Genomic DNA, 288,358 nt, shown 5'->3' on the forward strand with positions numbered 1-288,358 from the left:
AGCATAAGTGAACAAGATGAAAGTCTTGCTCTGTGCCTAGTTAAGGTTGGAGAACAGTCTCAATCATTTCATAATCTGACTGAAAATATTGGCAATGACCAGTTAGTCTAAATGTTTTCCTCTTTAGAAAGTGTATTTTTCTGGAAGTATGTAAATAATTTCCTCTTATTGCCTGGCCGGCGTGGCTCAGTGGTTGAATGTTGACCTTTGAACCAGGAGATTCCTGGTCAGGGTACATGCCCAGGCTGTGGGTTTGATCCCCAGTGTGGGGTGTGCAGGAGGCAGCGATCAAAGATTCTCTCTCATCATTGATGTTTCTCCTTCTCCCTTCCTCTCTGAAATCAATAAAAATATATATTTTGTAAAAAATAATTTCCTCTAGCCCTAACCGGTTTGGCTCAGTGGATAGAGCATTGGCCTGCGGACTGAGGGGTCCCAGGTTCGATTCCGGTCAAGGGCATGTACCTTGGTTGCGGGCACATCCCCAGTGGGGAGTGTGCAGGAGGCAGCTGATCGATGTTTCTCTCTCATTGATGTTTCTAGCTCTCTATCCCTCTCCCTTCCTCTCTGTAAAAAATCAATAAAGTATATATTTTTTTAAAAATAATTTCCTCTTATTTATAGAGCAGGCATGCCAAAATCATCATAGTTTTATTTATTTTGACATTAAACTTCCATTAAAATTATGCAATTTAATGGGCAGGTCTGAAAAAAACAAATGTTTTGCAGATTAGCAACGATATATATGGTTTTCATTAACTAGCCTGTTGACTGCATCCTAAATCCAGAGTTGTACAATGGCTGTTTGATGTACCTTTAGGCAGATTTATTTTTGTAGCACTTGGAAGTGTAAAAAGAAAAGAAAAGAAAGAAAAAAGACAAAGGCAGTGGTTTCCTCTTCACTGAAAATAAAAGCAACATTTATTTTAAGAATAGTATTCAGTATATTTTACATTAGTCCATTTAAATGGCAAGCTGTTATTAACAGGAAGCAAAAGCTATTTGAAACACATGCAACAGGGTCATCATTAACTGTGCAACCTTTCAGACATACACTCCAATTTGGCTTCATTACTCCTGCTATTTTCTAAGCTCATTGATATATTTTAGGATGTAGATCCCAAACAGGGAAACCAAAAAGATGTTCCTTGTTTGGAATTGCCAATGTTAAAACAATAGTTTATTGGGAAATCCATTTAAGTAGTAAACCTTAATGTTTGAAAATTTATAATAATGATGGTAAAGCCTATAAATGAAATTATTTTACAAATTACTCATTTTCTATGTAAACTCAAGCATTTGAAGACACTGTTGAATTATATGCATTCCTTTGTTCTATATCCCAAAAGATTCAGTTTCTTAGCAAGTAGGTAGGGATAAAAATTTATAAACTTAGAACATCACAAAAGAAAATAAAAAATTTTGCCGAAACCGGTTTGGCTCAGTAGATAGAGTGTCGGCCTGTGGACTGAAGGGTCCCAGGTTCGATTCCGGTCAAGGGCACGTGCCTTGGTTGCGGGCACATCCCCGGTGGGAGGTGTGCAGGAGGCAGTTGATCGATGTTTCTCTCTCATCGATGTTTCTGGCTCTCTATCCCTCTCCCTTCCTCTCTGTAAAACATCAATAAAATACATTTAAAAAAACAAACAAAAAAAAGAAAATAAAAAATTTCTAACTATCCCTCTTCTATTCAACTTTACTGGCAGTCTAAACCAGTGCAATGAGGCCAAAAAAGGAAAAGAAGGGACAAAACTGCTATTGTTTGCTGACAATATACCTCTTTAGCTTTAAAGGCCAAAAGATTTAACTAAGTTATTAGAACAAGAAAGAGAGTTTAGTAAGGAAATTGAATAGAAGTTCAACATACAAAACCCAATGCTCTTTCTGTAGGTCAGTTATAACCAATTGAGAAAGGTGATGGAGATTTCATTCACAGTAACAAAACAAAACAAAACAAAAAAAAACCTTATAAAATATCTAGGAAATATCTCAACAAAAGAACCCATGCAAGGTATATAATGAAATAAACATAAAAGTATTAAAGTACTAAATAAAACCCAAGTGGTGACATATACCGTTTTTAAGGATAAGTAGCTTAAATATTACATAGGCTTCTATTATGCAGAAATAATGAAATCTCAATTAAAATCCCAAAGGATTTTCATAGAACTTGTCAAGCTGCTTCTAAAATTTATTTAACAAAAATTCAATCTATTTTTTCTTAAAGTGAAGGAATATTAAATTCCTTTGCAAAGAAATCACCTACTCAATACTCATAGATATATCAGATGCACTGATAAAAAATAAAATATAGCACATTAATCTATGTTTCAGTGAACCAAGACTGTCAGGGAGATTTAATAAATATGCCCATTGTGTATAGTCACTAACATAACCTAAGAGAATTATAAGATTGTACTTAGTTAAATTACTAAGCCTACAAGAGGTTTTCAAAATGAAGAAAATTTTTGAATAAAAGGGTATCTCCACCCAACTTTATACATTTGTAGTTTTGCCTTATCCCAATTAAATTTTTAACACATTCTCTCTTTTTTGGAACTTCTAAAATAATTTGGGATTGTTAGCATTGGAGTCTACAGGAAGATTTTGCCTAGTTCCCATTTATTGAGTTCTGATTATATGCCAAGTTCTGTGGTAAGAGCTTTTAATTTATTATTCATTTATTCTTCACAAAAACCAGATGAAGTTAAAAGTTCATGATAGTTAATAGTTTATTCAAGTATTGAAACTAAGGTCTCTCTGTCTTCAAGACACCAGAATTCTCAAACAACCTATGCTCCCTTTGATCTATGTAGATTGCATATATATAATTATTTCCTCAAAGCTGTAATAGTTTGTAAAACACATTATCAACTTAACAATTTTTTTGTATGGTGGGTTCAATTCCTGGTCAGGGCATGTGTGGGAGGCAACCAATAGAAGTTTCTCTCTCATATCGATGATCAATGTTTCTCTTTCTCCCCCACCCTTTCTCCCTTTAAAAAAAAAATCAATAAAATTAAAAATACCCTCCTATCTAATAAAGAAGGAATATGCAAATTGACCGACATGCTGTCACAAAGATGGTGGCACCCATAGCCACAAGATGGTGGTGCCCAGTCCCCTCAGCCCTGCTGGAGTCCCCCAGTCCTTTCAGCCCAGCCGGTGGGGCAGCAGGCGCACGGTGCAGCTGGACCCGTCCTTAGCCCCCCAGCCACCCAGGGCCGGCCTGAGGCGCAGGCAAACCTCGGATGGTGGCTGCACAGCTGACGCCCGAGGCACAGGCAAGCCTCAGATGGCAGCTGCCCAGCTGCCAGGGCCTCCCAAGGCTCAGGTAACCAGGGCCAGCCGAGGCTTGCGCTGCTGGCAGGGCAGCAGCAGAGGTGTGATGGGGGCGTCGCCTTCCCCTGATCGCCAGGTCACCTCCTGCCCCTAAGGGCTCCCGGACTGTGAGAGGGGGCAGGCTGGGCTGAGGGACCCCCCCTCCAGTGCATGAATTTTCATGCACTGGGACTCTAGTATATAATAAAAGCCTAATATGCTAGATGTCCGGTCATCTGGTCATCTGTTCAACCAATCAAAATGTAATATGCTAATGATATGCTAAGGCTGCTCAACCACTTGCTATAATGTGCACTGACCACCAGGGGGCAGACAGTTGACCGGTCGATCAGTCGTTATGACATGCACTGACCACCAGGGGGCAGACGCTCCGACCAGTAGGTTAGCTTGCTTCTGGGGTCTGGCCAATCGGGACTGAGCGAGACAGGCCAGACATGCCCTGGAGCCCTCCCATGGTCCCTACCTACCAGGGGGCAGATGCAGAGAGCCAAGTGGTAAGGAGCACTAAGCAGGTGGATGGTAAGGAGTGAGGGATCCCGGACTGCGAGAGGGATGTCCAACTGCCGGCTTAGGCCCGATCCCTGGGAGGTGGACATCCCCTGAGGGGTCCCAGACTGCAAGGGGGCACAGGCTGGGCTGAGGGAACCCCTCCAGTGCACGAATTTTGTGCACTGGGCCTCTAGTATATATATATATATATATATATATATATATATATATATATATATATATATATTAGAATGATGAACTTCTGATAGAAAACTTATAAGGCCTGTTAAGAAGCATATGACTAAAGAAGAAATACATAGCCAACAATGAATAAAAATGTATCTACCTTACCAATAATTTAAAAAATGCAAATTATAAGTCTATTTTCAGCCATTACATTGGCAAAGACAATAACTAGTGTTGGCCAAAGTGCAGAAAAATGAGCACTTTCCACACTGTGGTTGGAGTATATTGATACAACAGTTCTGGAAGACATACTATATTAATAGCCTTTCCATTTTAAATACACTTGGACTCATAAATCTTAATTCTATTTATTCATCCTGAGGAGATATAAAGGGCTGTGGGAAAGGATATATGTATAAGACATTCACTACATTTTTGTTTATATTAACAGAAAGATTGAAAACAGTGTAAGGGTATATTAATAAAAGTTCATTGATTAAATTATGGTATAATTTCTACAACTAAAATTCCTTCAGGCATTAAAAATTATGTAGGAATAGAATGTGTAATGATTGTACTATTTATAATGCTCATGACATATTAGATAAAAGAAACATTATAAAGCAACATACCAGTTGAGTTCTTCCCAGCCACATCTTAAAAGCAAATCTGGCCAGTTAACAATAGAGGGAGAATCTGCCTGAACTGACCAAAAGTGTCCATATTTCATGTCAGTGAGAATTTCACCTCCATCATGTTGAAATTTTAGAATAAATTTGTGTTTTCTGAAGTTGTGTACAATCCTTACCAGAAAATAATGTACATAATTTTTTAAACAGACATTGCTTTTGTAGTTTTTATTTTTATTTATTTAAAAAAATATATTTTTATTGATTTCAGAGAGAAAGGGAGAGAGATTGAAACATCAATGATGAGAAAGAACCATTGGTCGCCTACCTCCTGCACAGCCTCTGTGTGGAAGCTTGGGGTCAAGCCAGCAACCCGGGCATGTGCCCTTGACTGGAATTGAACCTAGGACCCTTCATTGCACAGGCTGACACTCTATCCACTGAGCCAAACCAGTTAGGGCTGCTTTTGTAGTTTTTAAAACAACTTTTAAGCTATAATTTACATTCAATATTATTTTGTATTAGCTTCAGATGTACAGCATGGTGAATATACAATTATATACTTTACTAAGTGTTCCTCCTGATATTTCCAGTACCCATGTGCCACTATACATAGTTATTACAATATTATTGACTGCATTCCTTATGCTGCAGTTGTAAATAATTTTTAAAACCACTTCCTTAACAGTTCAAGAAAGTCATTATTCAAACTTGGATGGTAAAATATGAGACAAAAGATCTTGAAAATAATTTCAGAGGAGCTCATTTTGACAGAAATAAATTATAAGAAAAAACATCAACTAAGTTAAGCCTCAGGCACTGTTTTGTGACTTTAAGTAAGATTGAGGTCTGAATTATATTATGAGGTTCCTTGGGAGACAGAATAGAAACCCTGATAGCTACAGAAAAGAAAAAGAAAAAGAATGCAGAAGAGAATGAAATCAGTGACAGCTGCTCAATACTTTTGTGGAACTCACAGGACATGTAACATTAAAGTTTATTGAACCATAGGAGTCCAACAGGATTAGCATCTTATTAATCAAAGGAGGTTAGGATTTGGGCAGCATGGAAAAAATTGGACAACTAATGCAAATTGAAAGAGCCTTTTAAACCAAAATACTTGTTTGGTCTTATAAATACCCCCAATTCCTTAATTCTTCCATTTGTACTACATTAGAGGATCTTCATATGTTAGACATTTTAAATCAACCATTCGTAAAGTATTTTCCATGGGATTTTAAAATTACATATTGTTAGTATCTTTTATTATTATAGGTATCCTTGAACTCATTCAGTTTATATAATCAAACCTAGTTAGGCATTCACATGATATAAGAGATATTATAGGTACCTCTATAAAAGCCATCATATTCTATATTCTTACATTGATGAACTGCTCTTTGGATAACTTAAAATAAGCCAATATTGTTTGCAGTAATATTAAGCATGCAGGTTATTATTTAAGGATATCAAGTACAAAAATCTCTCCCATAATCAGTGCAGACCCTGTCAAAACATCAAATTAGTTAGGTTATTCCTTTCTGATAATCTTTGGGAAATAGCCAAGGAGACTAAACATCTCTTACAGAGCCCTTTTCAGTTGTCTAAAATAAATCTATCTCTTAATCTGAAGGAAAAGGCAAGTTTGAAAATCTGATATCTTTATAATTTTTCATGTAGTTAAATGTTTCCACTTAGTAACTTTGGTATCCCATAATCCTTGGAATTTTTTACCACTCATCTACAAAATTTGAGTTTAGAAGTATCTAATCCAATGTTAGCCTGTATCTTTGGATTATAAATAGATCTATTTGCTTCTTTATTGAGAATACTAGAGGCCCGGTGCATGAAATTCATGCATGGGGGGGGGGGGTCCCCCTCAGCCCAGCCTGCACCCTCTTCAATGCAGAACCCCTCAGGGCATGTCCAACTGCTGGTTGAGGCCCGATCCCAGGGATTGGGCCTAAACTGGCAGTCAGACATCCTTCTAACAATCCAGGACCGCTGGCTCCTAACTGCTCACATGCCTGCCTGCCTGATCACCCCTAACTGCCCCCTGCTGGCCTGGTCGCCCCCAAGTGCCCCACCGCTGGCCTGGTTTCCCCCAACTGCCCCCCCCCCCACCAGTCTGCAGTCTGGTCCCCCCAACTGCCCTCTCCTGCTGGCCTGCTCACCCCCAACTGCCTCCCCCCCCGCCAGCCTGATCACCTCCAACTGCCCCCCTGCCAGCCTACACACTCCCAACTGCTCCCCCTGCCGGCCTGCTCGCCCCCAACTGCCCCCCTGCCAGCCTGATCACCTCCAACTGCCCCCCTGCCAGCCTACAAACCCCCAACTGCTCCTCCTGCCAGTCTGCTCGCCCCCAACTGCCCCCCCCGCCAGCCCGCTCACCCCCAACTGCCCCCCCTGCCAGCCTGATCACCTCCAACTGCCCCCCCTGCCAGCCTACAAACCCCCAACTGCTCCTCCTGCCAGTCTGCTCGCCCCCAACTGCCCCCCCGCCAGCCCGCTCGCCCCCAACTGCCCCCCCTGCCAGCCTGATCACCTCCAACTGCCCCCCCCTGCCAGCCTACTCACCCCCAACTGCTCCCCCTGCCGGCCTGCTCGACCCCAACTGCCCTCCTGCCAGCTTGCTTGCCCCCAACTGACCCCCACTGACGGCCTGCTTGCTCCCAGATGGCCCCCCTGCCAGCCTGCTCACCCCCAACTTCCCCCCCCCCCCCCGCTGAACTGATCACCCCCAACAGCCCCCTCCACCAGCCTGATCACCCAAAACTAACGTCCCTTTTTGGCCCCTAACCACCTCTACCTTGGCCCCGCCACCATGGCTTTGTACAGAAGATCATCCGGAAGGTCTCCTGGAAGGTCTCCCAGTCTAATTAGCATATTACCCTTTTATTAGTATAGATAGAGGCCTGGTGCATGGGTGGGGGCCAGCTGGTTTGCCCTGAAGGGTGTCATGGATCAGGGTGGGGATTCCCTTAGGGGGTGGGGAGGCCTGGGTGAGGGGCCTGTGGTGGTTTGCAGGTCAGCCATGCCCCCATTGGGGTGGGGGTCCCCACTGGGGATGGTACCAGCCTGGGCGAGGGGCTGGGACAGTTTGTAGGCCAGCGACACCCCCATGGGGTGAGGGTCCCCGCTGGGGGGGCGTGGCCTGCCTGGGTGAGGGCTGTTTTCAGGCTGGCCACACCCCCTTCAGGGTTGGGGGTCCCTGCTGGGGTGCCTGGCCAGCCTGGGTGAGGGGCTGATGGCTGTTTGCAGGCTGGCCATACCCCCCAGTGGGAACCCTCACCCCAATGGTGGCGTGGCCAGCCTAAGTGAGGGGCTGAGGGCCATTTGCAGGCCCCTCCCTCGGCAGCAGGCCTGGGCGATCCAAGCCTCCTGTGCACTCAGGCCAGCTCCGTGGCCACCGCCCATAGGCCCCTCCTTCAACAGCCGGCCCAGGCTGGCAGGAAGCTTGGCTTCCTCTATTGCTGGGGGCAACCCAAACCTCCTGCCCGCTCTGGCTTGTTCCGTGGCTGCCATCATCTTTGTCCTGCTAATTTGCATATTCCCTCCTGATTGGCTGTGGGCATTGCAGAGTGATGGTCAATTACCATATTTCTCTCTTATTAGTATAGATCAGGGGTGGGCAAACTTTTTGACTCGAGGGCCACAATGGGTTCTTAAACTGGACCGGAGGGCCGGAACAAAAGCATGGATGGAGTGTTTGTGTGAACTAATATAAATTCAAAGTAAAGGAGCAGAGGGGAGAGCAAGAGAACCCTCCGCTCTTTCGGCTCCACGGGCCGGATAGAACAGCCAAACGGGCCGGATCCGGCCCGCGAGCTGTAGTTTGCCCACGGCTGGTATAGATAATAATACTCATACAACAGAATGCAATCCCTGAAAACTATTCCTATATGTGGATTAAGCCTTTTGTTGGAGAGATAATTTAGTAGACTAGGTAGACTAAAAGCAGCAGAATGTCAGTATCTTAATAAATCATGGCTTTAGAGAGAGATAAAGCAACTTGATAATCTGCTATTAAAAATTCACATTGAGGGAAAATGCAAGTGAGCTCCAGGGCTCACTGACGGTAAGGGAGCTGAGAGGCTGTTTGCAGAGTGAGCTGAAGACAAATATCAAAGGATCTCAGCTACAGGACAGTGTTGCAGTTACTGAATTTTCAACAAATGGACCTTTTGAAAGTCATAATCTTCTTCGAAAGGTTTTCCTTGTGTGAAAAATGAACTTTTGCCCAGTCAGCCTCTTGAATTATCAGAAAAAAATTTCCAGTTCGACCAAGATAAAATGATTTTTTCCACACTGAAAAGCATCTAGGTTCTGTTTACTCCACTAAAATTACAAATGGAATTTAAGGCAATGCAACAGGTTCAGAGTATTCCATTTCTTCCAAGTTCAACCTTTTTCTGGGTATTTTGAGGGGTAATGATGAGAATATTAGATTTGAAGGAATTCACAAAGTGAACTAATGGGAGAACCACACTTGATGGTGGAATATAAACTTGGTTACTGCAACACAGTATGCTGATAATGGAAATGGAGACGCTACATCTGCTTATAGTCATTTTTTTTTTACTACAATTTTATGTATGACACATGAAAAAAATAAAAATTCACATTGAGGAAATACTTATAATAAACATCTTATTTTAGCCCTGCAGTTTTTGTTTCAAATGTTGTCATTTGATTTTGAAGAGTGTTAGTTTATCTCTTTCTTTAAATTGATTTAATAAAGTTTTATTTTTCAAAATGTGCAGCTGGTAGGACCTGTTGTTCATGCATCTTCACCAGCAGCTGGGGCATCCCCACCTTTGGTGTTTCTGGTGTAAATTGCTTGAACTCTGTGCTTTAAAACTAGTTTTAAAAGTCCTTAACTAAGGAGCTCATGAAGGGTTGGCCTGGCCAAGGAACCTTGAATCTTTAGTTTCTCAGAGACAATAGCTGGGGTTATAAGCTTATAGCTGGGATCTTCCCTAGAGAGTTTGTCATATGTTGCTTTGTCAAACAAAACTAGATTATTGAGCTTGTCCTGAGCTTTGACTTTGGACCATGTCTTCTTTTTGGCTTTGTCCCCAGATTTGTTCACTGGGTCTTTATCTTTCTTGGCTGACTGTCCAGCATTTTTCTTCTTCTTCTTTTTAAAAATCTTTATTATTGAAAGTATTACATAAGCTCTCTTTTTCCCCCATTAACCTCTGCATTTTTCTTCTTTTTGTCATCCTTGGGTGGCATAGTGAAACTGGAAGAGCAGCCTTAATATGATGTCCAGTTGACCTCTTCTTATTTGCCAGACAATCCTCAATGATATTAGAGATTTAAAAAAAAAAAAAAAAAAAGATGTGTTCACAGTCCCTGACCTCAAGGAACTGATCATCTAGCCAGTGGGACAGATATTTTTAATATTACTTTTCTTTTTATTCAGAAAACAGACCAGACTGAAAAGATACATTTTATTTTTTAATATTTTTTTTATTGATTTCAGAGAGGAAAGGAGAGGGAGAGAGGGATAGAAACATCAATGATGAGAGGGAATCATTGATTGGTTGCGTCTTGCACGCCCCCTATTGGGGATTGAGCCCGCAACCTGGGCATGTACCCTGACCTGGAATTGAATTGCAACCTTCTGGTTCATAGGTCGACACTCAACCACTGAGCCATGCCGGCTGGGCTGAAAAGATGCATTTTGAATGTAAACAGTGACTATCTCTGAGTAGTAGGACTGCATTTGACTTTTTCTTTTGTGTGTTTGTGTGTATGTGTCTGATTCATATTTTTTAAATGTTCTATTACAACATAATGTTGTTAATTATTTTATGGCTCATCTAGATCCTCTGCTTCAGAGCCTCTCATGTGGCTGCAATGGCAGGGCTACACTCATCTTGAGGTTCCACTAGGGATGATCTATTTCCAAATTCACTCTGTGGTGGTTGGCAGGATTCAGTTCCTTGTGGACTGTTGACTGGAAGCCTCCCTCAGTCCCTTGTTTTATGTGGACCTCTTCATAGGGCAGCTCCCAACCTGGTAGCTGGCCTCCATCAGAGTGAGCAAGTGAGAGATCAAGAGAGAAACCCATCTTTTACAATCTAACATCAGAAGTAACATCCCATCACATCTGCTGCATTCTACTCATTAAAAACTAACCGGTTTGGCTCAGTGGATAGAGCGTCGGCCTGCGGACTGAAGGGTCCCAGGTTCGATTCCGGTCCAGGGCATGTACCTTGGGTGCGGGCACATCCCCAGTGGGGGGTGTGCAGGAGGCAGCTGATCGATGTTTTTCTCTCATCGATGTTTCTAACTCTCTATCCCTCTCCCTTCCTCTCTGTGAAAAATCAATAAAATATATTTTAAAAAAAACCAAAAAACTAGTCCCTCCCACACCCAAAGGATGGACTACCAGATGAGATCATTGGCAGCTATCTTATAGACAACATGCAAAATACATTCACATCCTCACAGATTTCCAAAAGTCTCACTGCATTGCAATACCAGCTGGAAGTTTAAAATCTCATCACTGAAATCAGATCAGGGTGAAGCTCCTCAGTGTAATTCCAAGTATAGCTCCTGGAGCACAGTTCCTCTCCATCCGAAGACCCATGACGGTAATGAGACAAGTAAGCTGTCTAACACTCCTAATAAATAATGATGGTCAGGCATCAATAACCACAATAACATTCCTGTTTACAAAGGGGGAATGGAGAGTCCAAGGAGTCACTACATCCAGCCCATACCCAAGGGTAGGGATTATGCCAGGACTCAAAAACCAGGAGGTGGGATCACTGGCGGCCACTTAGAGGCTGCCTACCACACTGCCCTTCTATTTGACTCTAATAATAAAAGAAGTAAAATTTTAGATAAATATTTTATAAAGCTTGAGGTATAGCTGATTTTTTAATATATACTACATTGCTGTGAGTTTGTACTGCAATTTTTTCTTTGGCTCAGAGTAAAAATTCTTTTGGATTGCAAGATTATTGGAGGAAATTGCTTAAAAATTATATCTTCCTTTGTCATGACTATAGACCTGATCATTAATTCTCAGGTTGTTCAATTTTCCAAAAATTTTCTAAATGTTTTCCTAAAGGTTAATTAGCATCTCTTTCAGCTCCACACTTATTCCTCTAGTTGGATTCTGTATTTCTTCTTCAATTTATCAATACACCTTGCATTTGCATAAAAATCAAATTATATTCCTTGGTGAAACATCAGTTGAAACATAAATTGAGTACAAAAGCTGTTCTAGTTTCGTTTTTGCATTACTGACTGAACTAGAGAAATAACTTTTCCACTATGCTGCTTAGTTACTATATAAATCTATTTTTTCCTAATCACACATTTTCTCAAAATAACAAAAACGAAGAAGTGTGATAAAAATGAGCAGTTGCTGGTAGATCAGGTTCTACATCAATTACCTAAACACTGAATAAATATAGTCTCAGATAAAGAACACTGAAATTTTGCTAAATGTACAATTTGAGTACTTTTTCTGATTGAGCAATATGTACTGGATGCTTTGTGATATTTTGAAATCTAATTTTAATAACTGAAAATATCTATAATAAGTATATACAAACTAAGACATAGATTAGGATTAGGAATTTTTATTTCTGTATATTCTTAGAATTATGTCAAAATAACAACAGCAAAAATTTAGAGCAACATACAGTGGCATCTGTGGAATACTTAAGATAACTGCAATATCTTTAATAATGCTTCACATTTTTATTATTCTATGGTATTTCTATTCAAGAATCATACCTTTTTTCCTTATATAAATAAATCTATAATTTGTGAATCATCTATCCAAAAATGCAGAGAGAACAAATACAATCAGTATTTCTTAATTAACAACTGACTAGTGTTTTTTTTTGTAATATAAACATGCTATTCCCTTATATCAGTTTTTATCTTCAATGACATATGAAAGATCCAAAATCAAATTGGCTGTCTCCACAGCCACTTGTAGGCCACTGAGCTTAGCAGTGAAACAATCCAAGGTCAGGTTGTTGGCTGAGCCCACAGCTTCATGGGGAAAGCACGGTAGTGGTGCAAAAGGATGCCGAGCAGTCCTTAAGAAAGACCAGCTGAGTTCTTCCCGGCTATTGTGTAATCCGCAGCCACATCTTGTAAGCAATTCTGGCCAGTTAACAACAGAGGGAGAATCTGCCTGAACTGACCAAAAGTGTCCATACTTCATGTCAGTGAGAATTTCACCTCCATCATGTTCTAAAGAGCCAGTGAGAGATTCTAGCGCACTGCAAAATGCTTCAGTAATTAGTTGAAGTTCTGTTGGAGTACATCCACCATCTTTGAGAATGCTTTCTGGGTCATTAAAAGTCTAAAGAGTAATTAAACAATTAAAAACACATACAGAGCAATTAGTGCTATAAAAATGTTTCTGAAAAACAGAATGCTTGCTTAAACCCTTATTCATAAAGTTACTACTTACTTTCAATTTACTTAGGGGTTTGGCACAATGCTAATGGGCATATATGAGTCTGCTGGCCAGGCAATAATGCCTTCACCTGATTGTTTATAATAAAAATGTATGCTACCAGTCATGTTATCAGAATGAATGAATCAAAATAAACCCCATAATCAATGTATTCTGAATGGCTGCCCAGTAATGCCTACTTAATATATGAAAAACAAGGCATAATGCTTGTATTATAGGTCTTTATACACAGGAAGAAGTTGCTGAAGACTATGTCTAAATAAAGTACTTATTTATATTTGGCAAAAAAATTGAAATTTATTTAAAATGAGAATACACAGCCCTAGCTGGTTTGGCTCAGTGGATAAGAGCGTCGGCCTGTGGACTGAAGGGTCCCAGGTTCGATTCTGGCCAAGGGCACATGCCTGGGTTGCAGGCTCGATCCCCAGTAGGGGGCATGCAGGAGGCGGCCGATCAATGATTCTCTCTCCTCATTGATGTTTCTGTCTCTCTATTCCTCTCTCTTCCTCTCTAAAATCAATAAAAATATATTAAAAAAATAAAAAAATTAAATGAGAACACATATATTACTAAGACAAAGATCACTTAGGAATGTATGCAATTTTTACATCAATGTTTTAAAAATATTCTTTCTCTTTAAATTAATGAAAATTAATATGACTTTAAATTGTTTTTTGATTCCACCACCCTAAATAGTTTATCCTAGAAATTCCACGATAGAACAAAAAGTAATAACTAGCAAACTAATAAATGAATGATTAGTAAAAATTTATATCCTAACTACTTAAAATCAGAGACTACATATTTTTTTTTTTTAATCCAGGAGGTTTGAACCAGATGAGATCATCTCTAAGAATATTATATTCCCATATTTTCTTTTTTCAAAACCTTAAAAAATATGTTCTTTATTGATTTTAGAGAGGGACTAAGGGAGAGGGGAAGAGAGAGAGAGAGAGAGAGAGAGAGAGAGAGAGAGAAATATCGATGTGAGAGAAAGAAATATCGATGTGAGAAACATGCATCAGTTGCCTCCCGGAGCAGCCACCACCAGTGATTGAACCCACAACCTAAGTATGCACCCTGACCAGAAATTGAACCTACGACCCTTCAGTGCTTGGGATGATGCGCCAACCAGCTGAGTGAACCACACCAGCAATGGCGCCTATATTTTCAATGCTGTATTGTTTCTTCAAAATCCTATTTAAGATACCTTTTTTCTCCAAAAAACTTTTTCTAGTTTACTCAGTCCCATTTGCAGACTATATTATTATCCATTCAGCATTTACAGATGGGAACTGATTTTGTTTTTCATAATAGATATTCTGATAACTTTTCATGAATGGGCTTTATCATCACATAGATTTTAAATTATGTAAGGAAGCAGGGTGAGGCATGTCTATAAAAAACATTTATACTCTCTCCAGCCCCAGTCATCCACTAGAAGCTCTGCAGCCTCTTGATAACACTCCTGACCAAACAAAGAATCAGCTGCAAATAACTAAAAAACACATATCTGTTTGTATCCACTTTCAAATAAAGGTCAGTATTTATGAAATAATTAGAACTATTATACACTAAATTTATCTGTTGTTAGGAAATGGTTTCCTAGATTAATAAAAAAATTCTTGATAGAAGTAATCCTATATAATAAAAGCCTAATATGCTAAGTGTCTGACCAATGGTTCGACCATTCAACCAGTTGCTATGACACGCACTGACCACCAGGAGGGCAAATGCTCCGACTGGTAGGTTAGCTTGCTTCTGGGATCCAGCTGATCAGGACTGGGAGAGACAGGCCGGACATGCCCTGGATGAATCTGTGCACCGGGCCTCTAGTACATATCATAAATGGATACCAATTTTAAAAATATAATAGAATTTAATATTTGGAATGCTTTAAAAAATAAAATTAATTAAGTCTTTTCTTGATGATCCAGAAAGTATTGAAGTATTTTGTAGAATCTTAACACTTTCCTTGTGAATATCAATTACTATTGTACCACAGCAGCTGAGATCCCTGATATGACAACTCCCATTAATAGAATGCTTATTTCAACATGCAATATTTAGACAATACTCAAAGAATGTGATCATTTGGTAATGAGTTATATTAATAATAATCATTGTGATAAAGATATTATCTTATATTTGCAAGTGCTATTTTCCTCAAGTGTTTTCCAATACAATATCTGATTTGGACTGTAGAGAAATTAAGCAGTAAAGGCTCCAGGGTATTCTGATTTGGCTTATCATCTCATAAAATGAATACTGCTGAAAACAGATAATCTGAGAAGGACTATCGAACTTACCTTGTGTCTGATATAGGCTGCCAAGTGAGTTTCAGTACAGCCACCTCCCAACAAGACACACGGTTCCTTAATTGTTAACTGCAAAACATGCAGGGCTGTTTGACATGTGAGCTACACGACAAAAAAATAACCAGAATCAGACAGTGACACCAGATACACAAAGAAATATAGCCATGTTCTCAAGGCAACTTAAATAGTAAATTCAAAGAGCCTGATTTTAATTGCAAAAGAATAAAATCTGTGCTTCCAAGGTTTTAATGTGATGAATACTTTTTAGGTTTAACAAAGATTAGAGATTAAAAAATAGCCAAATGTTTGGTTTCACGGCCAGATTAATATCTTTCATATATACTTAGCTCTGCAAATTGAGATTCACAAATGAATGGCCTCAAAGTAACTGGGTCAGCAAGGTTTGTTAGTACTTTTACTAAAAAATTATTTTAGTCTAAATAAATAGCTGATATACTAGTAAAACTTATTTCAAGTTGCTATGGAAATGATAATATAGCTGCAACCCAGCAGTAATAAAAAGAAAAACAAAGAAACCTTTAATATTTATCAAGGGTATAACCTTGAGCATACATGAATCTTTAAGCTTGTGACCAATACCATAGGTTATCACTTTCCTTATATAAAAGTTGCATGTGGCCCTAGCTGATTTGGCTCAGTGGATAGAGTGTTGGACTGTGGACTGAATTCCGGTCAGGGACACATGCCTGGGTTGTGGGCTCAATCCCCAGTGTGGGGCGTGCAGGAGGCAGCCAATCAATAACTCTCTCTCATCATTGATGTTTCTCTCTCTCCTTTTCTCTTCCTCTCTAAAATCAATAAAAATGTAGTTTTAAAAAAAGTTGCATGTGTTATTGCTGCTAGAGAACAAACTCTATTAAGAGGTGGATGATGGGTATTACTGGAGAACTCAGTATCTAAGTGAATTATTCATACACATTTAGCATTAAAGAGTATATAATTCAAGTTAATTTCTTATGAAAAGTTCCTATGTTAAGGACCTTTAGATTTGAAAATACTAGAAATAATAAATGCTAACATATGCCAGGTTGACTGTAGTGTCTACTTGTGACTTTAATTCTCTTTTTTTTTTTTGTTTTTGCTTTCTATACCACCTAGGGAAGTTATGGGGGCGGGAGAAACCTTGCTCACCAATGTGACGTTATACCTTTCTGAAAAACTATTTAATTCCTGCCTCAGCCCCTAGATATGGAAGTCAAAGTTCATTACCTACCTTCAACTCATCCCAGGCAGTGCCATTTCTGTTGCAGAGAAGCAAGCTGCAGACAGTCGCTTCATTAGGAATAAGATGAAAAAACCATTTGAAGCCAAATTTTTCAGTGCACAGATCTTTCACACTTCCATAACTACTAGGAGAGATTGAGCTGAGGGAACCAATAGGCTGTGTTCCTATTGAAAACACAAAATATATGAGTGAAAATGGAGTATACTAGTACAATCATTTAAAATTATAACATTTTTTTCCTAGCCAATGTAAGCCCCATAAGCATGTCATTTAAATCATGACATAAAGAAAGAACAAGATGTATCTTCTTAAACTCATGAAATAAGCAATTTTCTGCTATTAAAATGATATACAAATGTAGTAAAGCAGAGGTTCTTTAAGTTCACTGACTTCTTTGAACATATTTTAGAAGCTTTGTTGTACTCTCTAGAAAAAGGGACACAAAATGTTGCATATATTTTCTGGGAATCCAGAAACTCTGGAGGTCCATTCACAGATTAGAGATCCAAAATTAAGAACCCCACTACTTTGGAATAGGGTGAAGCGAATGCCTAGGCTATTATTTTTAAAAGACATATTTTCACCTTAAATCACATAAATTAACCCATCCAAATAGCTGTTTGGGGCACTATTTAGTGAACATACAGGATTTTTTTTTTTCAACTCTTTATATGTAAACTAGAGGCCCTATGCACGAAAATTTGTGCAAGAGTAGGCCTTCCTTCCTCCAGCTGCTGGCACTGGCTTCCCTCCGGCACCCAGGACCCAGGCTGGCTTCTCTCCAGCCCCAACTTCATGAGGAAGGACATCAGGAATGACGTATGGAAGATGTCCAGTCTAATTAGCATATTACCCTTTTATTATTATAGCTACCTAAATTATGCCAAAATAAAATATGTAACAAACTAATTTCACTTTGTTATTCTTGGATATATTATTTTGCCTGCCCTCCTGCACAAGTAAAATTTTACAAAACAAAAATTAATAAAAATAGAATGAGAAGTTAAGATGACTGGAAGTTTTCCAAAATCTCAAAAATGTAGTGGAAGTTATGTAAGAAAAGAAATGACATCAAACTTCTATAAGAAATAACAATTCAAGTTTAAAATCTTAACATTACTAAAATTGAGCAAGGTACTCTTTTGGGTCAGTTTCCTCTTTCAAACCAACAGGGTTAAAACAATAGTGTCTATAACACTTCCACTTCAAAAAAATTTGTAAGAACCCAGAAAATAATCACTGAGTAATTTAACTTCTTGAATATCCTTTCTTCATCACTTCTGAAGCCTCAAAGAATAAGGGATATTTGAATTATATAAAAAAAACTTATGGGAAAAATAAAAAACCTTCATCTTGTGTAATTTCTCACAGTGGACACAACAGAGAATCTATAGTGAAAGGATTTGGCTTTATTGCTTACTCCACTGGAGGTGGAGTAAGTCACTTGTGCCACTTTTCAGGGTGGGCTTGACCATATAAGTAAAAATGGGAATAATATCTACTTCACAAATAAACTCAATGTTAAAAACGCTCTGTAAGCCATTAACAAGCTTCACACACATCACCCATGCACAATAACTCCACTATCTGCTCATGCATAATATCTCCACTATTTAACCCAGATCATCAATAAAGAGGGATTTTATGTAAATAGCTACACAGGGGGACAAAGGAGGTAATGTTAACCTAGATATATCCTGGAAGATGAATTAGGCCCAAAATATATTTCACCTTTCTGTCTCAAAAGGTCTCTTATCCCAAGATCTAACACTAAAGCTCTGGCTATAAATATTATGTTCTAATTGCATATGGAATAAATAACAATTGTGGGCTGATGTGGAAACTCATTGCCTACTTATGATATTGTTTTTGTGGGAAAATGCTTCATACTGACTAAATAATCTGTAATACCTAATATTCATAACTGGAAATTACCCATTCATGAAAATCCAGCAAATATTTAAGTATATGAGTTTGACTCATATCAACAATGAGTTCCAGAGAACTATTTCCATTATTTAAAAATTTCCTCTTTGACAATCATTTGACAGTCTTACAAAGGTAGGGTAGTAACCTAGAGATGTTATGTATTCAATACTTGACATACATAGTTCTCGACGACTTTAAGAGAAAAACCAGTGAACTTTAACAATGGTTTATCTAATGACTTAAAAAATGCAATCAGAATAAAATGACCATCTTTCTGACAGATTGCTAATGCAGTTGAATATTAAAAAGTGGCTCAAATCAGGAACTTTCAGTTTGTCATTTTTCTTTGGCTCTAGTAAGTAAATGTCAACCTTCCATCTACTTTGAATTTACTGAGTTTGTGAAATACAGTGAATTTTTCCATTATAATTCTGCAAGTTACTATATTATAGTCAATTCAACAAACATTTTAGAACACCTACTGTGTACCAGACTTGCTGTAAACTCTAAAAGTAAATGATGATCCTGGCTTTCAAGGAGCTCAGCTGGAAATATTTAAAGCTAGAACACACACACTCATACACACTTAATTAGGAACCACTATTTAGGCAGTACAGTTGTTTGCTGGAGTTACATAAGAGTGAAGAAAAAGGAATACTTTAGCTGCAAAATTACCTTCTGAATTATAACGTGACTTAAGGACTTTGTAAAACTCAAACAGAAGAATTTTGTGTAAACTGTGAGAGACCTTATGATTGAGGATGTTAGTCTTCCCAATAATCTGTACAATATTTGACAGTGAAGTTTTAGACTATAACAGACTCTGCAGTACATTTTAGAGCTGGGCAATACATAGAAAATAACCATAATCACTCAATCTTTAGTAAGTGAACAATATAGGATTTTTTTCAGAAATGTTTGCTGCCAGAAATGATACTAATATATGCTGTGAGGTTGGCAGCTTCTACAGTTTTTCAAGATATTAACAGTGACACACATCAGAAATATCTTTGCCCCCCAAAAATGTGATTTATTTACTATCAGGGACAAAAGCTGAGTGTTTTTACCTGTCACTTTACTCAGGGGTTCCATCAGAGCTGCTCCAACTCTGTCTATGGCAAGAACATGATGCACACCGAGAAACTGTTTCAGAGATGGGTGTATAACTTTTTGGCACAAGACAAGATCTACGTGATCACTAACTAGCTGCCTTCCTAGATTAAGTAACTGGTCCAGAACTGCATTTTCAAGAGAAACCCCATAATTGACCACCACACTTCCTTCTCCAGTATTGGCAAGGTCTCCAGATAAAGACACACGAAAGAGTGCCACCTTGAGCGAATCTGACTTTTTGATAGGCAGTATCTTCATCAATCGAACTTCTGACACTTCAATAAGTATTCCAGGTAACACAGTAGAGTCTACAACTCTTTGACTTTTTAAAGGTACAATTATACTATTTCCTAAAATGATGTGGTCTCCGGCGTTTTCTGGAATTGTAAGCAAAAAGGCTCTCAGAATCAGAGTACTGATGTGGTCTACTTCCTTTCTGGTGAGCATACAGGCAGGTTTACTTGTTAATACACTGCGTACCAAACAGAGAAGGATCTGAGTACTACTGAAGTCGACTGGGATTCGACAACCACAGACCTCCGACTTGAGGTAACTGGTGCAGAGGCTCAAAAGATGCTTATTTAATTTAATGACAGTGGTGAGTGTCAAGCCTAGTCTCTGAACATTTTCAATCAGGTTGCAGCAAAGAATGGCTGTGAATAGGCCACAGTCACTGAAGCATGACACATGGTTCTGCACGGAAGTTGTCAGGATCTTTAAAATGGGGTGAGTGACGGAAAGGTTAGCGAGCAGGGCTGACGACTGTGAGGTGGTGCACACAGAGCCTCCAAGGCCGTTGTGCAGCTGCTTCAGCCTACCTGAAGGGCCATAGCATGAGGCTATGATTCCTTTCAAGGCAGAAAGTGTGGCCCTGACTCTCTCACTTGTCAGTGGTTCACTTTTACACAGTGATGGCTTTTTAGCTTCTAAACGAGACATCTCACTTTAGGCGGTAAATCGTGAAGACAGCTTTTATTTTGTTAACCATAGCTTTCTATTTATTTTAACATTTTAGAAAAGTACTCTTCAAGAATGCTATGCATTGTAGTCACAGGATTAAATAGCTTCATGTTTATGAAGCTAATCAGCATGAAATGATTTAATGACATAATAATTTCAAATTTTATTTTACTTCATTCTTAGATACTCTTTTGTTTGTTTCCGGACTGAGATTTTACAGAATGTTTTGCAGCCCACTGTATAACGTATGTCCCAAGATGGACACCTATGAAAGAAACGCCAGCAACAAGAAGCCAGTTCTTCCTAATCCAACTGGTAGTTTTCATTTCTTCTTTCAATATCAAGCTCAGATTCAAAGCTTCTTTCTATAGGAAATAAAAGTAAAGCATTTTAAAGAAATGATTCCAAAACACTTTATAGACTATAGTTTAATCATTTATTTTAAACTCTGTTCCTTCTTTAGAGAAAGAAATTACCAACTGGCACAAGCCTCTAGAACAGTGATTCTCAACCTTTCAAATGCCACGACCCTTTAATACAGTTCCTCATGTTGTGGTGACCCCCAACCATAAAATTATTTTCGTTGCTACTTCATAACTGTAATTTTGCTACTGTTATGAATCGTAATGTAAATATCTGTGTTTTCTGATGGTCTTAGGCGACCCTGCTAGCGGTTCTCACGACCCACTGGTTGAGAACCGCTGTTGTAGAGCCTAAGACCATCGGAAAACACAGATATTTACATTACGATTCATTAACAGTAGCAAAATTACAGTTATGAAGTAGCAACGAAAATAATTTTATGGTTGGGGGTCACCACAACATGAGGAACTGTATTAAAGGGTCGTGGCATTAGAAAGGTTGAGAACCACTGCTCTAGAACATGAGAGATGTAAATCAACTTAGACTAAACATCCACTCCTTTATTCTTCAATGAAACCCTCTGAGAAAAAACAGTGCTGACATTTCAATGATTTTGGAAGGCACAACAACACACCTAGAAAGGTTACAGTAATTTGAATATAATGTGCTTCTAAAAGAGAAAAGCTACATTATAAAACTCATAGAACTTGATCTCTGAATCTTAAAAAAGCCCCAAATGTACTTATTCTGTTATATCAAGATCTTATGTGGTGTGTTTTTTTCTGTAACTTTGGTTTGCTTGCAAACCTTAGGTCTCAATAGAAGTACACTTATTTATATCAAATCTTGCTTGTATATAATTATGAAGACAAGGTAACTATTAGTATTCCTACTGCAGAGACTCCAAAGTATAGTCTATGTTTAGCTGTATAAGTCTGCACAACATATTGAATCAAAGAACAAACCATGTTTTAAATATCTGACTATAGTCAGAGCTAATTTTCTGTAGTTTTACCCTATCAATCAGTGATTTTCAGTTTTAATGTCCTAAAACTAATCCTTCTCAAAACTTTAGTTAATTACAATAAGCACAAAAACTGGAAAATGTGCTAGATCACAGAGAAAAATAGGCTCTGCTTTGCAATTCAATCTCAAAGATTCTAAATGCCGTAAAATGTTTTTATATTCCAAGTGTACCAGTTTCCTTAACAAGGCAATAAGTAGTGTGCTGTGAGGCATAAAATCTGGACACTTTAAATAAAAATCTCAGGCCCTGGGACCTTATCTGTTGAGGTTTGGTGCTTTGAAGGAAGGTTCAGCCAATTATTAGTTATTTTCAGGAATATGCTAACTATGCTAACCACTTGGACAGTATTTAGCATAAATAAAACTCATCGAAGTTCTGAGCACAGACCAAAAAAGTTAATGTGAAGATGTGCAAAGAAGAGGTGAAGAGAATGAAAGAATATTAATGTGGTGTGTTAATTTGTTTACCACACCTCCCAATTTAGTTAAAGGCTGTAACCATGGTAACTAGGCCCAAATAAAGTAAAGACAATGATGGCCAGCTTTCTCCCTGTGATAAAGTTACAGTCATCTTTTTTTATTACTGCATAAGGAGAGGAAAAAATATCTATGTTCATCTTATGCCAGGAACAGCTAAGGTACTTAAATATTTCAATGGTTAGTTTAGAGTCTGCAATATCTGTGAAATAAATTTAAAAGAAACCTTAGTGAAATGACTTCCATACATTAATTTGCATGTTACCACACACACACACACACACACACACACACACACACCACAACAGAAATTCTGATCAATAAAATGATTTCTCCAGTAAAAATATTTTCAGTACATAATGGTGATATGTACTATAGAATTTCAGTGGAATGAAGTAAGCATCAACAGTCTTTTGGTAGTGAGACCAGTAACCACATCTTTTGGCTGTTAATATCTTTATAAAATGGAAAGAAATCATTGAAAGTGTTGTTGACTCTCAAAAGAACAACTTATTTTGAAGCAAAAACATTAGATAATAAGGAATGAATACAATTAGTTTTGTCTTGGGAAAAAAACAAAATAAAAATAATAAAGAAAAGAACCTTTTACAAATCATAGATTTGTATGTTCTGGGATGGATTTATGGCAAGAAGACAACTGCTCTTTCATGATCCTGGTGACACTGCTAGGGAAAAGGTCAGGACAAGTAATGGACTGACTGCCCTTTCTCTTTTCATCTAAATGAATTGCCAGGTAAGTGTCAAAAGTCTCTGGGAGAAACTTTTCTAGAAGCAACTATAGAATAATATTTTGCCGGTGGATAATAAAATCAACAGGTAACTTACCAACTTAGGCTCTTTTTGACAGAACTCTATACTTTTTAAAAGATAATGTTGCCCATTGTTGGAACACACCATTGGTTGGAACATACTATTTGGTTACAGATTAAATCGACTTACCTGAAGAATGCAACCCTGTTATTTCTTTTGGACGTGGTCCTTCGGAGGGCTTGCAAGTGCCAGACTATCTGGCACAGGAATGTTGTCCTTGTTAGGTACCTGGAATATAGGGCTGCTTTTGATTTTGTGCCACCCCAAGTGTATGAGCCCAATTAAAGGTACCATAACAATCAGAACTTTGTAGTCTCTCCAGAAGCTCTGAACGCTCATAGTACTTCAGCATCAGTGAACCTACGGGAAGGTTAAGAGTTAAAAGCGAACAAACAAAAACATTCCTTCAAATTACATCTATAAACCACCACAAGCAGAATATTGCACTCTAATAAAAGCTGACTACTAAACGTTTTTAGTTACAATATACTGCAATGTTAATTAACTTTTGAGATATGTTATAGACCTAAAAAGATAGCAGAAAATTAGATTTGGGAAGCCTACAAAGCGTTACTAAACTTTTAGTCAACAATTGTAAAGGAGCATCATTACCTGTTGGAAAAGCTATATGAATCTTTTGAGTCATTCATGCATGGATATAATTTTCTTTATATAATTTCCTTACATATGCAATAAAAGTTTAGATTCTGCATTCTGACAGGATGTAAGTGATGGTGTTTCAACAGAGAGTGGGATAGTCATTCGTGGATTCCAACTGTAGCGAAAAAATTATGGCTTGCACTCTATGAATTAGGGTAAATTAATACCATTTCCACATTTACATGCAGAACCACTGCATTTTAGATGGTTTACCTTTATTACTAGTAACTCTACCCTACATGGGTTACTGTTAACTCAAGTTTACAGGAAGAAACTGGGGTTAGTAAATTGCTTGTAGTTACAAAGCTTGTTAGTATTTAAAACAGAATTTTTCCTGCTTGCCTTTGATTTGGAGTGTGGCGTGAGGCCAGTAGTCTGTTTCTGATAATCTGTTGGGTTTGGGAACTTGAGTCTAGACAACTTCGAAAGACCACTCTGTTTCAGAGACACTCATTAGGCTTTTAGTGATTAGCTTAGAAACTTGGGATGATGAGAAGGGACCCACTTTCCAAGTTCTTTTCTGAGCACAGAACAATAAGGACTGCTTGGTCTTCTATGGGATATATCAAGAATTAGGTTCAATTGCATGTATATAAATTTCAGTGTCATGAAATCTCTTATAGTAATTTTGTTTGAATGCCATTAGAAAAATGTCTGAACACAATTTTTACTTATTCCCTTTAGTCCAGGTTATAAAATATAACACCAATGAGCTAAATATCTGATCTTTGTGTTCTGTGCACATATATTAAAAATAAACAGAAAACTTAGGAGTTAATGTCTAGGTACATATATCATTTCCACCATTAGAAACCATTTCTCCCCAAGGTCCAAATTCACATTTTATAAGAACTTTGTTGCTAAACTTAAACTACTTAAACTATTAGATGGAGAAAACATGGCCTACTTTGTAACTGAAAGTATTTTATGGCCTTTTCCTTTTCTTTCTTTTTAAATATATTTTTATTTATTTCAGAGAGGGAGAGATAGAAACATCAATGATGAGAATTATTGATCAGCGGCCTCCTTCATGCTCCACACTGAGGATCATGCCCACAACCCGGGCATGTGCCCTGACCAAAAATTGAACTGTTATCTCCAGGTTCATAGGTTGACACTCAACCACTGAACCACGCTGGCTGGGCTGGCCTTTCCTTTTCTAAAGTACTTTGGTATCCTTCACACTTTGTGCCACATTTAGAGACCATACCTTTTATTAACATGCTTATGTCCTATTTTGGAGAAAGTCAATCACAAATAACTGTTTCATAATTACATTTCATTGAAGCCCACTATGTAAAAGCCTTTGGAGCACTTGATGTTTGAGGATAAATAATACAATTGGGGAGGCACTGGGTGATTTGAAATAATGAGAGGAGAAGTATTCTAAGGGTTACTTCTAGAGGAAAGGAAGGACAGACAGGTGCTGCACCAAAGTCAACTGGCTTGTGTAGAATGACATGTGGCATTTTTGTCCACAAAATACCTTGAATTAAAGATTTAAAAGAAATTGTCATTCATATCTAGTCTCCTCAATACCTAAGGTGACTTTAACATGTCACTCTCCACATGAGGCTATTGAGTCACAGTACTTATAATAGATAGCACTTCTGCTATTCACCATTTACTTCTCCATGATCACTAACATGCTATTAGTCAGCTTTATCCGGAATTATAAACTTTCAGGAAATAGCTTATAGAAAAGATTGAGTTGGTTAAAAGGCTATAATAATAAAGTTGGGATAACTCAATAACTAAAATCCAGAACAAATTAAACAGCAATGTCTGGGAAAGTGGTACTATTCTCTCCATGTAAATCCCAGTAATGTGATGTACTCTGAACCTTCCCAGAGAATTCTGAGTCTCAAATTATTTTCCTGTGCTCAATGAATCTTTGGGTCATCCATGGGTTAAGGACAAAGGAGGCATTCCATTTTATTTATATTGTGTTTAAGAGTTTATTCTTATTCATTAGAATAACTTAATCTAAACCTCTTTTTCAGAATTTAGGTTTAGGAAAGCCTGGGAATCAGTATCTATTTTGGTTGAAAACACATTATTTGCCAAATATCACTAAGGCCCAGTAATAGCACTTTCTGGTTAATAAATGATGGACTGATTTAATGATTAATTACTTAAATGCATACTCAACACCTATATGCCACTATTTCCTCAAATTCTCTGTATCTCACATATTGATTTGGCAAATGGGGGTGAGAGAGCTGGTAATTATTTTCTGACAAGTATTCTGTTGTCCTTTGAGAGTATTGGAAAATGATTAGGATCAGGATGATAAGGTTTACTTTACAAAGTACTTTTAGGGTCTTCACACCATAACAGCCCATCTCCACCAAGCAAGATGGAACTAGCACTCTTAAAATAAGACAGTAGCCTTAATTTATTTTGTTTTCTTCACTTAATAGCTTTCCAGTACATTACATGTATTCTATTGCTTAAATAACCAACTTCCCAGGGCTAGACACAATAGACTTGACTAAATAAGGCACTGTTAGTTTTAAGAAAAAGACAGTAAAAGGTTTGAAATCTAACATTTAATGTAGTCAGTGAGATAATATGTTCCTTGTTTTAGTCATATCCTCTTTGGAGCTTTTAAGTACATATTGGGGATACAATTTTGATTTAACTCCTTTTTACTTTCCAATTCTTCTGTGAGGTTTTTCAAAATGAACATTAGCATCACTGCCCTTTTCTAATAAATATAATACAGACTTACTTTTTAAAGTTAGAAAATATAGGAATAGGAAAAGAAAGCTAAACACATCTATAATTTTTTTGGTTTTAACAAAAATATGATCATATTATATACGCTGTTTTGTAATCTTTTCTACCACCAAGAACATAAATCTTCATTCTGATTTTTAACAGCTATAAGCTTTTGATTGTATGGAGATATCCTAATTTGACAGGTCACTGATTGATAGACATTTGAGATTTTTTTTTCAATGTTTTATTGCTAAATATGTTATGGCAGTAATTATTCTTGTAAACACTCCAGAGCCCAGGCTCACAGACTCTATAGTTGCTTCTCAGGATAATATAAGAACCAACCAAATTTTTTAACAACTAATTTTTCAAATAAACTTATAATTTATTTTTAAAATTCTGACTTTTGCAAAGTTTCATGGTGCAGAGCATCAAAGAAACTGCAAAATCCAATGTGGGAATAGAAAATTAAGCTAGAGTGTCCCCCCCAAAATGTATACACACTTTAGTAGCTGGTAGCTTACTTTTGAAAATAAAATGTATTTTAATAAACACTGCCTTAATAATTATTCAAAGTGTGTGTATACATTTTTGGGGGATACCCTATAAAATTTATCTTGAGATGATCTTTCCCTCAAAACACTTAGCAAGTCATTCCAAGTGATATGGAAATATTTTATGGGCAAAAGAGATTCCTGAGTCTGAAACAAACATTTCTCAAGAAATGTGCTCAATATGATTAGGTTTGATGAGCAATGACAGGTTGGTCCCTAATGTTAAGTTAGTGCTTGTTGTTAATTCATTGAGCTTTTCTTGGAGTAAAGCAGCAACAGAATTGGCAGCAGGAAGATAATTTTTCCTTCTTACCCTCCTGTAGTGTATCTGCTACTCCCCTTTCCTTATCTTTCCTGAATCTTCTTTCAACACACTCCTAAACAAACAAATAAAAACAGAAGGTATGGGACTCTTTAAGGAAGATGGAGAGCACCAAAACAAATGAAATTAGGGAATTTTAGATTAGTAAAATAGAAAAATATTTATGGTTTTATACATTGAAATGTCCTTTGTTTAGAAAATATTAGAGGCAATCCTAACACACATTATGCTTATACTCTTCTTTAAAAAAATATACCTTGCATTATTCAAAAGTTTTCAATATTTTTCATTTTGTTTTCCTAGCAATTATATGAGACTACTTTAGAAATGAAGAAATACTAAATGATTGATTGCAAGATTAATGTCAGTTAATTGTGGCACTTGACTTATATTTCAGAGTCCTAAAGGTTTTAGCTGATATTCTTTTTTTTTTTTTTTAATATATTTTATTGATTTTTTACAGAGAGGAAGGAAGAGGGATAGAGAGTTAGAAACATCGATGAGAGAGAAACATCGATCAGCTGCCTCCTGCACACCTCCCACTGGGGATGTGCCCACAACCAAGTTACGTGCCCTTGACCGGAATCGAACCTGGGACCTTTCAGTCCGCAGGCTGACGCTCTATCCACTGAGCCAAACCGGTTTTGGCAGCTGATATTCTATTAGGCAACTTTCAAAAGTTAAGAATCAGTGTCTCAGCTTTGGCAATAAGAGTCAACTAGAATTTCCAGTGCCTGATGATGGACAAGAAGAAAATTCTAAGTGCATGGTGCATACTTGTGAGTGTCACGGAGGTCAGTTCTCCAGTGCATTAAGCCTGGCTTGTTCTTCTGATTCTTATGTCCAGTATATAAGAGATTAACTGCAATCACGTGCCACTTTGTCCAAAATGAGAGGGCAAAAGAGTCTATTATCCTCCAAACATACACCTGGGACTTACTAATAGTTGCGATTAGCTGGACTAATTTCAGTTCAGTTTTCTTTAGCTTAATTCTTAGTTCAGAATAGCACCAGATTAATGAACAGAATGGGGAGAAGCTTGTTATACCCCCTCATCAAAATACTGTGATCTTTTTGAGTACATATAAAGGCCAAGAAAGGAAAACACTGAGACATATGCTTCTGACCATGAATACTCTCTAAAGTTAAGGCATTACAGTGTCTACAATGGCAACTTTCCCTCCACCTAATTTGTACTACAGAGATTATTGTCTTCTCAATTTCTACCACTCAGGCCTCTGACAGGCTTTCTCCAACTTGTTACATTCCAAGCTAAATGAAGGGTTTTTTTGTTATTTTTTTTGGTGATAGCATTGCATAGTAAGGTGAAAGGCAAAAAGGCAATTAAGCTTTCTAGAAAATCCTGAACAGCCTGACCTTAACTATCAGATTACTCTTTCTATGTAGCATTATGTCAAGTAAAACCACCACGTGTTGCTATTAGCATTACTAAATTATGTTTACACCCTGGATGCAGGAAATACTCTGTAAAAGGGTCTGTTTGCCTACTGGGTTTGCAGGGCGCCATCTGCTGGTCTTTTGGACACATTGTCAGATTCTTTTTTTAATGTCTTCATTGCTGCTCTGCTTCAAGTATTTGAAAAAATAATTATTTTTAAAAACTTCCACCCAATGTACTTTAATTATGAAGAAGACATCAGACAGACTGTTAAACAATTAATTAACCCAGTTTCTGTGATTGTGATATCTGATGAGGTTTATTGAAATTGTATGCCTTTCTTTTACAACAACAATGTTTACTTTAGGTATTTGTGAATTCTTCATTCCTGAATTTCAACCGATAATACTAAAAATAGTTCTTTTAATCCTCAATTTTGTGTGTGTGTGTGTGTGTATACACATTAGAAAGGACTGCATATTGTCTCATGTCTATTCAACTGACATGTTAGAAAACAAGTTTCCTTCCTCCCCTAACTACATCACCAAAAATACAGTTTTGCTGAACTTTTCTGGTCTTCTACAAACACATACACCAAAAACATTACTGTCAACTCCTGATTAACTGAATGGATCATACCTGAATTCTAAAATTTACATTCAGTAAAATCCAACCACCTTCCCTACCCCACCATTCATGGTCAGGTTGACTCAGAAGCTGGGCTGTTGACAGCACAGCCTAGTCAGAAGTAGGTCAGGAGTAGTCACAGAGTACATTATAGGATAGGTCAAAACAGCTATGCATAAGTATTTTATGGTCTCTGCTATCCCCCTCCTCCATTACTGTGTAATCAATGTATTTAAAACAATATACTGGTAGCATCATGAATTTTATATGGGAGCTTTACTAATAGTTGGCAATCCAAAATGTGAAGAAGAGCAAATGATTAGCAACTAAGGAGGAAGAGAAAATCAGTTTACTGGCAGCCTGTGACTATTCAAAAAGGTTGAAGTGTTCTTTATAAAGTTTTTAGAGTTTATAAAGTTGCATGAGAATCTTTCTATCCCTTCACTGTTTTTTTACCTAGCTGCTATTGGATACTGGGGGTGGTGGGGCAAAGGAGATTGGGTATCATGCAGATATCCAGACTGTTCCAGATTAAATGTGCAGTTAACTGGGCCCATTAATGCTACAGCAGGGACTTTATGTACCCCTGGTCAGCTCTGACTCTCTAAAGGGCTGATTTCTATATTCGTCATTTTTGAGATTTCTATTGTACTCTCCACCTTTGTTTATGCAGATAACCAACCTATATGCCGCCAGAGGAAATTGTGGCTACTAGGTATTAGCACCCTCAACTTCCTGTCCCCACAGGTAAAAACCAATCCATCTCAGCTTTCATCTTAACTTCCTTCCTCGCTGTGTCAGAGGAAGAACCTGTTATTCTACCTGTGCTCCAGGCACTGCCACTTTCTACTCTGTCTACAGATTTTAACTCCTCCATCCTCTCTTGTTGCCCTCACCTCCCACTGGTAATGGGTCTTCCTCCTCTGCAAAACCTGACCATTTTTTTCCACTGAAAAGAACCAAGCACAAACTCCCTAAAGCAGCTGCCTTTTATCAGTCTCCGTTCCAGCTATTACAGATTCTGATTCCTTTCAAATAATGCATTTTTTTCCAGAGTCACTTCCTACTTCTATCTTCAAACCCAAGTAATCTGCTTTCATTTTATTCTCCATGGAAATTACTGACTGTAAAGATCACCAATCTCTCCCCTTATTTGATCTAAGCATTTTGATGTGTTCTCAAAACCCTTTAAGTACTTGAGATTCTAGTCTATTCTGTTTCAGTCTCCTTTAATGGCCCCTTGGTTTCCATTTACCTATTCACCCTTATTAAAGATCCGTCCTTGGTAGTCTTGTCCCTGTGTTCTGGTTTCCTGGGTAGTCCCAAAGCTTCTATCACACATCCACTAATGACTCCTGCATCTTCAGCTCCAGCTTATAGATTCTCATCTCCAACTGCTACTGTTCACATTTACCTAACTGTGCCAACAGTCTAAATTCATCTTATGTAAAAATGAATCTCTTTCTTTCCAAACTGCTATTTAATCTGCATTTCCTGTTTTGTTTTTTTAAAAAAGGCATTACCTACCAGGCCATTCAATTCAGAAATCTGGATAAAGTGAACTCTACCTTTTTCCTTATACTGCTCATCCAGTCAGTCACACAGTCCTGTCACTTGACATGACATTTCTTTTATGTAACTTCTCCTCACAGCCACAGTCCTCATTACCTCACATGACCTCCTGGCTAATTCTAGTCCAGTTGTCCTCAAAATGTGGTCCCCTCACCAGTAGCAGTAGTATCAGCCGGGAACTTAATTAGAAATACAAATTCTTGGGCTGCCCCTGACCTGCTCAATCACAAGGTGGGGTCCAGTAATCTGTGTTTTAACCAATTCTCTAGGTAATTCTGAAGCTGAAGTTTGAGAACCATTGCTTTAATCTACTCCGCACTAATCCACTCTCCACACTATTAACACGGCTATCTTGCAAAAAACCCCCCAAACAAATGTGATTGTGTTTCTGCTTTGCTTAAAGGCCTTCAGTGACATTTCTGACTAGAAAGTGTACTCTAAATTTCTTAGTACAGCATGAAACGCCCATCAGGATCTAGTTCCTGCATACCAGCGTCAGAAGGTATGGCACAACCAAACATTTTAGTAAGAATGCATTGTCCTGCAGTGGTTAAAGTGAGTTGTGGAATCCTGCCGCCTGGGCTTTCAACCTCTACTTTACCACTCTACAACTGGCTGTGTGACCTTGGATGAGTCCACTTAACCTCACTATGCCTCAGTCCCATCATCTGTAAAATGAGAATAATGATTTCCTAATCATGAGGTTGTGCAGTTAGCACAATATGTCGCAATTAGTCTGAACTCACTGAATGTTATCTATTATTATTATTAAAAAATATTACTGGGGTTAACCAGGAGTGTAGCAAGAACAGGAGAGGACTGAAATGGCTAAGGGAAGTCATCCCCATGAAGAAGGCCCACTTATCTGCACAGTTTCACTTAGTCTAGATGTCAATAAAAATACCCAGATTCTCAAGAGAGAGGTTCTGAGGTCTTTGAGGCTCTTTTGATTAGCGTGAGGTGGATCTATAATCAGATTCCACAATGTTATAGGAAAGATAAGACACAAGCTTCTAAAGTGAGAGCTAGGAAAGCTAATTGTGAAGGAAACAGGAAAACTCAAGGGCACAGCAAAGATGGTGAATAATTTCATATTTGTTTCTCTGATAAACCTTGATAAAGTTAAAGCTGCCTACTGATTAAATATGAGAGTCCTAGTGTAATGAAGCTTTGAGTAATGAAGGGAATCAGGTTCTAATCTCCATCACAAATTAGTTATGATCTTGGGCAAATTACTTCTTTGCTGCCACAATTTTATAATCTGTAATATAGGGCTACATAATGAATACTACATATATACTTGTGTATTTATTAGAACTGTGTCTATTATGTCAGAAGTATTAAATACATGGCAGCTATTATTATTGGAAGTATATTACCTTCAATACAAATCATATATAAAAATAGGTACCTCTGGAGATTCCTGTTTGACTAAAGCTACTGTATCTTTTAATATTTCAATTAATATTTAGTTATAACTTACAAAACTGGGGAATACTGTAAAGACAGACCCAAGTAGTCATATTTACAGTGTTTGTATCATTTAGGGACTATTGATTTTCACTTCAAATATGCATGAGATTAATTTTATTCAAATGTTTACTTAGTGTCTATTAGGTGTTAGCAAGACATTAGACTGGGGGGAGGGAGAAAGAGACTACCAAGTTGAGTAAGGCATGGTTCCCATCCTCAGAGAATACAGGTTTGAGAAAAGAAAGGCACAATCCTAATAAGACACAATTAAGTGCTGTACAGAAGAAGAAAAATACTATGTAGATTAAAAGTCTTTACCAAATTGACTAACTTTTGAAAACTCTACTTCTCATCTTCTCTATCTTCCTCTGAATTAGTCCCAATCTGTCTTTACTTACTCCATCTTTACAGCAGGGAGTCATTATCTATAAAAAGTGGTAACTGCCACCCACTATAACAGAAGGCAGCAGTCATTTGTTTTGTTTCTCTGCTACATTCTCAGTGCATAGTGGGAAGTAGAGTCTTGTTCCTTTTGTTCTACACAAGGTGGCTCATTCTGGTACTTCAGCTGTTAGTTCAGATGTTACCTACTTAGCCCTGGATAGTTTGGTTCAGTAGTTAGAACATTGGCCCACAGAACAAAGAGTCACAGGTTCAGTTCCTGGTCAAGGGCATGTACTTAGGATGCAAGTTCCCCAACCCCAGTAGGGACATGTGTGGGATGCAATCAATCCATGTTTCTCCCTCCCCTTGCCCCTCCTTCCTCCCTTCCACTCTCTCTAAAAATCAATGAAAAAAATATCCTTGGGAGAGGATTGAAAAAAAAAGAGAGATCCCAGATGTTACCTACTCAGAGAACCTTTCTCTGAGCCCCACTCTAAAGCTTTTCCCTCCCCACCCCCATTACTCTCTAGCACATTTCACTATTACCTTCAAAGCCTGACCTCTGTGGTGAATGCTGTGATGTGCCCCCCTGATCCCCTTAGGAAACTGACACGTCCCTGGCTCCTTGGAGTGCTGAAGTAGCCCTCGGTGGTCAGTCCTCCTCCATGATAGACTAGGCTAGAGACCTGAAGGTATGCCCCCTTTCCAGGGCAATGGCTGTCCCATCAATGCAGGGGTAGAAAGCCTTAGCCCTTCCCTCCAACTTGGGACAACTTTGAAGGGCCAACCCAGCACCAGTGTTCCTGTGAGACAGGCCTTCCTAGGGACTGCACTGCGGCTCACCTTTTCCAATCCACCCCATCCTGCTTGCTTTCTTCCTAATGATCCAGAAGCCCTTCCTAATAAACATCCTGCCCTCAAGTCTCTGGAGAGCCTGCTTCCTAGGTAACCCAACCTAGAACCTGGAACTATCTCATTCACTTATCAATGGGCTTGTTTATTGTTTCTTTTCCCATCACTAGAATATAAGCTCCACGTGGTCAGGGACCATGCCTGTCTTGGTCACTGCTAACTCAGCATTTTATATATATAGTAAGTATATGTAAATTATACTATAGTGTGTGTATATGTGTGTGTATGTGTATGTGTGTGTGTGTGTGTGTGTGTGTGTGTGTGTGTATATATATATATAACCTATATATACAGGGTATCCCCCCAAAATGTATACACACTTTAACAGTGATAGTTCAACTTTGAAAATGAAATGCATTTTAATAAACACTGCCTTTATCATTATTCAAAGTGTGTGTATACATTTTGGGGGGCACCCTATATTACAGATAAACTGGCAATGTTAATGAATGAATGGAACTGCCAGTATTAAGAGCCTATGAAAAACAGAAACAGGATTTGGGGCATGGTCCCCTTTGAGGGAAAGAAGAACCCGACCTCAGGCGGTCTCCACCTCCAAAAGATTTCCATCCCTGTAACCTCAAAGCGCTGTGAGTCCTGCTTCTGCTTTCACACGGTTAGCACCACCACGCTCGCTGTACAACAGTTTTGACGTCCACTTCTACCTCCCAGATAGACAGAGGCTTACAGTGCCTCCCAGCGAAAGAGGAGGGACCGCCGGGTCCCAGGGTCCAGCTAGAAGGTGGCAGCGCAGGTGCAATGGGTGCTTCCACTGGAACGCCTTCTCCATCTAGTTCACGGCGCGGCCATGCAGATGGGAGGCTGAGGAGGCTTTCTCTACACCGGGAACTCTCCCAGGACACTGGAACACGCCTCCCATCCACATTCCTGCCACCGACGAGTATTTACTGCCTCTAGCTTTTTTAAAGGTAGGTCTTGAGCTTTCTGAAGAGCCAGCTCCCTCCTTATCCCCGCCCCCAAATATCCTTCCGGGAGGTCACCGGTGACCTTTCGGAGAGCGGGGAGGAGGCACCTATCAGCCACCCGCCCCTCTCTTCCGCCGGGTAGAAAGCTGGCTTTTCCACCTAAGATTCCAGCGCTGCTCTCACCTGCCCACCAGCCGCCGCGCCTCGCTAGGCCGCCGCCACCAGCAGGCCCCAGAGGCCGAGCCTCACACGGAAGCAGCCACGGTCCTGGCAACCCGCGCCCGGCGCCGGGAGATGGAGCATGCGCAGCTCTGCGATTACCCCGGAACCCCCAGGTGTTCCTCTCTCCGGGTTTTAGTGAAGTTCTCAGCCAAGAAAGCCGAGGCCTTGGCCGGAAAGAATGGGGGGCGGGTTTATTAGCGGCACTCTCAAGGGGCGTGGCTTATTCAGCATCAATCTCAGCAAATTGTTGAAATTGAAAAATTTAAATATCGTATCAAATTGGCACAGCACCTTCTTTATGGCGTGTGGTTAAGAGGCACTTACTGAATGAACAAAAAAAGTAGTAAACGATTCTCAGTGGCCCCCAGGCCTCCCTGATTTGACCAATCACGAAGCTCCCGATCTGTGGTTCAGAGCCAATTGCCCGCCTTCTTGTTCGGCTGCCTTGAAAACCAGGAGAAAAGGACTTAATCACCATTTCTGTGGATTGGGTTGAAAAGCGGGCATGCGCAGTGCAGCCGCTTCTACCCTCATCCCTTCCTATGGGGGGCTTTAGAGAAGTTGCGAGAGTTGCTTTTCAGTTTACCAAGACTTTTACCCCTCTACCATTCTAAGGAAATTATGTTTATGGTTATTTTAAAGTGTATCCCGCATTGTAAAAGCCATCTTTGCTTTCAAACCTGTCTTCTCTATAATCTTCCCCAATCGAAGATTCCGAAACCTGTCTTCTCTATAATCTTCCCCAATCGAAGATTCTGAAGAATCTTTCCATCCTTGAGCGTCCAGTGCCAGAAACACTACCATAGAAATGTCCCCCCCCCTTTTTTTTTTTCCAATCACTTCCGCTATCAAGCGGTGTAGGTAACCGTGATTCATCACCTGCCAATCATTCACAGCAGTCACTGGCTCTAAAGAGCCAGCCTTTGCCGCCGTTTTTGTTTTGGTCTGTTCCTGAAAGCCGGAGGCCATGTTTCTTTTGGGCAGATTCCTTGCGATACCCAGGCTCATCAACCAGTGTTTCGCCGCCATCTTAAGTCCTGGCTGTGGCTTCAAGCCCACAGCGCGGCTGCTCAGACCGTGTTTGGGCGGCGGCAGCGTTCCCTATCGCGTGGGGAGACCCTGGGTAGAGAAAGTTACCCGCAGCATGAGTCTCCAGAGCTTGTGAAGGTTGATTTCAGAGCCTGCTGCCTCTTTAGTCTGAGTTCCCCAAACCAGATCCTACTTCACGAGTGACCCTGGACAGTAACAAAACCAATAAAAGCCCGAACCCAAACCCTGCCACTATCATAGGTAAGAACCTGGAACTCCTTCCTGACAACCTAAGATGTTACGTCACTTGAACTGAACTGTTTGTCCCTTTCTTCCCTTTTTTTTTTTTTGAATCCTTCTCCCTGTGCTTCCACCTCTCTTTATTGTGTTCAAAGAGCTAAAAAGATGTGAAACATAAGGGTGCGGGAAGCTTGGGCTTTAAAATTGTAAGTATTAGTCTGGAAAATTACTTTTTTGGACAAAATGGACTATAATAAGTGGGTCAGTTTATTGGGCCAAATATCTATATGTACAAATATAGTCCCCTTCCCAAACGTTTTTGGGTTGTGACATAAATACACGTTGTACATACTCATTCATTCATTTATTTAATACATTTATTGAGTACCATAAGAATGCTGTAGTAAGTTAAAATAACATTTCTTTAATGGAATTTACATTGTGTCAACCTTGACAGCTACTGCGTTGGGGCAAGTAATACTACAGATTTACCTAGGACCGTGGTCGGCAAACTGCGGCTCGCGAGCCACATGCGGCTCTCTGGTCCCTTGAGTGTGGCTCTTCCACAAAATACTACGGCCTGGGCAAGTCTATTTTGAAGAAGTGGCGTTAGAAGAAGTTTAAGTTTAAAAAATTTGGCTCTCAGAAGAAATTTCAATCGTCGTACTGTTGATATTTGGCTCTGTTGACTAATGAGTTTGCCCACCACTGGTGAGGGATATTGTGGGTTTGATTCCAGACCACCGTAATAAAGCAAGCCGTAATCATTTTGCAGGTGGAAGGTCTTGCCTTCCACTTGTAAAACACGCAACACCTGTGAAGTGCAGTGAACTGAGGTGTGCCTGTATGCTGCCCTTCTTAACACTGCTAGACCAGACAAGTATTTAAGTATTCACTTGCTCCTTCTATCCAACCCCCTCGCCACTCCCCTCCCACCTTTTTCTAGGAATAAATTGTATTGACACTTATTTCCTGGAACCTAGGCATAACCATATTGTAGACCAATTGGTTAATTTTACAACCAGTAATCAACTTGCTGCTCAGATGTGGTCTACTTATCAGCAGCATCACCGTCACTTGTTAGAAATGTAGTCTTAGACCTCATCCTAAGACCCTCTGAGTCAGAATCTTCCCTAAAAAGTGCATCCTAAAGATCAGGGAGCACTCATTCAGGACGGGGACTAAAGACAAAGATAGTCTCTTTTCAACCTGTGCTGCTTAAACAGTTCACAATATATTGTCAGTTTATTACATGTTTTAAATGCATTAGATATATGGCACATTTTTTCAGTGCTTGTAGCTCATCAACTTGATGTCAAGATACCAATTTAGCCCGACGGGCATGGCTCAGTAGCTGAGCGGCTCAGAAGTTGAGTGTGGACCTATGAGCCAGGAGGTCTCGGTTAGATTCCCAGTCAGGGTATATACCTGGGTTGCAGGTTCAGTCCTCAGTAGGGGGCTTGCAGGAGGGAGCCAGTCAATGATTCTCTCTCATCATTGATGTTTCTGTCTCTCTCTTCCTCTCTGAAATCAATTTAAAATAGGTATATTTCAAATATATACCAATTTAGCATTCTAAAAAGTTGAAGAGAATTTGTCAGTCTGGTATGTTGTTATATAAATTCTGTTCTGACAAAACCTATGTGCATATTTTTACTTTTAATTTATTAAATGTTGGCCTGCATGTATTCAACCGTTCAATATTGATTTGAAAAACTTTGGGCCATGGTTTATCAAATTTTTTTTGTGGTTCCTTGCTTTTTTCTGCCTTGCTTTAATGAGAAGTCTAAATCTGATTTGTCTCAGGAGTTTTAGTGTTGCTACTCATGAAAATCACCTGGGGAGGTTTGTAGGTTTTTTTTTAAAGATTCCAGCCCATTGTCAGCAGAGGTTGAGACCTGTGGATGGAATTAAGGAACCAGTAAGGTATTAGAGAAACTGCAAATGACTTTTACATTTTCCATGTTGTTGTATGTTAGATTTTTATCTCCCTTACATGATTTTACTTTAATTAGGAATTTGAAGGTAATTAAGATAATTGGACTGGGAATGTGGTGAATCACTTTCTCAGCAATCAGTCAACTTGCATTTATTTTTCTATGTCCTAAGCAAGTTGTCCAGCCTTTCTGTCTCTTCTTCCTCCATCTATTCATTGGGAAAAGAAGAATGAAGACCCTGGTTTTTTTTTTTATTTAGACACATGTGAGTGTTGCAAAATGTACTAAATACTTATATGCTGTGAATATAGGGAAGAACAATATTTCATAAGTGCAATGTTCATTGCTTCTGATTTTCACATAAAAGCATACCTGGTTTTATTGAAGTTCACTTTATTGCATTTCACAGATCTTGGGTTTTTTACAAATGGAAGACAATACCCTTCATCAGTAAAAAGATTACAACTTGCTTTATTGTAATTCATGCTTTCTTACGGTGGTCTGGAACTTAACACGTGTTATCTCCTAGGTATACTTGTACCTGGCCAGGAAGATGTATTTTTTTTAATGGTTTTCTTTTTAAACAACTTTATTGAGCTTCTAGTAGCCCTGCACACGAATCTGTGCACCAGTAGCTCGCCGCCGCTCCAGTAGCTCTCTGCCCGCTGCCCTGCCCTCCTGTAGCTCCCTCCACCCGCCCCCCCCCCACCACCCCCCTATAGCTTGCTGCCCTGCCCCCTCTTGTAGCTCTCTGCCCCACCCTCCTGCTGATCGGTGATCTGGTCGTTACTTGGTTGGTCGTTAACGCTTCACGTAAAAGGTAACAACCATTTGCATATTACATCTTTATTATATAGGATAATTGTCATACAGTAAACTACACATATTTGAATTATACAATTTCATGTGTTTTACATGTATACACCAGTGAAACCATCAGTACAATCAAAGTAATATATCTGTCACCCACAAAAGTTTCCTCTTGCCCATTGTAATCCCTTAGGCCCCTATCATTCATTTATTCATTCATTTGTTTATTCATTTATTTATTTATCTGGCTGCTGTCTTTTAGGCAACCACTAATCTGCTTTCTGTCACTAGATAAGTTTGCATTTCCTAGCATTTTATCTAAATGGAACCTTACTGTAGGAGCTGTTTTTTGGGGTGGTTGGATGTTGGAGGAGCTTCTCTCACTCATCATAATTGAGAGCCATCTTTGTTTTTGTAAGTATCAATAGTTTGTTCCTTTTTAATTGCTGAGCAGTATTTCATTGCCTGGGTATACAGTAATTTGTTTATACCTTCACCAGTTAAGGGGCACTTGGGTTGTTTTTACTTTCATAGTGTTAATTTCACATTGCCTTGTTCTTCTCCAGTTTATTTGAATTGGGAAAAAAAAGTAATTATTTGGTGGCCAAATCTTCTACCTACAATGTAACCAGAAGATGATAGGGATAAAATGTGTTTGTATGGGGACTTTTCCTTTGGGCAATATATGAATTGTTTTCTGAGTGAAAAACGTTATGGCCTTTTTGAAAATGTGAAATGTATGCATTGACTTTTTAGTGGGTTGTCTCTCTTGATGTGTACATTTCTAATCATTTTAAGGTTTATTAAATCTTTAAAGTTTACTATTTTTATATTACTATTTAGGGATTGATAATAATAACCCATGTACCTTAAGTAACCTACTCATTAAGCAGCAAAATAGAGATCTATGAAGTTAAGCCTAATGTTATAAAACTCCCTTTTGTCAGTAAACGGAGAGTACCACTTATATCTAACTAGTGGCCCGGTGCACGAAATTCGTGCACATTAAAAGGGGATTAATTAGAGGAAATAATTTAATATTGCTATTTGCCCTTTCTCTATAATAGAAATGTCAGAGATGAAAGAAAATTAGTAAAATGTATATGAAAACCGTCCTCCTGTCAGAGTCTGGGGTGCACCACAAGACCCAGAGTCAAGTCCCCGCCCACCCACATGCGCCTCAAAATCGCCTGAGACCCAGACCTGGCTGGCCCCCACCCCCATTGTGCTAGATCCAGACCTGGCCAGTCCCACCCTTGTCAAGCCCCGCCGGGCAGGGGATGTAGCCTCAGGTCCCCTGGCCCGGCGCCAGGATGAGGGGCATGGCCTGAGGTCCCCCAGTTCAGACTGGGGTTGCGGGGCATGCCTTGAGGGCCCCCGTCAAGCCCCACCAGGTGGGGGACATGGCCTGAGATCCCCTGTCAAGCCCCGCTGGGTGGGGGGCATGGCCTGAGGTCCCCCGTCAAGCCCCTCTGGGCGGGGGTCGCGGCCTGAGTTCCCCCAACCCAGCACTGGGAGTGCACCTTGAGGTCCCCTGCCAAGCCCCGCTGGGTGGGGAGCACGGCCTGAGTTCCCTGAAAAGCCCAGACAGGCAGGGGGTGCAGCCTCAGGTCCCCTGGCCCGGTGCTGGGTGGGGGGTGCAGTCTAAGGTCCCCCGGCCTGGTGCCAGGGTAGGGGGCATGGCCTGATGTCCCCTGTCAAGCCCCACCTGGTGGGTGGCGCGGCCTGAGGTCCCCCAGCCTGGCGCTGGGAGGAGGGGAGCAGCCTGAGGTCCCCTAGCCCAGTACCAGGACTCGAAGCGCACCTTGAGGTCACCCGTCAAGCCCCTCCGGCGGGGGTCATGGCCTCAGGTCCCGTGGCCTGGCGCCCAGACGGGGTGTGTGGCCTAAGGTCCCCCAGCCTGAGGTCCCCTGTCAAGCCCTGCCGGGTGGGGGATGTGGCCTGAGGTCCCATCAAGCCCTACAGGGGCAGGGGAGGGCGTAGCCTCAGGTCCCTGCTGATTGCTTGTTAAGGCTCCTTATGGGAACTTGTCTTCAGCTGTGGGTGCGGCCATCTTTGTGATGGAGTGATGGTCAATTAGCATATTCCCTCTTTATTAGATAGGATGTTGATTGATGTAGGTACATTTCCAAAGTCTTTTTGCTTCTATTGTAGCAAAGCAATGCCTTGTGTTTATTATGGTATTGACATTTTGTGCTTGAATAAATCACAGCTGGTAACTAAAATTGGCTAGGCCTTATGTTAGTTACAGGATAATATATAGAATATTGCAGTTACAGTATCTTGGGTACTTAAAAGTTCAATTGTGTTATTATTTTGGTTTAGTATATAGTTAGAAAAGATTGGGATTTTTTGTTTTGCAGTTTAAAAAATATTCTTAATTTACATGTGATAGAATTTACTCCTTTAGGTATAAATTTCATGAGTTTTGACCAATGCATTGTTTGTATAAACACCATTTCAATCAGGATGCAGAACAGTTCCATCAATCTGCCCCCCACCCCCCACTTTGTAGTGACCCTCCACCACTCCACCCACAGTAATCAATGATCTGTTCTCCATCTCTAGAGTTTTTGCATTGAAAGTATTAGATTTTAAGACCCTTGCATTACTGATTATCAGAAGCTTTTTCCTGTGGTGAAGTGACTGGAAAACAGTAGTTATCAGAGTGGGGCTTGGATTGATTATGTGCTGTCTTCTTGTGCTCTCAGTGTTTATAATGAGTACTAGAGGCCCGGTACATGAAATTAGTACATGGGTAGAGTCCCTAGGCCTAGCCAGTGATTAGGGCCAATCGGGGCCTTCCTTCCCCCGGCTGCTGCTACTGGCCAGGGCTTTCCTTTGTTCCGTGCCGCCCCCTGGTGGTCAGTGCACATCATAGCGAGCGGTTAAACTCCCAGTCGGTCAAACTACCGAGGGGATAGTTTGCATATTAGCCTTTTATTATATAAGATGGTTAACAGAGACTGAGCACTACTGTGCCCAGGCACTGGGCCAGATATTAATATCTGATCTCACATAATCCTCACAGGACCCTTGAGATTAAAAACTCCACAGAGACTTAGAGGAGTTGAATAGCCTTTCAGAGGTCACCTGAAGGGGCAGAATTTGAACACATGTCTATTTTACTAGAATCTGAGGACTTTATTGCCCCATGTGGTGGTTCCTGTGTCTGTTTCTGACCAATATTAAAAAGTAGACATTGTCTATTATGAAGCATCATCCTATACAGTTCTGGGTGGTGATTTTCTGTGGGTACATCAGGAAGAGGAAGCCCAGATCATGGGTCAATTGACTGGGTTAAGGGTATAGAGTGACTAAAAGAACTTTTCTGTGGAATTAATCATGATAGAGGATTTCAATATTTGACCAACATTTAAAGACAAAAGAAAAAAAGACCTAATTTTTTATTTTTTGCCATTTTGCATTATCCTGCTTCATTGTTGGAGCTTCTCAGTTTTTTGTTTCTATTTTGTTTTCCTTTTTTTTATAAGCTGGCTTTGGCTTTCAAAATTGCCATGTGAATAATAGGAAAAGGTGGTTCTTTTTTAACTGAAGTTGCCTTTTCAAACTTTATCTAGGCTGTCACCAGCAAGATCTTTGCTCATTTGTCATTTTTCCTTGATATTTTGTTAAAGTTTATAATTCCTTCCTTGATACTTTTTTTTTTTTTTTTTTTTGGTGATAAAATTGGATGGGGAAAAGGGAATGAAATGATTTCTCATTCTTGAGTTATAGTTGCTTCTTCAGAAGTTCTAGGCCTTTTTTGTTTTCAGTTTCTGCTCCCATAGCCAATGAAAGTATTTTTAAAGATGATTGGAGGAAATATAATAATTTTCTTGATAAAATTTAAAATCCAGAGATTAGAAATCTGAAGTTATTTTCTGGATTTCTTAATCTGGAGTGGTTGCTTTGGCTTTCGTTACACAGGCCAGCAATGCTAAGAGGAAGACAAATGTGAATTTCAGAGTGCATTGGATTTTCCCACCAAATAATCTAGAAGGTCATTGACTTTCTTTATTAAAATTTATCTTTGCTTTGTATTTAAATGACAGGACAATCATGTGATGTTATTTAATCTACTTCCATTCCCTCCCCAAATTAATTTTCTTAAGGATCTTAGGATCTTTCCCTTTCTACTAAAGACACGCATGCACACATATTTTTGGTGGGGTCATACGCTATCAAAGTCTCCTCTTTGTGAAAGAATGCCTGTTTTCAGGCCAGAGAAAGTGGGCTCAGGAATGATGAAATAGAGAATGAGACCAGTATTTTGTGAGATTTATAATATACTTTAACTTGTCAGCATGCTTATGCAACTTATATGCTTTTAGATATTTGGAAAATTGACCTTTTTGGAGATTGTCTTGATCTTCTGAAAAACATGCAATAAAATAAAAATTTCCCTGAATTTAGACTTGAACTGGCAGCTCTGATAGCAAGGCTTTTTAACCCCAGGCACTGAGCATGCTGCTCCCTCCTGAAAGCAACTTTAAGGGCCTAGCAAAGTAACTTTTTAAGATACATACTTGCTTGTTGTGTGTGTGCACATTTACTTTCTAGTGATCAGTAAAACAAGTCTAGAAAAATCTCAAGATGTTCCCAGGTTTAAAACCTAATACAGAAGCTAATAACTTTTTTCATTAAAATGAATGTTAGAATATCAGTAGTTTAAAGAGAAAAGAAATTATGTACTGAAGAACTCACATTTATGGCCCAAACTTAAACCACACATGTGATCTGTTCCCTATTATTTTCAATACAAAGCACTTTCATCTTCCGTTTGCATCTTTATATGTCTCTCTACTTTGGCTTCATGATACATATAGCTTAAGTGTTATTTATGTGTAGAAATAGGTTCAGTGCTTTGACTTCCTTTTAAGAAGTCCTAATGTGAGATTTGGGGACAGTAAAAGATGCATTAGATAGATAGGTATATATCTAAAAAGAGAATAACACAGTCTGTAGCTGTTATTCAGTAGCCACAACAGACTCAAATCAGCAAACTTTTGACGCATGCCTGTGCCATGCACCAGCTATCAAAGAGGACAAGAATGGACCTCAGGAAGCTTATAGTCAGATAGGGGAGAGAGAATGAGGACCTGAGTCATGTGTAACTTGGTGAGCTAAGTGTGAAAGTAGAGGTAGTGGAAGGTGCAGGTGTGGCCTGGAAAAGGAAGCCGTTCACTCTGGACATTCTTGGATAGCTCCAAGGAAAGGTGGCATCTGAGGATAACTTGCCTTAGGAGAGAAGACATCCTGTAGTGCAGCATGCCTGGGAGAAGGTGGGTGAGCCAGAGCAGCATATTCAAGGACACATGTCAGAATTTGGCGATGTGGAAGCATTGAGACAGTGAAAGTGCCTGAGTCGTGAGATGGAAGTGTCGGCAGGTGCTGACTGAGGGCCTGTGATGCTGGGGGAGACCCCAATGCGGAGTTTTGAGTAGGGGACTCCTGCTTAGGTACCTCTAGTGATGGATTTTGGGATGGAGAAGTGCAGGAATGGAGAGAGGAGATACGTGAAGAGGATATGGTTGTGGAGGAACCTTTATGATAACCAGGTCTGGGACCTCCTAGCGAGTAATGATTTTGCCTTCCTGTGGGACAGTCTTTGGCTGTCATCTCTTGTGTCCCAGATGACAGTGTGTGCATGCAGTAAGAGAAGAGAGTGGAGTGTGTGCTGTTCCTAGGTTCCCTGGTAAATGGTCTTTATGTATTTAGACTTCATGCTTTTCAGCTTTTATAAAAGGACTAGAGGCTCGGTGCACAAATTCGTGCATGGATAGGGTCCCTTGGCCTGGCTGGCAATTGGGCTGATCAGGGCCGGCTGGGAGGAGGGACTGTGGGAGGTTGGCCGGTCGAGGGGAAGGACTGCGGGAGGTTGGCCGGTTGGGGGGAGGGACTGCGGGAGGTTGGCCGGCCATGGGAGGTTGGCTGTGGGAGTGCACTGACTACCAGGGGTCAGCTCCTGTGTTGAGCGTCTGCCCCCTGGTGGTCAGTGCGCATCATAGCTACCAGCTAGTCATCCAGTCATAACAGTTGCTTAGGCTTTTATATATATATATATAGACTACGGGCCCATTGCACGAATTCATGCACCTTGAAAGGAACTGTGGGCCGCCAGGCTGCAGTAGGCACAGGGGCAAGTCTCGGCACATCCTCCAAGCCACCGCCCGGCCCCTCCCGCCACGGCCCCTGGTTCCCTGCCTGCACCCGCTGAAGGTGCAGAGAAATTGGGGCTGGTGCCAGCAGCAGGTGTGAGCATCGGCTGCTGCCCTAATTTCCCCTCAGGAGCATGGGGAGGTGGAGAAGCCCTGAGGGGTGATTGGGGCCTGCAGCTGCCTCTCGCACCCACTGATGGCGCTGTGCAATTGGGACTGGTGCTGGGTGCCGGCAGTGGGTGCGAGCGGCAGCTCCGGCACCGGCAGCAGGTGTGAGCGGGGCCAGCGCCAGCAGCAGGTGTGAGCACTGGGCGGGACTGCGGTGCGTGGGAGGAAAGAATTTTTAGTAACCACCAGAGGCTCACCCCAATGACAGCGTCCGGTGCCCTGCCTTGGTCTGGTGCCCCAGCTCACCTGCTCCACCATCCCACCATGGCTGATGCCTGCCATGTTTCGTGCATGCCCCCTGGTGGTCAGCGCATGTCATAGCAACCGGTTGTTCGGTTGTTCCGGTTGTTCTGCTGTTTGGTCTATTTGCATATTAGCCTTTTATTATATAGGATTGCATTGTAATAGTTTTTCTGTGTCTGGTAAGACAAACCCCCTCCTTTGTTTTTCTTTTTGCAAGTCTTTTTTTTTTTTTGCTTGTCCTTAGATTCCTCATTCAAGGTTATGGTTGGAATTACGTTAAGTTTGAAGATCAATTTGAGGGCTTCTTGCACATATCTTACTAAACTTATTTCTAGATATTGTACAGTTGTTTAATGATATCTTAATAAGTCTACATTTTCTACCTATTCCAAGGAAATTGCGTTTAAGATTCACCATTAAGCACATTTGCTACATTTTTGTAAATGCTTTATTCAGATAAGACATTTCTTTTTATTCTTACACTTCTAATGTTTTTTTTTTTAATTTTTATCTGCCTCTATAAAATTAAAATGGTCATGTGCTTTTTTTCTACTTCAATTTTTTTAATGTGGTGCCTAATTGACTTTGGCAGTGCTGCAGGTGACAGGTGGTGCTAGTTTGTCCTCAATGAGTTGACAAGATCTTCTCTCACCCTTGGTCCTCAGATGTGAGACCCTTGCCCCGTTCCCAGGTTTTCAATTGGGGAATAGATGGCATGACTTGGAATAGAAGTAGTTATAAGGCCTCTTTTTGTCCTAAAATTGTGATTTTTTTTGAGGTTCCAGACATTGTAGAAACAAATGAAAAAAATATATACATATTGAGAGGTAGAATGCCACATAATATTTAAAAATGGATTAAAAATATGCAAAGGTATTATATATTTCCTTTTTCTCATGCAGCCTATTTTACATTAGCAGACCATATAATTTTGTATAAAATATATGCTTTAAGTCCTAGCTTCCTACAGATTACAGTTTTAAAAATGGGCTTTGACAATATTTTTTGAAGGATCCCGTTCTTAAAAAGTAAATGCAGCTGCTCTTTACCAATTTAAAAAAAAAGGAGAAAAAAAAGAAGAGTACTTTATTTTTTTTAAAACTTAAACCGGTTTTTTTTTTTTAATATATTTTATTGATTTTTTACAGAGAGGAAGAGAGAGGGATAGAGAGTTAGAAACATCGATGAGAGAGAGACATCGATTAGCTGCCTCCTGCACCCCCCCCACTGGGGATGTGCCCGCAACCCAGGTACATGCCCTTGACCGGAATCGAACCTGGGACCCTTCAGTCCGTAGGCCGACGCTCTATCCACTGAGCCAAACCGGTTAGGGCAGAAGAGTACTTTAAAGAGTCTACTAAAACCTTCTGGTAAGTTGAAAATGTAACCTTCACTGTAATATGGCTCATGATCTATCTAACAGTAGATATGGTCTGAAAGCCTTGCCACAGCCTTGATTGTGGTCAACCTGTCCTTTGGAAGAGGAAGGACATATGGGAAAACTAGTATATAATTTAAAATAATTAGATCATACATGTTTCAGCTTTGGTTGGGTACTTATTGACAAAACTCCTCTTCTCTGTTTTTAGCTGAACCATTTGTGTATCCTCTAAGTGCCCCCAGTAATGAACTCCCTAAATTCTTAGCAGAAATTATTTAAACCCAGTTTAATATATTTAAGGGAATTGATTTTATGTTTACCAGGCTCAAATAATATACTTTCAAGGATCTATCTAAAGTTTTCAGGACAACCTTCATAAATTGTTTTCAAATACATGTTCCACTTTCCAGGAACTTAGTTTTTCCATTGAGTCCTGTGTCTAAATGGACTTGCTAAGTTGAACATAAGTTAAATTTTTTTCTAAATCATATACATTAATTAGAGAATAGAAATGAATAATTAAAATGATTTAGGGCTTAGATAAAAATATTTTTCTCCACTTAAAGAATTAGAATAAAATATTATCAGATTAAAAATAAATCATCATTGACTGGATTCTCAATTCCAAAAATTACAGGCTGTTGTTGTTCCTTGTGATTAAGCCCCTATCCCAGTGGTTGGCAAACTCATTAGTCAACAGAGCCCCAGTTTGCCGACCACTGGACTAGGTAATAGTAATTAACATTTGCCCAGGGCTAGTGTTTATAAATGCTTATGTTGGGGTCTTCATATGTCATTTTATTTAATCCTTTTAATAATTTTGAGTTAAAAATTACTATTCCTGTTCCGTAAGTAAGTAATCTGGGACACAGAAATAAGTGCTTTTCTTAAACCAAATACTCTCAAACATTATGGTAGCACTAACCACAAGTGTCTGTTGAGCACATTGCATGTATCTAGTCCAAATTCAGATATGCTGGAAATATAAAAAGCCCACTTAATTCCAGAGAATGAGCTAAACCACCAAGAATGTAAATATTTTTATATTGATTACATACTAGAATGATGTGTTGAATTTATTGGATTAAATTAAGTATTAATGTAATTTCACCGTTTCTCTTTACCTTTTAATCAAATGCAGATACTAGAAAATTGAAAATTATGTCTCTGGCTTGCATTGTATTTCTCTTGGACAGTGCTGCTTTAAAAGTATCTGCACACAATTTAAACAGGCAGATAGTTCCATGTACAAGGCTTATGAGTTATGGTATTCTTCACACCCCATTCTTTCCTCCATATCAGCTCTCTCCAACTTGTTCTTCAGGTAAGAGGAGAGTTTTGCCTTTAAGAATTGGTTCCATATCGTTAATTCACTTGTTGTATTTCTGCCTTATTAATTCTGTTGTGGTGGTTATTGTTTAGTTTATTTTGTTTTTTGATTGGTTTTAGGCCTTCTGAAACATTCCATTAACATCAAAAGGAGCTTTTGTTCAATTTAACCCCTGTGCCCCATCACATATATACACAAATACACACCATTATTTCCCATCCTCATAATACTGTTTTAAACATAATACTGTTTAGGTCAAAATTTAGTGTTACCATGATTTTAAATGCTGGTTGTAATGTAGCTGTGTATGAAGTACTCTTTACTTTTTAGTTTCTGCATAATTTTTATTTATCCTGGAATCAATAATTGCCCTGTTATTATTCAGTTGCTTTGCTTTCCATGCAGCTGTCCTAATTCAATCTTATAGCCTTTACCAGTTGTTTAAAATGCATCTGTATGCATGCAGATACTTCTGAAGATGCATCTCCCCCCTAGAGCCTTGCAGCCTGCTCTTGCCTACACTGATGGTTCTCTCCTGGTCCAGCCCCACTGTCTCATGCAGTGATCTGCTTCCATGAGATCCTAGGATTTCCTCTGCCTTTTGCCTGTCTCAGTCTTCTTGTTTCCTGTATCTTCCTCTCTTTTTGGTTAATTTCCTCATTTTGGTGAAGCACATCTTTAGTAGCTTTCTAAGAAGGGGCCTGAGTCTTAAATTTTTTAAGACCTTGCATATATAAAAATGTTTCCCCCCCTCATGTTGAAATGCAATCAGAGGTTGGAAACAATTTTCTTCAGAAATTTGAAGGTATTTTCTTCATTGTCTATTCGTTTCCAGGGGTGCTTTGGGAAATTTGGAGCCAGATATTCTCTTGTCACCACCTCTCTCCTTACCCCTCCCCAACACTTTTTAAAGATTCTTTTTGTCACCAATGCCTGAAATTTTACTGTGATATATGCCCCAATATGGATCTGTTTCCATCCTAATTTCCATGTGTTTGTCCTGCTATAACTGGTTCTTTAATTTTTAATTTATTCCCTTATTTTTCATCTTTTTTATTTTTGCTGAAGTCTTTGAATGACTTAACTTGAACTTCCAGCCCTTTTATTAAGTTTTTTAATTTCAGCTATCATAGTTTTAATTTGTTGTTTTTCAAAAGTTCCCTTTTTTAAAGTTATTTATTGCTGTATGGATGCAATGTCTCCTATCTCCCTGATAATGATAGTTTCTTCTAAAAAAATGTTTTATTTAAAAAAAAAATGTCTTCTTTTCCTTGCATAATCTCCATTTCAGCCAAGTACTTTTTTTCTGTTTGTTTTGCTTTCTTTCATGAAAAAGTCTTTCCTTAGATGGCAAGTAATTTCTGGTTGTTTACTTGTGTTTGACAGTGGACATTAAAAGGATGGACGTTAGTTCTGCACATAAATGTGGAGCTTGTGGATGTAGGCTTCATTTCAGAGCTATCTACTTAGGATGTTTATTTGGGGAACACCTGATGTCAGTACTTTTGCCATTTAAGTTAGTCCAGTTCCCTAAGTGGGAACTTTTCAGCCTCCCATTTGGAGATGCTATGAGGGCAGAATGAAGATGGGTGTCTCAACTCCAAGAGAAAGGTCAACAGTTCACCCTTCTTCTACCTTTTTGTTCTGATGGGCTCTCAATGGATTGTGAATGGTGCTTATTTATGGTACATTGGGGAGGGCCATCTGCTTTAGTTGTTTACCAGTTCAAATGCTAATCTCTCCCCAAAATACCCTCATAGACACACTCAGAAATAATCTTTTACTAGTTATTTGGGCATTCCTTAGCCCAGACAAGTTGACACAAAATCAACCATCACAATGGGCATCTGGGCTAGAGAAGGTATCAGTTTATAAATATTCCTTTAATTTCTCTTTTTTTAGTAGGGTACCCCCAGCTTAAGTTGTGCCTAGTGTTGTTCCAGACCAGAGATCCTCTATCTTACCTTCTCCAGAAAATAATTCTCCAGACTTCTGCAAGGGTGGGAGAGGGCAGTTGCCTGGCTGAGCACAGTAAAGAGGAGTATAAGTCTGTCCGTTCTCCCTCCCTCCCTCCCTTCTCTCTCTCCCTTCCCTCCCTCCCTCTCTCCCTCCCTTCTTTCTATTGACTTTAGAGAGAGAGGAAAGGAGAGGAAGAGAGAAACATCAATGTGAGAGAGAAATATCAATCAGTTGCCTTCCGTGCTTGCTCTGACTGTGGACTGAACCTGCAACCCAGATATGTGCCCTGACCTGGAATTGAATCAGCAACCTTTTGGTGCACAGGATGGCACTCAACCAACTGAGCCACTTCAGCCAGGGGGGAGTATAAGTTCTTGATTCCTTTTTATTGCCAAACTAGAGGCCCGGTGCACAGATTTGTGCACCGGTGGGGTCCCTCGGCCTGGTCTGTGGGGATGGGGCTGAAACCGGCAGTCCGACATCCCCCGAGGGGTCCCAGAGTGTGAGAGGGCACTCTGTAAAGTTGCTGTCACTCGGCAGCTTTGCATTGAGTGTCTGCCCCTTGGTGGTCAGTGCATGTCATAGCTACCAGCCGGTTGGCTGGTTGCTTAGGCTTTTATATATATAGACTAGAGGCCCAGTGCACGAATTCGTGCAGCAGTGGGGTCCCTCACCCAGGCCTGTGGGATCGGGCTGAAACTGGCTCCCTGACTTCCCCCGAGGGGTCCTGGATTGCGAGAGCGTGCAGGTCAGGCTGAGGGACCCCACTGGTGCACAATCAGGGCTGGGGAGGGATGTGGGAGGTTGGTCAGCCAGGGAATGACCATGGGAGGGCCCCAGGGCATGTCCGGCCCGTCTTGCTCAGTCCTGATTGGCCGGACCCCTGCAGCAAGCTAACCTACCGGTCGGAGACTCTGCCCCCTGGTGGTCAGTGCACGCCATAGCGACTGGTTGACCAGTCGACTCTCTGCCCCTTGGTGGTCAGTTCACATCATAGCGAGTGGTTGAGCGGCCTTAGCATATCATTAGTATATTACACTTTGATTGGTTGAATGACCGACCAGACAACCAGACACTTAGCATATTAGGCTTTTATTATATACTAGTGGCCCGGTGCACAAAATTCATGCACATTAAAAGGGAATTAATTAGAGGAAATATTTTAATATTGCTGTTTATCAGGGACACAAGCAGGCAGTGTCACGTCCCTGGCTAGGGACGCAGGCAGGCAGCTTCACCTCAGTGCTGGGTGGGGGGCACACGCAGGCAGCACCATGTCCGAGGTCAGGGACATAGGCAGGCAGTGTTACATCCCTGGCCAGGGACACAGACAGGCAGCTTCACCTCAGCACTGGGCGGGGATGCACGCAGGCAGTGCCATGTAGGCAGGCAGCATGACATCAGCGCTGGGCAGGCCTGCATGTGCCTCCGCTGGTGGCCACTTCTGCCGGTGGCCACTCCACCTCAGCCCAAGGTAGGGACACCGTGGGCCTGCTCGCGACCCCCGGCCGTGTGGCCTTTGGGCTGGGCGGTGCTGCGGGCCTGCGCATGCCCCCGCTGGTGGCCACTTCCACTGGGGGCCGCTCCCGGGCCGTGCCTGACCTGTTGTGACTGTTACGCACCTGACCATTAGTGACTGTTACGGCGTCCAGGCTAATTAGCATATCCCTGTATTATTATATAGGTTGATAATATTTCACTGTGGGTACATATCACAGGTAGTTTATCCATTCATCAGTTGATGGACATTTGGGTTATTTCCATTTTTTGGCTATTTTAAATAATGCTGCTGTGAACATTCCTGTATAAATTTTTGTGTGGGCATATGTTTTTATTTTCTTTTGATGTTGAGCTCTCATCATGTGCTTATTAGCCATTTGTATATCTTCTTTGGAGAAATGTCTTTTCAAATCCTTTCTCCATTTTTAAATTGGTTTATTTTCCTTTTTACTTTTGCGTTGTAAAAGTTCTTTGTATATTCTGGACATGAGTCCCTTAACAGATATATGATTTACAAGATATTTTCTTCCATCCCATGGCTTGTCTTTTCACTTTATTGGAAATACCTTTTGAAGTATAAAAGTTTTAAATTTTGATGAAATGTGACTTACCAGTTTTCCTTTTGTCACTTGTGCCTTTGATATTATGTGTAAGAAACGATTGCCTAATGTAAGGCTACCAAAATGTATACCTGTGTTTTCTTCTAAGAGTTTTATAGTTTAGCCCTACATTTAAGTTTTTCATACATTTTGAGTTAAATTTTGTATGACATGGGGGGTCCAGCTTTATTCTTTTGCATATAGATATCCAGTTGTCCTGGTACTATTTGTTGAAAAGACTATTTCCCCATTAAACTGTCATGGCACATTTGTTAAAAATCTATTGACCATAGCTATAAGGGTCTGTTTCAGGGTTTTCAATTTTATTATATTGATTTATGCGTCGATCTTTATGCTAGTACTACACGTCTTGATTGCTATAGCTTTGAAGTAAGTTTTCAGATAGGAAAGTATGAGTCATCCAACTTTGTTCTCTTTTTCAAGATCATTTTGGCTACTCCAGATTCCTTGCATTTTCATCTGAATTTTAGGGTAAGTTTTCAATTTCTATAAAGAAGTCAGCTGGGATTTTGCTAGAGATAGTGTTGAATCTCTAGTTCTATCTGGGAAATATTGCTATCTTAACAATATTTAGTCTCCAGTCCATGAACCTGGGATATCTATTTTCTTAAGTCTTTAATTTCTTTCAATAATCTATCTATAAAAGCCTAAGCAACCGTTATGACAGGTTGACTGGTTGCTATGATGTGCACTGACCACCAGGGGGCAGACGCTCAATGCAGGAACTGCCCCCTGGTGGTCAGTGCCCTCCCACAGTGGGAGTGCCACTCAGCCAGAAGGCGGGCTCATGGCTGGCGAGCACAGTTGCAGTGGTGGGAGCGGTAGTGGCGGCAGGCGCAGTGGGGCCAGGATGAGCGGCACAGCACTGGGGCCTCGGCTCGGGCTCCTTCCCGGACGCCTGCCGCTTTGCGTACTGCTACATTCCTCGGGGGATGTTGGACTGCCGGTTTAGGCCCAATCGCTGCCGGCCTGGCCTCTAGTATTTTATAGTTTTGGTATACAAATATTGTTCTTGTTTTGTTAAATGTTTTTAGTAAGTATTCTTTTTGATGCTATTATAAATGGAGTTGTTTTCTTAATTTCATTTCAGGATTATTCATCGCTAGTAGATAGAAATAGATCATCATCATATATAATAAAGAGGTAATATGCAAATTGACCATCACTCCAACACACAAGATAGCGCCCCCATGTGGTCAAAGATGGCCGCCACAAGATGGCCGGCAGGGAAGGGCAGTTGTGGGCGATCAGGCCAACAGGGGAGGGCAGTTGGGAAGGACCAGGCCTGCAAGGGAGGGCAGTTAGGGGTGACCAGGCTGGCAGAGGAGGGCAGTTGGGGGCGACCAGGCCTGCAGGGGAGGACAGTTGGGGAGGGACCCAGTCTTCAGGAGAGGGCAGTTGGGGGTAAACAAGCCGGCAGGGGAGGGCAGATGGGGGTGACCAGGCCTGCAGGGGAGGACAGTTGGGGGGGACCCAGGCCTGCAGGGGAGGGCAGTTGGGGGTGACCAGGCCAGCAAGGGAGGTCAGTTAGGGGTGACCAGGCTGGCAGAGGAGGGCAATTGGGGGCAACCAGGCCTGCAGGGGAGGACAGATGGGGGGGACCAGGCCGGCAGGGGACGGCAGTTAGGGGTGATCAGGCCAGCAGGGGAGGGCAGTTAGCGGCAATTGGGCCGGCAAGGGAGGGCAGTTAGGGGTGACCAGGCCTGCAGGGGAGGACAGGGGTGACCAGGCCTGCAGGGGACGACAGTTAGGGGTGACCAGGCCTGCAGGGGAGGGCAGTTGTGGGCAACCAGGCCGGCAGGGGAGGGCAGTTAGGGGCAACCAGGCTGGCAAGGGAGGGCAGTTAGGGGTGACCAGGCCAGCAGGGGAGGGCAGTTTGTGGGGACCAGGCCTTCAGGGGAGGACAGTTAGGGGCACCCAGGCCAGCAGGGGAGGGCAGTTAGGGGTGACCAGGACTGCAGGGGAGGGCAGTTAAGGGCAATCGGGCCAGCAGGGGAGCAGTTAGGCATCGATCAGGCTGGCAGGGGAGTGGTTAGGGGGTGATCAGGCTGGCAGGCAGAAGCGATTAGAGGCAACCAGGCAGGCAGGCAGGCGAGTGGTTGGGAGCCAGCAGTCCTGGATTGTGGGAGGGCAGTTGGACATCCCTCGAAGGGTCCCAGATTGGAGAGGGTGCAGGCTGGGCTGAAGGACACACACCTCCCCGCCGTGCATGAATTTCGTGCACCGGGCCTCTAGTTTTTAATATTAACTTTATATCTTACAGTCTTGCTAAACTTGTTTATGTTAGTAGTTTATTGTTCTTTATTCTTTAGGGTTTCCTACATATAAGAACATGTCATTTGTAATAGATATGGTTTTACCTGTTCTTTCCCATTCTGGATGTCTTTTATTTTTCTTGCCTAATTCCCCTGGCTTGAACCTCTAATACTATAGTGAGTAGAAGTGGCAAGAGCAAACAGCTTTGTCTTTTACTCATCTTAGAAGGGGAAAGTGTTCAGCTTTTCACCATTAAGTGTGATTTAAGCTGTGGGTTTTTTTTATAAGTGCTCTTTATCAGGTTGAGGATGTTTATTCTATTACTAATGAATTGGATTTTTAAAATAAAAAATGGGTATTAATTTTTTTTGAATTTGAGATATGTGTTTTTTTTTTCTTTCAATCAATTAATGTGGGGTGTTATATTGATTAATTTTCAGATGTTAAACAAACCTTATATTCCAGAGGTAAATCCAACTTGGTCGTGATGTTTTTCTACGTTGCTACATTTGGTTCGTAATATTTTGTTGAGGATTTTTTTGTATCTTTATTTATAAGGAATGTTGGTATATAATCTTGTGATGTCTCTATTGGTATTAGTATCAGGAAAAATAGTGGCCGCATAGAATAATTTGAGAAGTTTATCTTTTTTTTTGGAGGAGGGTGTAAAATTGGGTAAAATTTTAAAGTGGAAAACAAATATACAACTTGAAAGAGATTTGAAGCAAATTGTGCCATAAGCAGATTTTCTTTAAGTAGCTAAACAAAGTTTAAAAAGCAAGTAACAATAAAAGAAAATGTTTCTGGTATAGGACCAGCAGTATTAAAAAATAGCATGCAAGTACTTGGATAATACACCTCTTTTGCAATAGTGCAACATTTGAGTACATATTGTTGACCATCCATAGTCCATGCAGAGTTACAACCCTACACTTCAACAACAACATGCTGACAGTTTCTAAAGAAAACGACTTTAGAAAAAGGCATAATCCAGATGTTCCCTCGTTTGACCAACTCCACCTAAGTTTAGGTGTGCAGAAGGACTTAGGTATATCCAGAGTAAGCCACAAGCATCATGTTATTTGATCAATTATTTTATTGTTTATTCATTTTTAGAGACAGAGGGAAGGAGGGAAGAGGGGAGAAGGAGGATGAGAGCGCGTGAGGGAGGGAAATAGGGAGGGAGGAAAGAGGAGAGAAAAAGAGAAAGAGAGAGAGAGAAACATTGATTTGTTGTTCTACTTAACCCATGCATTCATTCATTGGTTGATTCTTGTATGTGCCCTGACCCAGGATTGAAACTGCAACCCTGGCTTGTAGGGACGACACGCTAAACCAAATGAGCTACCTGGCCAGGACTTGATCTATATTTCTAAAATAAGGTTTCAGGACAATGATAGTAAGATAAACTAAGAAAACATGGAGGAATGAAGTTCTAATTACTATACATGCATATTTATTGACAGTAGGGGGAAACCTTTTACAGATAAGTTACAAACAAAGAAAAGGCAAATAAATAATTTTGTGCAATAAATTGAACACATTCTGTACAGATGTTGTCTCTTTGCTGTCATCATTTGTACAACTCTTCATAGTTTACTTGACCATCACCATCAATATCTGCTTCCCTGATCATTTCATCATCCTTTCCATCTGTTAATTTCTCTCCAAGGTGTGTCATCACATGTTGAAGCTCTGCTGCATTAACATAGCCATTGCCATCCTAATCAAACACACAGATAACTTCTTTAATTTTTTTCTTCACTGTCTTTTATTTTTTTTTCGCTATTATTGTCAGAAGTTTCAGGAAGTCAGTTGTACCTTTACCCTCAGCATCTATTTCATTAATCATGTCCTATAACTCTGCCTCTGTGGGATTCTGTCCAAGAGACCTCATTACAGTTCCCAATTCCTTTGTTGTTGTAGTTCCATCACCATCTTTATCAAATAGTGAAAAAGCTCCTTTGAATTCTGCAATCTGCTCTTTAGTCAGTTTGTCAGCCTTGCTGCAAGTGCTGTTGGCCTCCAAGACGTGACCACATAGCCACTCAGCTCACTTGCTCCCCTTGGACTCGAGAAGTTTTTCTTACGCTTCCGTTTTATTAAAGAGTTTGTGAAGGATTGATATTAATTCTTCTTCAAACATTTGGTAGAATATATCTGGGTCTGTGCTTTTCTTTGTGGGCAGTTTTAAAATTACTAATTTAATGTAATATTTTTGTTAAGACTAATTATAAGTGAACATTCATCTTGCAAATACCTATTGATATTTGTCTATTCAGCCAACCTTTCTCCCGTGTAATATTCAAATAGACAGAGATTTTTGATATACTTACTTTTAACTTTCTTTTTTCTTCTGTTAAAGGTCTGTAATTACTTTGGAATCAGTAAGCCATGGCATCAAAGAAATTTGCTATTAAAGTAAGTAGTGCTTAATAGTCTTCTTTAAAATGATTAATCACTTTCTAGTATAACTAAGTTCTGTGTTAATTGGAAGAAGCTCTGAACTTTTCTTCTACTTTTTAAATTTGGTTCTCTACTGAAAACTTTAAATAGGGGATTGAAAATTTTCATGTTTAGAATTAGAAGGGGGGAGAAAATTTGTAGTTTATATGATTATGGGAGTTGCTGGCTTCTGACCAAAAGGCATTACTTGGTCCTTAATTTTAAAAATTATCATTCACATTGTATGTCCATGACATAATTTTTTATTCTGACAAAGCAGATGAAAATGAAAAACTAGGCATCAAATGTTGCACCTGGTGAATGCTAGGGGAGAGTTCTCTTGCCTGGCTGCCCTCTTTTGCTTTCCTCTTACAAGTGTCTCTTCTCTATCCCTTAATGTTTGGGGCTGAGACCTTCTCAGGTGTGGAGGCGTGGGAGGATCATGCATGTGGGAAGGAGGCAGGAAGAACTGATAAATAGTGGGTATAAGGTCTCAGAGATGCTTTCATATATATTGGCTCTTTTTTTAGGGCATTTTTCTGTGCTGTTTTATTTAGTATGAATTCAAAACACTAATAAACAAATTAGTTAACCAGGTCAGATACTATTTAAAATTATAATTGTATCTTTTTAGCACATCAGTGCTTATTTAGATTTGCAACATACTTATAAATTTTATTGCTTATAGTCATTTTTTATAGTCATTTCTTATACCAATTGTTCTGTAGTATTTCTCTCTGTGAGAGATTATTAAGTGGTGAACTTTCACTATTTGTCTAAAAATACCTTTTGATCTTACTCTAGAAAAACATGTAGTTTGTTATAGAATTCTAGGTTGAGCATTATTTTTCCTCAACACTTTAGAGATATTTTTCGATTATCTTCTGGGATCTATTATTGCAACTGAAAAATGTTTTAATTATCAATTTAAAATTTACATTTAGTGTCTTAAAAAATGAGCCATTTTGTTCTTTCTCATGATTCTGTAAGTTGCCTGGTATCAGTGGGGTCGTTTCTCTTTTTGATGTTGCCTGGAGCTACAATTATCGGGGGACTCAATTCAGATAGACCTCCAAAGATGACTACTCACAGTTAATACTTGGCTGTGTGTGGAATCATACTTGGGGCTGTAAATTGTTGCCCTTCTAGTTCTCATTTGGCTACTCTGCATGGGTTGGGCTTCTTCTAACTTGGTGGCTGAGATTTGAAAGATGGTGTCCCACAAGCAAGAGTTGCAAGAAGAAAGAAGTGTAATTTGCCAGTCCTCTTAAGGCAGCCAAAGTCTCAGATCCCATTTCTGCGGCATACTATTGGTCAGCGCATTCTAACCCAGCCCCAGGGAAGTTGCACCTCTTGATATGAGAAGCAGTATGCACTTACAGGGAAGGGGAAGCTTGGCGGGGTAATCTGTGGAGACTAGTTACCACAGAAATCTGCTTTCAGCCTCGTTGTGATTCCTCTCTTGGTTTATCTGTCTTTTCTCTCTGGTTGCTCTTAAGATTTTATTTCTCTTTGTGATGTTCTTCAATTCTACTATTAAATCTCAAGATAAAGACTTGCGTTTATTTATCTGGCTTGGGATGAGATATACCGGTACATCTTCATTTGAAAGATTCAAGTTTTTATTCATTGTGGGAAATCTTGATCATTTTCTCTTTGGGTACTGCTCCTCTTTATTCTCTCCCTGCATAATCTCAGTTTCAGTCAAGTAGAACTTGAAACTCTTATACAGAGTTTGTTGGATAGTCTCATATAATAAACTAGAGGCCCAGTGCACGAAATTTGTGCACGGGTACGGTCCCTGGGCCTGGCTGGCGATCAAAGCACCAGCATCTGGTGTGGAAGGGCAGGTGCCAGCTGACCTCTGGGCCCTGGGCAACACCTGGGCCCCTGGGCCCCCGCGAGCCCCGCTCCACGCGAACCCACGGGGAGTCCGACTGACTCCTGAGGTCCTGGTAGCTGTGGCCCGACTCACCCGGAAGAGGCTGCGCAGGTGCGGGGTGGGCTGCTCGCGGGCATCCAGCACCTGAGCGCAGGGGCTTCCCTGGTGCACGAGCCCTGGCGTCCCAGGGGAGGGTAGCAGGGGGACTGAGAGTGAGCTTGTTGGACACCCCGTATTCTCACTGCACCTCCGTCCCCCCCGCCCCCAGGTAGCCGGTGAGAGGTTGCAGCCCCCCTGTCCAGGTGCCACGGGAGGTTGGTTGCCACCACCCACCACCAGTTCCCCTCACCTGCTCCACCATCCTGCCGCGGTCCCACTCTTGTCGGGTCCATCGGGGCCGGCAGTGCCTCCACTGCTGCCTGCTGCCACTGTCCCCTTGCTGACATGTTCCGCGCTACCCCCTGGTGGTCAGCGCATATCATAGTGAGCGGTTGACTCCCGGTCTCCCAGTCGAACTCCTGATCAAATGACTGCCCAAGGGGACAATTTGCATATTAGGCTTTTATTATATAGGATAGTTTCTTTCTTTTTTAAAAAATATTTTATTGATTTTTTTATAGAGAGGAAGGGAGAGGGATAGAGAGTTAGAAACATCAGTGAGAGAGAAACATTGATCAGCTGCCTCCTGCACACCCCCTACTGGGGATGTGCCTGCAACCAAGGTACATGCCCTTGACCGAAATAGAACCTGGGATCCTTCAGTCCGCAGGCCGATGCTCTATCCACTGAGCCAAACCGATCAGGGCTATATAGGATAGTTTCTTAGGTGTTAGAAGGGTGATATTAACTTGTCCAGGACTGAGCCCCTGGACTGCTCAGTAAAGGACTGGGCCTCTTGCAAAGTTCTGCCCAAACTGGCTATGACCCAGTAGAGCAAACAATCCTGGTCAACCACAAAGCTTGTACCCCCATCCCCTAATTATGCCAGAGATGGGTCTGCTGATTTCCAGGCCATACACACTGATGTGGCAAATCCTGCTACTCTATTTTCCCATCTCACAGTTGCACTATGAAGGCTTAGAACCTAGCTTTTAGATCATGCCAAGCAGGGGGGTTACCTCAACCATGAGTATCAAATTAACTGGTTAGGGATATAAACAGGGTTCTAAAACATTATATGAAAGATTTTACACATCACATTGTGATTGTATTCCTGCCTCTGGTCACACAGGCAAAGGCCAGTGCTTTCCTAATCATGCAGCTTAAAAGCCCTGAGCACTGTGATGCCATTCTGAATATCTGACATCTCACCCTTCCAGATTGCTATGCACTTCCATAGTGTCATGGTTAGTAGGGGACATGCACACTTAATGATGTCATTACCATGTGCCTTCTCTGATGAATGCTGTTCCAGTAATCTTGTATGAGTGCTGCTTGGTCGTTTTCCTTTTCCTGTTTCTCTTCTTTTTCTGCCTCTGTGTTGCATTCAGAGTGCTTTTTATCAGACCTTCTTTCGTTTATTAAAAACTTTTCATCTGTATTTAACCTATTAATCTACTCTTTAACTTGTTTATTTTTAGTGATTGCATTTTTCATTTGAGAATGTGTTTGGTTATTTTTTTAATTCAAAATCTGCTAATTCTTTTTATATACTTGTTCTATTTTTTCAACATGTTTCCATTTCCTCCTTTTAAGTCCTTCATAATTTTAAATTTATTTCATAGTCTGTTTGGGATTGTTCTATTATTCCCACTGTTATTTATAAAGTGTGGAATAAATTGGTCACTGAAATTATTGGATTGTTTATTGTGTAATTTTTAATTGTATACACACACACACGGGTGGAAAGACCTATTGGCCCCACAGAGCAGTTGAGTAGTTTCAAGTTTACTTCTGCTGGAGCCCTTGGTATTTCAATGATTTTGGACTAGGTTTTATATTAATTTCATGTCTTTGGATTCCACCATCTTGTGTGTAGTATAACTTTACAACTCAAAACAGAGTCTGGCACAAGGTTGGTGTTTTAGTAATTTCTGTGTCTTCTCCCTTCCCCTCCCTCCTCCCAAGGCCCTGGATAGATGGCAAGCTTCCATGTTGCTTCCCTTGGTCAGCGAGCAGAGATTTTTTTTTCTTTTATTTTTATTTTTTTTGCATTTCCATGAAGGCTGCAGTTTCTCAAGAGAATGAAGGAAAAAACTCTATTGGATAGTTCCTATTCTAAGAAATTATGGACAAACTTATCCATATGAACCAGAGAGTATAGGAGGATACTTATTAATTGAGTACTTATTTGTGTGTCAGGCATTGTGTGAAGAACTGAAAGTTGAAGTTCTTTACAACTTTGGGCTTAACTAGAATGGTTTCATTCCCAACTCCCTTTTCTCTTCTATCCCTTTGGGGCATTAGTGTACCAGCTCTAAGCTATCTTGGTTCTCAAACATTCTGAAGGCCAGGCTTGAACCTTCCAAAGGAGTGATGATTTCCCCGCCAGCTTTGTTGAGAAGTAATTGTCATATAATATTGTTAAGTTCAAGGTGTACAGTGTGATGATTTGATAAACATATACATGGTTAAGTGTTTACCACAATAAAGCTAACACATCCTTCACCTCACATAATTATCATGTTGTTGCTATGCTGAGAATATTGAAGCTCTACTCTCATAGCAACTTTCAAATATACAGTACAGCATTGTTAACTGTAATCACCATGCGATAGATACATTTAGATCCTTATTCATCTTATAATAGGAAGTTTGTAACCTTTGACCAACATCTCCCCATTTCCCCCACTGCTCAGCCCCTGCCAACTATCTCTCTACTCTGTTTCTATGAGTTCAATGTTATTTATTTTATTTTTTAAATTTTAGTTTTTATTAATGTTGATATTCAATATTATTTTATATTAGTTTCAGGTGTACAGCATAGTGGTTAGAAAATCATCTTATAGCCAAAACTGGTTTGGCTCAGTGGATAGAGCGTCGGCCTGCGGACTGAAAGGTCCCAGGTTCGATTCCGGTCAAGGGCGCATAACTTGGTTGCGGGCACATCCCCAGTAGGAGGTGTGCAGGAGGCAGCTGATCGATGTTTCTCTCTCATCGATGTTTCTAACTCTCTATTCCTCTCCCTTCCTCTCTGTAAAAAATCAATAAAATATATTTAAAAAAAGAAAAAAAGAAAATCATCTTATATAATAAAGAGCTAATATGCTAATTAGACCGAACCGCAGAACAACCGTCCAGACGACCTTCTGCACGACCTTTGGGACTAAGCCAGGGCTGTGAGGGCTGGCTGAGGCAGGCGGGGCTGCAAGGGCTGAGCCCCTTGCATGAATTTCGTGCCTTGGGCCTCTAGTCTATACATATAAAAGCCTAAGCGACTGGTGGACTGGTTAGACTGGTTGCTATGATGTGCACTGACCACCAGGGGGCAGACACTCAATGCAGGAGCTGCCCCCTGGTGGTGAGTGCGCTCCCACAGTGGGAGCACTGCTCAGCTGACCGACGGGCGCCAGACGCAGGGCTCACAGCTGGCCGCCGCAGCCCAGAGACCACAGTGGAGGGGCAGCGAGCCTACTGAGTGGTGGCGGCGGCAGGCACAGCAGGGCCGGGATGAGCAGGAGCGGCAGGCAGGAGTGACAGGCGGCATTGGACTGCCGGTTTTAGCCGATCCCTGCAGGCTACACCTAGGGACCCCACTGGTGCACGAATACGTGCACTGGGCCTCTAGTATACTTTATAAAGTGATTCCCCCGGTATTTTAAGTATGTACCTGGCACTGTACATAGTTATTACAATATTATTGACTATATTCTCTGTGCTGCAGTTTACATCCCTGTGACCATTTTATAACTAACAATTTATACTTCTTAATCCCTTTACCTTTTTCACCCAGCCTCCCAACCCACTTCCCCTCTGGCAACCATTAGTCTGTTCTCTGTGTCTATGAGTCTGCTTCTATTTTGTTCTTTAGATTCCACAAATAAGTGAAATTATATGGTACTAGGGGCTCAGTGCACGAATTCGTGCACCTTGAAAGGAACTGGGCCACGAGCCTGCGGTGGGCACAGGGGCGGGTCTCAGCCCATCCTCCGTGGGGCCAGCGCTCTCAGCAGATACAAGCGGCGGCTGCTGCCCCGATTGCCCCTCAGGAGCAGGGGGAGGTGGAGAAGCCCTGAGGGGCATTTGGGGCTGACAGCTGCTGCTCGTACCCACTGACGGCACTGAGCGATTGAGACCGGTGCCAGGCACCAGCAGTGGGTGCAAGCGGCAGCTCTGGTGCCGTCTGCAGGTACAAGCGGGGTCGGGGCTGGCAGTGAGTGTGAGCAGTGGCATCAGCGCCAGCAACAGGTGTGAGAAGTGGCTGCCAGCCCCGATCACCCCTCAGGAGCAGGGGGAGGTGGAGAAGCCTTGAGGGGCAATCGGGGCCGACAGCTGCCTCTCGCACCTGCTGATGGCACCAAGCAATTGGGGCCAGCGCTGGGCACCAGCAGCGGGTGTGAGTGGTGCTGGCGCCGGCAGCAGGTGTGAGTGCCAGGCGGGACCATGGTGGGAGAGAGCAAGGAATTTTCAGTAACCACCAGAGGCTCGTCCTGATGACAGCAACCAGCATCCTGCTTTGGTCTGGCGCCCCTGCTCACCTGCTCCACCATCTCGCCACAGCTGACACCTGCCACATTCTGTGCTCTGCCACCTGCTGCCAACGCCCGCCATGTTCTGCACGCGCCCCCTGGTGGTCAGCATATGTCATAGCGACCAGTTGTTCAGTTGTTTGGTTGTTCTGCCATTTGGTTTATTTGCATATTAGGGTTTTATATAGAGAGATTTGTCTTTCTCTGACTGGCTTATTTCACTTAGCATAATATCCTCTAGGACAGGGGTGGGCAAACTTTTTGACTCGAGGGCCACAATGGGTTCTTAAACTGGACCGGAGGGCCAGAACAAAAGCATGGATGGAGTGTTTGTGTGAACTAATATAAATTCAAAGTAAAGGAGCGGAGGGGAGAGCAAGAGAACTCTCCGCTCTTTCGGCTCCGCAGGCCGGATAGAACAGCCGAACGGGCCTGAGTTTGCCCACGGCTGTCCTAAGCAAATCCCATGATGATCATCTATCTGTATATCCTGTCTACAAAGCAAGCAGTCTGATTGGAACAGGAGAGTTCCGTGAAAGATGTCTCCAACAAAATATAAAATGAATAAGATACCTAATGTATTTAAATGTATTGAGAGGAGGCTTTGTTTTTGTTTGTTTGTTTGGTTGTTTTTTAATTCTATCAGAGTTTGGGAACAAGTTAGTGATAGTAATATGAGAAACTAAATAAAACAAGAATGATGCAGCTCTTAACTCTAACAAAAGATTGTGTAAGATAGCAAAGTTAGGGTATTATACTGCATGGATCAGCTTTGAACCAAGGATACATTTCATATATTGTTGACTCCAAAATTTGGAAGGCTAGGGAAGGAGACCTGTGTGTGTGTGGTGGTGGTGGTCGGGGGGGCGGAAGGGGAGGCATTGCTGCATTTTCAATAGAAAGTATGTAAAGCTGAAATAAGAAATTATAGTATAAACATAGTATTTAAAAATATGGTGGTCAGTACGAGATCAAATAGCTAAAATTTTCAGTGTGGTTGTACCTGGTCAGTGAGAGTTGCAGTGGGGGTGGTAGCAGGATGGGGCAGAAGAAACCTGGTTTTTCGTTTGTTTCTAAAAATGTTTTTATTGCTATCAGAGAGAGGATGGGAGAGAGAGAGATAGAAACATCAATGATGAGAGAATCATCTGTTGGCTGCCTTGAGCCCACAACTCAGGCATGTGTCCTGACTGGGAATTGAACTGCAACTTCGAGGTTCATAGGTCCATGCTTGACTACTGAGTCATACCGGCCAGGCGAAACCTGTTTTTTTTTGTGTGTGTGTTTTTTTTTTTAAATAAATCTTTATTCAGATTATTACAATTGTTTCTCCTTTTCCCCCCCATAGCTCCCCTCCACCCAGTTCCCACCCCACCTTCTGCCCTTACCTCCCCACCACTGTCCTCATCCATAGGTGTATGATTTTTGTCCAGTCTCTTCATGAACCCTCCATACCCCTTTCCCCCTGAGAATTATCAGTCCACTCCCTTTCTATGCCCCTGATTCTATTATATTCACCAGATTATTCTGTTCCTCAGGTTTTTAATTCACTTGATTTTTTAGGTTCACTTGTTGATAGATATGTATTTGTTGTTCATAATTTTTCTCTTTACTTTTTTCTTCTTCCTCTTCTTTAAGAATACCTTTCAGCATTTCATATAATACTGGTTTGGTGGTGATGAACTCCTTCAGCTTTTTCTTATCTGTGAAGCTCTTTATCTGACCTTCAATTCTGAATGATAGCTTTGCTGGGTAGAGTAATCTTGGTTGTAGGTTCTTGCTATTCATCACATTGAAAATTTCTTGCCACTCCCGTCTGGCCTGCATAGTTTCTGTTGAGAAGTCAGCTGACAGTCGTATGGGTGCTCCCTTGTAGGTAACTAACTGTTTTTCTCTTGCTGCTTTTAATATTCTCTCTTTGTCTTTTGCTCTTGGCATTTTAATTATGATATGTCTTGGTGTGGTCCTCTTTGGATTCCTTTTGTTTGGGGTTCTGTGCGCTTCCTGAACTTGTAAGTCTATTTCTTTCACCAGGTGGGGGAAGTTTTCGGTCATTATTTCTTCAAATAGGTTTTCAGTATCTTGCTCTCTCTCTTCTTCTGGCACCCCCATAATTCTGATGTTGGTACGCTTGAAGTTGTCCCAGAGTCTTCTTACACTATCTTCAACTTTTTGGATTTTTTTTTTTTGCTTTTTGCTTTTTTGGTTGAGTGTTTTTTGCTTCTTTGTATTTCAATTCTTTGACTTGATTTTTGTGTTCCTATAGTCTGTTTTTGGGTCTCTGTATAATATTTTTTATTTCAGTCAGTGTATGTTTAATTTCTAGTTGGTCCTTTTTCATGTCTTCGAGGGTCTCGTTATATTTATCGGCCTTTTCTAGGATATTCTTAAAAAGCCTTATAACCGTGGTTTTGAATTCTATATCCAGTCGTTTGTTTTCCTCCATTTCTTTCGTTTGTGATCTGATTCTTTGACGCCACATTTTCACTGCTTCCCTGAGTTGGTAAGGTAGATTTGTGTGCTAGGTTTCCAATATGGCCCAGTGGGTCTGCCTCCCCAGTTAACCTGAGGTGGACACTCTTGGTGCACCCCTTTGTGGACTGTGTGTACAGCCTTGTTGTAATTAAGTCTTGATTGTTGTTGGTATCACTGGGAAGAATTGACCTTCAGGCCAGTTGGCTGTAAGGATCAGCTGTGTCTATGCTGTGAGAAGTTCGGTGCTGGAGACAGCCTTATAGGATTAGACTTGCCAAATTGCAATAGCCTCTGTGCTAGGCTTGGATGGGGTGGAGTCTCAGTCTTGGCTTCCCGTCAGCCTTGCCCTTGCGCGCACATGCACGCCTTCAGACCTCCGCCTTCCCTGGCTCCTGAGTCTCCGTCCGAGAGTCCAGACTCCCCCAACAAGAGCGTGGGTCCCCAGGGTCTCGCCTGGAACCGGGGTTCAGTGCAGTCAAAACTGGGGCCCAGTGCAGTCAGGAGCCTCCGACTCCCTTCCACTAGGGAAAGCCTGTGGCAACCTCCACAGCCTTCGTGCGCACTGGCACGCGTGCGCTTTCAGTCCTCCGCCTTCCCCAGCTCCCGAGTCTCCGCCCGAGAGTCCAGATTCCCCCCACAAGAGCGTGGGTCCCCAGGGGCTCGCCTGGAACCGGGGTTCAGTGCAGTCAGAACTGGGGCTCAGTGCAGTCAGGAGCCTCTGACTCCCTTCCACTAGGGAAAGCCTGTGGCAACCTCCGCAGCCTTTGTGCGCACTGGCACGCCCGCGCGCCTTCAGACTTCTGCTTTTCCCAGCTCCCGAGTCTCTGCCCGAGAGTCCAGACTCCCCCCACAAGAGCGTGGGTCCCCAGGGGCTCGCCCGGAACTGGGGTTCAGTGCAGTCAGAACTGGGGTTCAGTGCGGTCGGGGACTTCCTTCCCCCTTCCGCCAGAGAAAGTCAGCCAGGCTCTCAGCCGCCCTTCCTCTCTGCGCGCACAAAGACCCTTTGCCATACCTCCAATTCTCTGTGAGCTTTTCTCTTTCCTTCTAGTTGTAGAATTTTCACTCAGCCAGCTTTCCTGTGGTTCTGGATGGTGTCCGTTCTGTCTTTTAGTTGTAGTTTTGAAATTGTTGTGCGAGACAGCAGTTTAGGTGTTTACCTATGCCGCCATCTTGGTTTCTCCAATACCCGAAACCTGTTTTTGATGTCATTTTAATCTTTTATGCATTATTATGATAAAAAAATTAAATGGCTAAATAAAATTTAAATGGAATTAACTTATGCAAATTTTCATATCGTTAGATTCATCTACTTTTGATTATTTGAGTTCAAAACTATTTGGATACAGCATGGCTCCCAAAGTAACAGAAAACTAGGTGAACACCAAATAGTTTGCCACTTGCATCTCAGTTGTTTATTCTCTTTCCCTGGAATGGGATTAATTATCTACCCTTCAAATCCTTCAAATGAAGAAAGGTCTTCTGACCTTGTTGCAAGTAAGAGGGCCCTTTCCCCCTACTCCCCCCCCCCCCCCCGCCCCAACTGCTTTGGCTCTGGCCTTCCACTCTGCTAGGCCAGAATTCCAGGAAATGGCAATAATGAGAGAGTATCCTTAGAACCATAGCTTTCAGGGTCTCTTGACTTCTGAGCCACTGCAGCTGTGACAGGGAGATACATCCTATACATGCTTTAGTGACTCCTTTCTCAGTTGAAAGTAGTGGTGATAGCAGACAAGTCTCCCCAAGGCTCCTTAGTGATCTTAATTCTAGCTCTATACCCACTGCAGTGTTTTAGATTTTCCAAAATGATAAGGGGCCAAGGGTCAGCTGCTTGTTTTGTAAATACAGGTTTATTGGAACATAGCCACTCCCATTTGTTTAGGTATGGTCTCTGGCTGCCTTTATGCTACAATGGCAGTTAAATAGTAGCAACAAAGACCTCATTGTCTTCAAAGTCTGAAATATTTATGTATAAATGCTGATTTCAGTATACAAATATATCTCGTGATGCACATACCTAGTATCAGCTTTATTGGACACAGCTTTATATCACAGGTATGCAAAAATCCTTCTGGATACCTTCCTTCTTGCACCTTGTCAGAGTAAACTTTCAGTGAAGTTACCTTGGGTTAAAGTGGCTGCAAGGGCGGGTAAATTAGTAAGGCCAAGGCAAGGTCATTTCCTTTGCAAGTGGAAGCAAGAAATAGACATGACATATAATAATCTTAATTATGGACTTTTATCCATTAAAACACAAAGCTTTAATGAAAAGAAAATAAACTTCAGTAATAAATTACTGTCAAAAGTGTCAAATTAATATGCATGGTGTCTACCTCTCAAAAGTTTATGGGTCAATTCCCTGCTTTGAAGGTATTTTTAAAAGTATATAATGCTGCCAGGTTTCACTCCTATGATTTTAAGTTTTCAACTTGGGTTCCAGCAAAGCAGTAATATGAAAGGTTCCTACCTCATTTTCTCTCTCTGTAGATCATTTCCTTTGCTTCCTGCATCTGTTTTCTTGGATTAGTTAGGTATTATACCAAAGTCTAAATTTCTTTTGGCTACAAAGCTTGCTCTGCTGCTTCCCTTCCCCCCAATCCACTTTATTGTGGGTGGGAAAATTTTTGTTGAGAGGGCTTGATTAATTAGAAGGGATTCCTGGCGCTCCTAGCTGTGGCAGCCTGGGAAGATTACAGAGCCTGGCTTAGTGACAGGCCAATCTGTATTTAGGAAAAACTCGGACCAGCCAGATTTCCCTGGAATGTGGACTGGCTTTGTCTTCTTCCACAGGGAATGTGTAATGACCCCCTCCTCTTCCTTCCCACCCATTCCAGGAGACTCAAAGCTTTAACTTTTGCTGTTGATAGTTGTCCACTTTTTTATTAGGGGGTGGGAGTTGGGATGGGGTGTGGAGCTGGACTTCTGGGGTAGGAAGGGTGAGTCATTTTCTAAATCTAAAATAACAGGTTTCAGATTTTATTAATGTTAATGAGGAGAGGAGAGACTTTACATTTTAAAATCTCCCTGAATCTTTCCTATTTATGTTTTTCTTTCCACTACTTTGTGGCAATTATAGTTTTATGTTCTGCTCTGAATTTCAGTTAACCTTAGTCTTTGCATTCCTTAGAACAACCACAAAAAGAGAAATATGCACAAGAATTGACAGTGATTTCCCCTTTATAATAAAAGTAAAAGTGAAGAGCAATGCTTTGAACTTCCACGGAAAGAAGGTTGAATAGCAAATGGGCTTTTGTCTTGCTGGTTTGCCTCAATGAATGACTTCAATCCTGTGTCCTAGGTTTTCAGTTACCTAAAGGGGAATGTGGTACTGATTTTGTCATCTGTGTTCATTTGAAAATAGATGCATTGATTTTGTGTATTATTATTGAAAAAAGATTTATGCAAATAGTTTTATATCAGTTGAGTTCTAGGTAATGCCTTTCTACTAAATTTTAAGACAATAAGTCTGACGTGTCCTAACAGAATAAGTCATAAAAGTTTTAAATGGTTACATTTTTTACTAGAAATGAATTTGAGGAGTGTGCAGTCTTTATCCCTAAGACTGTTTTTACAAAGGCACTATTTGTCTTCGTGAAACTTTTCAAAGTGAAAGAAGCACCTCTGTATTTCTTTTCCCAGTAGTTAAACTGTTCATATTCCAGTTCCTTCTTAATTCTGTGTGTTCCTTGGAGAGGTTTGAGTTTTAAAGACATCACGATCAGTAAGAGTTTGCTTAGTGGTTGATGACATGCTCAAAATTAAGTAGGCTGCTATTTTTTCCCCATTTTATGTTACCTGTTCTATGACTTTGAGCAGGCTGGAAACTGTTCAACTAAATGTATGTTGATTACCTGATAGAATTGAAATACAATTCATAATAATTTACCAACAGTTACCCAGTTAATTCTGCCTCAGGCATAAAGCTTTTAGGTACCTTCTCACTCAATAGGGTGTTTGCTCTGAGTTCTGATGACTCTGAAACAAAGTTCTTGTTGAACTTGAAATGAAACTTCCTTTTCCAAGTATTCTCTCTGCCTGTCTGGCCAGACAAGCAATTTTCTGGGTTTTATTTTTTCACTTCTTTCCCATGTGTATAAGCTCATCTATTCTTTTTCTGCATGATTAGCAAGTGTTTAAGTACAGCCCTGGCTTCTCACCCTGTTTATTGCTTCAACTTGCTACCTGCCACCATGAAGTCTCTGCCTAAATTGATCTCTAAAACCTCAAACCAAGAATTCACTTTGGCATAGTTTTCTTCTAAACTGACTTTTGCTTTGAACGTCTTGGTACTATCCTCGCACAGCCTGAGCTTGCCAAATTATGGTGTGTCATTGTTCTGTATTCATAATCGTCTAACTAATGCGCCCACCCTTTGTAGAGTATATTGGACTTGCTGCTTTTCCTTTATTACAAATCCAGCCTTTAGCATACCTCTTGCTTGTATTTCTGCATTAAACTCTATGCCTTTTTTGTCTTGCCATTTTAGTTCATCCAGACAAGTGACAGGATAATGTTTTCTTAACACCATTTTCATCATGTTGCTTTCTTGCTTACATTCTCAGAGTAAATCCTTTTGTTTAATCAAATCTAATCCAGACTCTCCAGCTCAATTTAAAGTACTCTGCAAGCTACCCTCCCCTCTTTAACTTTGACCATGTTTTCAACTTGGAACTTGGGAACATGGCCCACCCATTCCTATGAAACTGGTGCATTTGCTTTTCCTGCAGCATATGGCCTGTGGTTTTCTCTCTTCCTGTTCTCTCGCCTTTTTTTTTTTTCTTAATCTTTGCCCATCAGCTTTGTCCAGGCTTGACCAATGACTCACTTTTCCTTTGACACATGATCCAAACTTTTTCCACATTTATTACCCTCTCACTTTGTTCCTTTACCCATTATGTGCAGCTTATGTTGTCATATTTTAGGTATATTCTCCAGTTTATACACACACATACATAAGCTTTTACAACATACTGTCCCAGCCATATTCCCTGAGAAAAAGGACTTCTTTTGTATCCACACAGGCCTTGTGTAATCTGGAGCATTTTGTGAGGTGTCAGAACCCCCCACTTTCCTTATTACAAAGTTGAGAAGTTTCTTCCTTCATGGTTCATGGAGAACAGGGAAGTCATTCAGGCTTAGAATTATTTTTTACTGGTCTTTTTTCAGTTCCAGACAGAGAATGTTGTAATCTTCAATTTGTGGTATATTTCTTAAATTTTTTTTTCCATCTGAAACTATTTCTCTTTTTAGGAGTCCACAGTTCCACTTCGAAAATATTTTAAGTAATCGTTTTGAAAATAGCTTCTGTTAATAGAAAATGACAATGTGTAGAATTTGTGTCCCTATGTCCTTTAGGAAAGTAAATTATTTCAGTATAATAATGTTAATTATTTGGCATTATTATATTTTATCTTAATTAGCACTTTAGTGTTAGACCTTGATACTTTAATTTTTCCAACATTCATAGAAAGCGTGTACTTTGTATGTTATTTAATTTATTCTAGAGTAAAAAATAATTTTTAGCCGGAAAGTAGACAGGATCTCTCACAGATAAGGGAACTCGGTAAGTTCCTTGCATTCTCTCTGAGGGCTGTAGAGGGTGTCATTGTTCCATGTTTTGCAAAGTAACTGCAGACATTGTGATATCCAAGGAAGCACAACAACGGAAGTGCTTTTTAAATTGCTGGCTCATTCCTAAATTATCCTGATATCCTAAATGCCTGTGTTTGTTTGCCTGGAAGTGGTGTGCATGCTCTCATCCATAGCCTGTTATGCCTGTGAATTTTTAGATTGCTCTGTCTTACAGTTCTTCTCACCAGGAAACAACACCATTAACTGCAGCAGGAGAAAACAGTCACAACAACCTAGACTATCCAAAGTGGCCTCAGAGAAAGCATTCTCAGAGTGACACAGACAGCCTCTGGCATTCTTTCCTTCCAGATTCAGGAATCAGAATTGATGGGCTGAGAGTGAGGATCCCCTTTCTCCTTAGAAAGCTTTGGGACCCCATCCCAGCCCTGGTCTTAGCAGTAAAGGCTGTTGGGGGACTGGGACAAGTTCTTGCTGTCAGTGTTATTACAGTTACTGCTCTTCTTCCTCACCTTTCCTTATTGTTATAATTACTGTTTAGGGGATGTGAGGTTAAGAATCAAGAGGTGGGGTGGGGACTGACAGAGTGCCCTTGCATTGTACAATCCCTGGGAATTCCATGGAAATGACATTCCACTGAAATAGCCTGTGTGTGCAACAATCCATATGTTAGCCAAATAATGTAAAAAGATGCACAGTGTCCACCTACATCCTTCAGATGCTTCTCTGGTAGTAACCTTGGAATATCCATGATTAAGTAATATTGGAATCTAGGCCACTGTGTGTATGTATAAACTACTTTATTGCATGTGACAAATGTGAGTAGCATGTGACAATAAATTCTGATTTAGTAGAAACATCAAGTAATGAGTTCTTTTTAAAAAAAATATTTTTTATTGATTTCATAGAGGAAGGGAGAGGGAGAGAGATTAGAAACATCAATGGTGAGAGAGAATCACTGATTGTCTGGCTTCTGCATGCCCCATACTGGGGATCTGGCCGCAACCCAGGCATGTGCCCTGACCAGGAATCGAACCATGACCTCCTGATTCATAGGTCCACGCTCAACCACTGAACCACACTGGCTGGGCAGGTAATGAGTTCTTAATAGTGATCCTACACATTCACATAGACATGTGTGAGCTAAGAAAGAATGTTATGCTGTTTGGTTCACAAAGGTATAGCATCATATAGGTTCTGGCAAGGCATGTGTCAGGCCTAGCATCACAGTTCTCATTACCAGAAAAATTCACTACATATTTATTGAAAAAAAAAAATCCATGTATAAGTGGACCTGCGAAGTTCAAACCCATGTTGTTCAAGGGCCAACTCTATATTTTATGGATTAATGTTGAGATCGTATGTAGTTCTAAATTTCTGTGATTCTCTATATCTCATTGATGTTGCTCTAGGTTTTTTTTTCTTCTTTTTTTTAATAGTACTTGAAAGTTGGATCATTAGGTTTTTGAGGAAAGAATTCTAGAAGGTGAAGTTAACATCCAACTTTTAATCAGGTTTCCTGAATTCACATTGTGATTTTACTTGTGAAAACTGTATGACTTTGGGTGAATCCTGTTACCTCTCTGTGCATCCATTTCTTCAATAATAGCACCATATGTTTGACAGGGTTTCTTGTGAGCATCAGATTAATAATAAAAGACATACTGCTCTGAAAGTGTTTGGGAAAATAACATTTTATGCATGTTACAGGCCCTCAGTAATTATTTTATGGTGAAATTCTGTATAGTATTAGAGGGACTTGGCCTTAGCATCTTATTTGTTCATGGTCTCATAATTCTTTGGAGCGAAGACTAGTCTAATTCTTTTCATGTGGGAGGTGTCAATTAGCAAATCTTCATTTGTCCCTGGCATGCAAGGCCCTGGGTTAGGCTAGACACAGACAAGGCTGATGAATGCCTGTTCTTACCCTTAGGGGGATTTGCAATGAGAAATTAATGTGTCAAATTTTAAATAGCAGTAGGTTAGTGGAACAGAGGTGCCAGAGTGCCCTGCTTAGCTGAGTCGCAAACAAATGAGTACAGTAATCTTGTTCAGATCTGTTTCCGAATTGAATGTTGTGGCAAAGCCATAGGCATCAATCTGTTGGGTGCCCTATTTGTGTGTCAGTTTTCTCAGTGGGCTACAGTGGCAGGTGGCTGGGGCTAGAAGTCAGGGGCTTATATGTTAGTCCTTGATATTGGTTCCTGACTATGGACAGGTAACTTAACACCTCTTGTTTTAGTGATCTAGAGCTGTGTTACCAGCCTGTTTATAATTTTATGGGTCAGAAGATCCAGCTGGGTAGTTTTTCTGCTTTACTAGTACACGGCATTGCCTGGGGTCACTCGCTGGATGCATTCAAGTCATTACTGGGCTAGAGAGCTCAAGAACATTTCACTCACATGTTCCATTCTTCTCCATGATGCCTTTGTCTCTTCACAGGCTGTCTTGTCATTCAGTAGAAGCTAGCTCGAGCTCCCATATGGCATGGTGTCTGGCTTCCCTAGAAAACATGGCAGTGGAAGCTGTGAGGCTCTGTCTGGAACTGGCAAACTGTTTCTTCTACCATATTCTTTGGTCAATAAGGAGACTTAGGTCTCCAACAAGGTCAGGAGGAAAGGAAATAGATTCCACCTCTTAATGGGAGAAGCCATGTGCATATACCAAGGAGAGGAGGAATTGTTGGTGGCTGTCTTACTATAGTTCTTTTATCTATTAGATAGTTCCTTTATCTATTAAATGAGGTTTTGAATTATGGAGTCTCTTAAGACCTGTCTAGTCCTACATTTCTATAATTCTATGAATTTTTATTTGAAGAATTTTTTTGTATATTAAATAGTAGAAATAATTTGGAGGTAGAAAGGCCTGGGTTTGAATCAGGCCTTAATATTGACATGCACTGTGGGAAGTGATAGTCATTCTGAGCTTTTGTATCTATGTTATATAGGGTTAATTAAATAGTATTAATATAAACTCACTTCTTGGATTATTGTCCATTTTAGAAATGAGTCAACACTCAGAAAGTGTTAACATCCTTCTCCTTTACCTTCCTTGTTACCTGATTTAAGACAACAGTAGTGGAAGACATTAATTGCAGTTCTTTTTATTCATTTTTAATATAAAGGTATTCAGGCAGAGCCATGGCCCCAGAGAGCATCATCCTCATGGCTTCCAGTAGTGTTTCCTGAAAGTGCCTGGTTCCCATGGAGGCCCAAGCCAGATCTCTGTCCCTGAGTGGCTCAGCTACTATCAATTCTTTTCATGTATTGAGATTCTGCATAGAGTTTAAATGGGTTCTAGGAGGAGCATAAAATACATTGAAAAGTGCTGATGTAGTCCAGCTCCTTCATGAATGGATGAAGATTCCTGTGGAGCAGAAGGTAAGACTCTGAAAAGTTGCCCAAGAGAACTTAGTACCTTATGTAGGGACATAAGAACTCTCTTGGGTTGGTACTAGTCAAGGCTCTTTGGAGGAAGAAACAAACCTGTGCAAACTCCCAGAACTAGAACAGGGTACTTTATGATAAGGGAGTGGGAGTATCCCAGAGTACCTTGGCACTGAGCTTTGTGAAGTCCTGGAGGCAGCTTCTGGCTGCTCATGGCAGCTCCACTATGGGCCTCTTTGAGAGCAGGGCCCTGGTCTCTCAGTATTCCTTGTCACTTTTTCTCTGCTGGCTTCTCTCTGTTCCCCTGTGCACATTGTAGATCAGGATCGCTCCTCACCTTTCAATGACATATTTTACAAGACTGCTGTACCTTGCCCCAATAAGCAAACTTCTGGAGGTGACTGCTCCAATGACTATGGCATGGGCAGTGTCCCTTAGTGCACAAATGGCTCTCTGTGCTCATGCCCACTATTGGGCATAGCAGTTGTCAGAAAAAGGAGCATAGGTTACCCCAAAAGTTAATACAGCAGTGTTTTATGGTTTAGACTTTGCTATACAATTTCTCCTTGGCAATCCCATAGACAGGTCTTCTTTCAGAACATAATAATGAGTACTTAAAGTTTGTAGGGAGGCCTCAGGGGCATTCAAGAGGTAGCTGAAATAATCTGACCCTTGAGAAGGTTCTCTCGGTTACTGGGGATTAGGATGCTCATAATTACTGCTTTACTTTACAGTTTGCAACTTGTTTTATTGTTTGTGTGCATGTTGAGGCATTTGTAGGTTGTTCACATTCTTTAGTGTGCATATGTTATGGTAATTAAACCATAATATTGCAATAATCAGGAAAAGTATCAAAGAGCATGTCATTCTACTAGAATCTCTGAATATCTACCCTATAGATTACATTCAGAGTCAGGAGGGGACCCAGTCTTCAGTAGCATGAATCTGACATTGAATCTTAAATTCTAAAGCCCTGAATGCATTCAAGCAAGTCGCTAGTCAGCTATGAGTCTGCATATTTGATTTTGACTCAGCATTCCATTTGTACTTCCTTCAGTGCGTGAAACAACAGAAATTGCATTGTAGCTTTAGTATTTTTGATTGTCACCAAGTGGTTCTGCTAGCCACTGTGCAGTCTTCCAACAGTTGATGAAATGCTTACTTTTTCAAAGATGGCCCAATGGAATCAGATGTCGCTGTATCAGTTCCAATGCTGCTTTAGTCTGTTTCACTTCCCACAATGACTGATTCGCCATCTGCCATGACAGTGCATTCCTGAGCTGCTGCCCCCTCACTTTGTGGTGACTGGAATGTTTATTTTTAGGAAAAGTTAAAATTATCCAGAGAAGGGTGTCTATAAATTTACACGAATCAGCCTCTCTGTGCAGGCGTCATAAGAGAAGTGTGTGTATAGACTTAAAAACTCTTTTATGGAAAAATTAAAAATTATTAAAGGGGAGGAGTATAATGAACATTGATGTACCTACCCATCATCCATCTTCAATTTTGAGGGCAATTTTAAATTAAGTAATTTAAACCAGCTAAAGGCCAATTTGAAAAAAGTGGTTGGTACTATGTGACGTTGACATTCTTTAAGTGAATTTAAGCTTAATTTTCAAAATTTCAACACTGTTAGTAATTCTCCTCCACCAATCCAAAAGAACCTAGCTCTTTTCTTTAGTCTTCAATTTAAGTTCTAAGTAATATTATTAGAAATATCTTATTAGGGCATTAATGTGGATTTTCACATGACAAAGACTAATCAGGAAAACTTGATTTTGGTTACCTAGGTTCTGAAGATACCACCAGTATGCCTTAGATTTCTGATTTTATTTTGCAGGGAATTCTTATTGGGGTTTTACACAGTAGTCAGATGGACCCCACCGCTTTTTCTACCTTTGGGCTCTTGATTTGTTCTCTCCAAGCTGGGGACATAAGTGTCAACCTTTATAATATTGCTACATAAAACGTGTCTAACCCAGTGCCTGATAATTAGTAAACATTTACTAAACTTAACTATCAGTAATCAGATTAAATATACCAATTTTAAGATTATGTAGGCTCCCTCCTATTCTTTTCAGGTATTTCATTTCAGCTACATATGATGTGTTGTGATTTTTTAAAATTACATGCTCTCTTTTAAAAGATCTTGTGACAGCCCAAGAGGGGAACTAACATTTACTGGCTACCTGCTAAGCTTTTCACATATTATCCTATTTAATATATGTTTTTACACATCCTGTTTAATTCTCACAGTACTGTTAACTACACCTTACTGTTGGCGGGTCGTGGATGTGAAGGGCAGTGAAGTTGAGTATTTTGCTCAAGTTGGAGGTAGAAAATGGTAAAGGCAGGTTTCAAGCCTGGGATCTTTTACTGAAAGTTGTATATTTTGATGAAGATTGAAAATGCTAGCTGCAGTCTTATAAAGAGACTGGTTTAGAATTGCCCTTGTCCAGTAATGACTAGTTATTAGTGATTTATAATTTTTAAAGTTTTATTAACTATATAACCATATTAAAACACATTATCTTGGGCCGGAACCGGTTTGGCTCAGTGGATAGAGCGTCGGCCTGCGGACTGAAGGGTCCCGGGTTCGATTCCGGTCAAGGGCATGTACCTTGGTTGCGGGCACATCCCCAGTGGGGGGTGTGCAGGAGGCAGCTGATCGATGTATCTCTCTCATCGATGTTTCTAGCTATCTATCCTCTCCCTTTCCTCTCTGTAAAAAATCAATAAAATATATTAAAAAAAAAAAAAAAAAAAAAAAAAAAAAAAAAAAACATTATCTTGGGAAGTAGGCAGGACAGGTGTATTGATTAAAGAGAAGATCCTGGAACTAATGATTCTTCTTTTATTGCCCTCAAAAAAAGTCTTTTAGGGAAAAAGATGCATTGAAGACTGTTAGTCAAAGGTCATTTCTGGGCCCCATTGTCCTTTGTAGAACCTTAATGATGCATGCTCTTCTGAGGCTGGGTGCCCCCGTCAAGGGAGAGATTCTTGAGCTCCTTTGGCTTACCAACTGAGGTGGGGTGAGAGTGTATGCAAAGAGGAGAAGTGAGAGAAGGAAGAGGGGTCAGTCCTGGAGAAAAAGGCATGTTACCTCCATAATCAGGTAGAAGAAAGAGAAAACCATCCAAGTACTAGAATTAGGAAGATATATACTTTCCCTGACTAAGGCCTCTGCCCAGATCTTGACGTGGTACTTGGGGTTGGAAGTTAGGGAAACCTTAATAACTGGGTAGGACTATGGCTACTTCCCAGGAAAGTTGAAGACAATCTGGGTAGTCAGCTACTGTGGATGCAAAATAAGAATCAATGCCATATAACTTACAGACTCTTTGTAAACTTCTTTATTTACCCCATTTGGGAAATTTAAAAAAAATCTGAAACACATAACAAAACAAAACATTTCCATATTCTCACTCTCAAATTCCATATTCCCATTAATTTTAACATCTTGCAGTATTTGCTCCTACACTCTTATTTTAAAAACATGCAAATAGACATAGGAGTATATATATTCTTTCAAATTAGTGTTTCGGGTTTCTTCGGATAAATTCTCAGAAGTGGAATTGCTGGGTCATAAGGCAGTTCCATTTTCAATTTTTTAAGGTAACTCCATATTGCTTTCCACAGTGGCTACCCTGTACATATTTAAGTCATAACTGAATGAAAAAATAGTAAGATGTATTCCTGTCTTCAAAAAAATATATACTAGTTAGGAGACTAAGCCATGCACATATGAAAAAGATAGCTAGTAACACAGGCCCCATGTAAAATCTCAAGTGTTCACATTGTCCACATAGTGTCTGAGGAGGAAGTGAAGGAGGTGGTGACTAGGACTGCTCAGAAAAGCCTGTGGAGTTATTGGTACCCAAGTGGGTATACTGAATCCGCGACCAATAGCATTATGTACTTGGGAATGCTGCACACATAAGCTCCGAGGATAGAAATGAAGATGGCTTGTATGTGGGACTATGAAGAGAGAGGACTGACTGAAGCTAAGGGAAGAATGGAAATAGAGTTGGATGGAAAGAGTGGCTTCAAATTGCCCATGAGCTCTTAAGCCCAAAAGTCGAGATTGGGCTTCTTTTGTTGGGCATCACGGAATCAGTGGGTTCTTGAATCAAGAAATTATTAGATAAAATTTTGCAAATTCACCGTTAAAGTTATTGATTGACCATGTGAATAATTTGGCTGTTTTTTGCATCTCTTATGTGCAAGAAACATATATATTTAAGAAGGTTTATATATTTGGTTGTTGCTTTTTTTTTTTTGGCACCGTAAGCAACATAATTATCAACTCCACTTTTTATTTTACTAGATAGGGAGTCTAACAGAGTCTTACACATAAGATAGAAATGTTTTATTTGAAATGCTCAGGCAGAAATTCATTGAGGGTGTGTTGTATGTAGGATACCAAGTCCTACGTAGTTCAGAGGCAAAGAAATACCCCTCCTGGGGGTTGGGGTTAGAAGATCACAAAGGCAGCGGTGAGATGCTGCTGGAGTGGAGAGGAAAAGGTTCTGGGAGAGGAACTGAAAGGCAGATGACCTGTGTGCCAAGCACTTTCCATGTGTTTTCTTTGAATCCTTGCAGTTTCCCAGTAAAAATTTTAATCCTTATACACAGAGGAGAAATGAGGCTTGGGGGGCTGATGTGTATGGACATGAGCATCGCAATCAGAGATTTGGATAAATTTGCTGATAGAGGGAATGCTGGTAGGAAAGGTGATCAGGTCTTGTTGCATCTTTCCTGGGATAAATGATCAGGGAGAGGTGTAAATAGTGCCGTTCAATGTTACTGTTTACAAAATGTTAAACTCTGAGATAGTTAATAGTCCTTTAAATGGTGTTTAGCATCAAGCTATTTACACTAAACATTCAAACCTAGTATTTCTCAGAACATTTAAAAATTTGAAAGGATTCTAGTCTGAAAAAAAATTCTCCTATTGAAACCGAGTAATGCCTGAATCTCTATATTTGAACTTACTTTGTTTCTTTTGAATAATCAAATGAAGGGAATAATAAAGTGTTGATTTAGTTCACTTCATCATTGATTTTGAATTCACTTCAGTGTGGGCCTTAGTGTCCTACTTAGCAAAAAGGTTTGGATTAGAGCAGCCCCACGCCTTTCCAGCCGGGACTGAACTCTTTGTCCTGTACTGTAGAAAAATATTTATTCCTTAAGGCAATAGCTCTTTGAGGGTTAAAAACAACAACAGCAAAAACAACATCCAGTCTAATTCTGTCAGCCCTTAATTATTCAAAAAATGTTTGAAACTGTAATAACTTGTTAGATCTTGTGCAGTAAAACGTAATTCCCAGTTTTCCAAGGCCAGCTGTAGATCAGGATCCTTAATGGAAAAGGGCGGGTGTGTGTTTGTTAAGGGGCCACTTAGGGAAATCAGTTCCATGTAATTGTCAGTACAGTTCTTTGGATAGACTTTTTTATGACTCAGTAATACAGATGTCATTAATTTATAATGGAAATTGGTGAGACGGTATGATAATTATCTTCAGACTTAAGAATGCTTAGGCAGCAAGGTGATGATTGAATAGTGAGAAAAGAGCCACTGCAGGATGCCACTACCAGGATGAAGCACTAACGAGAGTGAACCGGGCCTCCTTGCCTCTGACCCTGCTTAGTTAATTAGCCAGCCACTGGCTGTGTAACTTGGGTGGCAGAAAGAAACTGAGGCCTGTTGGGAATCCAAGGCCCTTGAGGTTTCTTCTCACCAAAGGAAATTCTACACACATTTCCTTTTCTGGGCAGGCCAAGATGCATAAAAGGGTTGGGCTTGTACAAAATAGGAGAATAAGTTTAATTTGTTCTTCCTCCAGTCATGTTTCCATATAATCTCCTCCTCTGAACAGTAGACATTTTAGAGGTGAGGGCCAGCCTACTACAGAAATATTTCCAGCATTTTTGTGAGGGAGGAAGGTGAAATACATTGGTGAACATTTAGTGACCAGTGGGATGATGTTTTCCCTTTGCTTACATTTGAAGGTGTCATTGGCTTTTGCAAAATAACAGTTTATTGTGGGTGGGAGAAGTCATATCTGACTTTCTAAGTAGGGCCTGTCATCTGTGGACCCCACAATGTGCAGTATGTGCCAGAAGCAGGGAGAATCTTGTAAATAAGAAAGGCTGCTGGCATGGAGTTGGGGGACCTGGATTCTGTTCAGTTCCTGAACAGAGTTCTCCCATAGCCCTTGCTATGTGGGTTGAATTACTTCCCCCACAAAAAAACATGCCAAAGTTCAAAGTCCCAGTACCTCAGAATGCGATCATTTTTTTGGAAATAGGGTCTCTAAAGAGGTTATTAAGTTCAAATGATGTCATTAGGGTGGCGGTAATCCAATATGACTCGTCACCTTATTTAAAGGGCAAATTTGGGCACAAAAACACACAGAGTGAAGACTATGTGGAGACACTGGGAGAAAGCTGTCTATAAGCCCAGGAATGTGTGTTGCTACCAGAAGCCAGTAGTAAGGCATGAAGCAGATTCTCCCTCATGCCCTCAGAAGGCACCCACCCTGCGACACCTTCTTTTTGGACTTCTAGGCTCAGGAACTGTGAGACTATGCATTTCTGTTGTTTTAAGCCACCCAGTTTTGGTACTTTGCTATGGTAGCCCCAAGAAATGAATATAGTTCTGTCCCCCAAAATGCCACAAAACTTGGAGCTAACCTCTCAATGTTCTAGACTTCTTCCTCATTTTTTTTAAATATATTTTATTGATTTTTTACAGAGAGGAAGGGAGAGGGACAGAGAGTTAGAAACATCGATGAGAGAGAAACATCGATCAGCTGCCTCCTGCACACCCCCCACTGGGGATGTGCCCGCAACCAAGGTACATGCCCTTGACTGGAATCGAACCCGGGACCCTTGAGTCCGCAGGCCGACGCTCTATCCACTGAGCCAAACCGGTTTCGGCCTCATTTGTAAAATAGTCTTAGAGTAGATGATGTCAGGACCTTCCTGCTGTAAATTTGATGATTAATATTTCAAAAAACACTTTCCAGCAAAGTTATTGTTAAATTTCCTAATATAGCTAAAATACACAAAGAATACTTTTTTTTCAGTTCCCAATTTTGCTCTTTTCATTCAGGAGTCATTGGTGATACTTCCTTTAAGTTAAATATTGGGCAAGGCTGTCTTCTTCCAAGTTGACACACTGAACAAATGACAGCATGTCTAGTTCCTGTACAATGTATAACCAAAGTACATTATCACTTAAAAGCACATAGATATGTTCTGGTTGGGGGTTAGCATATTTTGGGTGTAATTTCTTCCTTAAATTTCTAGAATGATTTCTTTTAGACATCTACAAGTTTATTCTAGTTTTCCCAAAGGAACCTGTCACATAGATACAGGCCCCTCAGGTATTTGCTAGATACCTCACTTCAGTAAACAGTAGCACTCCTGTGCACTGTGGAGTGTTCTTCATACCAGACTTTGACCTAAGTCAAGTCAAGGTGTTCATGGAGTTGGTCTTCTTTTTTGACTTGTCAGTAGGTTACAGTTGGGTCCAATGATGCATCAACATTAAGACTGCATTTGGTGTTATCCTAGATTAGTGGTTCTCAACCTTTCTAATGCCGCGACCCTTTAATAGAGTTCCTCATGTTGTGGTGACCCCCAACCATAAAATTATTTTCGTTGCTACTTCATAACTGTAATTTTGTTACTGTTATGAATCGTAATGTAAATATCTGTGTTTTCCGATCTAACCGCTAGCAGGGTTGCCCAAGACCATCGGAAAACACATCGGTTAGAACCGCTAGCAGGGTTGCCCAAGACCATCGGAAAACACATCGGTTAGAACCGCTAGCAGGGTTGCCTAAGACCATTGGAAAACACAGATATTTACATTACGATTCATAACAGTAGCAAAATTATAGTTATGAAGTAGCAACGAAAGTAATTTTATGGTTGGGGGTCACCACAACATGAGGAACTGTATTAAAGGGTCACGGCATTAGAAAGGTTGAGAACCACTGTCCTAGATGAATAGAGTGAGGAAATAGTCACTCACATTTTCATCATTATCTTTCCTTATAAGATACGTTTGAAATAATGCTACCTTTGGACCTTTTCTGTAGATTTTTTTTTCTCTTTCTTTTCCCTTAGTTCCTATATTACTTTGCTTACCTGATCACCCCTAACTGCTGGTCTGCCTATCTGATCACCCCTAACCACTTGCCTGCCTACCTGATCACACCTAACTGCTGGTTTGTGTACCTCAGTGGTTGGCAAACTGTGGCTCGTGAGCCACATGCATCTCGCGAGCTGCGGTTTGCTGCTCTGTTGATTAATGAGTTTGCTGACTACTGCCTTAGGGAAAAACACTTAAAAAACATTTTAATAATGTACTAATGTCTTTAACCTGAAGTCAAAACTTCTGGGTAAGGGTAATGCCTTATGCAGTGGTCAGCAAACTCATTAGTCAACAGAGCGGCAAACCGCGGGAGCCGCAGTTTGCCGACTACTGTGCTAGGACAAAAAGACCAAGGAGTCTGTCAAGTTAGGTCTAAAGAGAGATTTTAAAAACAGAATGGGATTAACCATGGTGGAATGTGGCTCAATGGACCTTAATGGTTCTTTCTATTTTCTTTGTACCCCTTAATGAAAGGGATAGAGAAATGGTTAACTTGAGGACCATATTCAGCCAAAGTAAAGGTAATAATTTTAATCACATGTTTAATGAAGCTTATCTGGTTCTTTGAGAATTACTGTGCTATCTTCTGAAGATGTTTTAACACATGCAGTGCTTTCATGCATGATGTCTCACTCTTGGAAATCCAGTCTAATTTAAATTTTTTTCCTTCTTAATATTACTCCACCCATTTCTCTTTCATAGCTTAGAACTCAGGGAAGGGCCTAAAAATGTCCTTAGCGTTAATATTTATTTTAAAGAGGCTCCAGTGAATCACTTTATGGATCGTAATGAATGGCACATCTTGGAAAAGTATCTCTGTGAGAAGCTGAAAGAAACGGTCTCTATCAAGTGAACCTAAAAACATCTTGTGTTTTGAAAGGAGATATTTTTTACTATTTAAAGTGGTGAAATCTTGCCCTGGCCAATATGGCTCAGTTGATTGAGCATTGTCCTGTTCACTGAAAAGTTGCCAATTCCATTCCTGGTCAGGGTACATGCCCAGGTTGCAGGCTTAATCCCCGATCAGGGTGTGTGTGGGAGGCAGCCAGTCAATGTACCTCTCTCACATCAATGTTTCTCCCTCTCTCTCCCCTTGACTGTCCCCCCTCCCCCCTCCCTCTCAAATCAATATAAACATATTTTTAAAAAGTAGTGAAATCTTATTTAAAGATTAAAACTTTCTTTGTGTAATTATATGCATTCATCGTTTATGACTATAATTTTATTTTGTTCCTGAATAAAGTATAGTAATTAAAATATTCCATGTTTGGTTATATGCCTGGTCTTTCTTTATGCTGGTTCTAGGCCTCTGCACTGGCTTCAGCAGAACAGTGGTGACAAAGAAGATGTTCAGCTAATTTGTCCATGTGGTTTCCTGTAACATTTTCTCCTTATGGTGTCAAACTTAGATTGAAAATAAATAAAACTGTCCCCTTTAGATTAAGATTCACAGTCTCATAGATTCTTCTGGCTGGTCACATTGGTGGGGCTGGTCACTTATGTTGTGAATTTGCCAGCTCGTTTAATTCTAGTGCCTTTTCCCTGGAGACCTAGCATTTTGGCATTTTATTTCTTCCTTTGTGCCTTTTCCAAAGGACCCAAAAAGAATGGAAGGACTTGAAACCCAACCCATCAGTGTTGCTATTAGTTAATAGATGTTTAAAAAGTTTGGTGGGTCTGCAGTTTTAAACTATTGACTAATAGTGCCTTAGATTTTTCGTTGCTGTTTGGTTGTTTATTTTAAAATGTTTCTGTCAATTTTCCTTCTTCCTGGGAACATAGCTTCTCCTGGCAAGAGTCCAGTTTGCATTCATTATTTGATTTGAATGCTCTGATTCAGTGGCTTTCAACTTGTTTTCTGCTATAACACAGATGTCTTTCACATGCCTCACACATTCACAGGGGTGTATCCAGGGTTATGCAGAGTTCCAAGCAAGCTACTTGTAATTCCACCCCTTTCTTTCCCATTCAGAACGGTATAGTGGAAAGCAGGTGAAATAGAATGTTTGGTCACATTGCTGTCAGTTGACTCCATTTTTAAAGATAGCAAATCCTTAGACTTTGGCACTTGATTATTTTATTGCTTTAATCACTTGTACATTTAATGAACTCTTAAAAACAAATTACTTATATTTGAAATGCTTAATAAAATGGTTAGTGACATGAGGAACTTATACTCATTCTGCAATTTGGACATTTCATAACATTTTGCCAAACATAGACAATATCTATCATTCTCTTTAAGAAAATGAAGGAATTAATGCTTTTATATTTTCTCCTATTTCTCTCTCACCTTCTCTGTATTTTATATTACAATTCTATGCAGCTAAGCTTGTTAATGTTTACCCCCTGTAATTATGGCATTGTTTGATCTTGTGTAGATGGATTTCATGCTTGACGCTAGTCCCTTCACCTTTACCACACCTTCTCTGTTTACCTCTCAGTGAGCTGGAGTTATTCACATAGAATAATCTTTAAGAAGGGCTCCTGGATACCGTCTTCCCTGAGAGTTCTAGTTTTTCCTTTTTGACATATGCCTTCCTGTTATGTGTATTCTGGACCAGCAACTTCAATGGGTGTAATGTTCCTGGTCTATCTTTTCCCTCAGAGCTTTTGGACTTTGTCCCATTGTCTTCACCATTAACCAGTGTGGCAAGATTTTAAATCACTACAGAGTTCCCCCCAGCAGCTGGATTTTTCTGTGTGTATTACTAAAGAATGCCCAAGTTGTAGATTGAATTTATTTTGGTTCCTTCTTTTTTATTTTATTTTTAAAATTTGGTTCCTTCTTAAAATTTTCATGTAAAGGTATAAAATTACATATAAATATCACTTTAAATACATGCTATACGTTTTGATAATGTACTTTCATCATTGTTAATTTTGTGATTTTCATGGTTATTTCCTTTTTAATTCCTGATTCATTAGGATTGCATATTAAATTTCTCAAACAAGTACTTTTTAAGAACATTTTCTTTTATTATTTTCTAATTTAACTGCCTACATTATGGTTAGAGGATACAGTCTGAATGTTAGCAATTGTTGAAAATTTGTTGAGACTTCCTTTCTGACCTGGCAATTGGTCAGTTTTTGTAAATGTTCCATGTAAAATTAAAAATTATCAGCATTCTGCATTTATTAAATGCAGGGTTCTATTTAAATGGCAGATCAAGGTTATTAATTTTATTACTCAAATATTCTGCCTGATTCTTCAGTTACTGATAGTATCTCTCACTGTGGTAATGGTCTTGTCATTTTTCTCCTTATAATTTTGTCAGTTTATGTTTCATATATTTTGAAACTGTGCTGCTAAGTACAAATAAATTCATGATTGTTTTATCATTCTGTATTTTTTTCTATTTTTACCATCACATGTTAATCTTCAGTGATAATTAATGGGTTTTTTTGTAAGATAATATTTTATTTGGCATTAATATTCTTATCAGTTTTTATTTTGGTTAAAATTTGCTAAGCATTGCTTCTCATACTTTTTCTTTGCATCTTCTTTTTTTGTAAGTAGTGTGTAGCTTTTTAAATTTATTTGTTTTGTTTGTCCAATGTAATAATCTGTACCTTTACATTGGTTACACTTATTGCAAATATTGATATATCTCAACTTATTTCAACTCCTGCATATTTTTGCTTAAAACTTCTTTATATCTTCCCCTTTTCTGCTTTCTGCTGAAGTAATCAAAACTTTTCATGTTTCCTTCCCTTTTGAACCCCCTTTTCCTGGTTTGGAATACAGATATAGTAGTTCTATTCTTGTACAGTTATTCATAATTCCTTGTATCGGATACTTAAAATAATATCCAGCTATAAGTAGCAGAAAAGTCAACTAGGGAGGCATAAACAAATAGGGGTTATTTTTCTTGCACAACTCAAAATCTGGGACCCAGGCTCACTCCAGCTTTCTGGTCCCTCATTCTAACTCACGGGCATTTCCTAATTCTTGCTGCTTCATGGTTGCAAGCTGGCTGCTGCACTTCCAGGCATCACATTCATGTACCAGGCAGGGAGAAATTGGGTAAGGGCAAATAGGCAAAGAAAGATGTGTGTACACCGGAGTCCCTTTTTGTTAGAAAAACGAAGGCTTTTTTGGGAGTACTACCTAAGGGACTTCTATCTTGGCCAGAACTGTGCCCTGAACCTTTCATAACTGGAAGGAAACTGGAGAGAAATTGAGAATGGGGTTTGAGGTCAGACCATCGACAATGACTCTCACTTATATTTCATTCTAAAATTTTCTAACAAATTCTAAAGTTATTCAGCATTTCCATCCTTTTTGTATATTTGAGCATAATTTAGTACATTTTATTAACACTGGGCAACTTCCACAGTTTTTTAATACAAAATGAATTAATTATTTACATATATTTTTTCAACCAGAAGGTGTTTATATGAATGAGTGTGTGTGTGTGTGCGCGCGCACGCGTGCGTGTGCGTATGTGCATGTTTCATTTAAAAAAATCAATATCTGAACCTGGCTGTTGTGCTCAGCTGGTTGGGCGTCATCTTGTGCAGCAGGCGGTTGCTGGTTTGATTCCCAGTCAAGGGCACATGCCTGTGTTGCAGGCTCGATCCCTGGTACAGGGTGTGCAGGAGACAGACAATCACTGTTGCACAATTATATCAATATTTCTTTCTCCCTCTCCCTCTTCCTTCTCTCTAAAAGTCAATAAACTATTAGCAAAATCAATATCTGGACTCATTGCTTCAGGTATCTCATGCCTTTCCACTAGTTGATGGGTACCTATTAAAAGTCCTTTTAGTGAGAAATTGTAGGGGTCTGTGGGTGATACATTGTTTTAACTGTTTGATGTCAGACATGCCTTTATTCTGCATTGTATCTTGGATGGTACTTTACATGGGTATGAAATTTTAGGTCAACCATGATTTTTCCATGAGCATTATAAAGGTACTGTTCCATTGCCTGCTGATTAGAAATCTTCTATAAGACCATGATAACTTTTAAGCTTCACAACTTACTTTAATTCGTGATATTTTCTGGTGTCACTACAGTGTATCGGGGTATGGATTTATCTTTTGCTTTGTACCCAAAGGTGTTTTCATCTGAGGAATCATTTCCTCAATTTTGGAACATTCTTCACCATATTCTTTTTGTGTGTGTGGGGTTTTTTGTTTTTTTGGGGTTTTTTTGTGTGTGTGTGTGTTTTTTGTTGTTTTCTTAAACCATTCCCTCCATTTTCCTTTGCTGGAACCCTTATTCCAGCCTTTTTGCAGCTTTTCAAATTGTCTTCCATGATATATGTGTTCTTTGAACATAAGTGTTTATGTTTCTCTTTGTCTGTGCTATGTTCTGGGAACTTCCTTAGTGCTGTCTACTAGCTTACTGTTGTTAATTTACTTTAATCCAACTTCATACTGTCTAAAGATTTAAAAAAATTTTTTTCTAAGATTTCTAATTTGTACTTTTGGTATTTCTTTGTTTTGTTCTCTATTATACTTTAATATTTTTAATGAAAATTGTGCTTTTATTTATCTTTTTAAACTTCTCAAACATACTTATTTCTAAGTCTACTGGACTTTTGCAGAAAATTAATTATTTTTCTTTCATTTTGTTGCCTACTTTTCTTAACATTAGAATTCTTCATATATTTTGGAATTTTGATTTGTAGGCTCATTTTGAATGGGTGGCAGTGATGGCGGCGGCGGCTGCTTCTTCTTCTTCTTCTTCTTCTTCTTCTTCTTCTTCTTCTTCTTTCTTCTTCTTCTTTCTTCTTCTTTCTTCTTCGTTGCTTAATTTTCCTTCATTGCCCTCTGTATGAAATCGTTTCCCATAATCCTGCATTTTTTAAAATTTAATAAATCTTTATTCAGATTATTACAATTGTTCCTCTTTTTCCCCCCATAGCTCCCCTCCACCCAGTTCCCATCCCACCCTCTGCCCTTACCCCCCCCCCCCACTGTCCTCATCCATAGGGGTACGCTTTTTGTCCAGTCCCTTCCCACACCCCCTTCCCCCCAAGAATTGTCAGTCCACTCCCTTTCTATGCCCCTGATTCTATTATATTCACCAGTTTATTCTATTCATCAGATTTTTTATTCACTTGATTTTTAGATTCACTTGTTGATAGACATGTATTTGTTGTTCATAATTTTTATCTTTACCTTTTTCTTCTTCTTCCTCTTCTTAAAGAATACCTTTCAGCATTTCATATAATACTAGTTTGGTGGTGATGAACTCCTTTAGCTTTTTCTTCTCTGAGAAGCTCTTTATCTGCCCTTCAATTCTGAATGATAGCTTTGCTAGGTAGAGTAATCTTGGTTGTAGGTTCTTGCTATTCATCACTTTGAATATTTCTTGCCACTCCTGTCTGGCCTGTATAGTTTCTGTTGAGAAATCAGCTGACAGTCGTATGGGTGCTCCCTTGTAGGTAATTAACTGTTTTTCTCTTGCTGCTTTTAATATTCTCTCTTTGTCTTTTGCTCTTGGCATTTTAATTATGATGTGTCTTGGTGTGGTCCTCTTTGGATTCCTTTTGTTTGGGGTTCTATGCGCTTCCTGGACTTGTAAGTCTATTTCTTTCGCCAAGTGGGGGAAGTTTTCGGTCATTATTTTTTCAAATAGGTTTTCAGTATCTTGCTCTCTCTCTTCTTCTGGCACCCCCATAATTTGGATGTTGGTACCCTTGAAGTTGTCCCAGAGGCTCCTTACACTATCTTCAAATTTTTGGATTCTTTTTTCTTTTTGCTTTTCCGGCTGAATGTTTTTTGCTTCTTTGTATTTCAAATCTTTGACTTGATTCTTGCGATCCTTTAGTCTGCTGTTAGGTCTCTGTATAATATTTTTTATTTCAGTCAGTGTATGTTTAATTTCTAGTTGGTCCTTTTTCATATCCTCGAGGGTTTCGCTAAATTTATCGGCCTTTTCTAGGAAATTCTTGAAAAACCTTATAACCGTGGTTTTGAACTCTATATCCAGTCGTTTGTTTTCCTCCATTTCTTTCATTTGTGATCTGTTTCTTTGTCTCCGCATTTTTGTTGCTTCCCTGAGTTGGTAGAGTAGCTCTGTGTGCTAGGTGTCCTCTAGGGCACAGTGGCTCAGCCTCCCCAGTTACCTGAGATGGACACTCTTGGTGCACCCCTTTGTGGACTGTGTGCTCAGCCTTGTTGTAGTTAAGTCTTGATTGTTGTTGGTATCACTGGGAGGAATTGACCTCCAGGCAAATTGGCTGTGAGGAACAGCTGTGTCTATGCTGGGAGAACTTCTGTGCTGGAGACACCCTTATGAGACAAGACTTGGAAAATTGCAAAAGTCTCTGTGCTCTGCTTGGATGGGGCGGAGTCTCAGGGCAGAGCAGACAGCCTTGGTTTCCCGTCAGCCCTGCCCTAAGAGGCCCCTGGGTCTCAATGTCCCTCGGTAATCGCTGCAAGTACCTCTGAGAGAAAGCCGCCCTCGAGTTCCGCCCGCTGCCAGACAGTCCAGTTTCTCCCCAAATGAGTCGGGGTTCCCAGAAACTCGCCCAGAACTGGAGTTCAGCGCAGTCGGGAGCTTCTGTCTCCCTCCCGTTTAGAAAGGCAGCCGCGCACTCAGCCACCCATGCACACAGCCGCCCATCCTCTCCACGTGCGAGTCTTCGTATCTCAGCCTTTTGCAGCTCCTCTGAGTCTCAATGTGCTTTCCTCTTTTCTTCTAGTTGTAGAATTTCCACTCATCCAGCTTTCCTGTGGTTCTGGATGGTGTCCATTTTGTCTTTTAGTTGTAGTTTTGATATTGTTGTGCGAGGCAGCAGTTTAGGTGTTTACCTATGCCGCCATCTTGGTTTCTCCTCTAATCTTGCATTTTCTAAAAAATTGCCTCTTCTCCCTGAAAACTAGCTCTCTCTTCTCTTGGCTTCTCTAGCATGGGTTCTAGAACCAGGTCATAGAGTATGTTTCATTAATTTCATGTTTTAAAATCTTTCAGATTGTGATACATCTATAATTCATGGTAAACCCATAATTTTAGTTGGCAATACCATTTTCTTAGTGGTATGTAAAATAATAATATACCTTATAATTGATGGCATCTTAGATTTGTGAAATAGGTAATATAATTTCAGACCATCTGTCCTGCAGTGAAATAGATGTTAATCTTTTAGCTGAGCCAGTGGGTACTGCTGTTCCGCTGCCAAGGCTGTGTTTGTGTTCTGACTCCCTATAAAAGTAGCTAATACCCTAGGTCAGTGGTCGGCAAACTCATTAGTCAACAGAGCCAAATGTCAACAGTACAACGATTGAAATTTCTTTTGAGAGCCAAATTTTTTAAACTTAAACTATATAGGTAGGTACATTGTTATTAACTTAATTAGGGTACTCCTTCAATCGCACTGTACGTGCGCGCCCGCACATGGTATTTTGTAGAAGAGCCACACTCAAGGGGCCAAAGAGCCGCATGTGGCTCGCGAGCCACGGTTTGCCAACCACTGCCCCAGTCATCTGTTAGCATTTTTCTTCCTGAGTAGTTCCTCCCCAACCCACCCAATCTAGCCTCAGGAGTTCTCTCTCCCATTACTTTGCAGGAATGAAACTTCCCACTGCTCATGGAGAAGGTCCATGCTTTTTACCCCACCTCTTGCTTATTTCACACCCATTTCTGGCTCATGACATTGTTATCTGAGTTTTGAACTTGGCCTTATTTATCATTGTCATAATTTCTGGATGGTTTTAAAAAATTGATCATTGCTGCAGGTATGCTACAAAATTAGAACTTACTGTGTAATCTTTTATATGAGGTTCTTTGAAACTTGAAGCAACTTTTTTTTTTTTTTTTTTTTTTTAGTCAGAACTCACAGTTGGACCTTGCACCCTGTTGTGATTGAGGCTATGTTCCTTAATCCTCAGGATTCATATTTTTACTCCTTTATTTTAAAAAAATATATTTTAATTGATTTCAGACAGGGGAAGGGAGAGGGAAGCATTGATCAGCTGCCTCTTGCATGCCCCCTACTAGGGATCAAGTTTGCAACTTGGGCATGTGCCCTGACTGGGAATCGAAACTGCAACCTCTTGGTGCATGGGTTAATGCTCAGCCACTAAGCCACACTGGCCAGGCTATTCCTTTTATTTTTTAAAAAAGAAATTTTATTTTTTATGATTTCAGAAGTCACAAATGTATATTATAAAACAATTTGAAAATTTAAAAATTCAAATAAGAAAATTAAAATAACCCATATGTCTTAATGGGATATATTGCTCTTAGCATCTTGTTGTCTTTATTAATATTTAACATAAATATTTTTTAAATTAAAATTAGGATCATACAATAATCCTGTTTTGTAACTGTCTTTTTAATTTAACTATAGTCATATACAATATTATATTAGCAATATTAGTTTTCTGTGTACAGAATAGTTATTTGTCATTTTTATACCTTACACTGTGATCACCCCACTAATTCTAGTGATTTTCTGTCAGGATTCACATTTTTAAATGTCTATATCAAATTTTTTTATGTATAGTTGACATACAACCTATAATAATAAAAGCATAATATGCTAATTAGACCGGATAGCTGGACGACCTTCCAGACGAAGCTGGGGCTGCTAGGGCCGAGACCCTTGCACGAATTTCTTGCATCGGGCCTCTAGTATTATATAAGTTTCAGGTGTACAGCATAGTGATTAGATATGTATATACCGTACCAACGAGTCACCCCGATAAGTCTAGTATCAATTTGGTACCATATATAGTTATTACAATATCATTGACTATTAAAATTCTTCTTAAAAAACTTATCTAACTTTTAAAATTTCCTGCTTTAGACACATTTGTTTTGTGATCATATCACTTTTTACTTGTATATGTAGACTACGACAGTGATTATAACAGTGATCATTCTTATGTGCTTCTTTTTTTTCTAAGTAGGAAAAAGAAAGCAGTTGGACAATAGGTTCTCAGCGAGGTGATTACAGCTAAAAATGAAGTACATATTTTAGATGTTAAGACATTGTCGCTTCTTAATTTGTGTCTTTGTAGTAATCATTATTATCTTAACTATATGTATGAACACTTTTTTTTTTTTTTACTATTTAGTGAACTTTTTAATTTCTTTAATGACAATGTGGGTATAATACAAATTTTTTCCCTTGGTTCTTAATATCATATGTGGCTTGGACCTTTGAGATTTATTCTCTTTAATTAAACGAGAGACACTGTTCATCTTTAAGCTTTGATTTTACTTAAAATAAAATACATTTTACACGATTTATGGTACTCAAACACATGCATACACAACTTATATGCACACATTCATTTTGTACAAAATTCAAACAAAAATATCACAAAGCAATATTTAACTTTTTTAATGTTTTAAAAATGTTTTTAAACATGTAGTATACTTTGCTTAATTCTAGACGATTCATTTCATTCAGTAAAACAAAATATTGATTGTAAATCAATAATCTGATTCCAGACTCACTAATGAGTTACTGTTTAGAAAAGAGTTTCTATTGTATATATGATAATTTCTATGTAAGTTAATCAATGTGTTTTATCTTCTTAATCGTATTACTGGCACAGGAAACATTCAAACATATTGAAAGTACGGTTGACCCTTGAACAACACAGGTGTGAACTGTGTGTGTTCATTTATACACAGATTTTTTCAATAAATTTTATTTTCTCTAACCTACTTTATTATAAGAATATAGTATATAATACATATAACATAAAATATGTGTTAATCAACTGTTTTTTGTAAGACCTCTGGTCAATAGTAGGCTATTAGTAGTTAAGTTTGGGGGAGCCAAAAGTTATACATGGATTTTTGACTACATGGGGGTCAGTGCAGTTGTTGTTCAAGGCTTAATGGGTTCATATCACCTAAGGACAAGATAAATTTTCTGGTTTCTCTGAAAATGCTAGACAGTATGATTGCATAGGAGAACAAAGGCATTATTTACCCTTTTTTACAGAAGGTAGCATAAAATTTATTTGGTCTGAGATAGATATATTTAAAAAAACTTAAACTCTTTAAAAATCAAAACAATGAAAAGCAAATGCTGCACTTTCATCATAAACTATAATCTGGTTTAAGTGGATCTCAAAGAGTAAAAATGGCAGACGGGGATGATGACGGCTATCAAAGATACAAATAAACTCAGTAACTGAATTTCAGGAAATGGCACATGTCAGAGATGAAAAAAGAAAGCCATGGTTAAAGCATGGTTATTGTACAATTATTAGATGATTAATTTAAGAAATGCACACTTCTTTGTCAGGAGACCACATGACCATTTAAAAATATTGCCCCTTTATTAGACATTATTGTTTGAGTTCTGGGATAGAAGGAGAAGGCCTGCATCTATGATGTTCTTCTGTGTGAGAAAAAGCTGGACTTTTCTAAGGGTCTACCAGTTTATCCTTTGCCCTGCCCTGTACACCAGGTACTTATTTCAAGATTCTATTTTGTAGCCAACTTTGTTTTATGGTGTCATGTTCTTGGTAAAGATGCTTCCAAACCTTGGCATCAGATTAAGGCCATGCCTGCGGGGGGTGGGGTGGGATGGGGGAGATAGTATATCAGAGCACTCGAACCAGTCAGTCTTTTCTAGTTCATTTGGCCTAGGCTCTCTTCTTCACTGGCCGGATGATGTGTGATGAGGTCAGTTGGTGGTTTGGTTTACATGAATTATACCTACAGTAGTCCCCCCTTATCCATGGTTTAACATTCTGTGGTTTTAGTTACACACTGACAACCGTGGGTCAAGAATATTAAATGAAAAATTCCTGAAATAAATATTTTATAAGTTTTAAATAGTATGCCCTTTTGAATATCATGATGAAATCTCATGCAGTCCTGTTTCATCCTGCCCAGGACGTGAATCTTGCCTTTGCCCACCCGTTAGTCACTTAGTAGCTATCTGGGTTATCAGATCAAATGTCACAGTATCACAGTGTTTGTATAAATGTGACCCTTATTTTACTTAATAAGGGCCGCAAAGCACAAGATTAGTGATGCTGGCAACTTGGATATGCCAAAGAGAAGCCGTAAAATGTTTCCTGTAAGTGAAAAGGTATGTATTTATGGGAAAAAAAACATAGTATACATAGGATTTGGTACTATCTGAAGTTTCAGGTACCCATTGGGGATCATATTTCCTGTGATAAGCAGGGGAGACTACTGTATATATATAAATCATGAAAGTTTCCACATAAAATACTAGTTACCATATGTACTTGCATTGATAGTGGCTAAAATAGGTGAAACTACTGCAGTTACTAGGTATGGTTGCTATATAAACACTGGTGGTAGTGGTGGTAGTGATAATGATAATGGTGGCTAGCATGACTATATATGAACCCTTTTTTATGCAATGAATGTCATATAAGCACCACAATCACAGTCATCTTGTGACATTTGGCCTTTTTTTTTTTTTTTAAGATGAGAAGCTATGTGTGATGTTTTATTATTTGTGTCAACTTGGCTAGGCCATAGTACCCAGTGTCTGGCCAGACACCATTCTAGGTGCTTCTGTGGAGGTATTTTTTAGATGAGCTTAACATTTAAATTCATAGACTTTGAGTAAAGCAGATTACCCTCCATAATGTGGTTGGGCTACATTCAGTCACTTGAAGGTCTTGAGAGAAAAAACTGCGGTCTCCTGAGGAGGAAAGAATCCCACTTCCAGACTGTCTTCTGGACTCAAGCTTGCCACATGGACTCTTCCTAGGGTCTCCAGTCTGTCGGCTGGCCCTGTATATTTTGGATTTGCCAGCCCCCACAATTGTGTGAGCCAATTTCTTGAAATAAATCTTTCTCGCTCTATCCACAAGCACAAATGCACATTCTATTGGTTCTGTTTCTTTGAAGAACCCTGACAAATACACTGAGACAGTCCCTTGCTCTCCTAGTTGTCAGTTTCAGAACCAATGTTCTTAGCCAATGGAGAAACATTTCTACCACACATTAACGATTCTATTTACATGTGAATTTTATTTATTCTCCCCTTTCCCTCCCCCACTTGGTCTGTCCTGTCAAAAAAGATGCTAGTAAGTAGAAAGAACTCGAGCTTTAAAAAGGAGCTGTCCTCATCCATAAATTGAGTCCACCTTCACTGAAGACTTACAAGTTGACTACGGTAGACCCTTTCTCGGTTTCTAGGGATGAAGTGCTCACGCACCACAGATGATGGCTTTACTCCTGGGGGATAACTGCTAATCGATAAATACTTCTCTCCACAGAAGGCTCCTTGTTTTACCTTCTCTTCATTGTTGCCATTCCTCTTGTTCTTGAGGCTAATGGGTAGGGTTGCCAAAGACCCTCTCTGTTAAAGAGCTCAAGACTTAGTATATGGCCACAAAGAGATGGTGGTCATGCCAGATGGCAGGTTATACTGGCTTACAAGGCAAACAGACTTACAAAGTCTGATGGTGAAATGAGAATTGTTGTCACCATGAAGAAAAGTTTATTTCTCATTTCTGTCTGAAACACAGAGAACTTAAATTAAAAAATTAATGTTTTGTTATTTTAGAAAATGTTCTGCTTTTGAAGGTTTTGACTGCTCTTAAATATATAATGGGTACAACTGCTTACAGAATTCTGATGAATAAGCAAGGCCATTTCTCCTTAAATAAACATAGTTGTGATCTTTGATTTGCCTGTAGTTTCACTAATCAAAGAATGGGCAGATTTTCATTGGATGAAGCTGAAGTAGCAGTTTATTATTATTATTACTATTATTGTTATTACTATTATTTTAGTATAGATACTCAGAAGGGGAGTTAACTAATTGCATCACATTGGCCAAGAGTTATAATCCTTGGTGCTAGCAAAGTTGTCACACTAACTGTCACACTAACTCCTACCCGGTTTCCCTGCCTGTACCCCTGCCCCCCATTCAGTCTACCCTCTATGTAGCAGCCAGAGTGATTTTGTTAAACACATCAGTCATGTTACTCCCAGAGTCAAAGCCCATGTCTTCAAGCCCTCTGTGATCTGACTCTTTGTGGCATGCAAGAGCATGCACGCCCACATGTCCACTCGGCTTCAGCCTCACCAGCCTTCTTGCTATTCTTCACAGGTTCCAGCCTGCATCTCATGGCTTTTGCTTGTGTTACTCCCACTACCTAGAATGCTCTGCCCCTAGATAACCCTCCTTATATATCCTCCTCTTTGAGGCCTTTCTTGACCATCCCATTTAATCTGATAATACCCCTATCCCCAGCATTTACTGTCCTCTTTTCTGCTATTCAAATCCATCATCTAATGCTATTTATGTATTTTTTTTGTCCCATTACAGTGAAAAGTTAATAGCACGAATTTTTTACTTGGTTTATTCACTGCTGTGTCCTTAACACCTAAAATAATGCCTGGTTCATAGTAAGGGCTCAGTAAATATTTGGTGATTTTGCCATAGTGTACTAGCAAGCCCTTCAGAATGTGCTTTTAGCTCTTTACACTGGATCGTTTGTACTACCTTAATTGCTATTTGACCTTGGCATTGGTGACTATGCATCTGGTCCTTTTAGTTACAGTGCCTTGGACTGCCTCAGATAGACACTCTCCACTCCCACCCTGCCAGCATTAATACAACCATGGGTCACTGCTGTTATGGGACCCTTCTATGTGCCAAGGTTTAGGTAGGACCCAAGGCTGTATATGTTACACTCCTCTTGGGAGCTCCTAGGTCTCCTGGCCTGCTGTTCTCCAGAGCTCTTCAGGGGTAAAGTAGCTACTGAGTCTCCTAACAGCTGGCAGGTGACTAACAGGTGGATTTTAAATATAGGAAGCCTACAGGTAGTGCTGGATTGGATGAACTATTTAAACAACCTAGAAAGTGTGAGCCAGAAAGTGCTGAGCTGCTCCCCTGAGAAGTAACCACACATGCTATTTTCTGTAAAAGTGCTATTTAGGCCAGCCTGCTGACTCCATTCCTCTGGAGGATCTGATGTATATGCCACATGCTTTCACAAGAGGCTTTGCTTTCATTGAATGGAGGTGTCCTCCATTCACAAATGTCATGAGTTCTTTTTTTTAGCTCAAAGCAGAGATTGCTCTTTGTATTAGTTTTCTAGGGCTACTGTAACCAAGCACCACAAACTTGGTGGCTTAAAACAACAATTTATTGTCTCACAGTTCTGAAGACTAGAAATCTGAAATTAAGGTATAGTCAAGGCCATGCTTTCTTTCTGAAGGTTCTTAGAGGTGGATCTTTTCTTGCCTCTCCTAGTTTCTGGTATTTGCTGGCAATCCTTAACATTCCTTAGCTTGTAGATACATCGTTCTAATTTTTGCCTCCGTCATCACATAGCTGTATTCTTTGTGTGTGACTCTATCATCTCTTCAAAGGACACTAGTCATATTGGATTAAGGGCCCAGCCTACTAACCTCATCTTAACTAGATTATATCTACAAAGACCCTGTTTCCAAATAAGGTCACATTCACAGGTACTAGAAATGAAGACTTCAACATAACTTTTTGGAGGACAGAGTTCAACCCACCGTACTATGAGGAAGAAGGTCTACACCTTTTGTAAGAGTAGAGAGCAGAGTTGACCTCTTCTTGACTGCCTTGGGATTCTCTAAATACTTTTGTCTTTATTGATTGGCTTATCCAGAGACTCTGGTCTTTCATCTTCAGACCCTGGAGTGGGATTCAGTTAAGTGAATCATGTATATTTTCTATTCCTGAGATCCAGGAGCCCTGGGAGAATGGACAGATTAACTGTGAATGGAGAATTCCCTGGAAATACAGGTAGAACTACCCTCCTGCAGGTGTAGTACTGGTCCCTTGTGAGAAATGCTGGGTATCCAGTGAGGTAGGTTGGGAAGGCTACAGCAGAACAGTGGAAGTAGAAAGGTGGAAAGTGCCCCTTGCATGTAAAGAGCCTCCTCTCAAGAGTTCTCCCAGACCCTTTACCCTGCCCCTCTGAAGGTATTCTCAGGACTCCTTGCAGGGGTCCTCAAACTTTTTAAACGGGGCCAGTTCACTGTCCCTCAGACGGTTGGAGGGCCAGACTATAGTTTAAAAAAAAAAACTATGAACAAATTCCTATGCGCACTGCGGGCCCGGGACGAGTCGGCTGCTAAGCAGGACAGGCAGCGGCACCCGGTGGGCCGGATAAATGTCCTCGGGTGGGCCGGATAAATGTCCTCGGGCGGGCCGCAGTTTGAGGACCCCTGCAAGTAATCATTTTCCTGAGGCATTGTTATGTAGCAAGTAGGAGGCACTGCAGGTGCTTGGTGGAGTTGAGAGGCACCTATCTACCATGCTCTTCTTACACAGCAGGAGACTAATACTGGATTTGTATGTGGGAGTCTCAGCAGTTAGAGAGGGGTCTCTGAGAGGCTTGTGGGATTTTTCTGGCCAGAAGGATGGTGGCTGCAATGGAGGAGGATCAGTTAAATGGCTATGATCCTCTGTCTTCAGGGAAGAGCTTGCAGCACACACCCAGCCTGGCTTAGGTAGCTGGAAATGTGGCAGCTCCATACCCCCAAAGTGAATTTTAAAGTTGACTTATTTACACCATTGTCATAGCAACAGGAAAACTATTCTGACGTATAATGGTGGAAGACTATAGAAAGAAAAATAATAATAATTCCCCGGGGTGGGGGGGAGGGATTGCAATAAAGTACTATTCTTTTACTTATTCAGTCAACTGAGAATAACAATTTGTACATTTGGCAATCAAATGGGAAATGACATTTTGTGTTGCAACATGAACCTGCTTACATTAAGTGATTTATTTTTTTGTTTAGACAAAGTGTACTGAGAACTTTCTTCAAGTGGAGAGATTTAAAAAATGTGAGAACCAGCAGTCCTCACTAACCTGAAGCATTTGGAAACTTAGAGGAATGATAAATGCAGACAGCCCAGAATCCAGGAACCCTCAACTCTGGGAATCTGTGCATGTCTTCAGTTTGTCAGATGTAGATAATTTTTCCTTCTGTGAGGTCTTTTTTCACTTATATCTTGTCTGGACAGGGTGGAGCCCCTGCTCAAATTCTATTTCTAGCTTAGAGAAAGACTGAATTACTGTAGACCAAAGTTAGTGCTACTTGGGAAATGGGGAAGACAAAGGAGGCAGGGCTTGTCTTCCTTCTTTCTCCTCTGGCCGGGCTGTGAACTGGGCCCCTCTGGTGAGTGCTCCTGGGATGTTGCACACGGCCTTGGGGTGAAGCTACTGGGCCAAGCCTAAGTAATGCCTCTCACTTCCCAAATGTTCCTATGAAGGCCTGTACTTGGGAACCCTTTCCTAGATCTTTCTGTCACTAGACTCTGGGCTTGTAGTTAATACTGTGCTCACCATATTTGTATGTGATCTTGACTAGAAATCTGTAGACTGAAGACCTTGGGAGCTATGTCTGTTGTCTCTCTCGTGCTTTTCCTTTCTCTTTACCTCTTCTTCTTAATATATGTTTTTCTGCCCAGCCAGCGTGGTTCAGTGGTTGAGTGTTGACCTATGAACATGGAGGTCACAGTGTGATTCCCGGTCAGGGCACATGCCTGGGTTGCAGGCTCGATCCCCAGTAGGGGGCGTGTAAGAGGCAGCCGATCAGTGATTCTCTCTCATCATTGATGTTTCTATTTCTCTTTTCCTACCTCTCTGAAATCAATAAAAAATATATATTAAAAACATATACGACAATTCGATACCATCTCACACCTGTCAGAATGGCTATCATCAACAAATCAACAAACGACAAATGTTGGCGAGGATGCGGAGAAAAAGGAACCCTCGTGCACTGCTGGTGGGAATGCAGACTGGTGCAGCCACTGTGGAGAACAGTATGGAGTTTCCTCAAAAAACTGAAAATGGAACTCCCATTTGACCCAGTAATCCCACTCCTAGGAATATATCCTAAGAAACTAGAAACACCAGTCAGAAAGGATATATGCACCCCTATGTTCATAGCAGCACAATTTGCAATAGCTAAGATTTGGAAACAGCCTAGGTGCCCATCAGCAGATGACTGGATCAGAAAACTATGGTACATCTACACAATGAAATACTATGCTGCCATAAAAAAGAAGGAATTCTTACCATTTGTAGGCACCTGGATGGACTTAGAGAACATTATGCTGAGTGAAATAAGCCAGTCAATGAAAGAAAAATACCACATGATCTCACTCATTTGGGGATAATGAAAAACAGTATAAACTGATGAACAAAAAGATAGATACAGAGGCAGTAAAGCATCAAACAGACTGTCAAATTACAGCGGGAAGGTTAGGGAGAGGTGGGGGAAATAAGAGATCAACTGAAGGACTTGTATGCATGCATATAAGAGTAACCAACGGATGCAAAACATTGGGGGGTGAGGGCATGTATGGGAGTGGGGTGGGGGGGGGCAATGGTAAGATATGTACACATATAATACCTTAATAAAAAAATTAAAAAAAACAAAAAACATATATATGTTTTTTCTGTATTACATATGTGTAAACAACCCAGTTATATAAATTTATTTTTTCTTTAGAAATTAGGTTTTTAAAGCTCCCTCCCCCCTTTAATCTACCCATTTATGAGTTAGTTCTTGCTAATTTATCCTGCCCATTTATGATGTTAGTAACATCTTGATTCCGAATTTGGCCGTGGAACTACATCAACTGGTTTGTTGCATGCTGCTCCACTTGGTGTTCCTGGTTATGATATTGAAACTTCAGGACCACACACAGATAGCAAAGTCTCTGGCCACTTAAGCATGTAAACAGTCTGGCTTTTTATAAAGTGGAAAAATATTTCTTGTGCACTATTTTAACATGATCAGCATGTTGAAACTTGGTGTGCAACTGTGTCAACATTTCTTTGGCTGGAAAGAGCAAACCTGGAGAGCCTCATGGTAACATATAAAATCAAAGCTGGTTTGTTTACTACTGGGATTTAGGCAGCAATTACTGTCTGAAGTTGACTTCCAAATTTGGGATGTGGAATAAGTGAAATAATTATTTTTGTGTCATGATTATGCTAGTTAAAATAATGGTTCCTTCTCAGATGGCTTAGATTCTTCCAGGGAATCGAGGAAAATGGGTAGCTGAATTTGCCATGAAGTCCTTTTATAGAAAAACTCACATTGGATCCAGCCTGACAGCGTCTTCTTTTGTTTCAAATATTTACTGAGCACCTAAGTGTGTCAGATTTCTTTTTTCTGTGCTGGGCATGCCAATTAAGTAAGACAGGATGTGCCTCACGGTGCTTGCTTTTGCTCTCTGGCTGTCTCAGGGGAAACAGTAAATGCATAATCAGGTACACAAGAAGGATGATATTTGTGCTTGCTCTGAAACGGGTTTGTTCAACATCGGATGTTTACTGAGGGCAATGTTGAGATTTAGGATAGGTCAGTGAACAAAACAAACAAATTTCTTTTCTTGCGGGTCTTATATTCTAGTGCAGGAGACAGGCAATGAGTAATAACAGTAATAAATACTTAAATTATGTAGTGTGTTAGTAAAGTAAAACAACATAAAAGGTATCTGAAGGGGTGAGCAGGGGGAGCGGACAGGCTGCAATTTTAAATCGGTAATCCAGGAAAGCTTCCATGAGAAGGCTTGAAAGGAGAGGGAGTCAGCTCCACGGTGTCTGGGGAGAGATGTTCTAGGTCCGTGGGAGGCCAGTGTGTGTGAGAATAGCAAGAAGGTTAAGGGTGGCTGGAGTGGAGTGAGCAAGGGGAGGAGAGTGTGGGGGACATCAACACATACTAAGGATATAAATAGGAGAGCATGTCTGATGGCGTGACAGCATGACGGGATTGGCATTTTAGACATAGATATGCAGAGAAGGCCTTTCAGTGAGGTTGTGAGATTTGAATGAAAACCCAAAGGGTCTGAAGAGGCTGTCATGAAGAGTTAGGCAAGGGTGTGCTAGGCAAGGACAAAGAGCCTAAGGCAAGAAAGAGGCCACCGTTCTGTCTATGAAAGTGGGGAGAAGCATAGAGGGGGTGGAAGGAGAGGGAGGAGATCTCTCAGGTAAGGTCCTGTGGGCTGGAGCCAGGGGTAGGTTTTACTCTGAGTAAAACAAAATGTAGAATGAGATGAAACACTCCCTTCTACCTGTCTACTAAGATCTCACATGGAAGAAGAATGCAGGGTAAACCACATGGAGGTACCGAAGCTTTACAAGGGCTGGGACTCCATCTGCTCCATCGTCACCACTGAGTCCTCAAGGCTCAGCCTGCGCTGACTGATATTAGGCACAGCAAAGCAGGAAGTATTTGAATAGATCACTGATTTTCAACCTGTGTGCTACAAGAATTTTTTAAACATGCAGTGCCTGACTATTTAGTCAGGGGCACTGACCTCTTTTCCCTTAGATTGTCAAATACAAAAAAGGACAACAGCCAACACAGTAGCTGTTTGGTGTGAATGAATTAAAATTATACTTTTTTTTGGTCAGAGAAGCAAAAAGTATAATATATTTTTTGTAGTGCTGTAGAATTTTAGCAATTGTGCTTTGAGATGAAAGAAGTTGAAAATCGCTGGAATAGATGGGCACATGGACAAATGATTTAGTGCCATGCCGTCTACGAGACAGAAGCTTATTATCTTCGGTGTTGGTGTGTGTTTTTTGAGGTATTTGGGAAACACACACATTACACATACGCAATAATATAATAGCACTTATATACCAAACACCCAGAGTTTACAGCCCTTAACATTTGGCATATTTTTTTTCCAGCCTTTGTAAAATTAGTGTGTGTGTGTGTGTGTGTGTGTGTGTGTGTGTGTGTGTGTGTGTGTGTATGTGTATGAAAGTTCTTTTTAATTACAGTAGTCATTTGCTTTCCCCGGTACCATGTCGTGAGTTGGCCCAATAACTTTATAGCAGATCCTCTGCTTCTGGTTTGTATCTAGGGAAGGGGAAAGTCCTCAAAGGGGCTGAGTGGCAGGCACTGTGGCCCAACACTTCTGGCCAGTGAGCAGTAGTGTTTGCCCACAGGGACCCTGCTGTAGAGCATCAGCCCTGCTCAGCGAGCTCCCAGCTTGGGCTTAACACAGTACTGGGCACAATGCTGATATGGGCAGAGCCTTCAACCATCCAGCCCTGAAAAACCCTCCTATTTTATTTTATTTTATTTTATATTTTATTTTACTTATTTTTTACAATATTATAGATGTCTCCCATTTTCTTTCTTTTTGCCCCCCTTTACCCCACCCCAAGTTTTCCCCATGCTACTAAAAACCCTCCTTTGTACGGGCATCCCTTTAACATGATTTGTCCTAAATCAATTTGTTTTTTTCTCCTGGTACCGTCATTAGATAAGATAGTCAACATGGGCAACTCTTCCAGATAACTAAAGCTTTTCCTTTTTTATTTGAAACACTTTTGATGGAAATTAAACTGAATGTCTTGTAGATTTAGATTTCCCCATCTTCTTAAATGATGTTCTTTTGAACACCAGTAGCTATATCCATTAATGCTCCCAGGGGCCACCAACAGCTTGTCATACAGTATGACCCCTGACTGCTTTGCTAAAATTACCCTCCTGCCTGCTTTTGCTCACTTTTGCAGTCCTCATTCTCCACCAGCCACCAACTCTCCCTTGCGGTTGTTGGTCAGTCCGCCTCATTAACTATTTTTCAGTCCCACTTCTCATTCCTGACTTATGAGATTCCCATCTGCTGTGGCCTGGGAAAGCAGATAATCAAATTAAGTGAATTCTGGGTGAGGTCAAAGAAGACTCAAGTGAGTGGCTCTCAGCTGAGGGTTCTCTATGGGCCTTGGGGCCTAACTCAAGAAATCTGTTAGACTTCCCAGCCTGACAGCCTGATGCTGACCAGCAAACACATTTGGACATGTGGTTTCTAACAGATAGCCCATGCTAAAAGCAGTGCTGCCGTGTGGCTCTGTAAGCATTATGTACTCTCTGCAGTAGATTCATGTTCTCCCTTCCACGGCAAGCCAGGCCTTCATTTCTCTTTCCCTGAGATTCTTCCCACAGGGTCAGACTGAGGGCTCAGGCCACAGTCCTCTCAGTAACTGCAATGGTTGGCTTCAGGTTGTGATTTAACATTAGAGAAATCCAACTAAAATTGTTGAGGGAAGTCACTGCTGGGTCTCTAAAGCTTATTCTTTTTGTCTCAAACCAGTTGTTCAGTTATAAAGGTAGTGGGTAATATTGAAATAACCTCATTCCAGCTTCTAGATTTACAGCTGAAGAAAACAAAGACTTGAATGGAAAATGACTTGACTGAGATCTTGGAGTCTGTGTGACTGAGCAGTGTTCCCACCGTGGGACAGTCTGGCCACCTTGGTCAAAGGTGCTCTCCAGTTGGATTGATGTATCTGAGCATGGTGGCTGGTGAGTGGCACAGCTTTGGCCGCAGTGTAAAGTGGTGGTGTCTCTTTTCTGCCTTGTTTCCCAAGCTTGTGGGGATATCACCTTAGTGAACACCAGATTTTTTACTAGTTAGAAAAAGTGGTTTGGAACCTAGTCACTGTGGGGACAAAGGTTTATCCAGGAAGATGTTCATAGCAGCCTTATTTGCAATAGTGAAAAATAGTTAACAGTCCACTGTTGGGTTGATGAGTAAATTTTGATACTGCCATGTAATGGAGTATTATCGAGCCATTAAAATGATATATCCGGAGTTGTTAATAACAAGAGTATTGATAAAGTTACTGGTCATTTTTGAGCCTAATGTCACAAAATTAAGTCAAACAGGCAGAATTTAAATATGAGGAAAAAGAACAGTACAAAAATTTTATACAGTATGACCTTAACTATACAAAAAGTTTAAAGAGAAAAAGACTGAAGAGGAAATATTCCAAAATGAGATTTCCATTTTTTTCTGGGGGGCTTTCTTTTTATTATTTTCTTTCTGTAATTTATAAAATTTCCAGAATGCTGATAAATTATTTTTACAAATTAGTATTCACTTTAAATTATTAAAAATTAAAATTATATTTTTAAAAATTATAATTTTTTTTTCAAAAGAAGAAAATAGTCAAAATGTTAACTGGTCTTTTTCCTGACTGTGTGCCATCCCTGTAGTGGATGTCACAGTTTTCACAGTTTGTTATGTATTTGATGCTGCTATTGGAGTTTATCATGATGTAATCCTTTGAGGTAAGTGTTATGCATTTACTATTGGAGAAATTCAAGGTCAAATATGATAGTTCATTTTTTCAAGGTCGCAGATAATTAATGCTGGAGTCGTGATTTGAACCTAGTCTGACTTCAGAGCCATTACTACTAATGGTGGAGATGATTAAAGGGAAAGGAGGTGGAGAGAGTAATAGTAACAGTGGTGGTGATGGGGTAGCAGGGGTAAGGGCAGAAGCAATTCTGGTCAGGGAGGCGAGATAAGAAACCATATGTAAACTTCCCTGGACACAATAGACAGAAGGTGCATGGCCCACTCTAATACCACACACCTTACAAGGCTGAGTATGGTGCCACCAGAGATATATTATAGGGTCACTTTTTTTTTTTTTTTTTTTTTTTTTTAACCATGTGGCCCATAATGCAAGCCAGCTTAACCAAAGAAAGTGATTGTTCCAGTGCTGGAGGGGGAAAAACTGGCCACATCAGATTGATTTATATAGAGACAGTACTAAACTGTGCTTTATTCTTTTTCTGTTTAAAATATTTTTAGAATTAATTTTTAATACAGTCATTCTTAGTGGGTTCAGAACACAGTCATTGTTTAAGCTGTAATTCCACTCTGTGCGCCTAATAATTGAATGTGGTTGCTGTTGATGAGTGTTGTGTGTTCATTTATCAGGTTCTGAAATGAAGCCTGACACAGGAACAGAACAGAAGTGAAGGGCTGGAGGAGGGGAGGGAGATGATTGTTACCTTGTGGGCCCCACGTCATGCCAGGCCAGTCCACCTCCCCAATATTGGGTGAAGAGGGAGGAAATACAGAGCTAATGTTTACTCAGTGGCTGCTACATGCTACATGGAAAGTACCAGGTTCTAGCAGTTGCAATCTCTTTGAATCTTTATACAACCTTTTGAGATAAGAATCAGTATTACCATTTTTAGACAGGGCAACTGAGATTCAGCTATCACTTGGTAGAGTTGGAATTCATGGCCAGGTCTGCATAGCTCATTCTCTCTGCCTCCTACAGACAGCACCTGCAGGCAGTTCATACTGCAGGGAGAGCGTCTGGCCCAGTGATGTGGCAAGGTGGCCAGTGTCACCAGGATGCATGGCAGGGAGACAGTAGAGGAGCTGCATGGTCGTTGTAGTCCCATCCTGCTGGCCTTGCAGCCAATGTGGTATGGCTGGGAAGGCGGACATGGAATCTCCAACAGAGATTCCAACTCTGATCTTTGCCTCCTGCTAGATTTCTAGAAACTGCTGAGAAGCACAGGGAAAGGGTCTCAGAAGGGTCAGTTCTATCAGGTGGCACTGAGAGCATGGTGATGCAGGTGGGTGGCTGGGCTGGGAAGGAGAGAGGAGGCAGGTGCTACTCCAGAAGCTAAGTTGCTTTTGTTTCATCAGGGTTGAACATCTTCCTCCCTCCTCTTTCCATCAAATCAAAGGCTGAACTGCAAAGCACTGATCAGTATATTCCCTGTGACTGCTTTCAGATTGGTTTTCTAGAGCAGTGGTCGGCAAACTCATTAGTTAACAGAGCCAAATATCAATAGTACAACGATTGAAATTTCTTTTGAGAGCCAAATTTTTTAAACAAACTATATAGGTAGGTACATTGTTATTAACTTAATTAGGGTACTCCTTCAATCGAGCTGTACGTGCGCGCCACACATGGTATTTTGTGGAAGAGCCACACTCAAGGGGCCAAAGAGAAACATGTTGCTCGCGAGCCGCGGTTTGCCGACCACTGTTCTAGAGCTTTGACTCCGCCTGCTGCAGTGGATAAGCTTGTGTCTGAGGTCACTTGTTAAGAGACCGTGCTAGGTTTTCCTGACTGTCTCATCCCTTCACTCTCCTCCCAGCCCACTGACTGCTCCCCTGGTCAGTTCTCACTGTGTCCCTTGCCACTGCTTCTGCCTGGGCAGAGCACCCCGTTCTCCAAAGCTGGTGAGCACCTCATCCTGATGCAGAACTGCCTAGAGTTTCTCTCACTTTGATGCCTCCATATCTGCTTTTCAGACAACCTTGGGGTAGGGAATACAGCCTGGAGTTAGTGCTGACAGCCAGTCCTGGTATGATCTTGGACTTGACCCCTCAGGGTTCATTTTTCTACTCTGAGGAAAATCATACATACCCAGCAGGGTTGGCATGAGAATAGCATGAGGAAATTAAGTCTGGGAAAGGGCCTAAAGCTCCTGCTTCCCTCTTTCTCCACTTCAGTCTTCCCCTACCCTTTCTGAAGATTCCAGCTTTGAAAAGATGTCTTATTGATAAAAGGGCTGTGTATTGGCAGACTGCTGTCCCCTCCCTCCATCCCTCCCTTCTTTCCTTCCTTCCAAGTCCTTACCTGAGGATATGTTTTCCATTGATTTTTAGAGACAGTGGAAGGCGGGGAGGTGGTGGGGAGAAGGGGAGGGAGAGAGAGAGAGAGAAACATTGATGTGAGAGAGAGATATCGATTGATTGATTGCCCCTCACACACACCTCAACTGGGCCCATGGATGGAAAATGCAACCCAAGTACATGCCCTTGACTGGGAATTGAACCCTGGAGCCTTTGGTGCAGGGGTGACACTCTAACCACTGAGCCCAGGACTGCTGCCCTCCTTAGCATGAGTCATAGGCCAAGTTACTCATCTTTTTTGAGCCTGTTTCCTCATCTGCAAGAATGGGAGTAGAACTACTCACTATACTAGTTTCTGTATGCGGTTGTGCTTTATAAACTGTCAAGTACCACACAAAGGAGTAGCAGTTGTTATGCATATTCCAGTGCCTTTCCAAACTGGAGGAGACGGCTTGAGATGGGTGGCATGGAAAGTTCAGTAACCTTATGAAAAGACATTTATACTAATACTTCAAGAAGAAAACACAGACTGTGTGTGTGCAAGTAGTCCACATACCTTTATCCATTTAGCCACACCAGCCTCAGTGGCCTTATTTTCAGTGTTTCAACTGTGATTTTCCATAGCAAGCTCATGCTTTCTCCTCCTCCTCTTCCTGCTCCTTCATTAAAAAAAATAAATAAACCTCTTGATTTATATTAAAATTATGAATTAATAACCCTCAATCCCTTAGGGCACTAAGGATTGCATATGTCTATACTCCTTGTGGCCACACTTACCTTTCATCCTGACTAACACAGCTGGGGCTGCAGGCCCATTATAAAGTGGGCTATCTTCCCAGCTGCCCTGATCAGTGAGTGGGAGCCTGTTCAGGTCCACTAATGATAAGGCAGGCTGTGGTGAGAGGGAGCCAAGGCCTACCCTCAGGCACCTGGCAAATTATCAATGGGCCCAGGTTGAATGAACCCAGCAGGAACTGTGCACAATGTGCATCTGCAGGATCCTGCCAGCCAAAACCACGGGGTCTATTGTTCAGGACCAGAACACTTCCTGGGTTAATCCACCAGCATTGTGGCACTCCATGCTGCGTTCTTGTCCTTCCATTCACCTTTCTGGCAAAATGGAACCAGCTTGTTTTCTTATTCTGTTTTGAGTTGCTGATGATCCTTTAAAACAGTGGTTCTCAACCTTTCTAGTGTCGCGACCCTTTAATACAGTTCCTCATGTTCCATAAAATTATTTTCGTTGCTACTTCATAACTGTGATTTTGCTACTGTTATGAATCGTAGTGTAAATATCTGTGTTTTCTGATGGTCTTAGGCGACCCTGCTAGCGGTTCTCAACCTGTGGGTTGCGACCCACAGGTTGAGAACCGCTGCTGTAGAGCCTAAGACCATCGGAAAACACAGATATTTACATTACAATTCATAACAGTAGCAAAATTACAGTTATGAAGTAGCAACAAAAATAATTTTATGGTTGGGGGTCACCACAACATGAGGAACTGTATTAAAGGGTCGCAGCATTAGAAAGGTTGAGAACCACTGCTTTAAAAGATAAAACATTTGCAACAATCTGCTGACATAGTTCTCTATCAATAAGATGATATGTACTCATCTTTCAGGCACACCTAAAATTTTCTTAAATATAGTCACGGAGAAAGAAGCATTGAAGTCATTCAGTACAAATGAATCACGCTTCTGTGGTCCCCTCTGCATCCTCTCTGGTTTAGTGTCATGCCACTTCAGGGGCAGTGTCAGGGATTTTGAACTCTCCATGTTCTGAGAACGTCTGTTCATCTGACTACTAGGCAGGCAGGAAGGGGATAAGACTTTGCCTTAAGTTGTGCTGAAATCTGCATACCCGAAATCTACTCCTGGTTGGTTTAATTTTGTCAACAGAACACGTCTCCTAGCTCTTCAACAGTAACAGTAAAACAAGTGACAAATTTAATTAAAGCAGCAACAGCAGCTGGGCACTTTTCATCTCATTTGTTGCTTGCACCTGCCACTGAGAAAGGTTTGTTACTACCCCAGTTTCATAGATGAGACTGGGAAAAGGTGAGGACCCCAGTTAGGTGGCCTCACTCAGGAGTAGAGCATGGAGTCACCACAGCATGCTGGCTCCAGCGCTTCAGGTGACTGCCCTTCCTGTGTCCCAAGGCCACAGTCCTGTCCTTCCCAACCCCAAATCTGTCCTACTTCCATATTAAATAGTTGTGTTCCTTTGAACATTCCACATACAGTAATATTCCTAAATGTGATGCTCAGGTATTCCTATTTCTTCAGATTCTTCCTAGTTAGACAGAATCCTCTGAATATTTGGTGCCCATGAGGAAGCTGTATTTTTGATAAATTTTTTAGTTTCACTTTAAATATGGAGTTACCACATAAAAATCCATGCTTATCATAAGAGAAATCATTTGCTATATTATTCTTGTCAGAGAATAGCACACAAATAGGACTGTGGGCTTGAAAGGCAGGGTCTCTGAATTACTTGAGCTTAGAAGAGAGGTTTGCAAACTCTTTCTGTAATGCGCTAGATACTAAATATCTTAGGCTTTGCAGATCATACAGTCTGTTGCATCAACTTAACTGTGCCATTGTTGACAAAAGAGGACATAGACAGTATGTAAACAAATGAGCATGGTTGTGTTCTAGTAAAAATTTGTTTACAAAAAACAGGCAGCAGCTGGGTTTGGAACCTGGATCATAGTTTGTATTTAATGGGTTTTCCTTGAGGTTGAGAAAGTGTTTACAGGTGAGTGTTAAGTAGGGCAGTCCTAGTGATTTTGGAATAATTATTAACAGCACCCCCTTTCAGTTTCAAAAGTGTCTTGGTCAGTAAATTAATATTTTGTTACCCTAGTGTTATGTTACTTTAAGGTTATTAATGAGACTAAGAGGAGATAGAAACTCTGGTTTCTGTCCTTCAGTTATTTTGTATCTTTTTGTATCAGGTGACCTTTCCATAAGATTCCTGTGATGTTCCAGTACAGGAAGAGGGCCTGGCAGTGGAGGAAGGTACCAGGAGGGAGGGGTACAGAGACCTCCCAGAGGAGTATCCTTGGCCCACCTTTTTGTGGTAGTGCCTATTGCTGGGCACTGCACTGAGGGTTTCATCTACACTATCTCAGGAAATATACTCTAATCCAGGGGTGGGCAAACTTTTTGACTCGAGGGCCACAATGGGTTCTTAAACTGGACCGGAGGGCCAGAACAAAAGCATGGATGGAGTGTTTGTGTGAACTAATATAAATTCAAAGTAAAGGAGCGGAGGGGAGAGCAAGAGAACCGGATAGAACAGACGGATCCGGCCTGCGGGCCGTAGTTTGCCCAAGGCTGCTCTAATCCCATGAGTTAAGTATGGTTATTATCCCCATTTTACTGATGAGGAAACTAAAGCACAGAGGATTAGGAAATGTCCAGGGTCACAGAGCTAATGGTTGGATTTGGATTCAGACCTGAATTGTCTGACCCCAGAACCCAAGCACTGAGGGTGGTCAAGTATAAAATAATTAAATCTAATAAATCAGTCAAATATAAGCAGGACAAGATTGGGATGAGGTGGAACTGTGCTCTTTACTTGAGGTCAGAGGTCACCTCCCACCTTGTTCATCTTAAGTATGAACATTACAGAGGCTAGCGAGTAATGGGACCTTTCAGTGAGAGTAAAGGAAATGCAAAATCCTTAGGCCTTCTGGTTGGCAGAAGCCTCAGGGCATTAGAGGAACTTGAAGCCAAAAGATACCAGGTGGACCTAGGTCATCCTTGGACTTTGAGAGAGATAGGGCTTGAGGAGGGCTTAGAGCCTACTTTTTACATGAGAACTGCCTCTGGCCTACTCAGGGTTGAAGGGTGAGAAGGACAAGAGAATCCTGGCTTTGTTTCTCACTGGTGATTGCTCCTCTGCAGCTGAGTAAAGAAGCTAGTGTTTAGCACTGCATCTGCCTGGGAATTAAAATGTGCATTTCCCTGGGATAGTGGAGAGAGTCCACTGTCTCTGGACTCTTATAGGTTAGACCCCCATATTTCTAGCTCAGTGATTTAAAGAGAACATCAAGTTGTATATAATTTTTAAAGGGAGTTGCCTTTTTTAGATAAACCTGTGCCAAAAGGAAATCTTTAAAAATAATTCCCATCAACTCTTATTATTTCTGGGTGGTATTTTTTTGTATAGTTTCCAGAGCAGTGACCCTAACCACAATATGGACAGTCATTTTGAGCTTTTGGGAACTACTCACTCAGAAAAAAAAGTGCAAAGAACAGTGGTGCCTGTAGGTTTGCTTATAAAACGCCTCCCATGAGTGGGAGATGAGAGTGGAGACCCAGTGGGTATGCCTCTTGGCCCCAGCTTTTTAACATGTATTCTTCGAGGTGTATTAGAGTTGGTGTGTTTTCCCAGACTTTCAGCGTTGCCCCAGGACAATTGTCTAAGTTCATTTTGGCATCAGGACAAATGAGAGGATGTTTCCTGTTTGCCTGACTCTTGCCCCAACTTTTTTCTCTCTTCTGCTAAGCTCTTAGCTAAGTTCTTTTCTCTTGTAGTCCACATGTTAAGTGATGTTAGGGCACCAAGTGCAAAAATCTGCAAACAGTTAGCTTTCATGTTTGAGCATTCTGGTTGGAGCATACCAAAGTTAAAGTTTTCATAACATGGAAAGATCACCCTCTGTATAATGCATTAAACATTTAATAACTGTACTAATAATCCTGAACACTTTTAATGGGCCACACGGGGGCCTTAATGTGGTAAAATTGTATTTCTTCACTGTCAAGTTAACTTTCATCAAATTGAGAGAAATTCTTCGAAGCAGTGTTGAAGGGTTGGAAGTTTATAAGCTTAAAAACAAAGAGCATATTCTGAAAGTAATTTTTAATGTAAAAAAGAACAATAGAAATAAAGGGACTATTAGCCTAGAGCTTTGTGCATTTCTCTGCACCTTAATACTTTTAGTTTGGGGAGAAGTATCCACCACTATGGTGCATCAGCTGTGTGTCAGGTCAAGTGATTATGAGTGGGGTTAGCATCAAGATCAGCATCTGAACACAGGTCTTTGTGTCCCTAAGACCTTGCTCTTTGATTAGGAATGGGAATGTAGGTTGTTCGAATTTGACGCCTCTTGACATGTTTTTTAAAATACCATTATCTTTGTAGGAAAAAATCAAATGTTGATGTGTATTGTATTAAATTGAATTTACATTTATTTCTAAGTTATAGCATTTTTAAAGGAATTGTTTCTGGTAAAACAGGTGTGCATTTGAAATGATACAGTTGCTTTCAGAAGTGCAGAAAGACTGATTAAAACAAGAACTCCCCTGGTCAGTGCGACTCAGTAAGTTGAGCATCTTCCCATGCACCGAGAGGTTGCCAGTTCGATTCCCGGTCAGGTCACATGCCTGGGTTGCAGGCTCGATTCCTAGTAGGGGTCATGCAGGAGGCAGCCAATCAATGTTTCTCTTTCTCTCTCTCTCTCTCCTTTTCTCTCTCTCTAAAATCAGTAAAAAACATATTAAAAAAAAAAAAACAAAAAACAAGGACACATCCAGTAGTGAAGTACCCATTTTATTTTGTTTTGGTGTATTTAAAATAGTCTTGGCTCTTTACTCCAAATGAATTCCAGTCAAAACACTTTCAATTATAATGTGCATAAATTAAGGACTTAGGAGACTGATATTTCTCAAGTATTTGGAAGGAAATGATGTCTTCTGAATAAAATTCATAACATAAGCATAGCTCATCAGTTCACATGCCTGATTACTATACTTGAATGGTATCCTTTTTTTTTTTTAATTTGAAAACTTTGTTGTGTAGTTGAGAATGTAAGATATATGCACATATTATTATCATTTTAGCTCTGTTTGGTATCAGAATATTATTTTATTCTCTTTTTTTAAATCCTCACCCCAGGATGTTTGCTGATTTTCAGAGAGAGAAGGGGAAGGGATATGGAGTGGGCGGGGGAGAGAAATATCGATTTGTTGTTCCACTTATTTATGCATTCATTGGTTGATTCTCGTATGTGCCCTGACTGGAGAGTGAACACACAACCTTGGTGTATCAGGACGATGCTCTAACCAGCTGAGCTACCTGGCCAGAGCTAGTTTGTTCTTTAAAGCCGATATTTTAAGAGCAATAAAGTATTTACACCTGATTTTGGTGTTAGTCACCTGAGATCTTTTTCTTGCTTCTTGAGGCTATTTTTATCTGCACTGTGATACCTGGCCTTGGAAGTGCCTTGTTTGGATGGTTGGGTGCACATGTACATACACATACACACAACATGTAGACACTGGCAAGTTTTTAATCTTTGAGGGGAGATTTAGATTTTTGATTTAGAGAAAATAACAAGCTATTGACTACAGTAGATAGATTAGTTAATGTTACTGAGCAAAAGTGAGGTATGACTGTGAGTCTTATAAACTGACTCTGGGGCCTGTTCCAGAAGAGAAATTCCCATACATTGGCAGCATTCAGGAATGAACATTATGCCTTCTAAGATGTGTGTTTGTTTGCATGTGTCAATTCTGGGATATTTTATAACAAGTCAGATTCTTGCTTAATGGCTCTTTGCCATCAAGATGATTCTAAGAAGGAAAAACTCCAAAGCTCACCCCACTGAAGACAGCCGTGAGACAAACATCAAGTAGTAAGTTTGCTGCCTTGTTTTTTAGAAGGAATTTTTTGGCATTAGTAAAGAAAATCCCAAAGTGGCTTAGGTCGTCTCCACTGCCTTTTATCTGTTTTTCCCTTTAACAGTGAAAGATGTCTGGGCAGTTACAGCTTTGTTCTAAAGTGGCCCATAATTTTGTCTATGTTTTACATCCCAGTGGATTCCTGAGACCAAATATGGTATTGCTTTGCAGAGAGCTCTCCTTTTCTTTCCCTTCAATCTATACAATATTTAATAGATTTATTTTGAGGTTAAGATTATCTTTTAGGTCAGCCTGCAACTTAAAACCGGATAGACTAATGTGTTTAGCAAAATAATAGCTGAGAATCAGCCTGGGAGGAGCTGGCTATGCCCATTCTGATCACTTTAAATTGTCAAGCCATTGAGAAAGCATTTGTAAGAATTTATAAAATTGTTTAAACCAGTCTTTTCTCTCAATGCTATGCCATCATCTATTACCGGTTATTTGTTTCCATATATACCACACAAAAGAGACTGCTCTGTAATGTCTGTCCTTATGTGGTCCATGCACTGTCAAAGGCCAGGGGTACTGCTGTGCCCTCAGTCTGACCTGACAAGGGGAAATGCAGAGAGAAAGAGAGAAGAAAAGGGACTAGATTCAAACAAAAGATAAACATAGGCCAGAACTTTATTAGTATGCAAGGTAGGGAGAAACAGGGTGTTCTAAACAGAAATGATATGTCTGTAAGTATCTTCCCATATTAGAAATGCAAAATGTTAGCATTTATTAAAAGAAATGAAAATGTAAAGTGCTTACTTTAGGGGAGTGGGCATATCCTTCTGGTTAGAAGTTCAGGTTCTGGAGAGAGACAAGCCCGAGTGGGAATCCTGGCGCTGTTCTTACTGGTCTCTTGACTATAGGTTGCTCACTAACTGCTTAGCACCAAATTTCTCATCAGTAATTTCAGGAGGTAGAGGTGGGTAATAAATAGTCCCTGCTTCATAGGGTTGATAGGAGGGATAAGGTGGGAGAGCATTTCATGTACTAGCGCAATGCCTGGCATTTAAAAGCCCTCAATATGTGCTGACGATGGAGCCACTGTCTCTGGTGGTGCTAAGTGACCTGTACGGTGCTCATCAGCATGGAGTCCGGTTATTGCTTTGTCAGCTCACCATCAGTGTGATCCTGAGCAAATGTTTTAACTACTCCAGGCCTCAGTCATTTCCACATCTGCAAAATAAGGGATTTGATACCCAAGGTCCTTCCTGAATGAACTTCAAAAGTTTTTAAGCTGAAATTATATTTCTCCCAAAAGCAAACAGAATAACTAGTAGTACTTTAATAATTAATAATTATATTCAGAAAAAAAATAGAAGTTCTGCCAGGTAGGTGCACTTGTTAATTTTAGGAAAATTTTAATTAAACTGACATGGTTACTTTCATTCTAGAAGTTGAGTCTTGTCACTCTGACAGATGGCTATTCTTCGACCAGCGTTAGCAGCCTTTCTGATGCGGGCAGAAGGGGTCTGCCTAGCACAGATGATTAATGCTGGCCATGGAAAGATAGTTTAACATTCTTTCCTGTTTGGTGTTCTGAAAGTAACATTTGTCTAAATTCACTATTATAAAATTACTAGAGGCCTGATGCACGAAATTTGTGCAAGAGTAGGCCTTCTTTCCCCCAGTTGCCGGCACCGGCTTCCCTCTGGCACCTGGGACCCAGGCTTCCCTCTCAGACCTGACTTTGCCTGGAAGGTCGTCCAGTGTAATTAGCATATTATGCTTTCATTATTATAGATTGCATTAAAGACATTTTTTGAAAGTCCACTTTAATGAGGTATAATTGACGTACAATCAAAGCCATTTAAGTGTACAGTTGCATGAGCTTTGACAAACATCTGTGTAATAACCACTCCCTTACAGACTTTTGCAAACAGCTTTACTGATATATAATTCACATACTATAAACTTCTTCCATGAAAAGTGTATAATCGGTGGTTTTTAGTTCACAGACTTGTACAATCATTACCACAATGTAATTTTACAGCATTTTTATCACCCCCCCAAAAATCCCTATGTCCGTTACCAGACACTCCTCATTTTTTGTCCCACCTCTTCCCTACTCCTAGTCCAGCACTTCCACTCCCTAGGCAAACATCAGTCTATTTATAAATTTGCCTATTTTGCAAATCTCATGTACACAGAACTGTATAATGTGTTTTTTTGTGACTAGGCTGTTTCACTTAGCATATTGTTTTAAGGTTCATCCATGTTGTAGCATGTATCAGTACTTCATTCCTTTTTGTTATCCTATATAATAAAGAGGTAATATGCAAATTGACTGCCACACCCTCGCACAAGATGGCCGCCCCCTTGTGGTCACAAGATGGCCACCACAAGATGGCCGGCAGGGGAGGGCAGTTGTGGGCAACCAGGCCAGCAGGGAAGGGCAGTTAGAGGCGACCAGGCCAGCAGGGGAGGGCAGTTGGGGGCGACTGGGCCAGCAGGGGAGGGCAGTTGGGGACAACCAGGCTGGCAGGAGAGGGCATTGGGGGCAACCAGGTCTGCAGGGGAGGGCAGTTGGGGGGGACCAGGCTGGCAGGAGAGGGCAGTTGGGGGAAATCAGGCCTGCAGGGGAGCAGTTAGGCGTCGATCAGGTTGGCAGGGGAGTGGTTAGGGGGTGATCAGGCTGGCAGGCAGAAGCAGTTAGGGGCAATCAGGCAGGCAGGCAGGCAGGCAAGCAGTTGGGAGCCAGCAGACCCGGATTGTGAGAGGGATGTCCGACTGCCGGTTTTGGCCCGATCCCTGTGGGATCCCTGTAGGATCGGACCTAAACCGGCAGTCGGACATCCCCTGAGGGGTCCCAGATTGGAGAGGGTGCAGGCTGGGCTGAGGGACACCCCCCCCCCCCCAGTGCACGAATTTTGTGCACGGAGCCTCTAGTTGAATAATATGCCATGGTATGAATAGACCACCTATTCATCAGCTAATAGACATCTGAGTTGTTTCTACTTTTGGGCTATTATGAATAATGCCACTATTAAGTATTTATGCAAAAGTTTTTGTATACACTTGTATGTTTTTATTTCTGTTAGGTATATACCTAGGAGTAGAATTGGTAGGTCATGTGGTAACTGTATGTTTAACTTTTTGAGAACCTGCCAAACTGTTTTCCAAAGTGGCTGTACCATTTTACCTTCCTACCACAATACAGGAAGGTTCTAATACTCTCCATATTCATGCCAATATTTACTATTGTCAGTCTTCTTGATTATAGTCATCCTAGTGGCTTGAAGTGGTATCTCATTGTGAATTTAATTTGCATTTTCTTAATGGCTAATGATGTTGAGCATCTTTTCATATGCTTATTGTCCATGTGTTTATCTTCTTTGGGGAACTGTCTATTGAGATTTAATGCCCATTTTTAAATTGGGTTGTCCTTTTATTGTTGAGTTATAAGAATTCCTTTTATATTCTGACTAGAGGCCCAGTGCACGGATTCGTGCACCCATGGGGTCCCTTGGCCTGTTCTGTGGGGATCGGGCTGAAACTGGCTCTCCGACATCCCATGAGGGTTCCCAGATTGCAAGAGGGTGTAGGCCAGGCCAAGGGACCCCACCAGTACACGACTGAGGCCACAGGAGGACTCCAGGGCATGTCCAACCCATCTCGCCCAGTCCCTATTGGCCAGACCCCAGCAGCAAGCTAACCTACGGGTTGGAGCGTCTGCCCCCTGGTGGTCAGTGAACATCATAGTGACTGGTCGAAGGGTCGAACAAACGGTTGGACACTTAGCATAGTAGGCTTTTATTATAGAGGGTCATCCTATATAATAAAAGGCTAATATGCAAATCAACCGAATGGTGGAATGACCGGTTGCTATGACACACACTGACCACCAGGGGCAGACACTTAATGCAGGAGCTTCCCCCTGTTGGTCAGTGTGCTCCCACAGGGGGAGCGCCGCTCAGCCAGAAGCCCTGAGCTGGACATCTCCCGAGGGCTCCCGGACTGTGAGAGGGCATGGGCAGAGCTGAGGGACTCCCCTGAGTGCACGAATTTTGTGCACCAGGCTTCTAGTATCAGATATATGATTTGCAAATATTATTTCCCATTCTGTGGGTTGTCTCTTCACTTTCTATGTGCTTTGGAGCACAAAGTTTTCTAATTTTGATAAAGTCTACTTTATTTTTTATTTTTCATTTGTCATTTTGGTAGCATATCTATGAACCATTAGATATGGAGGTAAGAGTTCCATAGTTTTATTTATTTATTTATTTTTATTATTATTTTTTTTACTTTTCAATTACAGTTAACATACAGTATTATATTAGTTTTAGGTGCACAACATAGTGATTAGACATTTATCTAACTTAAGACTTATCACCCCGGTAAGTCTAGTACCCATTTGACACCATACACTATTATTGACTATATTTTCTATGCTGTATTTCACATCCCTGCAACTGTTTTTTTTTTTATCTTTTTTTTTAAATTTCTTTATTGATTAAGGTATTACATATGTGTCCTTATTCCCCCATTACCCCCCACCTCCCATTCATGCCCCCACCCCCCTGTTGTCTGTGTCCATTGATTAGGCTTATATGCATGCATATAAGTCCTTTGGTTGATCTCTCCCCCTTACCTCCACTGTCCCCTACCTTCCCTGAGGTTTGACGTTCTGATTGATGTTTCTCTGTCTCTAGATCTATTTTTGTTCATCAGTTTATGTTGTTCATTATATTCCACAAATGAGTGAGATCATGTGATATTTATCTTTCTCTGCCTGGCTTATTTCACTTAGCATAATGCTCTCCATCTCCATCCATGTTGTTGCAAATGGTAAGAACTCCTTTTTTTTTTTTTACTGCAGCATAGTATTCCATTGTGTAGATGTACCACAGTTTTTTAATCCACTCATCTGCTGATGGGCACTTAGGCTTTTCCAAATCTTAGCTGTGGTGAATTGTGCTGCTATGGAGTTCCATAGTTTTAGTTTTTACATTTAGGTCTATGATCCATTTTGAGTTAATTTTTATATATGGTTTAAGTCAGTGGTCGGCAAACTGCGGCTCTGTTGACTAATGAGTTTGCCGACCACTGGTTTAGGAATGTGTCCAACTTGATATATTTTGTATGTGGATACCCAGTTGTCCCAGCACCATCTGTATGAACATATGTTTTCTTTCCTTTTTTAATTCTTCCCCCATTTAAATGTCTTGGCATCACATTATAGACTTTGAAAGAAAGACAATAGTTTCCTGTACCATCCTTTTCTATCCTCTGTTCCTGCTTCCCAGAAGTGATCACTCTAAACACTTAGCGGTTTCTTCTGTGTTTTTTTTTTTACCTCCATATTTCTTTTAAAAAATATTTTTATTGATTTCAGAGAAAAAGGAAGAGGGAGAGAGAGAGAGGAAATCAATGATGAGAGAGAATCATTGAGCAGCTGCCTCCTGCACACCCCCTATTGGGGATCAAGCTGGCAACCCAGGCATGTGCCCCGCCCGGGAATCAAACCCGGGACCCTTCAGTCTGCAGGCTGACGCTCTAGCCACTGAGCCAAACCGGCTACTGCCATATTTCTTAATAGCATGCTTATATGGTGATTTCTTGAGTATTCTGATCCAACTCAATATATTTAGTTTTGACATTTTTATATAAATCCACATTGTGTTTTTGTTATGACAGTATTTTATATTATTATGACTATTTACTGCTAAGCCAAGTAGTAGGCTCTGATTACATTTCATTTTTTTGTGTAGTTTTTGTTTTCCTTTGAGCTAATTCCTATCCTTCCCCTTTTTGTTTTCATTTGCTTGTTCTCTTCTATCCTTCATCCTCCAATAGCTCATTAAAGTTCCTATCATTCCACTTGGTGTGGCTCAGTTGGTTGGAGTGTCGTCCAGTACACCAAAAGGTTACAGGTTTGATCCCTTGTCAGGGCACATACTGAGGTGTTGTGTGTTTTGTCCCTGATTGGGGTGCGTGCGGGAGGCATCCAATTGATGGTCTCTCTCACGTTGATGTTTCTCTCTCCCTCCCTCTTTCCCTCCCTTCCTCCCTCCCTCCCTCCTTTTCTCCCTCTCCTTCTCTCTCTTTGACTCTCTCTCCCCCTCCCCCTCTTCCTTCCTCTCTTAAGGAAAAAATCAAGAAAAATTTCAAGGAATGGTCATTATAAGGTCCCTGTCATTCCTGTCATTCCATTTCTCCCCATAATCAGACCCCCCAGATAATCTTTATTCTATTTTCCCTCTTTTCTTTCTGTCTGTTTTGTTCCGGGAGTCATCTCTCCTGCATTCCTCTCTTGCTTCATTCATTCCAGGCTGGCTGCTGTCCAGGATCACTATCTTCCAGAGACTTACTGTGGCTCTTCTTTAGGAGTTTCCTTCTCCTTTCCTCTGTCTTGGATCCCCTTCCTCCTAGTTCAGCATGAAAATATTTCTCTCAGAAATTCTTTACTTACAATTGAGGAACCCGGTGCCAGATTAATAAATTCCCTTATTAATTCTCTTAAGCTAATTTGTATTCATTTTCTTGCTCATGGCTACTGAACATGAATTAAAATCAAATAAAAATCCTAAGTCAAGAATAGCTTACATACCCAGAACACAGTCTTATTCATTAGGACTATAACCCTAGAAACCAAAGTTACCAGGAAAAGACCAAAAGTGATGCTGCATCCCCAAATATGGCCAGTGAAGCTCAGGCACTTTCCTCACCACGTCTGTCTTCATTCAGGTCGGCCTCACTTTTACATACAACTCTATAAAAGGCTTAATTATTTGGCTTTGTAGGCCACAACAGATAAACTGAAAACGTTTAAAAGTAGGAGCAGGGGGAATGCTAGAGATAGGCTCACCGTGAGCAGTAAGAAGTGCCAGTTAGCTAAGGGAAGAGATGAGGAAATTATTTTAAAAAATCAACATACAGTATGTCCTCAGGTTACGTCAGAGATCCGTTCCTACAGCAGGACATAACGTGATTTTCGCCTAAGTTGGAACCCACCTACATAAGCACCTACATCACTCACATGGAGCACATACACAGCAGTAATGAAGAGAAACAGTAAAAAAAATTTAAAAGATAAAAATTCCTGACCTTTACTTGTAAATAAATAATAAAAAACATGCACATATGTACATACGTCAAAATGACAGAACTTTTTTTTTTTTTATAAATAAATGGGGGATGGCGACGTAACCACGAAATAATGTACATCGAGTCCAACATAACCCGAGGAATGCCTGTATAATTAGCGAAGACCTGAAGAATACACATCATTCAATGCTATTAGAGAAAGTCCTGTATGAATCCGGATACACAGAGGTATCACTTCGTTATGGCACTCCTCAGTGGCTGGCCTCCCACCTTCCTTCCTGAGATACTTAGTAAACAACTCCTTTGTACTAGCATTGTATCTGGTACTCTTATTGAACACAAAGTGTTTTTTAATTTTTTTCATATATATTTTTATTAATTTCAGAGAGGGAAGGAGAGAGAGAAACATCAATCATGAGAGAAAATCATTGATCGGCTGCCTCCTGCATGCCCCCTACTGGGGATCAAGCCCGCAATCCAGGCATGTACCTTTGACTGGAATTGAACCTTTCAGTCCACAGGCCGACATTCTAACCACTGAGGCACACCAGCTAGGGCACACAAAGTGTTTTTAAAAGAGTAAGTTTATCTGGAAAGTAATTTATATAGAATAATCTACAAATAAAATAATTATTTGTCACGAATACAAATAAAATAATTTTTACTTCATATTCTTATGAGAATAGAATACCTGCTGAGACCTGGACTTAATCTACTTTATCAAAATATATTTTTTTATTGATTTCAGAGACGAAGGGAGACGGAGAGAGAAAAAAATTAGTGCTGAGAGGATCATTGTCTGCTGCCTCCTGTACGCCCCCTACTGGAAATCCAACCCACAATCTGGGCATGTGCTCTTGAATGGAGTCGAACCTGGGACCCTTCAGTCTGCAGGCCAACACTATCCATTGAGCCAAACCAACTAGGGCTCCTTTATCTGCTTTTAAACATACCTTGTTAGGGTGTCTGTTATCAATAAGACAAGAAAAAACAAGTGTTGAAAGGATGTGGAGAAAATGGAACCCTCATACACTGCTGGTGGGAATGTAAACTGGTACAGCCACTATGGAAAACAGTATGGAGCTTCCTCAAAAAATTAAGAATATAGATATAATATGACTTAGGAATCCCACTTATGGGTATCTACCTAAAAAAATTGAAAACATTTATCCATAAAGGTATATGTACTCCAATGTTTGTTGCAGCATTATTCAAAGTAGCCAAGACATGGAAACTACCTAAGTGTCCTTAGATGGATGATTGGATAAAGAAGATGTAGTACATATATATAGTGGAATACTGCTAACCATAGAAAAGATGAAATATTTGCAGCAACATAGATGGATCTTGAGAGTATTCTGCTAAGTGAAAAAAATCAGAAAATGACAAAAACCATACGATTTTTCATATGTGGGATATAAAAGCAACAAATGAACAAACATAACAAACTCATAGACACAGGTGTGGTGGTTACCAAAAGGGGAAGGGGTAGGGGTAGGGGGGAAGATGAACAGGATAAAGGGGGTTAAATATATGGTGAAAGAAGGGGACTGGACTTTGGGTGGTGAGCCATAGTATAATGATGTTGTATAGAATTGTACACTTGAAACATGTTAATAACCAATGTCACCCCAATACATTTTAAAATAAATAATAAAAACACCTCAATGATTGTCCTCATAAATAGCATTTCTATCATTTTTTAAAAAAAATCCTCATTCAAGTATATTTTTCCCATTGATTTTTAGAGAGAGTGGAAGGGAGATAAACAGAGAGAAACACCTATGTGAGAGAGACACATCGATTGGTTGCCTCCTGCATGCCCCTGACCATGGCTGGGAGCCTGCAACCAAGGTACGTGCCCTTAACCGGAATCGAACCCAGGACCCTTCAGTCCACAGACCGACATTCTAGCCTCTGAGCCAAGCCACCTAGGGCACATTTCTATCATTAAAATTATTTGTGTTCAATAAGTTAAAAAAATGTCTGTGTGTGTATACACACACACACACACACACACACACACACACTCTCTGAATGGCCAGATTATTATGATCTCTGAATGCATAATAATCTGGCCACTCAGTGTATATCCTATATAATAAAAGGCTAATATGCAAATTGTCCCCTCGACCAGGAGTTCGACCAGCAGGCAGGCCGGCCAACCTGGCCAGACCCCACCCATGCACGAATTCATGCACCGGGCCTCTAATATATATATATTGAGTGGCCAGATTATTATGTGTTCAGAGATCATAATAATCTGGCCACTCATTGTGTGTGTGTACACACACACACATACACACACACACACACATATATACATGTACTAGAGGCCCAGTGCATGAAATTCGTGCACTTGGCAGGGGGCGGGCCCTCAGCCAGGCCTGCACCCTCTTGCAGTTCGGGAGCCCTCAGGGGATATCTGACTGATGGCTTAGGCCCGCTCCCTCCCTATGGGGAGCGGGCCTAAGCCTGCAGTCAAACATCCTTAGTGCTGCCGCGGAGGTGGGAGAGGCTCCCGCCACTGCCACGGCGCTCACCCTGTGGGAGCGCACTGACCACCAGGGGGAAGCTCCTGTGTTGAGCGTCTGCCCCCTGGTGGTCAGTGTGTGTCATAGCAACTGGTCATTCTGCCGTTGGGTCGATTTGCATATTAGCCTTTTATTATATAGGATATGCATATGTCAGTAATATTTTAAAATATCCTTGTTCCCTCCCTTCTTCCCTTCTTCCTCTCTCCATCTCTAGGCCCCTCTTATGTCTTGTGCAACACTGTCTTACTTAGTTAACCAGGAAGTCCATAATTAGAGCATGTCAAGATTCTAAAAAGAGAGTTTGCATAACATGTTGAAATAAAAATATACTAAATGTGCATGTTGGGGAGCTATCTTCAAGTCTCACAGTTTCCTAGAAAAAATAAATCTGGAAATGATCTTAGCTATGATTGGGACTAGCCCTTTCAGGTTGTCCAAAGGAGGAGATTGAGGTTAAGAATTTTTGAGTGAATACAGAACTGAAGTGGAACCAGAATCTATCCTGCTATGTCATCTCTCTTTTTTTACTCCTCACCCAATGATGTGGTTGTGTGTGTGTGTGTGTGTGTGTGTGTGTGTGTGTGTGTGTGTGTGTTTGTTTTTTTACTTACTGATTTTTAGAGAGAGTGGGGAGGGGGCATTGATGTGAGGGAAACATTGATTAGTTGCCTCCCGTACCCACCTCAGCCAGGGATTGAACCTTCAACCTTCTGTAGGTATGTGCCCTAATTGGGAATCAAACTTGCAACCTTTTGGTGTACCAGACCACCCTCCAACCAACCAACCCCCCTCCAGGGCTATGCCATCTCTCGTTGATATCAAGAAGGAGCAGCTTTATTTGGGGGCTGATCAAGTCCTTGTGCAGTAAATCAACAAATTAGAGCTTTCATTAATCATAGTCATGAACAGGAAGAAGCCCCTGTGGCAAGTGATGGAGATCACCAAGGTAGACTGAATGGCAGCTGGAGGGGGAATAGGTAGGCTCAGCAGTGCAGGGAGGCTGAATAGAAGTTTGATTACATGTGTTGTGACATGTAGTCATTAGAGATAATTATTAAGAAGCTGAAACTGTAAAACGTCTGTTTTGAGCTGCTATCAGTAGAAAATGTAGGTTGGGTTACAGTTAATGTGGTGGAATTATTAGTTCTCCCTTAGTGTTACCTTTTTTAGATCTTTTTTTATTTTTTTGTCAAGACTTATTAAAGCCCCCCACCTCATAGAATGGAGATGTCCTGTTAGTGGGAGCCCATCCTGCTTCCCCCTCCTTCCCCCACCCCGCCCAGGCCACTCAACAGGAAGCAAGGAGAGTATGAAGGAGGGAAGGAGATACATGGTTCCTGGCCTTCTGGGCCTGTGGGTACCAGTAACAGTGCCTGAAACTAAACTCTGCATTTGCTGACCTATTTTTCCTCACATGGCTCACCCCAGTTATAATGTCCTCCCCCTACTCAGATGTGGGTTCCTTGGGGGGCGGCGTCTCACATGTGCTCTCCTATGAGCCCTGGCAGGTGCTACTGGTCTTTTTCCTCACAGAGCACCCCCATGTTTTTTTTCCCCAGCCACGGAAGCTCTTAATCCGTAAACCCACCTGTGTCACAATAGCCCAGCTGCAAAATGATGATGGGAAATTCTCTCTAGCCCCATGTCACACTCCCTTGGTGGAAAAGAGATCCCACCCCAGGGTTGCTCAGGCCTTTTGTGAATACAGAGTTTGGTAGGGTGGCAGGTCACAGCCACCAGACTGAACCTGATAAGCTCTCACTGGATCCGATCACCCTGCAGTTTTCCTAGCCATTTAGCCTGTAAGTCTCCAGCCCAGTGTCCTCCCCTGCTGTTGCTAGATGTGCCTGCATGTCTGTGTCTGAACCCCAAGTGCATACAGAGGTCTAATACTTCCTTTGCATCAGACCTCTTGGCACTGGATGCATCCGTGGCCCATGCCCCACGGTCACTGCCTCCCTGGCCAGACAGATCTCAAGTTCAGATCTGCCTGGAAGGAACACTGCCACAGACGTTGTAATAGTTCCTGAGAGATGGAAATGGTTGATAGCTTCCTCCTCTTGGTAGAGATTTATATTAAATTGTTTCTAATGATAAAGTGGCACTTAAGCCAGTTCATGGAGGGCAGGGGAGTTGAATTCATTTAAATCACATTTAACTGGTTTTCATGATAATTGTTAGATTGGCTAAATTTGTCTCCCTGCACCCTTCAACTGATCTCTGTGTGTGGATATAGTGAAATACTTTTGAATTTACGTCTCCCTATCTATAGAGATATGATTATATGGAGAGAGCTTAATTAATTATGGGATTAAATAAGGTAATAGCCTTCACCTTTTAAAATGTTACATTGAACTCTAATAAACTGTTTCTAAAGTGAGACTCTCGAGGAAGATGGCGACTACAGCTGTTTATTCCCATCACCCTCCCCAGCACCTGCACAGTGCCTGGCACCAGCACCCAGTGCTGCCTTACTGAATGGATGCAGAATTTGTTGCAGATGATATGTTGGAGCTGTCTGCTGGAAGATGCATTGTGTGCGAAGCTCATGTTGAGCTTTAGAACCATGAGCAGATTAAGACATCTTAGTAAGAGTTACCTTTCATTATATAAACCAAAAACTCACATTATCATTTAGTTATAACTTAACTAGAGGCCCAGTGCACGAAATTCATGCAAGGGGGGTGGGTCTGTCTCTCAGCCCAGCCTGCACCCTCTCCAATCTGGGACCCCTTGAGGGATGTCCGACTGCCCACTTGGGATCAGGCCTAAACGGGCAGTCAGACATCCCTCTCACAATCCAGGACTGCTGGCTCTCAACCGCTCACCTGCCTGCCTGCCTGATTGCCCCTTACCGCTTCTGCCTGCCAGCCTGATCACCCCCTAACCACTGCCCTGCCAGCCTGACTGCTCCGCTGCCAGCCCAATTGCCCCCAACTGCCCTCCCCTGTAGGCCTGGTCCCTTCCCCCCCAACTGACCTCCCCTACCTGCCCGGTCACCCCCAACTGCCCTCCCCTGCAGGCCTGGGTCTCCCCCCACTGCCCTCCCTTGCAGGCCTGGTCCCTCCCAACTGCCCTCCCCTGCTGGCCTAGTCTCCCCCAACTGTCTTCCTCTGCTGGCCTGGTCACCCCCAACTGCCCTCCTCTGCCGGCCCGGTCACCCCTAACTGCCCTCCCCTGCAGGCCATCTTGTGGTGGCCATCTTGTGGTGGCCATCTTTGACCACATGGGGGTGGCCATCTTGTGTGTTGGAGTGATGGTCAGTTTGCATATTACTCTTTTATTATATAGGATTCTTATTTGGATCTGTTAAACCAGCTTTTAAAGGATGGGGACAGAACATGAAGTTTTCTTTGTGTGTTTTTTTAATGAATCAGGAGCATGAGGCAGTGGTGTTTGGTGGTTTGTTTTTGTTCCCGCCTGGCATGGGCCTGGGAGGGCTGGGCTGGCTGGTCTAACACAGAGCCTGCAGTGCTGGCTGGGGGGCTGGGAGGCCCATGGCCCGAAGACTCTTGGTTAGGAACATGGAGAAAATAGAAAGGCCTGGTGGCAGCAGGCCTGGGTGGGCCCAGCGCTGTGGGAGGGAAGAAAGCTGCAGGCCTCATGGGGTCGGTAAAGTGGACTGGCTGTGTCCATTTGGCATTTATTACCCAGTTACAGGGATGGCTCACAGAGCTCCAGGGGAGGGGGAGGGGCGGGCCCTCTGCAGGGTTTCTCCTGTCTGCTCCTCTAGGGGTATCAGCTTCGTTCTTCTCAGACTGATGCAGCCCCCACAGTTCCCAGGTTTACACGTTACAGGCGTGGCCATGGGGGGAGACACTCTCGACCACCCACCTTGCTGTAGTTCCACATCGCTGAGAAACATGAAATGACTATTCCATTAGCTATGGCCAAACCTGGTGATGAAGTCAGAACACACAGGGTTCCCAGGGGCCCACTCAGTGGTGATGAGAAAATAGTCATAGGAAAGACATTTAATTGGAAATTCAGTTTACTGTACACATAAAAATGTCTTTGATGTTTAAAATAATTAATATATTTGTGAGCTGCTTTTAAGTTTTTATTTGACCTGTGGGGGTGCAGAATGGTAGTAGAGCTATAAAAGCATTAGGCAAGATATATATGTTCAGAAGACAGCAAAACTGTGTGGAGAAGGAGAATGGGCATCCACCAATTACTCGCCATTTGATCTTATCTTCTCAGAGCCTCAGTTTACTGCTCTCATAAATGGGATTATGATTCATGCTTGCCCATATTTTAAGATTCTGGTGAAGATTAGGTAACATTTAGCACCAAACCCTTATCTTCTCTCATTCTGTATACTGTCCCCAGGTGTCTTTCCTTCCTACTTCCGTCATTACCAGTACACCAATGACCTCAAATAAGTACATCTAGTTTGAATTCTCAGGGGTTTTCCATCAAGTGTCTGGAGCTCGGTGGATCTAGAACTCTGATCTCCTGCCCTGTCACACTTGCTCGTTTCTTGGACATTCCCCCCTTCTCCCTTCTTCATCTCCGCCATCCATTGTCTTTGTTCAGGTCATCATCTTCTGTTTCATGCCTTTAGTTTCTCCCTTCTGCACTCATCTTCCCCATTGGACCCAGAGTGATATTTGTTAGTTATCTGTATGTATGTATGCATGTATGTGTGGGGATGTGTGTGAGTGAGTGTGTGGGTACATGTATATGTTTATCCTGTATGATAAAAAGTCATTAGCTCTGGTCGGATGGCTCTGTTGGTTGGAGCATAAATTTTTTAAAATCTGAGATGTCTTTACTAGGCCTCTGTATTAGTTTCCTAGGCTGCCATAACAAGTTACTAAAACAACAGGTAACTTAAAACAACAGTGGTTTATTCTCTCACAGTTCTGGAAGCCAGAAGTCTGAAATCAAGTCTGAAGTTGTCAGAGCCATGCTCCCTCTGGAAGGTCTAGGGGAGAACATGGTCTTTGTATCTACCAGCGTCTGGTGGGTGCTGGCTCCCTTGTCTTGTGGCCACATCCCTCTGTTCCATCTCTACATCACCTTCTCATCTCTGTGTCTGCCTTCTCTGTGTGCCTTTTATAAGGACACTTACGATTGGATTGGGGCCCATCCAGATAAACTGGGATGGTCTCTTCATTTCCAGATCTTTAATAACATCTTCAAAGATTCTTTTTCTAAATAGGGTGATAATCACAGGGTCTGGAAATTAGGATATGCACAGTGGGGGCCAGCACCGAGAGGCGAAAAGTGCAGAGAGGACTAGGCAAAGGACTAGTTTCATGCTTTACAAACCACAAGTGTTTTGAGCAGACATTTAGTGTGCCAGTGGCTTTATGATACAAATACAAACCCTTTGGTAAAGCCAGGTGTTGAACTCTCTACAAAATCCTCTCAATTTATTCAATATGAGCCCCTTTAATTTTTTCCCTAAAAATTTACTTTATTCCATCCCCTTTTATGAGGTGCAAAGCAAATGGAAGGTACTCTTTCAGGCTTTGGAAATGCTTTATTGCTTTCGTTTGTTTTAGGGTTCTTGATTACACTAAAAATGATTTCTTTAGGGTATTCTTATAAGTCTCTCTAGGACTTAGTAATAAGAAATAATAATTTACAAATCAAAACTTATCACCTCGATTAGAGGTCCAAGGTTTCTTTATAGTGCAATGTGTTTTAGACAAGTTGTTATCATGAATAAAGGACTTAAATTTGTCAGTGATTTCTTTAGTAAGAAAAGAAAAAAAAGATTGACACACATTTAAGACTATCCATTAATATAATTACTCCTTTTTGCTTGCATTTCATCTTGCATTTTCATGGGGGGAAGAGAGGGTGGAAGTACAGCTGGTGCCTCTACAATTGCACATAGCTGCCAGCTGCCTTATCTGTGCACTCCTGGGAAGGGTTGCAAATGTCACCCTCTATCTTTCATGTTCCAATTAAAAAAAAAAATGTTGACAGATCTGATGGTTCTACCTTTCCCAAATAATTCATCATATGGCTGTGTGCATTCATTTATCAGGTAAAAGTAGATTGTATTTTTAACCTTTGAAACTAATTAAAAATAGTTTTAAGTCCTTAGAAGATAATTCAAAATGTGTTATTAAGAAATTCCCCATATTTGTACTATTCTCACAATTTTTCTGAAGTTTGAAAAGATATCAAAACAAAAGAGCATGGCGTGCTTTTTAAAAGCTTTGTGCCTATTACAGGAGCTGGGCTCTTCATGGGAACATCATCATTTTTGAAATATAATTAATTTTCATGGTGAGATTGAGTCATTCAAGTGGGATTTGTACTTTCCGTAGTCACTCATTCTGCTGCCCCTTCTTTTTCGTCTCCTTCATCTGATGCTCATGAGTAATAAACAAACATACCAACTAACAGTTATGAGGTAGAAAATTATTTTATGTTACCTGGGAGAGTTAAGGAGCTTGTGCACTTAAGCTTCATTGGCCTTGATGTATTTGTGGATTTTTATTTTTCTTTTTTAAAAACTCCTGGAAAAGTATATTATTTTACGAGACTGGGTCTTTGGTGTAAGCCCACTTGTCTCCTTATGTACCAGGACAAGGGAAGGGGACTTAGACTTGTCAGTCCCTGTCTGAAGACCCAGAAGAAAAAACCCTTGAATCCACATGAAGACCATTCCAACTGGAGTGGCTGGCCAGTATGCAGCCTGCTAGTCATGTTGCCCAGGGCTGATGTGTGACTGGTCATGCTAGATGTTTTCGCAATTTGGCATTTTTCTTCTAAACATAGATGCAAACTTTTCAGACACCCTCTAACTATGCAATCAAATGCAACCTAGCTCAAATTTGAGTCTCTTAGAGACCCCTGGAACTTTCCTTTATGTACAGGACTTACAAACATGGTAGTATTTGTTACTTCGTTTGGACCTGTGCAAGGAAAATATATGGTGCTATATCAGTGATTTGTTTAGAAGGACTTCTGGGGCTATTTGCTTTGTAATAATAAGGTTAGAGATGGTGTCTAACAAAAATAGTTTCAAATTTTTTTCACTGCTTCAGCTTTATTAAAAGTTCAGTTTTAGGAGGAATAGGTAGATGTAATTTTCCTGTCATGCTAATAAGAGATACTGAATTTTTATAATTCAATTGTATATTTCATTCTTCAGCATTGTGGTAGAACACAATAAAATCAATGGCTTGTTGTTGAAAAGTGATCCTGATCACTCACTTTTTTAAATCCTAGTTTTGTTAGAATTCCACATCGCTAAGAAAGGAGGAACATCAAAATCATTGAAAATTCAAGGCCCCTTTCCCATAATTGCTATCATATAAAATGTTCTTTTTAATTCTAGTCCACCTGGATATAAACTGACTTAAGCCAAAATTAGCACTATTCTCAATGCCAGGAGAATTTCATGAGTTTGGGAAGCCATTTGAGTCTCTGCCCTCAGAAGAGACTCCTCTGGCATTTATTTTATTTCTCTGTTAATGGAGAAGGCCAAAACTATGCGCAGTCTACAGAGCTCCCACCTACGGAGCGGCGTTTGGGATGTGGACCAGCAGAGCTGGCACTGTGAAGAGTCCAGTTTTCTCACTTGCAAGCCAGCTTCCTATCAGTACTCAGTCCGTCATAGAGTATAGTGCTTACCTGAAGTTTTAGGAATCCATTTTGGAGAGCCAGTTATAAGAGGCTGAGACACTGTCAACATTTAAGAAAAGCCACTTTGTAAAGAAAAAAATGTTTAAAAGCTCTGCAGGAGCCCTAGCCAGTTTGGCTCAGTGGATAGAGCGTCGGCCTGCAGACTGAAGGGTCCCAGGTTCGACTCCAGTCAAGGGCACATGCCTAGGTTGCTGGCTTGATCCCCAGTGGGAGGCATGCAGGAAGCAACTAGTCAATGATTCTTTCTCATCATTGATGTTTCTATCTCTCTCTCTCTCCCTTTCTCTCTGAAATCAATAAAAATAAATAAAAGGAAGTTATTTTAAAAAAATCTCTGCAGGGGAGAGAGTAAAGACTGTTTTTGGAAACAAAAATAGTGTAGAAAGGCTTTCCGGTATAATCCCAGACTCAGGCAAAGCTTTGGAGATTTGAAGCACAGTGCTATACTGATTGGTACTTTCATTTATTGCTTAGTCTTTATGTTTCTGGTGTAAGTTTATGTGTTGAGATGTTTCAGTGGATCTTTGAGCTTTTTGCTTTGTGAGGTCTGTTTACACATTTGGAAATATCAGTGAACATAGTACCCTGGGTGTTTTGTGGCTTTGAGCTTTTGATTTCCCTCTGAAGCTGCCGCCATGACGTTAACCTTTGATGAGTTGAAGAGCATCAGAGGGTAGAAGAAAATGATTGCCAGTGGTTAATAGCGTCCCGGAGTTTAGGAGTTTGGGAAGAGTGCCCATTTCTATGGAGGAGTCTGAGAGCTCACATGGTAAGACGCTCCCTGACCACATGTAAATTGAGAAATAGATTCCAAAATCAGTTTTGATTAAAATGGGAATTTGAGCCTGCTGCTGAGAAGCAACCATCTTGCTATAAATTATGGCATGAGTATAAGTGTTTGGTATAGAGGCTATAAACCTTTTCCCATCTTGTTTCAAAAGCTGCTTTGATTCAAAAGAGAAAATCATTAATTTTGGTATTGAAACAAACTTTTGAAGGAGAGGTTTAAGTTCCTAAAGTTACTCTAAGGGAGAAAATAAAGAACAATTACTCATACTTTTCAAAAGAACCAATGTTGCCCTGGATTCTACATAAAAATAAAAAAGCAGAGCCCTGATTAACGCAGTTTGTCATGTTTTCTACAATGAGTACATCAGATGGCTTAAGGAGCATATATTTGTGGAGTCCTCAACTTTAAACACGAATTTAGGTTTATTCCTGGCCAACTAGGTCATATCACCTCTCTTTTTTAAAAACATTTTAAAATGTATCTTTATTGTTGAAAGTATTGCAGATGTCCTTCTTTCTCTCTCTATATCATGTCTCTTTTTAACTGCACATGAGAATCCACTGAGCAATGTGATGTGAAGGTGGAGGAGCTTATTAAACACATGCTGGGCAGACGCCCCGCTTGTGGTTTTGACTCCTTTTCTGGAATCAGGCCCCCAAACCTGACTGCTATATCATGTCATGGGATCAGACCCTCACCCTACCTCCTGCCTGCTCTTCCTTTTCAGGGAAGTTCAGATTCATTTGGGAAATTGGATGTTTAGACTGAGAGATATAGAGACTGTTTCATGAGTGCTTGAGAAGACAGTAGATGATGTGTTCCCTGTTTTCAGTGTACAGTTTGATATGTAGCTGGCAGCTCAACATCATGTGTTATGTGTCCTCTATGTTGTATTTATTTTTGCCTCCTTTATCTGATGTGGGCTGAAAGAAGTGGGTTCAGTCCTGTATGACTCTTGTGTTCCCCTTGTTTTTAAATATTTTTCATTCAACAAATATTTATCGCTTGCTTCCCATGTGCCAGGAAGTTCTCAGCTGTGAGGGCATAATTTTGAATAAGACCAATAAGGTCCCTGGTCTCACGGAGGTACATTTTAGTCAGGGAAGACAGATATTGCACAGGAAAGAAAAAAGATAATTTTAGGTACCGAAGAGTGTGCTGAAGAAAATAAAAGATGGTAATTTGATGACTAGTGACTGGAAGAGGATGGTCAGAGAGCCTCTCCGAGGAACAGCATTCAAGTTGAACTCCAAGTCACTTATATGTGGAATCTTAATAACAAAATAAATGAACAAACAAAACGGAAACAGACTCATAGATACAGGAAACAATCTCATGGCTGCCAGATGGGAGGGGGTCTGGGGGGCCGGGTGAAAAGGTGAAGGGATTAAAAAATACAAATTGGCAGCTATAAAATAGTCACAGGTATGTAAAGTACAGCAAAAGAAACCTACTCAATAATCCTCCTATATAATAAAGAGCTAATATGCTAATTAGGCCAAACAGCAGAATGACGACATTCCGGACTACTGTCTGGGCGACCTTCTGGGCAAAGCTGGGGCTGTGAAGGCCGAGCCCCTTGCACGAATTTCGTGCATCAGGCCTCTAGTATAGTAATAACTGTATGGTGCTGGGTGGGTGCTAGAGTTACTGGGAGACATACTTTGTAGGTTATATAAATGTCTAACCACTATGCTGTGCACCTGAAACTACTATAATGTTGAATGTCAACTATAATTGAAAAATAAAGCAAAATTACTGGACATCCAAGAGAGGTGGGGAGAGGCACCTCCCCAGAAATCTAGTAAAAGTGAGTTCTAGCAGAGGAGCAGCAGGTGTAAAGGCTTTGAAATAGAAACAAGTGGGGCATTTTAGAGGAGCAGGTTTTGCAGTGTTTTCCTATCTGCATTTGTATGCTGCCTGTTACATTCGATTCTCAGGATAGTTTTATGTTGTTTGTAGCTTTTATCCTCTATCATTAAAATGCTCTCCTTTAAATGTCTCCTTTAATTCTCCTACTGCCATGTAACAGTTTCCGGCATTGCGTCCCTGCCTTTGGTTTTTGTTGTTTTTTTCCTTAACTCCCTGTCTCCTCTGAGTCATCCAGGTGTTTCTCTAGTTGAATGCAGTGAACTCCTAAGTCATGTGTGCCAAGGTGAGTGGGGGAGTTAAGTAATTCACTATGCTGTGAAAGAAGTTTAGAACTTTTATGTATATTTAGTTTGATTTAAAAAAAAAAAATGAGTCAAAGGATTGCTGTCAGCATCCCCAGTAGGTGGGTACATCCCAGGGTCCTCTGTTGGGAAAAGTTGATGAGAGGGTGGAAAGGCATGACAGTGGCATCCTCACCTGCTGGCACAAATTGAAGGCCGGGATGTGGTGTTCGCATGCTTCAGGGTGTTGTCAGTGTGGTTATTTCATAAAACACAGCGGTCTCTAGTTCCCACCCCACCCCACCCCGCCCCCCTCAGTAATAACCGATGTCTTGAATAGGGACTTACACCCTTTTACTGCCCCCACAAGGTGGGTAATAGCTGGGGAAAATGGACTTTTATAAGCCACAATCAACTTTATGTCAAGAGGGGGAAACATCAATATTTCAAAGCCTCTGGGGAAACTGCTCAGATGAGCCCTGTATTTGTGCAAATAAAGCAGAGCGCCCCTTTGAAAGGAGAGAAGATTGGACAGGTCACTCCAGGGGGGAGAAGAAGGCTGTTAGGTACATGGAGTTTTGTGACTTGTGTCTTCTGGATGGCTTGATCCTTTTATATGCAACACCCCCCATTTCTTTGAACCATTTTAGCCTTTAATTCTATTTTGTCCAGTTTTCACCGTGTCCTCCCTTTTTCCTTTGGCTCTAGTTTGCCACGTGGAACTTCCTCTAGCCCTTTGCTGGGAATGAGGTCTTTGTGCAGAGCACACAGTGCATCTCAGCTAAGCAGGGGTGACAGTGATGGAGGGGGTGGGGACTTCTGATCCCTGCCAGACCCTTCTGACCAGGCTTGAGCCTCGGGGCGGAGTGAGCAGGGCCAGAAACCGAGGTCATAGGGGATTTTTGAGACTATAGGCACCATCAGAGCCATACCGGGGCCCAGGAAGGAGAGCTGGCCCATTCGAGGTGTGGGCCTACACACCCTGCCTCCTTCCTTCCTATGGCACACTCATTGAGCACCTTTTGTGGACCACACACACTGCTAAGAATCAGGGTTTCAGTAATTAGCTAAAATAGACACAGACCTCTTCATCTCTTGAAGAATCTGGTAGGGAAAATTGCAATCTTGAACCATTGTTTGAAAGAGAGGCATGTGATGCTGCCAGCAAGGTGAAGGGTAGGACACCCTCTTCTGGAGCCTTCAGAATAGTTCTATGGGGAAGAGGCATTGAGGCAAGGCTGAAGGAAGTCCCTATGTGAGTGCAGGAGGAGGCGGGTACAGGTAGAGTGAGGAGCACCTTCCAGCGGAGCCAGTGTCCACTTTGTTTTGCTTTCTGATCTGTGTTCAGCTTCTGGCACAGGGTGGGTGTCTGGTGTGCTTTTAAGTGAATGAATGAAGGCCAGCAAAAGAGTGCAGGGGACAGTGGATTGATTGACATGAGGCTAGAGGAGGTGGCAGGAGCCAGACCTCAAGAGGCTTGTAGCTAAAAAGACCATCTGGGTTTTCATGAAAATTGGAACCGTTTTTAGAATAAAATGGGCTGCTATTAATAATTATATTTGGACAGTAAGGCATAAAATGAGACTGACTTGGGCAAACGAGGATGTATGGTTAGCCTCTTACAGGCCACTATAAGGAATTTATCTTTTTATCTGAGAGCAGTGGAAGGCCCCTCGAAAAGTTATCAGCTTGATCAAGCTGGTAATAGATTGAAGGTGGGTTGACTTAGGAGATCATGGGAGACTGTTGCTATTAAGGGCCAGGAAGAAGAAGGTCATGGTTTGGACTGGAGGCTAGGATGGCAGAAGAGAGAGAAGGGAGAACACAGATGTTGTGATGGGTTGTATGTGGCTGTGGGGGAAAGGGACATGCCAAGGTCTCAGTAATGGACAGGCTGAGCCAGAACAGAGAAGGAGTGGGACTGAGAGAATGTGTAGTTTTGGACAGGTTGAGAAATCAAGTGTGAACTTACGAGGTTTTTGTCCTCAGGCTTGTAGATTCCCAAACTAGGAAGAGAATAGGAGAGAAGACTGGAACTCCACCAGTGTTTCATGCACTTCATGCTCCCCTTTCCACGCGCCCCCCCCCCCCCAACTCCTGTTACAACAACCACTGGCCCCTCCCATTCACTACTTGCCTGAACTTTTATTAACCAAAAACAAAATCCTTCATTCGAAGTAAATGTATTTAAAAAGCAAATTTTGAGTAAGCCTGTAAGACAGAGTGAACGGTATGTCAGAGAGGAGGTTGGAGAATGCTTTGTTTAGAAAGGCGTGAAGGAGCTGGAAAAGTGCTGTTTGGGAAGATGAACTTGGAAACACTCATGAAGGACGTAGAATTGAGATTCCACAAAAGGGATCTGCAAAGTGAACTTGAATCCTGAATTTAGAATGGCCCTTATGGTATCTCTGATTCACAGACTTCTAGTGTACTTTTTACATAATAGTCTCCTACACTCGGAAATTTTTTTTTTTAATAAATCTTTATTGTTCAGATTATTACAGGTGTTCCTCTTTTTTTACCCCCATAGCTCCCCTCCACCTGATTCCCCACCCCCTGCCACTGTCTTCATCCATAGGTGTAAGATTTTTGTCCAATCTCTTCCCGCACCCCTCACACCCCCTTCCCCCTGAGAATTGTCAGTCCACTCCCTTTCTGTGTCCCTGATTCTATTATATTCACCAGTTCATTCTGTTCTTCAGATTTTTTATTCACTTGATTTTTAGATTCACTTGTTGGTAGGTATGTATTTGATGTCATTTTGTTGTTCATAATTTTTATCTTTACCTTTTTCTTCTTCTTCCTCTTCTTAAAGAATACCCTTCAGCATTTCATGTAATCCTGGTTTGGTGGTGATGAACTCCTTTAGCTTTTTCTTGTCTGTGAAGCTCTTTATCTGACCTTCAACTCTGAATGATAGCTTTGCTGGGTAGAGTAATCTTGGTTGTAGGTTCTTGCTATTCATCACTTTGAATATTTCTTGCCACTCCCTTCTGGCCTGCATAGTTTCTGCCGAGAAATCATCTGACAGTCGTATGGATACTCCCTTGTAGGTAACTAACCGTTTTTCTCTTGCTGCTTTCAAGATTCTCTCTTTGTCTTTTGCCCTTGGCATTTTAATTATGATGTGTCTTGGTGTGGTCCTCTTTGGATTCCTCTTGTATGGGGTTCTGTGCACTTCCTGGACTTGTAAGTCTATTTCTTTCACCAGGTAGGGAAAGTTTTCTGTCATTATTTCTTCTAAAAGGTTTTCAATATTTTGCTATCTCTCTTCTGGCACCCCAAAAATTCGGATGTTGGTACGCTTAAAGTTGTCCCAGAGGCTCCTTACACTATCTTCATATTTTTGGATTCTTTTTTCTTTTTGTTTTTCTGGTTGGGTGTTTTTTGTTTCCTCATATTTCGGATCTTTGGTTTGATTCTTGGGGTCCTTTGATCTACAGTTAAATTTCTGTATATTCTTTATTTCAGACAGTGTATGCTTAATTTCTGACTGGTCCTTTTCCATTTTTTTGGCATTCTCATTAAGGTCTTTGAAGTTCTTACTAAGCTCCTCGGAGGTCTCATCAAGTTTCTCGGCGGTTTTTAGAAGATTCTTGAGTAACCTTATAAATGTGGTTCTGAACTCTATGTCGTCCAGTAGTTTGCTTTCCTCCACTTCTTTTCATTCGTGACATGTTTCTTTGTCTCCGCATTTTGGCTGCTTCCCTGTGTTGATGGAGTGGCTTTGTGTCGTAGGTGACCTATAGGGGCCAGTAGCTCAGCCTCCCCAATCACCTGAGGTGGACGCCTTTGGTGCACCCCTTTGTGGGCTGAGTGCCAAGTCTTGGTATAGTTAAGCCTTGATTGCTGTTGGTACACTGGGAGGAATTGACCTCCAGGCCAATTGGCTGTAAGGACCCGCTATGTCTATAATGGAAGAACTGCTGCGCTGGAGACACGCTTATGGTGCAGGACTTGTTTCAGTGGGGCTTTGGTGCTCACTGAGTCTGCCTCTTGAATGTGTCACTTATGGATGTGAGGAGTTGAAATCTGGTGTCTCACACTGACCACTAGGTACACTGGCTTCTGGATCTCCAATGGGGTGCAGGTCAGCTACTGTCTGAGGCCACCCAGCAGGCGCTACAGCGAGAACTACAGTTTTTTCTCCTCTTTACTTGGGGTTTGGAGGTTTTGGAGCTGTCTGACCCGGGCTGCAAGTTTGCTATGTTAAGCTGCAATAGGGCAGGCCATTCATATGCTAAAGCCGCTGTTTGGAGCTTGGGTGGGTTTGTAGGTTGTGCAGGGCGGGGTCTCAGGGCGTCACTAGGCTAGGGTGTGGCAAACAGGGATGGCTGCCAGTAAGCCGGCTCTGCGTCTCTGACCTCGTTCCCGCGTCCTGCGCCCCAGCACAGTAAACAGTTATTCCTGCACGCAGCCCTGCAAGCAAGCCACCCTCACTTTCCGACCCTATGGTAGACAGTCCAGCTTGTCCCCGTAGGAGTTTGGGTCCCCCGCGTCTCCCCAGAAACTGGAGTTCAGAGTAATCAGGAGCTTGTCTCCCTTCGGGTTGAAAAAAGCAGCGCTCCCAGTCGTCTGCCGCCAGCCGGATACGCCCGCCTCCGTACCTCAACTTTTCAGTGCTTGTGCACATCTCAATACTCTTTTCTCTTTCCTTCTAGTTGTAGAACTTCCACTCAGCCAGCTTTCCCGTGGTTCTGGGTTATAGACATTATGTCTTTTAGTTGTAGTTTTGAAATTGTTGTGCGAGGGAGCAGTTTAGGTGTTTACCTACGCCGCCATCTTGGATCCTCCTGCCCACTCAGAAATCTTGAAAGCACACTCTTGTTTTTGGAATGTAAAGAGTTTTATCGCTTGTATGACCAGGAAGAGATAGTAACTTTAAATTGTGTTGCTTGGGTTGGAATGAGGAGTACTTCTACATAATCAATTGGAAATATTGGAATGATGATGTGGTGGCCTGTTAATTCATTCCAGAAAAAGGTGTCTTTGCATGTGTGATACTCAGAAACCAACAGTCTTCAGTTTCCTGAGTTCTGATTCTCTTGGGAGGAATTACCTTGACTGCAGGTAACTGACATGGCTGTGAGTAATGCCAGCCAGGCCACCATTGCCCTCTTCTGGTAAGGGGCTAATGCTACAAATGTATTGAGTTTTACAAGGAAAGAAAACTCAAGTTCATTTTTCATTTTGGTCAACCACGCTTTGCCATTTGGCATAAATCCCTATAACGAAATGAATGTGTAGTTTAAAATAGTGTAATGCATACTCAGAACTTGGAACCATGTGAGGGTCTAACCCAGTTTTGGCTTGTGGGGACTACCTTAGATATCCATATCATTTTCCACAGTTTGGGTACTTTCTCTTTGGCAAAAAGGATTTCTTTCAGCCATTTCTCTGCCTATGAAACCCTGTCTGGCTGCTTTATTAGCTAACATGTGTGAAATTGCATTATTGATAATGGCAGCAAATGTCAGGAATATGGTTTTAATAAAATTTTAGTATCTAATATATCTGAAGCATTAGGGCACAGAATGTTATAGGCCTGGAATAAACAATTTATATTCAATAGGGGCATTTTAGCATTTCTTGGTGGCATATTTATACAATTTATAATTTAGAGATGTTATATTACATGGTAACATTTAAGAATATGTTAAGATAACTCCATTGTGAGGGGCAATGAAAATACAGGGTTGCCATGGTAGTTTATACCATAACTAAAGGACAGTTCCCCTTTTCCTACTGGTGCTCATTATTTTCTAATTAATATTTGATTAGCAATCCCTCTTTCCCCTCCCTAACTGGGAAAACAATAAGACACAAAAGCTAAGTGGGCTTTGCTATTTAAATCAACCCTGTAGTGAATACCTAGAATGGAAATACTATTTTATAAGGCGTTTAAGCACGTTTAAAATATAACTCCATTTAAAATTTAGATTTTAATGTGCCACTAAGTAACTATTTGGCATTTAAAACCTGAAGGATATCATAAATGCAAACTGGCCAAAATAAAAATGGTTAACTGTATCTCAAGAGAATGGGCAGTGCTATCATTTAGATTTTTACAAAAAAAAGGAATGATATAGTCTGTTTCTAGAATATTATCTGTTCAGAATTTCTGCATTCCTCCCTTCCTTCATTCATTGGTTTAGTCCTTATTAAAAGTTAAAAGTGATATAAGAATGCTTTATAATCCATTTGTCTGCTGATGGGCACTTAGGCTGTTTCCAAATCTTAGCTTTGTAAATTGTGCTGCTGTGAACATAGGGATGCATATATCCTTTCAGATTGGTGTTTCTAATTTCTTGGGATATATTCCTAGAAGCGGGATTACTGGTTCAAATGGGAGTTCCATTTTTAATTTTTTGAGGAAACTCCATACTGTTTTCCACAGTGGCTGCACCAGTCTGCATTCTCACCAGCAGTGCAAGAGGGTTCCTTTTTTCTCCACATCCTTGCCAGCACTTGTCATTTGTTGATTTGTTGATGATAGCCATTCTGACAGGTGTAAGATGGTACCTCATTGTCGTTTTGATTTGCATCTCTTGAATGATTAGTGACTTTGAGCATGTTTTTATACTCTTGGCCTTCTGTATGTCCTCTTTCAAAAGGTGTCTGTTTAGGTCCTTTGCCCATTTTTTGATTGGATTGTTTATCTTCCTTTTGTTAAGTTGTATGAGTTCCCTGTAAATTTTGGAGATTAAACCCTTGTTGGAGATAACCTTGGCAAAATATGTTCTCCCATGCAGTGGGCTTTCTTGTTGTTTTGTTGATGGTTTCTTTTGTGTGCAGAAGCTTTTTATTTTTGATGTAGTCCTATTTGTTTATTTTCTCCTTAATTTTAATTGCCCTAGGAGCTGTATTGGTAAAGATATTGTTACAACATATGTCAGATATTTTGATGCCTGTGGTTTCCTCCAAGATTTTTATGGTTTTCCGTCTTACGTTTAAATTCTTTATCCATTTTGAGTTTATTTTTGTGTATGATTTGGAACAGCCTAAGTGCCCATCAGAAGACAGATGGATTAAAAACTGTGGTGCATCTACACAATGGAATACTACGTTGCTGTAAAAAAGAAGGAACTCTTACCATTTGCAACAGCATAGATGAACATGGAGAGCATTATGCTAAGAGAAATAAGCCAGTCGGAGAAAGATAAATACCACATGATCTCAGTCATTTGTGGAATATAGTGAACAACGTAAACTAATGAACAAAAATAGATCCAGCGACAGAGAAGCATTGAACTGACTGTCAAACATCAGAGGGAAGGTGGGGTGTGGGGGAGGGGGGGAGGTAAGAGATCAACCAAAGGACTTGTATACATGCATAAAAGCTTTACCAATGGACACAGACACCAGGGGCGTGAGGGCATGTGCTGGGGGGTGGGACTGACCGGGGAGAGGTAAATGGGGTGGGGGGGCAGAATAATATTGTAGCTTCATATGGGCCGGGGGGGGAGGGTTACTTGAAATATAGGGGGACCACTCTGTAGGGTATATGATTGTCTAACCACTATGTTGTGCACCTGAAACTATTACAGAATAATATTGACTATGAAATATAATTGGAAAAAAAAAGATGGAAAATTGTATGTTATATTTTTCATCACAATAGTAAAAAATAAAAATATATTTTAAAAAAAGAATGCTTTATAGAGTGGGTATAGTCTGTCAGTAGGCCAGGTGGTGAATCATGGAATGAAATTGTTTCTGTTACCAAATTGAATCTTTAACCCCAAGAAAAAGGCCCTCATTGATATTGTCTGGCAAGGTCAAGGCTAAGAGAACACTTTTTGTGTTGGGAGGATGTGCAGCAGCCCCAATTGTCTCTGGCTGGGCATTTTGTAGTATTTTTTTTTTAACTCTAGACCATTTGCTCCTCTTGCTCTTGCTCTTCCTCCTGGTGGCTGGCCTTAGATCCCTGCAAATTCTCCAGTACCTGAGAAGTCAGCCGCCTTCATGTAGCAATTTCTAGAGCAGGGTTTCTCCACTTGTGTACTAACAACAGTACCAACCAGATGAGTCTTTGTCTGGACTACTCTGTGCATTGTACAATGTTTAGCAGCTTTCCTGGACTCTGTCCCACTAGATGCCAGTCTTGACAACTCTAAATGTTTCCAGACATTGCACATTGGGTGGACAGGGAGGGGTTGGGGGAGGGGGAGGGAAAGATGGGGTGATTTTGCTTCAGACCCAACTTCTAGATTATGGATGATATATTTCTTTAGCTTTATTACACGAGGTAAACTGCACTGTCACACTTCATCAATAGGTGCTGATATGTGGCACATGGTATATTTTAGCCTGAAGATTCCTTAATTTGAGGAATTCAGGGTGGGGAATAGGTTTCCTATTGAGGCCTAATGCTCAAGGCATAGTTCTTCAGGAGGTACATACCAGAAATAATTTAATTTAGCTTCTTATTTCCCACCAAGAAAAATATTTAGTTACCGTATTTGTTAAATTGGGAACAGGCATCATAAAACTTTATTTCATAGGAATAACTAACTCTAAACTTCATACTTGTAGTATTAAAAGAGAGATGATGAAGGAAGGATAGAAGCAGGCCAGTGGTAGATGTGTAAAGATGAGGAAAAGTAGAATCTGATTTGGAAAGAAGAAAAATGAATTGGAGAAGAATAGAAAAGAGATTGAGGAAGAAAGAGGCTAGGACTTGATTTTAAAAGATTTAAAAATCGTTACCTGCTACTCATCTCGTTGTAGGGTTCTCATTTCAAAATGTATCACTTGTTACCTACCATGTTTTCAAGAGATTAGTGGATTTATCAGCGTTTATAGAGCTCCAGTTGCTCTTAGTAATCCTTCAGAAAATTCTTGGAGAGGGGGGAATAGTTAGTTGCTGGTCTAAGAAGGATCATTTATATTTTGGTTTGTGGGAGAAAAATAACTAGCAAAATATCACCACCAAGGGTGAGAGGAATCAAGCAGATGCCAGGTTCTGCCTCCCTATCTCTAATTTGTAAGAGTATGTATAGTCTCTAAAATTTTTTTTCATCTTTTTATTTTTTTTATTTCTTTTATTTTTTTATTTATTTTTATTTCTTTATTGATTAAGGTATCACATATTTGTGCTCATCCCCCCATTCCCCTCCCAAACCCTTCCCCACGCATGCCCCCACTCCCCTGTTGTCCGTGACCACTGGTTAAGCTTATATGCATGCATACTAGTCCTTTGGTTGATTTCTCCCCCTTACCCCCACCCTCCCCTACCTTCCCTGACAGTTTGATCGATGCTTCCCTTGTCCCCAGGTCTGTTTTTGTTCATCAGTTTATGTTGTTCATTATTTCCCCTAGATGAGTGAGATCATGTGATACTAGAAATATACTTATAAGAACCGAAAATGGGACAAGCAGTAATGGTTACTCTGAGAGGCAAATGAATCAGTCTGTAGTGAGTTTCTTTCTGGGCCAACAGTTCTTTTGAGTCCCAATTTCAATGTCAAACAGTTCCTTATGTGTACATGTCAGCAATGATATTTCAGTTCTAGATGGTGGACAAATGGTGGTAATGCGGGTCCGACCCTCTCTGGTTTGGTCCTGGGCAACCTGCAGCGATGCACAGCTGCTGACTGCTAGTATGGCAAGGCATCGTCAGCGTCTTCCATCTCTGGACTGTTTCTCTTCTGTCTTCATGGCTGGAGCAATTCCTCTCTGTTGCAGGAATCCACATGGTCTTGGAGTTGTTTTCTGAAAATATACAAACATATTCTCAACCAAAAGTTAGTAAAGGATTCTTTTCTATAAATTTGATTTGGGATCCTTTTCATTTGTTTGCCCGAACGATTTTCCTTTGGCTTGTTTTGACACCATGTGTGTTTTTCATGGGTGTCTTGCTGTTAGCATTACAAATGAAAGTTAATTTTCTAAAGTAAAAATTTTCTAGATGTAATTTACTTACAGGATATTTTTCCTTACATGATATTCTTCTACTGTCACCCCTTTTTTGATTTAAATATTACTCTTCACTGATCCAAGGAGGAATGCTTGCAAGCTGTAACTTTCCACTAAGAGCCGTCATGAGGCCTAATTGCTAGTGTGTAGGTAGCAGCTGATACGGAGGTGTCCCTCCCACTCGGTCCACCTAAGCTTTCAACTTCATTCACAATATTCTTAATTAATAATCTTCAGCTTCTGAAGCTATTTCGTCAGTGGTCTCCTGTCCCAGCACGTTCCCCTTTGAGCAGTCCTTGAAGAGGGTGTTATTCCCAGCATTCAATTAGAAAAGGAAAGTAGAGGTGGCTCTAAACAAGTCCTGTGACCCATTAGCTACCTCCCTGTATTCCTCTTTGTAGTTCCCTAGAAGTGGGTCAGGGGAAGAAACACTGGGCGCTCACCAGCTGACCTCACCTGTGTTTGTCTAACATTCTTCTATCCCACTTGGCATTTCAATTTCCTGCCTTAGGCATGAATTGGTTAAAACTCCTTTGAACTCCTGCTCATTCTGTAGAAACTTGATGAAGCGGTGATGAAAGTAGTTACAGGTTTGTTTCCTGAGCTTGGAGAAGCCCAGCAGAGTGGAAGGGAAATTCAGCACCAAGCTTGAAGTTTCATTCTCTGCCAAAGCCAAGGGATTAGGAGTGATTACAGTGGCTGCAATAATAATTTCAGGAATTCTCCTTGAATTTTGTGTTCTGATTTGATAAAGCAGGGTTGCGGTGGAAGGGGTGAAAGGTGAAGGGAAACTTAAACTTCATAATCCTCTAATTGGCAGTAACAGTTTTTATTGCTTCATTTTCTATTTACAAGGAAAACACCTTTATATAAAACAGTTCTATTGGATCAGCAGCGTCCATGGTAAAGTTCATAGAAATTTCCCAGGTTAGTCCCTATCATTCCCTCACATGCAGTCCAGAGGAGGCTTTTGGAATTCCCTGAGGGAGGGGAATCTCCCTTGCATCACCGGCACTTCCTATTATGGGGTTCCCAATGTTGTTTGCTCTTTTGGTTTTAATTTCTCACCGAAATAGTAGAACCAGGATTTCTGAAGCAGACTCACTTTAAGGAAGTATCTATGCTGTTTGCTATGGTAGTCACTAGCAACATGTAGCTATTTAAATTAATTCATTGGTCGGCAAACTGCGGCTCGCGAGCCACATGCGGCTCACGAGCCGCGGTTTGCCGCTCTGTTGACTAATGAGTTTGCTGACCACTGAATTAATTAATAAAAAATTGCTAATCAATTTAAATTAATTAGAATTAAACAAAATTCAAAATTCACATAGCCTCACTTCAGGTGCTCAGTAACCACAGGTGGCTTGTGGCTAAGGTATTGGGCAGCATGCAAATAGAGAACATTTCCTTCACCATAGAAATTTAGTGGACAGCGCTCGTCAATTTTGCCACTCTCATTAGTGGGCTTACCAGGACTGTCTCATTATTTGTTAACTACTCCCAATTTATTAGTTATCTGTTATTCGTTAACTACTACTGTACTCTAATTTTTTCTTTGAATGTAGTCCTAACAACATCTCTGTGGGAGCAGGCATGATTACTCCCATTGCTGACATGGGGATTGAGAATCAGAGAGCCTGAGAAACTTGTCCCAAGCCATATGACCAGTACAAGCTACAGCCAGAGTTTGGACACATATCTGTGTGATTCTAAAGCCCATGCTTTATATGTTAAATTATCTCTTAGAAGACAAGTTCTCTGATTCTTGAGGTCAGTAAGCCCACATTATTAGGAGTGCACTGAAAAACTAAAACCGGTAACCAAGTGCCTATCATTAAAATGCAGCTAAGTCAGTAGCAGGTTCTTTCTGTGGTTTTTATCACTCCTCACAACTAGACCAGTGTTGTGTGGTAACACTGCAATATTGATGTGATTGTCCATTTTCACATGTTTTATGTTGGTACAGTTTGATCATCCGGGTTGAGTGGTGAGCACACTACCTCCTATGGCAGATCACTTCCCAGTTAGAAAGCCTGTCAGTTAGCACACACAGGGCTTTCTTGAACAGTCAGGATGATAAGCATGGCCAAGGATGGAGAGGAGGCTGGCACTTGCCTGGGTTGGGCCTCTTTGAGGGTCTGGTAACCGTGAGCCCTGCAGAAGTGGAAACTTTTTATGTCTAACAGACCCCACAAAGTCTTCACCTCAGTTGTGTTTTGGTTTGCAGCCATGTATGTCGATTCCATTTGCCCTTCGATTCCATTGGCCTATCAAAGCACTACCCTTACCCAGTTTAGAAGAGCACATATAGCCCCTTTATCAACAGTAATTACACAATATTAATGCTCCAGGGGGAAAAAATGACAACTGGATTGAACAGAGTGCCTGTCACAGCTTTACCTGGCAAGTTTTCTTTGGTATATTTGAAAGTAGATGAGAGGATTCCAGAGAACAGTTACTGATGTGGGGATTCCTTAAATTATTTTACATTTAAACAAATTTCTTTCAGTTACACAGAATCCCCAGTGTATTCATCAAAGACTCTTGGGTTCTCCCCCACCTCCCACTCTACCCACCCCTAGAAGGTAGAAAAATTGTGCTACCTATCTTTTATCCCCCTTCTTCTTTTAAGAAATCTCTCTTCAAGTCTGACCAGCCTTTTGAACAGTCCATGAATTCTAAGCATTGATCACTGGGGGAATGTTTAGTTTTTCTTTTTCATTGTGATTCATTTATAATTTGTCATAAATTTCTTTAACTTAGAGGCTCTACTGCTTTTCTTTTGTTCTTGACATTGAAGCATATCAAGATTCTCGGGGATATAAAAGAATATTTTCTTACAATTCAAACCCACAGTCCAAAGTTTCTTGATAAGAGATGCTGGATAAAATTGTGAGTAGAATTTGTGGGGACTGACACCCCTCTTGTTAACCATATTTCATTTTCAGATTTCTAAATGGTTCTAATTGGTCCTGAACATACTGCCAACTGGTATGAATATTGCTAACTGAATGTTGCTTGTTTTTCTAGCCACTTAAGACCCTCTCAGTACAAGTTCTCTATAGACAAGTACATCATAAGTGAAAAGCAGGTTATCTTTTCATTTCATGTTCTCTGTTGCAGAAATATCTGAGGAGAGTTCATATTTTCACCTTGTAATCTGGTGTGATTTCAAACCATCTGTTCTTCTTCTAAGAAGCAGTGTGTGGCCAGAGTAAAACTGTGCAAAAGAATTATGAGGCATTTATTAGCTCTTAGTAGGAATAGGTGGGAACCTTTGTCCCATGTGTGTGTAAATCTTATAGAACTGACAATTCAGAGTTCATTTAAAATGCCCTAGAATTTGAGACAAATTGTACCTTTAGAGAAAAAAAAAAAAAAAACCAACAGCAACCTAAATGTATTTCTTAAGCCCTTTGAATGGCTGGCACTGTGCTGAAACCGTGTGTGTGCATTTTCTCATTAATCCTCCAAACAACTCCATAAGGTGTTTTCATTATTTTACATTGCAGGGACTTACATTTTAGAATTTTGCTTTGCTCCAGCGACTTGGAGTCCTGAGGCGCAGGGCAAGGGTTTGAAATCAGGTGTGTCCTGCCCCCAAGCTATAGTGCTCTTCATTGCTGCACATACTCTGTTCATCCACAGGCCCGTCTCCTGAGCATCAGTGTCTTGCAGGTTAATTTGAAAGAATAATGTCTCGGAAATCATTAGGGAAAATATCTCAAAAAATGAAGCCACTTCTTATCTTTCAAAGGTCGAGAATGAGGGCCTGGTCCTAACTACACCCTGATGCAGGATTGGGTTTTGTCAGCCCCAAATTCTACTCAAAGTTCCAGTGGCATATGTTCAATTTTCATCCCTTCATAAAACCACTTAGGTTGTCTTTGCTTTATTTCCAGCAGCATTTAAATTCCCTTCCCAAATCTTATACATAAGACTCTGAGCCACATTATGAGCACTCTAGGCAAAACAAACAAACAAACAAACAAAAACACCAACAAAAAACTTTTGCCCTGGCCGGTGTGACTCAGTTGCTTGGAGTGTCGTGCCATACACCGAAAGGCGGCAGGTTCAGTTCCCAGTCAAGGCCACATACCTAGGTTTGGGATTCAATTCCCAGTCAGGACACATATCTGAGTTGCATGTTTGATTCCTGGTTGGGGCGCCTATGGGAGGCAACCAGTCAGTGTTTCTCTTTCTTTCCCTCTCCCTCCCCCTCACCCTCTCCCTCTCTTTTTCTCTCCCTCTCTCCCTCTCCCTCCTTCCCTCCACCCTCCCTCTAAAAATCAGTTTTATTTATTTTTTTTTTTAAAAAAGCATATCCGCGGGTGAGGAAAACAAAACAAAACACTTGTAGTAGGAAACCAGAGACCATTTACTGAAGGACATTAGTCTCTTACTCTTTATTTGTCCTCCTTTTAGGAGTTGTCATCAAACCCATTAGCTCTGCTTTTCTGTTATCTTTCTCATTCCTTTGTGATTTGCTCCTTACCCATGTAGAATCTTTTCCCAACCATAGCAATAAATCTGTTAAGAAAAACAAACAAGGGACTAGAAAAGTATACATCCCTGACCTGTAGTCAAGTCTTACACCAGGCACCAACAGGAGAGAGACACTCCCTTGTGATTCCTTTTTGTTCAGACAAGTCACACCCTCCCCTTGCATCCCTTTCAATCAGAAAAACTTGAGCTCAAAGAAATAGTCATCTATTTCCAACCAAGGAAGCCCCACAGGTTTCCTCTAATAGATCTGAATTCACATTGTCATCCAGGTTTTGCAGCTTGTTCCATCTGATGGGAAGGTGGAGAAATAACCATTTGGTATGGAGCAGTGGACATTGTTACCCATTTTCTGGGGTGACAGCATAATATGCGTAGGTGAGGCAACCTTAGTTGTAAACCATGGGCTTGAATCTGCGTTGTTTCTTGTTCTGAGGACAGGGTGCAGGTGAGGGAGTGGTAATCCCCCCTAGAGAGAGGCCAGGCAGACACTTAAGTCATTTTCATTGTTGTATTGTTTTATTCACTTAACATTCTTCACTGCCAGCTGTGTGCCAAGCCCCTTTCTAGGCATCCACAACCCAAAGGTAACAGGAGGCAGAGTCTCCCCAAAGGCCGCTAATGGAGATGGATGTTTATGGCCTGTGAGGATTTACCCAGTGGAGGCACGAATAAAGTGCTGTGCTGCACAGGAGAGCCTAGTCCTGCCTGACAGTTTTGGAAGATGCTTTGGGGAAGAGCCCACTGGTTGCTGAGATTTTTGCCTCAGCCAACTTCATTGAGTGCTTTCCTTTTTTATGGTTTATACCATGATTTTTAGCCATGTGACTGGCATTTGCTGTCATTGGCTGCCAAATCTAAATTATGCCGCAGAAATGAGCACAGCAGGAAATGTGCCCTCCTGTTCTCTATTCCAAATGATGATGAATTTTACTACTGTGCTTGGGTGGCCCATAGTGAACCAATAGAAGATAGTACAAGGGGCCTGACTCCATGTGGGTCTTTTATGACCTTTACTAGAGGCCTTCTGATGACATATTCGTGCCCTGGGTTGGGGCGGGGGGGCGGGGGGGGGGGTCCCCTCAGCCCGGCCTGCACCCTCTCCAATCTGGGACCCTTTGGGGGATGTCCGACTACTGGTTTAGGGGATCGGGCCTAAACCGGCAGTCGGACATCCCTCTCACAATCCGGGACTGCTGGCACCTAACCGCTCGCCTGCCTGCCTGCCTGATTGCCCCTAACAGCTTCTGCCTGCCAGCCTGATCACCCCATAACTGCTCCTCTGCTGGCCCGATTGACGCTTAACTGCTCCCCTGCCGGCCCGATCGCCCCCAGCTGCCCTCCCCTGCTGGCCTGTTCGCCCCCAACTGCCCTCCCCTGCTGGCCATCTTGTGATCACCTGGGGGCAGCCATCTTGTGATGTCGTGAGGGGAAGATGCCACCTAGGTTTTTATTAGTATAGATAGGAGGGCATACATGTGGACAAATAGAATCTAAGCAAATGGTTGCAAACCAAAGCACAACCAGAATCTTAAGAGGAAGGCAAATGGAAGGAGATCTAGTTGTGTTCATTCTTTTTTCACAGAGGGAAACTGACACCCCCAGAAGGGAGGTGGCGCACCCTTCCTAAACTGGGGAGTGGTCAGAAGAGATTCACAGCCTTGAACTTTCTGTGCCAGGCCAGTCTCCTATATGTCATCAGAAGGCTTTCTCTGGGTGCTATGATCTCGGATTCAGGCTGTGTCTGATTCTGTTACTAAGACTAAAGAGTGTTTCTTGTACCTAGCTTGACAAGCATTGCCAGGTTGACAAGGCACCACACCAAATAAAAGCCAGCCCTGATCACCAGGGATCTTCTAGAGCAGTGGTCGCCAACCGGTGGTCCGCAGACCACTAGTGGTCCGTGAAATCCGAAAGGTTGGCGACCACTGTTCTAGAGAGAAAGAGAGCTCTTCAGTCTCCAAATATTTCCAGAACACTGAGTAGGCATCGTCTATGCCTCTCTGGGTTGTCATGAGAATGAAATGTAATAAGGTACTGAAAAAGCTTGACACACAGTATCTGGTACACAAGTGCTCGATAAATCTTAACTCTTGTTTATTGCCAACTTGTTCACCCTTAGCAAGTTTTTGTGGGTAGATAGAGTGTATTCAAATAGAATGACTCTTAATTCTTCCATTCCCTGACCCATCAGCTGGTTTATTGTATATGTCATCCTAAAGGTATGCTGGTGTTTTGTTTTGTTTTCTTGAATATAAACTCCAAGCTTGGATTTCTTGGGCAAGTATTTTAATGAGGAACAGGCCAAGGAGGTTAAATTGGCAAAATATTTGCATTGACTTTTCCTCAGCTTTAACTCTCTGAGTAGTATTGTTAATGTTAGGAGACCTCTCTTCCTACCCCACCCACCTTCCACGTGATATTGCTGGGCCTCTTCTGCATTCTTTCCCCCCTCTTCTTTCTCATCTTCTCCCTGACCACTCTTCTGTCTGTCTGTGGTGGGGCTCTTGCCACTGCACTGCACTCTCATTCCAACAGGATACCCCACAGTAGCAGGTTCAGTACCTGAAGTCTCTGTGCCTCCCTTCAAGCATGCAGTCAAGTTGCCCAGTTAAGGGAGCTGAGGGACCCTGTTCAGAATCTTTGGTTCAGTCCCCTGGTGCTAATGGGCAAGCATGGCTGCCATCGCTCCCCCTAGAGGGAAAAGGGGCTAGTTCCCAAGTACAGCCTTAAGAGTGCCCCCACTGCAGAGTCTGGAAGGGAATCCCGAGTTTTCTTCCACAGAGGGGATATTCAAAGTAAAGCATGGCAGTAGGTTTAGAGTCTAACATCTGGATTTGATTCCTGGGTCTGTCCTTTACTGCCTGTGTAATATTGGACTAGTCCTTACCTTCTCTGATTCCACTGTGAGTGGTATTTGTGCTTCTTCACAGGCTAGTGGCCAGGATTAAATTGAATACTATAGGTAAAGCTTAGCACAAGCCTGGAACAGAGGTACTCTGTCAACAGTACTAAATTTTCTTTAAAGACCATGTGACTTTTTAATGTCATGCTGTAACATACATGCAACTTGTTTAGCTATGAAAGTATTTCATGTTCTTCCTAAAGCTTTTTAGTAAAGTTGATGCTCCAGGAAGATAATTGCCATGCTTTTTCATGAAGTCATTCAGAAGTATCTTTCTAGATTTAGTATCAAGAATGATCTTGTATGCATGCATATAAGCCTAACCAATGGACACAGACAACAGGGGGGTGAGGGCATGAGTGGGCAATGAGGGGATAAGGACACATATGTAATACCTTAATCAATAAAGAAATAAAAAAAGCGGAAAAAAAAGAATGAGTTATTCTTAGCACAAGGTCATTCTCATCTTATGGACTCCAGTTGGCCTTTCATTTTTTACATTTGTAACTAGCAAACTCAGAGCCAAGTGTTGCAGAGGCTTAGGACTATGGTGGGAATTTTGTGCAAACCTATCACTGGCTTCATTTTGGTTTTACCCTGTTTTATTTTTTCTTATTTCTTTCCTTTTTAATCTTTGCCTTTTTAATCCAAACTGCCTTAAATCCTTAGACCAGGTGTGTGTAAAATGCCAGTGACAATTGCAACAGACCCATATGGATGAGCTGCCTGTGGACAACCTCATGGGCATGGCTGGAACTACTCACTTGCCTTGGGTGTCAGCCTTGCTCTTCCTCCTTTCACACCCAGCCACATCCTCTTGATTCTGTCTTCTGAGAATCCCTCATATCTGCCCTTTCCTCTTCACCTCAGGATCACCTTCCATTGACTCTTGTTTGGGTTCTTGTGGTGGCTTTAAACCTGTATGGCTGGCTCCGGTGACTTCATCCCATTAGGCCATGCTCCACACTCCTACCTGAGAGCGTGCTCCAGCCCACAGGTCTTATCAGCCCCCTTGGCCTGTCCAGGGCTCCTTATGGCCCGGTTGGCTTCCTCTCTTGCTCTGTGTCTGCAGGATCAAACTCTTCTGTCCCCAGAGCACCCCAAGCTATCCGGGCCTCTTTTCCTATGTGGGTGCTATCTGTTGTTCTTCCTCCACCATTTGCCCTCTTCCTCAGGATTTAGCTGAGACATCAGGCCCTCTTCCCTGGCCTCCCTCGGGCACCATTGCCACTCAGCTACCTCTGGCCTTTGGGTGTGTGCTGTAATCACACTTCCTACAGTGCTCTATTGCTACCCCTCCCTCCCTCGGGGTCTTGCCATGTGCCCCTATGAAGGTCCATGGAGAATGAATGAATGATGAATGAATGAGAGATTGTGGGAAACCTTACATATATCTCAGAGTTCTGAACCTGCTTTCGTGATGTCTAAATGTTAGCATTTTACTTTTATTTTACATCTAATGTAAAATCGGAAGACAAGTCCACCTCTGAAGACTTGGAAATAGTTCAAGTTAAGTTTCAGCTTTGAAATTTTTAGGGAAGAGGTAGGAAAAATCACCAACATGCTTGGTTGGCTGTGGGTTTAGGATGAGGTAATCCTAGGATCCTTGTATTCCTTTTTTTCAAAATATGGAAAATGACTGGTTGTCACTGGTGATGACATAGTTGTCGCCACTCCAGATGAGGAGGGAGGAAGTTGTTCTGGGACATATCAGTGTCCTGGGCTGAATCAGGATGGCCTTGTCACCAGAATGAGTTCAGAGCCCTCGGTTTGCAGATAAGGCTGTGGTTTGCCCACGATTTCTGAATCATTTGTCCTGTCATTTTTTTCATTCCTTCATTCCTTTCATTTTCATTAAATTTTTTTTAAATCCTTACCCAAGGATATTTTTTTCCATTGATTTTTTAGAAAGGGAGACCGGGAGAGAGAGAAAGAGAGAGAGGCAGAGAGAGAGAGGGAAACATCAATGTGAGAAAGAGACACATCAATTGGTTACCTTCTGCACATGCCCTGACCTGAGTGAGGAACTAACCTCTAACCCAGGTAACTGCCCTTGACTGGGAGTCAAACCTAAGACCCTTTGGTGGGCTGGCTGATGCTCTAACCATCGAGAAACACTGGCCAGGGCCTTTTCATTAAATATTAAGCACTTAGTCTGAGTCTGTACTGTGCTAATCTCTGGAATGTGGAGTTGACTGAGGTGTGGACCTGGTCTTTACTAAGGAGGTAACAGTCTAGTAGGAGAAGCCCCTACAGGGACCAGCCATTAAATGGGGAAATAAATGAGCACATGAAGCATGTGCCTGTTCCAGAGGAGGTCGGGACAGGCCATTCAGAAAAGTTCCCCAGAGTTGCCCACACTCTTGCTAGGGCTCAAGGCTGCATAGGAATTCACTAAGCACAGGAGCATTGAGGTGCTTTGGAAGCCAAGGGCAAAACAGCAAGTGCCCAAGAGCAGTGAGAGATAGTGGGATACAGTGGGAGATGGGGCCTCATTAGAGGCTGTGTGTTATGCTCACCGACCCAGAGGGAGCCCACGGCTCACATTGTATGTCTGAGATTGCTCTTGTAGGGACATGGAGAGTTGCCCCTACCAGACACCAAGAGAAGCCTTAGTATTCCAAGTGGGAGATGATGCAGAACAAGAGAGGAGGGGTGTGTTAAGCTCTTTAAGAAGTAAAATCTGGGAGACTTGGTGAGTATGGAGGATTAGGAAAAGGGAGGAGTTAGGGTTGATACCCAGGTTTTTAGCTGAAACTTCTGGGTGGAGGGGGCTAGAAGCTGGACCAGACCCTGGTTTGCTTACTCGCAACCCAGGGCCTGGGAGGTGCGGCTCTTTTGAGTGGCCTTTATCCTATTAAAGAGCAGCTCTGGCCTGAGAAAGAAGTGATGCCTAGCGTGTTGCTTCCTCCTCCCCCTCAAGAGAGCTGGAGAGTTTATCTGCTGAGAGTAGAAATAACCTCCTAATTAAGAAGGAGGAGAGGCTGTGCTCCTGGCAATAGTAAGAGGCTTCTTTTTTTTTTTTTTTTTTTTTTTACTTCCCCAACTTCTGTTTACTCCTGGGAGAAAAGCAGCAGCAAAGCTCTGAAAGCAGGAACTTTAGAAAGGCAAAATACCTCTGATTAGTGTGGGAGTTGGAGAGAGCTTGCTGGAGAACTCAGCACTGGCTGCAGAGGGAGAGCCTGCTGTGGGGGAGGGGCTGCATGCCTGCCCAGTGCTGGAGTCTGGCAGAAATCCTGGGAAAGTTTGAGCACCAGAGTAAGATGATGATTTATTTAAAAAAAATTAAAAAGACATTCTAATCAGTCTGTTTATGATCAAACTTATACCAAGTTATTTGGGATCAAAGTTACAAAATGATGAGAAAATGCCAAATTGGATCTTGCTATTTAATACTTTAGAAAGTTACTATTACATAGTATCAGTCGAGATTGTTGAAGCATCACGGTATTTTTTTATTTATTTTAAAAATTATTTTTGCTAATGAAGAAGGGGAAGCAAAGAGGAGTCAGGGTAGAACCCCTGCAATGTGTTACATTTTGCATCCTCTAACAATATCCGAGGCACACCTCACTGCTTTGGAGGGGCTCTCGTTCTGCAACCCATGGAGCCTCAGCAGGCCTGTGGTAGAATTCACAGGGTCCATGAACTTGGGTGGGAAAGGAAGTTAACATCTTTATTTTGACCAAATTCTAATAAATGTATTTTTTATTATGAGTGAAGTATTCAGAACACAATAGTATTAGCAATATTTGTCACCATTGGAAACCAAATCTCTTTTCATACTATATTATAGTTGTGGCACATATCCTGTATAATAAAAGCCTAATATGTTAAGTGTCGGTCGTCTGGTCTCCAGTTCAACCACTCAAAGCGTAATATGCTAATAATATGCTAAGGCCGCTCAACCACTTGGATGACGTGCACTCACCACCGGGGGACAGACAGTTGACCGATTGACCAGTTGCTATGATGTGCACTGACCACCAGGGGGCAGACAGTCATCCTGTCGACCAGTCACTATGACGTGCACTGACCACCAGGGGGCAGATGCTCCGACCAGTAGGTTAGCTTGCTGCTGGGGTCCAGAAGATCTGGACTGAGCAAGATGGGCTGGACACGCCCTGGAGCCCTCCCTCGGCCCCTCCCCAGTTGGCCAACCTCCCGAGTCCTTCCCCGGCCTTGGTCGTGCACCGGTGGGGTCCCTTGGCCTGGCCTGCACCCTCTCACAATCCGGGACCCTTCAGGGGATGTCAGAGAACTGGTTTCGGCCAGATCCTACTCAAAGCAAGAGCTGTCTCCCCCGCTCCACCCCCCTCCGGTGCACAAATTCCATACACCAGGCCTCTAGTCTGAATATATAGCTTATGTTTATCACTACTTTGAATTTATAGTAGTTACATCTACCTCTAGCTCACAAGAGCTAATGCCTTAAACAAGTACATACGTTAGTATATCACAATTGTTTTTTAGTTTGGATAATCATACTTCAGTAAAATTGGTTTTCTTTTGAATCCTATTCATTGTGTTTCATGCATTTAAAAACATTTTTCAGAGCAAATTTTATCAGCTTCAGAGCTTGCCAAAAAGGTCCATGGCATATGAAAGGTTAATAATCCCTTGCTAAGATCATGTAGTTGTGGCAAAAGACCTCCACCTGGTGGCAGCATACTCCTTAAAGGTTAAATGTGTAATCAACTGTTGTGAAGGAATTTTTTAAAATAACAGTATATTTGAGTATGGTTTTCAAACAGTTTTGATCACAGCCCACAATAAGAAATGGGCTTTACATCATAACACTCCTACAGAAGTTTCACAAAACAATACTCCACTTTACCATGTGACCCATTGATATTTCTTAATCCCATTTCAAGATTCTCTTTCACTAAACTAAAATGCCTGTTGCAACACACTAAACTGCAGTGCAGTAAGTCACACTGTACCGTTTGACATTAGGGGAGATCAACTTTCATCATACCTCATGATTTATTACCCAGTGAACTTCACTTTGGTTTCCCACAAAATACCCACACATTTTCAGGGACATAATACTTACATTTTAAATAACTGTTAACAAATATGAACATAGTTTTACTCAGCATTTAAAAACATTGTTTATTATTGATGTATTATTTCTATACAAGGGAAGGAACTAATCTTAGGCACATATGCTATCAAAATATTTAACATTCCCATCACCACATGAAGTTCTCTTGTGCCCGTTCTCAGTCAGTTTCTACCTAGGCAGTCACTCTGTTTTTGTTTTGTTTTGTTTTGTTTTGTTTTAATGTATTTTATTAGGTGTTTGTGTATATTTTATGGCAATCACTGTTTTGATTGCTTTGACCATAGATTTAGTTTTGCTGTTCTAGAACTTTATATAAATGGAAGCCTACAATGTATATTTTAGCCTGGCTTCTTTTGCTTAATATTATGTTTTAGAGATTAGTCCATGTTGAGTATATCAGTAGTCTAGTTGAATGAATGAATATATCCACTGAATGAATATACTCCTGTATATAGACTTGGGGTATTATGAATAACACTTGTGTGAGCATTTTCTTCCAGGTCTTTTTGTGCATGCATGTTTTATCTCTCTTGGTGAATACATAGGATGGAATTGCTGGCTCAGTCAGTCAATAAATGTATGTTTATAGGAAACTGACCAACTATTTTCCAGAGTTGTTGGCCAGTTTACAATTTACATTTCCCATAGCATTGTGTGAGAGTTTGGGTTGCTCCACATCATTACCAAGTTTTGGTGTGTCAGTCTTTTTAATTGTAGTCATTCTCAGAGGTATATAGTTGTATCTCTTGATGATTTTAATTTGCATTTGTCTAATGACTGATGTTGAACACTTTTTTCATGTGTTTATTAGCCATTTGTTTTTCTTATTTGTAAAGTGTCTGTTAAAGTTGGGGTTGTTTGTGGGGGTTTTTTGTTTGTTTGGTTGGTTGGATTTGTAGGAGTTCTTTACATATTTTGTTTGCCCATCTTTTTAAAATTTTATATATAGTTTTATTAATTTTAGAGAGGGAGAGAAAGAAACATTGATTGGCTATCTCTTGCACACCCCCTACTGGGGATTGAGCCTGCAAACCCGGGCATGTGCCCTGACCAGGAATCGAACCAGCAACCTCTCAGTGCATGGGAGGACACTCAACCGAGCCACAGGGGTGGGGAATGAATGCCCAAATGAATGCCCATCTTTTATGTCCGATATATGTATTTATGAGTATTTTTTCCCAGTCTATGACACACATATTCCTTTTGTTAGCGGTGTCTTTTGATGGCCAAAAGTTTTAAAATTTGACAAGTCTAATTGAACCATTTTGTTTTCTATATTTAGTGTTTTCTGGGTCAGGGTCCTGTCTAAAATCTTTTCTTACCCCAAAGTCAGGAAGATAGTTTGGTTTTTATGTTTGGGTCTATGATCCACCTCAAATTAATTATTCTATATGGTATGAGGTAGATGTCATTTTATTTTTTTCCATATTTATAGTTGGTATTCTCACACCATTAGTTGAAAATACTTTCTTTTCACCTATCGCACAGCATTTAAAATAAAAACAAACAAACAAAACCTGTTAGCCAAAGAAGTACAAAAGTATTTTTTTCTTGTGAGCCATAAACAGACCCTCTGGGCCTCTTAGACTACCCTCTACTTAAAGTCTTGGTCTTCCATTCCTTTCTAAGGTAGGTCTTCCACAGTTATCCTGAGACTCTCAGAAATTATTCCTAAGGTTGAGGATTTCTAAGGCTACAGCTCTTCACAGAGTCTGTAGCTATGTCACAGAGCTGCTAGCCACGTGTGGCTGTCTAAAGTAAAACCAAATAAAAATTTTAAATTTAGCTTTGGGTCACAATCACCAGATTTCAAGTGCTCAGTAGCCACGTATGGCTATTGACTGCCCTGTTAACCAATGCAGATACAATATTTCCATTTTTTTCACAAGTGCCACACAGCACTCGCCTATCTATAATAATAAAAGTATAATATGCTAATTAGACTGGCTGCCCTTCCAGACGACCTTCCGGATGAAGCTGGGACTGCAAGGGAAGTCCGGGTCTCTGGTGCCAGAGGGAAGCCGGTGCCAGCAGCCGGGGAAAGGAAGGCCTACTCTTGCATGAATTTCGTGCATCGGGCCTCTAGTAGAATAAGAAAGACAGGCCTTGTATACAGTTTGTAGGGTGTGAATGAAACTTACGTAGTTTTGATAACTGTCATTCAGCATCTGCCTTCCTCTCCTTGGTTCTTTTCATCCATTCGTGCTTCTATTTCTATTCCAAGATGCATTGTCCTTGCCAATCCTTTTGTCTGCCTAAAAATACAGGAGCTTACATATTTGTTCTTTCCTAGCTAGAAAGAATTCTGCTGGCTGCCCACAGACTCATTCTTTCCTGGAGCCCACCTAATTCTGACCTATTTTACTTCACCAGTGTTTGAAAGTCTTCCAACTGCTGCTGGATGCCTAGGCATCCCCCTCAAGGCGTGGCCCAGAGATAAATATGTTGTCTTTTCTATCCTGATTTAAAATGACATTTCTCCTTAGCATTTCTACCATAAATAATAAACTTGCAAAGAGTAATAGGTTATGACTTGGTAGCCCTGCCCGCTATGAACATTTCTGTCTAGTAGTAGACTTTGTTGCTATTTCATGAGCAGCCACATAGGAATTTGTGTGGTTTCCTCTCATCGTTTGCTGGGTGTGAGCTGACTCTGCCATCGCTGTCTTTCAGTGTGGGGATTTTGCTGTCCTGGTGGATCTTCACATCTCACCGCAAGGATCAAACAAAGATACCAGCTGGTTTTCTGAACAGAACAAAGAGGTACCACAAGACTTTTCACTATCTAAATGCAAGTAGCCATTGCTAGGAGAAATATTAGCCCTCTTAAGCTTTCATTTTAACTGGTGGGCAAGAATATTGAGTGATATTTTACCCTTGAAAAATAGGTGTTAACTTCCTAATGGCAGACATATGCTTGCTTTTTAATTTTCCTTCAGACACGGACACGTCCATACATTTCATATGTTACTCAGTCATTTAAACCAGAAAGTTCCTACCTCTTTGTTTTGAGGGAAGGGTTACTCAGTATTACAAGAAGAAGTTAAAGTGACTATTGCAGGTAAGCAGGGATTTTAATCTGACTGGTTGTGCAGGATGGACCGAGCACCTGGAGCAGGTGTGGGGGCTCACACAAGGCTGATCTTTCACACCTGTGTGAAGTCCCAGTCTTGTGCACTTTTATCTTCCACTATCATTTTATTAGCATGAGCCTGTGACAAATGCAGAGATGTTTAACAGTGTTCCTTCTCTCACCACACTCAGTCGCTAAGGTGAGGCAGTAAAGTGAATAGCTGTTTGACTGGGAGCATGATGTCTGACCTCCCTGGCCTCGGCCTCCTCATCTGCAATGAAAGGGTTCCACAGAGCTGTCTGAGTCACTCCTGGCTCTGTATATGCTCCCCACCCAAGTGCTGCCTTGGAAGAGGGTCAGAAGGTGCATCAACTCTCATCCCATGCTGTGCTTCCTTCTTCAGATCCCTGGTTACTGGAGCACAGACAACGAAGCAATCAGTGGCCTTTAAGTAACTTTCAAAATATTATATAGTTTGTGTGTCTATGGTATTTATTTGTCATAAAGCTTCTTAGAGCTAGAAATAAAAGTAAGTTTGATTAAAAGATGGTGACTGGAGAAGACACTAGTGCTAATCACACACACACACACACACACACACACACACACACACACACACACATACACATATACCTTTACTGTGATAACTTTTCAATTAGAGTTTGGAGATCACTAGGAAAAAAAAAATCTCCCTAAAAGAACATTTTCAATCAAAAGATAATAAAATTATTAGGGGACTTTGCTGTCATAGTTTCATAATATGTAGTGGTCTGAAACTGGGAGAAGGAAGGTACAAGATCCTGAGTGATGGGATTTACCCTTCAGGTAAATAACTGTGCACTGTTCTCATCAAGACTTAATATTTAGTAGGCCAGCATCTCCTACTACAGCTCACCTTCATATAATTCCAAGCTTTGGCTTACCAACACATGTCCCCATGATTCAATTCAAAACAGTTCATTCACCAAAGTGACTGAGGGGACCTCCCCTAAAAGACTTCTGACTTGACATACATTAACAGCACTCTAGAATCCATATTTCCCTCTATAACTCTCCCAACTTTACCACCTCAGCCTTAGATATTTCTGTTGATATTCAGTCAGTTTTGCCAAGAGTCAGTTTATTTGGAAGGCTTTAAAATAAAGCTGTGGGTATGTGAATCACCTCCTCGCCAAAGCGTGAGGCTAGATTTTTCCAGGGTGCCACACGCAGCTGTGCCACTCCTCCTAGTACCTACATCCGGGCAGCAGGGCATGACTTAGCAAAGATGCTCAGTGCACGATCGGACCTGCAGACCTTGCTGCAGTGGCAACTGCAAGAGGGCGAGTCATGCCAACAAGCCGGGCTTTGCTCCCAAAGTGAAGTTCCTTTAAATTTCTTTAATGTATGTCCACTGACATTAAAAATTGCTCTGGGATAATTGTGTGTGTGTGTGTGTGTGTCTTTAGAAAGAGAGACAGACAGACAGACACAGACAAACATGGAGGGATGAGGGTGGTAGGGAGAAAAGCTGGTCAAGAAAAGGACTATATGGCTTCAGCCTATGTTCAGTGTCTCAGTGCTTTCATTTTTTCATCATTAGGTCATCTATCTCATGCTTGAGATTTCATGAGCAATCAATTTGATTGCATTTTAACAGCCACTTTATATAGTAAAAGTTTTAAGAATATGCAGTTCCTTTTCAGAAAAAAGAGCTAGTTACATGTATTAAACATAAGTTTATTTTGAGTCCAGCACAAGTAGTCAGTGTACCCAAACAGTTGAACTCAAACTGTTCTGTGTGTAAACTTGAAAAAGCAAACATGAGCCCCTGTTAGCCTAGAGATTCTGTATGTATCTCTCTTGCTCATTGATTTTAACTTGATCTTCTCATTTGCCCCTCCAGTTTCACTGGGAATTTGTCTTCTCTTGCATTGCTCTGGTTCTGAAGAGAATGCTTTGCTAAGCGTGGTGTGGTCAGTTACTAGGGTATCTTGACTACATTGCACGTGGTCTACCTTCTGTTTGTCAAATCTGACTCATCGAAGGAAAGCCCCGTAACTATAGGGAGAAAGTTTGTGTGTATGGCCTTTGTTTTATTTTTGTCATGCTATTTTTAGTTCTAGCCTTATAGGGCATTTATGGCCAAATTTTAACAATCTTTATTTCCATGTATGTCTTTGACATATTTTCAGGCTCAGTCATCGTTGAACCCTGCATGTGAAGCAAAATTCTTTAATTGTTAAAACAACAGTATGAGGCAAGGCAGCCTTTCTGTTGTGTGAACAATGCCAAGACACTCAACTATAAACGGATATCTCTGTATTCCACAAGGCACTGCATCTTTGGGCTGCAAAATGAGAGCAGGAGAGGGGACCAGTTTTGTATATTACCTAAAAACTCACATTTGTGAGTTAAATCTAGTGTTTTCTATACTGTTTGAGAAGTACATGTGTTTACAATAAAAGTCAAGTTTGGCTCTCATTGCCCTTTGAAGCAACTTAAAACTTTGTTCTTATTTTAATTTATAAAGATTCTAAGAGATTAATCTGAGATGGCATTGCAAGAAACCAGTGGAACAGGTTTGAGATGACCTCGGCAACTCTGAGCCTTCTTCAGAGTCTTTGGGAATTGAACCAGAATTATCAGTCCTTATGCATCATGTCTTAATCTAAGAAATTTAGATTGGTTTGCATTTTTCCCTTTTCCTACATTAAATTATATTTTTCTGCTAGTATGGCTAATGTGGACAGTTTCTTTCCAGTGCATGGTTGTACTTTTAAAGTTTTGTTTTTCTTTTTATAAATAACACCAGAGGCCCACCAGGTGCATGAATTCATGCACTCGGGGGGAGAGGGGGTGTCCCTCAGCCGGGCCTGTGCCCTCTCACAGTCTGGGAGCCCTTGGGGGATGTCCGACTGCTGGCTTAGGCCTGTCATCATGGGGAGCGGGCCTAAGCCAGTAGTCAGACATCCTTAGCAGAGCCCGGCTTCTGGCTGAGCAGTGCTCCCCCTGTGGGAGCGCACAGACCACCAGGGGGCAGCTCTTGCGTTGAGTGTCTGCCCCCTGGTGGTCAGTGTGCATCATAGTGACCAGTCATTCTGCCAGTCAGTTGATTTGCATATTAGCCTTTTATTATATAGGTTTGATACATAAAACAATAGACAGCTATAGAAATTTGCTGTGGTATGGTATATTGACATTGAATTAAAACCATGAGCTTCTGTTACCTAATAAATATTATTCTACTTTAGAGAAATATGAAAAGTTAAATTATTTTAATCATTAGTAGGTGAATGTAGTGCAAATGGGTATATACAGTATCAACAAGAGTATGGAAGAAAATCAGATTATTGATTTCCAGTTCTCTATTCAACTCACTACTCAATGCTTTTCCATTTTTTGGTAGATTTGTAAACCTGAGGCTAGAAACTAATGAATGGCAGTGTTTAGATTTTAAGTTTTTGAACCACATTTGAAAAATGGAAAATTTTTGTATAAAATAGAAGTTTCTGGTTCCTATTGAACAAATTGGAGGATCTGGTGCCTTGTATTTATCCCCACTGTAAGCCCTGGGGGCTGCCCCATTGAGTGGATTGGTGTCAGGGTTCCCTCTGAATATTCCCTGGCTCCTTCCTTTGTCTACAGTCTTCGGTGGGGCCATAGTGAGCATTTGCTTGGGGCTCTCAGTGTCTCAATAGAACTGGTTGATATTTACATGAAAATAGTCTTCCCCTCACTGATTTCATCACCTTGGCACTATAGTTTTTTAAAAATTGTTTTAATTGATTTTAGAGAGGGAACAAGGGAAAGAAAGATAAACATCAATGTGAGAGAGATACATCAATTGGCTGCCTCCCTTGTGTGCCCCAACTGGGGATGGACCGCACAACCTTTCAGTATACTCCAACCAACCTAGCCACACCGACCAGGGCTGGCACTCTAATTTTTACATTGAGGTGTTTTTATCTTCCTTTTAGAAATGTGAAACTAGGGCAAAGAAAAATTAAATGAATTTCTCGGATCACAGAGTGGGCCGACAAACCTCAGTAGCAAATTTGCATCTCCAGTATTGTCTATGAGTACATAAAACATTCTTCTCAGCATTCATAGCTAATTAAAAAAACAAACGAAATGTTCACTGTTAACTTTTTAATGTGCATGATGTTGACTTTTTTTGCATTGCATTAAACCAGAAAGTCATCTCTAATTTTTAATTTTACTATAGGAAATCTGTTTACTGTTAAAAGAAACCATTAATTCAAGAGTTAAGGAGTACTTGGAAGTTCGTAAACAGCACAGGCCGTCAAATACAGAATTCACAAGATCCAGTCCCTTGTCCTTAAAAGGTAGGCACAGAGCACTTTAATTTTGGATAAAACGTCTGCTTTGTAGAAATGACAATTATGTTTGACTCTGACTGTCATGTTAGTAAAGTGATACATTTAAAATATGTGTTCTAGTGAAGATGCTTTGTTTGGGTAAAGAAAATTTGCCAAGCCCTGATTGGTTTTTAATGGTGGGCAAAATATATGAAAATAGAAAATAAAACATTCCCAGGGAAACTGTAAATTTCTAAAAGGGTTTTTTTTTTTTAAGAAGTAATCTTATAAATGGATTTACATTAATACTGACTTGATTTGAAGCTTTGTGCTTTTTAAAATGTTTTCATATATGTCACCCGCTTTCAGAGGTTCTCAACTAGGGTGAATTTTGCCTCAGGGGACATTTGGTAATGTCTGTAGACAGTTTTGGTTGTCAACTGGGTGGGAGCGGTGGCCTGGGAACTACTGGCATCTAGTGGGTAGAGGCTAGGGATGCCACTAAATATCCTATAATGCATGGAACACTCCCTCTCCTGTCCCCACCCCTACTTCCCCCCCTCCCACCACACACACACACACACAGCAAGGTCTTATGTGGCCCAGAACGTCAAGGGCACTAAGGTTGAAATATCATTACCCTATTTCCTAATAACACTTTGAGACTGGTAATGTCTGAGTTATAGATGAAAAAGCTGAAGGTCTCCAAGATGAAGGGGCTTGCCCAAATAAAAGATCTTGTTATTGAGGACAGATTTTCTTACATATTTGGCACTTCCATCCTCCCTTCTCCTCCCAGTACGTAGCCCAGAGTCTGTTACATAGATTCAGTAACATGATGAATGATAGAGTATTTGGGTGGCAAGTGGCAAAACCTGACCTCAGACCCAGTTCTTCTGACTCCCAGCCCACTTCTTTCTGGCCTGTCATTGTTGTGTTTTTAAGATTTTTACTAAGTCAGCATTTTATAGCACTCTTTCTGGTACAAATACAGTCAGAGGACAGTGCTGGACTACTGTGAACTGGATTATGCTACTGCACACATCTCTTTAGGAAAGGAATGGTGTTACATACCCCACGTTGAAGGGATACTTGATCTTAAGTGTTTACTTGGCACTCATAAGTAGGCAGACATTAAGTTTACCCAAACAACATTGTTTAAGATGATACTTTCTGATTTTTCGCTTAGAAGTAGTATAAATCTTGAGAAAAGCCATAGGAGCTTGCAATCTTTGTAGCATTCTTTGCACTGAGCAGATGTGCTAGTCTCACTTGCTAACTGATACAAAAGGAAAAGGGACAGAGCGGGTTTCAGGACATCCATCCCTGGTGTGACATTGGCTTGGTCTGCCACCCATCCTTCCTCTCCTGCTGAGTGAAGAAAGCTAAATACTCAGTTTCCCAGCCTCCCTCACACATAGGGAACACAGCTCTAGCCCCAAGATGAAAATCAAAACTTTTCTTGGGCTCATATGGGCAAGAAGTTTGTTTTTAAACGGAAAAGTGATCTTACTGTACAAACAGTATTGTAACCTATTTTTCCACTTTTAATAATATAGAAATCTTTTAAGACATGTACATCACCATTTTTAAAAACTTTGTTTTATTGTGGTAAACTATACATAGCATAAAATTTATCATTTTTACTATTTTCAAGTATATACAATACCAGTGTTTAGTGCGTTCACATTGTGCAACCGTAACCACCATCCTTCTTTAGAACTTTCTCATCATTCTAAACTGAAACTCTTTACCCATTAAATGATAATTACTCATTAGTCCTTTCCCCAGTTCCTGGCAGCCACTATTCTACTAATATATATAACCACTAGCAAATAAATATATATTTAATATATAAATATACAGTCATGCACCACATAATGACATTTTGATCAACAGTGGACCACATATTTGATGATGGTCCCATAAGATTATAATGGAGCTGAAAAATTCCTGTTGCCTGGTGATATCATAGCCACTAACCTCTAAGCGTAACACATTACTCACTTGTTTGTAGTGATGGCGGTGTAAACAAACCTACTGTGCTGCCAGTCATACAAAGGTAAAGCACATGTAGTTATAGTAGCAGGCTATATCATGTAGGTTTGTATAAGTACACCGTGGTGTTCACACAATGACAGCATCACCTAAGGACACATTTCTCAGAATGTATCTCTGTCATTAGGCACTACATAACTGTATATAATAATATACATCACATTTTGTTTATCTACTCATTTGTCAGTGAAGTAATTGGGTAGTTAGGTTGTTTCCATCTTTGACTATTGTGAATAATGTTGCTATGAACATTGGTATACAAATATTTGGTTGAGTCCTTGCTTTCTATTATTTGGGTATATACCACACCTGAAGTGGAATTGTTGGATTATTCGGTAATTCTGTATTTGACTTTTTTGAGGAACTGCCATACTGTTTTCCATAGTGACCACACTATTTTACATTCTTACCAACAGTGCACGAGGGTTCCAATTTCTCCACAACCTTGCCAACATTTATTTTCTGTTATTTTGATTATAGCCATCCTAATAGATGTGAAGTGATATCTCACTGTGTTTTTGATTTGTGTTTCCCTGATAAGGAGTGATGCTGAGAATTTTCTCATGTGCTTCTTGGCCATTTGTATATATTCTGTGGAGACATACCTGTGTATGTCCTTTGCCCATTTTTAAAAAATATATTGTATTGATTTCAGAGAAGAAGAGAGAGAGAGAGATTGAAACACTAATGATGAGAGAGAATCATTGATCGGCTGTCTCTTGCACAGTTCCTACTGGGGATCGAGCCTGTAGCCCGGGCATGTGCCCTTGACCAGAATCGAACCTGGGACCCTTCAGTCCCCCGGCCGATGCTCTGTCAACTGATCCAAACCGGCCAGGGCTCCTTTGCCTATTTTTTAATTGAGTTGTTTGGTTTTTTATTTTTGTTTTCGAGTTATAGGAGTTCTTTATATAGTCTAGATATTAATCTCTTAATTAGATACATGATTTGCAAACATTTCTCTCATTCTCTGGGTTGCCTTTTTATTCTCTTTTTTTAAAATCTAGCTCCTTTTTTGTTTTGTTTTGTTAATCCTCAAACGAGGATATTTTCCCATTGATTTTTAGGGAGAGTAGAAGAGAGAAGGAAAGACAGAGAAACATCGATGTGAGAGAAACACATTAGTTGGTTATCTCCCACATGAGCCCGATTAGGGCCTGGGTCTGGGAGGAGCCTGCAACCAAGGTACGTGCCCTTGACTGGAATTGAACCCGGGACCTTTAGTCTACAGGCCGACACTCTATCCAGTGAGCCAAACCGACTAGGGTTGCACCTTTTTATTCTCTTGATAGTGTCCTTTGACACACAAATGTTTTTAATTTTGATGTAGCCAATTTGTCTATTTCTTCTTTTGTTGCCTGTGGTTTTGATGTCATAGCCAAGAAATCATTGCTAAATCCAGTGTCATGAAGCTTCTTCCTATTTTTACTTCTAAAAGTTTTATATATTTAGCTTTTACATTTAGGTCTTTGATTCATTTTGAGCTAATGTTTAGTTAAGGTTTAAGGTAAGGGTCCAATTTCATTCTTTCATAGGTCGATATCCATTTGTCTCAGCCTCATTTGTTGAAAAGCCTGTCTTTTTCCTCATTGAATAGTCTTGGCACCCTTATTGAAAATCATATGATCATAAACGTGAGGATTTATTTCTGGGCTCTCTGTTCTATTCCGTTGGTATATGTTTGTCTTTAAGCCAGTACCATAGCTTTTTTATTACCATAGCTTTGTAGTATGTTTTGAAATTAGGAAGTATGAGTCTTCTGATTTAGTTATCAATTTTTCAAAATTCTTTTGGCCATTTGGAGTCCACATCACCATTTTTAATGACTGCAGAGTATAAATGTTCATTCTCTAATTTTTGGTTGAACATTTGGATGCATCTGATATTTTATTTTTACTGTGGTAAACCATGGGTGCAATGAACATCCTGATAATATACGTATTTGCAAACTTCGATTTTTTTATATCACTTCTATTTTAAAGTTCATATTTTTATTGGCATGTAAGAGCTTCTTAAGGATATTAATGCTTTGCATGTTACATATATTGCAAAAGATTTTCTCTGTCATTTGCCTTGGGCTTGGTTTACTTAACTTACAACCGCAAACAAGGAGAAACCTTTATTTGCCTCATGGAGGCTTCTGAGATCAAGGACCACCAGCATGATGAATGCTGGCCTTCCTTGTAGTGAGATAAGGATTGCCAGAGGGAAGAGGCAGGATGATGCTAATGCAGCCCTCTTTAGAAAAATGGCTAAGTGTCCCTCTTTGAAAATAAACTTTGTATGAAAGCATCATCTTTCCTCTCCTTCCTACTTCTTAATTAAGCATGTCTTTTGATGTTCACCTCTTAGCCAGTCTCCTTCTGTGCTGCCATCAACCAGTCCATCCTCCTGCCTCGCCTGGACAACTACAGCAGCCCCCTAGCTGGCTTCCTTGCATGTGCTGTGGCCAGTGCTTCTCCTGCTATCAACACTTCAATTGGTGTAATCCCTTAAAATCATAGGTCTAATCTTGTGCACCTCTGCAGGATTTCCCCAAAGCTCCCAGGATGAAGACCAAGATCTCTGGGATAGCTGCCTCTCCAGCCTCATCTTGTACCACTTTTCCCTCATCCAATTCTAGCAAACATAATTTCTTTCTTCCAAAGCTTCATTCTTCTCATGTTGGGGCCTTTGCTCCCTGTCTTCCCCTTCCCCTATGCTTCTTTCAGCTCTCTGCTCAAAGTCTATTCCTCAGGGAGCTTATCCTGTTGACAGGTCCCCTGTTCTAGGCCCATGAGCATTCTGAACTTTTGTTCACACTATTTGATTATTGTCTTATCTCTCCGCAAATGTATGAGCCACCCAAAGACAGGTTCTGCCTCTTATATTATCTATTATATCTCCACCATGGAGCACATTTCCAGGCTGGTGGTAGGTACTTTATATGTGTTTATTCAGATGATAAGTTACGTACATGGTTATATCTTTCCTCTTCCTAGTAAGGTCAGGGCCTGCCCTAACCTACCTGTCCTGCTTTGTTTCCTCCTGCTGCTTTCTTTTCTATTTCCTGCAAATCTACATTCTTTATCCCTCTGTGCCTTTGCTCTTAAAGGTTTCTCCTTTGTCTGGAACTTTTTTCTTTTAACTTTTAAGACCCAACTCAGATATTACTTCTCCAAAGTCTTCTTCAGTTTCCCCCTCTCTGACACTTAACACTTTTATAACATTTGCCATATTGTGTCATAATTGTATTATAAGCAGTTTGCCTGCCTTTCTCCCTCCCTTTTATTGGTTAAGATGGATTCTTTGTCACCCTGTAACTCAAGAGCATAAATAGAAAACTGGGCTTTTGGTTATAGTGCTTAACCTCATACTAAAGTAACTCATTTCTAAAAGGTAAGAGCATTATTCGCCCCTCTCTACCACAAGGCTGCTATTCCCAAGGCTCCTCATATTATAGGTCCTGCGCATTCACAGGGATGAAGTGCACAGACACAATAATATACCGCCACCTTGTATTGTTTATTAACAGCTGCACAAAAAACAGGAACTGAATACATCCTTTTACTCCTTTCTCAGAGGACCAGAGACATCTCTAGACATTTATCTAGCTGCCTGTTCTTAGCTGCTTCAATGATCTTACCTAAGTGTCTTTTTCAAAGCAATTTCAAAGCCACTAACCATAAGCCTTTCCTGTTTCTCCTCAGTGTTCAACTCTGTGTCTCATGATCCTTGAAACTAGAAAGAGCTATCATTACCGTATTGGTGGTTTGGACGAATGTGGGTGGTTCGTGCTTTTGTATAAATTGGATATCTTTTTCTCATTTCCACGTGTTTTTTACCTTTATCATTTGCAAATCCATGTAACAGTAATGTACCTCACTCATCATGGCACAAATATCTAACACACTAGAGGCCTGGTGCATGAAATTCGTGCATGGGGGGTGTCCCTCAGCCCAACCTGCACCCTCTCCAATCTGGGACCCTTCGAGGGATGTCTGACTGCCCGTTTAGGCCCGATCCTACCGGCTTTTGGTTATAGTGCTTAACCTCATACTAAAGTAAGTCATTTCTAAAAGGTAAGGACTGCTCACAATCCAGGACTGCTGGCTTCCAACTGCTCACCTGCCTGCCTTCCTGACTGCCCCTAACTGCTTCTGCCTGCCAGCCTGATCACCCCTAGCCACTCCCCTGCCAGCCTGATTGATGCCTAACTGCTCCCCTGCCAGCCTGTTTGCCCCTAACTTCCATCCCCTGCAGGCCTGGTCACCCCTAACTGACCTCCCCTGCAGTCCTGGTCACCCCTAACTGCTCTCCCCTGCAGGACTGGGTCCCCCCCAACTGCCCTTCCCTGCATGCCCAGTCGCCCCCAACTTCCCTCCTCTGCTGGCCTGGTCCCCCCCAACTGCCCTCCCCTGCAGGCTTGATCGCCCCCAACTGCCCTCCCTTGCAGGCCTGGTCCCTCCCAACTGCCCTCCCCTGCTGGCCATCTTGTGGTGGCCATCTTGTGTCCACATGGGGGCAGGATCTTTGACCACATGGGGGCAGCCATCTTGTGTGTTGAAGTGATGGTCAATCTGCATATTACTCTTTTATTAGATAGGATAATGCTGAAGGCTGATAACTTTGCTGATTATGCTCATAAAAGTAATTTTTTATGCTCTGAGTTTTTTTTCTAAAAAAATAGTGTAAATGGCTGTGAGGCCATTTTGTTAGTCATATAATATAAAGGAATACAATGACTGTTAATAAACTAATCAGCAAATAGCATAGCACAGACATTTGCTAGTAATCTCATCTTTTTTAGGCCTCCTGAAATGTTATTCCAGTAGATTCAGTAAAACTTAATGTTGTAAGAAAGTTTTTTAAAAGATTTCACTGTCAATTCCACCTCTTTAATATTTTCCCCCTTAGCCTTGCCAGTATTGGGTGTTACCAGTGTTTTTAATTTTTGCAAATCTGACACACCAAAATTTAAAAAAGATATCTTACTCTTTGATTTTTATTTATGTATTAATTGACTGAACTGCACATTTACAGCCCTTGTTCACCTTTGCATTTTTTTATTTGTTTTTTTCTTCTTAATTTCTTTCTCTTTTTCCCATTGTCGCTCCGTTGGTCAAGGCCCTTCTTAACAGCTCTTGAATTCCTGCCACAGCCTCCTGATTTTCCTTCCAGCTCATCTACACCTCTGCTGCCAAAGTGGCCTTTTGAAAACAAAATGTGATAGTCTCCAGTTTAAAATCTTTTGTGGTCAGGAACCTTAGTTGTCTAATATCCTTTATTTAATTTCATTTCTGCGTGAAACTAAGCAGAATGGGTCTGGCTCTTTAGAGAAGAAGCTGATTAAAGGTATTAGGTAGCTCACAGGATCTACCTGTGGGAGGGCCACACAGCTTCGTTCTGAAGCTACGCAATCTGCACAGCCTCAGCCCCAAGGTGGGCACAGCTATGGTACAGGCACTGTTCCAGCTGCTGTCTGTGATGCTCAGGACCAGGGGTCAGCTGCTGCCCCCAGTCAGCAGAAAATTGACTGCCTGTCACGTGGCCATAGCCCTGGCTGCTCCTTCTGAAGTTTCTACAAGGCAAAACCAGATCCTATGGCTGTACCCTCGTTGCAGATGAGACAGGGGATGTGAAATAATTGTCATTTACCTTAGGAAAGTGGGACTTACAAATGTGGAAAGTTAGCAAAATTCAGGGAGAGGATGGTCGAAAATTTGAGGTGGGTAGCCACCTAAGTGTTACAAATATTCATGGAAGTTTTTCTTTTTAATAAACTTTAAAACAATAGCAAACTATTGCCAACTACACAACTCTCCTAACTACAAGGAAATGTGCTCAGCATCTCCTCCAAGAGAGATAACCCAAAGTCCCAAGTCCTAGCTCCCAAGTCTAGGGTTTCTGAGTGATGTTTATTCTTCTACTAGTTTATTCACAGCCTTTATTTGTTAACTTATTGACTAAATCATAAAGTTAAATATTGTCAACATATCTTGAATAAAATAGTAAGGAAACAGAAAGTCAAAAACTTAGTTAATGTATGAATATATACATGATACAGCAAGGAAGACAGTATAGGAAGATGCTGCCATTATAATATCTGTAGCCAGCACATGAAATAAAGAGCTAGTGTTTATATCTTTCCTCTTCTAGTACTTATTTCATATTTCCTTTGTCCTTAGCCAATAAGTCTGCTAATTGGCATTCCTTACCTGGCAAAGTGATCCAGACCTTTATTTCTGAGGGATTTGAGCCTTCATGGCCTGGCCTATGTGAGGTTGTCATCTTTCTCATTACCTTTTAGTCACTTCCCATTTTGATTCCCTGGTTCCAGGAACCATGTACTCTAGCCAAGAGAACACATTTTTCTGCTGGTTACAGTATGTTAATACACTGAGTGGCCAGATTATTATGACCACCCATCAGTACTTCGTTGGGCCACCTTTTGCTTTCAGTACTGTGGCAATTCTTCTTGGCGTTGACTCCACGAGATGTTGAAAGGTGATGCGAGGAATCTGACACCATGCCTGATGAATAGCACTGTCCAGTTCTGTGAGATTTGATGGTTGTGGAACCAGCTGCCTGATGGCTCTTTTAACTTCATCCCACAAATGCTCAATTGGATTGAGACCTGGTGATTGTGGGGGCCACCTAAGCAAGGTAAAGTCTCCCTCATGTTCTTGAAACCACTCCTACACAATACGAGCACCATGGCATAGTGCATTGTCTTGTTGGAAGAAGCCATCTCCATTGTGATACGCCATCAACATGATAGGATGAACTTGATCAGCAATGATACTTAGGTATGTTGTGCTATTCAGACATTCCACATGAATTAAAGGGCCCAAATCATGCCAGGAAAACATGCCCCAAACCATAACACTGCCCCCACCAGCTAGAAGGGTTGTACTCATGCATGTGGGATGCATGCTTTCATGCTGTTTCCGTGAAATTTTCACTCTGCCATCTTCATGATGCAACTGGAAACGTGATTCATCGGACCACATGACTTTTTTCCAATGCTCAACTGTCCAGTCCTTGTGTTCCTGTGCGAATCGGAGACGTTTTATCTTAGTAACTGCAGACAGCAAAGGTGTTCGAACAGGCCTTCAGCTTCCATATCCCATACGATGCAGTGTATGGCTAATTGCCTACAAACGTCAGGTGGTCATAATAATCTGGCCACTCAGTGTGTGTGTGTGTGTGTGTGTGTGTATTAGAGGCCAGGTGCATGAATTTGTGCATGGGTGGGGTCCGGCCAGCCTGGCCAGCGGGAGGGGACATGGGCAGTTGGCTGGCTTGCCTGCTGGTTGAACTCCTGGTCGAGGGGACAATTTGCATATTAGCTTTTTATTATATAGGATATACACTGAGTGGCCAGATTGTTATGCATTCAGAGATCATAATAATCTGGCCACTCAGTATATATATTAATCCAAGTATTACAAGGTCATGCCTTGCCATTTGTATCATAACTAAATTTTCAGTAGACCTTTCCATCATTGTATAAGGCCAGCTGCATTGAACCTTACTTGATTGCTCAGTAGGATCATTGAATTTTGAGTCCACTGCCTTAGTTCATAAAATGAGTTTCTTGGTCAGAAGCACTGCGGTGATCATGATGAATGAGGCCTGCAGTAAGTCCATGGATGCTGTGGCTTACATAAACATGGCAGGTAAAGTGGGCACATTCAAATCTTGAATAAGAATCCATTCTAGTGCCTTCTTTGTGATGAAGTCTAATATAATCTACTCACTTTTGCTGGTCCATCTCTCTGTGATATGAGAGCTGGTGGGGAGGATCACATTAATTGCTGCTGCTGACAAATTGAGCACTTGGCAGAGCTCAGCGTTAGTGAGTTTAAGTCCATGTTGTTGAGCCCAAGCATTCTTGCCATCATGGCCACATGGCTCATGAGCCCTTTGAGCAGGTAAATGGGCAGCTGGGGAAAGAGACTGGCCAGGGCAGGTCATCTTGTTCAGCTCATAAAAGAACTTCTCCTTAATGGAGCCTTTTGGAGAATATTCACATAAGATACAAATATTTTCACTCTAATTTTGCCCAATGTCTCATCACCATTCCTTCTGAGTTTCTGCCTATGAATGTGTGTGTGGCAGGGGGCGGGGACTCTCTCCTTAGGGGTCCCCAGTGGACCCAAAATATACTATTCACTATTCTGCCCCCTTGACAGATTTACCTTCTTCATGCCAAGTGAGGTTATATCATTGCATTCATTCACTTCTGGCTGATGCCATCTATTGGGAAAAGCCATTGATTAACCAGGCACAAATTTTTCTCTTGTTAGTAAACTGGTCACCCAACCTTTCAGATCATGTATATGGGTCAGAGAAATATGCAAACATACCCATCAGTGTTTGTTCTTATTTCTTAGTAGTAAAAACGGTGCAAAAACTTGACTTACCTTTTGGATGTACTCTTTCACATGCTCCAGACCATTGGATATTTAGAAACTGTATTTTCATAGGTTTCATTTATCACCATATGACATGCCTATGTCCTACCATGATATCTAGAATACATGCCTCCTTCTGCTCTGTAAGTCCTACCATAATGCCTTCAATGTAGTAGACCAGAACAATAGCCTGTAAGGTAGTGAGATAATCAAGGTCCCGGGGGACTACTCTTGTTACTGAAGCAGAATGTTAATGGAGCAATGAAGCATACAATGAAACTGTGTGGTATTCCGTCTATAGATAGCAACCTGCTTCTGAGTTCTCTGCTCACTGAGATAGAAACATCAGATTTTACCTGCTCTGTATTGCTGATGCTAGGCACTATAGTGCTCCAGTTGAGAGACCACCCACCTCTAGAAGAAGGCATGCGTAATTAAACCTACATTACTCCATCATCATTCTCCAAGATCATTTGTCTTCTACGTATGTCAAAGAGGCAAGTTAAATAAGAAAAGTATATGAAAAACTATTCTTGGATATTTTGAGGTTTTTTTTTTAAATATATTTTATTGATATTTTTACAGAGAGGAAGGGAGAGGGATAGAGAGTTAGAAACATCAACGAGAGAGAAACATCGATCAGCTGCCTCCTGCACACCTCCTACTGGAGATGTGCCCGCAACCAAGGTACATGCCCTTGACCGGAATCGAACCCGGGACCCTTCAGTCCGCAGGCCGATGCTCTATCCACTGAGCCAAACCGGTTTTGGCGGATATTTTGAGTTTCTGATGGTGGCACAGTCTCTTTGATTTCCTAGGGGTCAGTATTGCTTTTAGTTTACAGCTCTGATGCAGAGAGGAACTCCAAAGACTTCCCTCAGGTCCTTCATCACCTAAATAGCATTCCCTCCAGGAGAAAAGAGGTTCAAGTGTGGATTCTATCAGAATAAATCTATTCTAAGTATATACTCAGCAACTGAGAAAACAACTACACATATTGAGGTTAACTAAATTTCTATGGATCACAGTGGCATTGAGGAACCCCAAGAATTAGCATTCTCTCAGAGCCAGTGCCCAGTCATTCTCAAAAGTTCTGGGTGTTGCCCTTTTCTCACTTGCAGGTACCCTGGTGGAAAGCTGCAGGTCCCAAATGTAAGATTTATAAATGTACCTGCAGAATTATTGACGCGTCCTTACTTGAGGGATGCCTGGCTCTATTTATTCAAAGAGACATGGGTCTGAGAATTGCCTTGAACCAGGGACTGGTGAGAGCCTATGCCTCTCCTTCAGGTAGTCCAAGCCAGGACCTTGTTCACCAGGTCTGGATTTTTTTCTATTATACAGTGTATTACATTGCTAGAGCTGCCATAATAAAAGACCACAAGCCCTGGCCAGTGTGGCCAAGTAGGTTGAGCATCGCCCCATGCTCCAAGAGGTTACGGGTTCCATTCACTGTTGGTGGGTTGCATGCTCAGTCCCCGGTAGGGGGAATGCGGGACGTGGCCGACCAATCGACTTTTCTCTCATCAATGTTTCTCTCTCTCCCTAAAAAAATCAATAAAAGCATATTAAAAACACACACAGGATATGTGGCTTAAAGAACAGAAATTTATTTTCTCACAGTTCTGGAGGCTGGAAGTCTGAGATCAAGGAGTTGGCAGGGTTGGTTTCTTCTCACGCGTCTCTCCTGGGCTTGCGGATGGCCTTCTCCCTGTGTCTTCATGTGACTCTTCCTCTATACATGTCTGTGTCCTAATTTTCTCCTCTTAAAAGGACACTAGTCACCTCTTTTAATTTAACTATCTTTTAAGATCCTATATCCAAATACAGTCACATTCTGAAGCACTGAGGGTTAGGACTTCAACATATGCGTTTGGGGGAGACATAATTCAGCTCATGATATACAATTTAAGTAGGACCCAAGTATGTTCTCCCTCTTATTTTGAATTGTGGATATAATCACTAAACCAATAAGCTGCAAATGTCTTGAGTCAAGCCACTGACAGGGTTTCTACCAAGGTTTCCATAGGCTCATGTTCTCCAGTGGACCAAGTGTCTTGTCCAGCCATGGGCTTTAATTGACTGCAAATTTGGGGCAACTCCATTACCAGGTGACCCACCCACTCTTGTTGGTGGTCTCTAGACAACCCGCCTGTCCTAATCATCAGCCTTCCCAGCAACTAGTTCTCTCTCCCTGAGGGGTGTCCCTCACTCCCAAGGTGGCTGTCCACTCAGAACTGTTTCTGAGTAGCAGTGTTCTCCCTACATTGGGCTTCCACCATTATGCAGGGGGTCCCTGGGAACACAGGGCAGTCACTTGGCACAGGTTGACAATCTTACATAGATCAGCATGCACACTGATCGCCTGCTTCCTAGCATCCTTTAGGTAGGTATGCTTGGCTGGGGTACAGTTCATGTACCCTGTAGCTGCATTCCAGCAGAGGGACCCCAGCCCTCCCATTGAGCAAGCATAAAAATGACCTTGTAAGGACGGAGATGGCAAACACTTTAGTCCCAGGTTCAGGCACCGAACTGTCTGGCTGTTCAGGAGAATGCTAGACAAACAGCTGCCCAGTACCCAGAGACTGTGGCAGCTCTGCGCCCGGACCTGTGGACAGCTGAGTTCAGGAGGAGCCTCTCTTCCGTATGGGGAGGAGCTTCATTGTCACTGAACCTAACTGACAGGCCCTGAACATCGTGACATCTCACCTCTGGACCTTTGCACATGCTGCTGCTTCTCCTCCCTCTCCATTGGGCCAGCTCCTTACCTTGCAGGCAAGTGCTCGGTTGTTACTTACCCTGAAGAGCCTATTCCGATTCCATGCATGGTCATTCTCAGGAAGCTGGTCCTTCCTTTCCCACTTGCCTGGTCCTCCCTGGACAGTAGCAGCACTCATGGTTCCCTGACTCCCTGAGGTAAGGGTCTTGTCCTGTCCAGCACCCCATGTGGAGCCTGTCACTCAGGAGGAGCGCACTTAATTTTGGAAGAAGTAAAGGAATGAATGGTAGTTTCTACTCACTGGTCACATGTTTGTTTGCCAAGGCATTGGAGCATGCTTCCATTGCAACATCTCTTTCCCCTTTAACAACAGGCAGAGGTGAAAGTGGCCTCTGAGTTACAGATTTTTAAATGGTTTTTCTCATTTGGTTTCAGAAAGTCAAAACCACATCCTCCCCAGTGTAAGATTAGCTGCAATACCTTCTGACTTTTCTGCAGCTAGGAATTGAACATCCCTTCTCTCCAGTCCTACCCCATCCTACATGTTCTTGAGCATTACTACAACCCTGCTACTTACCTGTCACTATGTTACTGGCCTTCAACCTGCTGGGTGCTGGGTCTTCCACAGAGCCATAGCAGAACTCTGGGCAGCCCTTTCCAGCCAGCATTCTTAACCCTGTACTGAAGAGGTGTACCAGATTCAGAGTCTCAGCAACTTGCTCAGGGTCGCATAACTAGTAAGTGTCAGAGGCAGTATGAAAACATGCCTGTCTGATGTCCTGTTTGTCTTCCCTGCTTTGTTATCCCTATTATGGAAAAGTGTATGTGTGTGTTTTCTTTTAATACAGTTTTCCTCTAATCATGAAACAAAGCTGTCCTTCCATTAACACAGGGAAACCAGGAGCATTGTCCTGCTTGATCTACCATGTGGGCATCTTTATTTTAGATTTTATGTCTTCTGTTTTCTGATCACAGGTTGGAAGAATGGACTCCAAAACAGAGCTCATCTTCCAGCTCCAAACGCTTATTTTAATGCATTGTCTACTAGGGGTTCACTACATTTTTGTGTTTGTGGAGCAGTATATTTTTTTTTTACTGCCTATTATCCTATTCTGTATAACCTTTTCCCTTGTAGTTAACATCTAAGAAACCCAGTCCTTTGGAAAATGCCATAAAATAAATTAAATTTTCCTGGGTACTGTGGTTTCTGTTTGCAGTGGCTTTCCACCCCCCTCCCTTGGCTTTTCTTCTAAGCTGAAAGCGCCTCTAAAATCTTAGCTTAAATCTCTGGCCAAAGTGTGTAGCTGTCTGCTCGTTCCTTTGTGGCATCCAAGGTATCTTCTGCAAATGTTCGGGGCTAAATTACCAGGCTTCCTCTCTCTTCCTCGACACCCACGCAGCATTCTGTGGTGGGGCACATTACCACCATGTTAGGAAATCAGTGGGTGTGCACAGAACAAGAGAAGAAAAAGATGAGAATTGCCAAAGCAAGCAAGTTCTTCCTATTCTTCCCTCTGTCTGCGAAACATTCCCCTCTTTCCCCCACACCCGATGCCTGGTACCTGCCAAAGAAAGCTTTCTCTTTGCTCTTCAGACACAGGCCTGATTGTGAGCGCTTCTCCTCAGTGGCCCCCTGTGTACAAAGTTGTATATGGACTGTTGGTTTTGGTTTGTATTTATTTTCCCAGCCCACTGAAAACAGGGCCTTTTCCTAGTTAAAATAAATTTTGGAAGTGAAACACTTTTCTTTTGGAGCCCAGCCCTTCCTCCACCTAGACCCATGGTCGGCAAACTGAGGCTCGCGAGCCACATGCGGCTCATTGGCCCATTGAGTGTGGCTCTTCCACAAAATACCACGGCCTGGGTGAGTCTATTTTGAAGAAGTGGCGTTAAAAGAAGTTTAAGTTTAAAAAATTTGGCTCTCGGCCCTGACCGGTTTGGCTCAGTGGATAGAGCGTCGGCCTGCGGACTGAAAGGTCCCAGGTTCGATTCCGGTCAAGGGCATGTACCTTGGTTGCGGGCACATCCCCAGTAGGGGGTGTGCAAGAGGCAGCTGATCGATGTTTCTCTCTCATCGATATTTCTAACTCTCTATCCCTCTCCCTTCCTCTCTGTAAAAAAATCAATAAAATATATTAAAAAAAAAAATTTGGCTCTCAAAAGAAATTTCAATCGTTGTACTGTTGATATTTGGCTCTGTTGACTAATGAGTTTGCCGACCACTCACCTAGACCATTAGGCATTTTCCGAGAGGACAGTGAAAGCTTGCTCCGGCCTTACCCATTCACAGTATCCGCTTTTTCTTTCACGTTAACAGCAGTGAAACTTGCTGTATCTTCAACAACTGATCACCCTGACAAAGCCCTTGACAAACACGACTAACTTCAACAGCCCCTTGTGGTGTGTGTCCGCCGTTCCCATGGAGTGCTGTCATTTGTCCCTGTCGCTCTGCACCCCATTCGGAGGAATGGAACACACTCCAGTCACAGGCACAGCAATGGAGGGTCGCTGCCTCTCAGAGTCGCCGTGTACGGCTGAGAGAGGAGGAACTGGGCACTCGTGTGGTTTTATAAACAGTAAAACAGCACAACAGGTTTTCAATTATCTGATGTTCTGGTAACTATTCTTAATATTTAGACATTGTTTTTTCCTATTCACAGCTCTTTGCAAACAGAAACGGGTTGCACTAGACCTATCCTAGGGCACAGTGGAAACATGTGTTTTCTCTTTACACATCTGTTTTAATAGCTTTGGTTATTATTTACATTTCTTCTCATAATGTACTCAATCAAAACATTTGTAACCTTTCATCCACACATGAGAAGCTTAAAAGGGCAGTGATGAAAGCAAGTGCCTATAAGCCCTCTGGTGAATGTGCCACAGTTTCACAAAGATTATTTTTCCAGGAATGGGCAATTTGTAAAACTTGAAGTTTTATACTTTTTATAAAAAGTGTGATAAAGAAGCAATGACAACTCAAGGTGCTTTGCATTCTCAAAAACTGGACAGTCTTAGCTAACCAATTATTCCAATAAATGAAAACAAAATACCTAAACTTTTAGGGATAAGATTCCCACTTGTTATAGTCACCTGTTATGGGCATTGCCAGAATTGCAGAATGATTTTTTATTTACTTGTTAGTTTTACAAGAAATTAAAACACACACAGACACAAACTTGACATACAAAGCTTCAAAAAAAAAAAAAAAGGTTAGGATTCTTTTCATCATACCAAGAGATTGTCGATTTGAAGCAGCTTGAAGACCTTTTTGATGTTAGTATAAACCTTTTTAGATTGATTCTGCTGATGTGTGAGTAATCTGCTTTCTCTCCTACTCTACCCTTCTCCCTTAAACCCAGCCCCACACATAAGAAAGACAAGGATTTTCCCTCATAAAACAAAATTTATATTGCCATTGCTTAGTTTCAAATTGCAATGCCAATTCTGTTGGGGCTTTTATGATGATGCAACCCTAGTTATTCTCAATCTGCTTGGGCTTGTTCACATTTACATCCAAACTCTGCTCCCAAATTTCTGCATATTCTGTAACTGGAAAATTCAGGACAACTTCACCAAATTTCTAGTATCCAACTTCCTTGGATTCTAGAAAAATCTTTATGATTAAAGTGGTTGCAAACTTTTTATTTTAGGAGTTGTCCTGACAGCTCTCTGAAACATAATGAAGACTGGCAATTTATTACTAGATATTTCAAAGACAAATTCTGTTTGTGGTCAGATAGAGCTGGTGACAACTCTGCCCTGCTGGAAGTGGGAGAGTAATGGAGAGGAAGTTACCTGCTTATTAAATTGATCACAGAGCTGTGGTAAACCATTGTATTGGTGGTCTCTTTGTTTTGTCATGATATTTCAAATGGTGACAGCCAGATAGGAGGCCTGTATTCTCCTACTTCACCCAGGGAATATTGTGGTTTATTCCAGCATTTTGGGAATGTGTCCCCTGGGGCACTGGCTTTATATTGTCTGAATGGTTTGGCTGCCACAGTGTGTGTGTGTTGGGGGGGCGGGGGCGGTGAGGGCAGATGAGGGGTAGGAGACACAAAAAAGATAGTGAGACCCCCTACAAGATTATACTTTCCTTTGGCATATCCCAGATAAAGTTTTAAGAAGTGGCAACCTCTCCTGTGTCTGACAGATACAAAATTAAAAGCTTTACTCTCCACACTCACTACTCATAAAGCTGCTGCCCTTTCTCAGAGGCGTGGCATATAATTTTTTAATGTGCGGCATGACAAGGTATAGTGGAAACTATTTACCTTGGCATGCACTGCTTGTTTCTCGGGAGGTCTATGTTCGTTACAATGTAGCAATAGCCCTCCATGACTGGAAGTGCCTATAGCATTTACCAGCTTGTCTGTTCCCTTTACATTCCTTTCCTTTGGCCAGCCTCTCCAATCACAATGCCAAGATTTTAAAATTCGTAATAAATGAGTTTCACATTGCTAATATTAATAGCCATCAGGGAGCTTGAGAGAGAAAATAGATAGTAGTTATCTAGCGGAGTAAATATCTGTAAGAACCTTTAATTTTGAAGGGTGCAGAGGACGAGTGAACAAGGCCTTACTGTGGGAGAACACACTGGTTTAATGCTTTGGGACTGAGGTTTGCTAACGAAATCTCTTGGGAATTTTGGAGGTTGCAACCCAAATGATGATTCAAAACCAGAGAGCTTTAATTTTCAAATTTCCTAACATGGCACCCTAATTATTTGAATTATTTAGAATAAAAGTGGAGAATCTAAAATTATATTTTTGTAGTTATTATGTTCAGTTTACCACTTCAATTGTTTATAATCAAAACAAATTTATAATCACTGTAATAACTTTTGTAAACTGGGCAGGGAGTCTCCATTCCCTTTGGTACAGGAGACATTTATATTGTTCTTCAATGAATTAGCCACAGATTTCTGAGTGAGGTGGGTGTTTGTGAAGCAGTGTGAACCCCTGGGCTGTTCCCAGGGAGTTGAGTAGAGGCTTATTTATTAACTGCTCAGGTACATTAATTGTGGAGCTTGTTTATATTTGTTGTTCTACCACAGTGCTGTTATTACCTGGAGCCTAAACGCCAATCAGTTTCAAATTTATTTTAACTTTTTGATCATAAGCTACTTATTTAATGGGAAACTTGACTTAACCTATTTCGTGAAATGTCTTGAGAAAATTATCTATGTCAACGTTAAGCAAAAAGCAAACTAGCTCCACATAATCTCAAACATAAAAAATGAATGCCTAGAAGAGATGCTAGTTTTAGCTTTGAGGCCAAGATCAATTTGCAATTCCTGGGTCAGAGATTGGTGTGTATGTACACAAAAATGTGTATGCTTGTGTGTCTCTGTGTGTATTTAATAAATAATACGGATATACCCACAAATGTAAGTTGCTACTAAAGAGAAGACCAGTTACAAGGCCTGAAAGGAGACACCCAAAATATGATTTCCTTACAAATATTTGAAAGAATGTTACTTAATTGCAACCAGAAGTCTGACCTGGAAGTGTAGTGTTTTGACCCTCTAGCTGTCTGGTTTCCTATTTGTGGTGTTTTGCTCTCCCCCAACTGTGAGAAAAATCTGTTTTACAGGGTTTTAACCCTGTATATTCTTAGAAACACTGAAGTAGAAATTATTCCCTTGAGGGAAAAGAAATTCTCATTATTTATAAGAATGACTTATAAAGGTTTCTCTTAAATAGAAAACATTTTTGAAACACTTAGCAAATATTTCTTTATAAGATGTACTAGTATTTGAAAATAAAACAGCTTCTGGGTTTCCTTTCAAGGTAATGCAAACTTTTGGAAGACTAAGATTTTTGCGTTAAGTTTATCCTAAGTTTAATAAAATACTAACTTCTTAATAACAACAGTGTACAAAGTTTATAAATAGTCCTCTTATGAGGAGACTTTTTTATATGTCTCCCCCCCCACACCCCCCATTTCTAGCTTATTATATCTTTTTTTCTCTACAAAGTAAAAGTTAGGCTGAATTTTAAGGACCTGTAGTAGTAATATGGAATCTAATGGACTAAAAGACAGCAATGAAATTTAATGATGACAACTGTAGGTCTTGGAGGCCTACTGTTGGGAAATTGTAGGTCACACATTAGATGCCCTCAGATGCGTTTGCTGAATCTAGTGAGATGATGGGGAATATACTTCTATGTAGCCTCTTAGCTAAGCGTTTGCCAGCGTGATCAGCTGATCACATTATCCCATTTTACAAGTCTCAGAGAGATTTTCAGTTAGAGGAAAGCATCATTTTTCGTGTTGACGTAGAGCAGTGGTCGGCGGTTTGCCGACTACTAACTTAGAGCATTAAGAATGCGGAACACTGCCGAGGCCGGTTTGGCTCAGTGGATAGAGCGTCGGCCTGCGGACTGAGGGGTCCCGGGTTCGATTCCGGTCAAGGGCATGTACCTTGGTTGCGGGCACATCCCCAGTGGGAGGTGTGCAGGAGGCAGCTGATCGATGTTTCTCTCTCATCGATGTTTCTAGCTCTCTATCCTTCTCCCTTCCTCTCTGTAAAATATCAATAAAATATATTTTTTAAAAAAAAAAAAGAATGCGGAACACTGACAGTTCCCATCCATTTAGCTGAGAAACATTTCATCCCATTCTTTTTTTTTTTTAAGTATACAATTCAATATTTTTTTATATGTTCACAAAGTTGTACAACCATCACTAGCAGCACTTATAGGACATTTTCTTCACTCTATAAATCCTGTACCCATTAGCAGCTATTCCCTATTTCCCCCCATCTCCCCCTCTCTCTTCCCCCCTCTTCCCAGCCTAGGCAACCACTAGTCTATGTTCTATCTATCAGTTTGCCTATTCTAGACATTTCATTTACATGAAATCATATAATATGTTGTTCTTTGTAACAGTTTCTTTTACTTAGGATAATGTTTTCAAGGTTATCCATGTTTTAGCATTTATCATAGTACTTTATTTTTTATTGCCAAATAATATAACATCGTATGGTTATATCCCATTTTGTTTATCCATTATCAGTTGATACACATTTGGGTTGTTTCTACTGTTGGGCTATTATGAATAATGCTACTATGAACATTTGTACAAGGTTTTGAGTGGATATATGTTTAATTTCTCATAAGTATATACCTAATAATGGAATTTCTATGTAATCTTGTGCCTCCATGTTTTAGTATATTGAGGAATTTATATGCCCACCAGAAGTGTATGATGGTTTCATTTCCTCCACATTGTTGCCAACATTTTTTACTATATGTCAATTTGATTATAGACATCCTAGTGGGTGTGAAGTGGTATTTACATTTTTCTGATGGCTAATGCATGTATTCATATATTTATCAGTCATTTGTATGTCTTCTTTGGAGAAATGAACTTTCAAATTTTTTGTCCATATTTGGCGTGTCTTTTTTAACTTTTAAAAAATTGATTTGAGAGAGAGAGAGAGCAAGGGAGAGAGAAACTTAAATTTATTGTTGCATTTATTGGTTGATTCCAGTATGTGCCCTGACCAGGGATTGAAACCGCAACTTTGGCATATCAGGGTGACGCTCTACCCAACTGACCTACCCTGCCATGGTCTGGAGTATCTTTTTATTATTGAGTTGTAGGAATTCTTTGCATAATTTAGGTATAAGCTCCTTATCAAATATATGATTTGCAAACTTTTTCTCTTCTTGTATGGATTGTCTTTTCACTTTCTTGATGGTATCCTTTGAAAGATAAAAGTCTTTAATTTTGATGATATCTTTTTTTAATTGATTTTAGAGAGAGAGAAACATTGATGAGAGAGACACATCGATTGGCTGCCACCTTCATGCCTCTACTGGGAATCAAGCCTGCAACCTGGGCATGTGCTATGTCCAGTAATCAAACCAGTGAACTTTTGGTTCATGGGTTGACACTACAGAACCACCCTGGCTGGGCGATGATGTCTATTTGATTGCCTAATCCAGGGCCATGACCATTTACACCTTTTTTTTTTTTTTCAAAGTTTAGTTTTATATCTAGGTCTTCAATCCATTTTTAGTTCATTTTGTATATCATCTGAGGTTAGGGTCTGACTTTATTCTTTTGCATGTGGAGATCCAGTTGGCCCAGTACCATTTGTTGAAAAGACTCTTCCATACCCATTTACTTATCATGGCACTCTTGTCAAAAATCAGTTGATAGTAAATGTGAGGGTTTATTTCTTGACTCTCAGTTGTATTTCTACATGTCTATCCTTATGTCAGTACTACACTGTCTTGATTACTGTAGCTTTGCAGTAAATTTTAAATCCTCCTCCCATTCTTTCAACACAACTATTCTATTTTCTTCCCAGCAGAATCTGTTTTATAAAGTGTTATAAAAATCTGATTTTTAATGAAATAATTAAATACAAAGGTTTTTCTTCCAAAAGATTTTTTCCCCCTAAGGCTTTAAATGAAATGTATCAACTATAATTATTTCATTTTAACCAAATCAATGAAGAGAAAAATCAATCCTCACTATAGTTAAGGTCTTCACATTAACAGAAAAACCACAGTGAGTTATCTGTATTTACAAGATACGATGAGCGATGCTCTTGGGTCTCAATAGCTCCTGTTAAAATCCTTTATTTTAGCTTGTGAAGTTGATAATGGCTTAAAGTTGTACCTCTTTTGCTTATTCCTCCAGCCTCAACCTCCATCTCTCTCCATCCTCCTATGCATTGAGAACTCTAAACCTCACCTATCCTTTCAGGATTCCCAGGAGTCGGCAGTTGTCTGTGGTTTACACAGACAAGTCTAGAGTGCCCTCCAACCTCAGTCCTCTTGGAAGAATCTTCCTGATGCTTCTGAACTCTGCTTAAATGTTTCCCTTCCTTGGGGCTCTCCCTTCTCTCAATTTACTTTGTTCCTTTCCTTTGTTTTCTTCTTTTTCTTTATTTTATTTAATTTTTTTCCCATCACTATTTATCCCCCTATACCAGTGGTCGGCAAACTGCAGCTCATGAGCCGCGGTTTGCCGCTCTGTTAACTAATGAGTTTGCTGACCACTGGGATAGGGGCTTAATCACAAGGAACAACAACAGCCTGTAATTATTGGAATCGAGAATCTAGGTCAGTGGTAGGCAAACTCATTAGTCAACAGAGCGGCAAACCGTGCAGCTCGCGAGCCGCAGTTTGCCGACCACTGCCCTATACCACACTCCACATGTTACTTTCCCTTGTTAATTAGGCATGCCCTTTCTTGGCATCCACAGCCCCAATGCATGCCTTTATTGTAGCACTTACGTTGTACCCATCATCCTTTAACTCCTGTGCCTCTCCCTCTGACCTCAGTTGAGGCCTCAGGATCAGAGCAGTTTTCTTGGCACACCCAGGGCTTCACATAGTACTTGTGCATAGTAGGTACACAACTAGCATGGGTTGGATGACTGTGTTTGGACAGAATGAAAGAAAAAAAGTAACCATTTCCTTGCGCACTGGTCCCTGTAACTCCTCCACTAAGATTATTTTCAGGGTCACAAAGAGTACAATCCTTTACTTACATGGAAATACTTCAGTATGCTGCCAACCTGCTCCCTCAGTAACAGCTCATCATCAGTGTGGTATTTAATTTATGTTATATGACTAACATGTAATTCCCAGACAAAATTGTGCAGCCCAAACTTGTTTAACAACGTTGACATTCTGAGGAATCTTTTATTTTTTTTCTGAGCTTAGAAATGTTTTTTGTAGAAAAGCTGTGTTTTGAGAAGAAAGCTGAGAAAAAGTGAGATTTGCTTCGATACATGGGCAGGGGTTTAATGATGGAAGTCAGCAGAGTGGAAGGGTGTCAGCAGGTGCACGGGGGAAAGCAGGCCAGAGCATAAGCTTGAGTAGATTACTGGGAAAGCCGGGGGTTTGGGTTATGACAGGGGGTGTGGGCAGGCTGGTGTTGAGGAAAACCCTGAGAAGAAGTGATATTTAGCTTCTTGTGGAACCTTAGTGGTGGGAGAGTTAGAGGGAATGATCTGCCACTGAGAAAAGATGAAGGCAAAAACGTAGTAAAACGGAGAGAAGCACAATGCCAGGGAGGGCAGGGGAGAGTAGTGCTTGAGGTGGAAGGAAATGCAGTGTGTGTGCCCTGGTTTGGGAGGGCATTGCTGAAACCCACAGCTGCTCCAGGACCACCGCCATCGCTAGGACTCCCCTTCAGAGACCCCAAAGCAGTGCAGAGTGTCCAGTATTTTCTTCTTCTTTTTGTTGTTATTGTTAAGGATCTTTTTAAAGTTATTTGTTTTTATTATTTATTTATTGAATTTATTGGGGTGACATTGGTTAATATAATTATACTAGAGGCCCGGTGCACGAAATTCGTGCACAGGGAGGGGGTGACCCTCAGCCCAGCCTGCACCCTCTCCAATCTGGGACCCCTCAAGGGATGTCCGACTGCCAGTGGGATCAGGCCTAAACGGGCAGTCGGACATCCCTCTCACAATCCAGGACTGCTGGCTCCCAACTGCTTGTCTGCCTGCCTTCCTGATTGCCCCTAACCGCTTCTGCCTGCCAGCCTGATCACCCCCTAACCACTCCCCTGCCAGCCTGATTGATGCCTAACTGCTCCCCTGCCAGCCTGTTTTCCCCTAACTGCCCTCCCATGCAGGCCTGATCCTTCCCAACTGCTCTCCCCTGCAGGCCTGGGTCCCCCCCAACTGCCCTCCCCTGCAGGCCTGGTCACCCCTAACTGCCCTCCTCTGCAGGCCTGGGTCCCCCCCAACTGCCCTCCCCTGCAGGCCTGGTCACCCCTAACTGCCCTCCCCTGCAGGCCTGTTCCCCCCCAACTGCTCTCCCCTGCAGGCCTGGGTTCCTCCCAACTGCCTTTCCCTGCAGGCCTGGTCGCCCCCAACTTCCCTCCTCTGCCGGCTTGGTCACCCCTAACTGCCCTCCCCTGCAGGCTTGATCGCCCCCAACTACCCTCCCTTGCAGGCCTGGTCCCTCCCAACTGCCCTCCCCTGCTGGCCTGATCACCCACAACTGCCCTCCCTTGCAGGCCTGGTCCCTCCCAACTGCCCTCACTTGCTGGCCTTGTGGTGGCCATCTTGTGTCCACATGGGGGCAGGATCTTTGACCACATGGGGGCAGCCATCTTGTGTGTTGGAGTGATGGTCAATCTGCATATTACTCTTTTATTAGATAGGATAGAGGCCTGGTGCATGGGTGGGGGCCAGCTGGTTTGCACTGAAGGGTGTCCCGGATCAGGGTGGGGGTTCCCTTGGGGCCTGGGGTGGCCTGGGCGAGGGGCCTGTGGTGCTTTGCAGGCTGGCCACACCCCCCGGCGACCCAAGCGGAGGCCCTGGTATCTGGGATTAATTTATCTTCTACAATTGAAACTTTGTAGTCTGGAGCAGAGCCAAGCCTTCTGCTCGCTCCGTGGTGTCAGCCATTTCTGTTGGGATTTATGTATCTTCTATAATTGAAACTTTGTAGCGGAGGCCAAGGCAGGCCAGGGCTTCAGAAGCTTGGCTTCCTCCATCACCAGGGGCAACCCTAGCCTCCTGCTCTCTCCAGTTCCATGGCTGCCGCCATTTTTGTTGGGATTTATTTACCTTCTATAATTGAAACTTTGTAGCCTGGAGTGGGCTGGCCAGTGTGTGCGGAAAGCTTGGCTTCCTCCATCACCGGGGAAACCCAAGCCTCCCTCCTGCTCTCTCTGTGGCCGCAGCCATCTTGGTTGGGTTACTTTGCATACTCGCTCCTGATTGGCTGGTGGGCGTGGCTGGTGGGCGTGGCTTGTGTGTGGTGGAGTTATGGTTAATTTGCATATTACTCTTTTATTAGATAGGATAGTATTCCACTGTGTAGATTTACCACAGTTTTTTAATCCACTCATCTGCTGATGGGCACTTAGGCTGTTTCCAAATCTTAGCTATTATAAATTGTGCTGCTATGAACATAGGGATGCACATGTCCTTTCTGATTGGTGTTTCTGATTTCTTGGGATATATTCCTGGAAGTGGGATTATTGGATCGAATGGGAGATCCATTTTTAATTTTTTGAGGAAAATCCATACTGTTTTCCACAGTGACTGCACCAGTCTGCATTCCCACCAGCAGTGCAAGAGGGTTCCTTTTTTCTCCACATCCTCGCCAGGACTTGTCGTTTATTGATTTGTTGATGATAGCATTCTGACAGGTGTGAGGTGGTACCTCGTTGTCATTTTGATTTGCATCTCTGGGATGATCAGTGACTTGGAGCATGTTTTCATATGTCTCTTGGCCTTCTGTATGTCCTCTTTCATAAGGGGTCTATTTAGGTCCTTTGCCCATTTTTTGGTTGGATTGTTTATCTTCCTTTTGTTAAGTTGTATGAGTTCCCTATAAATTTTGGAGATTAAACCCTTATTGGATATAAGATTGGCAAATATGTTTTTCCATGCAGTGGGCTTTCTTGTTGTTTTGTTGATGGGTTCTTTTGCTGTTCAGAAGCTTTTTATTTTCATGTAGTCCCATTTGTTTATTTTCTCCTTAGTCCATTGTCCCAAGAGCTATATCATTAAAAATATTGCTATGACATATGTCTGATATTTTGCTGCCTATGGATTCTTCTAGATCTTTATGGTTTCCCGTCTTACGTTTAAGTCCTTTATCCATTTTGAGTTTATTTTTTGTGAATGGTGTAGGTTGGTGGTCCAGTTTCATTTTTTTGCATGTATCTGTCCAATTTTCCCAACACCATTTTTTGAAGAGACTGTCTTGACTCCATTGTATGTTCTTGACACCTTTGTCAAATATTAATTGAGCATAATGGCTTGGGTCAATTTCTGGGTTCTCTATTCTATTCCATTGGTCTATATATATCTGTTCTTGTGCCAGTATCAGGCTGTTTTGAGAACAGTGGCTTTGTAATACAGCTTGATATCTGGTATTGTGATCCCTCCAACTTTGCTCTTCTTTCTCGGGATTGCTGCGGCTATTCGGGGTCTTTTTTTATTCCAGATGAATTTTCGGAGACTTTGTTCTAGATCTGTGAAGTATGCCGTTGGTATTAAGGTGAAGTTATTGGTTCTATTGAAAGGACAATACTGTGCTCACTTGAGGCTTAAAGAAGATGAAAGCTTTACAACCACCTATTAGATCATTTTTGTTTAGGTTTTCTTATAATGGTTAACCTACTTAGAAAAATTATTCTAAAGATTATAATTATGGCCTAGCCGGTGTTGCTCAGAGGCTAGAGCAGGGTTCCTCAAACTTTTTAAACAGGGGGCCAGTTCACTGTCCCTCAGACCATTGGAGGGCCGGACTATAGTTTAAAAAAAAAACTATGAACAAATTCCTATGCGCACTGCGGGCCTGGGACGAGGGCTGCTAAGCAGGACAGTCAGCGGCACTCAGCGGGTCGGATAAATGTCCTCCGCTGGCTGCATGTGGCCCGTGGGCCGTAGTTTGAGGACCCCTGGTCAGAGCGTCGGCCTGCAGACTGAAGGGTCCTGGGTTCAATTCCGGTCAAGGGCATGTACCTTGGTTGCGGGCACATCCCCAGTAGGAGGTGTGCAGGAGGCAGCTGATCGATGTTTCCCTCTCATCGATGTTTCTCACTCTCTATCCCTCTCCCTTCCTCTGTAAAAAATCAATAAAATATGTTTTTAAAAAAAGATAATAATTATGATTCACAGTATAACAAACAATACTTTTGCATTTCTTGTAAAATATTATTTTCAAAGTTAGCAAATTAGAAAAGCAAGCTTTAATTGTGATTTATGTTCTGAGAATTAGGAAGAATATTAACACAAATATTTAAAAGAAAAAAATGCATCACATTTAATGTTTTCATCAAATTATGGTGTTTCTTTTTAAAAATTAAGCCCTCTTGAAAAGAATGTTCACTTTCAATTCTAAACTTACTAGAAATTTTAAATACATACAACGATAGAATCACATGATGAACCCCACCTATCCATCACCTGGGGTCACATTTTTAACATATGGCCAATGTTATTTCATTTTATACCCTCAACTGCTTTTTCCTGCCCACTCTTCCCCATATTGTTTTAAAGTAAATCATGGATATCATCTTATTTTACATGCAAAAGACTCAATATATACAGCTCTGAAATATAAGGTTTTTTTTCAATGATCAAAGTACCACTAAGAAAAAAATTTCTCTGAATATATCTCTTCAATTCTTTTATAGTTGGATTGTTCAAATCAGGGTGTAGAAAAGGTTGGCCCATGCATTTATTGCATTTAGTTTATTCTCTTTACCTTAAATCAGCGGTTTTCAACCTTTTTCATCTCATGGCACACATAAACTAATTACTAAAATTCTGTGGAACACCAAAATATATATTATTTTTGCTGATCTAAAAAAAAATAGGTATAATTTTGATTCTTTCACACTCGATAGCTATTGTGATATTGGCTGTCATTTTTTTATTTGACAATCTAAGAGAGAAGAGGTCAGTGCCCCTGACTAAATAATTAGGTATTGAATGTTTTTAAAATTCTTTCAGTGCACCAGTGTGCCTCTTGAAGCACACCAGCAGAAAATTGCTGCCATAGATGCATATCTCTTTGAACCTGGGGGAACGCCCCTCCGATTTTAATTTTTTTTCTTGCTGTTTACTGATTGAAGAAACTGGGTCAAGTGTCCTCTGGAATTTCCCACATTTGGGGTTTGGCTGGCTGCATCTGCATGGTGGCATTAACATATTCTTCCAGCCCCTGTATTTCCTGTAAACTGTAGTTAGATCCACAGGCTTGATGAGGTCAGGTCCCTTGTTGTTGCTTCTTGTGCAAGAATACTTTGTGGTAGATGGGGTGTATTTCCTGTTGTATCTCATTGGGCAGCACACAATGCCTCTCTTTACTTTCATATTCTCTGTATCTGATAAAAATGATGTTTCTGTTTTATGATCTTTTTTATTAATCTGTATTTTAGACTTGTTTATTTTATATTTATATATTATCAGTAAATACTTTGTAAGCAGAACAAAATTTAAAAGACCCCTTTACATATTCTTTTAAATTTTGCCTCTTTTAGGCAGGTAAGAATATCAAGGTAGTGTTTAGAAATAGTAAAATCTGAGTTAATGTGAGTCAATGTGAGAGTTGATTTTGCATCTTAATTAAGATCTAAGTCATTGCTTTCCTATTTAATTTTTACATGTGAAAAAAGTCATACATTTATATGAAATCCAAGGACTTGTGGAAGGTAAAAAATGAAAAGTATGTGGTGATTTCTTTGTGTGTGAAAAGGTAGGTTAACAGGCAGTTTAAAAAGAGAGAAAAGAAAACAAAGAAGGCATGAGACCTGTTCTTTGAAATCCTCCAGAGGTGTAATAATAATTGAGCTAATATGCATTGGCTTCTCCTAAATTGCCTTGGTAGTTTGGGCCTTGAGTGCCTTAGAAATTAACTTTCTTCCCATGCCTGTTCACTGTTGCTATAGCACTCTTGCTAAAGGCCTATTTGTTTGTGTTTAAGGAACTAGAGCAATTTCTCTCTTACATTCACTTCAGAGCTTGCACTTCGTTTTGTTCTTACAAGAACTCTGTGAAGTACCACCATTATTCTAGCCAAGACTCTTGCTACTAATTTTCCTATTATTTTACCAGGAAATCAACAAAATAAGATTTAGAGCAGTTACTTCCATATACATCATAATTCCCTGAGCTCTTTAAAAAGAATGCAGTTCTCTGGCACCCACCCCAGATCTATCTACATCAGCTTCCTGGGTACTGGGGATACAGGAATCTGTTGTAAAAGACCCCAGCTCTGGAGATTCAAGTTCCCCAAGGGTTTTAGATATGGGCAATGGACTCATGATTTGGAATTGGGAAGACTCTGTATTAGTAGATGGTTACTTGAATTTCATAGTGGTTTATTAAATAACTGGAAGAGACGGTAGAATTGATGATAAACTTTGGAAATATTTAATGTTTTCATCTGTGACTTGTGTGAATGCATCGAAAATGGGAAAAAGACCTTGACCTAGTACCTTATAAAATGGGTTTCAAATCCCAAAAATCTGTGACAGTACTGAGAGGAATGTTTATTAGACAAATGAGGAATAAAATATATAGAACAGAAAACAGACTGCATTTACATCAGAAGAGAAAGCATGACTGGCATGTCATGAAGGACAGAGCCACTATAAGGTACTAAACACAAATCTGTAATTGGTGCCTTTTGAGAAAGCCAACACAGGAGTGTGATGGGAGAAACACACAATGTGCTTCCTTTAATTTAGCAGCCCCCCTGCAGCTCCCATGCGGTGTTCTGCTTCTTATCTTTGCAAAATTCCTAGAACAGATGTTTGTCTTTTTGTGCCCTCTTTCTTACTTTTACTCATTCTTCTACCACAAAGCTACCTCAAAACTGTTATCAACTGCCTCTTAATTATCAGCTCTTAGTCTTTTGTTATGTTTCTGCTTTTACTAATGCTCTCTCAAATTTGATCTTTAAACTCTCTTTTCCCTTGACTGCCAAGACTGCTCACTTGGTTATTCCTCTTCCCCTCTGATTACTTCTTGTGGGCTCCTCTTTCTCTGCCATCTCTCAAGTATTGATTCTGCCCTAGTCTTCTTCATTTCTCAACCACAGACCTTTTTGCCCTTTGGCCAGAGTTGCCTCAGTATATATATCCAGGTTTCACTTCTCCTCTGAACTCCATCCCTTATTTCCGTTTGCTTCCCAGACAGCTTCACCCAGATATTTCATAGATCCCTCTGTCTAAAGCTTAATTCATTATCTTACAAACTCTCCCACCTGCTCTGTTCCTTAGCAAGCCATCATTCATCTAGTCATCAAAGCTAGAAAAACTGTGATTGAATCCATCATCTCTGTACAAGTTGGTTGTTGACCAACAAACCTGTCTCTGATTCCATCTCTGAAGAATCTCTTGAATGTGTCTCTTTCTCTTTAGTTCTACGGCTACCAGTGATCCTCCCCTTCTCCCACTTGGCTTACAGTAGCTTCCACCAGTCTCAACCACTGCGCTGTTGTGGAAATGCAGGCCCCTGTGCGACATATTCTGATTTTTCAAGAGAAGCTGAAAATCTGGATTTTCATGTAAACTTTCTCAATCTTTAAAATGTTTGTAACTGCTCTTAGAACATTTTACACCACCACGTGCACTTCTGTAGGCCACTCGTTGGAGATCTTTGATTTAAATATAAGAATAAGATTATGAGAAAATGATCATGTAAGTGATTTATTTTTCCTTTTGGCATAGGGAAAGCCTTTATATCAGAACATCAAAACAAAACATGAATTTGACTAAATAAAGTGGGGAATACTTTGACAAAACAAAAAATACCCTAAACAAAATTATAAAATATAAATGATAAGATGGGAAGACATGTTTTCAGATAAAAGGTTAATACATTATAAAATCATGCATATGAAACTAGGGGAAGAAAACAAACTTTAAAAAGCTATACAACCTAATAGAAATGAACAAATAGATGTAGAAATACAAATAAACATCTGAAACAGTTTGTCCTTACTTGGAATAAAAAAATGGAAATACATAAGCAGTGAGTTATGGCTGCTAAACTGTTAGGTAGGTAGAGATGGATATTGCTCAATGTTGGTGTGAATATGGGGAACTGGACATGACATTATACTGTTGGTAGGAACATGAATTAGGTTTGTTGTTTTTTTGTATTTTTTTTTTTTTTCTGGAATAGGATGTGGCAGTATTGTATCAGTCAGGGTGGCAAATTAGGACAGGAGAAAACAGATCGAGCATAAGAAAAATCAGAGTTTAAGGAGAACAGTAAAAAAGGCATTGGAGGCAGGAATCAAAATGAAAAAGACTGACAACTTTCCACAATTGGTGAAGGATGTATTATCTGGTTTTAAGAAAGCTCAACAGATCCCAGCAAAATAAAAATTTTTAAAAAGATCTTAAACACGTGTAGTAAACTGCCAGAAGAAAACGGCAGATCATCTTTTTTAAAAAAAACAATCAATTAACAATATGAATGGAAGCCAAAACACTGGAATGATTTCTTCAAGGTGCTGAGAAAAAATAATTGTCAACCTAGAATTCTGTATTCTGTGAAATTGTTTTTTAAGATTGAAGGTGAAATAAAGGCATTTCAGATTATAGAAAGCTGGAAAATTTGCTAGTCACCAAACTTCATTGAAGAGCTTCCAAAGGATGTTCTCCAGGAAGCAGGACATCCTCTCAAAAAAGAGGACTGAGAGACAGGCAGTGGTGAACGAAGAACAAGATAAGCATGTAGATGCAGCTAAACAAAAATGAATACTTTGTAGGATTTATAAAAATCAGATAAAACTAAAATCCTGGAAAGCATTAGCCGATATGTAGTGGGGCCAGGGTTTGTATAATGGAGTTAAAGCATTCTTAGTTCTTGACTTTTTTGCAGGGGGATAAAAATGTAGACTAACTTTTAACTTCTTAGGTTAAATATGAATGTTCAAAGTTATAGTGTAGCCCGGCCAGCTTAGCTCAGTGGTTAAGCATCGACCTATGAACCAGAAGGTTGTGGTTCCATTCTAGTCAGGGCACATGTACGGTTTGTGGGCTCGATCCCCAGTGTGGGGTGTGCAGGAGACAGCTGATCAATGATTCTCATCATTGATGTTTCTGTCTCTCTTTCCCTCTCCCTTCCTTTATGAAATCAATACAAATATACAGAATATATATTTAAAAAGTTATAGTGTAAGCACTGCAAGAATAGGAAGAGATGATAAAAATTTCAGAGTAGAAGAGGGAAATGAAATGAAGGAAGGAAAAACAAATAAACCAACCCAAATGATGGCAATAAAAGATCTAAAAAAGAAAACACAGAAAATGAAACAACAAAATAATTACTAGATATTAACCCAGATTTATTGATAATCAGACAAATATTGTAAGACTAGATTGTTAAAAAAAAATTTTCATGTGCTATTTAAAAATCTCTTTTTACATGCTAAAATGTAAAACCTAAGAAAGGTCAAACGTGAAAGGAAGAAAAAGGGTTTATCAGATAAGTACTACTGAAAAGAAAGCTGGAGCAGATACATTAGCATCAAATAAAAAACCGTAAGGGACCCTGTTTGCGGGAAGCATCCGGGAGGCGGCCCACATGATAGCCACCGAGGGCGGGTTCGGTCCTCCATGGGTTGACCCCACCATGGCCACCAGGGCATCCTTGCGGGGTCCCCCGGGCAGCCCCTTCCGGGGAACGGCTTGCCGCATAGCATCCCCTTCCAGGTCCCGCCATCCACAGCCCTGGGCAGAGCCCAGCAGGATTCAATGGTCGTGGAAAAAGTGCAATAAAATGTGAGATGTGTGCCCTGCAAAACAAACAAACAAAAAAAAACGTAAGGGAGAGAACATTACTAAAGATAAAGAAGACCACTGAATATTGATTAAAGGTTCAATTCATTGAAGATATAACAATTCTAAACCTATATACAAGTAATACAATTTCTAAAAATATCATGCAAAATGGATAAAACTAAAGAGAAATTGATAAATCTACCATTATAAAGAGAGATTTCAACCCATTCTCATTAATTGATCAAGCAGATAAAAAAGATGTAGAAGGTTTGATCAAAATAAATAATAAGCTTGAACTAATGAACATATTTTGAACACTGAACTCAACCAGAGAATGCCCATTTTTATCAAACATACAGAGAACTTTTATGAAACTAGCCCACATTAGATTGTTAATTTAAGCAAGCTTCAAAAAAAATTAAAGAATATGACCATACAGACAGATCACATTCTCTCACCACAGTAAAATTAACTTAGAAATTAATACTAAAGAGGTACTTTTGGAAATTAAAAAGCATATTTGTATACAATATATGGAAATCTTAATTGAAACCAGAAAATATTTAAAACGGAATGATAATTGCAAGACTACTTTCCAAAACTTGCAGGGCATACCTACATGGGGCATTTTGTAACCTTAAAATGCTTATATTATAAAAGAAGAAGGGCTTAAAATGAATGAATTAAAAATCTAGCTTAAGAAGTTAGATAAAGAACAAATGAATAAACTCAAGGAAAATAAAAGGATGTAAATAAATTAGTTATACAGAAAATATATAATAAAAAGGATTCTTTTATTTAGCCAAAATGTCATTCTTTGAAATAAATTTTCAAGTAGAAAACAGATCAAGATCAAGGGGGAAGAGGAGGAGGTGAAGAGAATTATTAGAAATTGAAATACTAACAGTAAAACAGATGTAATGGAAATTAAAACACCAATAAAACCTAATAAAAACACTTTATGCTAATAAATTTGAAACCTTAGGTGCAAAGGAAAAATTCATAGAAAAGTATAAACAAAATTGAGTTAAGAATAAATAGAACACCTGAATAGAGCCTGTTAAAGAACTTGGACCACTATTTAAGAAAGTATCAGGTCCAGATAGTTTACTAGGTAAATTCTCCCAAATTTAAAAACTAGATAATTCCAGTTTTATACACTTGAATAAGAGTTAACACCTCCAACTCATTTTATGAGTTGATATAGCTTGACACTAAAACAAGATAAGGGCAATAAAAGAGGAAAATTACTAGTCAATCTCATTCAAACATAGAAGCAGAAATTCTAAACTAAATATTAGCAAACCAAATTTGGCAATGTAGAAAAAAGAATATGACATCATGCAAATTTGATTCAGCATTAGAAAGCTTAGTAGTAGTATTTATAATTTTAATAAATTAAAGGACAGCAATAACAGTTTCACTAGATGCAGAAAAAGCAGCCACCATCCTATCTAATAAAAGGGTAATATGCAAATTAACTGTCACTCCATCACAAAGATGGCGGCGCCCAGCCCTCTCAGCCCCGCCGGAGTCTCCCAGTCCCAGGTGGGTGGCCACTGAGAGCGGGCAGCGTGAGCGGCCTGGTGGAATGCTTGCTTTGTCGTCGTGCCTGGCTCGGGCCAGCCCCCCAGAGCTGGAGCGGACACGGACAGGGATAGGAGGCCAGCCCGCAGCCTTCGCGGCTGAACGCCGGCCCGCAGAGGAGACCGCGGGCCCATCTCCCACAGAAGCAGCACAGGTCCCTCCCACCTCCTGCAGAAGCCACACGGCTCCTGTGGAAGCAGTGCGGCTCCCAGCGGCGTGCTGCGGTTCCCGCCGGCTCCCGTGGAAGTGGGGGCGGCCTACTGAACATGATATCACACGATGGGCTACTAGTCTATAATAAAAGCATAATATACAAATCAACCGAATGGCTGAACAACGGAACGGCTGTCTGAATGACCTTCCAGATGAAGCCAGAGCTGCGAGGGCTGAGGGAGCAGCGGGGTAGCTGCAAGGGCTGAGGCAGCCAGGGCTGTGAGGGCCTACCCTTGCACGAATTTCAGGCATCGGGCATCTAGTTTATAATAAAAATCCTTAGAAAAATTAGAACTGAGTCTACAAAAAAACCTACAGCAAATGTTGTTCTAAGTGCTGAAACATTAAAAGTGTTTCTTTTATAATCCAGAGCACCACAAAGACAATACTCAACACTTACTGGAGGTTCAGCTCAAACGGGAAAAAAACACAGGTGAAAAAAATGGAAATGAAGAAAAGAGGTATTTGGGGTGCAATTGATTATATATGTAGAAAAGTCTTAAAAATATATATAGACTAAATAGTGTTTTTAATAGGTTTTCCAGCTGCAAGTTAACTACAGAAGTCAATTGCAACAACAGACAATTGGAAAATGTAATTTTTAGGAGCTAACATACAATGGCAACAAGAAAAACTAGGAAGTAAACCTCATAATAAACTTAATAAAATATGCAAGGGCTTTATATAGAAACTTTTTTTAAAAGACATTTTAAAAGTTCATAAAAATAATTGGAAGATTTACTATATTAAATGTCTCATTATCATAAAGATGTTTGTTTTCTCTAAATTTATCTATAGATCCATTGCTTTTCTAATCAAACTTCCAATAGGGTTTTCCCTTGCAACTTGACAAGCTAATACCAAAAGCTATGTTAAAGCATAAAGGACAAAGCATAATTCCAAGTACTGATGAAGATGAGAAACAGTGCTGGGGATTACAAGAGAAGCTCACACATTTATACAATTTGATATTAAGATTCATTATCAGTAAAGCTCAGGTCATTAACACAGTATGTGCTGACTGATAAGTCTGGAATAAAATAACTTTGAGAGGCCTATATGTGACAGAACTGACATTGCAGATTCCGGGGACCTTCTATGAATATTCAATTGGTTATTCATTTGGGAAAGAATAAAAGTAGATTCTGAACTGATTCTGTACATAAAGTCAATGCTCATAACATTGGGGCTTTTTAAAAATTAGGTTATAAAGCAGCATTATGTGACTCCATTTTTTGTAAAAAGAAATAATAATATGTGTGATTATATATCTTGAGCAAAGATCTGGAGGATATCAAAAGTTCAGGTGGCAAAGTGACCATCTCCAGGTGGTCGGATTGTTGATGATTTAACTTTCTCTTTATACCTTTTTGTTTCTGTCTGTTTGTTTTAGTACATTTATTTTAATTAGAAAAAACATTTTTTATTTTGAATTTCTTTTCATAACTATTTTTACTTGTTTGTTTTTCTAAATGAATTTTAAAATTAGTTTTTGGCAACTTCCAGACTACCTCCTCCTTTCACACAAAAATAATCCCATTTCATTGTGATTTTGATTGGAATTATCTGGCACATAATAGTCACCTGGTACATGTTTGTTAAATAAATGTGGGAACAATTCACATCTTTGTAACAGTTTGCCATTGTAACCAAGAACATGGTATGTTACTTAATCTTTCAAGTCCTATTATTATTAATATAAGTTTTCCGATTTATAAAAAATATAGATCCCACACATATATACAATTAATGTTTTCTAAAATCTACACCAATAAAAGAAAAACATGCAAATTGACCGTCCCTCTGCTATACCCACCAGCCAATCAGGAGTGAGTATGCAAATTAACCCAACAAAGATGGCAGCGGCCACGGAGCTGGAGCGAGCAGGAGGCTTGGGTTGCCCCCGGCAACAGAGGAAGCCAAGCTTCCAGCCTGCCCTGGCCTCCACTCAAGGAGGGGCTGGAGAGAAAAAAAAAAAGAGGGGCTGGGAGCCTGGGTCACCGGGGGGCATGGCCAGCCTGAAAACTGCCCTCAGCCCCTTACCCAGGCTCGCCAGGCACCCCAGCGGGGACCCCCCTAACCTGAAGGGGGTGTGGCCAGCCTGCAAACAACCCTCAGCCCCTCACCCAGGCTGGCCACGCCCCCCCCAGCAGGGACCCTCACCCCTTGGGGGCGTGGCTGGCCTGCAAACAACTATAGGCCCCTCGCCCAGGCTACCCCACACCCCAAGGGAACCCCCACCCTGATCCAGGACACCCTTTAGGGCAAACCAGCCGGCCCCCACCCGTGCACCAGGCCTCTATCTGTACTAATAAAAGGGTAATATGCTAATTAGACTGGGAGACCTTCCAGGAAACCTTCCAGATGTTCTTCTGGACAAAGCCATGGTGGCAGGGCCGAGGTAGAGGCAGTTAGAGGCCAAGAGGGGAGGGCAGTTGTGAGTGATCAGGCTAGGATGGGATGGCAGTTGTGGGTGATCAGGTCAGTGGGTGGGGCCATTGGGGGTGATCAGGTCAGCAGAGGGGGGGGGCAGTTTGGAGTGAGCAGGCCAGCAGGGGGGCAGTTGGGGGCGAGCAGGCCAGTGAGGAGGGAAGGTGGGGGCAAGCACACTGGCATGGGGGGCAGTTGGGGGTGATCAGGCTGGCAGTGGGGGGCATTTGGGGGCGAGCAGGCCGGTGGCGGGGGGCAGTTGGGGGCGAGCAGGCCGGTGGCGGGGAGCAGTTGGGAGCGAGCAGGCCGGCAGGCAGAGTGGTTAGGGGCAATCAGGCAGGCAGGCAGGTGAGCAGTTAGGAGCCAGCAGTCCCAGATTGCAAGAGGGATGTCCAACTGCCGGTTTAGGCCCGTTCCCTGTAAACCAGCAGTAGGACATCCTTCTAGGGGTCCCAGATTGGAGAGGGTGCAGGCCGGGCTGAGGGACACCCCCCCCCCCATGCATGAATTTCATGCACCGGACCACTAGTAGTATATAATCTTTCCATATCCCTCAGTCAAACCCTTAACTGTGTATCTTTATTGTCAGGTTTTAGAAGTGATTAAATGTAGATTTATGCATAAAAGAAACAGATTTACATGTTCTTTGTAGTAAGGTTAAGGACCTGGGTTTACATGATTAGATTGAAACTGATTACCCATCTTCCAGCATTTGGTAGTGGCCAATTTTCCTTTAGCTCTGCCTAGGACAAAACACAAAAAAATGAACTTCAAGTATACTGAGAGAAATTTAGGTTAGAGATTGCAAACTGGCAGTGCAAAGCTAAAGCAGCCCTCAGAAATATTTTATTTGGACTGCACAGTATATTTTTAAAATTTGAATTCATTGCTAATTTAAAATCTGGGAGGTTTCACTTAAAAATTTAGATTTGCAACTTTTCTGGAAAGGCCCCAAATCTGGTACCCTAGGCCCTAGTTTTCAATCAGCTAATGGCTGGAGTTCAGGAAGCACCACCTTCTTTAAACCAGGTGTGTGCTTTCTCCAGTTTTTTCTAGTCAGAACACAGCCTTTTCCTGTTACCCCTGAAGCATTTAAGTTTGCACCTCAATTCAGATGGTAAAGGAAAAACTGAGTTGCACATGGGTAGGTATTGCATCTTCTCATTTGACATTTTAGTGTTGCTTTTAAAAAGGTGGTTGACAGAGGAAGAGTGTGGGGGGAAGTAGAAGAGGGTAAAGGGGTCAAATACATGGTAATGGAAGAAGACTTGGCTTTGGGTGGGGAACACAATGCAATATTCAGATGATGTGTCATAGAATTGTACACTGGAAACTTATATAATCTTATTAACCATCATCACCCCCAATGAATTTAATAACATTAAAAACTAGAGGCTCAGTGCACAAAATATGTGCATTTGGGGCAGGGTCCCTCAGCCTGGTCTGCACCTTCTCACAGTCTGGGAGCCCTCGGGGGATGTCTGACTGCCGGCTTAGGCCTGCTCCCCTAAGCCGTCAGTCGGACATCCTTAGCACTGCCGTGGAGGCGGAGAGGCTCCCGCCACTGCAGCTGCACTCACCAGCCATGAGCCCAGCTTTTGGCTTGGCTGAGCAGCGCTCCCTCTGTGGGAGCGCACTGACCACACTCCTGAGTTAAGTGTCTTCCTCCTGGTGGTCAGTGTGCGTCATAGCGACCAGTTGTTCCACCATTTGGTCAATTTGCACACTAGCCTTTTATTATATAGGATATGCATGCTTTCAGTATGGTCCTGGCTCACAAGTGGGAAGTGGACTAGTTGATTTCTCAAAGATCTTTCTTGTGCTGTGATTCCATGATCCTGTTAGAATAGTCAGTGTTTCCTAAAGTCTTTCTCACTGCACACGGTTAGAGAATCTCAGAGTTGGAATGAACCTCTGCAAGACAGGGAGGCCACCGGGGGTTTCACCCGATGTTCCTCATCTTAGGCACAGGAAGTTTGAAAGCTGTTGCAGAGGAGCCTGCTTGAACAGCCAGCAGTTAAAAAAACCAGCTACCTCATGTACAAGGTTTAATTAAAAATCTGTTCCTTTTATGCATAGTTATTTAAAGATGAGTGAAGGGTTTTGGAGAGAATTTTGAATTTTATAATTACACAGTATTATATTATGCCCATCATGATGCATGGTCTGGCAGGGTTATGATAGTGGGAACCATCATTTTGAATATCAGTTCATCTTTGCTTGCTTATGATCTAAGCATGGTTTTTATATTTAATGTTAAGGGCATATTTTTATAAACAAAAAAGTATGAAAGTGATATGGCAAAGAAATCTGAAGTGACAATTTCTGAATTTGTTTTATTTTAATTTTTGTCTTCCCTGAGAAGCTTTCCCATTCTGTGTTATCACTCTGTGATGGATCCTATAGATAATAAGATTAATAGCACATGTGGTCAGTGGTATTACATACCAAGTCAGTGAGGTGAAAGGCAGAAAATGTGTTTTTCTAAGTAAATTTGGCTTCAAGTAATTATTTTGTTTACAGGTTGTTGTTTTTCATGGAGCTAACCAGTTTGCCCCATTTGTTTTGGCATCAAATAGACATAGCTTTATTGTGAATCAGAGTCCAGTACTGTCCTTATTTAAGGACATGAAATGCCCTCTCAAGGGAGCCTTTTTGGAATCTTTGACTGTTTTGGGTAATAAGTGAAATTTTTAGGCCAGGACCAAATAGACCACTTAGCTACCCAAATTGTTTCCCAATTGTGGCCTTATACTGGGATCCTGTGTGTGTATTCTTAAACTTAGGACAGGACTCTTATTTTTTGGTTCCCCACAAACAACCCCCCTTCAACCCCACCATCACCAGCAATGGTGAAGGTCATACTTGGGCCTATATATGTTTCAAAGGGCCCCATCAAGGCTTTTTCAAGAGTTCTGCATCACACTTAGCATTCTTTACTTTCTAAACTTCCCATTTCTTTACCCTTGGCCTCCTGATAAAGACAGGTATAACTCTGCTAGTGGACACAGTTTCAAAACTACTGAGTTATAACTTCATTCTTTCTGACCAAAATAGCTTTAAAACACTCATATTCTCCATCTTTTAAATATTTTGTATGTTCCTGGTAAATATCCGCTTCTTCCATCCTACCTTCTTATTAAATCTCACACACCTCTTCAGATAGAGAATGAAAACTGACTCATGACCTCAGACTGGACAGAGTCACAAGTCTGAACTGGCTGGCATGCAGTACTGAGCTGCTTCCAGGTCAGCACCCAATCATCTGATTGTCACCAAGTAGCCTTTCTTAAAACAAGTATGAGACCACTACCCAACCTGCTTAGGTAAAGCTTACCTTTGCTAAAAATTTAAGTATCTGTAAACTTAAGATCTGATTCTGTGTTCCACACTGAATTATAACTATAGCTTCAGTCTAAACCTGCCAGTTTCCTGCAGCAGTTAAAGAAGTAAGTCTTCGAAATTAATAAATGGCTGGCCTTCAAAAAGAGCAGGCAGGTTGAAAATTTGTATTTAGGCAACTGAAATTAAAAATATATATTCTAATCCTGAATTGGGGTGGGGAGGGGTCATTTAGCATCTTGAAAATGTCAGTTATGAAAAAAAGAAAAGAGAAAAAATAAACAGGGAGAGGGAAGTTATTCTACATTACAGGAGGTGTAAAACACATAACCAAATGCACTGCATGGTCTTTTGTTTGACCTTAGTTCAGGAGAAAAATCAGCAATATATATTTTGGGGATAGTTTGAGAAATTTGAATATGGATTAGTTATTTGATTGAGCAATAATGTCATGCTCAGTTGTGATTACAGTATTTTGATGATGTAGGAAAATGTCCTTCCTGTTTGGAAGTCTATGCTTCCATATTTAGGAGTATGGTGTCATGATGTCTATCTTGAAGTGGCTTATCAAATATGTTTATGAAATATAACAAAATATCCATTATTGGGTTTATATGGTGAATTTTAGAGTGTTTCTTGGCACTATTTTTCTACTTTTCTGGATGTTTGAAAGTTTTCATTATTGTGAATGATGATACTGGTGACGCAGTCACCTTAGGGAGAGAAGTGTTGTGGGATACAGTGCGTCTTCTTGAGCCTGCCTTGTGGCTGGGAAAATCGCCACGTAGTGGTGGGTGGAGCCCACTGTGAAGTGGTGCTCACCTGCCAGGCCACGTGGAGGCATTTTCCCAGGCTCCCTGCGAATGGCCTCATTACAGCCATGGGAGAGGGCTTTCCACCATACCACAACCCCCTGCGCAGCCGTGGGGAGGCTCAGGTCTCCTTGGCCGTAAATCCCCTGGAAAACAAGTGAGGCTGGATAGTTTTACAGCAAAATCACCATGTTGGACATTTGCTCTCAGTGTCTTGGGATTATGAAATATAACAAACTCCCAAAATGACCACTCCCTTAAAATGTACTGCTCATTGGAACACGGTATGACTTAAAACTAATCTACTGCCTTGCTAAGCCAGGATGGAATTCGTTCAACTCATACTTGACTTCTTTTGCTATTATTGTTTTTACCTTTCTATTTGTAGGCTCTGAGTTTTTCATAAAGCCATTTTGGAGTCATTTATTTTAGAACTAGAGGCCTGGTGAATGAAATTTGTGCACGGGGGTGTGTTTCCCTCAGCCCAGCCTGCACCCTCTCCAATCTGGGACCCCTCGAGTGATGTCCAACTGCCCATTTAGGCCCGATCCACTGGGATCAGGCCTAAACGGGCAGTTGAACATCCCTCTCACAATCCAGGACTGCTGGCTCCCAACTGCTCACTGCCTGCCTTCCTGATTGCCCCTAACTGCTTCTGCCTGCCAGCCTGATCACCCCTAACCACTCCCCTGCCAGCTTGATTGATGCCTAACTGCTTCCCTGCCAACCTGATTGCCCCTAACTGCCCTCCCCTGCAGGCCTGGTCACCCCTAACTGCCCTCCCCTGCAAGCTTGATTGCCCCCAACTGCCCTCCCTTGCAGGCCTGGTCCCTCCCAACTGCCCTCCCCTGCTGGCCTGATCACCCACAATTGCCCTCCCTTGCAGACCTGGTCCCTCCCAACTGCCTTCCCCTGCTGGCCATCTTGTGGCAGCCATCTGTGTCCACATGGGGGCAGCCATCTTGTATGTTGGAGTGATGGTCAATTTGCATATTACTCTTTTATTAGATAGGATAGAGGCCTGGTGCACGGTTGGGGGCCAGCTGGTTTGCCCTGAAGGGTGTCCCGGATCAGGGTGGGGGTTCCCTTGGGGCATGGGGTGGCCTGGGCGAGGGGCCTGTGGTGGTTTGCAGGCCAGCCACGCCCCCCGGCGACTCAAGCGGAGGCCCTGGTATCTGGGATTTATTTATCTTCTATCATTGAAACTTTGTAGCCTTGAGCGGAGGCCAAGGCATGCCAGGAAGCTTGGCTTCCTCCATCGCCAGGGGCAACCCAAGCCTCCTGCTCTCTCCAGCTCCGTGGCTGCCGCCATTTTTGTTGGGATTTATTTACCTTCTATAATTGAAACTTTGTAGACTTGAGTGGAGTCCAGGGCCGGCCAGGGTGTGCGGGGAGACTTGGCTTCCTCCATTACCGGGGAAACTCAAGCATTCTGCTCACTCCGTGGCCGCAGCCATCTTGGTTGGGTTAATTTGCATACTTGCTCCTTATTGGCTGCTGGGCGTGGCTTGTAGCTGAAGCGAAGGTATGGTCAATTTGCATATTACTCTTTTATTAGATAGGATATGAAATAAAATATCGGCAGAACTCCGATTTGTCCTTATATATGAACCACCCTTTCTTCCTTTCATGCATATTACTGACTCCCCCTCCTCTCTTTTTTTTCTTGGAGATTAATGTTCTTTGGTGAATAACCAAGTGAGCCAGAAGAAAGTTAATGTGGGCCCTAGTCAGTTTGGCTCAATGGATAGAGCATCAGCCTGTAGACCAAAGGTTCTCAGGTTTGATTCCTGTCAAGGGCATGTACCTTGGTTACAGGCTCCTCCTTGGCCCTGGTCAGGGCTCTTGGAGGAGGCAGCCAATCGATGTGTTTCTCTCACATAGATGTTTCTCTCTTTCACTCTCTTTAAAAAATTAATGGGAAAATATCCTCGGGTGAGGATTAACAACAACAAAAGGATACTGCCAATAAAATTTTCATTTATTAAAAGAAAAAAAAAGGAAGTTAATGTGGTAACAGGTTATTTTGGGCTTCTTGGTGGGTTGGGAGGTTGTAGAAAGGTAGAGAGAAGCAGCTCTTTACAAATCACGGAATGCAGGAGGCATAGGGACTTTGGGGGATGCTTAGAGGCAGTAGAGGATGGACTCTTGCTTGTACTCAACGTCTTGTGACATTAGCAGTGCAGGAATATAAATTATTTTTAGAAATACATAGACTTGAAGATTCCTGGTGGAAAGATGCTTCCACAACAAAGCTGTCCTTCCTCTAACCCCAATCTCTTCTGTGTCTAAAGGCAGTCTTTTCAGATTTAGGAGGACCACAATAACTAGCAAGAAAACAGGTGTACTTAAATATGATTTACAAGTGCCTCAAAATCTTGGAATACCATTATCAAGGTGTTTTCAAATGAAAAGTCTATCATTTTTTATTTTCATTTTGCTTTTCCTACTCCCCCCCCCACCCCCTCATCCCCCACCCCTCTACCCGCCCCCCCCCCCCCATCACCACCAGCCTCACAATCTCCTACTAACAGGAGATCTATGCCTTTAGAACACCAGTGTAGCAAGCTGGGAGCTGGTGCCCCTAGAAGGAAAGCAAAGGGCCTCCTGTATTCTTTGCCAAGTTGCTATTTAGCTTTAAAAAAATAGTGGAACTTTGCTTCAGCCCTGGGTAATTACAAAATCTCAGTGGCCTACTGAACACTGCGCTGTAGCTTTCATTAAAGAGCAAAGATAAGATTATCGACAATATCACTGCCTGTTATCTATGGATAAATGAAGTACATCTCCCTAAAGATTCCATTTCAGTCTATTTCATCAGCAGTGATTTATCTTTGTTTTTATATCAAAACGAGAGGCCCGGTGCATAAATTCGTGCACAGGGCAAGGGTGGGGGAGACCGTGAGAGGTTGACTAGCCGGGGCAGGGACCACGGGAGGTTGGCCGCTGGGCCGGCCCTGAGGAAGGAGCCGGCCCTCAGCCCCCGTGGGAAAGGGGCCGCATCCGCTGACACCCACCCCCAGTTCCCCATTGAGAGGAGGTGACACCAGGTGGGCATGGAAGGAATGGACGCTGATGCTGCCCTCAGTGCCCCACCACTACGTGTTTCTCCGCCACCCCGCTCACCACCGCACCACCACCGCGGCGGGTTGGCGGCCCCCAGGCAAGGGAGAGGACGGAGTGAGACAAACCCTTGTGTCGAGGGCTGACTTTCAGTAGATCACAGGGAGGGAGCTGCTTTACTACGTACAAAACCCTGACTCAAAAGCCAGTAGTCTACTAATGGTTTAGCACCAGGGGCCAATGGGGGCTGGCCAGCTGCGGGGAGGGGCCACAGGAGGTTGACTGTGGGAGCACACTGACCACCAGGGGGAAGCTCCTGTGTTGCGTGTCTGCCCCCCGGTGGTCAGTGTGTGTCATAGCAACTGGCCAACCGGTCGTCCCGTTCGGTTATAACAGTTGCTTGGGCTTTTATATATATAGATTTGTTTATCATAAGAACTGGCACAAGGACCTATTGCAGTGCTTCTCAACCTTTCTAATGCCACGACCCTTTAATACAGTTCCTTATGTTGTGGTGACCCCAACCATAAAATTATTTTTGTTGCTACGTCATAACTGTAATTTGGCTACTGTTATGAATCGTAACGTAAACATCTGTGTTTTCCGATGGTCTTAGGTGACCCTGCTAGCGGTTCTCAACCTGTGGGTCATGACCCCAGTTGAGAACCGCTGCTGTAGAGCCTAAGACCATCGGAAAACACAGATATTTACATTACAATTCATTAACAGTAGCAAAATTACAGTTATGAAGTAGCAACAAAATAATTTTATGTTTGGGGGTCACCACAACATGGGGAACTGTATTAAAGGGTCGCGGCATTAGAAAGGTTGAGAACCACCTATTGTGTTTAATCTCTCTTGAAGTTTCTCTTTAAACAGTAAACTTTCCTATGGCCATGGGAATTTGGAATAAGCAAGTGCAAAAATTCTTTTACATGTTAAACTTGCCATTTCTTTTGTAGGGGCCACTAGGCAGGGTTTTCGATGGAACCCAAACCAAGAAGCCAGTTTAGGAATGATTCCTTTTAACATGATCCTATCCTGAGGAAGGGGAGTATAGGGAAAAAGGTTTTCATAAATTCAGTTCTGCTAGTAATTACAGTAATAAATCACTTAGTTAGAATTTGCCTTATACTGCTTTATTGTTCTATAGGGGAAGGTGTCATGTTGGAACTTTATTGTTCAGCTGACCAAGTAAGATTTAGTTATCACTCAAAAGGTATCTCCAGATACCAGGCTTCCTGAACTCACAGCTGTAGCTTTTATAGTCACCTTTAAATTTAGCCTCTTCCTAATAATAATATTTATTGCTAGAGATTTTGTACAGGGAATATTTTTGAAATTCAAACATGTCATCTAAATCTTAATCACTGAGAATTATAAGCATTAAGTATAACCTGCCAACAAAGGCAGAATGACTTAGGTATTGCTTTTTAAAAATATATGTATATATATACTTCAACAGGTTACATTTATTTATTTATTTATTCATTTATTTATTTATTTTTAATTCTTTATTGTTTAAAGTATTACATATGTCTCCTTTTCCCCCCATTAACTTTTCCCCTGCCACTGCCACCCCCAAGCACATGCCCTCACCCCCCTAGTGTCTGTGTCCATTGGTTATGCTTATATGCATGCATAAAGTCCTTTGGTTGATCTCTTACCCTCCTTCTCCCTCCCCTGCCTCCCCTCTGAGATTTGACCGTCCGTTCAATGCATCTATGTCTCTGGATCTATTTTTGTGCATCAGTTTATATTGTTCATTATATTCCACATATGAGTGAGATCATGTGGTATTTATCTTTCTCTGACTGGCTTATTTCACTTAGCATAACGCTCTCCATGTCCATCTATGCTGTTGCGAATGGTAAGAGTTCTTTTTTACAGCAGCATAGTATTCCATTGTGTAGATGTACCAGTTTTTTAATCCACTCATCTGCTAATGGGCACTTAGGCTGTTTCCAAATCTTAGCTATTGTAAATTGTGCTGCTGTGAACATAGGGGTGCATGGTATTATTTTTTTTTATTCAATCCTTTGAAAGATTCACATGATAGATCGTTATTATTATTATTTTTCATTGATTTTTAGAGAGAGTGGAAGTGGGGGAGAGAGAGAGAGAGAGAGAGAGAGAGAGAGAGAGAGAGAGAGAGAGAGAGAGAGAGAGAGACTCTGACATGGAGAGAGAAATATCAACCAGCCACCTCCCCTATGCGCCCTGACTGGGGATTGAAGCTGCAACCTGGGTATGTGCCCTGACCGGAAATCAAACCAGCAGCCTTCTGGTGTACAGGACAACACTCCAACCAACTGAGCTACCTGGCCAGGACTAGATCACTATGTTTTAAATCACTTCAAAGTTTTCTGTGTGTGTGTGTGAATCCCAAATTGTAAAGGACTTGTCTCCTGCAATATCCCTCCCCTCAATAGTAGGACAAATAAACAGATGTGGTGGTCACTTCCACTTTCTCAGTGACCTGAGGAATGAAGTATTTGTTTAGAAGCACTCAGAATAATGCCAGCGGTTTGCATATTTTGGCAGGTTAAGCAGAGGAAACACGTGATCAAAATGCAATCTGTTTGAAGTGTGTTAGGAAAAAATTAATCTCAGTTAATTTGGAGATTATCCTATCATAGATGTCACTATTATTTTGTAATCCCTGTGACTAAAGCAATTGTGCTGTCAGAACCATACTTATGTAGACAGAACATCAAGTCTGTGGTCACTTGTTCTGGATCTTTCTTCAGGAGTGCTAGAAGGCTACCAAATGTAAAAGTGGAAACTTCTTTGTGTTCTTTATTATATACAAGTTATTTCAACACATTTAGAGTCATGGACTTTGGAGAAGCTGATGGTCTTTGAGACTACCTCTTACAACTCCTGGCTTCTCCAATTTTGTGGATAAAATGCTATCTCTGAGGTTGTTTTAGATTCTAAAATTTAGAACTTGAGGCCCCTTACCCCTCTTTGGCAGGCCTTTCATTTTTGGTTCTTCCACCAAGTATTCCACATGTGAATGGGAACATTTTTATTTAATCTCAGTGAAGTCATCGAACAGAGTAGTTTATAACTGGATGGGGCTGGCAGGGGAGGGAGGAATGGAGAGAGGAGGGGAGGGGAGGGGAGGGGAGGGAGGACTCTGCTTGTATTTTCTGTGTATGCATCATCTGAAATTCTGTTGCCACCCTATAAGATGAATGGCAATATATCCATCTTCATAGATGGGATGAACTCCTTTGGACCAGGCTTCTTTCACTTAGCATTATGCTTGTGAGATTTATTTCTGATATGACCTGTATTTGTAGCTCATTCATTTTTAGGGACAGTGTAGTATTTCACTGTGTGGCTATACCCCCCCCTCCTTTTTTACTAAAAACTTCTATTGATGGATATTCATATTGGTTCCAGATTGAGACTATTATAAAAAGTGTTATTATGAACACCTGTATATTCATGCTTAAGTTCTGCTGAAGATATTCAAGCAGATTTTGAAAGTGGCTGTACCAATTTGTACTTCTTTCAACAGGGTATGTGAAATCTAGTTTGTCCATATTCTTGCCTGTACTTGATGCTCTTAGTCTTTTTCATTTAGGTCATTCTGATGAATTAAAGAATTTCCTTTTTTTTAGCTCACATTTTTTTTTATCTCATTCTACTAGTATATAAATGCTTTGCTGTACTTGATTTAGAATAACTTATTACAGCCAAATATACACATTTTCAAATAGGTATTAAATGATTCTTTTTGTGAGCTCATAAATAATGAGTTTCAGAAGGTGGCCAAGATCTATGTACTAACTCAGCCTGAATTAATGATCCCATGTGAAGGGTCTGGTTTTTAGGCCTCTGTGTCAGACCTCCTTGTTTATTCCATTTTACAGATAAAGTGACTGAGCCACTTCAGTGACTAGGGACCATCCCAGGTGCTATGGCCAGGCCTCCTAGAAGAGCCAAGATTGTAATGTTCACTCCTTTCTCTCAAGTGAGGTCCTTTATTGATTCTTGTACTCTTTCATTTGCTAAATAATCATTGAATACATACTGGATGGCAGGTACTGGACTTGGCCCAGGGGACTCAGTGCAAACAAGCTTCTAACCTAATGATGTCTTCTTTCACTTTACAGGTTATGGCTTTCAAATCACAGCCTATTTCCTCAAGAGAGGGATACGCCTTCGCTGCTTTGGGGGTTCACAGAGTCCTGGTAAGAAACTGATTTCTTGGGTTGTCAGACATTTTGCACAGTTAGCTTGCCCTTGAGAGGGGAGAAAATTAAGGAATGAAGATCCCTACCTGCTTTGTTGTCTTTATGAAATTGAACACTAAGTAAGAGTATTTCCAAAATTTGTGATTATTTCTGTTTCCATTTCGCTGTTTATTGCCTGCCTGAGAACAGTGAGCTGGGCCACACTACACTGTGTTTTCCTTCTGCATCTCAGCACTTTCATTGAGCTTCCAGAGTGACTCACAGGCAGTCAAGCTATGAATCACTTCATCATTGTCTGTGCACACCGAGGCCCTGGGATATGTAGCAAGTGTGTGCACGAGAAAATGCTTTCCCAGCCTTTCCTAGGTGTATGACCAGGCCAGCTTCCCCCTCATTTTCCCCAAGTCAAGATGTCCACTGAGGAAATGATGTCAAACTCGTCTAGCCAACAACAATAAAGTCAGATGCTAACGACCATTCTCCAAATTGATCTGAGCATTGGAAAGAAAATCTAGTTCAACTTCCATGCATGATTTTAGTATATAAGCTATGAAACAGGAACTTTAAAAATTAACTGTAAGGAGGTTTGCTCTTGGAATCTTCACAATTATCTGTAATTTCTCAACTTTAAGTGTCACTTGACTATATTACTCTCTTAATGGGGTTGTCCATGTTACTCAATTCTCTTAGTAAAATATGCCAGTTAACCTGTATCTGTTAAATGCAGCCTAGCTACCCTTCCTGGTGGGGATGGCTGTTGCCTAAATCTTTACTTTATGTAAATATTAAAGTAATGAAAATCTCAAATATAACCTAATTAGAGTAAAGGGATACAGTAATTGCTTTCTATTTGCACAACACCCGGCACCAAAATGTTCGAATCTGCATTCTATCCTTCTTACTTTTCAGAGGAAGAAAGGGAAGAACAGAACATAGGAATTATTTGATAGAATGATTAACTTTGAATTCTGGTTCTGATCCACTAATAATTGATATAACTGATCATTTTGAATTTTAATTCTGATCCTCCAACAAGTTGTATTTCAGTGTTATGATATTGGGGAGAGGGAGAGTGCCAAATAATACATTTTATGACTCAGTTTCCCTTTCCATAAAGTGGGAAGCCAGACACTTACCTCTTATCTCAATAGGATATTTTAAGAATTAATGAATAAATACTAACTGCTTTGAAAACTTTGGTTTTCTGGCTTTTCAAAGCCCATTTCTGGTCACCTGGCCACATAGGATATCCATGAGGGGTCAAAGTATGCCCAGAATTTCAGAAATGGAGGTTTCTATATGAGCAAGACTAATGGGGGTAAGAACAGAACTACAGGTTAGGTCCCATCATGGAGGGTTTTGGATATTTTCAATAGTGTGTGGTGGCACTAAGGAGCCATGATAGGGGTTTGAGCATAGTAAGTGGAGCTGCTTTTTAGAACTGTTAATCTGCTTGCGCTTAGTAGAATAAATTGGAATAGGGAAGAGTAGTCACCAAGGAGACAGCAGTGGTCCAGGTGAGAGGTAAAGTGAGAGCTGTTACTGGAACATCAGCTCATTGGGCTTTTGCTATAATTGAACGTAGCCAAGTGTGTAAGGCGAAAACTGTGTTTTTAAGTCCTGTGTTTGCATAATTGACACCTTCCTGCTTGGCTTCCAAGTACATCAAATTGAGATATGCTATTACTTTAGTCAGTGCCTTCACGTTGTCATTCATTGTTGGGACTATGCAATGTATGTAAAAGGCTTCACTTATCTGATTCACATCTGTCTTTTAAAAGAATTGGTCACATCTAAGAGGGAAGTTTTCTCTTTTGGAAAAATGGCTTTATTTCTGTCATAAATGTGGTACATGTGTGTTATAAAAATCTTCTAGCAGTACAACCAAGTATAGAGAAGGGAAGAGAAGACCCTCCCCAACCACCCAGAAAATACACCGTTAGCATCAGCTAAACATCACTTCAGACATCACTCCAGAGATAGGCGGAGGCTGGTTGGGTGGGTAGGTGGGTGGATAGATGGATGGATGGGTTGATTGATGGACAGACAGATGAGAGAAGTAGAGATACAGATGGCATTTATCATGTTATATTCCTTTCATTGAATGTTGAGGAGTTCGGTTCTGTGATTCTTTCAGCCTTCCCCACGCAGAAGTCTTTTGCTTTAAGAGGCTGTAATAATTAGATTACTGTAACTGGTGTAGTAGTATCATTTTTACTCTTGCATATTTAACCACTTCCTTTTAATAATTTGATCACTAATTCCTAATTAATGAAACTGCTGTTCTCATAGCCTGATTCAGATTGAGAGTTTGCCCTCCATTTTAGGGCCTCTCTAAGACCAGTTGACCAAGGATATGATAGACAAACTAATAAGAATGTTCACAAGTCACATTTTCAGATTTTATCTAATATTCTTCCTCGTCCTATGTAAGTCTGCACACACATTAGAAACATTGATCCTGTTTCCCAAATGTAAGTTCTGAACAGAACACAGCAAACTGACACGCCCTGCCTGGGGGTTTCATGTGATAGAATAGTCCAGGGGCTCAGATGGACCTATTTGCAGCCTCCTCTGCATTCCCTAAAGCTTTGTGCTTGCCCTGCCCTATTGTCGGCAAACACAGAAAGGTGGGGAGGGGACACCTGTGTCTCATGCATATATGCTTATTGCTGTAACTCACCCATTTCTGTGTTCATAGGTTTTTGATGCCTTTAGTAATTTGGTTTTCTTCATTTTATACAGAACTTCGTCTATTCCCTGACAGATTTGTGGTCTGTGTAAGTCAGCTTGCATTCAGTTGTGATCTTTCAAGGCAGAATGAGGAATTGGTATGTATGAAAAAAAATCTATAAGCAAATCTGCTTAAATATTGAATTATTGTAAAATATTTTTTCAAGAATTTTTTCTTGTCTTTTGGCTATTGATCACTTAATGTATGTTTTAAGGGACATACATTAAGTCCTCAATATGTCCTACCTGTTTTGCATGATACTATTAAGACCGCTTGAAAATTTAGTTTGATCTGCAGTATTTTTTCCATATTCATTTTAAATGAGAAAGCAACATTTTATGAAAACTGTGATGGTGCTTACGATAGTATTTAAATGAAATAAAGCAAAGTCTTTCAATGAAATGAAGCAAAATCCACATGTTTCCACTGGAAGCTTTCATTGGGGTCAGTGGCTTCTGAATTTTATTCCATGGTGAATCACTGACATTTTCATGAGAACCAGTACTTTTCCCCAGTGTGTTATTTCTTAGCTGATAGGGTTCATTTTCTTTCTCTTTTCTCATGCTAAGTCTTAAGCTCCATCACATCCTGTTACTCTTTCATTGGAGTTCTCTATTCAGACAAGTAGATACAGAAAACTTCAGTAATATTGCACTGGAGAGAGTCTCCTTGTGTGTGAGTGTGTGTATTTTCTTGCTGGCCACATATCCAGTCTATCTGAACTTACTTCTATACAAACTTTTTCATATTTTTGGACATACGTCGTAAAACTTTAAGAAAGAGATGAAAAAAATCTAGCAGACATTAAACCTGGGTATGAAGTATATGACACGATTATGCTTCTAAAATAATTTATGGGATTATTAATTTATCCCTTATGTTTATTTCTAATACATTTGAAAATTTGGCCCATACCGTCTAAAAACAACTTCTTATCTCATCTTAAATAAATACTTAGGGAGAGTGTTTTAGAGGCAATAAGGGTGAATGGAGACCCAGAAAAAGTAAAGGGCAGAGAACTCATATTTAAATGTAGGTGCCTTCATTTGGAGCAAATACACGCATCAGAAAAGCCAACATGACCCTAATTTCTTCATATATCAATAAAACTCTAAGTATTCATATTAAATTAATTAAATGAAGCAAATTTGGTGAAAAGTATTAAAATTTTATAGTTTGAAATATTTTTAGAATTTTAATTTCTTAGTAAATTAATAAATACTAAAATAGTAATGCTATTGGCAAACAAGTATATTATAATACTAGAGGCCCGGTGCATGAAATTCATGCACTGGGTGGTGGTGGGGGGGGGTGTCCCTCAGCCCAGCCTGCACCCTCTCCAATCTGGGATATTCCTCTCACAATCTGGGACTGCTGGCTCCCAACTGCTCACCTGCCTGCCTGCCTGATTGCCCCCTAACTGCTCCCCAGCGGCCTGATTAACACCTAATAGCTCCCCTGCCAGCCCGATCGCCCCCAGCTGCCCTCCCCTGCCGGCCTGGTGCCCCCCAACTGCCCTCCCCTGCTGGCCTGATTGCCCCTAACTGTCCTCCCCTGCAGGCCTGATCTCGCCCCCAACTGCCCTCCTCTGCAGGCCTGATCTTGCCCCCAACTGCCCTCCTCTGCCAGCCAATTTGGTTCTGATTAGTCAGGTTTTTTTGCCAGTCAGCATCAAAAGCTCCCCCTCCTAGGTAGCCATTGGCTCCTCACAGTTCACTTGGATTTGGTTCTGATTAGTCGGTTTCTATGCCAGTCAGTGTCAAAAGCTCCGCCTCCTAGGCAGCCATTGGCTCCTCACACTTCACCCAGATTTGGTTCTGATTGGTTGGTTTCTATGCCAGTCAGCGTCTCTGGGCCTATCAAAGGGGCCAGATCAGAAAGGCAGGGCTGATCAGCAGCCCTAGTGGAAGCCTGGAAAGAAATGGAGGTGTGGCTGCTGGCCAGGCCCAGAGAGAAAGAGAGAGGCAAGTGCTGATCAACAGCTGACACAGAGGCTACTGATCAGACCCTGCTTCTCTCTTCAGGCCTCTCTCTAGGCCTGATTCTCAGCCCCCTCAGCAGTCAGTGCTGAGTCACTGCACCTGCTGCCATAGCAGTCAGTGCTGGGTTGCCATGGCAGCCCAGCACTGATTGCAGTACTGACTTCCGGTTGGTCGAGCCTCCGGTCGTGATGGACCCAGGGTTTTTATATATTAGGATAACTAACTCAAAGCAATGAAGAAATTGACCTGTGGTTTAAGAAAACAGGTAAGTGTACTAGAAAGTATCATTGCTTTCAGATGGGATACAGAATAAATGAGATCTTGTATGATATATGATATTGATACTTAAATTATTAAGGTTGAATTAAAACATCTCAGTACAACTGAAATACTATCTTCCTTAGGGGCACTGATATTTATACAGATGTAAGTTTTCTATAGCTGATATCATATAAGTCCTATAATCTTAAGGACTTCGTAAATGTTAAGAATTTTCATTCTTACAAGTTGACTAGTCTGAGCCTTTTACCTGAGCCAGTACAGTTGTTGTTTTTTTTTATCTTCAGAATGTTCTGACATCTAGTGATAATACTATCAGAGTCCACCAAGTTAGCTTATAAGAAATATGCCATTTACATCATGAGGATCTTTCACTGTTTTGAGTAATTCTCTTAGATGTGGTTAGGCTCTGTCTCTTTAGCTGCCCTTTCTTCCCACCTCTGACCGTGCCTTCACACACTTTCCCATCCACACCCACACAAGTCAACTAAGCCTGATGCAGCTCGATCCCTGGACACAGGCCCTGTGCACCTGTGTTTGGCCTGTTCACCTCTACATTCTCCCTTCTCACAGGCCTCCAGTCTACCACCTTTCAAGCTTGTCCCTACAAACAATAAAATATCCAGGTCAAGCAGAGGGCCTCTCTCCCACAGATGGCCCATCAAGCCAACCACAAAGCTGTCCTTCCACCACACTTGTCTTGGAGCTCTATCTTCATTGATATTTGACCTCTGAAGAGCCCTCCTGTCCCCATCTATTTAAGGGTCAATAAATAGCCCTTCCCTCCCAGAATTGCCTTCTGCGCAGAGGTGGCATGCTTACTCCCTTATATTCTAGTAGTTCAGATGCCCAAAGCCAGTGATGCCCCGTCTCTCTCCTGTGAGTATTCTCTGAACTTCCGTTTTCTATAGAGCTTTGAAATCTTTTATCAGTTTACATTGCTGTTTGCCCCAGGGCAGGATCCACCTCATTTTCTCTTGGTGGATGGGCAAGGCCTGGGGGATTGGCTTCCTAAGGAGCCATATTGGAGGTACTTCTTTGGCAATAAGCTTCAGTTACTTTCCTATAACTGCTTACTGAACTCTCTCTTCCCAGCCACAGAAGGCGTGAGCCAGTACCGAGCCGCAGCCTGGGCGCCTTACTCATGCTGTAGCCTTGAGTCGCAGATTCCCTTTCCTTCGTCTTTTCTTCTGTCCTTTTTGGTCCTCAGTGTCTCAGTGACAGTTGGTGAGGAAATCTGGGGGAGCCTATTCAGAAGTGCTGTGCACAAGGAAGCCAGCTGCACACAGCTCCTCATTCTTAAAAAGGCAGCTGCACAAAAGAACCGCTGTTGCAGGCAAAGCAGTACAAAGGGAGTAGTCCCCCACTTTGGAGGGAGGGGTGCAGAATGAGCACAGCCATGCTGCCCCCTGACCCCCGCAGCTCCAGGGAGGTCTGTTCCCCGCTGTCCACTGAGGGACGATGGTTCAGGGAGCTACCTCATGTTGCAATAGCTCCACGCCGCGTGCTCTTGTGCCAGGGATGTGGGAATTGTGATGTGTACTTTGGGAAGAAAGGGCATTATTATGAGATGAGTCATTGTATTTTTCTTACTACAGTTTCTCATAAGAAATCTTGAAGCTCTTGTAGGTTCAATTTTTGACCTATCGCTAGAAATTGAGCTGGGGAGTCATTTCGGGAGTTTGTACCTTTAGTTTTTTTTCTCCCCTCTCCTTCTTTCCCTTAGAAATATGAAGAGCATGAAATACAATTTTGTATTGCACTTAGCTTTATTTCATTACAACAATATTCTCTTTCATATTGACAAACCCAAGTCCCTGTATAGAAACTTCTTTCTCAGATGTAAAGCCCAGGAGCCTTTGGGAAATTCAAAATTATTTATTATTTTCATTACTTTTTTATTAAAGTAAATAACCAATAATAACCAAAGCAGTAACTTTATAAAGTAATACATTTATTGTTAAATAACCACAAATTATTTCTATATGTATATAGCTGCAACATTTCAGATTCAGCATAAAGCTACTATCTCACAGAGCATTGCTTACAGCCACTCCTAGTCTCCTGAGACCCTTCCCATCTGTTCTTACCATCACCTTTTACATAATTTGCTGAATACTGGCTCTTTGCTAGGAGCTCTGGTGGGCCCTGGGGCAACTAAGAAAAATAAGAAAGTGCTCTTACCTTCAAGGAGCTTACAGTTGGGCAGATCAAGGGCACTGAAGGTTATCCTTGTGACCTAAAAATGTAATTCAAACAGAGCCTCATTTTTTTCTTAAAGATGAATCCATTCTGAACCTTCCTGGTTCAGTTGGATCCTGTCTGCCCTTTAGAAGCGAAGTCCAAAATTCTAAGTTACTTTATTTTAAACCTAAGCTGTAAGAGTCTGATTCTTCTGGAAATTTAAAAAATGACAAGTGAGTCTGTACATAAGATATTTAGGTTCATGTGTGTTGTGCCCAATCTGTGAAAATAATGGTCAAGATTGTGCAGACATACAGCCAGCCCTATGTCCTCGCTGTGGCATCATGTTCGTGAGATTACCGGCACATCCTGACCGGCACTAAATTGAACACTTCTCTTAAGTCACACTACTTTTTAACACTAAAGAATTCTCCTGCTAGTTTATGAGTATATAATTGAAATGAAAATGAGACTAAAGAAGGAATAAAACTGCCCTGGCCTGGGTTATTTTTAGCTTGGCTTTCGTGTATTTCAGCTGTGCGTAATTGAGCCTCTGTGGGCCTTAGCCCTCTTCTCAGTCAAGGGGAGGATGTCAGATTACCTCAAAAATCCTTTCTCACACTGAATTTCTATCAGAGGAAGCAATGAAAATGTTGCTAAATAAAACCCATAAAATTATTTTGCACAAAAGAGAACGTTCCTTGTAGATTAAAAAACTGTGATTAGAAGAAAATCAGAATAGAGTTATATTTTATCTTAGGAAAGATCAATAGAAATTATAAATAAGTAGAAATTTTAGTCTTTAAGTTTTTAGAATACAAGAAATAAATTACTTACCAATTTGACTATGCACTAACTTATACACCCCAATAAGAGAATTATTTAACTTTCATACGACAAATTTTGCATAAGTATAAATCAGATCATTCAAGAAAAAAACTCCTTTTTTGTATTAAAAAATTAAATAAGAAGTGTATTTTTTTCCAGATTTTTCTTGATATATATAGTCTTTGTAAGATTCCATTCTTCTCATCTTATTGTATTTCCTAAACAATGCTGGTGGTAAATTACATGGGAGCCATAAACAGGAGCTGCCTGTATGTAGCACTAAGAAATGTTCCTTGAGTGGGAAGAGGTAGTTTCCATATTTCACATTTCCCACAGTGTTTTGCACTTAGTTTTTTTTTACTTAATAACTGCTTACCAAAATCGTACATGTTAATTGTGCAAAAGTGTTTAGAATCCCAATATATACAAAGACAGTAAAAATTGTCCACAACTCCCAATCCAAAGATAGCCTCTGTTAATGATCTATTTACTTCATACTTGATAACTGAGGTCAGTGTGTATTTAATTCAAATAGGACCTCTGCATTGTGAATTCTGTTTCTGTCCATTTTTCTATTAGTATTTTTGTATTTTACAAACTCCTTATTGTATAAAAACTTCTTACATTGCAAGAAAAGTGACTTTTAGTGAGTTTAAAATTTACCTTTCATGACATTGCTGTGTGGTAAGTGTCTATGTCCTCAATTTTATGTTTTCCACAATGATTGACTGCCTTAGATGATCTTGGTGTCTTGTGGTTTTTTTTAATTGGATAAATATTTACTAATATTTTCTTCTGGTAGTTTTATGAAATTTAGTGCGTGATGCGAGCTCCTTTTTATTCTGCATATTGACCAGGATTGTACTAATTATGGTTTTTAGGTTTGGGGGGATAGGCGTGTTCTGTCTGACTGTGCTCATGGGGCCTTAGTGTTGGGGCACACATGACAAGGGGCTTCTCCAGACACAAGGCTCCTTTTGCCCCCGTAGCAACAGGACTAAATTGATGCTCTCCATCTTGCCCGCTGCCTCCCTGTGCTGTCTGCCTTTCCCTTTTCCAGTCAACTGTGGCCCGTGCTCAGGGTCAGAACACACTGTTAACAAGTAGTTATGGAACAGATAAGGGCCACACCCGAGAAGGGCCTATAGATGGGCAGTTTTCCTTGAATAGGGATGGAACTATAGCATCCGCTGTCACCCACCGGCCCTTATGTGGACACACAGGTGGATGATCTTAATGAATTGCTGGTGGTGGAGATGAAATTGTTCTTGGTTGGCTTGGTCTATCTAGAACATTTTTTCTAGGCTATGACAGAGAAGATAAGAAAAAGGTTTTCTCCGATGAAATCACTTTTAAAGATAAACTATCCTTTGCTTATATGTTACCGTCACCTAAGGTTTTGTTCTCCTTTTTAAATAATAAAATTCTCCTAAATGCTAAGCCAGTAGTATTTCTAAAAGAGGCGGTTCATGTCGTCTCCTCTAGTGCTCCACAGGAACCTGCCCTTTGCTGAGTTGGAATAGGATAGAATGTATACGAGCCCTTTAATCCTTTGTGCTTTTCTCCCCATAATGTACCTTTACTTATGCAGAGACCTCTAATCTCCTTTTGGTGACCACTTAGTTGATAGATCGAATTAGGAAAACCACTGTGGGGAATAGAATAAGTGGAAATGAGATCAGACTTCAAAGTAAAAGACCACTGCCTCTGCTCTCACCCACGGGATGACAAATCGGTTGGCTTCTTGGAGCACCAGTCCCCTGACTTGTTAAGCAAAGGTAAAAGTGATGCCTTCCCAGCTTTGTCTAAGGATCAAGCGAGATAGTGAATATAAAAATGTCTTGTAAACTCTAAAGCACTTATATAGTATTAATTATTATCATCACCATTTCCATTATCTCCAAAGAGGGGTTAATTTAAATGACATTAATACCAGATTAGCAGATTGCTATTTTTTCCCTGCTAGAAATGAGAAAAATACCTAATAATATTCATCTGTGCATATTTTACCAAGAGGCTCAGCACCTTCATTTTTTGTCTTCACTTGGCAGATCAGATTCATTTTGCAGCTATAAAAACGGAAGTACCAAAAGTTAAATGATAAAACCCTATTTAGCCAGTAAGTAGGTGATGGAATGCAGTAGTCCAGGGGGATATATTAAGAGCATAAACATGTGACCTTCAGTGAGAACTCTGTTAACTAACACCAAGAGGAGGGGGCAGAATAGAGACCGCCCAGCTAAAATGCCTTTTATTTCCAGTGGCTGCCAGTGGATTCACAATGAGGTAAGGCTTTGGAGGAAGGACCCACTAACTTCTCAAAGGTACATAGGAATTTGGAGACAGCAGACTTCTCAGGCCCGAATTCCTAAAAGCACACGTGGTCATCGGAACACCCACAGTGACAGCACAGAGTTCAGCATGCGACTGGATTATGTTTGGAAAGTTCATTAGTGAACAGATGATTTAGAATTCGGTACTCATTTTCCCAAGGAAACAGTCTCATAAATGCAGTGAGGTTCCCAGACTAGGGAGATTGGAGTTTTGGAAAAAGGGGGGTCTTGCTGTCTATGTTCAAGGGAAGTAAGAAGAGCTATTGCCTCTGTATCCCTGGGCAGCGGGCCAGCTCTGGACAGAATTTTGAAATAAGACAGTTATCCGTGACGTCTTCTCTCTAACTCTGACAGCTCTTCCCTGGCGAGCAGGCCCACAATGGGCCCTCTTTTGGCCAGCCCTGCTACCTATGTGGCTGGCTCCATACTCACCCACCTCTCCTCTCCCATCCTGTGCAGGCCCCCATGCTCCGCCAACAGGAGTTGTTAGGGAAAAGATTATCACCTAAATGAAGGTGGCAACCTTCCTGCAGGTGCTGGCATTTTCAACCCCTGGCTTCTGTGAGGGAGGTATTTTTTAATAAGTTGACCCCTCCCCCCAAAGGTGGGCTAGCTCTGCCCGGGGCAGTTCCCAGTTAGTTTCTCTCTATTTCTCACAGATATTTCCCTTCTACTTTTAAACTGTGCATTATTAACCTATGATTCATGAATTCCCTGAAACTGAAAAAAAAAAAAGTTATATGTATTTTTATGTTTTTCTAATCCAAGTTAAATAGCTTTCATTCAGTTCTCGAGCAGCCAGTAAATTTCCTCATCTTTAAGAAGTGCTGGCCCCAAACCTATGATTTTTCTAAAAATCCAAATTTTGTCACACGAGTATGGCACCAGAGACCCAACTGTGGGGCCTAAGGTTGTTCAGGATTTATTTTTAGGGTTTTGAGGGTAGGTGAATATAAACTGGAAAATCCCTGTGAAATGTGTACTTCCTACAAAATAACTTCCTTGATTTTTTTTCAGGTTAACATTTTTGCAACTACTTATTTGCACTTCCCTAGACCTACAACAAGACAGTTTTGTAGTCATCAATTCAGAAGAAAACAAAACTTTAAAAAGTATATTAAAGAAAAAATCCAGTAGAGTTCCTACTAACGCACAGGGCAGCAGCCTCAGCAGGCTGAGCTCCACTTCCTCTCAGAGGGAGGCAGAGAGTGGAGGGCTCTGGAGAGGGACTCGCCAGAGAAACCAACTGCAGCAAAAGCCTTGCCCCTCCTTGTGGGAACTGAGCAGGCGACCCAGCCTTATAGGGCACCAGTTTCCTCGTCTCTGAAATGGGCAAGGTCAAGTCCTCATGGGAATCTAAAGAGGACTCATTTACCAGGTGCTTAGTCCCTGTACGCAGTGCTTTTTTTTGTTATCTCAGTACAAATGTCCTCTATCGTTATCACCGTTAGAGAAAACAACTTCAGTTCACGGTGGAATTCAAGAGATAACCACTTACCTTTTCATTACCTCTTTTTGCTTTAATTCTTTTGAGTCAATACACTTATGTGTTTCTCTACTTCTTTTCATTGTTCATTATTATCCTATCCCACCTGTTTTGCCCTTTCCAATCCCATAACTTATTAATTATCACATAATTTAAGAAAATACCAGAAGTGAAATTTGGGGAAGAGACCTCTTCCTCATTTTAAGATGTGTGGCTTCTGCATGGTCACCTGGCATCTAACATTGTGGTCGTCGTCATATTTCTTGCTCTACTTGAGCTGCTTTTCTCTAAGTTACTCAACCGTTCGCCACATTTCAGAACACTGATGCTCCTGAAAATCATTAAGCACCCCACTAGCATTCAAAAATAACTTTCTTTTTGCCGTAATATAAAGTCAAAAAGCATTGAAAGTAGTTCCAGCTTTATATTTTATTATTATTTTTGGCCCCCAAGTGAGTTGATAATATATTACTTTACTGCTTTTATTGTTTGCAAAAGCTTTATTGTTTGCAGAGGGCTGTTGCATACAATAACTTATTCAGTGCAACAAACCTGAGAAGAGATTGTATCAGTCTTGAACCTAGTCGTTTTCAAGGGACAGGAAGGCCAACTTAAAATGGCTTAGCAAAAAAGGAAGGTTTTGGCTCATGTGCCTCAAAAGTCCAGGATTCAAGTATAGCTTGATCAGAGGCACAGAGAATATCACCAATACTGTTTTTCACCACCTTTTGGATCTGCCTTTTACTGTGTTGGCTTCATTCTCAGCCTGTATGTGGTAGTCGTTCCTGGCAGCTCCAGGGCCAAGGGAAAAGAGAGTGGGCCTCTTCCCAGGCCACCTGGGTCACAGGCCCACTTCTGGAGTCAAGCATGGAAACAAGGCCTCCTGAAATGCGTGGACATTGGATGGACAGTGCGGACATGATTCTCCAGAAGAAAATCTGAGTAGTAGTATTATTTTTTAAATACATTTTTATTGATTTCAGAGGGGAAGGGAGCGGGAGAGAGAGAGAGAAACATCAATGATGAGAATCATTGATTGGCTGCTTCCTGCACACCTGCCACTGGGGTTCAAGCCTGCAACCGGGGCATGTGCCCTTGACTGGAATCGAACCTGGGACCCCTCCGTCTGCAGGCCAACGCTCTATCCACTGAGCCAAATCAGCTAGGCCTGAGTATTATTTTCAGGAAGTGAAGGGGTGTCCACTACCAAGATATTACCATCCCTTTTTTATAGATGAGGAAACTGATGCTCAGAGAACATAAGTGACTTATCCAGATCTCACAGTGAGGTAGTGACCGAGAGGGAGCTGGACCCATGGACGACTCAGTCCTGTGTTCTCTCTACAGCTCCATCTCTAACCACCACGGCAGTGACTTACCAGGCACAGTGGAGAACACTGCGCAGGGCCAGGCCTCTCAGCTCAGTGCTGCCCCACGCTGCCTGTGCTGCCTTGGACACCTAGTCTCTGGGTCTCATTCTTCTCAGTCTGTGAACCAGAGACAATACCTGTCTGCCGAATACTCAGTAAGACGCCGGATGTGGGCTAAATTAATTATGTAAGTTCCCTACAAATGCAAGGCATCCTTTGCCTTCTTACAAACCCCATATGGTTTGTGTAGGTTTTGGGTTTTCTTTTTCAAATGTGTTTAGTGCTTTCCAGTTTCCAAAGTGTGCTTCATATACCTCACTTCATTTAAACTTCCCAAAGAACCCTGAAAGGTAGATGAGAAACCAACCATCAGGGGGTTGAGAAACTGGCTCTGGGACAAGCAGTCAAGGAGTGCCATACCTTTTCCTCCACCCCCTTGCTTCTGGGCTTCCCCTTCCATTCCCAGGTGTTAACCTGATTTGATCAACTCTGGGTATAACATTCTCAGCAGATGTGATCATAAGGAATTCAGAAACAGTAATGATTAGAATATGCCCTAAGACTATGTATTCTAATATTCTGTGAATTACCTACTTTTAAAATATTCTGGTTGGGTTATTAATTATTTTTAATTGAATAAAACAGAATTAAAAGAAACTCATGTACATGACCATGAGTAGACTCAACTCTCCGAAGACAAGGGCTGAGAGTACCACAGCATTACTCGTGAGAAAAATCTTCACTAGCATTGAAGAGCTATCTTCCCTTCCTCCCTTTATTGCCTTCATATTAGGCAGGATGTTCTGCAATCCTGGAAATAAGAGTTTGGTGGATTAGCTTCTAGCTGTGCTGTGGAGGCTCTAGGAGCCCCACACTGGCAGGCAGGGTGGTTGGGGTGAGCTGTCACAGGGCACACACGGGGAGCTTGCAGTGACCAGCAGCCTGATATCATGGTCCCTAGGATGTGCCCCTCTCTATTTCAACCTAGATTAACGTGGATGTCCCAGGGCCTGCAGCCAGTTGCTTAGCAAAAAAGGAAGGTTTTGGCTCATGTGCCTCAAAAGTCCAGGATTCAAGTATAGCTTGATCAGAGGCACAGAGAATATCACCATTACTGTTTTTCACCACCTTTTGGATCTGCCTTTTACTGTGTTGGCTTCATTCTCAGCCTGTATGTGGTAGTCGTTCCTGGCAGCTCCAGGGCCAAGGGAAAAGATTTTCCCAGCAGAAGCCTCGTTGGTCAGATGAACATGGCATTGTCACCCGTGCTGTTTGTTTATATTGAAGCAGGTCCCTGGAGGGTGGCAATAATAAATCACTTGCTTCACTAAGTTGTTTTGAAGGCAACATTGGTGAGTCCATGAAACAGTGCCTGACACACAGTCAGAGGTTGGCACACGGTAGGTGATCACATCTCTCCAAATGCCTGTTTCAGTCATCACTGACTCACTCTCCATTAGTCACCTCCTCTAATCCAGCTCCCAGCCCATTTCTCTACTCCTTTTTACTGCAAACCCTTCAAAGGTGTTGACTAGACCTGTGCTGGCCAACACTCCAGCCACTTCGCAAGTCAGAAATGATGTACTCTAAGTGTAAAATACACACCAGATTTCAAAGTCTTAGTATAAAATTCAAAATACCTCAATTTTTAAAATTGATTACACATTATAATAATATTTAATATATTGAGTTAAATAATATGCATTATTGAAATTTAATTTTACCAATTTCCTCTTACTTTTGTAATGTGTCTGTATAAAACTTGAAGTTATATGTACCACGTGTGATACATTTGTACTGGAGAGTTCTGGTTTCCACTTGCCTCTGCTTCACTCTTGAAACCATCTGGGTAGGCTTGGGTTCCAGCAGCTGACCAAAAACACCTTTTGCCAAGTCAACTTCTGTGATCAGTTTTTACATCTAACCATTCAGCAGCATTTGACACAAGTCACTTTCAGTGAAGCACTTTCTTCTCTTGCCTCCAGGGACATGCTGTTATCTTGATGTTTCTCTTTCCTGCTGTCGGTTTCTCAGTCTCCTTTCCCGAATCCTCCTCATTCTCAACTTTTTTTTTTCTCGTCCAGACTCACTCCCTAGTGGAGCTCATTTTGACTGATGCCTTTAAATACCATCTCTGCTGATTTCCCAGCTTTGTGTCTACAGCCCAGACCTCTCTCTGCCTGCAACCTATATGTTAACTGCCTGCTCACCCTCTCCATTTGGATGTCCAGGAGGACTCTTAACTTTTGTTTACGTACCTAAAATTGATTTCTTGGTTCCACTTCCCTGAGCCTGTACTCCCTGTATTGGTGAAGGATAACTTTCATCATCCAGTTGTTTAAACCATAGATCTTGGAGTCATCCTTACCTTTTTTCTTCTCTCACCTCTTATATTCAACTAGAGGCCCAGTGCACGAAATCGTGCACAGGTAGGGTCCCTAGGCCTAGCCTGCAATCAGGGCCATCTTCCACCCATTTGCCAGTCCCCAGTCCTACCCCACTGCAGACACCCACCCCGGTTCCCCGTTCGCCATCTGGCAATTGATCGGAGCCTGCGGGCCAGGAGGAGGGACCAAGAGGTCAGCTATTCCTCCCGCTCGCCAGTTCCCAGTCCCGCCCCACTGCCACCCACCCTGGTTCCCCATGGTTCCCATTGGCCATGCAGTGATCGGAGCCTGCGGGCTGGGGGGAGGGACCAAGAGATGATCAATGCACCTCATAGCGACTGGTCAATCAGTTGTTCTGATCATTACGCTGTTATGGTTGCTGGCCTTTTATTGTATAGGATTGATCAGCACATTCTATTGGGTCTCCCCTCAAATTTTATTTACAATCTAACCACTCCTCACCATCCCCAACCTCCCCTAAGACCCATCATCTCTGAGTGGACCATTGCAGTGGTCTCATCACTGGTCTCCCTGCTTCCACTTTGTCTTTCTCCTGAACCCAAGGTAATCCTTTTTTTTATTCATTTTTTTTTAGATGACATTGGTTAATAAAATTATATAGATTTCAGGTGTATAGTTCTATAATACATCATCTGTATTGTATTGTGTGTTCACCACCCCAAGTTAAGACTCCTTCCATCACCCATTATCCCCACTTTACCCTCATCTATGTCCCCCCACCACCTTTTTCTCTGATATTCACCATATTCTTGTCGTGTCTATGAGGGTTTTCTTGTTTGCTTGTTCTTTGCTTAATCCCTTCATCTTTTCCACCCAACCCTGAATTCCCCCTCCCCTCTGACAGCTGTCAGTCTGTTTTCTATCCATGATTCTGTTTCTGTTTTGTTAGTTTATTTGTTCATTAGATTCCACATGTGAGTGAAATAATATGCTACTTGTTTTTCTCTGGCTGGCTTATTTCACCTAGCATAATAATCTCCAGGTCCATCCATGCTGTTGCAAAGGATAAGATTTCTTTCTTTTTTACAGCTGAGTAGTATTTCATTGTGTAAATGTACAACTTCTTTTTATCCACTTGTCTACTGATGGACACTTAGGCTGCTTCCAGATCTTGGCTATAGTAAGTAATGCTGCAGTGACATGGGGAGGAATATGCTCTTTCGAATTAATGTTTCAGGTTTCTTTAGATATATTCCCAGAAGTGGAATTGCTGGGTCAAATGGGAGTTCCATTTTCAGTTTTTTGAGGAAACTCCATACTGCTTTACTCAGTGGCTGCACTAGTCTGCATTCCCATCAACAGTGCATAAGGGTTCCCTTTTGTCCACAGCCTCGCCAAGACTTGTCATTCCTTGATTTATTGATGATAGTCATCTGACAGGTATGATGTGATATCTCTTTGTTGTTTTAATTTGCATTTCTCTGATGATTAGTGATGTTGAGTATCTTTTCATATGTCTATTGGCCATCTGTATGTCCTCTTTGGAGGGGTGTCTATTCAGGTCCTTTGCCAATTTTTTAATTAGGTTGTTTGTCTTCCTGGTATTAAGTTGTATAAGTTCTTTATATATTTTAGATATTAACCCCTTATCAGATATATCATTGGCAAATATGTACTGTCATTCAGTGATTTGTCTTTTCATTTTGTTGATGGTTTCTTTTGCTGTGCAAAAAACTTTTTAGTTTGATGTAGTCCCATTTTGTTTACTTTTTCTTTTGTTTCACTTGCCTGAGGTGATATATCAGAAGAAAATATTGCTACGAGAAATGTTCAAGATTTTATTGCCTATGTTTTCTTCTAGGATTTTTAGGGTTTCGAGTCTAACATTTAAGTCTTTAATCCATTTTTAGTCTTTAAACCATTCTTGTGTATGGTTTACGAAGGTGATCTTTTTCTTTGCATATATCTGTCCAATTTGCCCAACACTATTAATTGAATAGACTATCTTAACCCCGTTGTATGGTTGTGTCTCCTTTGTCAAATATTAATTGACTATAAAGGTATGGGTTTATTTCTCTGCTCTCTATTCTGTTCCATTTATCTATATGCCCATTTTTATGCCAGTACCATGCTGTTTTGATTACAATGGCCTTGTAGTATAATTTGATATTAGGTAGTGTGATTCCTCCAACTTCGTTCTTCTTTCTCAAAATCACTGTTGCTGTTTAGGGTCTTTTGTAGTTCCATATACAATTTTGGAATATTTGTTCTAGTTCTGTGAAGTGTACCATTGGTATCTTGACAGGAATTACATTGAATCTACAGATTGCTTTGGGTAGTATGAATAGTTTAATGATGTTAATTCTTCCAATCAATGAATATGGCAAATGCTTCCACTTATTTGTATCTTTCTCAGTTTCTTTTTTCAATATTCTATAATTTTCCAAGTATAGGTCTTTTATATCCTTGGTTAAATTTATTCAGTGTTTCGGGGGGTTTTTATGAGGCAATTGTGAATGAGATTGTCCTTAGCCAAGATAATCCTTTTAAAATATCAAGTCCATTTTCTTCTTGGAAACTTCCTCACAATAAAATATGCCATCCTTAAAAAAGCTATACACGATTTGCCACCCCTACTACCACTAATGTGCGCGCGCACACACATACACCTCTTACCTGCTCTCTGACCCTTTTCTCTGATTTGCTTTCCTGTTTTCCCTGCTTCCAGGCACTCTTTGTCCTCACAGCATGAGTGTTCATGCTTCTCCCTGCCTGAAATGCCCTGCCCCATATGTTTACCTGGCTTGTTCTCTCCACTCGGGTCTCTGGGTAAAGCTCACCTTGTTACCTACCACCACCCTCCCTGACCACATCTAAAAGAGCACCCCACGGCGCTTTAGAGGTTTATTCTCTTCCTAATGTCACCATCACATAACATAGGCTTATTTGTTTCTTATCTTCCCCGTTGGGAGGGTGTCTTCATGAGACAGGGCCGGTTTCTGTGGGCTGTGCCCTTTTCCACAGCGTCCTCACAGTGCCTGGTGCAGAGTTCAGTGGTCCTGCTGAACTCTGCTCAGTTATCCATTCCTGGTCCCTTTAGGACAGAAGTTTAATTCTGCTAGGCATCAGAATCACTGGGGCGTTTTACTAAAATGCACTTGCCCTGACCTCACCCCCAGAGAGGCGAACACAGTGGATTCTGGGGAAGAACCCAGAACATTTTTTATCAAGCCCCCCAGTTGATTTTGATGTCTGAGGTAACTGGATCACACTTGGCAAATGCTTTCTCATTGTACCAGTTTACATTTTGTTACATTTCTCTGCTTGGTTGAGTGTTGTTTCAAGTGAATCAGCAGTTCTTGAATTACCTAGGAACCTACATATAGATCTCTTAGCCCCACCCCAGGTTTTGTGAATTAGAACTTCCAGGATGGATCTCGGGAATCTATTTTTTTGCAAACCTCTTAGTGCCTCTAATACTGAGTCTGCTAGCCAGTCTTCTCACTAGCCTTTGGGAGCCCAGCTGTGTTTTATGGACTTCTCAAGGAGGTAATAAACTCAAGAGCAGGTGCTTTATGTCTTCTTAGGCCAGCTTCTCCCCCCATCCCACGTTAATTCAACAGTGTTCTATTCAAAAATAGTATTCGGTAAGTCACTGTGGAGTGAATGCCTGGATCTATCCACAGTTTCAACTTGCCTTTGTAACTTGAGTATCAACCAGTATTTATAACTACATTTCAACCTAGCTCATGCTTGGACTAGAGGCAGGAAGTGAGTCTTAGTTGCCCAGCTCACCCTGGTGGGGCTGTCTTTGCAGTCCTTTCTGTCCAGAAATTTGAGAATGTGTTTCCCAGGTCAGACCAGACAGCACTGGGATAATGTCAGCCATGATCAGACTCAGATTCTAACCTACTGCACCTCCCCCTTGGACCTGTACTGGAACACGTGTGCTTTGGCTGTCCTCTACCTCAGGGTGCCTCCCTGGTCTCCAGAGCATCCCCAAGCAGGGGGCAAGGCCTGACCACTTGTCTGGAAGTCTGCCTGGTCTGCTCAAGCTGCCAAGGAGGGTATGCCTAGATTAGATTCCTTCTGGGGCTGGTGGCCTTGCCCTAGGAAATGACATTTGCAAAAGTTTATTCCTTGGCAGACTCAAAGCTAGCTTCCAGGTTGTGAGGACTCATTTATGCAGGGCCAAAGAGGTCATCTTGGTTAACCTGTTTCTTAAATACCCATGGGGTGCTTTGAGTGGCCAACTGGTATCCTTTTTAATTATGTTGGTGTTTTTCTGTATTCTTGGTAGAAGGTATCAGGGCAGAATCCAGAAAGGAACAGTGTCATCCGGGGATGCCTGAGAGGCACTTGAAACCCCAGCACCCTGTCTGCACCTGAGAGTTTTGCCTCTGGATAAGCCATGGATTGCATTTTGATGCCAGATGTGAGAGGCTGTTAGTAATCAGGATGACTGGCCTGGGAAGTCCGGTTCCCAGGTGGTAGTGCTTCCTCTGGAGGACTTGTCTGGGGGGGGCACCAGGGCTGCGAGTTAGTGACAAAGGGAATGAATTGACCCTAGACATGCAAGAGTGAGAGCTTTCTAATGAGACCTGACAGTTCAAGGGCCAAAGGAGCCTAATCTTTTTCTCCCTGCCCACCCAGTCTTCATACAAATGTAAATATGCCTCCTTCAACAAATTGTCAAATGTGGTTTTAATTTGTGTGAGCCCGCCTTGCCTCTTTTCTTTCTTCTTTCTCTCTCTCTCTTTTTTTTTTTTTTTTTTTTTTTTGCAAAGGAAGACACAGGTTTTGCACTTTTTGAACTGGACATTTCCGTCTGTCACTCCCTCACTTTTTCTGTCGTCCTTTTTCTTTCAAGGACGTTTCCCCCATTGTTTGTCATCTGAGGAATTTGGGATGAGAGGGGATCGTCCTGTTTCTTTAAGAAGTTTTTGAAGTTCCCATAGGAAATACATAGTGCTTTTCAAACTAAGTTTTACAATAAATACATGAGAGTGTGACTGAAGCCAGTATGAGACTCGAAGTGTCACGATCACGCATCCCACTCTCTGTGCTCCCCGCAGTATCCATTGTTGTTATTTATGACCCTGTCTGCCTTCCATTGTGGACTTCTTCCAGCCTTGGGGAATTTACATCATTCCTAATAGCAAAAGGCTTTCTGGTTCCCACAGAGTTGTTCAAAGCCTGACTCATGCTCCTTATGTTAATTGTTCAGCTCTGAAAATACAGCACTTACAGGGTGTGGTTGTAAGGGGAAAATCTACTGTACTTACAGGGCATGTTTAGAAGTGTTTCACACATAAATCTCAATCTCTCTCATTTAACTTTCAAACTGTAGTTCTTTTTGGTCAACTAGTAAGTCCTAGAAGGGGGGAAAGGGAGAAGTATCAAAATGCAGTATAATCCAAAAAGACCTGTAATAATTTGTTCACTAACTCTTAAAACTGACATAAGTTGTACTGGATATGACTTTAGATGACGCTGGTCCAGGTCTGAGACCATAGGCAGGGCAGTGATGGGATGTGGGACACCCAGGCATTCCACCAGTGGCTCTCCCAGGCTCCCTGGGGCTGTCGTCGTTAATTCCAATGTAAGTCTAAAGCAAGGACCTCATGATAATTTACCAAAACTGTTCCTGTGGCAGCAACATTTCATTGTGGAATTTGATGGAGAAGGGTACTTGGTGTCCCAGAAAATGAGAGAGGTTAATGCTTTGTCTGAATTACCTATTTGCTAACAAAAAGGAAACAATTCCGAAGTAGGAAATGAGTCCATATTGGTGAAGGTTGGGAGGTTTTCACACTTTATAATTGCTTCCTAATGATGCTTCTAGGGCAGCCGTGGGCAAACTACGGCTTGCGGGCCGGATCTGGCTGTTCTATCCGGTTCTCTTGCTCTCCCCTCCACTCCTTTACTTTGAATTTATATTAGTTCACACAAACACTCCATCCATGCTTTTGTTCCGGCCCTCTGGTCCAGTTTAAGAACCCATTGTGGCCCTCGAGTCAAAAAGTTTGCCCACCCCTGTTCTAGGGGAACATATAAGGATAGGTAGACAGATACTCAATATTCGATGAATTATATAATGCCATAGTGATGCTGTTCATTTAAGAAGAAAAAAAAAACCACTCCCAGTTTTTTTAGTAGCCAAGATTCTCAAACTCTAGTTTTTAAAGGACCGGTGTTAGAAGGCTTACCTCGTGATGCATTCTTGAATATTGCAAAGGCCATATTCTGTATTTTCATAACAAGAGGAAATGTGGGAAATTCTTGATATAATTAGGTTCAGACCTCTGCACCACCAGGTCTCTCTGGAAGATCAGAGCTGACAAACACGCTGCTGCCTGGCATCGTGGCTCTGGGCATCAGCATGATTTGGGCTCAGAGATACCGTGTGTTGGCCAAGAGTCCCCAGATGGTTTGGAATCAACATTCTTTCCATCACAGTCTTGTATGTTTGTGGTGCATGTTAATGTATGAAGTGTGCATGCTGAGAGCCCAGAAGAAGTGACAATTTACCAAAAAGTTCTAGATTTTAAAAAATTCAAATAGCCTAACACTAAGCAGTTTCATATAGCCCTCACAAAAATAAGTATGTTCACTGGGTGGTTCAGAGCGTAATGGCTTTTTCTCATGTTCAACTAATAGATTTCTGTTTGAACCTTTGTTATCTTTTGGAATAGACGGGAAGAGCTCTCCACGGAGCGTCTGGTTATTTTGCTGAGTGTGCAGAGGGTCCACTTCCTCCCAGTGCAAAGCGCAAGAGAAGCGCTCTGAAAGAAATGTAAGTCCAGTGTGTTTCCTTTTCCTCGTGTTTGACTGTCCGTGTGTGTGGATACATAACATGAAATGGAGAATCCAACAAGAGTACGTGGAACTTAATCACAGCCCTTGGCACTAAGCCTACCTTAAGTCACATACTTGCTCTTCTACCTTCCTGACTGTCTTTCTCCTGCTTTCTGGACAACAGGAACCAAAGCCTTGCTTCATAGGTGTGTTGCAAGGACTAATTAATTACAAGCGCTTTGAAGATGAAAAGCACCTGTTGGTGGTGTGTTTCATACAACTTTCAGAGTGACTACAGACAGAGCTAAAAAATGCATTCCTTTTCTAAGATGCTTGTTCCGACCCTAACATAATTATTATAATCCTCCTGCCCCAGAAAGCAACAGTATGAACGTGAATCTATATATTTCTCTCCAGACTAAAGCTTAGCCAAAATAAATATTTCAGCTTCAATGTTTTGAGTTCAGTGGTTTAAGCAATTTCTTGCCATTCACAAGCCTGCAAATATATGTTGAAGTCAGTCTCTAGTTTTTAAATTCTTCCCATGAAGCTTTTATTCTGCCCCTCAAAGTAATTTTCAACCTGTGAGATTTGCATTGTCTGCTGTAGAAAAGGAGCGTGTGTGTGTGTGTGTGTGTGTGTACACATGCTCTTTTGTCTGCCTTGTTTCCATTCTCTATCCTTCCATACTCTCTGGAATTTCTTCCAGGACATTTCAAGGTTTATTAACTGAATCCTGTTTCCAATGGTTAATGAACAAGCCTTGACACCAGCTAAATGGTGCTTATATTTGAGTAATACCTTGAAATGGCCTGAGAGAAATTCCAGAAGATTATTTTACTTACAAAGAGAAATCGTGTGTGTGTCTGTACGTGTATAAGCATGTTCTTGTACACATACACATAGAAACACACATAAACACAACCTCTGCTTTGAATGTATTTGAGCATTTACTTTGGGGGAGGGAGGTCAATGTGTCAAATTGACCCTTAATATCAGAAATGAATACCTGTCTGCCTTCGTTAAAATATGAACTCCATCAATAACCCAGTGATCAGTAAATGAAGTGTTTCCTGGTGTGTCCCAGTGTATTGGAAAAGGTGAAGGCTATTGCTTGGTCCAGTGTGCAGTCAAACATACACTTGGGAATTCTTCTAGATTTGCTGGGAGATAGGGAGAAGGGGGTAGTGCATGCCTGCCTTTTTCAGGCGTAGGAAATGTGGTAGGGGAATTTGGAGGAAACCATGCCATTACAGCATTACAAAACAAAGTCTTTTTTTTTTTTTTTAGCATGAAAAGAGCTGAAACAAAAAGCATCATGAGCAAATCACAGGGCAGCAGGGACATTGTGGGAACGTCGAGTGACTCAGTGGTTACAGAGATGGCAGTGAGAAGAGGTGATAGCCAGGCTTCCTCCAGTGCCCCTCCGGAGTCCTTGGGGCAAGCAAAGGATTGCACACAGGCAGCTGAGAGCCACTGGGGGATCTCTGTTCAAAAGCTGGAACATGTTCATCAGACCCAGCCAGAGGACACCGGCAGCCAGCACAAACCTCATCCTGGGGCGTGGTTACAGACGGGGCTTCGAAGTGGGAGCGCTGTCTGGAGCTGTGAGTCAGCAGCACTGGGTCCAAAACAAAGTCCACGAGGGGCCCGGGCACAGCAGAAACGCAGGCCCCGCGGCTCTGCGCAGGCCTCCTACCACTGCAGGAGAGTTTCTCTTGGAAGTGATCGATTCCTCCCGCGAGAAATGAGAGCGGGAACAAGCAAGGCTGTCAGGGTTTTGCCAACATCAGAGCTGTCAGATCCGGGGTTACTTTTGAAAGAGGATTTGGCAAAAGCCATGTCTAATGAAGAGTTGCATGTTTTGGAAAATCTCTCCTCCAGACATCTTATGAAAAGTGAGCCAGGGAAGGCCGACCAAACCGGCTCAACCACCAACACTGAAAGATCAGCTACAATCCAGGGCAGCCCAGTCAAAAAAAGGAAGAAGTCCGAAAGAGGCCACTGACTTACTAAAGAGGATTGCAAAGTTGTGGTTGAGGGATATAGTGGCCAAACCTGCGAAAAATGAGAAGTATGTGTAGATGCTGTGATTTCAAAGGAATTAGAATGACTTTTTAAAAAAGAAAAATCTATCTTTTTGTTGGGGTTAGCTTTCAAAGAAGTCACCTCCAGGAGCCTATCTGCTTGTTCTAACAACATGGCTACCTTCTCATCAAACTGTGTAACTGCCTTCAGAAAATTATTTTAATGATAAACATCCATTCACTTTGTCAGAGACGACCCCACTCCTGAAGAACTGCACGAAGCCCAGCTGGTGTGGCTCAGTGGCTGAGCATCAACCTATCACAGTTAAATTCCCAGTCAGGGCACATCCCTGGGTTGCAGGCTCAATGCTCACTAGGGGGCGTGCAGGAGGCAGCTGATCAATGATTCTCTCTCATCATTGATGTTTCTATCCCTCTCTCCCTCTACCTTCCTCTCTGAAATCAATAAAAATATTTAAAGAAAAAAAGAATGGCATGTCGGTACTGGGTGCAGGGTATCCTCCTGCTCCTTGGTTGAGTAGGGGGGCCATGCAGGAGCAGGCTGGTGGTTCTCAGCAGCTAGTCCCGCGCCAGCATCATTGTCGGAAAATGTGTTAGAAACGCAGAGCTTGGGCCCCATCCCAGACCTACTGAGTGATTCTGAAACATGCTCAGTCCGGACCCACCATACTAATTGGAGACTCCCTAGCATTTATTTCCACCAGCCTGGCGAGCATGGCCTCCTGCTCACCCGCTGGACCACATGTGGACACGTACACACTTGTAAAGCACCTGAACTCGGTGTATGAGTCACTGTTCCTAGGTGTTATGGCTGCCACAACACCTAGACAGCTGTTACCCTAAGAATCACAAGACCTTTCACAGGTAATTTGGTCCAGCGCTAGAAGACATGGCAGAGCCTTGTTCTTGCTTGTAGCTCAGGCCTATCCCTGCCCCTACCTCTAAGATTTTGGTTAGGTTCAGGATGGACTAGAACCCATAGGGAACTCAATGGCCAGAGTTTCCTGTTTCCCATTTGGAAGGCTTCACAGGCCGTTTAAATTTCAAAACAGGAGTCTTCGATTTGCAGTCGTACCCACTAATGTCTCCAGTGGGCTGGCTGAAAAGTTAGGTAGTGACTCATAGCGACGACTTATTTTGGATGGACACCTACTAAAGATTTTCTTAATTCATTCTAAAATAGGGAAGAAATCATCTTCAAAGCACCCATCAACTACATCTTTTTTTCAGTTCAACATTGGGTGGTCCTTTGAAGTAGTCCCTCCCTAGTAACAAGCAGAATCAGTATATTCCCAAAAGTGTTGGAATTAGCAGGAAAAGCCCAACAAAATGTAAGAATATGGAAACAGACAGTGTAAGTCCATGCCTAAGACTAATCAGTGGTTTCTCTCAGTTCATTCTATCCTCCCCACGTCTCCTTCCCCACTTGTATAGGAGGGGAAGACTCACTAAGCAGCAACCATTTTGATGGTAGCATTTTCGGTCATGAAGTTCAGTCATGGTCACCACACCTATCTATGGATGTAGATGCTCTTCCTTTGATGTTCCAAACCCTGGCTGGAAACCTGTCCCCTTCCTGTGGTCCCAACCTCACCAACCTCACTAGGAGCATGGCTCTGCCCACTGGTATCGTTTCCTCTTCCCTCCTAGTTTATTTCCTCCCCCCAGTTAATTCCAATGAAAGGATTCTATAGGAGAAGAGGGAGCCCAACAGAATGTGGACCACAGTGAGCAGATTCTGCTCATCAGCAGGGGTACACTGCACAGAACGCACACCTGAGCACATGGTAGAGTGTGGATTTCTGTGGCCCATTGTGGGCCTCTCTCAGAGTGGCCAGGAAGCAAGGCCTGCTCTTCACTGAAGACAGAACCACACAGTGTGTCACTGAGGGTTCTTAAACAGAAACAAGTATTGGGACAGTTTCATCAGAGGGGTCACAAATGACCAGGTGATAAGCCAAGAAACAGTAAGCTCCCTGGAACAGTCTAGAATAAAGACAGCCATTCCAGAACAGTAGCTTTAGAACCAGAAGGAGATGTTTGAACCTGAAGCACCAGAAAAAGTTTGTATTGAGACGTTTTTATTTCATTAGTTAACCTGGGCCTGGTGATTAAAGTCCATTCTTATACTTTTAATGATTTTCTTTCAAGTCTTGGCTTTAGAGTTTGGTGTATTTGTGCAAATAACAGTTACTGTGATGCAAAAGGGAAAATGGCACCATTGGTGGCAGGTGGACATGGTCTTTCTCACTGCCATCGTGCACACGGGGTTTTCACAGGATTAACGGGCCTGGCCGTCTCCACTTCTGCACCTCGGCATGTGTTTGGGGAGTTCTGCCTCTGAACATTTTCCTTCTGCATGTCTGAAACCCCCCTGGGGTTCCTGTTACTAGAATGGTCATGTGATTCTTTGGATATTTGAAAGTACAAAAGGGAAAATGGCTGCCAGGTATTCTTGTTGCATATTAGGTGGGAAATGAAGAGTTTTCTATTGCTAGGAGTGGTGTGTGTTTTGATATTTGTAATAATCTTAGTAATTCAGCCACTGAAAATCTGAGACCCTGTCAGTATACTTAGTAAAAAAGGGATAAGTCCTTCAACCACTTACTTAATAACCCAGATTAAATGTGTGTGTGTGTGTGTGTGTTTGTTTTCAAGTCCCTGTAGTAACTCTGATGCTTAGAAGAAATGTGGATCCAATCCAATTTGATTAATGTTACGACTTTGAACTCCTTAGCTTTCTCAGTGTCTTGACTTCTAGGTCACCTCCATGTGCTTTCAAATGACTTTTTAACAGATTGGTGTTAGGTATTGCTTTGTTTTGTTAAGTTGTGGTGGTTGTTTTTTATTTTTATGTCCATAAACAAGAAATGTCTGAGAATAGTCTGTGATTTTTCTTACACATTTTTTCTTTTCTTTGCCACTGTGGGGTTAACTGTCCGCCCGAGATGCATATAAATTGCTAAATGCCAACGAGCAAATGTTGGGGGAGAGGGGAGTGAGTGCTGCAGCTTTTTTGTTCATATTTTTACTATGGAAAAAGTAGGAAGATGTTTCTCATTTTATAAAAAGCAAGAGTCACAGAACACATCTATCTTTTGATTTATGGAGAATATAGTGTCTCTGCATGAGGTATCTCAAGATATATTTTGGGGACAACAAATTGCTTGTGGTGCCATGTGTGGCTTTTAGTGTGAATTGCTGTGCACTTGGTGGCCTTTGATTCAGAAAGAGCTTGCTGAGGGCAGAGCAGGAAGGGAAGGAAACTCTGCCCAGGAGAATGGCCTGGGACCACGGTGTCGCCACTCTGTTTCCTCGTGTTCCTTCTTGGCAGGCCCCACTGTAGTATTTCCACAAAATTCTAGTGACGCGCCCTCCTTTTGAGGTAACAAGTGGCTTTCCTAAGAGCCAGTAATTCTCTGCTCAGCATGCTATGACTTGACTATGGAAGTCACTTCAATTTCTCTTTTTCTCTTATGAGGAAATGTCCATGCTTGGTCTGTTAAGACGAGAGAATTCATTCCTTGTTACTGAAACACTAATGAATTGAAACACGTTGGTGCAAGAAAAAAATCAAAATTAAGCTGATTTCTGTTAAATGATTTAAAGCCTTCCTTGGTACAAAATAAATTAAGCATTATCACATGAAGTTAATTCAGTTTAATTAGAACAGAAGTCTAACCATATATATTATTGGAATTACAATTTAATGATATAATTAAAATTCTCAGAAATCTGCTGAACCTCCTCTCACTTGGGGTTTTGTATTAAACAAGGAACAAATATATGTCTATGTGTAACTTGACAGAGGGGAATTGAGTGGGTGAAATTATTGCCTCTAATTGTGGAGAACTACTCAGTACTGGGCTTGAATTTAATTACATTTAAATAAGTTTCATTATATGCAGCATGATATTACCATGTGCTACCTTATAATTGCCATTACAGTCACTTATCAAAAATGTTGATACACTTGACCCCAAAGCATCATATCAGGAGACTGTAGGTAATGATTTGCCAGATCCCCAAAGTAACTTTCTTCAGTCAAGTTAGACAGCCAGACACTGCAGTAAGCCCAGGGGAGCTCTTCTTTAGCATTGGCCTTGTCCTCTCAGTTGTTTAAATGATTACAATAGTTGTACATGCCTAGGGGATGAAAGCAGTATGTAGTGGAAATGAACCTGTTTTATGAATAAAAAGGAAAATTGGTTAGAAAAATTAAATTTGTGTGTATCACTTTTCTTCAAAATAAGTTAATTAACCACAAGGACTGTACATCTAAAATACCCTTTTCTGAACACGCTATTTAAAATTATATTCTATGTGTTGGAGACATTTTTCTCCTCTGTGAAGCAAGTCTGAGATTTTGAATACGGGGTTAAAATAATCAAAGGAGCTCTGAGTTTGAACCATTGGTCCTAAAGATTTAGATTTAAAAAGCCCTGTGTGGGATGTGATTAAATTGGCCTCTAAGATCTGGGGGTGGTCTTCCCAACTCAGATATTTCCCACTTCTGCTCCCAATTGTGAGCTAAGATAGACCCTCGTGTGAGGGGTTAAAGAATGCGACCTTGATTTCTTTCCAGAGAATCTTGACGTTTCCCAAGGGGATTCATTTCCATTTTCTACGTGGGTCTCGTCCTTATTCAGCACTGAGTGAAGTCCTGGCCGACTCCCCACTGCCTTTTATGACAGGATCCCAGGCCTCTCTGGTTGCTTGTAAATATATTTTCCCTCGGGTCCTGTACATAATTTTTCAGAAGCATTTCAATATCAGGTTGGAATAATACATTTGAATAACTGCATGGAATGCTGAGAACCACGGCAATGGATGACGCAAAGCCCATTTCCTCGTGTACTGGGCGTGGCGGCGTGCCGTGTGGCCTAGCCCACAGAGAAGATGACCTGCCCAGGGCCCCGGCCTGGGCTGAGGATCAGAGCACGAAAGATGGGCTCAAACCCTGGGTCCAACTGCCTCTGCCACTGATTGGCTTGTGTGTTTGGGGACAAGTCATTTAACGTCCTGGGCCTCAGTTTCTTCACTTGTCAAATAAAATGATCTCTAATATTTTAAGTGCCACACTTGGCTCTGTGGAGTTCTGAGGTAAACATACAATTCCCATGTGATAATTTCTCCATCTGTTTAAAAACAGGTTCTTTGGAATTACCTATGTAGCTTCTACTTAAATCAGAATCATTGAGATAATGGCCTGGGCATTGGAAGTTTTAAGAGATCCTCAAATAATGATTCTAACCAAAAGCCATTGTTGAACTATTGCATAAAAATGTAGTGGGGTGTGTGTGTGTGTGTGTGTGTGTGTGTGTGTGTGTGTGTGTATGTGTGTGTATATACTGGACGTTCAAAGAGGCAGGGTCTGCTAAGAGCTGAGTATCCTTTAGAAGGGGGTCTTTAAATCAGAAGTGTACCTGCTTCACGAATAGGAAAGGCTTTGGTGACAAGGTGTCAATGGGTGTAGGGATTAACCATGCAGAGAGATGTGTTCTGTTTTGTCCTAGTTTTGCTGCTTTAGGCCCAGTGCACCAGCCCACAGCTTCCTCATCCACACGTAGCACTGAAGTTTTTCCCTCCCACAGAAAATGAGTTTTGAAAGCACCTAAATAATTGTCTGGGGTTTGCCTTTGATCCATGATCATTAATATCATTAATAAGCTCTCAAAAAGTGCATGTGAATCTCAAGTTCGCATTTGGCAGGGCAGGAAAAGAATGAATGCTTTTAAAATAGTTTGGCTCAGAAAGCACATCTGAAATAACCCTGTGGGAAAACCAGGAGAATTTCTCATCCTCCGAAGGATTACCTAGGATGAGATGCTGACCTTGTATTTTAAGTTCAGTTACATTTCTTAAAGCCTCCTTCATTCCGCAGCCTGATTTATTTTAGGAGGTGAGGTTGGCTGTAGGAGGGGACTCTGGTGATGTACAGTCTCATGTTTGCTTTCTTGTTTTCTCCAGTTCCCAAAAGATCATAACATATATGTTTCTTTAAAAAAAAAGACCAGCTTCTTCTCGAGATTTACTACAGCTTTTCTCTCAGAAATTAGAACTGAAGAATTCTCTCCTCCTCAGGCTTCTAAGGCGACCGAGCCCCAGAAGGCCGGGTGCACACGGGGTGAGCAGAGCGCTGACCTCTGCCGGGGAGGTCAGCTCAGCACACAGGACTCAAAGGGAGGAAGAAAAAGCAGCTCCGCAGCGGGGAGTTTGACTTGCTTTAGGGCAGAGGAGCTTTTATAAATAAGTTCTCAGTCTCCCACGCCCTCTCACCGGCTCTTCTGTTAGTACTCCTGTCTCTGTTCTTAGATGGGCGCGCGCGTGCGCGCGCACACACACACACACACACACACACACCAGCACACATACACACCAGCATGCGTGCACACACACACCAGCGCACGCACACACACACGCACACACACCAGCGCACACACACACCAGCACACACACACACCAGCGCACACACACACACCAGCACACACACACACCAGCACACACACACACACCAGCACACATGGACACAGACTCCAGGAGACTCACACAGACACGGCTCTGACCTTCTCACTGCCATGCAGCCTTTCCCACCTGCCCGGCATGTGCCTGGGCTGGCAGGCCCTCTGTGGAGGAGGCAGGTGATGGATTGACTGGGAACTTTGCTAGGCCCACTGGCTCTTAAAGCCTTTTCTGTTCCTCCTTAACATGCTCAGCTTGTGAGAAGAATGCACAGGGCTCTTTCCCAAACCCACCGTATGTGCCTGGGAGGATGAATACCAGCCATCCATTGCTGTTGTCAGAGGGAGAAGGTGGAATGGCACATCAGAGCGACCTCCCGCCTTGATGGGGCAGATTAGGCAGGGCATCTGGGATGTGTCCCAGTCAGAGGAGCCTGGAGGACCTTCCGGTAATGATGTAGTGAGTTGGGGCCTGGGCAGCAGACATTCTTCTTAAAATGCTTCCCTGGCGAGCCCGTTCCCAGTGCCTCCTGCTCAGCGTGGTGACCAGCCAGAGCGGAGTGGGGACTGCATGGGCAGCACCTCGGGGTCTGGGAAAGCACCCTCGGTGGCTCTCCAGGGAAGAGTGCCCAGAGGGTGTGACAGCACCTCTGGCAGGAGGAGCTCTCTGGATCAGACATTCAGGGGGTCTGCTGCTGGGGCTCTTATTTTGATGCCAATAAGAATCTCCAGCTGGGAGAACCTTCTGGATCTCACTTCAAATTTCTGTGACAAACTACGCATCCATCTGTGAACTCTCTGTATCAAACTGGCCTTGCTTTCTCTTGAAGATAGAGTTTCTCAGCGCCGCTTTATCAAAACGCATGTTCTGGGTCCTGGTGGTAGAAATGATTTTGGCTACTGTTCCACGTTTTCAAGGTCTAACTCCTTGGGAGAGCTCACTGACCTTGAGAGAAGCCTTCTGTTTTGACACCGACTATGCATGTCCATCAAGGCCAGCTGCCCATCATACGAGGGCAAGCTTAGGAGAGAGGAGATGGTGGGGGAGAGTGGGGCTTGGCATTTAGCTCCTTCGTGGCCCAGAGGAAGCAGCCACTGTGCAGTGAGAACCGCCAAGGAGGGAACTTCAATGTAGGAAAGGCTGCTGGGGTGGGGGGGGGGGATTACAAAGCCTCCAATCCACTGAAAACCTCATTAAAAAATCAGGAGTCCACGGTATGTTTCTTAAGGAGGAAAACCTGGCCTGAAACTGTGTCCTGGAGGCCTTCAAGGCCAGCCACCAGAGCTTACCTTACTTTGCCTAATTTTATAAAACTATTGGGAGGCATGGCTATAGAAGAAAGGACTAAGTTCTATTATCATTTAGAGAGCCAGCTACACTCACAGAGCCATCTGCACTGTGGTAGAATTTAATTGGGCACCAGGTCTCCTTGCAGTCCTGTAGTTCAGCATTGTCTTGAATGAGCTCTTGCTAGCTGGGAGGAGGCACTGAATTGATCTGGGAAAAAGCCAACCATCTGTAGAGTCAAAACCAAATGTAGCGCCTACACATGACGTAGCCTGGTATGCCTCTCTTTGGAAGAGGCCTGTGCTTGTCTGATGTTACTGTGTAACAAGTTACCATCAATACAAGTTGATTATCAAACAGTTTCTGACGCCCTTTAGCTGGGTCCTCTGCCTGGGTCTCACAGGCTGGAACCTGTGTCCTCATCTGGAGGCTTAACAGCTGAATATCCACTTACAGGCTCCCACAGGTTGTTGATGGAATTCAGTTCCTTGTGGGCCCCATTGCCTGCTGGCTGGTGACCGGGAGTTGGCTCAGCCGCCAGAGGCTGTTCTCAGGCCGCCACTGGCCCCTGCATCTTGATAATGGAGACCCCCCTACCTCCTGAATTTCTCTGACTTCTGTGACCAGCCAGAGAAATAGCTCTGTTTTTTGTAGTTAATCCTCACCCGAGGATATTTTTCCATTGATTTTTTAGAGAGTGGAAGGGAGGGGGAGAGACAGAGGGAGAAACATCAATGTGAGAGAGACACGTGGATTGGTTGCCTCCCCAACTCACTCTGATCCAGCAGATGGAGCCTTCAGCCGAGGTACTGCCCTTGACTGGAATGGAACCTGGACCCCTCAGTCCACAGACTGACACGCTATCCACTGGAGCCAAACCGGCCAGGGCTAAAATGCTCTGCTTTTAAAGTGCTCCTGTGATTTGGTCCACTCCACTTGGATACTTTCCATATTTTAAGGCCACCTGGATTCATACTTGGTCAAAGAGCCAGCGACCAGGCATGAATCCAAGTGGCCTTAAAATATGGGAAGTATCCAAGTGGAATTGACACCTTGGGATTCCATGAGCACCAGATCCAACAGCCCTTAGCCCTTTTCTGATGGGGACCCAGGCCTTGGGATCTAGCTGTCACTGTCACTGGAATCTAGCTGGATTCCGCCATCCTTCAGTGGCCTCTAAATCTTATCACAGGATGCTTGGAGAAATGCTGAGGGCAGCCCTGTCTCCCTCCTCCAGGCCTTTTGACGGTCACTAACAGGGGCACTCACTCACCATTGCAATTTCACGGATGAGCAAACTGAGACGCAAAGAATTTGGGAAACCTTCCTAAGTTAGTAAGTGGCAGAGCCTAGAATCCAGGTCTGTCCTACTCCAAAGCCCAGAAACTCCTGCCAGGCCACGCGTGGGTGAGGCCAGAGCAGCACAGGCAGAAACTACTGACCACGGGAACCGGGAAGGAAGAGCTGCGAGTGGACTCCAGGAAGTCTGGCTCCAGGGAGAGTGCCCTTGACCACTGGGCACACACTGCCTGGCGGCTGGCTGGGCCCACGAGGAGGCAGGCGCCCTGAGGAAACGCGCGGGACCTCTACTAAGGAGTGCTGGACTGAGGACTGACAGGAAGCGCAGAAATAACAGGATTCTGGCAGAGGGGAAAACCGAAGGTTGTGGTGAGGCCTGGCCCCCGCCCCCAGCCCCATCACTCCCTTTCCTTTACCTCGCAGACACGCAAGTTTGCGTTCGTTTGAGCAAACCTGTAGCTGTTTCCATTGCTGCTCGTCTTTTCTGTGTTAAGCTGTGGATTCTTTCAAAAGCACTTCCAGAAACCATCCCAGCAAAGCCCGAGAGAGCCCCCTGAGAGTATCTGATTGTTAATGTCCTGAACTTGCAGGGTTTGTTTCTGTTTCCAGGATGGATTTTTTTCCAAGCTGTGCAGCGTGGGTGCCTCAGCGCACTGGAAACTTTTGCATACCATGTAACTCAGGCCCACCCTGACGTGACAACAGGTTAAAGATGACTCGTGGGACACGCTCCCAATCCTTGTGCGGGAGAGCTGGCTTTTGGGGGTATTGGGTGGAGGAAGCAGAGCTGCCCACAGGCAGTTTCCGGAACTCCCAGATCTGTCTTCCCCGCCCTCCCCCTACCCCCCACCCCCACCCCGCACACTGGACCTGGTGGGCTTCACATTCAAGCTGCTTGGATTTTAGTATTTTGAATTGGTTGGGTGATTTTCCTGTGATGACCTGGAGGAGCCTGTCAGGGGAAGCGGGGGTGGGTAGGGGATGTGGGAATGAGGCCTAACTATAATTGCGATCCCCTGGAGCCAGTGCGTTGTCCTGAAAACTCCTGTAGAGTATGCCTGTGTGGTGTGTGCGTGCACCTGCGCAGGGTGGTGTAGGATGTAGTTGGGGCTGTCGATTTCCTCTCTGAACCCCTTTTCCTACGCTTCGTTTTTATCATTCTATGAAGCAGAAACGAAGAAGAAAATGTGAGGCTGACCAAGAACAAAGGAACCACCTACAAAGGGCCAGGCTTAATCTGCCTTTGGTTCAGAAAACACCTATTGCTTTCAGATTTGTAAAGATGTCACTTTCTACTCAGAACCTGGAGGAGGCAGAGCTTGGATCAAGACACTTTGTGGCAGCCTGCGCACTTATTAGGAAGCCAGCTGCAAACCCCAGCTCCCCTCCATCTCGGAGGAGCCCCCCTGCTCCCCCCCACCACCCCCACCCCCAGCCTGCCAGGCTTCTCTGCACAACAAAGCTATTGCTTTCATGTTGCTGGCATCTGCTTTTGTGCTCTGGATGCTTCAAACCTTGGGTGCCCTGGTGTGGACATTTGCAGGGGGAGGGGCTGGGTTAGGGTGGGGGAGGCAGAGGACAGGCCTCAATTCGAGGTTCTTATTGGATTTAAGAGCCTTTACTCCCCAAATTAATTTTCCCGACTTGCATGTCACAGGTTAATACCGGACCAGTGATAATGACACATAATTTAAGGCTTGTAAAAGCTGCCTGGGACTTGAAAGAAACACTCCAAGCCAGGACGTGGTGCCAGGCATGCAAGAGCAAGTCATTCAGGTAGAAGCTGTCCAAAGTGCAGGCACTGCGCCTTTCCACAGGATCTCAGATGGTGCACGCAGGCCAGCAGGCCCTCTGCTGCCAGCGGCCCCAGGAGCATCACCCCCGCTTGCTGCTACTTTTAACAACCGCGGAGGCAATTGTTCACAAAGGTACATTCGTTATTTCTAACGAATATCTCCCAGAAATATCTCGCAGTTTTGAAGTGATGCAACAAGATTGCCCTAATGGCTTCTAAACTTTGAAGACTTGTAGAGCCAGAACCCCACAGAAATGCCTCGGGGCACCCTTCTGCCTCCTCTGAATACCAGGCTGTCCCGTTGGCATTGTTGGAGACTGACATAGCCTGCGCTGAGATGTTTAGCTGCTTGTGGGGTGGAAAAAAAATGTTAAGAAAAATAATTGTTGTTTTTACAAACTATCTATTTAAAAACAGAACCTCAGGAAGCAGATTTCTGTTTCAGTGCTCGGATGAATCAGAGCTCACAAAGTATAAACACACATTAGCAGGAGGAGGCTTCCCATAACCCATGGGCTGCGTCTTCCCAGCCCAGGAACCTCTGAACTCCTTTCTCATTCCCAGTAGAGGCAAGGAAGAGACCAGCAGTCCAAACGGAAATGCTGGAACACTGCTCAGCCCAAGTTGCAAACCTTTTTTCTTTAAAGGCAACCAGCTTTTAGCTGCACGCTTGCGCATTTTTGGATAGACAGGTGTCCACCATTTAGAAATGGGGGAAGCCCACATTCTGGTTCCTTTGCTGCCTAAGAAATATTTCCAAATAAGATAACTTTGACTCTCTGACCCCTCAGATCAGTCAATAAACATGAAGCACTTAGACCACAACTTGCTCAGGGGGCAGTGTAATTATTTTACTTAAAAATGATGTCAGGTGGCAATTTAGCAACAAACTGGCTTTCAGGCTACTTAATTCAGTTTAATAAGAAGGAAAAACATTATAATTAATGAAGAGCTTGTACTTTAGTATTTTAGTAGAGTTGTGCTCAAATTTTACTGTACCCCACTCCTGGTGAATCACGGGCCAGGCCTGGGAATCTACATTTAAGATAAATGCATTGCTGCTTTCATGTTATGCTGATGATCATCACCCCATCTCACTGGGCTTTGTCAATTAAGATATATCCTCCATTTCTATTCTGATTCTACATGTGGAAGTCTGGAACCTCAGGACAGTTTCCTATCTAAAAACCATTGTCTTCCAGCTTATTCTTTCCTGGAGTTTCATGGTGTATTCTTCTCATGCGTCATGTGGAGTTCTAGTGAGCTGAGTTTTCCTGCAGGGCCTGCTTAGAGGGCCCAGAATATCTGGGGCGGAGGAGGGGGGGGAACCAGGGGGGGGATAGGAAAGGTGTTGAGTCCCGTCATTTTCCTTCCCTGTATCCGGGATAACCAAGGCTCCCTTGCCTGATTCCTTCTACCTGGAGAAAGGGGAGAAACATCCTGACCATTAAGACCCAGGCTTTGAGGAGCCTGATCTCTGCCTTCCCACGTAGTGTGTCCTAGACAGAAGGCTCCTTAAGGCACATGTGCATCTCAAGATCACTTCCCTCCTGGGATAAAGAATTGCAGAGGCTCATTAAATGGTTTTCTTTTTTTTTTCTTGGCACGAAAGCATTTGGTAACTATCCAAGGAATGCTGGGGTCCTGCATGCTCCAAGTTTACAAACCACCGGAGCACGGTATTGCTTCAGGATGGTTTGAGTTCAGCACAGCGAGACCAGACTCGGTCTGTACCAGGAGAGCACGTCCCTCCTTGACCCCACCTCGCAGAAACCAGCTGTTCACCAGCAGAGATTAGTGGCAGAAGTATTGCTATACTGCAGTGGTCGGCAAACTGCGGCTCGCGAGCCACATGCGGCTCTGTTTGCCGCTCTGTTGACTAATGAGTTTGCCAACCACTGCTATACTGGATCAGGGAGATGTCACAGAAACCCACACTCCTTTGGGGCTGCCTTCCCAACAGGCCAAAATGCACTGCCATGGATGGAGGGCTCTGTTCAGGCACCAGGAGTACGGGGTATGTAAAGCCCACCATCCACTCCTAATGCCCATCAGAGAAGACAATTCCTGGCCTCGAGGAAACAACAGCTTCCCAAGAATGAAAGAAGACATGCCTGTCAGCTTCTCCATTCAAAGTGGGTTTCTCCACTTGGAGCTATGCTATGGAACAGGGGTCCTCAAACTTTTTAAACAGGGGGCCAGTTCACTGTCCCTCAGACCGTTGGAGGGCTGGACTATAGTTTAAAAAAAAAACTATGAACAAATTCCTATGCGCACTGCGGGCCCGGGACGAGTCAGCTGCTAAGCAGGACAGGTAGTGGCACCCGGCGGGCCGGATAAATGTCCTCGGTGGGCCATATGTGGCCCACGGGCCATAGTTTGAGGACCCCTGCTATGGAACCTGGAGGGTGGGTGACCTGAATGGGGCAGCACTGGGGACAGTTCCCCCCAGGAGGGAAGCTGTGGCTTATTAACCAGAAGCAGGGAACTCCTGGCAACTCCGAGTAGCTGCTGGAAGTTGTCCATGTACATCACCTCAGCTCATCCCTTGCTGCAGGTGCCAGAGGCAAAGCTTCCCCTACCCCGCCCATGAGGTGGGGGCAGGGCCATGTTGTCCTCTGGGCCAGCAGCCACAAGTGAGAACCACAGTTCTGCCCTTACCAGGTTGGAATAGCCCACCTCTGGAAGGCCAGGCACCTGGCACCCAAAGCAGTGTGGTGAGGCCAACTTTCTGGGTACAGTGATGAATAAATAGATGGGCCATGACCCCAGGAGCAAACTATCCTGGAGGCATAAGTGTGCACAAACCCACAAGGTCTATCATGATGGAAGTAAGTTACTATATTAGCCCAAGGAGCCCAAACACCCAGAGAAAAAGCATTAAGTCTCCCTCTTCAGCCCCCAACACCAATTCCAAGTTTTTTAAAACCCTTTAGTGCACGGAGCACTCACACTTCCTCCACACTGCAGACCACTGACCCAGTGGTTTATTCAGGAAGTACTCACGCTTGTTGTTGAATGACAAGGCCCCCAGGTAGGGTTCACTGCAGGGGAATCTGGAGGCTGAAAAGGCTTGGGGTTCCTGGTCTGAGCCCGTAATTATCACCGCCAGAGGCACAGCAGAGCCAAACCACGTAAGCTCAGAAGAGGCCACACTTTCCATGTTTTTATACAAAAAATTTAATAAATATTACTTTTCAAAATTTATTGCCAGGAACAACACATCAAAGATGCATTTTTATGTTCATAACACTAATAGGACAATACAAAGTATCTTCACGGTCTCCATGGTGAACCAACAAAATGACTGTTATAAGCCTTCTGGATCTTAAACTTCGGAAGAGCGCTTTGATTTCCTCGCGTTAAGGCAGGCAGTGTACTCTACGGCAACCTAAACAGTGATCTTACTGGGCATCTGACGTTCAAGTATTCAACTAGCTTATTAGAATACTCCCTAAATGCAGTAGATAACAAAAATCAAACCTACAGGTGGTTCAGTATTACATACGAATGGTGAAAAGAATCAGAATTTACAAAACAAGATTGGTGTGCTTCCAACTTCACACAATTAATTTGATAATTTTAATGATATTCAACCACTCACATTTTGGCTAAGTTTACATCATATAACTCAACTTGTTCCCTTAAACAGCTGTGCAGCAGATCACCTGCCTGTCTCTTTTCAAGTCTAAAGCAGAAAAAAAAAAAAAAAAAAAAACTGTTCTAGACTAATTCTGAAACTGCCTTGGTCAGTCCTGAAAACGTGTTTTAAAGTGATGCTTTAGAAGGTGTTTTAAACATCTTGACGTCAAAAAAAAAAAAATTCCACCAGTATTCCAGGCACAGAAGCCCATCTACTGTCTTAAAAATAAACCATTTTCAAACACCTTAATTTTGGCTTATAGGCAACACATAGTAAGAAAATAAGTTCAAAAAAAATAAAGCCATACACTTACAATGCTATCAAAAACCTTCAGTTCTAAACACATACATATAAATAAAAAGGAATGATGTTTTAAGGCTCTTGATTATTAAGTTAATAAATCAAATATACACAGTGATTAATAAAAAAAGAATTATTTACATAACTATACAAAAATTCTACTTTTGACACATTTTTCCTCTTTAAATTCTTCATTTTACCCAGCAACTGCTGACATCAAAGTTCCCCCCCTACCCCCAACAACAAAATACAATAAAAAAAATAAATAATAAACTCATTTGTGATAGTTGCTGTGGTTCTGAGCTGCAAAGGCACTTTTCAAATACAGAACTACTTGTACGTCATCATAAAACCAATATACAAAAACAACTCAAGAGTCAATAAATATAAATAAAACTATGCTCCTAAGACTGCATCACCATCGGGACATCTGGCAGAAGTGGCAGCTCGAGGCCTAGGGGCCAGGCCTTCTCCTGGGCGCCTGGTCCCAGACCTGTTGGCTGCAGGGACCGTGCCCCGGGGCACTTGGGCCTGGATTTTGCATAGCTGTGAGATGCAGCCCTCGATTTCCCAGGCAACCACAGAAACTACCATTGCCAGTGTAAGCCAGCTTGTCAAAACTTAAATTAACACAGGGATTCTAAGTCATCAACAGCCTCAGCCTGGACTAGACAGTTAAAGAACTACAGCCCCGCGTGCCCTCGGACTCTACCTAGCGGCAGAGTGGCGCCCGCCGTCTGCTATACGATGTACTCCATGCGATTTAGGCTCTGGGCGCTCTCCAGGTCTCTGTTGTCCTGTTTGTTTGTCCAGTTTGGGTGTTTGGCGGGCGTGCCGTTGGGGGGCTTCTCCTCTCTGTCTACCAGCGTGTACGCCGGCTGCTTGGCAAACCGGGCCTTCTGCTGGTGCTTGTCCATGTCGTCCTCCTCCACCTCCGAGTTGTGTGTCCTTATTTTGGACATTTTGGAGTTCTTGTTCTCGTAGTCCTTGATGGGGACCGTGTTGGCCCCGAGCTTCTCGATGGGGTTTTTGATCTGGTTCAGCTGCTCCCGGACGTTGTTGGTGGTGTTGTCCTCGGAGGCCGAGCGGGCATGACTACTGGGCTTCCGCCGCTTCCGCACACACCAGTAGAAGGCCGTCACCAGGCAACAGATCCAAGCCACGGTCAGGACCGAGCTCAGCAGAGGAACCAGGAAATCTGCAAGGCAGGCCCCCAACCAGTTAACTCTTGGAACAAAAGACCACCAGCACTGGTTCTCCTGACCTTAGTCCCTACAGGGGGGCACCGTGGGGACAGGTTCCTTTTCCCAACTGCATATTGTCAACACACAGCTTGAGCAGCAGTGCTGGTCCCTGGTCTCTGGAGACCCTGACACTTGTCTCCAGAGGGACTAAGCTAAGCAACAGCTCCCACAGATTCCCCAACTTTGTGTGGGGAGAGCAGTGCAGGGTTCAGGCAAGGGGACTCTGGTTTTCAGAATTATCAGAAACCCATCGGAGCACAGACAGCTCCAATGCCCCAAGAGGTCATGAGCCTGGTTCCTCGCCTCGCTAGAACAATGATGCTCAGGATCGGGGCGGGGGGAAGGGGAGTCTGGACGTACTGCAGGCCATCGAGCTGTCTATCAAGCCAGTTATCTCAGGGGCTTAGGACGGATACCGGGAGCCAAGAGCCCAAGGCACAGCGATGCTCTGTTCCGCAGGGCTCTGTGGGATCTGGGAACAGTGCATGCGCGACAGGGGTGCCTGCTTGTGAGAGCACAGCCTGTTGGCACAGGGAAAAGTCAGGTCGATCTCTGCCCATCGCCCCATGACTTCAGTCATGTCCAGGGGTCTGTTTCCTCGCCAGTTAAGTGGGGTGGAGGGAGCTCCTCGGGGAGGTCAGGTAACTGCGCGCCTGGTGGTTTTATTGGACAGCACGATGAGATCCGTTTGGCACCCATCCCAGAAAGGGACTGTTCCCACCGGCACTCACCCGTTCTGTTCTTCAGGGGCCGCCTCTGAACTCTCACTTCCGCAACGGCAGCAATAAGTGAGCTATTCCCGTCACGTTTACTAACGAGGTCTATAATCTTGTCAGTGATTTCCTTGATAGGGTTCCCATCATCCCGTATGTCTTCAGCAGACTGGAAGAAACAAAAACAAAAAGGTCAGTCTGCAGGGCTCGGGAACACTCCACAGGAGCTTTTCTTTCTATCTGATGTAACATTTTATTTCTTCATTCATTTTTAAAAAACTAAAAACCTTTTTTTCTTTCAATCACAGCTTCCATTCAATATTATTTTGTACTTTTATTCAGAATTACTGGAAAACACATGTATGCCAAGCTCTCTTCCAAAGTATTTATTTGCTCCTGGCTAAATGAAGTGTGCTAACTACCTTGCAATCAAATCATTAAGTGTGAATGGATCTTATACTTACAATGGCCACATGTATTTCATTATTCGCCGAAGGGGAAGGCTCACAAGCTATGTAGATTGAATATTCAGCGGACACATTCTTCAAAATATTCAAATTCCTCAACTCACTGCAAATGTGCTCCGTGGTGAGACCCTAGAACAATATTGAAAAGTCCATAGGAGTAAGATACTGGGAGGAGCAAAGCTGATGTTTCCTTGGAAGTTAGGAGATATGCAAGCAGCACCTTGCTGTAAGACAGGACCCGAGACTAGAGAACTAAATCCTAGCCTGAGACGCTCCCGCCTCAGGACAAGCAGCCACACACTACCCCAACTTGAAAAGAAGCTCCGTACCGGGGACATCATCTCTTTGTTGAAGGTGAAGGTGATGTTTGCGCAGTTCTCCTGGTAATAGGGGTCAGAGGCGCATTTCGTCTTCACGGGCTGGAGGCTGGAGGAGTGACACTCACCCACGCCCGTGCAGGGGCGGACAAAACACTGGTCGTCCAGGATGGGGAGGCAGCTCTGCCCACTGGGGCACTCACTGTGCCCTTTGTGGAGCAGGCAAGGTCGAGGGCCACACCAGACCTGGGGAGAGACGGGAGTAGGCAGCTCAGGAGAAACGCCCACCCACTATTCCAGGACTCAGGTGACCTGGGCAGCCCCCGCGCCCTACCTTAGAGCAGGCGATCCTTCCGTTCAGGCACTGGCAGGTATTGCAGTCATCATCCCACTTGACCCCGTCGGGTATCACGCCCCCCATGGTGATGCAAGGTCTCCCTGAAACTGAGAGACGGAGACGCTTGAGTGAAAGGACTTTCCTTACCTATGGACGGATCTCTTATTTCTCTACTCCCTCAGTGAGGAAGCAATTACACCCCTGCCCTTTGTCACGTGACAATAGTTCCTTCCAGGAGAGCAAGTATACTTCCCTCCCCTAGCGGCTTTTTGCATGGCCACATGGCCAAGGCAACACCAGGGGATGTGTGGTAAGCAGAGCCTCCCAGTTGGCTAGAAGAGCACACTGCCTCTTGCAAGCCTGCCCTTCGCCAGGAAAAGAATGTGTCCCAGACACAGCTGATGGTGCCGGGGTTGGGGGGGGGGGGTGTAGGGGGCAGTGAGGAGGGATAAAGGACAGACCTGAGCCCAGTCTACAGCACCTATCACTCTGCCCACCCTGCAGACCCATGAACACAAATAAACACTTGTCATAGCCACGGAGTTCTGAGATGGCTTATTACACAGCATAACCACAGCTCCGGGGACCTCTCAAAGTGTCCCCTTCCTCCTGGTCCCAACATGTCCCCTGTGTGCTCTCCCCCGGAGCACAATGCCGACTCATGGCCAAAATGGTGACTGTAGTGCCTGGAGCACCCACACACCCCAGGACACACGGGCAGCCAGGGTCTGACCCACATACCTTCCTGGCACTTGGCGCCGCTGTGCCCTGGAGGGCAGACACACCGGTAGCCGTTGATTTCATCCACACAGGTTGCCCCGAAGGCACAAGGTGAAGACTGACATTCATTAATGTCTAGGAGAAATGGAGTTAAAGTTTAGGCTCCAATGGGAGGCAACACTGTTTGACTATGTTTTCACTGGCATAATAAACAAATAGAAAGGCATAGGAGATGTAAATATGAGGTCGATGGATTCTCATCATGTAATCAGCACCCAAACAAACAGGCCATCAGTGCTCTGAAAGCGCCAGTCACGACTCCCACAACCACCACTGGCTTGACTTTTAACACCTGAGAATCATTTAATTTAAATTTGCTGCCTCCCCAAATGAGTTCCTTCTTCTGAGTACAATTTCCAGGAAGGGCTGGCAATGTTCATTAAAAGGGTCAGACAGCAAATATTTTAGGCTTTGTAGGCCATGTGGTTCCTGTCACAACTACCCAACTCTTATCACAGCTGAAAGCAGCTAGACAGTGTAAATGAATGAGCATGGCTGTATGCCAATAAAACTTTATTTACAAAAACAGGCAGTGGGCCAGTTTTGACTCCCAGGCCGTATGTCAACCCGATTTAGAGACATGAGATAGAAACAATGCACCCTCATCCAGTGCTGGAGGCCAGTCAGTCTCAGACCAGGGGATCCCAAACACCAGTAATGTTTTAAATAATTTGGGGACAAGAAAACACACAACTATTCTGTCACTTTTGTAAAAGAAAAGCCATATAAAAAGTTAGGAAAAAGGCTCAAAATAAAGAATAAACTCTAAGGTTCTTGAAAAACTTCATTGCCTGCCCCCACTGTTTTAATCCTTCCACCAAATCTTAGCTCTGTGCTCCACCAGCATAGCTGTGGTTAATGTCCACTTGCCCATAATTGCATGTTAGTCACGGGGAAAAGCACACCCTTTCCTTAGGGCCTCAGAGTAGCTTAATCGTCAAATTCTGTGGCTGGTGCCCTCTCCCCTAAAACAAGGAGGGCTGTGCCACCCATGGGAGGGCCAAAGGGTACCTAAGGGTCTCGCCAGTGGAGGTGGTTGATTAGAGAGCCCTGACAGGCAATAAAGGGAATCACAAATCTCAGCCTAATTGCTTTAAAGACGAACAGTCTCAGGCTGAGGGGTGGCGAGGGGGGAATAAAGCCACTGGAAACCCAGCTAAGGGCAGTCCTTACTTATTCTGCAGTCAGGCCCGGCAAAACCAGGGGCGCACTCGCACCGGTACCAGTTGTCTCCGTCCACGCATGTACCACTGTTGTAACTAAGAAGAAAGCAAAGACCACCTAGGTTACCAACCTCCCGCTCCACGGCTCCGGCTGCCAGTCAACAGGAAGCCACACTTGTTGCCATCAGCGGCTCTCACCCTGGCTACACACACTGTTGCCTGGGGGCGCTTTAAAAACTGATGGTCCCACCCACCCACAGAGTCTCAGACAGGTGTCAGTTGCACCGCGGGCACTGGGGCTCCCAGGTGATTCTCATGGGCAGTCAAGGTTGAGAATCAGTGCTCTAAATCAAGACAACATGGCTAATTACAGCGTGGTCCACAGCCCAGCAGGGCATTTGTTAGAAAGGCAGGGTCTGCAGCCCACCTGATCTCCTAAATCAGAACCTTTATTTTAGACAAATGCCCATGCACATTACAGCCAACAAGTGGTCACACTTACCAGGGATGAGGGCTGCAGTCATTGGTATCTGCAAAGTAAAAAGATAACTTAACAGGGAAGCAGTCTTAGCCCTCAGCAAAAAACACCGAGTTTCCTAATGCCCAAATGATAATGTCGCCGTTAACACCAGCAGAATGCACTTAAGACCCTGCTCAATTGGAACCAGGCCTGCGCCACACTTTGTTTCCTTCACCGTGGGACCCATGTCCACAGGAAGAGGCCCTGGCAGGGCTGGGAAGGCGTGAGAGAATGGAAAGAGACAGGCGCTTCTCAGACAGAGCTAAGGACGAGACACCATCTGTCTCCACTTATCTCCTCCCGACTTTCTCATGCCCAGGTCAGGGCTGCATCCCATCAAGTCATTAGGACAGAGCCAGGTGATGCAGAGGCCGACATCACACAGCTCTGCGGCCTCTGGTTCTCCACCGCCCCCTCCCCGCCGCAAAGTCCCCGAGGGTGTTAGGCTGAGTTCCCTCTGCCTTGGGATGGGGGGGACGGGGGGGGGGGTGGACACTCACTCTGAGTGCAGATGGGCCCCTCCCAGCCTTCTTTGCAGACACACGTGAAGGACTCGCCGTTGACCACACAGGTGCCCCCGTTGTGGCAGGGGCTTGGCAAGCAGCTACTATTTCGGGCTGTAAGACAAAAACAGACGAGACCTGATGATCCAAAGACAGTCTGAAGGGGCAAGGACCAGACCCCAGGAAAACACTCACAGGGGCTCACGTGGGGCAGAAAGTTACCTATGTTACAGGTCGTTCCTTCCCAGCCTCCGGGACACATGCACTTGAAAGCATCCCCTTCATCATAGCAGGTGCCACCATTGTTGCACGTGGCCTCGTCACACTGGCTGTCACCTGGAGGAGGAAGATGTCAGCGTGAGCCCCTGACCGGCCCCCTCACAGAAGAGGAGGCAGCATCCCAGCCGGCGACCACTTACGGGAGTGGCAGGTCTTTCCTTTCCACCCGTTTTTACAGTCACAGTAAAAGTCGTTGACCAGGTCGCGGCAGGAGCCCCCATTGTGGCAGGGGTTCTGGCTGCAGTCGTTAATGTCTAGAACCAAAGAGGAGACACCCAGCTGAAAGCACGTCCATCCAGGACCTTACCACCCATGAGAGCCACACTGTTCCCACGGCCACCTCCACCCCTGCTTTCTGCTCCAAGTCCCAAGACCAGCTGAGCAAGCCCATGACTTGAACACCATCACGCTTTCCAGGAGTAAAGAAGCCCCCAACTAGCTCACTTCTAACGCCCCAAGTTAGGCAAGTCAGGGGCAGGCCTGACCCTCCCACAAAATTAAAATCAAAGATGGGCAGAATTATAATCAAAACAGAAAGGGGGTTCCTTAACTGCAAGCAGGGACATTAATCATCCCAATGACACAATCTGACTTGAGAGCGTCTCAGCAGAAGTGCCTTCTCACTGCTCATCCCCCACATTAACAAATGCAAGCGGGACCCAGGCAACGGGGCTGGGGTCTTCCTCACAGAGATTTCATTAAAAAGAAAGGCTTCCTCTATCGACCCCCGCCCTCCACGACCCAGCACTGTCTGTCCCAAGAGCAGACTCACTGGCTTCACAGTAGGCCCCCTCCCAGCCGTCACTGCAGATGCACTTGTAGGAGTTGACACCATCGATGCAGGTGCCTCCGTTTTTGCAGGGGTTGCTCTCACAGTCGTTAATATCTGAGAAAGGAAGGAAAGAAAAAAAAAGTAGGTCAATAAAGGACCAGGAAAGCCAGGCACTGTTCTATAGGCCGCCACCTGAGGAGACAGGCGCACTTGACGGCTCAAAAATCCTCTATTCCATCTAGACTGCTTCTCAAACGCACCAGGCAGGGCTCTCCTGAGAACTGTCCCTGTTATCTAATGCCCTCACAGGCTAAGCTCCTCTGTGCGTGTGGGGAAGAAATTCCCGCAGAAAGTGAGACTACCCGAACTACAAGGATTCCAGAACATTCTAAGATGAATGTGCTGAAGGCTAGGCGGCATCCATGATCAAAAGTTAAACACACTCAGTCTTAGATCCTGGATATAACTGCAAACCTTCACTCGTCTCTATGGAAACAACTTAGACACAAACAGCATCCCCCACAAAGCTGGGCAGAGGCAGGCAGAGGGTCTTACTTTCGTGGCAGTACGTCCCGGTGAAACCTTTGTTACAGTCACACGTGAATTTGCCTCCCGACTGACTCTTGCACTTCCCATGGGGACCACAGACGTTGGAGGAAATATACCGCACCCCTTCAGGCGTGTCGTTGGAGGCCATGGCCACCGTGCAGCTGTCAATCACTAGAAGACACACTCGGGATCAGACTATGGCAGCCTTGGGCAAACTACGGCCCGCGGGCCGGATCCGGCTGTTCTATCCGGGTCTCTTGCTCTCCCCTCCGCTCCTTTACTTTGAATTTATATTAGTTCACACAAACACTCCATCCATGCTTTTGTTCCGGCCCTCCGGTCCAGTTTAAGAACCCATTGTGGCCCTCGAGTCAAAAAGTTTGCCCACCCCTGCTATGGCCACTGACCCACAGGACACGGCGTTCTCACGCCAAGGACGTACACCAAGCTTGCGCTCCTAGTGACAGGCACCTTTGGTAATGAGGGTAAAGAATCAAGAGGCACCTGGGGGCCAAGCCTCTGGCAGCATGCCACGTCACATCACACTGTGACAGCATCAGATGCCAGGCCGATGGGAACGTTTAAATATAAGTTTGTTAAGGGCACGTTTTCCCTATGTGGCTAGCAAAGCCTATATGAGGGCCCCTCTCCTCCCAACCGGGATGTCTCTTTGGTGGAAGTAGCTAAAGGAAGAACCAGCTTTACTCCCCACTTCATCTTGCTCAAGGCAGGCTCTGAAGGACACACTTCCAGAACCTGCAAGGCTGTGCCCCATTCAGCAGCCACGAGCCACATGTGGCTACTTAAATTTAAACCATGTGAAACGAAGTAAAATAAAAGTTTCTAGCTGTACTAGTTACACTCTAAATGCCCCACTGGCCACACGCCCCGTGGCCTATGGCTACTGTGCCTGACAGCACAGACACGGGACATTCCACCGCCACAGGAAGTCTTCCTGACAGTGCTGCTCTGAGGAATTTGTCTCAGCGTTGCGGATCAGCCCACCCCAGACTAGGAATGCTAAGTGAGCTTCACTCTCCCCCCTGGGCTACTTGCAGGCATGGTTCTCCCACAGGCAGGCCCGACTCGATTGCTTCCATGTGTTCTGACTTCCCCAAGCAGTCAGATTAGGGGTTTGATCTCCTCACTTACACCAGTTCTCAGGGTATGAAAGGGTAGTGACAGAGGAGAGAGCCTGGGACACAGGCCAGGAGCCAGGGGAGGGAGGTACCTTCACAGGGCGTCGTGCGGCAGTGGTCTTTAAGGTGGGAGCAGTTCTTGCCTTCGTAGTCCTCAGTACACTTGCAGAAATAGTCGCTGGCACGGTTGTAGCACTGGGCACCATTCTGGCAGGGGTTGGGCTCGCAATAATCTATGTCCAGCTGCAAGGAGCAGGAGCAGGGCAGCAGGAGAGGACACAGGAAGACAAAGGTGTGATTATACCGTCTCGGGGGCAGCGAACACTGGAACCTGACCCCTTCATCTGCTTCTATTAGAACAGCCTGCATAACACACAGCTAGGTCCTAGAGACTGTCCAGGTGGACACTGGAAAAAGCAGAGCAGCATCAGAGAGGGCTGAGTGGCAGGGATGAAATGGACAGGCTACTGACACTACCAAGAAAACCACTCCATCTCTCTCCACCAGCGTTTGTCTAGCGGAGATCCCTAGCCAATGGGAGGTTAATAGATTTCACAGAGTCAAGAGTGGAATGGGGAGAGGGAGGAAAAAGGAAAGGTGAAGGGAGGGGAAGGAGAGGGGGAAGGAGGGAAGGAGGAGCAGGAGGAGGCTCCCTGTAAAAACTCGGCCAGAGGCTCCAGCACGGCTCACCTGACAGAGGTTTCCAGAGAAACCAGTGGGACACAGACACTGGAATCTGTTGATTTCATTCTGACAGTGACCCCCATTCAAACAGGGGTTGCTGGCACATTCATCGATGTCTCTCTCACAGTGGTCGCCTGCATAGCCAGGTGGACAGATACAGCGATAACCATTAACCAAATCCTGGAAGAGGAGAAGGAGGGGGAGAAACACAGGCTTTCTTTCTATGTATCCACAACACAGGGCTGCAGCGGTTTAGCACGACTGTTGCGGTTCAGCTGATTCACTAGAATAGCCAAGGGCCGAGCCTCCCAAAACGTGCTTTCGAGATGACTCCCAGAGGCTGGGGTAACTGGGGCCCAGGGGAAACTTCCAGAGACTCACTTTCACCTGCATGTTTAAACCTCCCAGAGCTCTCCCAGGGTCATATCAATCTTAAGTTGGCTTTTGATCATTAAGGTTTAGATTTAAGCAAAGATTTACATACCCGACAGGTGGCGTCATTCTGACACTGGCCAAGGCAGTCATTAATATCTAAAAAACAACAACAAGCCATCATATTAAAGAGGCAATTTACATTGAAATTGGGCTTAATTGAAAAGCCTTCTCAGTCCAAACAGATAAACTCTTCAAATCAGATTTCCTGTGAGCTTCCAGCGAGATAAGGTTACTGCCCTGGGTGGGGGTGGGAACCCTCCCTCATTCTTCCAAGACAGAGCTGGTGAAACTTCACCTTGTTTTAGCCATCTTATCAAAATGGGGCCCTTTCCCCCGCTAATGGGCCTGATAAACGTCATGTTTCCATTTCTGCACTGATCACTCCCTCTTCTAAAACATTTCCTCCACCAGGTGTTCCTTTTACCACCCTAGTCTTCCATGGACTGGCAAACGCCTTCAACACCCATGTTTCATGAAAGTCAAAATCAAAACAAAGTCACTCACTTATCTCACAGTTCTGGCCCATCCATCCTGGGAGGCAGTCACAGTAGTAGCTGGCAATCAGATTCTTACAGGATTTGGCATTGACACAGGGTTTGGCCTCACACTCATTTGCATCTGAAAGAAAATGAGGATGAGCAGTGAGGAAAGGAGTTTTACTCCCCTATGTCCCTTCCCTCCCCCAATCATTTGTCTAAAACAGGAGACAGTTTAATAAGCTAAGTAACAGATCCTAGGTCTCCTCTCTTTTGAGCCTCAGATCCCTCTCCCTAGCCATTATCCATTAAGGAATGCTAATGGATAACTCTCTGGCTGCTGGTGAACAAGGGGCCCCAGCAGAACAGCAGAAAGCCACCAGGCATTTCTGTGCAAAACCTGGCACAGCCTAGTTGCTGGGATTTAAATGTGGCAAAAAGAATGCAGACAGCTCATTCCTCATGAGATCATCCCCGTTTGGAGCCCAGCTGAACACTCCTCGGACAGACGATTGACATGGTTCAAGGAGTCCCACCACTTTCCCACAGGGCCTGAAAGAGCTCGGCCATTTGCATTCGAGCGCCTTCTCCCAGGCCAGCCGGCTGGACTCTTGATAATAAATTACTTCTTAAGTATGATGTGTGCAGACCCACACCGCAGGCCACATGCTCATCTTCCTCAACGGCTCTGATGATCAAAGCCAACCTTGGTGCAGGCACTTTCTTACCTAACTGGCACGTTTTGCCAGTCCACTGGGGTGGGCACACACACTTAAATCCATTAACCAAGTCCAGGCAGGTACCCCCATGTGAACAGTTATTTGGAGAACAGTCATCAATGTCTGAGAAAAATGGAAGAGGGTTGGCAAATTTAATCTCAATCCGTTTGACAATTAAGACAATTTAATATCACACGAGGGGCCTTCACTGAACAGCCAGACACCTGCCATAAGTGACTGATTTTAGCTTTAAATCCCCCATTGCCCCAGATCATTTAATCCTCAACCTAAGCAGGCAGGGATCCCCAGAGCATCAACCCCTGGGCTATTTTTAAAGAAAAGTTTCATCATGGCTCAGAGGAAGCTGAGAACAACTAAGAAAAAAGAACTCTTCTTTCATGGTGGAAAAGCTTATTCTTCGTATTTGCTCAGAGTTGTCCCAAAACAACACGCCTGGGGGCCCCATGCCCCACTTCTGTACTGCACTGTGGAGGCCTCTTAACCACTCGTCCACTGCCCACTTATGAGGTGCCAGGCTCACTCACCGAGTCTTCACAACCCCAGGAGATGGGCATTGCCGCTAGCCCATTTAAACAGGGCACGGGGAAGTTTTGTGGTCAGAGTCCCACAAATGGTGGGTGGAGGCCACGGTGCCAGCCAGGCCATCCGACCCCAGAACCCACATCCTTAACCATGCTGCCTGCTGCCCTCAGGGGGCTGATGACAGTGGTTTTCTCTGGCCTGGCTGCACCTCAGAAATCCGTGACTTGTTAAAGGATATGACTCCCTAATTCCGAAGGGAAACAGTGGGACACGGAGAACTGTATTATCAAGCACCCAGTGGCTCTGATGAGCAGCCCAATATGGCAGCCATGGTGGCTCTCTAGCCTGAGTCCCTCTTTCAGGGCCACCTGCTCTCATGACAAAATTCAGGGGTGATGACCTCCCCTGCAGAGAGGCGCTCCATGATTCTACCTGGAGGAGCAGAGCTTCAGGGAGCACAGGCAAAGTTAGGAGCTATGCCATGAGCCCATTTCTTTCAGTAGCAGACATGTGTGCTCACTTGGCAGGGAGGACGGGGGGACTTCCAAGTACAAAGGCCGGGAGCTCAAGCCATACTCCCCACCAGACTGCAGGCTGCATGCATCCCCTCACACCAGGACAACCCCTCACCTCACCAAGACCTCACCTTGGACCACGAGCCCAGGTATCTGCCCGACCCCGAACCTCCACACAATGACCCTCTAGAAAGGACACAGGCCGAAACTCGACTTACTTGTGGAGCACGTGGGGCCGGTCCAGCCCGGAGAACATTCACACTCAAACCCCAGGGAGGTCTCCTTGCAACTGCCCCTATTGTGGCAGGGATCAGAGAGGCAGGCGTGCTCCGCTGCAAAGACCAGGAAGGCAATCAGCAAGGGATGTTACCGACACCCTCTCCCCACACCCAGATCCCACACCTGGGCCACCAGCTCAAGGTCATTTCAAAAACTAAAAGCAAGTGTGTGATATAAGCCTGCTGTGTCCAGGGAAGAAAGGGAGTTCTCTCTCTCTCTCGCTATTTCCAGCCACATCCCTAGGCATCTTAGAGTCGGGGTCGTGGCATCACAAACACACTTCCTCCCATGCCTGTCTGCATCACCCAAAACACGTGAGTGACCTGAAGGAAGTTTCAAAGACCCACAGGATTGCTGAAATGGCAAGTCTTCACTTTGGAGGATACGCTCATCTTTTTATGAGTCCTTAAGTATATTTTTTAAAGCCGAGTTACAAAATAATTAAACGAAGGAATCTCTTTCCGCCTGGACCACTTACCAATCTCACAGTTGGGTCCTGAATAGCCCTCAGGGCAGGAACACTGGTACTTGTCAGGACCCGTGTTGCTACACGTTCCCCGATTGAGACACGGCTGGTGAGTCCCGCAGTAATTGAGATCTGCCAAGAAGATCCCAAAGAAGTCAGTGGCTCAGAGATGTAAAGACTGCCAACCCGCTGCGCTTCTAGTCCCCTTCTTTGAAATGCCGGAAGTCATGAATAAGTCATGGGGATGTAAAGCGGGATAGTCGATAACATTGTATTAACTTTGTAAGGTGGCAGATGGTCACCAGACTTATTGTGGGGACCATTTCACAATGTCTGCAAATCACTGTGCTGTACACCTACTACCGTAGGTCAATTATACCTTAATAAAAAAAGAAGAAAAAAACTGGAGCCTAAAGGCAAATTTAAGCAGATTCCTGATTCATAATTTAAGACACCCTACAAATAAACATGAAGAAATAAAGCTAAAAGACTGCTGTCCCACCCCCAAGACCTCATGCTCCTTCCCCGACATCCCCTCCCGGAGGCGTACCTTTGTCGCAGAGCTGTCCGCCCCAGTTGGTCTCACAGAGGCACTGCCAGGGCTCGTTGCAGGTGCCGTGGACGCACCCCGGGTGCGGGATGCATTTGTCACAGTACAGGCCCTGCCAGCCATACTGGCACCTGGGGGACAGACAGCACACCCTCCTTTAGTCTCTAGAACATTCTGGGAGATCTGGGCCATTCCCAGACCAGGCTGCAGAGTGCACGGTTTTTCGGTTTTGTTTTTGGGGACAGGATTTTAGACTCTCAAGGTTTGTCTGGGGCTCCCTCTAAACAAACATTTTCATAGTTGGGTCAAGGTCCCCTCCCAGGCGACGCATGACAAAGGGAGGGCTGTTCGGGGAGAGAGGCCAGTGTGGGGCTGCCCTGCACAAAGCCACTCTTCTCAGGCTCCCAGGAATGAGCCGAGGGTGGAATAAATCAACCCCAGGGCCGACTATAGAGGGGAAGGAAGGACTCTCTGGTGACAACAATAGCCATGTGAAAGTCTCCGCAAACACAGCACTTTGGGCAATTTTACACAGCAGCTTGGCTCAGCCTTTTGTCTAAACAGTGAGTCACGACCCCAGCACACAAAAATGCAACAAGACACCAAGTGCGGCAGGAAACAGCCTCACGAGGAGGCTTTATGGAGTCAAACAAGGAGGGAAAGGGGCGCCTCTTTTGGCAAAGAGGAAGGTAGGATCCCTGAACCCACTTCTGCAGGGATGGTGAGGGAAGCAACAGCTCTCCAACTCTCCAAACCAATTCCATAGGTAATTTATGACCCACGACTATGGCTGCTTAGGCTAATTTATTTCATAGTTATTTCTCACTTTGCCCCCCCCCCCCCAAAAAAAAAAGGTCAATTCAGTTTATCTAGTATTGGGGAAGGGAGTTGAGTTACCTTTCTAAGCGCCTCATTAATCGGACTCTTTCGAGGCCAAATGGTGCCTTTGATCCCCAAACAAAAACACAAACATAAACCTTCACCTGGGATGGGAGAGAGGGCAGGGTCTCAACCACTCCCCCTCAAGTTTCAAGCCTTCTGAAACTTTAACTGCCTTCTCAAAAATCAAGCTTTCAAGCAGGAGGGGGGGCTGGGCAGGCCTGAGGGTGGAAGGAAGGTGGAGTAAGGCAAGTGTTTCCATAACGGGACCTGGGAAACGTCATGGTCAGAACCGACTCCCCCGCTGAGCTGCTCAGCTGTAACTGTGGAGAACAGGCACCCCCAGAGGAAAGGCTTTGGTTTCCAGAAAGTGGGAGGCAGGCTAGCAAATCCTTGTCATGGGAAAATTCTAGGGACCCAGCTAACAGCTAATCACCGCGGCCTGCTTCCCAACCTCCACCAACAAGTGGGCCACACCCCATCCAGAGAACCACTGGAATTCGTGGTTCAATATTCATCTGACACAAGATTCCGGTTTATGTAACACTAAACATCAGTCTAGGTCCGTGGTTGGCAAACTGCAGCTCGCGAGCCACAAGAGGCTCTTTGGCCCCTTGAGTGTGGCTCTTCCACAAAATACCACGGCCTGGGTGAGTCTATTTTGAAGAAGTGGCATTAGAAGAAGTTTAAATTTAAAAAATTTGGCTCTCAAAAGAAATTTCAATCGTTGTATTGTTGATATTTGGCTCTGTTGACTAATGAGTTTGCCGACCACTGGTCTAGGTAACAAGTGACTATTTAAAGAAGCGAGATAAATCATCTGATAGACATTTTTAAATACTGAACATCCAAGTCGGTGGTGGGGACCCGTTTGATTAAAAATGGATATTCTTAGCTTGAAAGATATTAAGAGGAAACTGACATGAAAGTAGCAATATCCTAATCACCTTCTCGTCTTCCCTTCCAAATTAAGGATAGCTATACCTCTTCAGTTTGTCTAATAAAAGCAAGAAGAGGCAGCTGAGGACCCAACCTCACCTCCTAATTAATGAGAGCTGGATCCCCAAGCATGAAAAAAAAAAAAAAGGAACCACAAGAGGCCACGGATGACTTCAAAAGAAAACAAATAAAAATACTTACCCTAAAAGAGGCATCACAAAGTTATCCTAGTTTAATAGTATATGATTAAGGTTCTCATGAGAAATTGAAGTGACTTCCCTCACATGATGATTCATAATTAAGTTTGATATTATTGGCAGGCTTGCAATAAAGTGCGAATATGCGCCCAGGAAAAGGACTCTAAGTCGACCTGGGAACTACAGGACCCATCAAGTTTTCTCATGTGGAAGAGAAAAAACACACACAACCACCTCTGTAATACATAATCCAACTTACAGGTAACTTGCCATTCCACTATTTCTGGTGCAGGGCACAACCTGAACTTCCTCAGCTAGAAGGTTCTGTTTTGATTTTCCTTCAAGGCAGGGAGAAGGAGATGGGTTGAGAGACTATGCAAATGACGTGTGGGAAAGTCGCACCTTAAGTAAATAAGGGCACTGGTGCGTGTCTGGGCAGGGAGTGGGAGGTGAGACTCCGAAAGAGAAAAGGCTAAATTCTGGAGACAAAGCCTGTTGTTCTGGCTGGGAGGGCCCTCCCCTGCGCGCACGTTTAATCTGATGACAGTAGCAGAAATCGAGGCTGGCCTCTCTGATACCCATCTGAGCGCAGAGCAGGCCCAGAGTGGCTAATGGCACTGCTGATTTGACTTTCTCCAGAACACCCTTAATTACAGAGAGCTGAAGGAGGTGGACGCCAGCTCAACATTTGACAGCAATGCTGTCAGACCTACAGTCAGCTGCCACCTCTGGGGGTTAGTCTGCAAACCCCTCAGCTTTCCAGAAATAATCGTATCCTTCTGAAGTGCAGGGAGAGACACTTTTCAGGTTTGTTTTTCTTTTATTTCCAGCTGCCTTCATTCCCACCTCAGCTGCCAGCCTCAGAGCCCAGTGCTCCCTGCTGCATGGATGGGGAACAGATGCAGGGGTGGGGCTCCCAAAGGCCACAGATAACTATCAAGCAGCAGTTCTCAAAATCTGAGCAGCAAAATCATGGGGCCAGCTTCTCAAAATGCAGATTCCTGGGCCGAACCCAGAGGCTGAGATTCATGTCTGTGGGGTGGTGCCCAGGAATCTGCATTTTGACGGTTCCCTGATTAATCTGGGGGATTCCACTCAGGAGTCCCAGAGTTTGGAGACAGTGATTCCCAAAGTAGGGTCCCACCAGCAATAGCAGCGTGCAGGGGCTTGTCAGACATGCAGAGACTTGGGCCCACCCCTGACCTATGGACTCAGGGTCTGCCTTGGGACAAGGGCCCCATGTAACATTGGCTTATAAGTGTTGTAAGCTTCCCTTGGCTCAAACCAGGGTAGCTTTGGGGGCAAAAGTGACAGGCCCAAAGGACCCAGGTAGTGTCACATTAAATCTGTTAATCCTTTGGATATGGGAAGAGGCAGAGTAAATTGTGAGATTGTGTCAAAATGCCACAGCAGCAACAATATTTCCTGAAGGAAGCCTTTCCCAAATTGGCATAATGTACATTTCAAAAAGTTCCCAAAACTGTAATCACGAAGCAGTCGGGGTAGGTCTCGGTTTGGCTTCTGCATTGTCTGGGACCATAAAAGAACAGACTTCAAAGGCCAACAGCAAAGTCTACATTCATCAGGCTCAACTGACAAGATTCCAGCACAGCCATTAACCTCTCAGCACCGGCCTGTCTCCCGCCTGCAAAGGGGCCAGGAGATTGTACTAATCCCATTCTAAAGAATGCTCCACGTTCCCTATTGATGGGAAAAGTGGGGGAGGGTTGGGAGATGGAAAACCGGGGAGCGGGGGGGGCGGATACACAGGCAAAGGAACGTACCCACATCCCCCCATCTAGTCCATTAGCACGTTGAGGGGAAGATTACAAAAACATGTTATCAATTTACAGAAGAGTTAGTCCATGAAGTCACTGAGTTTGCTCCTAAGTGTTTCCTTTTTTTTTTCTTATGAGGAGTGTGTGCATTCCACCGGACAGCTGGTATAATTTAATAAGCTTCGGATGTGCCTATTTGAATGGTAAGCTTTCTTGTTCTCCAAAGAAACAAATTCACAGTCAAGTCAGTCCCTCTGCTTGCATCACAAAAATATTAGAATAACAAAAAATCAACAACAAAAAACAGTGTAGTTGTTTACCTGCAGTCACCTGGGAGTTTGCAAGACCCGTGCTTAGGACTGCAGCCCTGTCGGCAAATCGCTGTAAGAAACACAGAAGGTTTCATTAGTACCCTGCCCACTTCTGGACCGCCACCGCCATGAGAATGGCCTAGTACATTAAGCCTACAAAATCCACGACTTCAAGAGATCTCATAGCAAGTCCATTGTAAAGAGAGGAAGATGGGAGGTGCCCAAATAACAAATCCAGCTTTAAACTTCAAGGCCACGCTAGCAGATCCTCAAAACATGATACTGTTTGGGGACAAAAATGCAGGCAAGCTGATGGGGGAAGGGGACCTTCATCCAGTCTCTGAACAATAGCTACCCTGCTCCCTTGTCAACTCCGACCCTTGACAAAAGAAAAAAGGGAGGTGTAATCCTTCCTCGTCTCACCCACTCTGTCCCATCAGGGCAGAGTTCAGATGAGCCCCAGCCTCCTCAACGCTCCCCCCAAATGCCTGGTGTCTCAAAAATCCCGTGGGATTAACAAAGTGAGCCAGGTTGCCTTCATTTGGCCCATTCAGCACCAGATCGGTTGGTACTTTTGTAAAGTATCCTCACAAAGCAATTCTGCTGCCTTTATTAAAAAAAAAAAAAAAAAAAATTGACATAAAAAATACCAAACAGATAAACCTGTTATTGGTTTTTAGAACACCAACTACTTAAAACATATTTATCAATTCTGTCTTTCATTTCGGTCCCAGAAATGCCATCCTTTTAAAACTCTTGTCCTGTTATTGAAGAAAACAATACGGCCACAGAGACCTGAAAATACCTCTCTCTGCCCTGCCCCTCAACCACAGCTCAAATATTCGTTTTTGAGTGTATCTTAAAAGGATTTATCAAATTTATGCGGAATAAGCAGAGCACATTAATGTCCATGAGGGCCTATTGTGGTTAACTGGAATTACCCACCAGTTTGCTATGCCTTAGGATTGTTAACGGTATAAGGACCACAGAGAGTTCTGTGGATGTCTGTGGATGTGATCACTCATTGATTCTAGGAGGGGCTGGGGCGGTAGACAGCACAGCTGCAAAGCTTATGCAGGCAGACCTCGTTTTACCTGCTTCTCTTTATTGTGTTTCACAGATGTGGGGTTTCTTTTTTATGTGTTTTCGTTTTTTGGTGTTTTTTTTGTTTTGTTTTGTTTTTTACAAATTAAAGGCAAGATCCCCCACCAGCCAACAGATTAAGACCAGAATTTTTGCAACACTCGTTTTACTGTGGTGGTCTGGGACCGAACCGTGGTACCTCCGAGGTGTGCCTGTGCTATTGTGGATGGCTTCAATTATACTCAAGTATGAAAACTCCGGCTCACCTCTTGCTCCTCCCTCAATGCCACAGCCCTAAGAGATGCCCAGTGAAAGTTTGCTATAAGGCCACCCGGAGCTCAGGGGCTGTCATTTCCTAAAGGATCATCTGTTCAGACATTGACTGGATTAACACAGTCCCCCTTGGTATCAGATTTGGGTCAGGTTCCTTGAAAGCAGAGCCTGAGAAGGGGTCTCAGGTACAGGGGGCAGTGGAAAGGGCAACAGATGGGGTGATGGTAGGAGCTGAGCAAGGACGAGGTCTCAGCTGGAGTCTGGCTTCAGCCTGATCCCAGGAGCCGCTCTGGAGCATGAATTGTAGCAGATTTAAGGCAGAGGGGACATGTCACTGATTCAGACTGAGCTGCAGGGATGGGACATGGAGTGGCCCCTGCTTGGCCACAATAATGCTCAGAGGAGGAAGAGCTGTGAGCTGTGAGCAGTCAATCGTAAAAGCAGCTGGTGGGTAGGGCATAGAAAAAAGCCAAAATCTCACCCCACCTAAGACATGCACATGATCGCAGGTGGGGTGAGAACTTGCCACCAAAAGCGACAGCCACACAGAGCTGGTTAACCCAGCCGGCATAGACCACATACCTCTGTTACATTCGGGGCCCATCCAGCCTTCCATGCAAGTTTTGTTGCCATTCTGGTCACAGGCATAATGCCCAAAGAAGTCATCTCGGGGTCGGCAGAACTTATTGCAGCCGAAGCCATAGTAATAGTCATCGCAGGTGACGCGGATCTGATACTCAAAGTGGGCCACCCCTGTGTTCTGCTTTAGGGTCTGCCACTGCCGGCTGGGGTTGATCATGCCCGAATGAGAAGCCTTTTCAATGATGCTGTCTGGTTCTACAGGCAAAGAAAAAAGATCAGTTGCATTAACATTCACATCAGAGCCTCCTTCCCTGACCATTTTGGCTATTTTTAAACAATAAATGCACAGGGTAAAAAAATTCAGCAGTACAAAAAGGGCAGAAAATGAAAACCCCCCATTCCCAGGGGCAACTGCTGATACCATTTGTTGACTTTTTTAATGAGTGTATAGTATTTCACTGTTCGGAAAAACAAATAAATTGTTTACCTAGTTCTGACATATGTGCAATAGGTTGTTTTGGCCTTTGGCTATTAATCAAAGCCACACTGAACATTCTTGAACATATCTGCCATGTGTGTGGTTCAATCAGTAAGAAAAGATCCTAGAAACAGAAGTGCTGACTCAGAAGACGGGCACAATCCCAGACAACCACAAACTACCGCCAAGGAAGTCCTGTCCGTCTGTCCTCCCACCCGCACAGGAAACTGTTTCCCAACATTATTATCAAACTTTCTGATCGCTGCCTGGTAGGTAAAGAAGTATCTCTTGTTGTAATTAGCATTTAATTAAGTGACGGTGAGCGCCCTTTCACGGGTTTGCAAAACCATTTGCATCTCTTCCCATGAGCTGTCACCTGTTTCTCTTCTTTACCAAGTCTTCTAGGGCATGGCTGGTCACACTGATTTGCAAAAGCTCTTTACACATTACAGCAGTGGTTCTCAACCTTTCTAATGCCGCGACTCTTTAATACAGTTCCTCATGTTGTGGTGACCCCATCGGAAAACACAGATATTTACATTACAATTAATTAACAGTAGCAAAATTACAGTTATGAAGTAGCAACGAAAATAATTTTATGGTTGGGGGTCACCACAACATGAGGAACTGTATTAAAGGGTCGCAGCATTAGAAAGGTTGAGGACCACTGCATTATAAGAAGTAGCCCACTATGGAATGTTGCTCTTAAATTTCATTATTCCAGGTCAAGGTTAGCGATCTCTCTTCTGGTTTTAAAGGTTTGTGTCTTGCTTTAGAAAGCACCTACTTCCAAACTCTTCATTGGAAGCCAAGGAGGAGAGTTATGTTTTCTAAAAATGATGACCTTTACCACCTTTTCAGTTGGCATTTAAACAGCAAGACTACGAACTTGATGCACTGCACCTTGCACCGTTGCCCAGAAGGCAGATGAAAAAAGGAATTCATCCCACTTAAGAGACAGATTGAGGGGGGTTTGGAGCCAGTTATGCTCGCTGAAGAGTGCCCATTGAGGAAAAACGCTGGAGCTGAAGCGGCTCTCAGGAGAACAGAAGTGGCCCTTGCCTCGAGGCCACTGATAATCTAGTTTGAGAGAGACAGGTACTGAAGCAGCTCCATATGCACCATGTGCCAGGGAGTGCAGGGGAGGGTTGTGAGAAGGAAGCAAGGCGCTAAGTCAGCACCCCAGCCTGGTCTTGTGTTTGTTTTCTTAAACCTGCCAGCACCAACCCTTCACCACCTTGTCAAATTCAAGGCCACCTTGGAGAGACTGTGTTAGAACCTACTTGTAATGTCTTTGTGATTCTTACCCACCCACACCCGTTTTTCTAGGCCCAGGGCCTGTGCGCACTGATGAGGCTATGCAAACCCTGCAGGTGACCAGGAGTGGAGGAACGCCTGAGTGGCTCCATCCACACTCCACTTCCAACATCGCCCTATGCACCCTCTGGGTTTCTTTAACTGTCGTGTGGGCAAGACAAGCCTTGAACAAGCCCACATACCTGCAGACTTTCACCCCAGCATGCACAGAACCACTTGCAGAAAACACTTTACTAACTTCAGTTTTGCAAATAAACACAGGCCGAAGAATGACAAAAATGTCCTCCATTAACTGTGTGTTTGTTCTGCTAGTTCAATTAAAAAGTGTAGTGAGCTATTACCATGTGATTATGAGCTCTTACTAAATGAATTATTTAAACACGCTTGCCATGGCTCGGAGACCTCCAGGTTCTCTCAGGCAGGTATCAACAACAAACAATCCCAACAAGAGTCCAAGCCAATCCTAAAGGCATTGCTGACATGTCATTCTCAATAGCTTAGCATGCTTTCCACAGATTTCCAGGAAGAAATATGGTGAAGGGGTTATTTCCGAATCCCCAGTGGGTCTACCAGATCTGCATAACTAACTTCACACCTGCGTGACACTTTTTCCCTAACAGCAGAAAGGCAGAGAGTGTGTGACATGCTTTCTGGTATCTGGTTTACAGAGAGCAAGTTTGCTGCCTGCTTCTTCTAAGCTGCCTGAATCACACTTCCTATCAGGTTGGCGCATTAAAAATGTATCTGGGGTAGATCACGGGGTAGTCCAGCTTCGTGACTGTAAAGGGTATTAACAAGCCTTCCTGCAATCTTCAACTGCGTGGAGGGGGAGCATGAAGCACCCACAACGGGCTTGCAGGCCAAGGAGGAGGTAATGGGAGGCGAGTCTGAGCATAAGCCCAGGACCTCACCAACCCACCAACCCAGACAGGGCAGCAAGCCCTGGTCTTGAGTATGCCTGCTTGTAGTTACATATCTAGTGAACAGCACAAGGAACTGAAGCCATTTGCTCTGGGACAGAAAGGTAAACGTGTACCCTTGTACACTGCAGTCCTGAAATGCAACAGAAATGACCCTGGAGGACTGATGGCAGGAGAGCCAGCCTTAGACAACACTCTCCAATACATGAGCACAGCTGGGCTTCGGTTGGGCCACGCCCTGCTCGTGAGGGCTCATCGCAGAGCTGCTGTGCGAAGGTGTTCTGTTCCCACACTCAGGGTTCTGTCTCTAATCTGTAGCCAGGATGTCTGCATCTTGATTGGGCCCCCCCAAAGGAGCCACCTCTGTTTAGGTTGCTACATACCCTCAGCATCTGCCTTCACAGAGGACAGTCCCTTGGGAGGGACAGAGGATGAAGAGAATGAAAAGCAAAACATTCCACACAGAGCAACAAGCATATGCAAAAGTCACTGGGCAGGAGAATGTGAAGAAAGGTGAGTGGTGGGTTATGACTGGAATACGAATGCAATGGATGACCACGTGGCAGGGAGACAAGGCTGGAGTATAAGGCCTGTGGGCCAATAGAGATCTGTCCCAAGAACAGTAAGAAGCTCTTAGTAAAGGTGACAAAGCTCTGAAAATACCAAGATAGCAGGAGAATGGAGAAAGCATGGGAGGCAGACCAGAGTAGATGTGAGTGGACTAATTCAGCTGCTTCTGTTAAGAGTTCGAGTGTGAGCAGATGGCAACTTGGACCAGGGCAGTAGCAGGGGAGATGGTGGGAGGCAGCAGGATCCTGGGGAGGTCTTGGAGACAAGGTTTTCAGAACGTGGAGGTGGATTAGATATAGATGCTGTGAGAGGGATGTATACAGGATGCCCCTCCAGACTTCTGGTTCACGGTACTGAGTGTTCAAATGCTGGGACCAGTCACCCAGAAAGGGCTCGAGGCAGGATCTGTTTTTGGAGAGGGAAGATATCGAATTTGGCTCTGAATGTGCTGAATTTAATTAACTTGAAAACATCAAGAGGGCTGAAGAAGCAAGCAGACAACGCACTCCCAGCAAACCCTACCTTCCTCATTGGGGTTCACAAAGTGAGCCTCAATGACCTGCGGTCAAGGGGGGGCTTTGTGGCTCCCCCTCTTCAAGGGTACAGGTCACAAACCCTGTATCCCTACCCCAGGTCCTCCTGGCGCCCTTCCAGAGATCTGGCTCTACCCCCAGCAACAGATTAAACATGCCATGCCCCCGAGCTCCAAAATGGGGCAACCCCAAAATGCACACAACCATGGACAGCTCTGTATGCGCACCAGCTTCCCAGGAAAACAGCTACCTGACCTGCGGGGCCAGGGAAGGCCCAGGAAGTCCCTAGCCGGCCCTACCATGTGTCCTGATCCAGCTTTTAAAATAAGCTAGGCTCAACCTTGAGGATGTTCACTCCAGATTGTTTTAATATCTACAGTGGAGGGGAGCCCAGCACGTCTGCACCGGTTTCTGAAGAAGCCATTTCTCCCCTTCCCACCCTCTTCCCCCCAATGCTTAGTTACCAGTGTAAGCAGGTCACAGTGACATAACGCTCACACAATCCCAACGTCTGTGGCAAGGGAGGGAGGAGAGAACAAACAGGTGTCCAGCATCCTGACTGGCATCAGTCAGAACCAATGCTGGTCACACACCCCCACACCGCAGTGGGCCAGGGGTGTCCCTCAGGGAGGAAGTCCACAGGGCCAAGGCGAGGAGTGATCCAAACAGCTTGGAGCCTCTGGCACTCTTGGGCTCAGCAAGGACTGGGTGGCCTTGGGCGACCCAAAGAGCCAGAAGCAGCCCATCTGGCCTATACCAGTGGTCGGCAAACTGCGGCTCTTGAGCCACATGCGGCTGGCGAGCCGTCACTGACCTAGACTCTCGATTCCAATAACTACAGGCTGTTGTTGTCCCTATCCCAGTGGTCGGCAAACTCATTAGTCAACAGAGCGGAAAACCGCGGCTCGCGAGCCGCATGTGGCTCGCGAGCTGCAGTTTGCCGACCACTGGCCTATACCAAGCCCTCACTAGGCCCTCTCTGGGCATCCACCATTCTCAGAATCAGTTTGTTTGTTTTTTTAAAAAAAAAAAGGCCAGGTGAGAAAAGGGGGGAAATGTCATCAGAAGCAATAACACAAAGAAAGGGTCAGTGAGGCAGAGAAACAAAAGGGATAAGGCATTCAGAGAACCGAAGGCAAAGACAAATGTTGGATCAATCTCTCCTCCTGCGCAGACTGAGATTTCTGCGTGAATCAAGTTTTCCAAAGACAGCCCACCCTGATCCTGCTGACAAAAAGGGAACTCGCAGTTTCAGCGAGGGAGGGAAAACATTTTTAAGTTCCTATAAGGAGCAAAGACTACCTTATAAGCCAGGCTGCTGCGATTTCCATAGGTGCCCTCCACAGCTTCCCCACTGAAACCCACCCATCGCTCCTCTGAAAAGCAGCCTGCACTGAAGAGTCATCTTTCTCAAGGGGGCAAGGCAAGTGCCATGGCTGGGAGGCTCTGGAATTCCGCTTCAATGAAAGGTTTGTCGTGCACAGTGTGGGAAACCCTGGCCGGCTGGAAGCTCACCTGCCCACCGAGTGAAATTCAAGGTCGGTCTTTAGAGACCAGCGCCACCTTTGCGGCTTTATCTTTCCGATGAGAGATTAGACGCTCACTTAAAGTTTAAATGGACTTTTAAAAAGTCACTACTTTGATCCTTTAGCAGTCTACAAGGTTTTAAAGTTGTAAAACCATTAAGATCTCTATCCCAAAGATAATCTAGGTCCCATATTCAAGGACCCAGTTAACTGGGAATTAGGCCTGGCCACTTAATATTCTAAGCAAGATGCCCAGGGGAAGTTATGGAAAAGACGCTACTAAGAGGCTCGCCTTAGGGGGCGGGGGCAAATGTGGGGGGTGGTAGAAGTTCCCTGACACCCAGGAGACAGGTTCAGCTCAGACAGGTACTGCATGCCAAGCACCACACTTACAGAAACGTGCACTTGGACAAGTTCTCCGCTGTGATACTTACGGAGAGTGTCGTTACTGGAATCCCACGCCTCCACGAGTAAAGTGTAGGACCTCTGCAAAGAGATAAATGACACTTAGTATTTAGAAAGAGGGGTCAGCTTTCAGTGTTCTACTTTCCTGGCCTCCCCACATACCCCACCAAACAAAACCATAAAGCCAAAATGAAAATTCTTTTGCTGTTGAACTGAGGTTACCCAACTCCCCTCCCCATTCCAGCACCCATCCCAGCCTGACTCCTTTCATCTGGTGGGGGGGCGGGCAGGGGCATTGGAGGGGGGACCCACAGTGGTCATCCTGCAGGCAGCTCCAAGTCTTCATCAGGAAATGCCACCTACCTATTGGTGAGCACTTAGCATACAGTTTTCCAAAAGTTTCCAGACCCTAATTCTAGTGCATGAGAAAAACACACAAAGAATTTATTCTAAACAAACCTAACTGGGTCTTTGTGCCGGGGGAGGGGGCCCAACAAGGAGGGCCGGGTATTGCTAAGGTTACACTTTGGGCCCTGGTGGGGCGGTCCCCAGGGAGGCCCCCTTTTCCTTTTCAGAACCCCTTTGAAAGCCCTGTCTGTGTGAGACCATCTCGGCTCCCACAAGTATCAGGTGACTCTAGGAAGCAGGAGGGGGTAGGTGCAGAGACTCCCAAGACAAAGGCAGCAACCTAACTTGGGGTGCCTGGTGAGTGGGGGGGAGCAGGCCCTGGGGAAGAAAGTACAAAAGGGAGAAATAAGCACTCATTTGAGGGTTATATCTATTGATAAACTTATCTGTCAATAAGATCTAACATTCCAGGAATAATCCGAGTTCGCTAACGAAATGAGTTCCCTGGACACTGGCGTGCTGCCAGCTATTATACGGAAGGCACCTTTTATCTTCCAGGCTTATCTCAGAACCCCACCTGCCCCCAAATCCAAGCCATTAGTAAATTCTCCCGAGTTTACTCCAATCTTCGTTTGTAGTTTAGAATGATGTCAGTCTCATGAAACACCAGGGTTTAAATAAACTTTCAGCTACCTCGGTGCTGGAGAAATATATCCACAGGGGGTAGGGAGAAAAGGCGCAGGAACCCTTTTATGTGCCCCCTGCACCATCACTGGCAGTCGGGTACCCCCACATCAGGAATAGTAGAGCATATTAATCAAATAATGCCAGGCCACCAGAAACACACGCACCAAGAAGTGACACCTACAAGGTGAAGGCAAACACGGTGCGGAAAAGGGAGCTTCATTCATAACTCAAGGAAAGCTTCCTGCTCACATAGCAACACAGCAGGCCGCCTCTGAGTATAAAAACATCTTGTGATAGATCCTGCCTTGGAATTCAGCCGAAATATGTTTCATACTCAAAGCAGAGTAGGATTCCATTTCGTTCACTGATAACTGTGGGAAAATGCTCAGAAGAGCAAGCAAAACTGGGCAAGCCAGGGCACATGCCCAGCCCTCTTCTGTGAGTGGCCATAGGTCCAAACTCATTGTCCTTGTTAATATTTTATTAGTGAAAGTTACACCTTATCTACAGCCTCTCAGTTCCCTAGCACTTCCTACAAATTACAGGACTCTTCCCTGAGCACAGCAAGAAACTATTTCTCTACTGATTCGAGGCGAGCCAAGTCCAAAGGAGGCCAGACGTGGGCCTGATTCTGTATAATTAAGCCCTTCATTTGCTGATCACGTTGAGACCCACGTTCCTCGCTTCCACATATTGTTGTAATTAATCCCCTGATTAGATGCATTGATACCCAGAGTTTTGACAGACTTGCAGAGCACTAAACACATAATACCCGCAAACCCATGGAAAGGGAAGGCGTCCCAGGACTGAGCTGACTGAGCTGGTGTGACTGTATTAACTCGGCTTCATGCTCAAGGGAGAAGGCATCCCTTGGTCTTGCACAAGAACTTGGAAGACCAAGCTGTCTACCCGGCTCATCCTTGCCAGAACTGGAAAGACTTCAGAAGCTGCTGACCAGCACTGTCCCACCGGGAGTGAAGAGCGTGGCAGAGCTATAGACGCTGCCTGTCATGATTTTCCATCACTGCCTCCTGCTCGGAGGTGGAGATGGGGCGGATATGGGGGAGGGCTGGAGACTGTGGTGTTGGCCACAAAGCCTTGCCAAAAAAACAAACTAAAAAGCCTTGGACCTTCTTCTCTTCCCTCGTTTCAGAGAAGGGATTGTGGTCCTAGAATTCACCTCCCGAGCCAGGAGGATTCCTCCTGCCCAGCCTTCAGAGAAAAGTGTTCCCTTCAAGGCCCCTATTAGGAGGCACTCTTACCACCCACTCCACCCCCACACTATAGATCGACAATCAAGATAATTTGACAATGATTATTAGTTGCGAGGGAACTTTAATTTTTCCCAGGCCCACGCTTGACCTCTGTATATCCCAGAATATACATGGACTCCAAGATCCAGACCACGCACACCTTATGCCATCAAAGTAGGGTACCAGGCTGAAATCAACAATCCATTCGGATCATGTCACACCCAATTAGCCACTGCGAATCTGACCCCAAGCAGAGGCACAAGGCCTTCCCAAGGGCTTGCAAAGGAGTCCCAGTCAAGATAACGAGTTCATACCACAAAACCCACACAAGAAAAAAGAAACAGCAAATACCTGGATTTTAGTTGGTTTCATGCTATAAAACTAAGACTCTTATGACAGTCACCGGGCTTTCATCTCCCTCCCCGCCCCCCCCCCCCCCCCCCCCCGCCCTAAGTTTGACCAGAAAAATGGCCTGGGGACAAAGCCTCAGGATGGATGGGTTGCTAACAGACCTTCAGTCTGGGTTGGCAGAGTGAATCACTTCTGACCCTTCCCAACTCCAGGCCCATGGAAACTGGCAACACAGCAGCTGGTTCTCAGGTTCTCATTCTCATGCAGCAGGAAGGAGGAATGGTCGGCTTTCAGAGTGACCTCTGGGGAATTTTACCTAGGAGATTCCTGATACCCAAGCCCCAAGGCATTCCAGGGCCACCCGGTGCCCTCCAAGCACCTTCCTGCCCTCGGCACCGAGGCTGTGGGAGGGCTGTGTGCTGTGCCCATCACACTCCTCGGTGGTTACCTTGGCACTAGGCAGAGTGGTAAGCACTTAATTGCCACATTAAGAAGGGGGATGTAAGAAACAAAGGTAATTGTGTTGGCAGCTGGGAGCTTCCTTTTCCTGGCAACGGTAGCAGCCAAACCAAGCTCTGAGAAGCGGCTGCCTCCACTCCTGCCAAGCTGACGGACACAAACAAACCGCCATCCAAATGGCACGCGTGCAGCGTCCAAAACCCCAGGCCACCGCGACAGGCGGCCTGAGGAACTCACACTCTGGGAATGCCCCAAGTGCCCACGGGGCCACTGTACAGAGGCACTCGCCCCGGGATTGTCTGGAACCGTGTACTCTCTGCTGACTCAACTGTCGCTTCCTGTTGCCGGCCCTGTATTAGCATTATTATTGGAGAAGCCACATTATTCTCTATAATCCTCATTTCAGTCCCTTCGGCCACACTATTGTCCTGCCTGTGTCTGGGTGGCCAGAGTATAAAATATTCCAGTCACAAACATCAAATAAAGGTGCCAGAGATTCCATGTGTGGGCACACGCACACTCACACAAACAATTCACGTATTGCAGGGTTTCGGCCAGGTGAGGCATGGAGAAAGGACAACTACCCCAGAGCATACAATCTAAGAAGACTGTAGTCAGAGAGCCATTTAGTCTGCAGGGCTTGACATTTCAATACAGTCTGATCTGGTTACAAAGGGTGATTTTCTCATGAAAGCCCACCTCAAAGACCCACCAAGCGGCCCCAGAGCTCAATCCAGATTTGAGACTCAATGAAATGCCCCCACCCCTTTCCCATCATTACCCTTACCTGTTTGAAAAGCATCCCACTGATAATTAAATGCACCAGTTACAAAAGGGTGGCGAGGTTAATAGATAGAATACCGAGAAGCCAGCCAAGCACAACCGCTGGTTCACACCGAGCAAGCCTGAACAAGAAGCCTTTCTACTTATTTACCAAAAGCGCATAAAAACTGGGCTGAGCTGGTAGAGGGCTCTGAATGTTTGACTATTTACATATCACTTTTAACCACTGGGAACCATGTTGCGGAATTTCTTCCCTGCACACGCACTGCACTGGTGACAAATGTCACTGACACCATAAAAACAAGGGCCTCAGGGCAGTCCACGCAGTGATCAGAAACCAACAAGGAAGTCACAACAGGGCCACTCGGCCCCAAAAGCCAAGATAAACGCTGAACATTTCTGAACCCAGAACCCTACCCCACCTCCACTACCATTCTAGGAAACACAAGAATCATCACTTCCCATGCACCCTAACACATCTCCCTAAAGTTGAAAAAAGCTTAAGTTTAAAATGTAGTTAAAAGCTGTCACTTTTCTCAGCAGCTCAGAACCTAACCTAGGGGTTGGGTGTGGAGCGGTAGGAACATGCCTCTGAAATTCACCAAGGGGGAATTCTCAGAAATATTTGCTGTTATGGATTACCATACTAATTGTAAGCACATCCAAAGGTCATGCATTCTTACACTGCAGCCAATCTTGAAAGCCTGACATTGGAACCAAGTTCCGCCCTTCTACAATGGGCCTGTGGCTGCTGTGAATCCAAGGCGCCTCTGTTTGCATTCCCATTTTCAGATCAGGGCTCTGAAGACACTTTGTTGCCTTGGCTTCATTTTCTGTGGGTGTAACACCTTTCCTCCATGTTACACCTTCCACTTGCCTTCCATACAAAGGGTCTCCTTTACCACTCTAGCTGCAAAGATTCTCGGCAGTATTCAGTTCGCTGGTTTTCTAGGAGGCTACACACCACCTCTTAAGTAGTTGCTGCTTCTCCTCCTTACCTATACTACTCCCCCAACAGTCCTTTTGCCAAAAGCTTCACCGATTTCTAAAAATGTTTGAAGTCCCTGTAGAATTATGGGTGGGGAGTTGGTGGGTTGTAAACTCATGTAAGTATTGAAGGTTTGAATAAGTTGCTAAGAAACAAGACAACGAGGAGGAAGAAAACATAGAGAAGGTTACACCTGGAAGAGAAGAGATGTTACAGGCCAAGTGCCTTGAATATAAGGATTCCATCCGGGGAGCAGCCATGCTGCAGACACTTGGTGCAAAGTGAGCACAATTCTACTACATTCCTAAGCCCAGTTTTGCAATGCAGTCATTTCATCACTTTCCACAGGTAAGTAAGTGTCTTAGGGCACAGGGTGTTTTCTCCAAGTGCACAAAGTCCCTTGCTCTGAGCATGTACACACATGTGCACTGTTTGTATGCACGCTAACCCCATGGGTTGCACATAATGGCTACAGAAATGAGCCGTCTCAAATGAAGACTCCTTCCCTCTGTCCTCCACATGTCCACACTACATCTGTGAAGGCTTAGGGACTAGAAACACGGAAGGCATAAAAACAAGGACTGCTGATCACATTCCGATTAACCTCTGGCATCCAAGTTACCCAAACCCCTAGCAGTTGCTCATTCAGGTCTTTAAGAGTGAAGGGTGCCAAAGCTGGCACCTCTCTGGTACACAAGAATCACATTTCATTGTATTTTCTTTAAAAATTAAGCTGAACTCAGCAAGCCTGTTATCAGTGCCAATGGCATTTAAATATGAGGCTGAGAGACCACATATCTCAATTGCTTCCCCCAAAGTATCTCTAGATTCATGTCACCCTAGGGCCAGCGGGACATCATAAAACTAACAGGGGTTTTGAGTTCCTGAAAAGCTTTAGGGGCTGAGTAGTGGTAATTACACTGGTAATGTATTTTTAATAAACAGGCACTACTGAGATTTAGTGGGAGGGGCAACTTACCCATTTCAGTGATTTATAAATGGTTATTTACAAATTATTTCTCATTAAGCCCAATTACCTCTCACCGTTTTTTGTTATCACCAAGACCCAGATTGGAGGATCATAAATCAGGCTAGTTGCTTCAAGACAAGCCCCTAGGAGCAGCATCAGTATTGCTATTATAAACCACCAATGAAAACTACCACAAAGTTGGGACTGGGGCAGCAGATCCAAGTGGGACATAATTTGATACTATCTGGCAGGCAGTCCCACCTCCAGAGCTTCCCACGTGGACACTGGGATGTGGATTATATTCCATATCTGACCAAATCACTTCCTCCTCTTCCTCTCCAGAACACAGTTGTTTGATAGAGTCATAATTCTCAAAAGACGTGAATCACATGACCTTCTAAAATGACCTTTGACCGTGCCCCTGAACCACAGCTCTTCCATTGTCAGCAAATTTGGGAGGACCCATGATAACAGAAATTGAGGCTGCCTGGGGGGTTGGGAAATCAGGTGGCTGGCAATTCAAGGTTTGATTTGTTTTTAAGCCACATACGCTGTAAATCTTGAATTCTGTACCAAGTTCAGTCACTCGCTATTCAAGGAAATCCGTTTTAAATACACTTGCTTATTAATATTTAATTGCCAAAGTAAATGAAGCTATGCTTATTTATTTCCATGTTTACTCGGCTACCTGAGTGCTTTCATTTCAGTTAACACTCACCCTGGAATCATTCTTGAAAGTTACAGGCTGTGGTTGTTTCTCCAACCGCACTCAGAAAAATAAACTAAAACAATATACCTGAACTCTGGTTTCTCTTGGGAAGTAAAGCTTATATTTCACAGCAGGCCTTTTTGGGGCAGCAGGGTGGAGACTTGTTTATGAGTGATACATGCATTTGGCCTAACTTCAAAGGAACCACAACTCAGTGTAGACCAAGCAGTCCCCCCATTCTAGAAAGTCTATTTCATGGTTGGTGACCCGTGGGCCTGAAACCACAGAAGAGCACCAGCAAATCAATCATCTCTCTGCCCTCACATGCCACTTCCGCTCCTTCCCTATCCAGGACTCTCTGCCAAGTGTCAAAAGGGGACAGACACACCTTCTAGGTCACTTTCCCCAGCCAGCCTGGGGAGCAAGGCTCCCTCCCTGTTTCCATCCATCCTCTGACCTTACTCTCCAAAATGAACCTCAGCCAGGCCTGCAGCTTTTCCACATCACTAATAAGATTCCTTTTATGGTCTTGTGAAAAGCAAGGGGCTCGGGACTGAGCCTGGGAGGTTGGAACCACCTGCAGGCCCCTTCCTGAAACTCCACACACACGTTGAAGGGCAGTCAGTATTCACAGTAAATGTGGGCCCAGCCGGATTTAAAATGTGGCTAACCTCTTTAGCTTAAAGTTCTCCCTAATAGGGGATTAACACGATAAACTTGCTTTACAAAAATGAAATCCCATAACAGAAGCAGCCCTTCATTCTGAGAACTCCACATAGCACAGGTTTTTATAAACCCCTCTTAATGGCATGTTTTTGATAACTGTCTTATCTCCTCCGAGGCAGAGAGGGCACTTTAAAAAGCCAGGTCCTGTAAACGTGAGAGCCATCCCAAGCTTCACATATACCAAAGCAGACATTCTAATTCTACCCTGTCCTCCCCACCCCCAGCTGGGAATCACAGCCCCAGCCCACGGATAGGAGGCAGCAGAGTGCACCCCATCAGAGCACGCGGTGGAGAGTATTCCGCACAGAGCTCCCCCTCTCACCACCCACCCTCCCAGCACAGGCTGGGCCAAGCCACAGTCCTGGCAATGAGTCACGCCTCCTGGACAGCAGGAAAGGGGCAGAGGGCACCAACATTTTCCCCTTTCCTCCTCTTCTGCAATCGCATTCATCTTCCTTCCACCCATTTCGGGATGTTGCAAGGGCCTCGCTGTGGGGGTCTGCCAGCGGCGCCCGGAGCCTCCAGAGGCTCTCAGACGGGGGTCCATGTACTTGCACCCGCAGTAACTGCCTCTAGTGGACCGCCACTTCCAAGCTCTGGCACGCCCCTGAAGGCTTGCGGGGACCCGCGCCCTCTGGACAAGGGCATACCCCCGCCCTTCCCGGGGAAGTTTGCAAACACAGCTGTTCCAGAGCCCGGGAACCACTGGAAATGAGGCCACAAGGCTACACCGCACGGGGGCGAGGGCAGGAAGGGACCGGCAGGGGGCGGAGGCAGCACGGGCGAAGGCCCGGAGACCCTCCCCCCTCCGGCGGCTGCCCCCTAGCCCTTGCACCCAGCCGGGAGAGCGCCCCCGCACGCACCAAAATCTCCTGGGGAGCAGGGGGAAACGGGTTCCCTCCACACCCTCCAGGAAGGACACACCCGCCCTCCCGGCCTTCCACGGGAAAGGGGAGGGTGCCAATTTGGACGTCGTTCGAAGGCCAAAACTGAGCCGAGTCGCCTTCCACAGCGTTTAATTGGTTAAGCAAGGATCATTTATAATGACCTCCTGGTTCGGGAGGGGGGAGGGAGGTTTACTCTGGGGCCTTCAAGTTGCAAGTTAAACCCGTTTTCCTGGGAGCTTTGCTCCCAAATCTCTGGGGTACCCATTTTTCTGTGCTCTTAGCAAAAAGCAGCGGGGATGGGCCTGCCGAGTCTTGCACCCTAACCCCCATCCAAAAAAATCTTCCCCTATTAGCGAGCGCCGCGTTAAGCCAAGACTCTAATATTCCTCTCGCAAGAGAAAGCAGGGCTCGGCAGACGCGGGTGCGAACCTCGGCGCGGCCTCCCAGCCTGCGTCCGTCACTCACCGGCCAGGCGAAACTGAAAGGCAGAACGATACGGTTACGTTCATTGCCGCGACTGGTCTTGAGGTTGAAGGTGTTGCCCCCGATGACAGGAGTGGACCCCGAGCCGAAGCTGCAGGGCCCCTCGGCCGTGACGCGGGACTGGTACTCCTTGAGGCACACTTTGAAGTACGTGTCACACTCGTCGCGGGCGCACTTGCGGTCCCCCGGGTTCCGGGCACCGCCACAGCAGTTCCCGTTCTGCAGCTCCCCGTTCACGTTCTGCATGGACAGGATCTCCAACTCGAACTGGCCGGAGGCCCCGCACACCTGCCGGCGAGGAAGGGAGGTCAGCACGGGGAAAAGTTGTTTTCTTCGAGGGTGGAAGTGGCGACTCCCTCCCTCCCGCCCCGATGAGCCCTCGGCGCCAAGTGAAAATAATTTTGCAAAACTGAGCGCAAAGACTCAACGTGATTCCCGGGCAAAAAAAAATGCACGAGTGCGGGAGAACTCCGACGACTGCACTGGAGTAGCAAGGGTGGAGCGAACATGCCCCCTGCCCAGCCTGGAGGATACATTTAGAAGGACGGGGGGGTCCCCCAGCCCAGGTGCAGCCTTTCGGGCGCAGGGGCCCGGCTGGGGAGCTGGGTGACCGAGGACTCCTGGCCCCGCTCGCGGCGCTCAACCGCAGGCGTCCTGGGCGTCGCGAGGGAAAGGAGAGGGCGGCCTGTACGAGTGAGGCCCCGCGGGCTCCTACCTTGGCTCGCAGGGCGCAGAGCAGGGCGAGCAGGAGGCTCAGGGGGCGCCCGGGCCGGCCGCGAGTCCGTGGGGACCGCATCGCTGCGCCGCGCGCCGCGGGCACTCGGGACGCCGCCGCCGCCGCCGCCGCTGTTCGCGCTGGTGTTCCTGCCGGTGCTGTCGCCGGTGCTGCCGTCGCCGCTGCCCCTGCGGCCGCCGCGCCCCGGCTCTAATATACTCCGCCGATTGGAGCATGCACGACTGGAAAACAACACCACTTTTCAAAAGCCCTTTCAAGAGCGGCGGGTTCCAGAAGGCAAAGAGCCCGGCCTCCTTTTATTATTCTGATCGCTTCTTTGAGGCGCTCCCCCTCCTCTTCCACCTCCCGGCTTTCTTTCCTTCTCTCGCGCTCCCCTTCTTTTATTATTATGATTATGTGCAGCCTTTTATTCCCTTTCAGATCAGCTGCACAGAAAGGAGGGAGGGAGGGGAGGAAAAAAAAACCCAAGCCCAGCTCGCGGGCCGGCCGCAGGTAACACAATGACGCGTGCCCACTCGGCTCTCGGAGAGGGACTCGGAGAGCCCGTCTGGGAGCCGCAGCCCTGGCTGGCCACCTTTACCCAGCGCGCCCGGCAGGCGCATGCGCTCTATTAATATTCATGAGGGGCGTGTCCGTCGGAGTCACACCCCTTCCCCTTCGGTTGCTGGGTAGGGGGAGTACGGGGAGGAACTTGCTAGGGGATGGGGGTCTAGGCATACGCTGGAGGGCGTCGACGCTGGGGAACCCAGCACATACCCCCGCCCCCGGGAGCCCTGGGTCTGGCGAGGACGGGGGGAGGGCGCAGGAAAGAACTTCGAAGTGTCAGTTGCTCGGGGACGCCCGGGGCCCTTAGCGCGGACCGCCCCCTCGGGCGCCTCGGGCCGGGCGCCTCGGCCCGCTCGCCGGGATCCCAGGTGTAGGCGCCGCGGCGCTGCCCAAGCGGTCGGAGCGGGGCAGCTTCCGCCTTCCAAGCTGCCTGCGTCAGCTGCGGCTTTCGCCCCCGGAGGAGGGCCTGCCCGCCGGGAGCCCGGCCCGCTTCCCGCGAGCGAGCCGTCCAGAGCGAGCTGCTGGCGGCAGTAGCGGCAGAGGCGGCGGCGAGGCTGGCGTGCTGGCCGCCGTCTGCTCGCCCAGCGGAGGCGACCGGGGCAGGCGCTGCTGGGAACTTTGAAAAACTTTCCCGGAGCCAGGCTCGCCGCAGTTTCGAGGG

The 288,358-nt window shown here is 42.6% G+C and overlaps 4 protein-coding genes and 3 pseudogenes across 8 annotated transcripts; 2 read left to right on the forward strand and 5 right to left on the reverse strand.

Moving 5' to 3' along the window:
* Positions 1-7,470: 7,470 nt before the first annotated feature.
* On the forward strand, positions 7,471-9,180 carry LOC308256586 (proteasome maturation protein-like; annotated as a pseudogene). The gene is made up of 2 exons: positions 7,471-7,478; positions 8,691-9,180. The product of its transcript is annotated as a proteasome maturation protein-like (transcript).
* A 246-nt stretch (positions 9,181-9,426) lies between these two features.
* LOC308256587 (small ribosomal subunit protein eS25-like) lies at positions 9,427-9,884 on the reverse strand (annotated as a pseudogene). The gene is made up of 2 exons: positions 9,846-9,884; positions 9,427-9,798 (listed from the first exon to the last, which is right to left on the reverse strand). The product of its transcript is annotated as a small ribosomal subunit protein eS25-like (transcript).
* A 2,347-nt stretch (positions 9,885-12,231) lies between these two features.
* Positions 12,232-21,035, reverse strand: MKKS (MKKS centrosomal shuttling protein). The gene is made up of 4 exons (XM_080684023.1): positions 19,665-21,035; positions 16,657-16,832; positions 15,414-15,524; positions 12,232-12,987 (listed from the first exon to the last, which is right to left on the reverse strand). The coding sequence occupies exons 1-4, from the start codon at positions 20,647-20,649 to the stop codon at positions 12,547-12,549; spliced, it is 1,713 nt and encodes a 570-aa protein (XP_080540149.1). The 5' UTR covers positions 20,650-21,035; the 3' UTR covers positions 12,232-12,546.
* LOC308256065 (uncharacterized protein) lies at positions 20,668-20,996 on the reverse strand (the record flags this gene model as incomplete). The annotated part of the gene is made up of 1 exon (XM_080684026.1): positions 20,668-20,996. The coding sequence occupies one exon, from the start codon at positions 20,994-20,996 to the stop codon at positions 20,850-20,852; it is 147 nt and encodes a 48-aa protein (XP_080540152.1). The 3' UTR covers positions 20,668-20,849.
* A 15,185-nt stretch (positions 21,036-36,220) lies between the features above and the next one.
* On the forward strand, positions 36,221-238,200 carry SLX4IP (SLX4 interacting protein). Of its 2 annotated transcripts, XM_080684024.1 has the most exons (8): positions 36,221-36,432; positions 57,142-57,197; positions 160,578-160,667; positions 165,185-165,305; positions 213,274-213,351; positions 216,100-216,185; positions 235,594-235,694; positions 236,987-238,200. In XM_080684024.1, exons 2-8 carry the CDS (start codon positions 57,171-57,173, stop codon positions 237,702-237,704), a joined length of 1,221 nt encoding a protein of 406 aa, XP_080540150.1. In that variant the 5' UTR covers positions 36,221-36,432; positions 57,142-57,170; the 3' UTR covers positions 237,705-238,200. The 2 variants fall into 2 exon arrangements, with proteins under 2 accessions (XP_080540150.1, XP_080540151.1); XM_080684025.1 differs by lacking the exon at positions 160,578-160,667 and having other exon boundaries at positions 36,390-36,432.
* LOC308256589 lies at positions 53,306-56,922 on the reverse strand (annotated as a pseudogene). Its single transcript has 3 exons — positions 56,867-56,922; positions 56,328-56,782; positions 53,306-53,444 (listed from the first exon to the last, which is right to left on the reverse strand). The product of its transcript is annotated as an uncharacterized misc_RNA (transcript).
* A 13,561-nt stretch (positions 238,201-251,761) lies between the features above and the next one.
* On the reverse strand, positions 251,762-287,211 carry JAG1 (jagged canonical Notch ligand 1; the record flags this gene model as incomplete). The annotated part of the gene is made up of 26 exons (XM_080683890.1): positions 251,762-253,728; positions 254,506-254,656; positions 254,952-255,083; positions 255,284-255,517; positions 255,606-255,715; positions 256,350-256,463; positions 257,562-257,647; positions 258,054-258,081; positions 258,572-258,688; positions 258,797-258,910; positions 258,994-259,107; positions 259,626-259,739; positions 260,181-260,345; positions 261,406-261,556; positions 262,004-262,177; positions 262,482-262,528; positions 262,937-263,050; positions 263,637-263,750; positions 264,904-265,017; positions 265,443-265,562; positions 265,981-266,111; positions 270,094-270,154; positions 272,023-272,277; positions 277,801-277,852; positions 286,398-286,703; positions 287,131-287,211. 26 exons carry the CDS (start codon positions 287,209-287,211, stop codon positions 253,271-253,273), a joined length of 3,657 nt encoding a protein of 1,218 aa, XP_080540016.1. The 3' UTR covers positions 251,762-253,270.
* Between the last annotated feature and the right edge of the window lie 1,147 nt (positions 287,212-288,358).

The sequence above is a fragment of the Plecotus auritus genome (assembly GCF_963455305.1).
Source record: "Plecotus auritus genome assembly, chromosome: 8".
In the NCBI taxonomy this organism is placed as follows: Eukaryota; Metazoa; Chordata; class Mammalia; order Chiroptera; family Vespertilionidae; genus Plecotus; species Plecotus auritus.

Bases quoted from the DNA above. Each gene is read 5' to 3' on its own strand.
- MKKS (XM_080684023.1), bottom strand. From the start codon at position 20,649: ATGTCTCGTTTAGAAGCTAAAAAGCCATCACTGTGTAAAAGTGAACCA. The intron at 16,833-19,664 runs GTAAAAACACTC...TGTTTTCAATAG, and splicing joins ACCCCTGAGTAAAGTGACAG to GAACACAGCCTATTGGTTCC. The intron at 15,525-16,656 runs GTAGGTAATGAA...TTTGTCGTGTAG, and splicing joins CTGCCTGGGATGAGTTGAAG to CTCACATGTCAAACAGCCCT.
- SLX4IP (XM_080684024.1), top strand. From the start codon at position 57,171: ATGGCATCAAAGAAATTTGCTATTAAA. The intron at 57,198-160,577 runs GTAAGTAGTGCT...GCTGTCTTTCAG, and splicing joins CAAAGAAATTTGCTATTAAA to TGTGGGGATTTTGCTGTCCT. The intron at 160,668-165,184 runs GTACCACAAGAC...ATTTTACTATAG, and splicing joins TTTCTGAACAGAACAAAGAG to GAAATCTGTTTACTGTTAAA.